This window comes from Hoplias malabaricus, chromosome 13, assembly GCF_029633855.1.
Source record: "Hoplias malabaricus isolate fHopMal1 chromosome 13, fHopMal1.hap1, whole genome shotgun sequence".
NCBI classification, from domain to species: Eukaryota; Metazoa; Chordata; class Actinopteri; order Characiformes; family Erythrinidae; genus Hoplias; species Hoplias malabaricus.
The window spans coordinates 23506570-23750229 of record NC_089812.1 but is presented as its reverse complement, the minus strand read 5'-3'; the positions used below and the strand labels follow the sequence as shown (position 1 = coordinate 23750229).

Sequence of the window (243660 nt, the reverse complement as noted above, 5' to 3'; positions counted from 1 at the left end):
GATATTTAGGCACAGCTCCACTAGGGGGTGCTTTAATGCTCTGTACACAGCAAATTCACCAGTGTTAAATCAACACTATTAGTGTTAAATTAATACTGAGCGTGTTGACAAGTTTATATTTTTACACTAATAGTGTTGATTTAACATTGGTGAATTTGCTGTGTACAGAGCATTAAAGCACCCCCTAGTGGAGCTGTGCCTAAATATCATGGAGTATGGAGGTGAGTTAGTGACACTGACATTTTGTGTCTTTGTTATTTTTATTACAATTTATTTGTTATGCTGTGCTTGTTGTGTTATTTTAGCTCCTGTTCTGTTTTACTGTCACCTATGTTCAATTTGGAGCTTAGTTTTGTAGTTTTGACAAACATTGGTCCAAACTGAGAAGAGTAGAGTGCTAAACCCTTTAGCTGCGGTGCAGATATCGATGCTTGATATTCTGATGAAATATGCTGTTGTGAAGAGCCATTTAAAATGTAAGAGACCTCCACAAAAATATGAAGGATTTTTCAAGAAACCTTAAACTGGTATACACTTCCATTTTATGTTTTTATGAAGGCTCTTCAAAGCTTTAAAATAAAACACTTCTCAGTTATTGGATTTTATATTACATTTGTGAAGATAGAAATGTCCTTAAGTGACCAAAAAGTTGTTCTCCTTTGGTATCAATCAGAATAATATATCTTAATTTCTATGAGTGTGGATCTTGTTTATTAATGCTAACAGACATGATAACGGACTGACCGTAGAACAGTAAACAGAGGCGGAGGGGGGCACAACATAGGAATCTAAACTATGGACAATCTGCTGGAGCTTAAATATCGCAGACAGCATTATATAAGCAGCTTTATGACTCATTCTGGTTACACCAGTGCTGCACCCCACTAGAAAGGTGTATACATATTTATTTATCTACACTGGCATGCAAAAGTTTGGGTGCCCTTGGTAAGGGACATGTCTTGTTGCTTGTCTAAGTGAATATGAGTGAACACATGAGTAAACATATACAGGGAACACTGTAAAAATCAGAGAACAATTTTTATTGAATTGCTGACTTGAATATATAGGAAATAAAAAAAGAAATGTGCTATAACAATTGTTCAAGCCACTTTTACATGTTGTCTTTTTATTTTTTGGCATTGTGGTAAATTCAGAAATTAGACAGTTATTGTGCCTTAAAATGTAAGTCCTCAAAACATGTTGGTAGACAAGATGCACCCAAACTTATACACTCGACTGTACATGTAATAATTATTTGTTAAAACACTGCAATAACTGTGACGTCTTTTAAGGTGTTGCACACCCTTCTATAGTAACATGAATTTAAAAATAGGGTTTATTACTTCACTTACCTTTCGCTGTATTGAAGTGTGAATAGTGAGTAATGAAAAGTGAACAGTGTACAGGGAATATTCAGTGGGGAGTGAAAATTAAAATGGGAATAGTAAATAGTGAGTAGTCCTGCTGCTGTGGTGTGTGCAGTGTGTGCTCCTGTCTGTCTCTTTGTCTAATCTGGCATAAGATTTAGTTCTTAGTTTTCTTAATCTAATCTCTACACCTCTCGCTGTTTCATAACCCTGTGTGTATGGTCACTCATGGGCCATTATACTGGCCATCCTTCGCCAAGGACCTGTGTAAGGGCATTCAGTTTTAGGTCTGATTAGCGCTAGGACTATGACAAATATATTGATACTAAAAATTGTGTGCTTGCTTGTCTCTGTAAATATATATGTAATGTAGTGTGACACAAACATTGAGCTGACAATTTATAAGAAACAAAATATTTATTATTGAGAAAGTGAGAGAGAGAGAGAGAGAGAGAGAGAGAGAGAGAAAGAGAGAGAGACAGAGACAGACAGACAGGGTTGAAGGAGAGTGATGATGAAAGTGAAGACTGCAGTGTTTGATTCAGTTTAATAAGGGTAATTAGAGAGAGAGAGAGACAGAGAGACAGAGAGAAAGCATGAGAGATGCACTGATAAGGGTAATCACTCAGGCTGACTGCAGGTGATTAATTTCAGGCAGTTGTTCAGATACAGAGCAGTGATGGACCCTCATAACTGCAGCACTAGATGCATTAGAGAGGGAGAGCGAGAGAGAGAGAGAGAGAGAGAGACTATGTCTGGGGACATAGTGACCCCAGATATTCCATCATTCAGACCAGACACAGTGACCAGGTCCAGAGCAAAGGAACAAGTAAGTAACATTAATATTACATACAGTCGCTGTCCAATTAAAAACGTGTCTCACTCAAAAAACTTTACAGGAGAAGGAGAAAAACCTTTTTAACTTTCAGTGTAAGGTCATTGTAAAATGATTTTTTTCCAATTAATCTTTGAGCATTTCTATTGGCCCATTATCATAATAATTTCTTCACATGACTTGAAGCACAGCTGTTGTGTTCAACTGATGTAGTAAGCTAAAGATTTACAAATAATGGAGATATATGTTTTTTAATTGGGCAGCGGCGACATATTCATTCACAAATGTTCATTCCCATTTAATATGACCACTTTATTGTAACAGTTATTGAATGAAGAGTATTAGAGGTTATTTTACATTACTGAACTATAATACTGTAATTCATTTGTAACAGATATATATGAATTTATATTTATATATGGATATATATTTACATTTAAGGACATTACTCAAATGTTTATATGATACAGGCATCTTTTAGCTGATAGATTTTGGCCAACTGATGGCGGTGTGTGGAGATGCCGTCTGACACTGTGTTTGCAGCAGTTTGAAAAGAAGTGGTATTTGGCTTTACATATGTCACATAATACAATTGACCAAGACAACATTTGGAAGACGATTGGATTTAATGTGTGTCTGAGCGTGGGGATCACCAAACTGTGTTGGACACTGTCCTTCCAGGTCGGGATTTGAATACCTTTCCTATAGTGTGTGTTGTATTGCAGGATGCAGCGCGCCTCTGTGCTGCTGCTGGTAGGTGTTGCTTTGCTGCCGCCCTGCGGCGGGTTTGGGAACCGCAGGCTGTGCGGTATTCAGCTAGTGGAGGCGCTGCTGTTCGTGTGCGGTGAGAGAGGACTTTTCTACCAACCCGGCAGACGCATCAGGCAGGAGAACATCCGTAAGTGTGTGTGTGTGTGTGTGTGTGCGTGCGCGTTTGTGAAACCGTTTAACACGTTTACAAAGTTTTAAAGAATGTCCGAATGATGAGGCAGCTTTATGCCAATGATGCATTATATACTCAGAAGTATTCAAACCTACCTGTATTGAACTATGCATCAATTGCTGACCTTCGATTCAAACACAGCCTGTATAATCAACACAGAAAACTTCCCATTAATTTGTTATCCTCTGGAGCAGCTGCACATTACAATGAGGTCACCATACCTATGTCATACCTATGTTCTTACCCTATGTAGTATGATAAGAAGTCTCCCATCATTGGATTAGGAAACGTTGGAACTGTGTTCTCAGAAGTGATGCAGCTCCATCTGTGAGCTGGGGTTTGTGATCCCAAATCAATCATTCATCACTAGCTGAGCTCTCTGATGTTTTAGTTTTAAAAACATTACAGGTGAAGGGTGCTTTTGTTACGGGAAAATTACAGATTGGTCTTGTACAGTGGCAGCTTAAAACTGTTTGGTTTCAGTTTTGCTTCACTCTAATTTTGTATCTCATTCACCAGGTTTGATGATGAACGATGGCTCCTTGCTCCCTCAGGAGGTCAGACAGGTCGTGCAAAAAGGGCCCTCGGCTGCATCCCAAATAAAGAAAAGAGGCATCGTAGAGCAATGCTGCCATTTCTACTGTGACTACTATGACCTTGAGAACTACTGCAACACATAGAACCACAAATACCTTTTTGTGCTGAACAGATTAATGTGTGGATGTAATGAAATGAAATAAAGCAACACAAGAGGATTGGGTCACTGACTTATCCAGTGCACATAAGGATATTATTCAGAAACATTTTCAATCACAATAAAACACATAAACCTAAGATGTAACAAATAAACACAATAAAAACAATCTTTTAAGGATCATCAGTGAATAAATTATTCATTTGTTTGGGTCTTCTCAGAGAAGAATAATGAAGAATGTAAGTGTTGTGTTCATAACTGTGCATTATTTACTATATAATGCATTATTTCGTGCTTTCACCATTTTGTAGAGGTGTCCAAAACTTTGTGAAATATTTAATGCACTTGAACAATCCCACAATGCATTGCAATATGTTGTGTACAAGATCTGTGTCCTAGATCAATACCTTCCTGAATTCTGTTCCCTATATAGTGAGTAATGTGGAGTAGGGAGTCATTTTGAACAGAGCTATACTTAAAGGTAAATGAGTTAAAATCTAGCAAATTGTTAGACCCTTAAATGTGTTAAACAGACACAAATTTTACATATTTACATGCAGATATAAAAGGTGAGTGTGAAAAAGCACCAATTAATATATATATATATATATATATATAAGTATTATTTGGGTAGTGAATTTTTGGGTTGATGGACAGTAATCAGTACAGCAGCGACAGTGAGGTTTTTAAAATCTCAGCACTGCTTTGTCTGATCTGCCACCACGTCAGTGCCACAGCAGTGTAGGTATGATCCAACACCCGGGGGTCTTTGGTGGTCCTGACCATTGAAATTCAGGATGAAAGGGGATAAAGTATGCAGAGCAACAGATGGACTACAGTCTGAAATTGTAGAAGAACAACGTGTACCTGTATGGTCAGTGGAGCTCAGAGAATGGGGAGTGAATACAGGAAAAAGTAGCTGGTCATAATGTTATGGCGAGTCGGCGTAAAGAAACAAATAAACTACAAAATTAGGCCAAAAAGCCTACATTTCCCGTCAGCCCCCACAGGCTGGTTTGCTGTGGGAGAAGTAAAATGGCGGATTAGGATGGGATGGGCCTCTTATTGTGTTGTTAATAGAGAAAATGTTTCAGGCTTTTATTTGACTTTTCTGAAGACATTGGAGTGCTTTTAAAGAGCCTTCGAGAAGTCACGACCTTGGATTTCACTTTACCGATTAATAATTGTGAGTAAATTTATCGGTTTGGTTGAGAATTCTCTGGCGATGCTGAAATTGGCTCCCTTTTCGCCAGATTCTTTTTCGAATTCCTCGTTCTACCTTAAATGTCGCAGACGTTAACGGTCTGTCCGCAACCTCCCCAATGTTATTGCTGCAACATTTAAGGTGGAACGGATAATTCGAAAAGGAGCTTGCGAATAGGGAGCTAACCCCAATGTTCGTGGCTGAGTTTTAATTGACAGAACATCTGAAGCCGCTGAAATGTTGCAGACAAATGAAACAGGTCTGGTGTGTTTCTTGTAGGCGAAATATATGTTCTTAATGGTATTTACGCAGCTATAGTTTAAACAGCTCGGTTTGCCAAACTCACCGGCTGTTTCACATTAGCAAAGGCTGAAATGAAGATACCGGATTGCCTTTAAAATGTGCTGTTTTCTGTTTTAAATGGGTGTTTATGAATAATAGACAATTGCGTTTCATAATGCACCATAATGTGGCGAGGTGGCCGTTTAATCGTATAGGAAAGACAGAAACAACATAGAGAAACAACATTTTCAGTGTTGTGGTCAGCATTCAAAACAGGATTGTTATCATATGACGAATAGTTATGTGATTTTATTTTTAAAATGTATTTATTTATTTTATTCTGCAACAGCAATAAGTCTACAAATTAGGTTTAAAAAATCCATGCACATCCCCACCACTTGCCCTTCAGTTTGATGGGATTGGTTCCTAGGTTTATGATGTCAGAAACTCTGGTGGTCTGAATTTGCCTGTTTAGATTCTATTTGGAATAGTGCAGTCTCAAAGTGGAAATACGTAGCTGTGGCATGAAATGGTTTTTTCTCTTATGATATGTCTTCTATTCCATAAACAGTTCATGGATATTAAAATGTAAACCCTTGTTTTTTTTACTGGAGAAAGTCTTTACAATTCATTGAGGCAGACAGACCTACAGCTGACAATAAAAGATGTGTATACCCCCCCCAAAAAATAATAGTCTAACACTTAACAAAACATTGGAGGGTATCAAAGTGTACAGATGACTGGTGATATGGAGTGATGTGGAGGGCTGAAATATAAATATTGATAGGTGTGTTCATGTGAGGATACATCGAATTGCAGTGAGTTTCATAAATAAATATTTGAAATGCTAATGACGTCATTCAGAGTGCTCTGATTTGAAATGGATTGTTAGAAACTTTATAACTCCTGATTTCTGATTAAAACCATGTCTTGCCATGTCTTAATTTAAGATGCCCTAAACCACACGCGTACCTACAAATGTCTCCTGACTATTTGTGTGTGATGTATGTAAAATAAAAAGTATTTTTAGGATTATATTTTGCCCTAACATGCTCTGGATATACCCCATTCATAACCATTAGAATAGCTTTCTGCACATCATTCTGACTCTCAGTATTAAAGCAGTTTACATCAGTCTGCTCTGAGTGACATGGTTTACATCATAACCATTTATGTTTGTACAAATGTAATGAAAATATGGAGTTCCCAATTAAAGAGGTATCTAGTGTGTTATGGATTTTTATTCCACCATCCCTAGATGTGTGCAGAGGGAATCTGAGATTCAGGCAGGCCTCATACCATTCAAAGCTGGTGGTTGTGGATCTGAATTAGGGGCAGGCTAGATAGTGTGATTTATTGACCTCTTTCCATATGTTCCTAATGAGTTTCTGACAGGCTCTTTTGTCCAATGTCTCTTGTGACAGACTGAACAGTATTCAGATGAAGTGGAAGAAGAAGAGGAGGAGTCTGAGGCTGCCAGAAGGACGACTGGCCTAAGTTGTTACCAGGGAAACGGGGTGACCACAGATGATGAGCCCAGTGAGCTGGTAAATGTAAAATGGTCAAAGCATCAGTCTGTCAAAAGAAGTGTGTTGTCTTGGTTCCTCCTCCTTAATTTGGACCATCTGCCTGTAATACATCAAGCATAGGAGACTGGCCCAAGTTGACCCCTGTGCATTGTGTTTGTGTGGTACTTGTGTAGGAGGCTTCTGCTGCTACTTCCTCTGACACTACATTCCTTATGCCTGAGCAGTGCTCTGAATATAATTTTACCGGCAGGTAGGAATAGAAAATATTAAGTATTGATTTTCATTTTGAAAACCACGCAGTGTTTGTTGCAGCCTTCCGCTAATAAGCTATAACTGACATCTTTTTAATCAGTTCAGTCTTTCCAAAATGTCAAGATGCTTTTATGTGACTTGAGGATTGCTCATGTAGTTCTGTTTTCTTGTTTAAGTGACATTGATGTGGAGCTTGCAGCAGAGGTGAGAGTAGAGGAAGCATCGTTGCTGACTTTGGGTGTGCCTGTTGCCCCTTATTTCAGCTTCAGAAAGACAGGCAAGGACCTATATTTGCTTTTATACCTTTAGAACAACTACACTCCAGTCCACTATTATGTTATTATGTTGTTATATGTTTGTTGGTGTAGGGAAGTTGCAGCACTGTGCTGGACTCTGGCCTTTTAAAACTAGAAACTGACAGGTCATTTTTGATATATGCAAAATATCCTGTTAGGGTTTTTCTTGTGCATTCAGGTAATTCAGTGAATTATCTCAGTGACATGACATTTTTGCTTTGTTCTTAGGACACACATCTGATCAACAAGTCCTTCCTTTGGCAGCCCCCAGATCAGAGAAGGACATTACAGACTGCCTTTTCCCCCCTGCCCCTTTCCTCACGTGGACTGCAGCACAAATGCCCAGGTCATCTTCTCTCTGCACCTCTCAGAGGGAAACAGAGACTGCCAAAAGCCCTCTCCCATCTTCTCCTTCCACATCCCCCTCTTCCCCTTCTTCTGCCCCTTCTTCACCCTCCTCCTCCCCCTCCTCCTGCTCTCCCAGAGGTAGAGAAACCAGCTATCATGAGGACGAGGATGATAGCCACGTTGGGGAGGGTAGGGTCAACAGAGCAGCAGGAGATGGAGTGTCGTCCACTTCATCATCTGTAGCTCCGTCTTCGCTCTTGGTGCCTCCCTCATCATCTTTTAATCAATTGCGTCATGTTTCCTCATCTCCAATTCTGCATGGAGATGACCAGAGGGAGGAGGCAGAGATGGAGATATATGACCCCTTTCACCCCACAGATGGAGAGGGAGAACAGGGCACAGGCCAGTATGAGGAGGAGGATGACGAAGAAGAAGAAGAAGAAGAGGGAGACAAGTATGACCCCTTTGAACCCACTGGCTCTCCAGCCTCAGAAAAAGAGGAGGAGAGAGAGATGGAGATGGAGGAAGAAGGAAGTACAGTGAGCAGTACACCTGGTGAGTTGAAGGAAAGTAAGGAATTTGAGCTGGGGGCAGCTGCTAACACAGAAGGTCCACCTCCAGACTCAACAGAGACCCTAGGTCCACCTCCTGAGGATGAGGATGCATCCACAGAGTTGAACAGGGTCAAATACAGAGACCGAGGGAAAGGTATGAGAGACAGGACCCAGGATGACTCTGAGCATGACTCTGAGATTGAAGAAGGAGAAATAGTGGGTGCTGGTGACAGAGGGAGAGAAAGGGAAATTGAAAGGAGGAGAGAAGTGCTGCTACCCTCCTCCGGAAGTCCTTCGTTTCTCCAGGGTGGGGGCCTCAAACCAGAGAGGATCTTGCGTGTGCTAGACGGCGAAGCTTTTGTCTCTGTTCGAGCTGAAGGAGAATGGGATAGAGAACCTGTACCCCCAGTGGGTGCTGGGGACTTAAGGAGAAAACTTACCAGCAGAAGAAAAGAGAGGTTTCGATCTTGTCCTTCTTCTGCCTCCATTTCACCTCCTTCGTCATCTGCCTTGCCACTACCCCCTCCTTCCCCTCCCGCCTCCCAACTCCACTCTACAGAGAAAGCAAGAAGCCGCAAATCTTCAAAAAGCTCAAAGGAGAGGGACCGTCGCAAGCGGAAAGAGGGCAAAGCAGAAGAAAAAGAGAAGCGGAAGAAGAGGAAAGATGGCAAAGGTGAATCAGGTGGAGGTAGTGGAGAGAGCAAAGAGAGGGATCGCGATAGGAGGAGCAGAAGGGGTGCAAAAGAGAAGGACAAGGACAGAAGGAGAAGCAGCAGAAGTGACAGTCGCAAGAGAAAGAGCAGACGACCCCCCACTCCCGAACCTACATCCCGCTCCCAATCACAAAATGCGTCACGTCAGTCACGCAGTCACAGGTCATGGTCCAGTCACTCGGATGGTCACCACCGAGGACGAGAACGGGACAGAGACAGGGAAAGAGAAAGAGAAAAGGAGCGAGACAGAGAAAGAGACAGAGACCGATATAGGGATAGAAGGAGAGAAGACAGGGACCAGGAAAGAGATAGAGACTCTAGAAGAAAAGAGGGACGGAAAAGAGATCATGAAGAAAGCAGGAGATCAGGGAGCCGAGACAGGAGTAATGCTAAAAGGAGAAGGGAAAGCAGTGAGCGAAGAGACAGGGAGAAGGAAAGAGAGCGAGAAAGAGAGAGGGACAGGAGAAGAGATGGACGGCCTGTCGTACCTCCATCTATTCAGGATCTAAACGGGTCAGATCTTTTTGCAATCAAACGTACCATCACTGTTACCTCTACACCCACCACTACAGTCCCCAGTTCTCCTGCTCATGGCCAGGACCACCAGCGTAGTCCTGGGCAAAGTTCGGACAAGCCACGGAAACGCAAACGGAAACGGAGGAGACGCTCTGATGATGAGAGAGTGGAAGAGGATCACAGGAGCAGGTCTCGTCCCTCCTCGCTAAGCCCTCCTCGCTACCACAGCTATGAATCAGATCGCCTTTCTGATCGGCCAGAGCCTGACATGCTATCTCTAGATGGAGAGGCACTGGACTCTGATTACCCTTCGCTAGAGGACTCCCCTCTGCTCCCACCTCCTCCTCCTGAGCCCCCTCTCCCTAGTCCCAAACCCAAAACCACAGTTCCCAAAAGCAGTCGGCGGCACGAAAAGAAGAAATCCAGATCCAGCAAAAAAACAGGCCAGTCGGAGTCGTCCACTTCATCGTCCACTCACAGACCCAAAGCGAAAAGCAAAAACCTCTTGCCCTCACTCTCTCCACCTCTTTCTGCTTCCTCTGGCAACACTGCTTCCCTTCCACCCACTGGTTCCTCATCTACTGGCAAAAGACGGAAAGTGGGGAAGGAGAAGGGGGGCAAGAAGGAGTCAGGACGTTCGGGCAGATCCAAAAAACTTGGAACAAGCAGCAGGAAGGCTAAGCTGCAGTCTAAAGTGTCAGTGCTGGTCAGAGAAGGTGTCAGCAGCACCACAGGAAACTCTAGCAAACTGGGCATTGACCTTTTAGGGTCCGGTGGGGTTGTTGGTGGGTCTGCTGGACCCTCTGTGGTGGGTGGATCAATAGCTGTGGTGTTCCGTCGGGACAACGAGAGTCGATCTCCGTTCCTGAAGCCTTGCTCAGAGCCGCTCTCCCTGCCTGGCAGAGTTAAGGATCTCAGCAAGAAAAGCAAACAACGCACTACACTTACACCACTTTCTTCAGCCAGCCCAGCAGGACTTAAATCAAAGAAAGCCAAGCCAAGCTCGACCACATCCACATCATCGTCGGCATCCTCGCCCACTTCATCTTCAACAGCGAAGCGTAGGAGGAGGCCAGGAAAGAAGCCTCGGGAGAAAGCCTTAGCAGTTGACGGGCCTGATAGTAAAGGCACTAACAGTAGCACTTTGGGCACAGGGTGGGCTGGAGCATCAACAGACATTCAGCCTTTGAGTGGAGTTGGTCCTAAACCATCGAGTCCTCCCTCTGCTCTGCCTGCCCCTACACCTTCGTCGTCGTCTTCATCATCTTCCTCTTCCTCATCGACCAGTGTCCTTCCCCCGTCATCCTCGCCACCCCACACTCCTCCACTGTCGTTGCCACCCTCGAGAGAGACAAGGGAATCTTCTCCAGACTCTCAGACGGTCGACAGCAGTTGTAAGACACCAGAACCCTCATTTCTTTCAGAGGAGTGCCCAGCTCAGTCCCAGTCCTCTCTGCATGTGCCATCAAAGTCGCCCCCAAGCCCCCCACAGTCAAGAGGGGATTGCATATCCCAATCTGCCTCCAAGCCCCTTCCGTTGGATGAGCAGAAGTCATCGCCACCCTGTTCCACTTCTTCTGCCCTAGCTGCTGCATCTCTCTCTCATTCCATTCCTCCACCCATTGCAGACCCTTCCTCATCCTCCTCATCTTCTGTGTCTTCATCTTCTGTCAGTAAACCCCCACCTCCTCCACCCCCACCCCCTGCAGCACCACCTTTGCCCTGGAGCCTGCAGACAGGAGTAGATTGCACCGCTGGAGGTGTTTTGGCATGTAAGGATTCTTTTATTGTTCATGCACATTCAGTCCAAGGCTTTTTAAACTGCAGCACAGCTGAATGTGCTCTTCAGTTGAATGAAAATGTAAAAAAAATCACAAAATGTATTAACAGATCAGTTTAATCTCATTTATTTATTTATTTAAATTATACCAATTTAAACTGATTTGTTACAGTAGTGTGCAGCAGTTTTGTAATTTTTTTTTCCTTAAAAAAATACACTTTCCAAACTTGTGGCCCTTCGTATTTTCAAGTTTTATCACAAAGGACTTAAAGTAATACTCAGCATGTAAGCAAAGCTCTTTTGTTGGTTTGTTGTTAGTGGACATCTCTAATGTCTTGTGTTGCGTCTCATGTCTAGTGCTGGTGATACACACCCAAACAAGTACCATTAAGCCATAACATTATGACCATCTCGTTGTTTCTACATTCCTTAAACTCATTTTCTCAGCTCAGTTGACCTTACAGGATCCCTTTTGTAGTTCTGCAGTTACACAGTGTTGTCCGTCTGTTTCTCTACACTCTTTATTCCCCTTATCATCCTGATTTTCAAGGGACAGGACCACCACAGTGGTAGTGTGTGTGTTGTGCTGGTAAGAGTGGATCAGACACAGCACTGCTGCTGGAGATTTTAAGCACTGTGTGCACTCACTGTCCAGTCTATCAGGCACACCCATCCTGTTGGTCCACCTTGTAAAGTGAGAGTAGCTCACAGTTGCTGCACAGTTTGTGTTGGTCATCCTCTAGTCCTTCATCAGTGGACACAGGATGCCACCTAATGGATGCTGCCACCATGATGCTTTATAATTTTATATACCTTTTTATAATGTTTTTAGAAATATGTTTTGGGTAAACCTTATATGAAAACTACTGTAAATCATTGTCTCTGGCAAAATCTTAAGTCTTTTAGAGGCATTAAACATTTGATTTTACACAGCCACTCATTTGTATCTTTTAAATCTGAATGATTTAATAATACATACATTTTGAAAACATAAAATACCATTTAATTGTTTAAAATCAATATTCCCTCAACAAAAACAAATGATTTGTATTCGTATTTTTATATAAAGTTCTACACATTTCTTCTAATATACTCTTATGCTCTGACTATAATGAAGCACAATGCTTGTAAGATACAGTATTCTCAGAAAAGTACACTCTTGTGTTGTGTTAAATATTACTATGTAAAAACAACACTGATAGAATTAAAAAGTCTTGAAATGCTACATATGAAAACCTAATTCAGAATTCCTTTCTTGCAGTGACAGCTCTCCTCTTTAAGATGGAAGAGGCTAATATTGCCAGCAGAGCCAAAGCCCAGGAGTTTATTCAGGCCACTAGTCAGGTGAGATCTGTGGACTTTCAAAACATGTTTCTTTTTGCTCTTCAATGTCTGTTTGTTTTGCTGCCTTTAGTGTTGTAACCTAAATTACACATAAAAGAAAAATTGGTTCTTTCATGCTAATTTTGCTAATGTTAATTCTCATGATTTCAAACAGATTCTCTCTCAGGCGAACCAAAGCCAGTCGCAGACGCATCCTTCATCCTCCTCTTCCTCCTCTTCATCTACTCAAGTCCCTCCTCCTCCATCACATGCTCCTCCTCCAGCTCCTAGTCCGGCACAGTTTATTCTCCACGGCTCGCTGCCTTTGGTTGGCTGCACTAAAACTCCACCTTCTCATTTACACCCTGGACTTTCATTGGGTGGTGGATGTGCTCAGACTCCCCCTCCTCCCCTGCCCACTGGGCTGACTGTGACAGCAGGAGGCACTAATGAGTCAGTCTGGGACAATGAGAGTAAAGACCCTGATAAGGTCAGTACGTCTTTTAAAAAGAATTGTTGTTTTGCTGAAACCTAAGGATTGCACACAAGTTCGAATTAGTCTTGTTTTTTTATAGATAAATGACCAACCTTGACAGATGTGTAGATTTAAATGATTAAACCATTATTGGATGACATTTATTGTAAGCAGTTCTGAATTGTGATTATTTAACTCAACTTAGACCATTATGTAAATGCTGTGTTCCTCCATAAATGCCTCTACAAGGAGGAGAATTTCTGGATGCTATATTTTATAAATGTTTGTGCAAATATGTACATGACAAACATCAGATATCAGCATCAGCCCAAAACTGACAGTTCACTGAATGTGACTTCTGACACTCCTCATCATATCTGACCTTTAATCTTTCCTTCAGTATTTGAAGAAGCTGCACACCCAGGAGAGGGCAGTAGAGGAAGTGAAGTTGGCCATCAAACCCTACTACCAGCGCAAAGACATCAACAAAGATGAATACAAGGACATTCTGAGAAAAGCTGTACACAAGGTAAACAGAGTTTCCATGTTTCATCCATGTCAGTGTAGCCCAAGCAATCCTCTGTTTGTTCTTTATTGAGAAAGTATAAAATAAAACCCCTGTGCCTTGTTCTTCAAAAGGCACAGGGTCAAGTTTTGTTTGTTGAGAAAATACACCATGCATAGTCAGAAATGACAAATGAAGACAGATGGTTTTTAATTTTATGGCTGTAAGATTGGTTTTTGTCCCTTTTTACAAATTTCCAAAATCATACAAATATTGCTGTATCTATCAATAAGGCATTTAATTAATTATAAATTTTAAAATAATGATTGTAAAGGTGTAGACTAAAGCTTTAGCTTATTGTTGCTTACACTTAATACCAATCATTTTCTCATGTGACCTTCACTGCTGTGTTTAGACAATGCAAACCACATAAGAAAAGCAGAAAGATTCTTATTTCTTAAGCAATATGTCATTCTTCATATATATATTAAATTGTATGATATGTGCTAAAGTCATGCCATCGTGTAACTAATGACTTTCAGCTATGATTAAAAATGAATGGCTGGTGTTGGGCTCTATGGTAAACACAATTGTTCTAAGGATTGCAAATATGGTTATTGTTATATAACATCCATGCTGTGCACTGAATTAACATAATAAGGCTGAGTACTTGGTCCAGGTAGGTAACTTTGTCCAGGTAGGTTGGTAACAGGCTTTGGCAGTTGAGCAGGTGGTGCTATTGTATAATAATATTTACTGTTAGGCTTGCATCCAGCCATTTATATTTTAGAAGATTCTGCAAAAAGTTTTTTTTTTTTTTAACAGAGGCAAAACAAGTTAAAGTCACAAGAGTTCAGAGGTTATATTGTTTGCAAATGTACGTTTCTACTAGAGAGGTCTCCAAATCCCCAGATGATTCCTCAGATGATCTCTCATCACAGAGTTTTAAAATGTAGAATCATACTCGTGTTGATGATGCTTTACAGATATGTCACAGTCGGACGGGTGAGATTAACCCAGTGAAGGTGAGCAACCTGGTGAAGCTGTACGTCCAGAGGTACAAGTATTTCCGGAAGCACGGACGCAAAATGGATGAGGAGGAGAAGGAAGAGCGCGAGTCCGCCTCCCTTCACTCCTCCGCGTGACTGGAATTGGACTGCTTTTATGCTTAATTCTGATTGGACAAGTATTTGAGGACCCTCCCTGGTTCCTTCTCTCTTGCACGTGACTGGAACCCGTCAAAGCAACCGAGCGGGAGTTGCTCCCTGTGTGCTGACTGTGTACATGACTGTCATGTAAAATGTACTCCACTCTCCTCCCTCTGTCTGTCTTTTGTCTCGCAATCCAGATGTATGATTAAATGAATACATGTGATTCAAAAGTATGGTTAAAAAAAAAAACAACATAGAGACCCCCTAATACAAAATTAGACTGGAGAGACTTATCCACACTTTGTCTTTCTTCTTTTATTACTCATCCACTTAAAGGAATACAATGTAAGAATTAGCGTTGTTGTCTCCTGAGCACCCCCTACCTGCTGCTGAGTGTAATTCACGTTTACAGTACTGTTGTGATATTAAGTCTCACACACACCTCACTCTCCCTCACTTAAATACGACATGCACACACCCTCCCTGTTTCTCTCTGTCCTCAAGAAAGCTTGGATTCCACTGATGCAAAGTGTAACTTCAGTCATTTAATCCACACAGCAACCAGCGAAAAGCACATATTACAAAAATTGATGTCTAATGTGAAAAAGTGAGCTAATCCGACTAAAGTTAACAGCTGTAAACCCTGGCTCACTGCTCAGTGACTCTCAAAATCTGATTATAATACTTTTGTCAACAAAATAATCACTAACTAGCACCACAGCACATGGGGGGGGGGGGGGGGGGGGAATGGGCAACAAATACTGCTCGAACATGTGTCCTCATGTCTGTTTCAGCTCACTCTACTGTGTAAATTCAGTGCAGTATTAACTCTTGAACAGCCGCTCATTCATTCTCTCTTTCTCGTTCTCCTGCTTGTGCTTTCTGTCATATAATGTCCACGCCAGGAATACGCAGCTAGATTCTTTTTGTAAAGCGTTACCCATTTCTTGCTAGAGGCCTCCACCCCTTGATTCAGAAGTTGCTTAGTGCAGTAAACCAGCAAAGGATCCCTATTTCAGCTCTGTGGAACATTACAATCATTTAGAAGCTGTAATTTTAGGGTAGGAATACTACATAGTGTTTCTTTAAAAGAACACTAGGTGAGACTCTGGCTTTTTATTCTTGGTTCTCCCAGCTTTATTACAGTACGGGTTAGTTTCCTATCCTCCTCCAAAAGGTGCATAGTGCTGTTTATGCAGTGCTGAGGCTAGAGTACCAATGACAGAGGCTCTTTTCTCCTCGTTACAGGTCAGTGGAGCATCATGATGATTTTTAAGTAGTGTTCCTTTAAGAATATGTACACACACACACACACACAGTGTCAAACTAGGCACTACACGTGATTTGACTACACATGAACATGAGGTGTGTGTACAGATGTACAGACTTTCAGCTTAATCTTTCTCTCTTAGACATTACTGTGAATAGCAGGAGAATATCTGCTAATGTTTGGTGTATGTGTTTAATATTGCTCCAGACAGACATGGTCATAGTCAGGCTGTAATTACACAATGCATGTTGTTACATCATTAGTTCGCCTCTGAGCAAACCAGCCTACACATGCTCTACCAACAAGTTTTCCTCTGCTGTTGCTAGTTTGGACTAATCAGTTTAAATGATCACATATGAAATTCACATCTGTTATAAATTACAGTTCAAAGTGAAAGATTTTTTTTCCAAGCTATTGATGCCATGAGTGTTTTATATTTCATACAAAGAAGATATACTATTAAGTACAACATTTCAGTATTTAAATAGTTTGCCTTGAACCTATAAGTGTGGTTTTTCCATGATTCCACTAACCAGCTTTCTAGTTTACTTTCTGTGTACATACATTTATTGTCCTTGGTCCTTGATGATCGGTTGGTTACACACTTCCAGCACCTCACACACCATTCAGGTTTAGCTCAAGTTCACTTACATTCAGTATCATTCTGAATTCAGGAATCCATGGTTCAAACCACAATCCATCCTTGGGGTACTGAAATGCCTTTAAAAATGCCTCTCCCAAAACATAGACTGCTGATTGGCTGTGCTTGATTAGTCTACAATTTGTTGCAATCATTATAAACTCCCACTTCCAGCACCTCACAGAAGTTTCTGGCTTATGCCACACCCATGTTTGGCTCGCTCATCCCATCTCAAGAGCTTCATCCTCTTCTGGGTCTGGAGCCTACCTGAAATTATTAAGTATGGTTCTGATTTACTGTCCAGGGGTCTGTAACAAAGTCAAAGGTATCCCTAATGAAAAATGAATGAGTGACAGCTGTAACCTTTTAAACTTTGTATTTACTCTAAACAAAAATGGCTGCAGGTTCAATACCTTCATAACAGCTTTTTCAACTTAGCAACTGTTGCTATGAAAGTGTCTACGCAGAGCATTACAGAAGCCCTGAAGGGTATGATGACAAAAGTTTACCTATTTCTTTAAACACTTTATGGTGTGTGTATAACAGGCTGAAAAATTAGTGCGGGTCTTAGTCTCAGGGACATGCCTTCGACTTTTTCCGTAGAGCATGGATAGACTGAACTGAAGATTTGATTAGTTGGTGATTAAAATCTAAACAGAAAGAATGAGTGTGTTTGCGACAGGCTCTGATATTATTATTTAATCTGATCCTAAAACACTTTGTACTTGATAGTCACTTTGACTAGATGCTAAACAAATGAAGGATGACTTGTACGTGTTGACGTTTTCTCTAGAGCATTGGTCCAGTTTCCTTGTGATTATTCACCTGATATCATAGTGTGACCTTGTGAATTTCTGTCAGCTGCACAACCACAGGACCCTCCTGCAACTTGATCAGCCTTCAGTTTCCAGTTCCCATTGTGTATTACAACAAAGTGAGCATCTATTCATTTGTGTATCTGAGAATCTTTTTCCTGGATGTGGTATCCACAACTAAGACTGAACTCAGAACCAGAATGACTGGTCCTACGGGTCTGTGTAAAAGTGATCACCAAAGGTGCTGGAAATTCTTGAGCAATAACAAAGACTTACGTAAATAAACTTCTAATTTAGACATGGGTTATGCTTTTCATCTAACGCTACATTGGGCCTGTCTTCACTGATGCTCTAATTTAATGCCTGAACACACCCACTAACACCTTGTGTGTCTTGCAACGTGAGTGATGACACATGGGGCAGCATGTGAGTAAAATACAGTCACTTTATATGATACACTTAATACTAGCTTTCTTCCTATTGGACCAGGATGACCACGGCACTAAACTGACACAAATGTCCAAACATTAGTAGCCATCCACTGTCAGAAGTAAGCTGCAGCTGAGCAAGGTGTATAATCTCCATTTAAAGCATATAATGAAATGTCATGCTGTGAAGCAGCTGCACCCCTGGCCATGGTCACAATGCCCAATGTCAAGGTCTCTAGAGCAGTAGGGAAAAAAGCTCCATTTAATACATATTAGATGGGCTGCAGATGAGATCCAGAGCAATTCCTACACTATTACCTGACTTTATTATTGTTCTTGTGGCAGAATGCCATTAGATCCTCACAGAAATGTTCCAACCTCTAGTAAAATCCTAGACATTAAGTATTTTAAGGAGTAAATTCATCTACTTAAACTGCATTTTTTTTACATATACGTTTGAGTAATAAAAGCTCATTCACACGCGATCTAAATCATATTTATGTCTGGTGTGGGTTGTCTTGTCTTGCAGATTCCTACCCACAAAGAGGAAATGAAACTACTGAGTCACGGTTTCTGTTAAGTTGCCCATGCGAACCCTAGAGGTGGGCGGACCGATCCAAATATCGATAACATCGATACCAACGCTGGTATTGACCCCCCAACCCCCACCCACCCACCCACCCGTCTTTTGCTGTTGCACCGTCATGTGGCGAAGAGTAGCGGTACCGGTGTCGATATCAGCGATACTGGCCCTGTATTTACTTGGTATCGCTCACCTCTAGCAAACACACTCTCACACACACTCACAAACGCTGTCTCAAAGAGTCTGACTTTAGACAAACACTTAAGAAAATGCTTCGATTTGCCTTATCACTCTTACGTCCCGCCTTAAAAAAAAATAAACAATCCAGTTCTCTTCAGACCTGCCCCGTCCAACTTCACTGGGCGTGGCCTGATTGTGTGGAAGGTGCCCGGACGCTGGACAGGTGAAGCTAGAAGTGGCGTGGCTTCAGTCTGAGAGTCTGTGGAGAGGAAGCCGATGGCTGAGGAGAGTCGATGCTCCTGAGTTCTCTCCCTCAGAGAAAGAGACAGAAGTCCAGAAACACAGAAAGAGGACGTGGACAGAGAGACAATGGCAGAGAAACAGAGCGAGGGCAACAGAAATGGAGCGGAAAAGAAAGAGAAAGACCAGGTCAGTCATTTATTCATTGATTTTAACTCGACAGAATGGAGAGCTAGCTGTGTGAGCTTCATTTATTTATTTCACACCGTTACTCGGACCTGGAGCCGAACTGGAGACAGTGAGGGGGTCATTTCTGGTTTGAGGAAGTTTTCCAGCGAAAAATAGATTAAATTGATTGATAATGGCTTAAAATGTAAAGAACTGTGTCTGTAGGAAGTTTTGAGCCAGAGAATCATGAGGTAAAAAAGTGTTGAGTGAGTCCCATTATTATTATTTTTTTATGACACTGTTTTTATGACCTAAAATGAACAAGTCTTCATTTTAGGGAACATATTTCAAAGTGGCATTTTACTGTACTATTTCTAAATATACAGAGCTAAACACACTATAAAATATTAAACCTGACATTTTTTTCAGTTTTATTTTTCACTCAATTTGTTAAATTTAACAAATAAACCAAGTGTGTGCGTTAAAAGTGTGTTCTCTGTAGAGAAATAAAATATCAACACATCAAGTCCAAGACAGAATAATTGTCCACTCTCGCTGTGGAGATAATGACGACCCTCCCTCTCCGCATCACTCAGTAAAATTCTTGCATTTAAATAACTAAATGTGGTTAGCGTTCTCTTCCAAGCGTTTTGAACTTGAATTCTGCCGCAGTTTGAAAAGAAGAGGCGGAGTTTCTTGTGTGTCATAGGAAGCATGTGATGTCTTCACCCTTGCTTTAAAACACGCTGCAAAAGAAGCCACCGCGCAATGTTTACATCCTGTGTAATGGGAGCATGTTTATGACAGAGGGGGTGAAGCTGTTTCAGCTTTTAATGCAGATGTTGAAAATCAGCTTATTATTTTTAATTGTACCACATCATTTTAATAAACCTGTTGCACCAATAGAGTTGATCTGATATAAAGTATGTGGAAAAACCTAAAAACTTGAATACAAAATGAGAGAGAGGAAATGCAGAACTTCACTATTATTTAAATTAATAATCATAATAAAAAACAATCCTTTTTGTTTTCAGTGATATCCGCTGTGTTGAACATTTCTAGGCGCTCCGGGTGTGAGGTTCTTGTCTTATTACTCTGGGAATGTGTTAAAATCCATTAAATTAAGGGTTAAAATCTACTCAAGAAGAGATGGTTACGCAGATGTTCACAGACCTTTGTCCATATAGTTCCTTCAAGACGAATGGGCATGTTGTGATTAATTTGCTGGGAAACATAATCCTACCATCATTGTGTCTTTTGGAATCACCACTCCTGTTGAATTGTGACTCGTTTTAGAGCATGATGTCATATTTAAAGTTCACTGCACATTTAACATGTTTTAACTCGCACAGTAAAGTTCTATATAATAATGATTATGCCAATATAGCACCCTACATACATTGTTCAAAATTAAAGCTACATCTGCTTGTTCTTCTTGGTCACAGAATCAAGCCTGGACTATAATTAACAGAAAATAGTTACAATATTAATCACTATCACAGTATTGGTCAGAAACATCACGATTAGATATTTTCCCCAAATAATTTGGCCCTGCCGCTACGTCTCATGTAAAGATACAGTTAATGCTTCAAATAGAAACATAGATCAAAACTAAAAACCCTTTAGGAACTTAAAAACACAGAGTTTAAAGAAAAGTATTTTGCCCTTTGGTTATGATTACCTTTCCTCTTTTGTCTTCACTGTGCAGCGCTCAGATAGCAGCATGGTCTGGGTGTGTGTCCAAAGATAAAATTAAAGAAGTGTTTATTACACTTTTGTGGTGTTTTACTGAAGTCTGCACTAGCGAGAGCTTGGGTAAACTTTACAAATCTTTGTGCTGTTTTGCTGTTTGTTCTCTCTGGATTATGGTCGCCACACACTTCTGACCATCAGATCACTGACCACTACATTAAATGGACAGTGCAGGTGCCACACATGGGAGGTTGTACAGCAGTTGTCTCTTTGCTTTGCTGCTGCCCATTTGTTTCCAAGAAAGAAGCACAAGAGAGGGAGATGCACTGGGATTGTGTTCAGGATTGTGTTTCTCTATTGCTCTCTAACTATTCTATGCACAAATGTCAATTCACAAAGACGTAGCTGGACCTTTTTTTTTACCAGACCATGGAATTACAAAAGCAGGATTCCCCTAAACAGCTATGACAGGACAACAGACTCTGACAGATAGCATTGTTTATGTTTTGCTGAACTCTCGATGGGGCAGAGAAGTTTCTGTAGTTGCTGAAAACTGCTCTCCAGACATTGAACTCCATAGCCACAAATCTGTCCTTTTTTTCTCCCCCCAGGAATTCAGTATTGCCATTCTAACAGTGGGCTTCATTCCCCCTCAGGCAGAGAAAGCTTGTGCATTGTGTGAAACCATCAAACTATTGAATTCTCATCAAGGTGATGATTTTGTTGTGGACAGGGACTTCTTCTGGGTGACAACTCTAAATAAAGATTACCAACACATTTATTACCAACACATTAATTTCTCCACACAAGAGGAAAAGACTCACACATAACAGGATGGTTACAAACACTTCCCCCATATTGCCTTTGGGGAAGACTGCTTACAAACAAAGGCTTGAGCTGGAAATACTAGTTCCTAGAAGAGTGCAATATTGGAAGGAGGAGGCTATCGTCACACTGCCGCAGACACAGACACCAGTAAATAAACCAACTCTCACTGACTACAATAAGATGTGCCCTGAAGGCATTCTTCCTAAATTCTTTGTCAAGAAGTCCTTCCAAATCAGAATCTCTGGGACAAGGTAGGCACCAGGGCTGAATGCAGGGCTCAAGCTGCAGCGTACAATTTTTAGGACCCTGTGGCTTAGAGGAAAGCCAGATACATGCTCCTGAGAATCATCAAGACAGCAAAGAGACACTACAAAGACAAGGTGGAATCTTGAAACTGATCTAAAGCACATGTGGAGTGATGTGTGCTCTCATGGTCATCAAAGGTGTGACATGCTGTGATGTAGAATGCTCTGCCTCCCTACAAGAAGATTCTTCAAACCTGCCAACCCATGCAAGGCTCTAGGTTTTGATGGCATCCACAGCCGTGTCCTCAAAGCTTGTGTCAGGAAAATAGCCGAGTTTTTTAGTGATATCTGTGATTGTTACATGCTTCAAGAGGACCAGCATCATAGTCATCATCAGACGACTGTCACACTGGAGGTCAAAACGCAGTACTAAACACAGTAGTGAAATTTACTAATCAACAACTCTACTTCCTACAGAATTTTCTTCCCCATATGCCTTGACCAGCTTCTACAGGAGAACCTTAGAGAGCATCCTGACTGGCTCCATCAGTGTCTGGTACTGGAGTTGCTTCCTCTGTGATAGGATAGCACTCCAGAGATTGGTCAAACCGCAGAGTTCCTCATTCACAGCAACCTTTCCTCCCTTCAGAACATCCACTAGTAATAATGGCTGAGGAAGGCACACAAAATGACAAAGGCACTGCAACCACCCAGCCACCCATGTTTACCAGGCTGCCACCGAGAAGATGTTATCACAGCATCCCGTTCAGAAGCAGGTTAAAGAAGAGCTTCTACCCACAGGCCGTCAGGGTGCTGAACAAGCCCAACTGACACCTGACACCTTCAGCATGTTTAACAATTCATCTCACCTCCTGCTGCTAAGGACTCTGCGTCATATGATCATGTTGTATATTGTAATGTCCTTAGTTTTGTGTTCTGTATTGTTTCTTGTTTGTGCTCCCCTTGTCATGTGACTGTTCCCCCTGTCTTGTGTCTGCTTCCTGCTTGTTCCCTGGTCATGTGTCATACCCTTCCCTTGTGTTTCTAGTGTCATGTGTCTTAATTAGAGCCCAGGTGTTTCTTGTTGGTGTTGTCTTTATATAGTCCTTGTCAGTGTTTCCTGTTGGTGGGTTATTGTTTGTTTGTGGTCTGTGCTTGATGTCACTGGTCCTTAGCAGTGCTCTGTGTTTAGTTCCTTTCTTCTGTATAGTCCTTGTTTAATGTTTAGAGTCCTTGTTTAGTCATGTTTAGTGTTTAGCCCTGTTTATAGTTTAGCCTGGTCCTTTGTGTTTAGCTCTTTAGCCTCTGTGTTTTGCCCTAGTGTTTAGATTCCCTCTGTTTAGTTTCTGTTTGGTTATTGTTATTAACGTCTCCTGCACTTACCTCCTTCCCTCACTTCTTGAACTCTCACACCCCCAGCATTATTACAGTAATATTATAATATTGTGTAGTATAGTTATCTAATTGCATAATGGTTACTATTTATACTCCCACCTCTACCTACTTCATGTTTACACTCGCCTACTGCACTTTCACCTAGTCATAGTAATTGTGTATGTAGTGTATGGCATAGTGGCGCTGCAGGTCGTGTCACTGCCACACAGCTCCAGGGTCTCGGGGACTTTGAGGAGTTTGTGTTCTCTCTGTGTCTGTGTTGGTTGCCTCTGGGTTCCTCCCATTTTTAAATCTGTATAAGCACAGTGTTCAATTCTGCACTCTGTTTCTCCTTACACCACCTGTGTCTCCAGGGCTAAAAACAAACTGAATAACTGCTCATCTAATCCAGTGGTTTAGATTCTAAAAACTTCACTTCAGGATTTTTTTTGCAGCTTCAACATAATGGGTTTTCTCTAGGATCTCTGTGTGCTTTATTTACAGAAAAACATTGTTAACATTTTACATAAAAAAAAAAAAACGACAAAAGCAAGATGATGTGTTTTCTGCTTATTAACACTTATACACACTACAACAGCATACTGAGGTGAAATACAAACCTTATATATATATATAGGTTCAGTCAAAAGTCACAGGACACTCCATTACATGCTGGGGTATTTAGATAAAACAGTGACCTGCAACTTTTGGTTCACTCTGTACATACACACACGATGTGACTGCTTACATGATGTCAACAATTTGCGTTCACCACACACTGGATACAGAGCTGTAAAAACTGAACGTTAAAATTTATGAATCAAAACTGGGGAAGCTCTAACTGGACTGAAGGTGTATTGAAAGATTAAAGATTGGATTTTAGTCGCTGTACACAACAGGATGTTCTGGAGTGGTCGTCATTTAAGATCACCCAGAGATCTAATGGGGCTTGATTATCTTGCAGACCGGGTCAGGCTTAAGGGAAATGAATCCTTGATGTGGTTTAAAATCCATTTAGTATGGGACGGCTTAGTGGTTAGCACGTTCGCCTCTCAGCGCTGGGGTCTTGGGTTCAAGTCCCATCTGGGTGGAGTTTCCATGTTCTCCCCGTGTCAGCGTGGGTTTCCTCCGGGGTCTCTGGTTTCCTCCCACAGTCCAAAAACATGGAGGTTAGGTTAATTGGCTTCTGTCAGGACTGTCCTGGTGTGTGAGTGAATGAATGTGTATGTGAATGAATGTCTGTATGTGTGAGTGAATGTGTGTGTGCCCAGATATGGATTGACGCTCTCTCCTGTGTGAAACCCTAGTGCCTGATGCAGTCCTCCAGGTGGCCAGTCATTCCTGGTTAAGAGTACACTGTCTGCCACTTCTCTACAGTGTGTGTGGATTGAATGTTGATTGTAAAACGTCCTTGGGATTCTAGAAAGGTGCTATACAAATGTAACGTTAAAAAAAAAAAAAAATATATATATATATATATATATATATATATATATATATATATGTATGTGTTGCATCTTGATGCACCCCATCGGTGGCGAAAGCTCATCTGGATCTTTATTTGGTCCAGCTGCAGTAAATCTGTTGGTTATTAATATTTATAGGGTTAGTTTGTATATCACAGCATTATGGAACCTTCTACTGTTCTCTTTTGCAGAGCTGGATCCCAAAAGTCATAAAGAAGAGAGTGTGTACGACGTTTTTGGAGGAAGCACTCAGGTGTGTAGATGTGTTCAGTCTCGTCAGAGTCTCTTGGCTGTTGGTGTTTGAGTGTGATAGGAAAGACTGAAACATGACCCCACTTGTCTCAAACACTGTACTGTTTAGGAATGTGCTGCACTGATTTACACTCCATCCTCTCCATATCCCGAAAATGTGTGAAACTCTAGGCTGTGTTTAATATGAAATCTTAATTCTGCAGATCATTTTCAAATGGACATCAATGATGTTGAAATACAAGGATAGTGTCTGATGATTTTTGTGCATGATACTAAGCTGGGATCTTGATATGTTGTCATAGTGAACATGATTTTCACACATCCTCTGCACTGAACACACCACACATTTTACTGCACAATTATTCTTCATTTAGCTAGGAAAATGCAAGGAAAATGCTAATTAGTGAAGCAGTGATGACTTTATATTTTCTTATTGTGTGTGTGTGTGTGTGTGTGTGTGTGTGCGTGTGTGTGTGTCTGCAGTAATGGAGAGCACTGTCAGTGTGGAGGTAAGCGCTCGGATCACAGCTCTGTAGCCACGGAGGATAATTTTGGCTCCATGGTGCTCAGTCAGTGGGACACAGCCATTCACACTTCGGAGTATCCCACTGATGCCTTCGGGGAGCTGGAGTTCACTGGGGCCAGCCGCAGGCAGAGTCATGTAGGCCTTCACACACCCCCATGCATACACACACACACACACACACATACATATATAGGGCAGCACGGTGGCGCAGCAGGTAGTGTCACAGTCACACAGCTCCAGGGGCTGGTGGGTTTGATTCGATTCCCGCTCTGGGTGACTGTCTGTGAGGAGTTGGTGTGTTCTCCCTGTGTCCACGTGGGTTTCCTCTGGGTGCTCCAGTTTCCTCCCACAGTCCAAAAAAAAAAAAAAAACACACGTTGCAGGTGGATTAGCGACTCAAAAGTGTCCGTAGGTGTGAGTGTGTGAGTGAATGTATGTGTGTCTGTGTTGCCCTGTGAAGGACTGGCGCCCCCTCCAGTGTGTGTTCCTGCCTTGCGCCCAATGATTCCAGGTAGGCTCTGGATCCACCGCGACCCTGAATTGGATAAGCGGTTACAGATAATGAATGAATGAATATATATTTATATATATATATATATATATATATATATATATATATATATATATATATATATATATATATATATATATACCCCAAGGAACTATATAAATATAATATATTATTCATATTAATTTCATTTGGGGCAAAGGGCAAAATGTGTGTGTTTTTGTTTGTTTGTTTTTAATTGCATTTTAAATTAAGGTATCACTATAGCCCATTAAAGACCACTGGCTCCCCCTTGCAATAAACCTTTTGGACCACCAGAAGGAGCTTTGCCCACTTCTAGTCTCGAGCACACTGCTTTAGCTCTATCAGCACAAGTTAAAAATGGCAAATGAGGCCAATTTACATCATCATACTAAATTCAGTTATTAAACATGTGTTCAGTATTTGTTGCTACTGTGTGGGAACCCCTTCAGTTAGAGAACTTCTCAGAACTTTGAGCTGTTTATTGCTATATTGTTTCCACCCTCTTGTTATTCCACATAATTAAACAAGCTGGTTTTGCTACTGTGCCTCTGTGTAAATGATGTCTGTCCTTATTGGCCCCCCATATTGGGCTTCATTTAAAAAGCAGTCTGGGCTGAAATGTGGAAAAAACTTAGTTAGACTGAAAGCATCCAGAACACGTGGAAAAATGACCTGCACATTCAGGTCATTGCATTAAGTAGATTTTTCGTACTTTTTACTCTAGATATTTTGCTACAGAAAGCACTCTGCCTCAGTGTAACAGGAAATTGTTTGACAGGAATGCTGCAGTCAAATTAAAGGGTCATATTTAAAGGTGTCCTGTGCATTTAAATTCCCCCTGGTAAATTCAAAACAGGCTTTTGTTGCAGCTTAATTTCCATATGTGGGCTGTGGAGTGATTGGTGGATTGACATCTTAAGGTTTACATATAGCATTCACCTAAAATCAAGTGAACGGAAATCAGATTTCTGTGCTCTGGGCACTTTAAAGGAGTCCTGAGTGTGTTGGTTATATCCATGTATGTTTTGCTGAGCTCTCAGAGTTGACTCAGGTTGTGCTGTCACTCACTTTCTCACGTGCTATGAATAGAGCAGGACATGGCGGCGAGGCACAAACTATTAAGGACATGTTTGAGTGTGAAGTGTGTGTTTGTTTGGGCATGTGTGGCTGCAAAGTGTGTGTGTGCACATGTGCAGGAGAGAGAGATTGTCTGCCTCTAGTTACCGTTCTTTACTGTAAAATTAAATATATTTACTCTGCAAATCTTCAGGTTTCAGTTTGCTCAGACACCAGCACATTCCTCACTTGTTTTTAGCCACATGCTCAAAAATTTTTAGACAACTGCTTATCCAATATTTTCTTGGTTACACTCTTGGAGTCACATTTAATACTGTGTTTATTTGGAGATTATACCAGCTGTGTGTGCACAGATAAGGGTCTTGGTCATCAAAGAGTGCACTTTAAAGTCATAGAAATCACTTGTTTGAAGGTGTACCCACAACAATTTGTATAAATGTATCAGTGTATATTCAATTAATTTTTAATTTTACTAATCATACCAAATGGCTTTAAGTTCTGATTATGATTTTTTAAATGAGAAATATAATACTTTCCTAAAGAACAGTTAGTGAATCTTTTGTGAGGATAAAGGTCTGGAAGGCAGGTCTCTAATAATCTTCAGTGCTTTATTTTGATTGTTGTCCTTTATGAATAATTCACTGTTTGTTGTTCATATGTTTGTTTGTTTATCTGTTTTTGTCCCCAGTTCCTGCGTCTGTCCTGTGACACCCCAGCTCCTCTTGTGTATAGAATTCTGACGACTCAATGGGGGCTACCCGCTCCAAACCTGGTGGTCTCTGTATTGGGGGGTGTGGGCAAGGAAAAGGTCAAGAGCTGGCTCAGAGAGCTGCTGAGACAGGGCCTGGTACGAGCAGCTCAGAGCACAGGTGATATGCTCTAACTGGTATCTTTGGCTTCCTGTGTATAGAGCACTGAATAGTAGCCCCAGAGGACCATTTCCTAAATGTGAGCGAGTATATGTATGTGCGTGAGTGTTTAAATGTGTGTGTGTGTGTGTGTGTGTGTGTTTCAGGTGCGTGGATAATTACACAGGGCCTGAGGGAAGGTGTCAGCCACTGTGTAGGTGAAGCAATAAGGGATCATGTAGCTGCGGCTTCTTCTTCCTCTCAGTGTAAAGTAGTTGCTCTGGGTGTGGCTCCCTGGGGCCTGGTCACCAGCCGCCAACAGCTCATTAACCCACAGGTAGAGCACTGAACATTCTCTCTCTCTCTCTCTCTCTCTGGGAAACAGAAGATAAATCAGTTTTGTAAATAAATCCGTAAAGATTAATAAAGATGTATAAAATCCTAAAATAGCTGTAGAACATAGAACCAACATTGAAATCTTAAAATGAAATACAATGAGCATCCAGAATTCCTCATGGCGATTCAGCCATGATGCAAAATATGACTGAATAGGCAATTACTATCTATTATCTACCTATTTTATATTTATAATATTTTTCCAAAACAAATTTAATGATAGGGTGGCATGGTGGCGCAGCAGATAGCATCACTGTCACACAGCTCCTGGGTCCTGGAGGTTGTGGGTTCAAGTTCTGCTCCGGGTGACTGTTTATGTGGAGTTTGGTGTGTTTGCCCCGTGTCCGCATGGGTTTTCTCCAGGTGCTCGGGTTTCCTCTCATTTTCTTAAAACACATGTTGGTAGGTGGATTGGCTACTCACAGAGAGTCAAAGTGTCCATATGTGTGAGTGAATGTGTGTGTGTCACCCTGCGAAGGACTGGTGCCCCCTCCAGGATGTGTTCACGCCGAGTGATTCCGGGTAGGACTCTGGACCCAACACTGGATAAGGGTTGCAGAAAATGAATGAATGAATGAAATTAAATACTGAACTCTAGTGATAATCACCCAAAGACAGAGTGAACAGTTTACAAAGTAAGTTTACATTGTTTAGAAACGTTACATATTGGGTTAATTTATTAATTTTGATCACTCCTATGGGCATAGTTCGTATTCCATTCTATCTTTCTGTTTTCAGGGCAGTTTCCCAGCAAGATACTATGTCTGGAATACATCTCAGGACTCGTGCTATCTGGACAGTAACTACCAGGCCTTTCTCCTGGTGGATGATGGAAGAACAGGCTACAGAGATGGAGAAACACACTTCATCACCAACCTGGAGGACCACATTTCCCAACTGCCCACTGGACGGTTAGGTGAGGCCCAGAGCCACTGAGAGACAGACAGCAGGGCCAGAAAATTCAGAAGTCTTCTATAAAAGTGTTTCACCCTCTTTATTTTCAAGTTTAGTCACTGCCAATTCTACCCATTAACTATGACACAAAATGCATCCTGTGAGACATATGGAGTGCCAACATTTGTGCATCCACAAAGCCACACACATTCGGAGGAGAACACTAACTGACCTGTTTTGTTGTATGATAATATATGAACTGGTTGTGTACAATGTTGCTGAGAGATGGAAAGCTATCTTATTCACCGAGAGAGGCAGAGTCACTTTATGCAGTCCATTTTAACCTGTTTTTCATTTATTGCTTTCTAAAACTAAGAATAAGACAAAATTCAGCTTCATTGTTGCAGCTTTATTAGTCAGAGTGTGAGAGCATACACACGGTCTGTGTTCCTGCATCAGTTGGGTGTCGTCTTCTTGCCGAAATCACAAGCTTTGTATACTCCAGCTTGTGAGACACAGAAAAAAACTGAAGCTGACGATATTCATTCTGGACAAGTTATTGTTTTGCCAATTTTAAGTTACTGTCTAATCACTATTCTGTTTTATTAACATTATCTTCTGTTTTCTCTAAAAACATCTTAAATACATCTGTAAACACATAAACAGGAAGTGGTAACATTAAGATCCCAGTGCTGTGTATGCTGATCTCTGGAGAGGCTTCAATTTTAAAGGTTTGTCAAAGTTTTTATTTTTATTTTTTTAATTTAACCTTTATGTAAGCTGGGAAGGCATTAAGAACAGCTTCTTATTCATAATGACAGCCTTGCAAAAGCAAAGCCTCTTGAAAACCCACAGAAACATATGAACAGTACAATGCTACCCATTCTTCGTTGTGTGTTTCTATCAAAATAAAACCAATTGCTTATATACTATTCTGATTAATCATGTTCTATCAGAGAATGGACATTTCTCTGAAGAAGTCGATTCCGTGGCTGGTTCTGAGTGGTTCCGGTTCGGCGGCAGATATGATCACAGAGCTGCTGAGTGACCTGAACCCCAAAGCGCCACCTGCTGACGGAGAGGGCAAAGACAGCCCCATCGCTGGGCTCCGGGACAGCATCAGGGAGATCCTCAAGAAATATTTCCCCAGTGAGAAATCACTGGACAGACTAGTGGACTGGGTGAGAGGGACAGCTCCGTGTGTGTGTGTGCTTTATTTCTGAGACAAAAATCTCACACTTTATAGAGAAACAGAACTAAAAAACACTCCTGATATTGTGAGATGCCTTTTATTAAATGGCTATCCATTTAAAAATAGAAAACAAAATAGAGGAAAATTGTTGACCTGTGACATTCATTTTGATTATGTACATACGTACTATACATCAATATATATGGGTTGCAGTCACATGATTTTTTTGGCATGAGCACCATATTGGGACCCTAGAGTGTAATTTCAGAATTTAGAGTCTAATTACTGCCTGGGTGCACTATTATTAGTTTTAATATATGTGATGTGCACTATGTAGAGAGTATGGTGCTATTTGGGATGCAGCCGGAGCCCCTCTACTGACACAGAAAAGCTGCTCTGTTTACAAACTTGAATGTGGATAACTGGGTCAGGGAACCATACTAACATTTCTTTAATTTTAAATGAAGACTAAAAGTGTTGACAGACAAAATAAAACAGGAACATCACAGTTTTTATCTGAGTTGTGTGTTCGAGAAATGGGTAGGTCCCCAGTATGGTGGCTACTCTACACAGTGCTGTCAGCTGCAGCCCATGGATAGCTGCTGTCAACAATGAAACACATATAATAGTGAGTAGTGTAAAGTGATAAAGTGATGTATCTTGATAAGAAAATAACTGCATGTAAATTTTGTCTGTGATGTCCTGGAAGTCATCCGGCCACTGAACATACACTTTACGTTCTTTCTCTCTTTTCCTCTCTCTCTCTCTCTCTCTCTCTCTCTCTCTCCAGACTGTAAGTATCTATCAGAACAGACAATTGATCACTGTGTTTGATGGGGAGCAGGACGGTCCTGATGAATTTGACACAGTCATCCTGAAAGCCCTCGTCAAAGGTGAGATCACAGCCTCAGAGTCTATCTCAGTATGTGTTTTGGTCCACAATTTATTGATGTATGTTTTAATGGCTGTTTGAATGTAATGGTGTTGTCCAGCGTGTAAGCAGGGGAGCAGCGAAGCCCATGAGTACATGGAGGAGCTGAAATTAGCCGTGGCCTGGAACAGAGTGGACATCGCCAAGAGTGAACTGTTCAGTGGTGACATCCAGTGGAAGGTCAGAGGGAATGCGCTTTCATATTTTTTCATTTTTTTTTATTCATTTATTCGTTAATTTTCTGTGACTGCTTCATCTGTTCTGGGTCGTGGTGGGTATTACACACTGCAGCTTGCAAAAAATTTCTAAATTTCAGCCTTTTACAAACCTTTTCCAACTATACATTAGATCTGGCTTTATACCGTTTCATCTCCTCTCTCTCTCTCTCTCTCTCAGTATGAGGATCTGGAGAACTGTATGACGGATGCCCTGGTGAATAATAAGCCTCAGTTTGTGCGTCTGTTCATGGAGAGTGGCCTGAATATTCTGGAGTATCTGACGTACCAGCGGTTGGAGAGTCTGTATCAGTCTCTCCCTGAGAGTAGTCTGGCCTTTTCACTGCTGCAGCGCTGGCTGAGAGAGAGACAAAGCCTTGTAGGGGCTTCTCACTCTCACTTGCTTGACAGTTCAGAGGAAAATGACAATATCCCCCTAAAAGGGCCCTCCCCTACCAAGGGGCTCAGTCTGTTTGAGGTAAGAGGCAACAGGGGCATAAATCTGTGGCCTATATTCACACAATAATCTGATAACTTTTCAACAATGATCCATTCAGCTGCTTTATAAGCACTTCATCAATCGGTGGGCAGACAGTATCCTAGTGCTGCATTTACTGCTAAAAGTTTATTTACCAGATTATAGGACATTGTATAATGTGGGGTCATTTGTCATTTGTTATTTTTCTGACATGACTGTTATGTTTACACCATCTAGTGGCAATTTATAGGTATTGGGCTTTTAGAAATGTTCTAGTTAGAGGATATATTCTGAAAGGTTAATCAACGTCATGTCATGAAGTTCAGTAGCAGTGGCCATGTTAGCCATTTCACAGAAACAGGAGGACAGTATTAAGTGCCTCATGTCTCTAGGTAGTGTCACCTTAAAGAAGGGTTGTTGTTCTTACCAGTTTTGGAGGCTGTCCTCCATGAAAACTGAATCAGATAAGAGTGGTGTTTGACTCTAATGCTCAGCATAAAGGAGTCTCTCTGAATAAAGTTTATCTCACAAACTGAGACAATAATAGCCTGGTTGGAGTGTTGTTGCACATTAGTAAGCCATGGCTATAAACACTGATATGATAGTTCTGTGTTGATGTGAGGCCACAGGAATATCCTCTAATTGTTATGGGCAGAACAGTGACCATGTTTTGTGTTTGTAGGTTTCTCGATTATTATGGGATATTTTTGGAGGAATATGTCAGCCATTTTATTACGGTCCACTCAACCTGGAGCCAGAGGTCAGCAACAGGAGAGCTGCAAAGGTACTGAGCAAATCTTGAAACATTGTCTATCTTTTAAGCACAGAGCACATTGACCCAGTATTTGTAACAACAAAAAACTATTATTCAATTGTAAAATTGAAATCACGTCCGTTGTCATATACACTTATAAGGATGAAAGTCCTTTATCTTACTGTAGCCCTCTCCAAAAATGTAATGATTTTGTTTAAAAAAATCTTCAGATTTTGATTATTTGATTATGTCACCATGCACCAGTGAGTCGGGCAAAATAAAATTAACTAATAAACCCATGTCTCTCCATCACACCTCCCACCTGATGTGGAGAGAAAAAGCAAAGCCAGAGCCAACACCTTCCCTGACAGTGTTTAACTCACAAATACATAAATTGTGTGCAGCCGTGGCCTAATGGTTAGAGATGAGGCCTTAGGACTGAAAGGTCATTGGCTTGAGTCCCACGACCAGCAGGAAAATTAGGGAGTGATGGGAGTGAAGGAACAGCACTGTCCTCCTCCCTCAATCCACGGCTCAGGGGCCCTTGACCACGGCACTGAACCCACAACTGTTCCCAGGCTGCTGGGGATGGCTGGGTATGTGTTCACAATCACTAGTGTGTGTGTGTGTTTGTGTTTGTGGGTTAAATGCGGAAGACACTTTTCGTTGTACACATTGACATGTTCTTTGCTTTTTCATATTGGCATCATTCATCTCTCATTATGTGCTACTGATTAAAGTAGAAACACCTTAAAACGTTCCTGCTGGCCAATTCATCAGAAATACAACTTAGTTGCACAGTTTAGTTGTTGTCATGTACATTTCAGTTTAGGTCTGTTAGGTATTTTGATATATGCTTTTCAATATTTATTGTTGTAAATGTTTTTGTGTTTTAAAAAATACATTAGTTATCATTAATATTAGTGTTGTCTCCATTTTACCTGTGCGCTCTCTCTCTCTCTCTCCCTCTCTCTTTAAGCATGTGAATAAGCTGCAGGAAGATGATTGCCCATATGGTAAACTGCCATGTGCCCACCCCTGGGTTTCACTCTTTATTTGGGCTGTTCTGCAGAATCGCAGTGATATGGCCATCTACTTCTGGGAGATGGTAACAATTCTTTCACCCCAGTTTTTCTTTCTTATTTTGGATTTGAGACATGTGAACTTCACTATAGCTTTTCAAACCGCTGCAAACACAGAGTCACTGAAGATTTCAACACCATCTGAGAAAAACACTAACTGCCCAGCTCTGATAGGTTTGCTCAAAGATGCCTACATTGGCCTACTGTCCTGCTGAGTGATGGGTAAAGGAGGACCATCCTACCCACTCAGAGATCAGGGCCTGTTGTGTTTTCTCAGACTAGTTAGCCTCTAAAGATAGGGCCAACACTTAGGCAGTTATATCTCTTTCATTTTCAACTCATGTACCTGCTCACAGTCTGATGGATGTTTCACACACAGTCATCGTTTGGCTTCTTACTTTCTCTCTCAGGCAGGAGAGTCTGTTCTCAGTGCTCTGAGTGCCTGTAGAATCCTGAGGGAGTTGTCAAAGCTGGAGTATGAGACGGAGGACAAGCTGTCCATGAAGGAGTTGGCAGACAGGTTTGAGACACTGGCTCATGGTGAGTTCAGCACAGAGCTAAGATTGTGCACAGTCATGAAGACTGTACTGCACACAACATTTTTGGATGTTAATTGTTTTTTATAAGATGCTAAAGTTCCAAACCTGGCACAAAGATATATTTTAGATATTTTATAAAAATGTAAAGTTATCTTTTAATGTTTCAAATATGAGATGATAATAAATATATTATTGTTAATGGCGTAGCTTTTTCTATTATTTTTGAATCATGGTCATCATTATGGACATTTAGCTTCCTATAAATGATTGGACTGAAGGCTGAGTGAAGTGTCCTGTGTCCCGCAGATGTGTTCAGTTCCTGTTACCAGAGCAGTGAGAGTCGCTCCTACACTCTGCTCATCAGAACCTCACCGGTGTGGGGAGGGGTCACCTGTCTGCAGATGGCTGTGGCAGCTGATGCCCGTCTCTTCTTCAGCAATGACGGTGTGCAGGTGAATATACAATATTTCAACAGAGTCTTCTTTTACTCACCTTTAGCAGGCAGTAGTTTCTGAACAAGAGGGAGCCCCTACACCTGAGGATTTATTGTGGGTCTTTAAAAAGAAGCTGACACAAACCACATACATGTAAACAGAAAGAAAATATATTAATTTCTATTCTCTGTTTGGACAGGCTCTGCTCTCTCAGATCTGGTGGGGGGATATGGACAGCAGGACAGATGTGTGGAAACTTGTCGCCTCTTTCCTGCTGCCACCTCTCATCTACACCAGCCTCATCAATTTCAGGTCAGAGGCTATATGTTCTCTTTCACCATCTATGGGTGTGTGATTTTGAGGATGAGTCCTGACTGGATATGTGATTCATTAAAGAGAAAGATGTTTTCCCCATTAACTGCTGAATTGTATTGCTTTGTATTAATAAAACACAACACCAGACTTTATTAAAACTTGAACATTTATTTGCATCCATCCCATAGTTCCTCCTCTTTTTACCACACTCTGCACTCCACCTTCATATGACCCACCCCCATCCCCTCCCACACACACACCTCAGAGCATTTTGTAAAGTTAGCTAACGTTAAAAGTAATACAAAGAAAACACTTACCTTTTCCTCCACTGTGCTACACATTAATCATAACCAGCAGATATCTTCAATAGCAGCAAAAATTTTATTGTAACACAAGACTGTAACTGTAGGATATCATTGCTGTCCAAAGAATCATGTATTTTTGTTTTTTACTACATCATTTAAATACATTTGAAGGTTTTTTCCTTCTCATATATGTTTTTCATTGGACAGTGACAATAAACTTAGATGCCTTTAGTGTCATCACACAGAGTGCAATGGAATTGAGTTACTATGCCAATGGTGTTCACACATAGCAACAACCAAAAAAGTAGAAATAAGACACAAAATACAAAAGAGAATATTACAGTGATATTGAACATGTGTTTGCTGACTCTGCTCTTTTTCTTCAGGGAGCAACAGGTCCAACAAAAAGACAGCTTAGAGGGTGCACGTGCAGCAGCAGCCTTGTCTCCAGCAGACCTCACCAGACACATGTAATGAACAGAAATGTTATGCTTCAGCTTTCTACTCTGTGGAATATACTTTCTTTCCATTTATTGCCCTCGCTCTCCTACTTTCTCTCAGGGGGGACAATAAGCCTGAAGATGACCGTCCTGGTAGTGATGCAGACATAGATGGAGGAGGGGAAAACACACCTTTCTCTCTTTCAGATATCGCACAAATGTAATAAAGATTTATGCTATTTTTACACCTTCAAATGTCCTCCGCTTAAAACAACACTAGTTACTAATTTTACCTTAAGTTACAGCTTTATAAATAATTGTGATGCTTCACTGACCTGTAATAAGGAAAATAAAGCTTCTGTTGTCGCTACTCCAGGCTCAGACATGCAGAAATTGCATTATGTAACTATGTAAGGCACTATGTCCCTCCCACCCCCCCTTGATTTCAGGACAGTGTGGTAAAAGTGAATTACACTCTGCAAGAGGAGCCCAGGAGCCACAATAACAAATCTTACCCCAGTGTAGTGACTAGCAAAATCAGCTTTGTTCAGATTTGGTAACACTTTACTGTGGGTCTAAAGGCTAAATGACTTCTACATAAGCTTCTCGTGACCGTTGACGTAAACCTACATTAGCATGCGTAGGACTTATTCCAACAAGCACCAGTTGTCAAAATATTTTCATATAAACAACTGATTCAAGCATCATTTATGACACTTAGATATACATTTTAAATATTAAAATAGGTTTCTATCAGTTGTTATGAGTCTACATGGCCCCTGTTAACTTGCATTAAAGTGGTATCTTAAATGTTTTGCAGGGAAGAAGAAGCTGAAGAATATGCTACTTCCAGAAAAGCTCATAAAGGTGGGTGTGAGTTTTGGGGGAAATGCAGCAGTCAGGAATAAAAAAAAATGTTAAGCTTATTTCTCCAGTCTTATTCAGTTTACACTTACTTCCAGTCAGGTTCTGTGCTAAATGCAGCATCCTGCTTATGACATTTAAAGTTTTCTAAGGCCTCCATTATATCTTATTGTTCTATTGAAGTTTTATACTCCATCCAAACCACACGCTTACTGTAAACTCCTAGGATCACTTACATTTCCTTTGGTGGAAGATTGTAATTTTCTTATTAGGTTTTTAAACTCTGCAGTCCAGAGTGTGTTAGGAATGCAGGCACTGTAGGTACTAGATGAGGCTGAATATGACTAGAAGAATATTCCTGTTTATTAATAGTAGCTTTATTTTTCTTATAAACTTCCACATTAACCCATCGGTGGCCGTGAACTCACATGTGCACTAGGGACAGTGAGTCTATGGTACAAACACACAAAGACAGAGTAGTGGGCAGCCATCCCCAGCTTCTGGGGAGCAATTGGATGTTAGATGACTTGCTCAAGTGCACTTAAGCCTTTTAACCATAACCTTAAACCTAACTGAAATACACATAAATACACATAAAGTATTATTGTAATCTTCATTTTGTCCTTATTCTCCAGGATCAAAAACTTCCAGTCACCAACACACTCAACATCCATTCATAGTACATAGATGGCGGCAGTTCTGGTTTGCGCCAGTTACCTCATTTCTTGGCAATGTTGTGATGTACTTCCTGTTCCTCTTCATTTTTGCTTTCGTTCTATTGGTCGAATTCAAGCCTCCACCAGATGGCCCCGCCCATGTTGAGTTTGTGTTGTATTTCTGGGTATTTACTCTGTTCTGCGAGGAAATTCGACAGGTATGATCTCAAATATACACATATCACATAAACACACACACAAACACAAACACACATTGACTTCTCTCTTTTTCAGTCTTTTATTACAGGGTGTACGACTTGGACTCAGAGTTTGAGATTATATATCCAGGACACATGGAATAAGTTTGACCTCACAGCCATCTCTCTGTTCTGTCTTGGTCTCATTTTCAGGTGTGTATTTGTCTGTCTGTGTGTATGTGTGTGTGAAAGAGTAAGGGTTTGACACAGTGTGTTAACAGAATGAGCCCCTCCCTATTCTGTGTTTAAATCACTGTAAAGTGTGGTCTCCAGAAAACCTCTCACTTTTTTTTTTTTTTAAATGACAACTTTAAGATAATTCGGATGCTTCACTGACCTGTAATAGGGAGAACGGGCCTCTGCCATTGCTACCCCTGGCCCATCACTGGCTATCACTGCACTATGTAACTTCTGGAGGTGGGCAGGAGACCACCACCCCTCCTGAGATCAAGACAGTGCTGTAAAAGTGAATCATGCTCTAAACATTTAGGTTTCAATGACAAAACTAGCAAACCTTACCTTTAATTTGTGTTGTCAGAGTAAACAAATAGTCCAAAAATAAGTAAAATTTGTAGGACGTGCTATTCTTACACACGTGTGTGTGTGTGTGTGTGTATTGCAGGATGATCCCTAGCTTGTATGATTATGGGCGTTCAGTGATGTGCCTGGACTATATGGTCTTCACTCTGAGGCTCATTCATATCTTTGGTATCAACAAAAACCTGGGGCCCAAAATAATCATGGTTGGGAAAATGGTGAGAATTGTGCTCAACTCAGTTTGTTAAGATATTCAGAGGCAATTAGATATTGTGTACATTACCTTACTTTACTGTTTTCTTTTGTCACTCAGATGAAGGACGTGTTCTTCTTCTTGTTCTTCTTTGGAGTGTGGTTGCTGGCGTATGGCGTGGCTAATCAGGCTTTGATGTACTCTTATGACCCTCGACCTTATTGGGTGTTTCGCAGAGTCTTTTACAGGCCATACCTGTACATTTATGGGCATATACCACTGGAAGAAATAGACGGTGTGTATGAGATCTTTATTTAAAGGAGTAACTGCTAGTTGAACTGTGTATGGCTGTGTATGTGACAAATAAACACAAATAAACAAGACAAATAAACAACATTGACCTTCAGGTTTAGTCCAAGACTAATGCCATAATTTTCCCCTGTGCTTGAGCTCTTTAACAGTGGTAACCTGGTTTGTGTTACCTGCCTTTACAGCTCAGAAGAGAGAAGATAAACCATGCACAGACAATGTGACCCTCATTCATGAAGGAGAAGAGCCCTGTCCAACATCTGAAGCTAACTGGCTGGTCCTCATCTTGTTGTCTGTGTACCTCCTGGTCACTAATGTGTTGTTACTGAACTTGCTCATTGCGATGTTCAGGTATGAAGCTTTTTTGCTATAAGTGTCTTTATAGTGTAATACTATGTGATATCTGGTGGAGATTATGGAGTTTTATTAACTAGTGATGACCTGATTTATGTTTGTGTTGAATGGTTGTCTCTGTGCAGCTACACATTCAGTAAAGTTCAGGAAAACAGTGATGTGCACTGGAAATTCCAGAGGTACAACCTGATAGTGGAGTATCATTCCCGGCCGTGTCTGGCTCCACCCTTCATCATCATCTCCCACCTGAATCTCTTCATCAAGAGGATCCTTCGCAAAGTGCCTTCTCTCAAGATCAAACATTTCAGTACGTAAGCCCTGAGGGTGACTCCTGTCCAGTTTGTTGGCTTTTCCTTTATAGCATTTTGACACTTTTATCTTGGAACCATTTAACACACGTTAGTGTAAATGAGATGAGTATTATGTATCTGCATATAATAATGTTCAGTGTTTGACAGCATATAATATACTGCTATTAAGTGGTAAGAAACCATGGTTACAGTAGGAATTAAATCAGACAGGATATATGTTTTGGATTTGCTGTTACAAGGATAAGTAAAATGAATAAATCTTCATCAAACTGGGGATGTATCTTGGTGTAAACTGCATATATATTTTGCCAAAATGTGTCAGATACGTATCACATGTTGATGCAAGGTTTACACCGAGGATCTTCACGCTCACAGATATAGTTATCCAGCTTGTCCATCTCCTCTGTGTCACTCCTCCACTCTCTCTGCAGTGTTGGATCTCCAGGGCAGGAAGGCCAGCAGACTGAAAACATGGGAGTCCGTGCAGAAGGAGAATCTCCTGTCGAATCAAAGCAAGAAACTTCGGGACAGTGACACAGAGCGACTCAAACGCACTTCTGTAAAGTCAGTCCTGTTTTACCCTCTGCCTCAGACCTGTTCCTGTTCAGAGGTTATTGTTCACACAGCTTCCAGTAGCAGCTCAAAGACACAGCTCAGGGGCATTTAGAATTAGGCCACACGCACCACACAGACAATACACAGAAATAAACTGTGAAAACCAATGGAACCTGAAGAAAAACGTCCAAAAATAAATTCTACAATTTACAACCACAATGAAATGAGACACTAGCTAAACATTGCATACTAATCTTTCATTAGGTCTTCTTAAAGACTCAAATCAGAAAGCCTGAAAGCTGCTGTAGACGGTAGCTCGTTGGTCAGTGAATGTAAACTGCACTGGTTACGATGCGTTTTTTTGCAGTTATGATGCTGATGTTGTGCAGGGTATTATGCGTGAAACAGACCTTATTCTTAGTTTCTTTTACTGCATTTGGGGAAACTTGGGTTGGCAGATCCTATTACGCAAAAACAGGAGACATGGACAATACTGAGGCTTTTTTTGATATGTTGTGTGTGTCTCTAGGGTGGAAAACATACTGAAGCAGATGTCAGAGATTCGAGATCATGATCGCAGGTTGAGAATGTTGGAGTCTGAGGTTAGTGAAGACCATGCGTGCCTGTCTGTTACATTTCTGTGTGATACTGCACGTTGTCTCAGCCCACAAGCTTGTTTCATGGTGTGAATAAAAGATTTTCTAGAGACAAATATTGTGATTAGCGATATTAAGACCCAATTAATTAGGTTAATTATGTTTCCTGTGCCTAATAACTTTTCACATGTATGACTCTGACTAACATAATTGTGCAGAATAGTTAATTTTGTTTTCTTGTACATTTTTTGAAAAGAGTTTCCCAAATGTTTTAAAACATCTGACAGCCATTTAAAGCACTGTCTTTTCAAACATTTCCCAGGCAATCAAACTACTATTCAGTCCTTCTGTGTGAAATAACTAATGAATCTTTAGGAGTTGTTGGAGTTTTGAGGCACTGGAGTTATCGGTTGTACTCATGTTCAAGCCTGTGTCCTAGGGGCAGAGCGCACACACACACACACATACATTTGAATGGCAGACATCCATCCCAGTACCAGGGGGGATATTTGTAGGGAACTTCCTGTACAAGATCCTGGCCTTGTCTCACCTACAGTATCATGCTTGGCTGTGCGTGGATGCTGATTTATCTCAGATTAACTCTGCACCTGCTTTTACCTCCCACAGAATCACTGACCATCCATTTATCTGTCATCAGTTCATTTTTACTTCTGTTCTGTTCTCTGTTGTTTCTCCGGTGTCGATCCGTAGTCTTGGTTACTTCCAAGGTTTCTTCCTCGTGTGCTGAGGGACTTTTTCCTTGCCACTGTTTCTCTTGACTTGCTCATAGGAAGTTGGAACCGGATCTCTGTAAAGCTGCTTTGTGACAACTTTCTGTTGTGAAAGGCGCTATATAAATAAAATTTTATTGACTGATTGATTGAATTTCAGGTGCTGATTTTGAGGGAGAAGGCAACACTGTTTCTTACCCCCATGTTCCACAGATTGGAACAGGCAACCTCATAAATCCTACAAAAAACATTCCACTCCAAATGCTAGTGCAAGCATGTCATTTCTTTATTTGCTCAGATTGCTGCTTGGTTTTTGTCTTTTGTAGCAGGACTCCTCAAAGGCCACACTTAAAAGCCACAGAAGCAGTCACTGGCCTTTTTTTGTGTGGTTTGATTTCACCGTACTGGGTTTGGTTTGGTTGGGTGTGCAGGGGCTTGCACATTTTGACCCTAGTAGTTCACTGCAGTCGCATCTTTGTTGTCTCTGGTGGAGTGTGGATATGGACTTCCCTTAACAAGGGATTCTTCAGACTTTACACTTTTACCAGTTTGGGGGAGGCCTCAGACCCTCCGTTCTGATTAAATTCACTGACAATGTAGTGGACCTTCTACAAATCTGGCAACATATTTCACAATGTATTATTACAGACATAGACAAGTGTGTATCCCCACGCTAGTCTTTTTTTAACTATCTGCTTTCCTCCTGCTACTCATTTACATACATTATATTTTTTATCTAGAGGACTGATATCATGTCATGTTTTTTAATACTTTAAAAATACAAAGGTTTTTAATCACCAATGCACCTACATTTCACTCTTGGACTCACTGGGACTTGGGACAACACTTATTAAAATAGTTGTATATGTTATATGAAACTTGTCTTTGTGCTTCTCTTCCAGATGGAGTTCTGCTCTAGCTCCCTCTTGTGGATAATGGAAGGATTAGCTCAAAGCAACCTGATCAAACCGACTCGTCCTCCTCCTCTTCACAGAGGTGCTGCTCCCTCTCTCACTTGCTCACTTGGTGTAACTGCATTCTGCCCGTCTTACTGCCACTGCATTTCTAGGCTTATATTTCTCAGTGAATTAACAGAGTCCTGCTTATTTTAGATCATCCTTATACACACACACACACATGCGCGCACACACACACACTGCTGAAACAGCTCATGAAGGCTCTTGGAACTGATTTATATTCAGCACTGCATGCCTAGAGGTTACAGTGTTGGAGCTACTGTGTTCTGACTGGTGACCATTGAGTCAAAAATACCTGGAATTTAAAAAAAAATTATGATTTACTCACAAAGTTCATTATCTGGTAAATATCTTCTTGTCTGATTTCAACGCATGCAGAACCAAAACTGTGTTTATAAATTATATAACCTCACAGTCTCAGGAAAAGAATTAATTATTTCATTAATTTTTCAAAGCATTTAAATTTGTTCAAAGCAATGAAAAGCTACACCTTGCAGTTCAGCTCTGAAATCTTTATTGGTTTGTGTTTTTTTTTTTTTTTAGATGTGATTCGGACACCACCATCTTCACCAAGCTGACGGAAGTGAGCAATAAAACCAAAGGAGCTTTTGGAAAACCAACACAAGCCCACACACACACACACACGTGCCATTCAGATTGCCTCACTCTTGTGATTATATGAGAGAGGGAGGGACATTTTTTGGACTATTAGCTTTTCTATTTTTATATATTTTTATATATTTCTGATTTCCTCAGAAGGACTAAATTTCCCTAGACCTTCCCCTGTCAAGAGTGTTTTCTCTTATTTTTTTTATGTTACAAATCACTGTTTGACTGTTTCAGCTGTTTTAAATCAATTAAGAACCAAGATCCACAAATGTGGAGATTTGGTTTTTTATTTACCAATAAAATGTGAACATTATTGTAAAATGGGTTAAAGAGAACTGTTCATATTGATTACTGAGCTACAGGTTAGAGCTAGTTGGAGGGAGGCTGTAATAGACAACTCTTGATTTTCATACTAAATTTAAATACGTTATATTTTCTTACTCCTACCTGTTTGTAAAATGACACTAAGGGCACTGCTGGGACAGGAGTAACGGAGTGGAAGAGGAAGTAGTGGCAGAACTCTTACTCGATTTCTCTCCACTGATTTTTTTTCTTCCTCTATCAAAGTTACTTCCCTTCTACACGCTGCTTCCTCATCTGTTGGCAATAGATGGGAGTCAAGGATGAAGGAGGGAGCAAGAAAGAGTAAAGATGTTGTGGCAGATCTAAGAAACAAGGCACAAGAAGCTGGAAGGCGACGCTGGAGTCTGAAGTGTCAGTGGTGGTACATGAAGGAGTCCAGGAAAGCAGGAAAGCCAGGAGGGAGCAGGAAAACCACACATCCGTTTAATTGGGTATATTAAAAAAAAGGAGACAGCTGACACTCTCCTGTCTTGTGCCTTTCTTGAGTCTTGAGTGTTCCCGAAAAGGGTTTTAGAACCACATTACCAAGAAAGCTGGGACATGTACAAAATGAAATAAAAACAAGAATCTGATCTTGATCTGTGACGAGATGAGACACACAAGCTTGTTCACTCATGTTTCAGCATGTGGGCGGCACAATGGCGGTACTCTGGGTGCTTCTGTTTCCTTCCATAGTCCAAACACACATGCTGGTCAGTTGATTGGCTATTCAAGTGTCTGTCCGTGTGAGAGAGTCCAGATAAATGTGTGTGATGCTCTGTGGTGGCCTAGTGCCCTGTCCAGGGTATGTTCCTGCTTTGCGCCCAGTGAAATCTGCCTCGGCCCTGGACCCACCACAACCCTGAGCTATAAATAGGTTACAGAAAATAAATAAATAGATGAATGATTGAATCAATGAATGGATGAATGTTTCAGCCTCAAAAGCAAACAAAGTTAAGACTGCCTCCTGCAGAACAATGGCTTCTACTGTTCCGGGTTCAGGGATTATTAACTTCCTCAGACCTTTCCTCTTTGCTCCTGCAGCCACGCCTGTGAAGTTCAGTCTCAGAAGTTGTTTACATGTTCCGCTTCTCACGATCCCACTCTTCCCAAACCCACTCAGTGAGGCTGAGGTCCGACCACTCCTTTGTTCTGAGAAACATCAGCTTCTTTGTCTGATCTGCGGATGTTGTTCTTTTGTCTTTTGGGTCTATTTCCTTTTCTCAGTAACAGCCAGGGTCAAGAGTCTTGACAGCTCCACATTCTTACAGACCCAGTGTTGACATATCTTCTCACAGCAGAAGGAAGGACCTTCCTCTAGATTAGATCGGAAACAAGATTAGAGCCTGATGAGGGGGCCAGTGTTATTGTAAAGTTAGGTCTTGCACGGTTGATATGTGTCTCATATTTTTTGTATCTTTTTTTCTGCCATTTTTATACTCCAGGTTAAGAAACTTGCCTCTAGTATTATTTCATCTGATTCTTTAAAAAAAACATTTTAGTTGTTTGGATGGAATGTTAAATTAAGAGTAACTTGTATTTGTTGACATTTTCTCAGGGAATAGTTCAGATTTTTCTGTGATTACTCACGATGAATGGGAAATGTTCGTCTACTGTGTTATCACGGTGTGCCATCATGGCTTCCTGCCGGCTGCACAACCATGGGACACAACTGAATCCTGATCAGCCTTCAGTTTCCAGGGCTCTCTGTATACCTCACTGAACCAAGCGTCAACACACCTACGAATCTGAGAATCTCTTTACTAGAGGTGGTAACCACAGCTCAGTGCAGGACCCACAGGACTGGTCCTACAGGTCTCAGAAAGAGAACGCCCATGGAGACGTGCTGAATATTAATCTGAATGGACCAACATAGGATAAGCTACAAAAGTTCCATCCTCACTGACACTAATTAATGCCCTGACTCCTCCACTAAAACCTTTCACTACACTCTGAGGTGTTCTGTGACTTGCAGCAGGGCGGTGGCACTTTGCAGCACATGAGAGAACTATAGAGTAACTTCACATGATGCACTTCATTCTAGCTTCATTCCTGTAGGTCCAGGATAACCACAGCACCAAAATGACTGTGTCCTTATGTGCTTGGAAAGACTATTGGAATTCCTTTTTGCTCAATAAAGAATTTTCAGCTGAATCGCACTATGTTTTGCTCACCTTCTTCAATGCAAACCCCACAGAACCATCCATCCATTATCTCTAACCGCTTATCCAATTTAGGGTCGCAGGGGGTCCAGAGCCTACCTGGAATCATTGGGCGCAAGGCGGGAATACACCCTGGAGGGGACGCCAGTCCTTCACAGGGCAACACAGACACACACACACCTACAGACACTTTCGAGTCGCCAATCCACCTGCAACGTGTGTTTTTGGACACCCGGAGGAAACCCACGCGGACAACACACCAACTCCTCACAGACAGTCACCCGGAGCGGGAATCGAACCCACAACCTCCAGGCCCCTGGAGCTGTGTGACTGCGACACTACCTGCTGCGCCACCATGTCGCCTACCCCACAGAACCATACTTGTCAAAACATTTGTAGCCTCCCATTATAATTATGGCACATGTTCACAACTAAAATGAATTGGAAGATTCTGGAGCAGCCACACAAGAGCCTAGGCTCATCATGTTCAATGCCATATGTTGGCAAGAGGGGCATAAAGCCCCCCAGCATTAGGCTCTATAGCAGTAGGGGGCTGTTCTCTGAAGAAATAGAGCTCTGTTCCTTACCTTTGGGGTGAGGTGGAGTGATCCGGAAACGATCATCCTACATCAATACCTGACTTCAGTAAAGTTCTCAGTCTTGAAGGGCTAAAGATGTGCATTTTCTCCCCTTCCCCACAGTAAGTTCAACACAGGAATTAACTAATGGGTTTAATCTGATGTGTTAAACCAGTGTTTCACAGCTTTGCCCCAGAGTCCCTTCACAATGATCTGCTCAAACACACCTGATCTCATAGCCTCATTCCCGAAAGCTTTGTGAGCTTCACAGGGGTGAGATAGAATACAATCAACATAGGGAGTTATAGATAGAAAATAGTTGGATCTGCTGGTGAATAAGGACATGTCAGACATTAAGACCTCAGGTGTTCAACTGATGCTCCAAAGTTAACTCATGACCTCACAAATTATCAGCTCATTACCAAGCCTTTAATGAGGTTAAAGTATGAGTCCCTGCAGCAAAGCAGTAAAACATGCAGTGGACGCTCAATAAGCAGGATTAGAAAACAATGGGGAGAGAGAGAGAGAGAGAGAGACACTGTCTGTCCAAATATTAGTGACTGATCCTACTACAGAGTGAGAGCAGCTGCTTTAAGGTACACCCTTTACTGACAAATGTGTTTTTTTTTATACAATTAGAAAAGTTCACTGTCTCAAAACATTGATTCAGAAAGCCAGGGTTTCTTAAATCACACACCTGTAGAGCCAATCCTGTCCATTTGGGGTGAAGTGTCTGAGATGCAGGCAAGCAGTGGAGAGAAGGAGGAAGGGACATATGACGTATTCATATATCTGCGCATACTGAATGAAGGCAAGACCGACAGTTACATCTACACATTATAGGGCATTTTTACATCTTGCAAAAAAAAATTCTAAATTCTGATGAAGAGAGATGAGATATTATGGGTTTATTTCTTCACTTGAGTTGGAAAATATCATTCCAAATGAACTATTACTCTATGGTGAGGTTTTATGAGAGAAAAATAAAACAAAACAAGAACTATAGGTTTGCAGCACAGTTGCCTCCAAAACTGCCTCCTCCCTCTTACTGGGCGTGGCCTGGTTGTGTGGAAAGTGCCCGGATGCTGGGTAGGTGAAGCGAGAAGGGGCGTGGCTTCATCCTGAGGAGTTGGAGAGTCTGTACTCTGTGGAGAGGGAGCTGATGGCTGAGGAAACTCGTTGCTCCTGAGTTCTCTCTGAGAAAGCGACAAAAGTCCAGAAAAACGGACAGAGGGAGAATGGCTGAGAGACAGAGCGAGGACAACAGACATGGAGCGGGGAAGACCGAGAAAGACCAGGTCAAGCTCTTATTCTTAGTCTATAATTCGACAAAATGGAGCTAAATTCTCTTTGAGAGCTTCATTTATTTCTTCCACACCGTTACTCTGACCCGGAGCCGAGCTGAACACAGCGAGGGGGTCATTTCTGGATTGAGGTTTCCAGCGAAAGTTGATATTGGAATATTTGTTCGTGCCTAAAAATGTAACTGTGTCTGTACGAAGTTAATGCGCTCCAGCGTGTCCTGAGGTGAAATAGTGACCAGTCTAAGTCTGAAGCTGCTGTCTTGGCTCCCCTGGTCTAATGACTTTTTCTGTCATTTTTACTGAGTGTGACACACTGTGAAAATTAAAACCTCACACGTTTTAAGATTTTTATAACTGGTTTAATTCATCCAATTAGACTGTGTTTTTAAAGAGGCGTGTTCTCTGTAAAGAATAAAAAATATCAATATATCAAGCCCAAGAGAGAATACTGTCTTTTCTCTGTGTGGGTGGGAAAGTTAGGCCTCCCTTCCATCACTCAGCAAAATGGGTTCCAACCTGGGCATCCGTTAACTAATGTCACAAGATTCAGCAGTTAGTGGTCTCCTCCAAGTGTGTTGAACTCTGGTGAGGTTGACATTGTGTAGACAATGCTGTCTTCACCTTCCCAGTTTCTGCATGGTGACACTGGCAGAGACTTAAATCTGGAGGCAAATAGAGTACTGCGTGGCCTCTGGAGGTCTCCTTGGCTACTGCACTGATTCATTGATAGGAATTTGGGATGTGTGGCCATGGGCGGATACCTAGGTGAGCTGCTATATCTCAAAAAGCCTCTCTGGTGATATTGAGCATATTGTTTATTACTAGGGATGCACCGATCCAGACCAGCCCTCAGTGCTCTCTCTCTCTCACACACACACACACACAGTGATGAGCTTTTGCTGTGTAAGTGACTGCCAGATAGTCACAGCTGTATCCTGTATCCATCAATTCCGATGGCAATGTGCAGGGTTTTTTTTTTTTTTATGAAAATGCTTATTTATTCTCAATCGCAGCTGTCAGATATTATTTTGAATTATTATTTACACCAAATTATTTAAAATTTTGATCTATTACTTTTTATTTGACAACGTGAATTTACTTATTTTCAGTTTCTGCTTTTTCAAATGTACCATTTGACACCTTCTTTACTGCCAATATCCTGCACAATTGTCTAATATTTTAGTTACAAATTAATATCAGTTCAGTACATTTTATATTTATGTCTAAATTGATTATATTTTCTTTTTACAAAGTTAATATTGTTTAGGTGAGTGCTGTTGCCTTCAGTCTCTTCCACATGGTGTGGTATGCATTTGATGAATTCAACAATAGTGTCAGGTATCAAACGGTATGTAAATTAATGTATTGTATTGGAATTGAAAAAGTCAATTCACTGCATCCCTGTTTATTACGTGTTACCTACCTCTCATACCACATCGGAGCCTGCCAAAAGACCTGATGATCTAGCCAGATTATGATATTTCCAGTCCATGCTGCACATAAACATTCCTGCTGTTCTTTCTGTAGACCGTAGAACCGTTTAGAAATTACAGCTGATGCAGAGTTTAAAGCGTAAAAGTATTCTGACCTTTTGTAATTGTTGTCATTCCTCTTTTGACTTGATTCTCCTGGGGACTTAGATAACATCATACTCTGGGTGTGTGTTCAAGGTTGAAGTGTAACAAATGCTTTTCACGCTGTGTACGTGGCCTCATGTAATTACTTGTTATTTGGCAGTTTGTCTTTTCAACAGTAAGCAAACATAGAGTTAAATTACATTAAGGAGATAGTGAAGATATTTTTGGCATTTTATTTGTGTCTCATGACAGTGCTTTAACCATTTTTTTTGATCAGAAGGATGCAAAAAGAGAAGTGTAGATCACACACACTTCATTTAATGTGCTGCAAGATGCTGGATGTTCTAAGATTGTCAGTTCTGTAACCCGTTCATTAGCAGACTGTAAATCCTTGTTCCTACACTCACTCCATTCTCTCAGCTTCACTGACCACATAGGAGCAGTTCTATAAAATCTAGTCCATCTGTTGGTCTGCAAACTTTGTTTACCTCATTTCACCCTGTTCTTCAATGTGCAGGACCCCTAAAGGACCACGTATGATTTTCATTGTGGATCATTGTCAGCACTGCAGTGATTGACGTGGTGGTGGTGTGTTGTTGTGTGTTGTGCTGGTGCGAGTGGATCAGCTGAATTTTTTAAACCCCTCATTTTCACTGCTGGACTGAGAATAGTCCACCAGCACAAAAGTGTGCAGCAACAAGTGATCTACTGTCTCTGACTCTACATCTATATGGTGGACCAATGGGGGAGTAGTGTCAAACAGAGTGGACAGAGAGTGGAAAAACTCCAACACCAGTGCTGTGTTTGATGCATTCCTAAAACAAATCACCACCACCATCATTTAAGTGTCACTGCAGCGCTGAGAATGATCCACCACCCAAATGATACCTGCACTGTGGAGGTCCTGACCAGTGAAGAACAAGGGGAAAGGGGGCAAACAATGTATGCAGAGCAACAGATGGACTTCAGTTTGTAGTTTTAGAAAAAACAAGTTTTATGGAGCTAAATGAGTGGACAATGGATGTGGAAACAGTGAGGTAGTCATAATGCTATGGATGATCGGAGTATGCAACTCACATGTTGCTGTGTAGTCCCTGAGTGAACCAGTTTATACTCTGTGGAGCGGGTCCCCCACATGGGAGTGACCATGTTTTAAATACATATTGTACAAAATCTCTGACACTTTCAGGAGATAAAGTGTCAGTGTAACATTCATTCATTCATTATCTGTAACCCTTATCCAGTTCAGGGTCGTGGTGGGTCCAGAGCCTACCTGGAAACATTGGGCGCAAGGCAGGATTAGGCCCTGGAGGGGGCGCCAGTCCTTCACAGGGCAACACAGACACACACATTCACTCACACACTCACACCTACGGACACTTTTGAGTTGCCAATCCACCTACTAACGTGTGTTTTGGACTGTGGGAGGAAACCGGAGCACCCGGAAGAAACCCACACGGACACAGGGAGAACACACCAACTCCTCACAGACAGTCACCCGGAGCGGGACTCGAACCCACAACCTCCAGGTCCCTGGAGCTGTGTGACTGCGACTGTCAGTGTAACAGCTTTTTTAAAATCTGGAAAATGATCATTTGGAAAAAAAAATCTTTTCCCACCAGTAGAGACCCTGAATCATTGGTTAACAGAGTAAATATGAGTGCACCCTTTCCAGGACACAGTCTCACACAGCACTGACTGAGAATTTTCAGATGAGGTTTGCCATCTTCCAAGCAACAAACAACTCTTGAGGTTTTTGCTGTTGAGACGTCTACACAGCTGAGGAGAGAAATGGCTCGCGTAAAATCTGAACCTTTAAATGACACATGCAGTAAAAACACCTTTCCTCCTCTTTAAAAAAAAAAAGTTTGGCCTGAACTGTTCCTCTTTTCTGTGGCTTTAAACACTACATTCTTTATTTCAGCAATTTTACTGATATTGGGTTTGTCACAAACCTGGAAACATGTTAAACACACAGTAATGTATCCTTGATGTGGTTTTATTTTGACCTTTGTCTTGATGAAGCCAAGACTCTCAAAGAAGCACAGGTGGATCCCCTGTGATTGTTCAGGCTGCAGTAAATCTGTGGTTTATTAATATTTGTAGGGTTTATTTTTGTAGCCTTCTAATGTTCTCAAATGTTTTTTTTGCAGAGCTGGATCCCAAAGATTGTGAAGAAGAAAATGTGTACGACGTTTTTAGAGGACGCCCTCAGGTGTGTGAACGTGTTCAGTCTCTTATCAGCAGCAGATTTAAACAACTTCTATTTAATTCTTGCTATAAGTGTTTTAGTAAGTAATTGTATATAAATAAATATTATGTTATAATGGTACAATAATTTATATTTCATAATGCTGAAAATACAGTTAAGTGTTCAACCTGTAAAGCAGAATATAGAGAGACTCCCCCTGATCAATAATGAGCATTTCACACACTGATCAGTCCTTTCTGTCATAGTAAAATCAAGCTTAAGCCCTGAAATGCTAATATGGGCATGACATTGACTATAGAATGAACACACACACACACACAATACTACTACTACTATTACTACTACTACTACTGCTGGACATAGGTCTTGCAGTTAAATGGAGTGTAGTAAACATATTTTTACGTAACGTATTTTGTATACATCAGTGTACATTTTTTACATCTCACTTTCTCTCCAACAGTGATATAGCATACTGCACTATATTTCCTACCTAATCTGTGTTATTGTCTTGCATTTTATTTCCTTGTTTTGCATTGCATTGTTGTTGCTTGTCTTGACACACAACTTCAGCCCATGAGCCTTGTGTGTGTGGGTGTGTTTGTAAACTTTGTGTGCCGAACTCAGAGGAGTGTTCCTCGTTAATCCACAGATTTACTACAGTGTTTACAAAATAAATAATTCACTGGAAACCATGAGAATGAAATAGTGTTAATTCCATGGCATTTACCCAAAGATATAAAAAGTGTACGTAGGTCTGTGATTCCCTGAATGAATGAATGTGTGTGTGTGTGTGTGTAGTAATGGAGAACGGTGTCAGTGTGGAGGGGAGCACTCTATTCACAGCTCTGTGGCGACTGGGGATTTCTTCGGGTCTGCAGTCATCAGTCAGTGGGACTCTAGTGTTCACACTTCAGAGTATCCCACCGACGCCTTCGGGGAGCTGGAGTTCGCTGGAGCCGGCCGCAGACACAGTCATGTAGGTCACATGCACCTGCACACACACACACACACACAGACACAAACACACACACACACACAGACACAAACACACACACATTATTTATAACCAAAGTAGATCCTAAGGCTGATCCTGAAAGATCCCTTCATCCAGAGTCTTCTGATCTTGAGCACCTCATGATCTATTTATTGTCAGTAGAAAACAAGGCCAACAAGAGCATTTTGTTGCTGGAGAGCTGTGCTGTTTTGGTGAGGCAGGTATGATTACTCTTTAATTTTTTTAATGTATTTTCAGTTATGTTTGAGACAAAATACATGTAGAGCCCACCACAGTCATGTGAAACCCCCCATTATATACCTGAAGACCACCAGAGGGAGCTGCGCAGCCCATTTGTCCACAGTCAACTGGTGGATCTCTATAGTTCAATCACAGTGAGGTCTGTGGACCTCATCCTACTAAACTGGGCTAGTGGAGACGTGAAAGTATGTTGCTTGTGTTTGTTAACACAAGTCCCTGTCGGTTACAGACCTTCTGAGAGCTCTTGATCTTGGTTTAAAAAGTGTAATTATTCCTTTCCGTAAGAATTTTTTTGCTACTGTGCCTCTGTAAATGATATCTGCCCTGATTGGCCCTGCTTAATTTGAAAAGTGGCCTGTGCTAAAATGGAAGTATTGGGTCTGAAACGGTCAGGGAGTTGTTGAAAAATATGACCTTTTGGTACTTTGTAAATCAGCAATAATCTACCGGCTTCTAGAGAGCCAGGAACAGTATAATGTTTCATTTTTTCCCATGTCTTTCGCATATCAGTTAACTACCTAATGTTTGCTGTAACAATATCCTACTTATTTTTAATGGGTAAATGAATGGTGGGTCTAGACTGAAGATGGTGCTTTATTTCAACTGGATCCTGCCAGAAGTATAGTGGAGTTATTATTCATTAATACCGAGCAGAATGCTCATGTCGGGGAGGGGCATGACTTCTCCCAAACAGTGTTTTTTCTCCTGGCATCAGTCCTGATTCGGTGCTGCTGCTCATTTATACTGTAAATGCTCTACTGCAACCCCCCCCCCCTCCCCAAAATACTCCCCACTGCAGAAACAGAAATCCACACACAACTCTTAGGGGTCGGTTGTACTGGGAGGAGTCAATTTTAGTCTAATCCAATGAAAAAACCACAAGAGAGGAGCTGGATCACATTCAGTTTCTGATTCTGCAGCGTCGGCCTTCTCTTTCAATGAGCAATTTAATATTAATACACTCTAAACTGTATTGTAATTTATTTATTTATTTAATTTATACTGCTGCTGCTGAAGTGGACACCATATTGTGTTTTACATTAAAAATGGGCCTGAACACACACACACAACACAACACAACAACACAACACAACACATTCCAGATCTTTACACTTCATGTGTATTTGCTGGATCTCTCCACACTCTCATGATAAAATTAAGTACTGGCTGAAGAGGTGGTCATACAAGACCTGTGTGGTGTTACAATTATGATGAAGCAAACTGAGGTTTTGTTTTTGCGGTTTTGTTTTCTTACGTTCCATATATGAACTGGATGGACTGTTGAGTGATTGGTGGATTGTAATCTTAAGGTTTACATACAGTATCCTCTTAAAAACAAGTGAACGGAAATCAGATTTCTGTGCTCCGGGCCCTTTAAAGGAGTCCTGAGTGTGTTGGTTATATCCGTGTATGTTTTGCTGAGCTCTCAGGGTTGATTCAGGTTGTGCTGTCACTCACTTTCTCACGTTCTATGAATAGAGCACGACAAGGTGGCAAGGCACAAATTAATGGACATGTTTGAGTGTGCAAGTGTGCATTGCAAAGAGTGTGTGAGACAGAGAGAGCATGAGAGCACTCTGTTTTTCATGTTTGTCTTGTGTCCTAAATGCAGTTACAAATTAGACTTCTGGACTTGATATTTTCACCACCATTCATCACTTATTTATACACTCTATGTCCACAAGTTTTTAGACAGGGATAGTCAAAATATCTTGTCAAAGCCTTTCTTTTCTATTAATGTTTTATCCACATAACATGAATTGAGATTTGATGATGAATTGGTGGTTTCCAAAATAATAATAATTCGTTGTGGGGCCTTGTAGCTCTTGATTATTTATTCACGCAGCTCTAAGCGTTTCAGTCCAGACGTCTGTATCACACTTCAGCCTGTACTACTTTATCTGAGCAAGGCACAATGCATCCAATCAGAATGAAGGTCATTTACATATCAGTCATGACAGGCACAGTCATTGAAACACCTTGTTTAACAGTAAGGGTTTAATTGAAGTTAGAAAATCTCTATGAGTGAGCTTAAAATTGAACCCTGTTTTCAATGCATTAAACCACACAATGGATATTTAAGTGGATTAGACCCATTACTCCTTAATAATAAACAAGAGATGTGACAATACTCAGTCAAACCTGTTTTATTTAATGTGTTTTTGTGTATTCAGTGTATTGTTTAGTAATCATTCCTAATGACTGCACTGAACTGATTTGTGGAATCTGAGATTTCGCAGATCCACATTATTATTATATATTTAGAAAAGCATTTGAATCTGTGACATCAGTGAGTTTGAATGTAGATTCCTTATCTTTCTGTGATTTTACTTGGTTTCTGTGAGAATCGAGATAATTTATTGCCTTCTTGCTTGTTTTTGTCCCCAGTTTCTGCGTCTGTCCTGTGACACCCCAGCTTCTCTCGTGTACACTCTTATGACGGTTCACTGGGCACTGCCTGCTCCGAACCTGGTGGTCTCAGTGGTGGGGGGCGTGGGCCGGGAGAAGGTCAAGAGCTGGGTCAGAGAGGTGCTGAGGCAGGGCCTGGTGCGAGCTGCTCAGAGTACAGGTGACCTGCTTTGATCCTGAGTGTGGGGATTTGTATTTGTGTGTGCTGCGTGTGGTAACATGTTAATTCTGACAGTACTAATAAAGATGTATAGTTTGTGTATATTTCCTGTGTGTGTATATGGCAGTAATATGTTAGGCTCACATATTAATTCCGCATGCCCTGCTATGTCAGCATCAGCTTTTACTTTTTCATTTCATATACATCAGTATTTTTTCCTCCATTGAACCGTGAGGAATCTAAATACTGATCGTAATGATCGTTATCATAATGTTTCATCTGTGTCTCTGTTAATAAACCTGTTTTCTCGCCTCCGATGTTCTATCCCCATTTTGATTAAATATGATATGCCATGATATGAATCTTTGTAGAAACCATGGAGTTTCAGTTAGCTGATTCAAAACATGACTAAAGAGTGCACTCTGCAAAGACCGCATCTGTTTAATAGTTCACAGTCAATAAGAAATCACAGATACGTTTGCTTTATTTATTTCTATTGAAACAGGAGTTTTAGAAAGTATTACACTTCGAGTGGTCAAGTTCAGTTTCGCTTCCCAGAAGCTGATTAAACTGAAATTCCTCCAATTTCCCAAAATTTCTGCATAATTCAGAGTGAACAGATGTTCAGTTTCACAGAAATGTCCTGAATGTTAACAACAATTTTTCACAACCAAAAGCATAATGAGTTTAATGTGTTTAAATCTGTCTCACAGAAAACGATCACACAACCTTTGTGTGTGTGTCTGTGTGTGTCTGTGTGTGTTCCAGGTGCATGGATAATGACTGGGGGTCTGAGAGAAGGTGTCAGCCGCTGTGTGGGTGAAGCAGTGAGGGATCATGTTGGTGCAGCTTCTTCTTCCTCTCAGTCCAAAGTAATTGCTCTGGGTGTGGCTCCCTGGGGCCTGGTCACCAACCGCCAACAGCTCATCAACCAACAGGTAGAGTACTGAACACACTTACACACACGCACACCATTTGGACACATGAGCTTCCATTAACATTGCATAAATATTTCATAACAACAGAATCAGTTGGAATGCTGAAAATCACATGGACAAATTTACACTAAACAAATTTAAATCGGAAGTTAAGACATTAACGGTTTTATGCATGCACTCAAGATTTTAGAGAGACTTTAACCATTGTATGACCTCACCTTATCTCTCAAGTGAACAAACTAGAAACCTAAGTGATTGATTGTGATTGAGGTCAAGAAGTTGTAGAGTAGAGTGGATAACTTTCCTGGACTCAGGACTGGAATGGGGCCGCTTTTCAGACGTTTCTTGCACAAGTCTGTCCCACTTTTTCCATGGTGCAGAAGAAAATAAATAAATGAAGCAACAATACACCTGTTACTCTCCAGGTTTTTATTTAAAATGAGTGTAGAAGATAAATAACATTTCCACTTACACTGACAAATTAAATCCAATAGTTTGACATTTTTGCAAAAATAACAGCTGAGGGAATTTTCAAGGGAATATTGGGTCTTTATTTCTTTCTTTGCTTTTTTTTTTTAAAACACCAGACAAGTCATTTAATATCTTTGTGTTTATACACTCTTATAGAAATGGGGCTAAATGATGTAATGCAGCAGTCTGTAAGAACTGAGTGTAGAATCAAGGAGGTGGCTTTAATATTATGGCTTATAAGTATGTATTTGTGTGTAAACAACAACTGATGCTGTTGTTTAGCTCTGCTTTCCCTGATTTCCGTATTTGGGACATTTTTCTCACACAGACACAGCAGTATTTAATAAAACTGTTTGTATATTATCCTTTTCAGGGCAGTTTTCCAGCAAGATACTATGTCCGGAATACATCTAAAGACTCCTGCTATCTGGACAATAACTACCGTGCCTTTCTCCTGGTGGATGATGGGAGCATAGGACAACGGGGAGGAGAAACCAACTTCATCACAAACCTGGAGAACCACATATCTCATCTGCGCACTGGAATCAGGGGTAAGTCACAGAGGCGGACACCTCCAGCTGGACAGGACACAGTACTTAAGAAAAAAAAACCTAAAACAAGCATGCATGATTTTTCAGTGCAGACAGACCCCCCCCCCATTAATATGCTAATATTGGTAGCAACGGATTATGACCTTTTCCTCCTCATTATCCTCTGTTACCAATATTAGTGAATTCATATTTATGAATTATGACTAAATAGAAAAGGGGTTCAAAGGTTTTGAAACAGTAAAACAATTTAAATATTCCAGGTTTTGTTTATGGGTAATGGGTAAGTCTTCAAAATGCCAGTTAATATACACAGTGTCATTTAAAACGCAAGGATAGAAAAGATGAAGATCAGGGCAAGAGAGTAATGCAATAGAAATCAAAACAGTTGAGAGGAGCTCTGTTTGGACAGGTTTGCTGCCTCTGTTTGAAGTTCCTAAATAAACAGGTTTTAGCTGGTCAGCCAGGCAGCCATGGCACTAATAGTGAGGGATGCAGACTTGGAACTGGAAGGTCTGTTTGATCCCCACGACTGGGGATTGGGAGTGACGGATTAATGCTGCACCCTAGGTCTCTAGGTGTCTATTATTTGGCAGTGTGTTTACTTCCATGAATGGGAGAGGCAGTATTAACATGGAAAGGTATCGGCATCTTACGTTCGCGTGACGCTGGCACATGCCAGTGACATCGGCACCTTACGTACGGGTGACAGTGGCATCTATTTTTTTTTTTTTGGTGACAGTGGCATCATTTTTTTTTTTGGTGACAGTGGCATATGTCAGTGGCATCAATTTTTTTTTTTTTTTTTTACAGTGGCATATGCCTCTGTTTTGCGCAGATGCCGATGACATTGACATCCGTTTTATGACACTGGCATATACTCCACTTCATTGTTGAACATCTGCCAGTAGACTAAGTTTATCTAGCATTTGGATGTTTAAACTAGCTATATATTTAACTACCCAGTAAACAAGGAACGTCCCTGGACGTTCAAAATAGGTTTAAAAGTAGTCTGTCCGTCAAACACATATTTTAAACATCAATGGACGTCCAAAATCCATCTTAATAAGTTAGTTAAGTGGTGACCAATCGATAACGTCAGTGGACGTCCAAAACGCGTTTTATACAAGTAATTTATTTCGGGACCAATTAATAACGTCAATGGACGTCCAAAATACGTCTAATAGTCGTCTTTTCAATGTCTGTGTTTGGTCGTCTTTTCAACGTTCATTTTCAACCTTAAGAGAATTTTGATGGCAGTCATTACGTTATTTCAACGTTGAATCAACGGCTGATTGTTTACTGGGTAGCACACGTATGCTACTAGCATGTAAACGGACCATACAAGTGACATGCTACAAACATAGTCATGTCTCTGTGTTCATGGACAAGTGAACTACAAGTTCTTCCCAGTTAGGGGCATACGACACTCCTCAAACCCACCACTTTCAATATGTCGACATATCACAATGCTGCCAAGCAACATTACTACTGGACTACTAGATAAATTAAAATGTCTTTATGGCACGTGAAGCTCTAATAGCCTTGTACAACACTGCATGTCAGATTCTTGAAAGCTGACGTTTCAACCAAGACAATGTATGACTTTCTGATGAAGGCTCATAATATGTGCTGACATCCAATTCTACTGACATATAATCCAGATTTCCCCTAAATTTCTCCTTTACAATAAAGCCCATGTGTTTATTTAATGACTTCTTTTTAAGTCTTTAACTTGTCCACAAAAACATGGCACTGTGAAAAGATCTGACAGAAAAAAGAATTCAACATTATGTAATTACTACTGGACAGTTAGTTTAGCTGTACAAGTCATCAAAAGTCTACAAAAACAACAGATCATAAACAGCACATCATTTTTTAAGTTTTTAATCTCAATAATAAGACAATCACACTGATCACAAAGGAACATTTTGGCCATTAGTATTTCCTCAGCATTTATCAAAATAAATATACCATTATTAACATAGAAATTCAAATTAGAAACAGACTGCTTACTATTGCTAGCATCTTTAAAAAAAAACAGAATACTTGAGATGTTTTTTAGAGATGTGGTCCTGGGTGCACTCATCACACTTTCTACAGAATGGACAAGTACTGTGAGCCTGGATGTCATGAAACAGACCATCAAGTGTTTTAAATGTGTGTCCTAAAAAGCAAAATAAGAACAGGATAGCATTAAGGTATTAATGTTAACATGTCAGAGACTTGCAGCACCAGAATGCAGGCACACTAAACCTTATAGTATAGCCCTCTGCCACTTTTAATAGCATTCCTATACAGCATTCTATTGTATATTAGCAATATAAAATGTATTTCCCATATATTACTGATAACCAGTGAACATGATACTACACGGCATTTAACATTACCTGTATAAAATAATATAAATAATAATGGTAGCTACACCACTATTTGTACTCATTTAATACGTAATAGTACAACACACCTACCATGCAATGTCCCCATATTGTTTTCTCATTCTTCTTGAGAAAGACCTTAGGCCCCTAGATGATGCCAGTGTTCAATTTTCTGATTAGGCTTAGCAGGGTTGCTACCTCAATTTAAATTCGAAAATTTAAAAAAGTAATGTTTCATTTAATACACTGTCATATTAGATTTTCACTCTATATATACACACACACATACATATACATACACGCACACACACACACACACACACACATATATATATATATATATATTACTGCCTCTCATGTTATCGCACGGCAGCATTGTGGTATGTCGACGTCTTAAAAGTGGTGGGTTTGAGGAGTGTCGTATACCCCTAACTGTGAAGAACTTTTAGTTCAATTGTCCATGAACACAGTGACAGTGGACTTTGTGCGAATAAGGGATGCTATGTTTGTAGCATGTCATTTGTTTGGTCCGTTTACATGCTAGTAGCATACATGTGCTAGATAAATATATAGCTAGTTTAAACATCCAAATGCTAGCTAAACTTAGTCTACTGGCAGATGTTCAACAATGAAGTGGAGTATATGCCAGTGTCATAAAACGGATGTCAATGTCATCGGCATTTGCGCAAAACAGAGGCATATGCCACTGTCAAAAAATAAATAAAAATTCGATGCCATTGGCACATGCCACTGTCACCAAAAAAAATCGATGCCATTGGCACATGCCACTGTCACAAAAAAAAAAATCGATGCCACTGTCACCCGTACGTAAGGTGCCGATGTTACTGGCATGTGCCAGTGTCACGCGAACGTAAGATGCCGATGCCTTTCCATGTTAATACCGCTACATGAATGGGTTAAACGCGGAGACACATTTCGTTTGTACAATGAAAAATAAATAAATGTACATTTAGATAAGCATCATGGACTCCAGCTTGTGACGTAGTAAATATTTGAGACTCTGACGAAATACATTAAGGACAATTTGTACATATATTATTATATTACAGTACCCTCTGTTTCCTCCTCTTCTCCTTTATGTACATCTGTAAACACACAAACAGGAAGTGGTAATATTGAGATCCCGGTGCTGTGTATGCTGATCTCTGGAGAGGCTTCAGTGTTAAAGGTTTGTTGTTATGTTCTATCACTGTTTTATGTTTCATAGTTTGGTTTTACAAGGTTTGGTCCCCAGGCTGCTCTTGCATATTGTCGCTGTCCAATGAAATACAAGTATCTGAAAAATAGTAACTTTACAGGAGAAGCAAAAAAAACTTCTTTACAATTAATGGAAGTCATTGATAGAATATTTTATTGGTCCATTCATCATGAAATGTGAAGGACAGTTCAAATGACATAGTAAACTAAAAATCCACAAAAATGGAAATGCATGTTTTTCATTGGACAGCAACGATATAAACAACAAATTGAGATGCAATGTTTTGTTGTTGTTCTGACTGATCATGTTGTGTTCTGTGACAGAGAATGGATATGTCTCTGAAGAAGTCGACTCCGTGGCTGGTTCTGAGTGGATCCGGTTCGGCGGCAGATATGATCACAGAGCTGCTGAGTGACCTGGGCCCCACAGAGCCACCTGCTGACGGAGAGGGCAAAGACAGCTCCATCGCTGGGCTCCGGGACAAAGTCAAAGAGATTCTCAAGAAATACTTCCCCAATGAGAAATCACTGGACAGACTAGTGGACCAGGTGAGAGCAATAGTAACATTTATTTGTACAGCACCTTTCATACATAAATGCATCTCTAAGTGACTCAAAGAAATTCTTTAAAAATATATATATTATAAAATATGAAATAGTAGACAGTGTATCAAAGTAGTATTCAAAGCTAATATAAAACACACAAATAAACAATTTTTAGAAGATTATACAAATGATTATACTACAGTCCTGCACCCTAAATGAGGAAGAGCACCTCTAAGCTGTTAATGAATTCTTGGGATACTCAGTAGGTTTTGAAACGTCCAAGAACTGAAAGCTTAGGAGAACATTTACCCCCTGGGTGTGGAAGAGCACTAAAATTGTATTTTACTCATTGAACAGCAGCTGAAACTGAAGGATACCTTACTTCAAAGTAATACCAATCTCTTTGTGTATGCGCGTGTGTGTGTTGGGGTGTGTATGTGTGTGTTGGGGTGTGTCAATAGAGATTGTGTATTTTATCAGCTCCACTGATCATACAGTAGTTCATGTAGTTCTACAGACTGTAGTCCATCAGTTTCTCTGTGTATATTTAGTTTATCCTGTATTTACTGGTCAATGTAGCCCACTATGTGTCCACTCACTGTCCACCCTGTTAGACACACTTAACTCGTTGCTCCACCTTGTAAATATAAAAGATGTATATAATGTATATATGCTCACAATAATAAACTCATCCCTCAACATTGGATATGTACCTAAACCTCTAGCGGTAATCAAACCAATTATTAAAAAACCCAAACTTGACTTGTGCTCGCAAACTTCAGGCCAATATCAAACCTCCCTTTTATTGCTAAGATTCTAGAAATAGTCGTGTCACAGCAGTTGTGCTCTTACCTACAAAACAATGACATTTATGACATTTTTCAGTCTGGATTTAGACCAAATCACAGCACAAAAACAGCTCTAACAAGAGTAACTAATGACTTACTCCTTTCACATAATAAGGGCTATATTGTGAAACCTAAGGGCTTCTTGATAGGCTGAAAATCTGGTAGGATTAAAAAGATCTGCCCTCTCTTGGTTCAGATCCTATTGATAATCTGACCATTATGAATTTGTTCATCTGAATAATAAATCCTCTAATCATACTTTCTTTAAATATGGTGTTCCACAAGGGTCAGTGCTTGGCCCTGTATTATTCACACTCTACATGCTGCCACTGGGTAAACTAATCCGTGAGCATGGTATTCAATTCCATTGTTACGCTGATGACACACAACTGTATATATCAGCCAAACCTAATGATGTTACTTGTCTACGTAAAATAACAGAATTTCTGAAACTGAAACTGAAAGTAAAGACTGAATGATGCGAAATTTTCTCATGTTAAATTCTGATAAAACTGAAGTCTTGTTACTAGGTACAGATACTCAGAAATATTCACTCAGAAATGGTCCTATTAATCTTGATAATTTAACAGTAAAACATAGTGCCATCATTAAAAACATTTGATACCCACATATCCAATACAGTCAGAACCGCGTGGTTCCACCTACGCCATACTGCCAAAATTCGGCATATTTTATCATTAAAAGATGCAGAGAAACTAGCACATGCTTTTATAACTTCACGTCTAGACTACTGCAATGCGCTCCTGGCAGGGAGCTCCTGCAAAGCGTTACACAAGCTTCAGTTAGTTCAAAATGCAGCAGCCAGGGTGCTCACTAGAGCTAGAAAATTCGAAAATATCACCCCAGTTCTCTCGTCCCTACGCTGGCTACCCAAAAAATTCCGCATTGACTATAAAATTCTCCTCTTAGCTTGTAAATCTCTAAATGGTTTAGGCCCGCAGTATCGTACTGAACTTCTCATACCTTATTGCCGTCACGCACACTTCGTTCACAGGATGCCCATCTACTCTTAGTTCCTCACATTAAGACACACTCAAACACTCTCAGTCTTTAAATCTAGATTAAAAACCTACCTTTTCAAACAAGCTTTTGGTTAATCACCCACTTTCAGGTTACTCCTTCTCTATTGGTGTTCGAGGTGGTTTCCATATTATCACTGTTCTGTATTAACCCTGTCATACTACCATAGCTTTCTAGTAACCGCCAACACGCTGTCTGTTGCTGGGTTCTCTTGCCTGACACATGGAAGCTTTTTTTGCCGGACTGTTTTGCGTGTTCTTTACCATAAACCTACTTACTTCTGTATTTTTATTTGTTCCCTTTGTCTGGTTTTCTTTCTCCTGTCGCTCTCATGCTTTGAGATTTCCTGCTGCTCTCCAGGTGTTGCCCTGATCCAGCCCCTGTGTCCTATACAAGATCCTGGCCTTGTCTCATCTACACTATCATGCTTGGCTGTGCTGTTTTAGCTTAAATTCACTCTGCACCTACTTTTAACTCACACTGATCACCTCCTCCTTCCTCGGACTCATATATCACCAATCTACATTCACATTACTGTAACCCATTCATCTGTCATTAGTTCACTTTTACTTCTGTTCTGTTCTCTGTTGTGTCTCCGGTGTTGACTCGAGGAGGATGGGTTCCCCGTATGAGTCTTGGTTCGTTCCAAGGTTTCTTCCTCGTGTGCTGAGGGGGTTTTTCCCTGCCACTGTTGCCCCTGGCTCGCTCATATGAGGCTTGGACCCGGATCTCTGTAAAGCTGCTTTGTGACGACTTTTTGTTGTGAAAAGCGCTATATAAATAAAATTTTATTTGATTTGATATATGTAATGTTTCTCTCTCTCTCTCTCTCTCTCTCTCCCTCTCTCTCTCTCTCTCTCTCTCTCTCCAGACTGTAAGTATCTATCAGAACAGACAATTGATCACTGTGTTTGATGGGGAGCAGGACGGTCCTGATGACTTTGACACAGTCATCCTGAAAGCCCTCGTCAGAGGTCAGATCACAGCCTCAGGATCTGTCTCAGTATTTGTGTTTTGCTTTTGTTTTTTTAAGTGTTTGGTATTCATATATATCATTTACGTGATGGTGTTTTCCAGCGTGTAAGCAGGTGAGCAGTAATGCGAGTGAGTACACAGACGAGCTGAAAATGGCCGTGGCCTGGAACAGAGTGGACATCGCCAAGAGTGAACTGTTCAATGGCGACATCGAGTGGAAGGTCTGAGGAACTGAACGATCGCTAGACCCGTGTTTCTCAGTCGGGGTGCTGTCTTGCTTTGTCAGGGCCGCCGTCAAAAATATTCTGAAATTGCATAAAATTAAAATCAATATTTACAAAATCTTATCATGAGAATGCTGCAGCAGCGTTAGAACAGTGATGGGATTAGAAATAAAACAGCAGCTGGGCCTGAATAATTACAGACCCTCAGCATTTACAACCAGTGGAGTAGGTAAAAGTGGGTGTCTAGTTTATTTTGTCAGTGGTGGGTGGTTTACTTTTATTTTGTTGGTCAGGGGTGACACTTTATGCACTTTCTCATGCTCCCCACGGTTCAGACTCACGCCAGCTCAGACTCAGAGTGAATTGACAGTGGCTGACAGGGTGGACCTTGGTCCTGTTTGGACCTGTTCATCCTGTGGCCACACCACACACTCGATATGATTGGAAGTAAGTCAGAAACTTCCAAAATATAAAGTCATAAAAAAACCTGAATATTTCAGTAAATGAAATTTGAATATTTTGACTTATCTCAGCATCTAAATATTCTCTCTCTCTCTCTCTCTCTCTCTCTTTCTCTCTCTCTCTTTCTCTCTCTCTCTTTCTCTCTCTCTCTCTCTCTCTCTCTCTCTCAGTATGAGGATCTGGAGGACTGTATGACGGCCGCTCTGGTGAATAATAAGCCTCAGTTTGTGCGTCTGTTCACTGAGAATGGCCTGAATATTCTGGAGTATCTGACATACGAGCGGTTGGAGAGTCTGTATCAGTCTCTCCCTGAGAGTAGTCTGGCCTTTTCACTGCTGCAGCACTGGCTGAGAGAGAGACACAGCCTCACAGGGTCGTTTCACAATCACTCACCTGACTCTGTCGACGGAAAATACAGCAGCCCCCTCAAAGGATTCTCCCGTAGTGAGGGGCTCAGTCTGTATGAGGTCAGAGTTCCTTTTCATTCATACAATAATCTGAAGTTGTGCTATCTCATAGGTTTCACAAATTCTCAGGCCTCTGGCACATCAGGACCATGTTTATATAAAACAGGACAAGAACATACTTCTCATGAGCTCATTCTCTCACAGTGATTCATTTATTATAAACAACACCATCACAACCCGTCCAGTAGATCATGCCCCTATCAGTTTTAATATCAGTGACATACAAACGAATGCACTTAAGACAAGATGGTGATTTAATGTGTCATTTATAAATGACAAAGTATTTGATATTCACTTTAAAAAAACAGTGGACAAACTGTAGGGAAAACAATGATTTACCAGAAATGTTCCCCATACTATCAAAAGCAGAGAGAAAACCATATGATGTTCAGAAAATAAGAAAAAGAAGGAACAATAAATTTAGCTTTTTTATCACATTTTCCTTGTGTCCGTCTCTCTGTCGTCATCAACTTACTTTTGCTTTTCAAACTAGTTTCACAGGATAAAAAAATAATCATGAATATGAATGATCCAGAGGGAGTGGAACTCTGATGTGTCACCATATTTACTGCACGAGTCCATATGTCATAACGTGTTAAAGCCTCAGTTGCTGCACCGATGCTGAGCACAAAAGGGTGCAAAAAAACCAGGTGGAAAATATAATCCCGCATGTTTTATTGTTTCACATGTAATTACCCCTGTTGCAAACACAAATGTGAAACTCACAAGCACAGAGAGAGGAATTGTGCATACATTGGTCATAATCTCACTCTCAAACTGCCTTTTTTTTTTCATTCTCGAATGTTTTTTACCCTCTGGATATTAAAGTTTCCCCTCACACTGCAAGCTCATTTCCTTCAGGATCTTTCTGGGCTGAGTTTTCTGCAGTTTTCCCCAGGACAGCAACAGATCCATAGATAAACTGTCTGTCTACAGCAGGTTCAGATCCCAGTTATATGTGAGGTACATGTGGAAATGATGTTCACTGCAAGAAGGTGTTCGAAAATTGTCAACTGTGAGGTTTGCCTTTGAATCATTTGCCAAGAGTCAATCCCTACTTGTAAATGCTCAGTGAATTAGTTTGTTTGGGAGTCAACTCCTATTCACTAGCTATGTTTTCCATTCCTATTTTGTGCTCGTGAGTTTCATATTTACATCCGCATTGCGCAAGAGGGATATTTCCACTTTTGTGCCCTCTACTTTTGACATTGATGTGATGCTAGGGCTGGATTCAAATTCAATATCATTATCCATCCATCCATTATGTGTAACCGCTTATCCAATTCAGGGTCACGGTGGGTCCAGAGCCTACCTGTAATCATTGGGCGCAAGGCAGGAATACATCCTGGAGGGGGCGCCAGTCCTTCACAGGGCAAAACATACAGCCTGTGTGACTCCATAGTAAACCAAAGCCATCCCAGTTAATGATTGGATTGATAAGTTTAGGCGTCATGTCCTGTGGACGGAAGCGTACATAATTCTCTTCACTCACTCCTTGTTTGACGACCTCTTATTCAACTGTCTCTAAACTGACGCACAGACTGGAAGTCTACCAAAATATTCTCAGAATCATTCTTACTTTAATCTCAGAATGATCTGAAATTTATTCTCAGTGTTATTCCGACTTTATTCTCATTCATCATTCTGACTTTACTCTAGCAACAATTCTGATATTTTTTTTATCTTGGATATATTCTGACATTGATCTTGGAATTATTCTCTATTTTCCAAAGTGACCCTAAATCACTGTTGTAAAAATGACCATGTTTTGTGTTGTAGGTTTCTCGATTATTATCAGACATTTTTGGAGGAGTGTGTCGGCCATTTTATTATGGCCCACTCGGCCTGGAGCCAGGAGTCAATGCCAAGAAAGCTGCAAAGGTACTAAACTGATCCTGAAACATGTCTCAATTAAAAGCTTGGAAGGTTTATTTCTGAAGTACAAAGCACACGGACCCAGCTTTTCATTTTTCACTGAACCGTTATTCATTTTTTAAACCTTTTATGTCAATCTGAAATCAAAAGTGTCATGTTTGTAGTAATATTATCATCACTCCCCCATCTCATGTGGAGAGAAAGCTCACACACCTTCCCTGATAGTGTTTGGCGATAGGAGACAGATTTCTCATCTGAGGTGACCTCTGACTACGAGATTGTGGAGACTGTAGACTAAAAATAGCAGACAATGTGGTGAATTTTGTTGGTGTATGTCAATTCAGGCATTATTTTATTATTTTTTGTTGTTTTTTGCTATTTAAGTGTATGTGTATTTCATGTTAAATTAATAACTATAAAAATACCAGTATTCTATTTGTATTACTTTTGTCTTTGTTGTATGAAAACATCATTCTTTCTCTCTCTTTTTTAGCATGTGAAAAAGCTGCTGAAGGGTGACTGCCCATACAGTAAACTGCCATGTGCCTACCCTTGGTCTTCACTCTTTATTTGGGCTGTTCTGCAGAACCGCAGGGAAATGGCCATCTACTTCTGGGAGATGGTGAGGATTCCTTCATCATCTTTCTTTCTATTTTTTTCAAACACTGTTTTATCCCCAATTTGTCAGCACTGACCTTATAGGTGCACTTTGTACTGGGACGGTTACAGACTGTTGTTTGTATTAGTGTATGCTGTGCTAGTGTGAGTAGATCAGACACAGCAGTGCTGCTGGAGATTTTAAACCCACTCAGTGTCAGTGCTGCACTGAGAATAGTCCAACTACTAGAAATATCCAGTCGACAGCGTCCTGTGTCACTGATGAAGGACTAGAGGACGACCGACACACACTGTGCAGCGAGAGATGAGATGTCTCTGACTTTACATCTACAAGGTGGACCAACATTGCGGCACCAGCAAATAATTTGGATTTTTATATTTTTGTAGTAGAGTATGGACCGAAGATAGATATGGACCGAATATGAATGAAGAAATGAAAAGTTTGAATTCAAAACTTTCCATTATGACCAGAACTTTCATCTGGTCCCGAAGTCAGCATTCCACGAACCGCAGGGGACAAAGGCCTTGCAGCCCCCACACACACGCACCCACCTAAGAACACTTTCAAGTAACACATGGCCCAACGACCCCCCCTCTCTTCAGGAGATATCGAGATAAGTTTTTATAATGCTCTTAAGAGACAGGAACCTCAAACAAAAGGAAGGGTTATAATCCCGTTTATGACGAAGTGGCACCTCAATGTCTCTCGTTATCTCCCACGGGAATCAGCAGATGTTTAGAAGGGGTGACCTCGAGTTGAACCCCATTGACTCATCTACACGACAACCTACACGTGGACCAACAGCGACCCCAAATGGACACTGGCGAAACTACGCCTCGCGCGGAGTCGCCTAAAACAATAGCGGAAAATAGTCAAATTCTGATTAAATGTGTATAAACAAATGTATTAATGTCACTTTCTGTGTCCTCAGATGAATGCCCACCTTCTAATGAAATGTTGTATGTTGCCGATTGTTTCTATCATGAAAAGAAGTTCTGTCTCCTAATAGAGAAAACGGATTAATGTTCTTTTCCAGCGTATCATCATAAATGGGACGTAAAGATGAAACCTTATGTAAATGTTTGATATTAATAATCCAGTATACTCATTGTTGTATGTTACTAATATGAATAGGAAATTTCGATACGGGAAATGTCTATCTTATTACTTATTGTTTAAAATCTTTGATCCAACCTTCCCTCTTTTCTGTCTCATGAAGTCAGTCACGTGAGCCTGTGTCCAATCAGAAAAGAACGCCTCCCATCAGGGCGTGATCGCGCTGACTTTGAAAAACAGCAGCTCGACTGCTCACAATTCAGTTACGAGAGCTCGACAGCAGTTACGAGAGCTCGACAGAAGTAACGGTCCACGAAAGAAAGCGGAGAAGACGACAAACAGCAAGAAAATCCGAGAAAGTTTGAAACAACAAAGAGACGCTTCTTCTTCCCGCCGACAAAACAAAGGAAAACCTCATAGACTTCATCAAAGCTTCCAGGAGACGTCTTGAATTAGCTCATAGTATGAAGTTTTAATAACGCGTCGAATGATTCGAATATCTTCTTTTCTTTTAATCGTGTTTATGTCTTATAGCCCAATCTAAGTTTAATCTCACGACTGATCAAAGCAGGTGAACTTATTCGTGGCCAGAGTGAGGAAACACTGCCGAGATACCAGAAAGTCGTAGAATAAGTGAGTTTATTGAATCGATTTTCAGTTCTGGAGCTGCAGTAACTAGCGAACCTTTCGTCCAAGACTTCCATACTTTGGACCCTCCCACTCCGGACAGAAAGCCGAAGAGAGGATCCTGCCGCCTGCGTCATCACACTCCGGGTACGCCCGAGACAACTCAACCAACGAAGAAGGACCTCCACGCTGACTCAGCCTAGACGCTTCTGCGGAAAAAAAACCGCGAGACTAAGTGAGACGCCTTTACTCCCAGGACCTCAGAGAGCCTCTGCATCCAAACGAGTGGTGAAAATCGACGAAAAAGTAAGCTAAACTTATGCATTTCCAGAGCTGAAAATCGAATCAAGTTTCTTGATAAATTTTGTATTAATTAAACCTTAGTTAGCAACACTTTAGTCACAAGCCAGAAGTGCCTAGCTCACCTTTAAGCTCGAATCGGTCTACCCTGTGGTGATACCGTGAGATTACAAGGCTACGCTATGTTAATTAAATATCTTCTCTCTGTTAATAAAACTTTCATTATTTGAAATCACAGTGTTTGCAATTTGTTCATTATTTTCCTGAAAATCCTGAAGTACTCATTTAGCGTGATTATTATTCATTCTCAAACTAATTATTAATGTTTTAATTGCCTAAGCCAATTATAAATTTTAATTAATATCATTAAGTCAAATATCAGAGATTGGAGGAGTTTGAATAAGGTCAACGCTATGAACACAATATAAAATATATATTCACAAAGGTATCGTGATGTGTGATTAAAAACCTAACATACGCTACATTTTATTAAAATAAAATAGTGAGTAGGGTGACCCCTTCCATGACCCCAAAATGAGGACAGCACACCCCAAAAAAGGACATTATCCCAGAAACAAGGATAACATGAAGGATCTTGGTTTGTAGTGAGATGGCAGTGAATGGTCAACAGGATAGTGGTGAACTCTCTTATATAACTCTTTCTTGAAAATCTTGGAAAAAAATGCACTAAAGTATGTGGGCACCTTGATTGTGCTGGACCAACACACAGCTACACCTCCTATATTTTTACATAATTCCTTTTACCTGCTTATTTATAGTTTGATGGATTTTTGGTCCTTTATTTTGACTAATTCACAAGCAGTTTACTATTGGGCACACACTCATCTGGCATTTGTCTTTTTAAATTTGGTTTGTTTCTTCTACACTATCTACCCCTTCATTCTTCTTTCTCTCTCAGGGAGGAGAGTCTGTTCTCAGTGCTCTTAGTGCCTGTAAAATCCTGAGGGAGTTGTCGAAGCTGGAGAAGGAGACTGAGATCAAGTTGTCCATGAAGGAGTTGGCAGACAGATTTGAGAAACTGGCTCACAGTGAGTTCAATACAGAGCTAACTCAGCTTTTGATCTGAGCTATGTTAATTGTCCATGTGATTTTACATACATTATTTACATGTTGAGGTTAATTTTATAAACCATGTTTTAAGGTTTGTGTTTTAATAAAATATGAAGAATTTTAATTATTATATCATTGACATTGAATACTTTACATACAATAATGTTGTTCGTTACAAGTCAAAAATGGTGTAGCTTTCTCTTTCATTTTTCTTTTCAATCTATTTTGAATAAAGTGAAGTGTCCTGTGTCCCGCAGATGTGTTCAGTTCCTGTTACCAGAGCAGTGAGAGTCGCTCCTTCACTCTGCTCATCAGAACCTCACCGGTGTGGGGAGGGGTCACCTGTCTGCAGATGGCTGTGGCAGCTGACGCCCGTCTCTTCTTCAGTCATGATGGTGTGCAGGTGAATATACAATATGTCAATAGATTACTCACCTTTAGCAGACAGTGAACTAAAGTTAAACAGACAGATCAAACAATGAGTAAACAAACACGAGATATTCAGGGCTAGTTTGGTTGCAGTGAAGAAAGTGGACCTGTTTAACTCGATCAGAGTTACCATACTTCAGCTAGGATGATAATGGTACTGAGGTTTTTCTTCATTTTGGACAGACTCTGCTCTCTCAGATCTGGTGGGGGGATATGGACAGCAGCACAGATGTGTGGAAACTGGTCTCCTCCTTCCTAATGCCTCCTCTCATTTACACTGACCTCATCAGTTTCAGGTAAGAAACTTTGTCATCAACTTATATGTAATTTTGTAAAGTTGAAAACACTGTAAAGAGAAAAAACACATTTTTTTAAACAATTACGTACTCCCTAGTAAAATTTCCCACTTTCCCACTTTTAGACTCAAAATAAAATATAATTCAATTCATTTTTACTGTAGCACAAAACTGGCAAAATGTCTCTTTTCGTGTTTCATAATGCAAAGAAAAATCCAATGAGCTGTGTCGGGGTCAGAGGATACGGGTGCAAGGAGGTTTATTTTATGAGAAATGTGCATACGAGAACTTACAAGAAAGATAGATGACACTTCATCTAGAACAGAAGTGTCCGAACTTTTTTCAGGTGGCTGAACTGGATCATATCAATAAACTGCTGCAGGATCACAAAGTGTAAAATCCAACATTTAACTGCAAATACTTCCCTCTCTCTTGAAATCGCCGGTTCTCACTGTCAACTTTGCGTTTTTTGCTGCAGCCATCATCAAATATCGTTCTGTTACTTTGCTGACCCAGAGAAATGAATGGCATTTAAGTTTAGCTTAGTTTATTAACACAGTGGTGCAATATTCTAATCATTAGTGCACTGCCATTTTACATTTTCAGTTTCAGTTTCATTTTGAGGCCATCTCTCTAATTGTTTCCCACTACTTTTTGTTCCTTTGTCTTTCAGGGAGCACAAGGTCAGACACACAGACAGCTTAGAAGGTCAAAACACAACAGCAGCATTCTCTCTGGGCGACCTCACCCAACACACGTACTGAACTGAAATGTTGTACTTAATGTTTCTAATTATGTTAAAACTGTTTTCTTCATATTAATGATCATTCTCTCTCTCTCTCTCTCTCTCTCTCTCTCTCTCTCTCAGGGAGGAGGACAGTAAGCCTGAAGATGGCCATCATGCAGACAACACAGATGGCGAAGGGGAAAGCACACCTTTTTCTCTCGCTGATATTGTACAATTGTAATCACGGTTTATATCTAATACAGCTGCATACGTCACGTTCCTCCACTTATCAGAAAAGTGAATGTAATATTCAGCTTTGTCCAAATTTAATAAAACTTCACTGTAGGTCTTTAAAGCCTATAAACCTATAAGCCTTTAAAGTCAAGTAAAATCATTAGATTTATTCATTATTTGGCATAACACTTCCATATTTGAAACAGATTCAAACAGTTTTATGAATTATAAATAAACCTTTATAAATGTTAATGTAGGTGTATGTCAGTTGTTATAAACCTACACAAGTCCTATGATGTAGGCCTCATGAAGCCTTACATATGATTATCTGCACTAAATTATTACCCCTAAATCTTTTGCAGGGAAGAAGATGCTGAAGAAAATGCTGCTCTCAGATCAGCTCCTAAAGGTGAGTGTTGGGGGAAAATGCAGCAGCCTGTGTGCTTCCCAGGAATAAAAAGGTTTAAGTTATGTCTTCGGTCTTATTCAGTTTGAATGTCCTGATATTCAAAGCGCTTAGTTCATTTAAACTCTCAAAGTTGTCCATTATATCTTACTGTTCTGCTGAGGTTTTATACCCCATCCAGACCACAGGCTTACTGTAAACTCCTGGGATCACTTACCGCTCATATTCTATATTAATGATAGATTTTAAGGTTGTGTTGATTTCATACACCCCATTTAATCTACAGGATGTTTAGTACACTTCTTATTTTACACAGTTCTATAATAAATATTTTCAATTATTTGCCTCTTCTGGAAAAGAGAATGTAATGTACCTTTGTCTTGAATTGAAAGTGTAATGTTTCATGTTTTTATACCATTAATATAAACATTAATTTGGTTACAATTATTTTTATAGTTATTTGCTTAATAATACCTTTATTGTATAATAATGTGAAACTATACGTAATCAGGGCTTTAGTGCTTGACTGCACATGCCTTTCATGCGCAAATGCAAACAAGGGTTCAACAAAGAACTATATAAGACTAATGTGTAATGTTGGAGGTAAAGAGTGCTATGAGGGCATACTCCTAAAATTGGTGTTCATAACATTTGTTTATAAATCACTAAAATTAATTGAGGAAATAATTTGGGAAAAACACCTCAGACTTGTCTGGTTAAACACAACAAGCCATCACTCTGTGGAAGGCTGCTTTTCCTGACAATCCTGGATGGTTGACTTCTGGCCTAGATTTGTATTTTTGAGATTTTAATTAGTTAAATTAGAATGAATATTTCATCATGTCTGTCACGGATCACGCGGCAGACTGATGTAGGCGGACGCACTTGCTAAAACACAGTAATTTTAATGAAACACAAGATATAACGAAACAAAGACTGGCAACTACGGAAACAACTAAACTTATGAAATGAAACGAGGAAAACGACAGAGACAGACAGACCGAACTAAGAAACAAGACACGGAAACACTGGAGGCAAAACAACGATACTAGAGGGAAGAAATGACAAGGCTTGGGGAGAAAAATGAAATGACATGACTAGAAATGACACAAACCGACATGACTTTGGAAACAAACAATACAAATGAACGACAACAGGAAGTGAGGGAAGGGGACTTAAATACACAACACAGATGAGACACACCTGAGACAGATAACAAGGGGGCAGGGTAACAAATGACACAAACGAGGAGGCGGAACAAAGGCGAGACCAGAACAACAACAAAACAAAGCCATGTGCTGAGCACATGGCCGGAAAAACAGACACGACAAGACGAGGGCGTGACAATGTCAGTTTACCAAAATGCTATATAAATAAAATTCAAATATATAAAAAAATTTAAATTCTAATATACACAAAAAAATAGACATATTTAAAATATTAAATATATGTAATAAATATAATATATTTAAAATTCAGATTTAAAGAGTGGTGTCTGTGATTTAGTTCCATATAAATTTAGATGAGGCTGAGTAACTGATAACAGAACAGCTTCTCTAGTTAAAGTTTGAGTGGAATTACTTTCTCATGAACATGATAAAATGTGCTTTTTGTACAATGGAAATTTTCCAAACACACACACACACACACACCTGGATTGGCGGGCAGCCATGCCCAGTGCAAGAGAAGGGTGCCTTGCTCAGTTTCATTTCAGCCATGGATTGAGTTACTTATATTTCTATTGAAGAATTTTAAAACTAAAATAGATAGTACTTCATTAATATAATTTTTTCTTATTTTTAACAAATTGTTACATTTGTCCATATTCTCTAGGATCAAATACATTCACTCACCAACATCCTCAGCATCTGTTCATAGTACATCGATGGCGGCAGTTCTGGTTTGCACCTGTTACTTCATTTCTGGGCAACATGCTGATGTACTTCCTGTTTCTCTTCCTCTTTGCTTACATTCTATTGGTTGAGTTCAGACCTCCTCCACCAGATGGCCCCGCTGCCATTGAGTTTGTGTTGTATTTCTGGGTGTTTACACTGTTCTGCGAGGAGATTCGACAGGTATGAACTCATACATGTATCACACACACACACACACACACACACACACAAACACTGACTTCTCTTCTATTCAGTCTTTTATTACAGGGTGTACCACTTGGTCACAGAGTTTGAGAATATATATCCAGGACACATGGAATAAGTTTGACCTAACGGCCATCTCTCTGTTCTGTCTTGGCCTCATACTCAGGTGTGTATGTGCATGTGCGTGTGCGTGCGTGTGTGTGTGTGTGTGAGAGAGAGAGAGAGAGTAAAGCTTTTTTCATTGTATGTTAGCAGCATGAGCCATATTCTGGTTAAATCATTATAGCGTTCTACATAAAACAGCATCAATATAAAATACACATATTTTCAATTGTTTATAGAGTTAAAATAATCAGACAAGAAATGATTTTTATGAGTATGCTGTTCCTGTAAAAACCCATAGGCACCTAAAATATTTAGTAGTGTTTAGTACAGGACCTTTGCATTCCACTAGCATCTAGGGTTTATTTAAAACTAAGAATATTATACACTGGTTTTCCTACAATGGGTTTAGTACAGTTTAGGCAATGTCTAACCAAAACAGATGTTTGAAGCCTGTGCTTGTGTGTGTTGCAGGATGATCCCTAGCTTGTATGATTATGGGCGTTCAGTGATGTGCCTGGACTATATGGTCTTCACTCTGAGACTCATTCATATCTTTGGTATCAACAAAAACCTGGGGCCCAAAATCATCATGGTTGGGAAAATGGTGAGAATTGTGCTACTGTCCCTGTGTTAAAACATTCAGAGACATTTAGATATTGTGTACATTACCTTACTGTAGTGTTTTCATTTGTCACTCAGGTGAAGGATATGTTCTCTTTCTTGTTCTTCTTTGGAGTGTGGTTGATGGCGTATGGCGTAGCTAATCAGGCTCTGCTGTACTCTTATGACCCTCGACCTTATTGGGTGTTTCGCAGAGTCTTTTATAGGCCATACCTGTACATTTATGGGCATATACCACTGGAAGAAATAGACGGTGTGTATGAGATCTTTATTTAAAGGAGTAACTGCTAGTTGAACTGTGTATGTGACAAATAAACTTTTGTTTGATTTGATTTAACAACAATGACCTTCAGGTTTAGTCCAAGAATAATGCCATCATTTTCCCCTGTGCTTGAGCTCTTTAACAGTGGTAACCTGGTTTGTGTTACCTGCCTTTACAGCTCAGAAGAGAGAAGATAAACCATGCACAGACAATGTGACCCTTATTCATGAAGGAGAAGAGCCCTGTCCAACATCTGAAGCTAACTGGCTGGTCCTCATCTTGTTGTCTGTGTACCTCCTGGTCACTAATGTGTTGTTACTGAACTTGCTCATTGCGATGTTCAGGTATGAAGCTTTTTTGCTATAAGTGTCTTTATAGCGTAATACTATGTGATATCTGGTGGAGGTTATGGAGTTTTATTAACTAGTGATGACCTGATTTATGTTTGTTTTGAATGGTTGTCTCTGTGCAGCTACACATTCAGTAAAGTTCAGGAAAACAGTGATGTGCACTGGAAATTCCAAAGGTACAACCTGATAGTGGAGTATCATTCCCGACCGTGCCTGGCTCCACCCTTCATCATCATCTCCCACCTGAATCTCTTCATCAAGAGGATCCTTCGCAAAGTGCCTTCTCTCAAGATCAAACATTTCAGTACGTAAGCCCTGAGGGTGATTCCTGTCCAGCTGGGCAAGAAAATGGTTGTTTTTATCTTATATACCTGTTTAAAAAAAGGCATGATCTGCCCCATTTTACCGTTTTTTAAGTTTGAGGGTCTAAAAGAAAGGTCTGTGACCTTTTATTAATTAATTAATCAGTCTCCACCGCAATGTTCTTTCCATCTAAACAGCCTTTTTCTTAATAAAAGTTTCAGTGCCTTCCTTTAAATGAGCCACAATTTATTTCAACACAAATCTTGGCAGCAAGGAGCAGTAGCTGTTTTCTTCATATTTTCTCAGTATTCTTTATTTCTTCATGCTTGTTGTTGACAGACTTAGATGCGGGAACATTCAAAAGTATATGCCCTCAAGTTCAAAATCAGCACAAAATCAGATTGGCCATTTTATCCCATGTTTTCAGACTTGGGTATGGCGTCAGATCCATGTCAATGTTTTTGTCCATCTCCTCTGTGTCACTCCTCCACTCTCTCTGCAGTGTTGGATCTCCAGGGCAGGAAGGCCAGCAGACTGAAAACATGGGAGTCCGTGCAGAAGGAGAATCTCCTGTCGAATCAAAGCAAGAAACTTCAGGACAGTGACACGGAGCGACTCAAACGCACTTCTGTAAAGTCAGTCCTGTTTTACCCTCTGCCTCAGACCTGTTCCTGTTCAGAGGTTATAGTTCACACAGCTTCCAGTAGCAGCTCAAAGACACAGCTCAGGGGCATTTAGAATTAGGCCACACGCACCACACAGACAATACACAGAAATAAACTGTGAAAACATTTAATGCCGCATGTTAATTTCTCATTATTTCTACCAGAAACATAACAATAGCCAAATCAGAATGTCAGAAATTGAGTGACACAGGCCATATTCTTTGTTTCTTTTACTGCTGAGTTTGTTTTTTGGCTTAGAGACTTTTGGGGACATTCAATGTGGGAGGCTTTATTACATGTGCACAAGGACAGGACACAGGGTGAATGTTGAAGCATGCTGAAACTGGCACTGCTGTCTTTATTTTGTGTGTTTGTGTGTGTGTTGGTCTAGGGTGGACAACATACTGAAGCAGATTCGAGATCATGATTGTCGACTGAGAATGCTGGAGTCTGAGGTTAGTGAAGACCATACGTACCTGTCTGTTATAACACACACAGGACATGTTCCTTACGGTTCTGTATGATACTGCACACTGTCTCACACCACAGGCCTGTTTTATATTGTAAAGATATAATTAGCATCTGAACACAATGTAATCTTGCATTAAATAGATCTTTCAGCTTCCTGTGCCTAATAACTTCACATATGTATCCTTCTGACTAACATAACATGATCCCAGCATTCAGACGTTTTTGTTGTTGTTATTGTTTGAACAAAGCTCTGTCATCAGTTCAGAGAGATCAGTAGAGTGTGTTCCTTCCTTGTTGCAAGGAGTGTTTGAACCTCTTCACATGACTGCAACATAATTTTACGAGCTGCCGTTGTTAGTTAGACAAAAACAAATGTAATCTGTTACTGTAGCTTGAGATTTTACAAACCCGTAATTTGTGCAGGATGTCTGCATTTTGTTGTGTTGGACAAGTCTCTATGGCCAATCAGCACTCTGCAAGGTTCACACATCATGTGTAGACCATACTTGGCTTGCCTGGAACCAGTAACAAGCTGGTACTAACAAGACAAAAGAAAACTAGGCAAGCCTAGTGTTGCTGAACCGCCATCCCAATATTTCCAAAAACAATTCAAAGTAGAATCTAGCTGCTTTCTTCCTGGTACTTATTTAAATACATTTTGTTTGTTCAACTGGTGGAATGAGGTCATGTCCTGACAGCACCTACATCATACAATCAACATTTAATATACATTTCATTTAAGATCTCTTGAACTCACTGGGACTTGTGCGTTCACTTTTAAGCCTCTTTATAAATAATGTCTGCAGCTAGTCACTGCTCACTCATGGCTGTGTTGAAGTGCTCAGAAAAGCTTGGGGGAAGCCGTGGGCTAATGATTAGAAAAGCAGGCCTTGACCCGTACCACTGCCGGTGTGACCTCCACAACACGCAGGAACATCCATGGCTTTAGTGCCCTTCATGTGCTGAGGATGGCTGCCCACTGCTCCAGGTGTGAGGGTGTGGGTGTTCCCTGCCCCAATCATAATTGTGGAGATGTGGTAAATAAAGAGGCAAATATAATTGTACAATGATCATAAAGAATGTGAGTTTATTTTTATTTCAAACTTGTCTCTCTTGTCCACTGTCTCTGCTTCTGTTCCAGATGGAGTTCTGCTCTAGCTCCCTCTTGTGGATAATGGAAGGATTGGCTCACAATGACATGATCAAACAGACTCGTCCTCCTCCTCTTCACAGAGGTGCTGCTCCCTCTCTCGCTTGCTCACTTGGTGCAACTGCGCTCTGCCCGTCTTACTGCCACTGCATTTCTAGGCTTATGTTTCTCAGTGACTTAACAGAGTTCTGCTTATTTTAGATCACCCTTATATATATACACACACACACACACACACACACACGCATTGCTGAAACAGCTCATGAAGGCTCTTGGAACTGATTTATATTGGGCACTGCATGTCTAGAGGTTATAGTGTGGGTACTGTGCACCCACTGTTGACCATTGAGATTCATTATTTGAATCTCTAATTCAAATAAATAATAATACATTTCTAAATTTACTCTCAGGGTCCATCATCTTGTAAATCTCTTTCTCCTTGTCTGATTTCATGGCATGAAGAATCATAGTTGAGTCCTGTTACTTACCTCACAGCCTCAGAAAAGTAATTAATTGACATGTCATCTTCAAAGTATGTAAATGTTTTCAAAGTAATAAAAGCCACAGGCTGAGGTCCAGCTCTGAAATGTGTTTTATGTTTTTTAGATGTGGTTCCCACCCCAACACTTCACCAAAGTGACCTAGCTGACGGAAAGGAGCTTTAGGACCTAGCTCCCAGAAAGGAGGCAAAGGAGCTTCTGGACCGCCCCCCCACACACACCACACACACACACACACATATTTTACTCTTTTATTTACATTTAAGTTAAAATTAATGTTGTTCTCAGATGCATTAGTTATTCATTCCTGTACAGACACGTGCTCACAATCCACAAAACTGTGCCACAGTGCAGCACATTCTGCTCTTCTTCCAAATGTGTTTACTTCCCATTACTTAAGATATAGTACAGTATTTAAAAAAATGTTTGGTCCTAAACCATCAGGTCTTCCCTGTGCTCTGCCTGCCCCTACACCTTCATCATCATCTTCCTCTTCCACATCTACCAGTGTCCTTCACCCATCGTCTGTATTGCATATCCCAGTCTGCCTTCAAGCCCCTTCATTCAGATGATCAGAAAGCATCACTGCCATGTTTCACTTCTTGTGGCCTGGCTGCTACACTCTCTCTCTCTGTTTCCAAATCACAAAACTCTTATTTAAGTTGGGAAAAAAAAAATATGTATACCTATGATTACCTGGAATCTTTGCGCGCAAGGCGGGAATACACACTGTAGGGGGCGCCAGTCCTTCACAGGGCAACACATTCACTCACACCTACAGACACTTTTGAGTCACCAATCCATCTACCAACGTGTGTTTTTGGACTGTTGGAGGAAACCGGAGCACCCGGAGGAAACCCGAAACCCATGTGGACATGGGTAGCTGTCCCTGGAGCTGTGTGACTGCGACACTACCTGATGCACCACCGTGCTGCCCTTTTTTATATATATTTTTTTTTCTTCAACTTTTTCACTATTGACAGGTCATTGTATGTGACTTCTGACACACAAGATTTTACCCTTAATCTGTCCTTCAGTTTTTAAAATGAACAACCAGGAGACTGCAGTAGAAGAAGTGCCCTGCAACCAGTGCAAAGACGTCAGAATATAAGGACAAAGTAAACATGGACTGTCCCTGTTTTGTCTGTCAGTTTGTCACTCTCACAGCCTACCCTCTGTTTGCTCTCCATTGAGAAAGAATAAAGCAAAGCTCTGTGGCTTGTATTTACAGAGCACCTGATGGCGTAATGCTAGGATCAGGTTTTAAAGCTTTGTGTACTGACTTTATCTTGAAATAAAAAGGGTTTCTGAGAAATCGGACACCACACAATCGCACAAATGACTATTAACATTTTTTCTAAAAGCTTCACTGGGTGACATATACACTGAAGTATTGTCGTAATCTGTATCTGTGAATCTGTATAAATGCTTCCTAAAAATCTAAAGCTCTAAGAACTAATATTTGCTCACCCACCTTCAATAAAACCACTTCACCCATCTACACACAGCTCAAGAGCCTTGTGATCTTTTCTAGGTCCGGTAATATAAACAATATCTGCCAGATTTTTCCACCTGTGAAACAACTCTGGACTCTGCTCTGCTTTAGTTCAACAAAAGTCACACAATATGATGTCTCCAGGCCTCCTCAACCACCTTCTTCACAGACTTCACCTTATCCAGAACATGCAAACATGCAGCATGTATTATTGCCCTTTTAAAGCCCACTGAACATTTCACACGCTCCTTGTTCAATTCCATCCACTCCCTGTATCTAAAACTAATGTATTAACATTTAAAAGGGGCAAATTGTACACTTTTTTCACAAGTGAAAAACATTTCTGGGTACTGGGTCAGTCTTTGGGCAAAATACCACAAGGATTGAACACCACAGCAGCATCCTACCCAGTTAAACAGCCCTGTTTAGAATGACAGGTTTTAGCGCCTGTTCCTTTAAATGATTACAAGCTGCTCACTGTATACGCAGACCTGAGCCCACAGCAGCGAGGAACAGAAGCTCTGGTTTTTAGCCGTTTTTGCTTGGTTCTCTTTCTTCTTCATACTTTTAAATCTCCTCTTTATTTAGACTTGTCTTTTGTGTAAACATGTGCCCAGCGCTGATTCGAAAGTATGTACACAAATACTGGACTGGACTCAGATTTTAGATTTTTAAAAAAAATTATTTTTAAATAAGCTTACACATTTAACCACATCAACTACATCTTGTTTATATCAAACTTCTGATTGTAGCTTGTTGCTGTGCTGTGCTGTTTCACTTACTGTTTACTGATTGCTTATAAGTTGTTTAATGTGTGTTTTTGTGGTCCAAGCCCCTGGAGGCTGTAAGCAGGAAGCTTGCTAAAACTGCATCACTCCTGTGCCCCACCTCCCTCATGAGGTAACAAGACAGGGACACAACCAGAGATTTCACGCAGAAGGAGGAGCTCGAAGCCAAGCCTGTAACTGTACAGACTGAGGCAGGGCATGACTCTCATCAATCTGTCCAGCCCTGAATACCTGTTAGTGCTCGGTAAATGAGAAACACCTGTCAACGACATGCTAATGGGTATTAGGAGAGGGAGAAAGAGGGACAGAGAACAAGAGATTGTTTGCTGAACTGAAAGGCTGTTTAGTTTTAGTGTAATCTATGCTTTGGACTGTTAATACACTGAGAGCCAAACTGCTCCTGCCTCCAGTGTCCTCCTTCCAGGGCTGACTTAGTCATCTCAGATTTATCACTGATTTTTGTGTTTATCTTGATCTTGAGCCTGTCTGTCTCCCCTGTTTTGACTACATTTACATTAGAAGGGGATGGACCTAGACCTGGGCGTGAACTGAAATGGTTACCAAAATGTTTGAGCTTCCACTATTATTTCAGCAAAAAAGGAACAAACCACCTTCAAACGTCCCTTGTTTTAAAAGAAATGTCAGACGAGCCAGCGTCCATAAACATTTGGCCATGTAGTATGCTTAAGCTACAGAGTCTTTTATGTCTGCCTCATTTCAGCAGAGTATCAAGTAATCTGTGACAGGATGAGGCACCGAAGCTTGTTCAATCATTTGTTCACTCATGTTTCAGTATGTGGGCAGCACAGTGGTGCAACAGATAGTGTCTGTGTTGTGTGTTCCCTGAGGAGTATGATGTGTTTCCCTGTGCCTGGATGGGTTTCCTCTGGGTGTTCCGGTTTCCTCCCACAGACCAAACATGTTGGTAGGGGAATTGGCTGTTTGAAATTGTCCACAGGTGTGAGTGTGTGATGCCATGTGATGATCTGGTGCCCTGTCCAGAGAATGTTACTGCCTTGCACTCATTATTTTCAGATTGTGGACCCACTGTGACCCTGAACAGGATAGAGCAGTTACAGAAAGTAAACAAATGAATGAATGTTTACATGTGCTCAAAAGCAAAAATAATTTCTCCTATTAATCTCCTCAAACCTTTCCCACTTTGCTTTTACTCCATTGTATTTAACCCACCTGTGGCAGTAAACATACAAACACACAATAAACTAATCACATTAGAGATTAGGGAACGGTGAACACACACGCACACATACACACATACACGGAGCAACAGGCAGCCATTCTCTGCACCTTCTGGGAGTGTTTATGGGATTTTTTTGGAGATGTTGCTGCTGGTCATGGGGAGCATATCAGCAACCTTCTGGTACCAGTGCTTTAACCATTAGGCCAAGGCCGCCCCAGATCCAGTGTTGAAATGTCCTCTCACAGTGGAAGGATGGACAGAAACATCTATGGAGTTGTTGATTTAAAACAAGTCGCTCAACTTTTATCTAAGGGGGGACAGTCTTAGTGTAACATTAGGTCTTGCACAGTTATGTGTCCCATATTTCCTGTATTTCCAGTTCAAGAGACATACATTGTCTTGTCTGATCCTTAAAAAAATGTTTTACTTTATGGTCATTTTGACGATAAACAAATGAAGAGCAACTTGTATTAGTTGGCATTTTCTCAGGGAATAGTTCAGATTTTCCTGTGATTACTCACGATGAATGGGAAATGTTCGTCTACTGTGTTATCACGGTGTGCCATCATGGCTTCCTGCCGGCTGCACAACCATGGGACACAACTGAATCCTGATCAGCCTTCAGTTTTCAGGGCTCTCTGTATACCTCACTGAACCAAGCGCCAACACGCCTACGAATCTGAGAATCTCTTTACTAGAGGTGGTAACCACAGCTCAGTGCAGAACCCACAGGACTGGTCCTACAGGTCTCAGAAAGAGAACGCCCATGGAGACGTGCTGAGTATTCATCTGAATGGACCAACAAAGGAGACCTAGAAATGCAAAGTAGCTTCCATGCTATATGTGCCCATGTGATGTATTTAAGTGTGTGTTGTTGTGTGTACAAAGATGTTGACTGGGTGAGTTTTAGTAATTCAATCTCCTGGCAATATTTGTGACCCGACTGCCTCTACTATCTGATTTCAGTAATGTTCTCATGGCTGAAAGGCATCAGATCCTTACAGAAATATTCCAGAATCTAGTGCAAAGACTTCCCAGCAGAGAAGTTGTTACTACATTTATTCATACATTCATTCATTGTCTGCAACCACTTATCCAGTTCAGGGTCACAGTGGGTCCTTCACAGGGCAACACACACTCACACATTCACTCACATACTCAAACCTATGGACACTTTTGAGTCACCTACCACCTACCAACGTGTGTTTTTGGACTGTGGGAGGAAACCGGAGCACCCGGAGGAAACCCATGTGGACACGGGGAGAACACACCAAACTCCTCACAGACAGTCACCCGGAGCGGGACTTGAACCCACAACCTCCAGGTCCCTGGAGCTGTGTGACTGCCACACTACCTGCTTCGCCACCGTGCCTACAGGTTGTTAATACAGTCTAGTACAAAATGGAGGTCAAATGTGTCACACTGGAGATTTGAAGGATGAAAAGCTGGGTAGTTTTCCAACATCGTAACATTTATTCACTAATTCACACCCATTGTAACCTCTTATCTGGTTCACGGCTGCCGTTAGTCTGGAGCCAACTCAGAGTCATTGGGTGCAAGGTAGGAACACACCTTGGACGGAGCACCAGTCCATCGCCAGGCACAGCAGAGAAACGCTTTGGGAATTAACTAATGGGTTTAATCGGATGTGTTAAACCAGTGTTTCACAGCTCTGTGAGTACGTAGAGTACCTTCACAAGGACCTGCTCAAACACACCTGATCGCCTCATTCCCAAAAGCTTTGTGAGCTTCACAGGGGAGAATAGAGCAGAAATACAACAACATAGGGAGTTATAGATAGAAAATAGTTGGATCTGCTGCTGAATAAGAACATGTCAGACATTAAGACCTGAGGTGTTCAACTAAAGCTCAAAAGTTAACTCATGACCTCACAAATTATCAGCTCATTACCAAGCCTTTAATGAGGTTAAAGTATGAGTCCCTGCAGCAAAGCAGTAAAACATGCAGTGGACGCTCAATAAGAAGGATTAGAAAACAATGGAGAGAGAGAGAGACGGAGCTCACTGTCTCAAAACATTTTCTGGGTTTATTTCTTCACCTGAGCTTGAATTCAAAGACAGTTTAACAGAATTCACACCTCTTAACTGTAGGAGATGAGGAAATGTTGGAAAAATATAATTCCAAATGAACTATTACTCTATGGTGAGGTTTTAATGAGAGAAAAATAAAACAAAACAAAAATTATAGGTTTGCAGCACAGTTCCCTCCAAAACTGCCTCCTCCCTCTTACTGGGCGTGGCCTGGTTGTGTGGAAAGTGCCCGGATGCTGGGTAGGTGAAGCGAGAAGGGTGTGACTTCATCCTGAGGAGTTGGAGAGTCTGTACTCTGTGGAGAGGGAGCTGATGGCTGAGGAAACTCGCTGCTCCTGAGTTCTCTCTGAGAAAGCGACCGAAGTCCAGAAAAACGGACAGAGGGAGAATGGCTGAGAGACAGAGCGAGGACAACAGACATGGAGCGGGGAAGACCGAGAAAGACCAGGTCAGGCTCTTATTCCTAATATTTAACTCGACGGAATTGAGCTAACTGTTGATTTTGGAGTTTTTCCCTCTTTGAGAGCTTCGTTTACTTCTTCCATATCGTTACTTTGACCTGGAGCCGAGCAGGGCACAGCGAGGGGGTCATTTCTGGTTTGAGGAAGATTTTGAAAATGTATATTAAAGCAATTGTTCATGGCTAAAATATTAGAGAACCGAGTCTGTACGAACTTATGAGCTCCAGCGTGTCCTGAGGTACCTAGATAGCATAAAATAGTGACTATCTCCGAAGCTAATGTCTTGGCTCCCTTGGTCTCATGACATTTTCTTTTTAATGTAATTTTAATAAATGAGGCATTTTTCTGTAGATGTTACTATACAAGGGGTGTATGTGTAGTTAATCACACAGTGAAATATAAAACTTGCCACGTTTTAAGTATTAATTTCACCCCCCCCCCACCCCCAAACTTTATTTCAGAAAATAAGCAGAGACTTTGTAAAAATGTACAGAAGTGTGTTCTCTCTAAAGAATAACTATCTCAACACAGCACCTCAAAGGGAGTATACTGTCATTTCTCTGTCGGTGTGGGAAAAGTGGGCCCCCCTTCCATGACTCGGACAAATGATTGCCAACCTGGGCATCTGTTAACTAATGTAACAAGTGGCCTCCTCCAAGAGCGTTGAGTTGCAACTTTGTTGACACTGTGGACAGTGTGTAAAGTTATAAAACAGTGGAGGAATCATGTGCTGTCTTCACCCTCCAGGCTTCAGCACGGTGTGATTGTAGTAGAGTTAAATAGTGGGTGGAACTGTCAGTGACTTAAAACTGGGAAGAACATGGCGTACAGTAAATGAATGAGGTAAAATGTGAATCAGAACATTTGCATAAGGCTTTAATATGTTCACCTGTAAGAATCCAGGGACGTATTGTCAGGCTAAACGTGGGCATTAGGGCAGAGAGTAAGACTTTTTGAAGATATTTTTCACAATACATGATACATATTATATGATTATACAATTATCAGAGATAGTGAAGCTTATTTTAAAACTAATGGGCAATGTTTATAAAGTGAATTAATGATTCATAAGTGTCCTTTTGTTTGTTTTGGAGCAGTGATAAAGAAGAAGCACTTATAGGCCTTTAAAGAATTCTTTATAGAACTGCTGTATAATTTCAGACAGTTTTATTTAAAAATTGATCTACAATAGATGGTTTGTGCTGGTCATATTATTTAAAGGGGCACTAGAATATTTTTAACAAGTTTTCAAACTAGTACATACATTGAAACATTTGAATAAATGAAAATATTTATTTTAGGATTGGCATGAGAACAAGTTCATCCTGAGAAGCTCTGGGATGTTGCAGCTGACCGTGTTGATGTTGTTCACCTGTTTGGTCTCTGGAGGTCTTCTTGAATAATGCACTGATGATTTGGTTGGAGTGTGCGATGCATGACTTAGGTGAATTAGGCCTGTCACAATAATTTCATGATCGACTTATTTTACAATTTATGGACGTTTCCTCAATGTTTGCTGACCTCAGGATTGCTCACTGTGTTTAATATTCAGACTTTTATTTATTTTATTTTTTTGCTAAAGGTTCATTGCATATTATGCTGTTATAATTATATCAGGGGCATAAAATGGTCTTAAAATTACAGTAATATCATTTATCACAACTATTTCTGGAACAATATATGGACTACAAAAAACAGCTATTGTGGCAGGCTTATGTGAACTGCTGTAACAGACTCTGCACTGATATTGATTGGCACAATGTAATGTTTCCTACCTCTAACATTTACATTCATATTAGTTAAAGGCTTTCCCTGGAAACATGCATCCAGACCATGAACCGTTTAGACACTCAGACTTGAAATTACAGCTGATGCATTGTTTAAAAGCTAAAGGTATTCTGACCTTTTGTCATCGTTACCTTTCCTCTTTTGTCTTGATTCTGCAGGGCTCAGATAACATCATACACGGGGTGTGTGTCCAGTGCTAAAGTGTAACAAGTGCTTTTCACACTGTGTGCACTGTTGCTCTTATTTTAAACACTTGTTTTTGGCTGTTTGTGTGTTTATTAAACAATAAGCCAATGTAGAATTAAATTACATTAAACAGACAGTAAAGATATTTTAGATATTTGTCTCTCACTTTGTAATTAAGCATTTTTTTTGACAAAATGTTGCACAAAAAGACGTTTAGATTCACAACCTGACCTGAGAAACCACCAACTCTGCCCTCATCAGATAAACACCACCTAAAGCTTTCTTATTTGAGAGAGATGTGTGGGATTCTTGTGATGTGAGAGGGGAAAAAACATCTTAGACCTCTTCTACGTCTCCTGCAGAGAATGGAACCTGTAATAAAGGCAAAGGGTGGTCACAGGAAATGCTGAATTTCCTGAACAGGAAAAATGAATTCTTCAGTGGCTATAGCTGAGAAGTTAAATAAATGAAGAGTGGTTTCTGATGTTAGCACAATCTGTGGGAATTATTTTAACTCTGGTGAAGTCATGTTTATGTTTTTACTGTGTGTAGAATCTGGGTGTTAATGGCTTTATTCAAACACACACACAGAAATTGTGTTGTCTCTCTGTGTTTGCCAACTCACTAGTGACCATGTGTGTTTATCCTTCTTTCAGTAAGATGGCCACGAGACCTGAGGCCACATGTACCTCATTTCTCTGCCTGTGTCTTCAAGGTTGAAAATGAAGTGAAAGCTGCTCTTAAACAGATTTATTGTGTTTCTAAAGTGTAGTTTTCTTAACTCACCCAGCCCCAAATTTATCCCAAGCCGCTTCTCTGAACATTAAGCATCTCAGGTCTAGGATTTGTGATGAGTCAAGTTGGTAGTCAGAGCTCCACAGAAGTAAACATTTTAATGCAATAAATGGTTAAATTAAAGTAATCACCTGGAAAAGCATAACAAACTACTTGTTATAATGCAGTAATTACCAATACATATCCTAGCAGTCACCTGGAACACCAAAGCAACCACCAGTTTACCTCTTGTGATGACCTGAGATACATTAAGAAGCTAGAAACCACCTTTGATAACCTAAGACCATCTAGGAAAGCCATGACAATCCCCTTGGATTACCTAGGACCACTTTAGCTTATTCTACAAGCTATCCAGGCTGGTTGCTTGGGGGGGGGGGTGGTGACTTCCAAACTTGGGAGCTATTGCTGGGCAGGGGAATGAATAAATAATGCCACTATAAAGGTAATATGATGCTTTATTTTGTTCTTAAGTTGCAGTTTTGAATCAGTTACGATGTTTAAAATAAATTTAATTTAAATTTGGAAGCAAAAGACGTGTGCATGAGTATCAGAGTGGGGATGTGGCTAGAAAATATTCTTATCTACAAAAGGGGGGCACTGCAGGAAATGTAGGGAATGACAGATGAAATTCAGAGAACAGAGCCTCAATTTTATTTAGGAAACTAAATACTGATAATTCTCTCTCTCTCTCTTTCTCTCTCTCTCTCTGTTTCCCTGTCTCATGACTGGAATTTCTGTGCCACATTGTGCTGGAAGGCATAGGAGACTTTCCAGTAAAAGCAGATTATTAACCTGGCAGTAATCATGAGTTTGACAATAGTCAGTTGTTTGTAACTAGGTTGTGTGTAATGTCGTTCATGGTGAACACTCGCTGTGTTTTTGGGGAAGAGCTTGTGTTGTCTTATGACATCCAGGGCTGTGTAGTAGGGAGCTGTGAACTCTGAGTGGAGTCTCCCATGAGGGGTCGCCCAGCCCTAGTAACACATGACCTTAATTAAGTTTTGTATGTTGTAATTATGTAAAAAAGCAGGGACTGTGATGGAGCAGTGGTGCAACAAATGGTGTCACTGCTGCTTAGATCCAAGGCCGTGGAGGTCTGGGTTTGAGCCTCAGCTTGGGTCCCTGTCAGTGTGTCCACTCTGCATCCACTTCTCTGCCACTGGGATTGAGCTTGTGGGATCTCCGGCTGAAATGGGAGGGATGTCTGGAAGCAAAATCTGCTGTAAAAACTGTTGTATACAGATCATCAGCGGATTCAGCAGGTGATACACTGTGGCCACCCCAAAACTGAAACAAAAAGAACTAGGACTGTAATGGTGCTTGTTCTAATCCAGAAAAATGGAAGTAATGTATATAGCAAGTAGGTTTTAGAATCTTAAGATTTACAGCAACAAGAGAAGTTAAACAAATCAGATACCTGGGTTTAGTTTTTGTTTTGGGGAATTTGATTGCACGGTTGACTCCTCTGCTTTGTGTTAGAGTTCATTTCTCTGTATGCGCTGTTCCTCATTATCTTTGGAATGTAGCAGTAAATTACAATCCCCTCTCGTTGGGCTGTAAGCAACAAACCACCCTTGAGTTTTTGCTGTTGTGACATTTTCAGAAGAACGGAGAAATGGCTCACTTAACATCTGAAGCTTTAAATGACTCATGCAGTAAAAACACACCTTTCCTCCTCTTTCTCAACAAACACGTTGGACATGGGCTGGTCCTCTTTCTCATGGTGCTGTAAACACTGCACATTCTTTATTGCAACCAATTTCCTGATAGGGTTTGTCACAAACCTGGAAACATTAAATACACAGTAATGAGTCATTAATGTGGTTATATTTTGATACAAGTGATTTACCTTTGTCTTGATGAACCCAAGACTCTTACTGAGTCACAGGTGGAACCCTGTGGTCGCTCAGGATGCAGTAAATCTGTGGTTTATTTTATTTATAGGGTTAATTTGTGTATCACAGCATTAAAGTACCTCCAAATGTCCTCTAACACTTGTGTTTTGTTTTGTTTTGTTTTTTTTTATTGTTGATTTATTTTTTTTATTTTTTTTTTGCAGAGCTGGATCCCAAAGCTTGTGAAGAAGAAAGTGTGTACAACATTTTTGGAGGACGCCCTCAGGTGTGTAAACGTGTTCGGTCTCGTCAGTGTCACTCAAGTTTGTGAAGGAGAGATTTAAACAGGAACTCACATGTCTCAATCCACAGACCCCAGTGTAGTGTTTAAAATGGAAAGAATGTACAGCACTGGTGTGATGCTCATATTAGGAAACCTGGGCTTAATGGATTTCTCAAAGACAGCAGTGAATGGGGGGATTAACAAAAAAAATTAACAATCACTTGTGAACTGTAGAAAATAACAATTTCAGTCCTAATGTTTTGGTGAACATACATAATGCCACTGTATGTCACTGGGAAAACAAATCCTCTGAATCAGGAGGTTGTTCTGAAGTTGAAATTAGAATAATTCTACACACACAATACAAACAAGCTGACGATGTAGTACATTGATATTATTTCTCAAAAGCAAGTTTGTGGTTAAAGTTTGACCTGAAAATCACCAGCTCATAAAATGCACCTGTTGCACTGGATATACCTTGCTTGTGGAGTGCTTTGGTAAGGTCATGGTGTCAGTTTATTGTGCAGCAGCGTTAACTCACACGTTTACTTTATCACAGGTCACATGCAGCAATTAACTAATATCTTATTTATTTTGGTCATAGTACAATAAATAAGGCTTAGTCTCTGAACGGAGGGAGGTGTTTATGTAATACTAATGACTGTGGCCCAGGACAGGAATGTGTGTATGTGGGTGTGTTAAGCTTTGTGATATGAATGCATTTGAGTGTTCCTCGTAGCTGACAGACTTACAACAATGTTTACAATACTCACACTGCAATTTAGTTTTTTTTTTTTTTTTTTTTTAATGTTTATTATTCATTGCACGCACTGAGAATGAAATGAAGTGTTATTTCTTTGACATTTTACCTAAGGATATAATGTATGTGTGTGTGTTTGTGTCTGTGTGCATGTGTGTGTAGTAATGGAGAGCGGTGTCAGTGTGGAGGGGAGCTCTCCATTCATAGCTCCGTGGCGACTGGAGATTTTTTCAGCTCTGCGGTCGTCAGTCAGTGGGACTCTAGTGTTCACACCTCAGAGTATCCCACCGACGCCTTCGGGGAGCTGGAGTTCGCTGGAGCCGGCCGCAGACACAGTCATGTAGGTCACATGCACCTGCACACACACATACACACACACACACACACACACACATCATTCATTACAACAGTAGATCTTAAGGCTGATCCTTGAAGACCCCTTCATCTGAATTAAAGTCACACTGGACACTTATTTAAATATAGTAAATATTTGTTAACATTAAATTACCAGTTAAAGTGTGTATTAACTGCAGGTTAGTGCTTTAGTCCAGAGCTTCCTGATCTTGTGCACCACATGATCTATTTATTGTCAGTAGAAAACAAGGCCAACAAGAGCATTTTGTTGCTGGAGGTGAAGTACAGAAAGTAGATGAAGAGCTGTGCTGTTTTGGTGAGGCGTGTATTATTACTCTTTAATATTTAAATGTATTTTCAGTTACATTTGTGACAAAATACAAGTGGAGCCCACCACAGTCAAGTGAAACCCCTCATTATATACCTGAAGGCCACCAGAGGGAGCTGCGCTGCCCATTTGTCCACAGTCCTCTGGTGGATCTCTATAGTTCAATCACAGTGAGGCCTGTGGACATTTTCCCTCATCCTACTAAACTGGGCTAGTGGGGGACCAAACCTGACAAAACAAAAAACAAACAAAAAAAAAAGTAATTAATAAATGTAATAAATGAGTCAATAAAATTATATTTATATATATAGTCACCCGGAGCGGGACTCGAACCCACAACCTCCAGGTCTCTGGAGCTGTGTGACTGTGACACCTACCTGCTGCACCACTGTGCCACTTCTCAATAAAATTAATTTCCTCCAAAATTACTGATACTAAATATAAAAATACAAAACCCAGGGTAAATTATAAATAAAACTGTACCTAAATTAAAATGTCTGTGTCCTGCATGTGTAACTGTACAAGTCTTGCTCTGTTATTGGTATTCAGCTGTATAATAGAGGCCATAGCACAACTAAAACACTGGGTTTGACTGTGTACAGGAGAGATAGCTCTCCCCGCGGTTATTCTGCTCCTAGAAATGGAGCTGCATGAGACTCTATGCAGCTCCAGGGATTGAGCTGTGGGATGTATTGCTGTCACTGATTTTCTGCTCCTAGAGACGGAGCAGTGGGAGACACAGCTCCTTCTGCGCAGCACCTCTGCTCCCAGAGACGGAGCAGCACAGATCAAAATGATTGGGAACAAACATTGCTCCATTTTATTGAGGTGGAGCAGCTGCCTCTCTGAGCTGATCCGACACCAACCCTCGCCCCGACATTTATGTTCTCTGATCACTTCTATTAGAATCAACTGCTCTGTTTCGGACTTGAGCCTGAAAGTGAAAAATTATGCCCCCATCCATCCAGTTCAGGGTGGCTCCAGAGCCTACTTGGAATCATTAGGCGCAAGGCGGGAATACACCCTGGAGGGGGTGCCAGTCCTTCACAGGGCAACACACACACTCACAGACACTTTTGAGTCACCAATCCACATACCAACGTGTGCTTTTGGACCGTGGGAGGAAACACACCAAAATCCTCACAGACAGTCACCCAGAGCGGGAATCGAACCCACAACCTCCAGGTCCCTGGAGCTGTGTGACTGCGACACCTACCTGCTGCGCCACCGTGCCGCCCTAAAATATGCCCCCTTCATTAGCATATATTGAGGAGGAAATACAGAAATAAATAAAAAAAAAAAACAAATGAAAAAAAAGAATAAATCATTGAAAAAGTAAATGAAAAAATAGTAAATAATACAGAAATGAATATATTGAGTAATAAATAAATGTACAAAATTGAAAAATCCCCCCCAGATTTATTTATTTGTTTGGTTTTATGTCCCATATTAAGTAATTTTTAAATTTCACTATTTATATATTTAGCTATTTTTTTTATTCCTCGTTTCTTTTTTCTTTCTTTAATTACACTTAATTAATTGAATTAATTAATTATTTTTTTTATTTTGACAGGTTTGGTCCTCCATAGTACAGACAGGAAACGGTTCAGTATTTTGTTGCTAGTGTTTGTCAACACAAGTGCCTCTTGGTCACAGACCTTCTGAGAGCTCTTGATCCTGGTTTAAAAAATAAATTATTTCTTTTTTTTCTGCTATTTTGATTTCCATCATTTAACATTTAAAAGGTTGCTTTTGCTCTATGCCTCTGTGTAAGTGACCTTTGCCCTCAAAGGTGCTAAAATGAAACAGTTAATCTGAACATGAACCCATCAGGGAAATGAGCTTTTGAATTTGTGAATACACTGAAAAGCCACCGATGGCCAGGAGGAGCACAACATTTAATGTTATTTCACTTAAGTAAATGCTACAGAATGGATGAGCAAATTAATTATTTACGCAGAAGGCATGGTCATATGTTAGTTTATGCCTTTTGACATTACAACCATGGGTTTTTGGTTTAAAAGCTTAATTTCCATCTATAGACTGAATGGACTGCATTATTAGTGGATTGAAATCGACCAATCCACTGTATCCTCCTAAAAACAAGTGAACGGAAATCAGATTTCTGTGCTCCGGGCCCTTTAAAGGAGTCCTGAGTGTGTTGGTTATATCCGTGTATGTTTTGCTGAGCTCTCAGAGTTGACTCAGGTTGTGCTGTCACTCACTTTCTCACGTGCTATGAATAGAGCAGGACACGGCGGCGAGGCACAAACTATTAAGGACATGTTTGAGTGTGCATTGCAAAGACTGTGTGTGTGTGTGTGTGAGAGAGAGAGAGCACTCCGTTTTTCAGGTTTGTCTTGTGTTCTAAATGGAGTTGCACAATAAACTTCTAGACCTGGTATATTCAGTTTGCTCAGACACCAGCACATTCATTATTTATTTATACTCTGTCCAAAATTTTTAGACAGCGGCTAATCCAAGGTTTCTTCTGAAGTAAAGGGTATTTAGGAAGTTCATTTCTATTTGCTTAGTTGTGGGGCCTTGTAGCTCTTGATTATTTCTTCACGCAGCTCTAAGCATTTCAGTCCAGACGTCTGTATCACACTTCAGCCTGTACTACTTTATCTGAGCAAGGCACAATGCATCCAATCAGAATGAAGGTCATTTACATATCAGTCATGACAGGCACAGTCATGTCCTAATGACTTTGCACTGAACTGATTTGTGGAATCTGAGATTTCACAGATTCACATTATTTAGAAAAGCATTTGAATCTTTGTGACATCAGTGAGTTTGAATGTAGATTCCTTATCTTTCTGTGATTTTACTTGGTTTCTGTGAGAATCTAGATAATTTATTGCCTTCTTGCTTGTTTGTTTTTGTCCCCAGTTTCTGCGTCTGTCCTGTGACACCCCAGCTTCTCTCGTGTACACTCTTATGACGGTTCACTGGGCACTGCCTGCTCCGAACCTGGTGGTCTCAGTGGTTGGGGGCGTGGGCCGGGAGAAGGTCAAGAGCTGGGTCAGAGAGGTGCTGAGGCAGGGCCTGGTGCGAGCTGCTCAGAGTACAGGTGACCTGCTTTGATCCTGAGTGTGTTTGTGTGAGTTTAAGTGAGGTGCTAAGAAAACTCAGAGCACAGATGTAGTGCTCCTCCTTCATGTAAAGAAGTATAGTTTGTGAGTGTATATGGCAATAATATGATCGACATAAAAAATCAACACCATATTTTTGGGCTGCATTACACAACAATCCACAGTGTTTTTAAGTGTTTGTGGGTGTTTGCGTGCACTGATATACACAGTCGAGGTATGTTTGATGTCACATGAATGGACTTAACATGGGGAACCTTTAGTATTTTCTTTCTCCTTTAATCTGTGAGGAATGTAAATACTGATGTTATCATTATGTCTCGTCTGTGTTTCTGTTAAAGGCCCTGTGTTCTCACCTCCCTTTTTCTATCTCTCCCTTTTTAAATTTTTACTGTGCATTACATCAAAACATGATGTAAAGATTGTATTTGCACAAACCCTGCAGCTGATTCAGAACAAGTTCAGTCAGCAAAGACACATTCAGTAAGAAACTGTAAATTGTACTTTTACAAAATATTACATGTTGAGTGGTCATACTCAGTTCTGCTTCACAGAAGAGGATTAAAGGGAAACTCCTCCAGTTTTTCAAAATGTCAGCGTAATTCAGAGTGGAATCCTCCGTTCTACAGAAATGTACTCAATGTTAACAAGACGTCGTTGTGGTGACCAATCAGAACCAAATGTTTGATGAGCTTAATGCATTTAAATCTTTCTCATTGAAAGTTATTTAAAATTTATACTTAAATAAATAATTTCATGGTTGGAATTCTCCATCTCCTAAATGAATTAATCATGTTCCATCCATTTGTAATGTCTGGAGAGAGAGGGCTGAGCTGTGCTCCGCTGTTTTAATTCTGGGTGTGTTTGGAGTTTGACTTCTTTTAGTCATATTTATTCAGAAAGCTATCTTTTGTTTGTACATACTAAGAGTGGCATTTCCTTTTGCCGTTATTTTTCCCGCCTGTTTACTTGCACCTCTTTTGAAGCGCTTTGCCATTCTTATCCCACTCTCTCTGTGGAGCAGTGGTAGAGCATTGGGTCGCTGAGTACAGGGCTGGGAGTTTGAATCCCATCTGGCACATGCTTCGCCACAGTTGCATAAGCACAACCACTAACTGCTGTTTCTGTTATGAACTAATTACAACTAGAAACTATTATAAATATATATTAAAACCTTGTATTCTGCCCTACGCTTGGATCCACCGACCTGTAACAACCCAACAGTAGAAAGGTATCAAATTAAATATTAACAATATGATCATTATATTAATAGAAATCAAGAACAATAAATGATCTGAAGAATATTTAAATCTAACAATTTGCACAATAAAAGCTTGCATTGCAGGCTGCTCTGTGGATTATTACTGGGGTTTAGATATTTGGTGCCAATGTGTGTGTGTTTCAGGTGCATGGATAATGACTGGGGGTCTGAGAGAAGGTGTGGGCCGCTGTGTGGGTGAAGCAGTGAGGGATCATGTAGGTGCAGCTTCTTCTTTGTCTCAGTCCAAAGTAGTTGCTCTGGGTGTGGCTCCCTGGGGCCTGGTCACCAACCGCCAACAGCTCATCAATCCACAGGTAGAGCACTGAACACACACACACACACACACACACACAAACCTTTTTAACACATGAGCTTCCATTAACATTGCAGGACCATTTCACAATTTCATAACATCAAGGCCACAGCTGCCCCCTTAGATAGGTGTGTATGTAGGTGAACAGTGATGCTGTTGTTTAGCTCTGCTGTCCTTGGTTTCCTCACAAATTCTGGACATTTGTCTCACACAGACACAGCGGTATGTAATTAAACTGTTTGTATATTATCCTTTTCAGGGCAGTTTTCCAGCAAGATACTATGTCCGGAATACATCTAAAGACTCATGCTATCTGGACAATAACTACCAGGCCTTTCTCCTGGTGGATGATGGGAGCACAGGACAACGGGGAGGAGAAACCAACTTCATCACAAACCTGGAGAACCACATATCTAATATGCGCACTGGAATCGGGGGTAAGACACAGAGGCGAACACCTCCAGCCGGACAAGACACTATTTACGTTAAAATAACAGCACAGAGGAAATCATTTAAGGGTAGCTCAGTGGAGCTCAGTCTGGTTTGCCTCAATTATTAATAAGGAGTAAATGTACATTTAAGGGAAGGGAGGTGGTTGATCTGCTTTTTTTTCCACTGGAAGAGTTCCTGTCAGTTTTCACTTGAGGTTATGTGAGACTCCCTTGAGTTGTTCAATAAGGAAGACCATGCCTACTTTCACTTTGAAACCTGATGTAGCTGTTAATGAGAATGTCATCTTTAGTAATTTGCCTGTTTATATTTACAGTGATAAATACACAATTACTACTGCATCTTGGGCCAAAAAGTTAGATTTTTTTTCCATTCCAAAGATGTAGTCAGTATGCAAATTAATGTTCAATTTGCTACTATTCCTGTTCCTGTTTACTTTGCTACTTTGGTTTTTTACTGAATCCACGTGGCTAATGCACTAATGTATCCTAAAGTTTCTAGACACCCCTGATTAAGTGTGCATTCAGCTTCTTCAGCTTCGGATTGTTATGAAAAACGTGTGCACGTTCACGATTACAATTACACATGCACAATCATCTCATAGAGAGGCAATTTCAGTAAATGGGATGGTGGAGCTGCACATGAGCTTGTGATCACCATGCACAGTGACAAGTGTTGGTAAAGTAGTGAGTGTATTTCCCCCCAGTACTGGGTTGAGTAGCTGTGGTACTGTATTCACTGGAGGAATGGAACTTCATCCCCTACCTTTAGGATGAGTTGTAGTGGGGTTCCTGATTCAGAACCATTCATCCAACATCAGTACCTGACTGATAATGTTTATGTGGCTGTTTATGTGGCAGTCAAATACTCAGCAGAGCTCCAACATCAAAAGGGTTTTAGCTTTTCAACTAAACTGGCTTAATAAACTCCAGCGTGTGACGCAGGTAAAACGCAGACTCCGCTGAACTACATTCAGGATGATGTGTACATTTTGTAAACGGATATTACTGTTTAATGGCTATTGTACTAATTGTTTCCTCCTTTTCCCCTTACATATATCTGTAAACACTCAAACAGGAAGTGGTAATATTGAGATCCCAGTGCTGTGTATGCTGATCTCTGGAGAGGCTTCAGTGTTAAAGGTTTGTCATTAAGTTCTACGATTATTATATAGGTAATGATTTTTAGGTCTACTTTAAAAGGTCTTGGTCTCAGTATATTGCTTATCCTTTACATGTCAACTATTAAACTTTCTCTATATATGTATATATTTATAAAATATTTACATTTATGTACATTGCAAATATATTACATTATACCATACAATAAATACAACGTTTTGTTCTGATAGGGACTGTATGTTCTAGCTGATCATTTTGTGTTCTGTGTCAGAGAATGGAGATGTCTCTGAAGAAGTCAATTCCGTGGCTGGTTCTGAGTGGATCCGGTTCGGCGGCAGATATGATCACAGAGCTGCTGAGTGAACTGAGCCCCACAGCATCACCTGCTGACGGAGAGGGCAGAGACAGCTCCATCGCTGGGCTCCGGGACAGCGTCAAGGAGATCCTCAAAAAATATTTCCCCAATGAGAAATCACTGGACAGACTAGTGGACCGGGTGAGAGCAGTGTGTGTGTGTGTGTGTGTGAGAAAACGTGAAATTGTAATATGGCTGTAACCTGACAAGTGTTATTTGTATGTCTACACATAGCTGCTGCTGTCAGAACAGATTGTCCATTCTGTAGTACTACAATTACAGACTGTAGCCCATCTGTACTTCAATGATCAGGACCACTGGCGGCCTCATGAGGGCCCCTCTTGTGCCCCCATGGTTGGAAAACCTTTGCTAAAGTGCCCTAAAGTGGCAATAACGAGACCTATTTGCAAATAAATAACTGTGTCCTCTTGGGTGCCATTTCTTTATGATGATGTACCTCTAGAAGAAAGTTTGAAAATGTTTCTTAAGAAGTGCCCTTATATGCTTGCCTTTCAGCAGACAAGGTTGCATTACTAATTGCCCTCTATTGTGCCCCTCGTTGACAGTGCTGTTTTTAAGTAGAGAAAATGGCATGCAAAGGGTGTATCCTAATAATGTAATGTTTTACAATTTAAATAAATGAAGGAACACTATTTTATCATTTATGGTGCATCATAGGTTTTGGCGTGCTGGTGGAGCCTCGTGTCATGCACTAGGTTTTCTTTTTTTGCCCATGCCCTTCATACAGTCTGAGTCACAGAGCAGGTGTGATGTGCTGGTGGATCATTCTCAGTGCTGCAGTGACACTGATGTGGTGGTAGTGTGTTAGTGTGTGTTGTGCTGGTGCGAGTGGATCAGACACAGCAGTGCTGCTGGAGTTGTTAAACACTCACTGTCCACTCTGTGAGACACTCCTCCCTCGTTGGCCCACCTTGTAGATGTAAAGTCAGTAGGTGTAGGTGTTGGTCGTCCTCTAGTCCTTCATCAGTGACACAGGATGCTGTCAGCTGGATGTCTTTGGTCGGTGGACTATTCTCAGTCCAGCAGTGACACACTAACACACCACCACATCAGTGTGAGTGCAGAGTTCAGAATAATCAACCACCCAAATTAAACCTGCTCTGTGGGGATCCACAGAGCCCATGGCAGGGTGAAGTGTGGTTAACGAAATATGCAGAGCAACAGGACAACAGTTTGTAATTGTAGAACTACAAAGTGGTTATGGTCAGTGGATACCATATAAAGTGAACAATGAGTGTAGAAACAGGGAAGTAATTTTGTTATGACTGGTGTATAAAATATCTCTCTCTCTCTCTCTCTCTCTCTCCAGACTGTAAGTATCTATCATAACAGACAATTGATCACTGTGTTTGATGGGGAGCAGGACAGTCCTGATGACTTTGACACCGTCATCCTGAAAGCCCTCGTCAGAGGTGAGATCACAGCCTCTCCAAGGATCTGTCTTGGTATCTGTGTTTTTTTTAAGTGTGTGGTATTCATATCAATTTTTGACGTGATGGTGTTTTCCAGCGTGTAAGCAGGTGAGCAGTAATGCGAGTGAGTACACAGACGAGCTGAAATTGGCTGTGGCCTGGAACAGAGTGGACATCGCCAAGAGTGAACTGTTCAATGGCGACACCGAGTGGAAGGTCTGAGGAACTGCACGTTCACATTCACTAGACTACATATAAACACAAAGCCTACCCTTTAAATATGCACATATATCTGGCCATTTATCTGCCTTTTTTTTTGCTATTTTAAATCACTGGAGATTCATCTATCATGCTGAAGGTTTTTGTCTTTTTTTAAAGAATTTTAAAACATTCAATATCACTGAAAATAATATTTTCTTAGTTTTATAGTTAGTGTCATTAAATATTAAATTAAACTTAAATATTTAAATGTCATTTTAAAGCTATTTTTAATTGTTTGCAAACAAACGTATTTAGAGGCTCCTCATGAACCTGGTTTGTAACTCACCCATTCAATCACCTACGTTTAGGAAATAATCCACAAAAGGCCATTTATAGTCCCCTGCTCCTGTATGTCTTGCTTTCACAGTTTTTTTTTTAAATCTGAATTTATACTCATTTTCTGTCTTGTCCTTCATTCTTCACTCCTCTCTCTCTCTCTCTCTCTCTCTCTCTCAGTATGAGGATCTGGAGGACTGTATGACGGATGCCCTGGTGAATAATAAGCCTCAGTTTGTGCGTCTATTCACTGAGAATGGCCTGAATATTCTGGAGTATCTGACGTACGAGCGGTTGGAGAGTCTGTATCAGTCTCTCCCAGAGTGTAGTCTGGCCTTTTCACTGCTGCAGCACTGGCTGAGAGAGAGACACAGCCTCACAGGGTCGTTTCACAATCACTCACCCGACTCTGTCGACAGAAAATACAACAGCCCCCTCAAAGGATCCTCCCGTAGTGAGGGGCTCAGTCTGTATGAGGTCAGAGGAGGGGAGGGGCCTAAATTTATGTCATCACATTAAGTTAGTTTACATTCATACAATAACATTAACATTGTTGGTAAAATATTATTTAGCAGATTAGAGGACTTTATAATTTGTCATTAGTCAGAATTACACCGTTGTAGCATTCTTGTCTGAAATCACATTGCTTTGTTTTCTAGGTTTCTCGATTATTATCGGACATTTTTGGAGGCGTGTGTAAGCCGTTATATTATGGTCCACTCAACCTGACACCAGGAGTCAGCAGCAGGAAAGCTGCAAAGGTACTGAACTGATCCAGAAATATTACATTTCAGCCCCATTAAAAGGCATTGTCATATATACTGAAGCTGATAATAACATAAAACGGATTAAAGTCCCTTATTTTGCTGTTATCTTTCTCTGGATAATCACCCCCAGGACTAATAAATGGTTGAGTGACTCTTAAAGAAAGATCACAGAAATTATTGTTAGTAATAACAACGTGTTTTCCAACGTGAGGCAACATCTACCCAGAAGATCCAAGAGATTTATATCAGGGCCGGACAAAATGATCAGATGATTTTGGGGAATTTGGGTTAGGTGTGTTTCATTGTTAATTCCTGTGGGTGTTCGTTTACATTTTCGTGATATTAAAAATAATACCCATTTATCATTTACTTTTGACTATTATCTCTCTCTCTCTTTTAGCATGTGAGTAAGCTGCTGAAGGGTGACTGCCCATACAGTAAACTGCCATGTGCCTACCCTTGGGCTTCGCTCTTTATTTGGGCTGTTCTGCAGAACCGCAGTGATATGGCAATCTACTTCTGGGAGATGGTGAGGATTCCTTCATCTTCTTTTTTCCTAGATTTTTCAAATGCAGATTTCTCCCCAATTTTTAGTCTTTGCCTTTGCCAACTGTTAGCTGGGTAACTTCATTTTTTTCAGCATTGACCTTATAGGTTTGTAGCTTGTAGCTGTGCAGTTCTACAGTTACAGACTGTAGTCTATCCACTGTGCTGTGCTAACTTTGTTAGCCCCTTTTTACCAACTTATTTCATGGTCAGGACCCCCTACAAAACCACCATAGAGTAGGTAGTGTGCTGGATCAATCTCAGTGCTGCTGTAACTTGATGGTATGAATGGATCAGAAAAAGCAATCCTGCTGGAGTTTTTAAACTCACCGTGTCACTGCTGCACTGAGAATATTCCACCAACCAAGGAAGACTAACGCAAACTGTTCAGCATCAGAAGTCTCTGACTACATCTACAAGGTACCAATGGGGTAAATGTGTGTAACAGAGTGAACAGTGAAAGGGGACTCTAAACTCTAGCAGCAATACTGTGTCTGTTCCACTCGCACCTGCACAATACACACCACGTCAGTGTCACTGCAGCATTGAAAATGATGTATGAGCTATTATAATACCTGCTCTGTGGGGATACTGACCATTGAATGAGACAATTCCATGAAAACCTCTTGAAAATATAAAATGTCTGGGAAACTTGATCATGCTAAACCAACACCCCTCCTTTCCATTTCACCCCTTATGTTTACTGAATCTCAAATAGTTTATGTTTTGGCACACACACATCATGTGGCATCTTTTCTTCCCTCTCTGTCTGGTTTATGTTCTTCCTTTCTTCCACACTATCTACCCCTTCATTCTTCTTTCTCTCTCAGGCAGGAGAGTCTGTTCTCAGTGCTCTGAGTGGCTGTAAAATCCTGAAGGAGTTGTCAAAGCATGAGAAGGAGACTGAGATCAAGCAGTCCATGAAGGAGTTGGCAGAGAGGTTTGAGAAACTGGCTCTTGGTGAGTTCAGCACAGAGCTAAGTCAGCTTTTCTCATGAACCGTGCACAATCATGAAGACTGTACTGCCCACAAAAGTCTGCCATTACTTGTTAATAGTTCTTGTGATTTCACAGAGGTTTATGTAGATGCTAATCTTCCAAAATTGGCACCAAAATAAGTTTTAGATATTTTATTAAATATATGAAGAATTTTAATTAATATATATCACTGAAATGTAATACTCTGTACAATAAAGTTGTAGGTCATGATTTGTTCATTTTTCTAATATGAGATGTTAATAAATATATTATTGTTCATGGTGTAGCTTTCTCTAATATTTTTGAATCATGATCATCATTATGAACCTTTAGCTTCCTATAAATGATTAGACTGAAGACTGAGTGAAGTGTCCTGTGTCCCGCAGATGTGTTCAGTTCCTGTTACCAGAGCAGTGAGAGCCGCTCCTTCACTCTGCTCATCAGAACCTCACCGGTCTGGGGAGGGGTCACCTGTCTGCAGATGGCTGTGGCAGCTGACGCCCGTCTCTTCTTCAGTCATGATGGTGTGCAGGTGAATATACAATATGTCAATAGAGTCCCTCTTACTCACCTTTAGCAGACAGTGAACTAAAGTTAAACAGACAGATCAAACAATGAGTAAACAAACACGAGATATTCAGGGCTAGTTTGGTTGCAGTGAAGAAAGTGGACCTGTTTAACTCGATCAGAGTTACCATACTTCAGCTAGGATGATAATGGTACTGAGGTTTTTCTTCATTTTGGACAGACTCTGCTCTCTCAGATCTGGTGGGGGGATATGGACAGCAGCACAGATGTGTGGAAACTGGTCTCCTCCTTCCTAATGCCTCCTCTCATTTACACTGACCTCATCAGTTTCAGGTAAGAAACTTTGTTCTTTGTCATCAACTTGTATGTAATTTTGTAAAGTTGAAAACACTGTAAAGAAAAAGAGAAACAATTAGTCTCTTCTTCGCTGTTAAGTTTGAAATTTGTTTACAGTAAAAATGCATTGACTTTAAACAATTACTTACTCCCTATGAAAACTTATCTGTCTCACAATAACAAAAACAATATGTAACCTGACCTAGTGGTACAGAGATTTAATTAAAATTTCCCACTTTCCCACTTTTAATCTCAAAATGAAACATAATTCAATAAGCTCCCTATTTACTGTAGCACAAAACTGGCAAAACGTCTCTTTTTGTGCTTCATAATGCAAATAAATATGCATTTACTCTATCAAAGTGGAGTGGAGGCACTGTTTACCCTTTTACATCTGAATTTTGCCACATTTGTGCCACAATGGAGTTTGAAAATGGATTTTATTTCCTGAAAAATAATTTATTTAATTTTTTATTTTCATTCCTTAACCACAATTCATCTCTCATTGTTTCCCACTATTTTTTGTTCCTTTTGTATTTCAGGGAGCACAAGGTCAGACACACAGACAGCTTAGAAGGTCAAAACACAACAGCAGCATTCTCTCTGGCCGACCTCACCCAACACACGTACTGAACTGATGTACTTAACTTTTCTAATAATGTTAAGACTGTTTTCTTTTATTTACTACTGAACATTCTCTCTCTCCCTCTCTCTCTCTCTCCCTCCCTCCCTCCCTCAGGGAGGAGGACAGTAAGCCCGAAGATGGCCATCATGCAGACAACACAGATGGCGAAGGGGAAAGCACACCTTTTTCTCTCGCTGATATTGTACAATTGTAATCACGGTTTATAACTAATACAGCTGCATACGTCATGTTCCTCCAGTTATCAGAAAAGTGAATGTAATGTTCAGCTTTGTCCAAATTTAATAAAACTTCACTGTAGGTCTTTAAAGCCTATAAACCTATAAGCCTTTAAAGTCAAGTAAAATAACGTAAACTTCATTAGATTTATTGATTATTTGGCATAACACTTCCATATTTGAAACTGATTCAAACAGTTTTATGAATTATAAATAAACCTTTATATATGTTAATGTAGGTGTATGTCAGTTGTTATAAACCTACACAAGTCCTATGATGTAGGCCTCATGAAGCCTTACATATGATTATCTGCACTAAATTATTACCCCTAAATCTTTTGCAGGGAAGAAGATGCTGAAGAAAATGCTGCTCTCAGATCAGCTCCTAAAGGTGATTGTTGGGGGGAAAATGCAGCAGCATGTGTGGTTCCCAGGAATAAAAAAGTTTAAGTTATGTCTTCGGTCTTATTCAGTTTGAATGTCCTGATATTCAAAGCGCTTAGTTCATTTAAACTCTCAAAGTTGTCCATTATATCTTACTGTTCTGCTGAGGTTTTATACCCGATCCAGACCACAGGCTTACTGTAAACTTCTGGGATCACTTACAGTTCAGTTGGTGGAAGATACTTTTCTTCTAAAGTTTCTCTGGAGTGTTAGGAATGCAGGCTCTGTAGGTATTTATAAATCTACATGAGGCTGAATATGACCAGGGGAACTGTTCTGTTTGCAACAGTGCTACTATTATAACGCTTTAGTGGCTTGGTTTATTTTATGTCTTATTACTATTTGGTAATTGGTTTTTCACTGAAATCAGTAGTACTTTATAAATTATTATTATTGTTAATGTACTATTCCTTTTGTCTTTGTTCTCCAGGATCAAAAACTTCCAGTCGTGAAAATACTCACCGTCCGTTCATAGTACATCGATGGCGGCAGTTCTGGTTTGCGCCTGTTACCTCATTTCTCGGCAACGTTGTGATGTATTTCCTGTTCCTCTTCCTTTTTGCTTACGTTTTATTAGCTGAGTTCAGGCCTCCTCCACCAGATGGCCCCGCCCCCATAGAGTTTGTTTTGTATTTCTGGATATTTACTCTGGTCTGCGAGGAGATCCGACAGGTATGAGCCTAAATATATATATATATATCACACCTCACACATATGCATGCGCACACACACATTGACATCTTTCCTCTTCAGTCTTTTTTTACAGGCAGTGCCACTTTGTCTCAGAGTTTGAGATTATATATACAAGACACGTGGAACAAGTTTGACATCACAGCTATCTCTCTGTTCTGTCTTGGGCTCATTTGCAGGTGTGTGTGTTTTGTGTACTTCTAGGACTGGGCAATCACAAACTAATCGAAATTGACATTCAGAACTTCTATTCGACAAAATCTTGTCTATATCTATTATATCAGTGTCTGTGTGTGGAGAAGTTCATGATTCACTTAAACAATGTCTGTCTGACTACTGACCAATCACTGTCACTGTCACTCTGCGTTGACAATATATTTCTAGAGAGGTGTGTGTCAGGCTACATTGTAGGTTTTGCATTTATGCATTGCCTACGGTGTAGGTTCGATACAGAAGTATAAATTGGGTTTAATGGGAGAGAGGAGTGTGACCGAAGGGAAGGTCGCAGCGAATACAAAGCATTATGGTCTGAGAAGCGTAACAAGAAATATTGCAATGTTCAGCCAATGTAATTCTTGCCAAATAAACAGACTTAAATTGATTAATATAATAGTAATATTATATAGCAGCATGTAATGCAGAACCTTCACCATCTACATTATTTAAAGTTCACAAATTACTTCTGTTTCCACACTACATGTCATTTCCTGTGTTGCTAGCACACTTTTTTTCTCACATATAAGTCCTGTTTATGTTTAGGTCTAACCAAAACTTTGACATCTGAAGCATGTATGCGTGTGTTGCAGGATGTTCCCATGGTCACATGATTTTGGCCGTTCAGTGCTGTGTCTGGACTATATGGTCTTCACTCTTAGACTTATTCATATCTTTGCTATAAACAAACACCTGGGGCCCAAAATCATCATTGTTGGTAAAATGGTAAGGATGGTGCTACTGTCCCTGTGTTAATACATTCAGAGACAATTGGAGATATTGTGTACATTACCTTACTGCAGTGTTTTTCCATTTGTCACTCAGGTGAAGGATGTGTTCTTCTTCTTGTTCTTCCTTGGAGTGTGGTTGATGGCGTATGGCGTAGCTAATCAGGCTCTGCTGTACTCTTATGACCCTCGACCTTATTGGGTGTTTCGCAGAGTCTTTTACAGGCCATACCTGCACATCTATGGACAGATACCTCTGGACGAAATAGACGGTGCATATCTTTATTTAGTGCAGTAAAAGCACTGACACTGGAGTTTAGTCTAAGATCAATGCCATATGCTTGAGTGCTAACCTGGTAACAGTAACCTGGTTTGTGTTACCTGCCTTTACAGCTCATAAGAGAGGAGATAAACCATGCACAGACAATGTGACCCTTATTCATGAAGGAGAAGAGCCCTGTCCAACATCTGAAGCTAACTGGCTGGTCCTCATCTTGTTGTCTGTGTACCTCCTGGTCACTAATGTGTTGTTACTGAACTTGCTCATTGCTATGTTCAGGTATGAAGCCATTTTAGGCACTTTTTTTAATGAAGTTGGAATGTTGTACCTGGATTTCTTTTTCACTTATGGGATTCCCTGATTGGGTAATAATATTAGTGACATCCTAGAGAAGGTTTTTGTACATTTCTATGTCACATGAAGTACTTGAATGACCCATTCAGTTCACTGACTTTTATGTGATCATCACATTTGGTCTATGTTCCTACTGCTTTCTGAATGAGGCTCAATAAAGACAGGCGATCACAAGCTGACTAATATTTGAGTCTTAGTGATGAAAGGAAGAAATGAGATTGACAAGATGCCATTTTTGACAGAGTCAAGAATTATTGTAGGAACTGTTGTAGGTAATTAAGCATACGCAAACATGCACAATAAATATCAGAGGAATAAATAATATTAAAATATAAAATATAGGCCCTTTAATATAGGTCTGGGGCTGATAATATAATCAGTACATGATGGCACATGGTCCATATATCAACTAATTATTAAAGATGTTTGAGTATGTGATGCATCCAGAGTATTTGGTTTCTGATCATGCTGATATAGTGTCTTCATATTTAGAAAGTAATAATATGTGATATCTGATTTGATTTATGTTTGTTTTGAATGGTTGTCTCTGTGCAGCCACACATTCAGTAAGGTTCAGGAAAACAGTGATGTGCACTGGAAATTCCAGAGGTACAACCTGATAGTGGAGTATCATTCCCGGCCGTGCCTGGCTCCACCCTTCATCATCATCTCCCACCTGAATCTCTTCATCAAGAGGATCATTCGCAAAGTGCCTTCTCTCAAGATCAAACATTTCAGTACGTAAGCCCTGAGGGTGACTCCTGTCCAGCCGAGCTGGAGGCATTGTGATTGGATTATGATCCATTCTCTTAAATAACGTTTGGGGATTATGAGAGACAGCACTTTAGATACAAGCATACAATACAATATCAGTAATCTGGTATAAAAATTAAATCATGCCAAAATGTGTCAGATACGTATCACATGTTGATGCAAGGTTTACACCGAGGTTCTTCAAGCTCACAGATGTAGTTACCCAGCTTGTCCATCTCCTCTGTGTCACTCCTCCACTCTCTCTGCAGTGTTGGATCTCCAGGGCAGGAAGGCCAGCAGACTGAAAACATGGGAGTCCGTGCAGAAGGAGAATCTCCTGTCGAATCAAAGCAAGAAACTTCGGGACAGTGACACAGAGCGACTCAAACGAACTTCTGCAAAGTCAGTCCTGTTTTACCCTCACAGAAATAAACTGTGAAAACCAATGGAACCTGAAGAAAAAGGTCCAAAAATAAATTCTACAATTTACAACCACAATGAAATGAGACACTAGCTAAACATTGCATACTAATCTTTCATTAGGTCTTCTTCCAGACTCAAATCAGAAAGCCTGAAAGCTGCTGTAGACTGTAGCTTGTTGGCCAGTGAATGTAAACAGCACCAGTTATGATGCCTTTTTGCTGATGTTGTGCAGGGTATTATGAGTGAAACAGGCCTTATTCTTAGTTTCTTTTACTGCTAAGTTTGCTTTTTGTGCTCAGAGACTGTGGTAGATCCTATTACGTGTAAGCAGGAACAGGAGACATGGAGAATGTCGAGGCTTGCTGAAATGAGTGTTGCCATCTTTGTGTGTGTATGTGTGTGTCTCTAGGGTGGACAACTTACTGAAGCAGATGGCAGAGGTTCGAGATCATGATCGCCGATTGAGAATGCTGGAGTCTGAGGTTAGTGAAGACCATGTGCACCTGTCTGTTAAAACAGACCATGCATGCAGGACATGTTTGAGAGAGAGAGAGAGAGAGAGAGAGAGAGAGAGCTAGTATGCAGCATACAGTATGTCTATGTGACCATCTTATTTGAGCAACAGCTGTTGCAATTGCCTATTCAGCACAGACTGCAGACCATCCGTCATCTCACTGTCTCCACGTTTTAAACCCCTCCCAAACCAACACCATCTCTTTCTATGCAGTCATATTTTAGTGCTTCAGCTGCAAAAATCATGTCATCTAAGTCAGAACATAACCTCAGCCTTTCTTTTAAAGTAATTTGGCTGATTTATTTAGTTTTGTCCATCATTAATTTTTACTGGTCTGTGGGCTCTCTGAAAGTTGTAACTCCAAAAAATGGAAAAATGGAATGTTTTTGTACAACAGCAACTTTATGCTCATCTTCCATTTAAATTGTATCCAACTAAATGTCCATAAACATTCATCTTACTTTTACCCAAAACCTAAATATACCCTTGCTGTAATCCTAAAACTATCCCCTGTCCTAATCGTCACAACTGTTAAGGCCAATACGATAGTGAAACTGTGGTGTTTTACAGTTTGTTAATAAATGCAACATCTAAGTAGTCTATAATAATAAGCTAGAGATAAAATACTGTACCTCTATAGGGGCTTATGCACATAAAGTGTCACCTGGAATTTTATGTCTGTACATTTTTGGGGAACAATGTATTTAAAGGGATCACATTTGTGGTGGAGGAGCCCCCTACCCTACTTTATTTTATTTATTTATTTATTGCCTTTTATTTAGAAAAGAATGAGCTATTTCTATGCTTCTGCTCATCTGCTTTAAATTTAGGAACGATCTGAAATGTACTGCAAGCAAAAGTGTTGCTGTTGTAATTCTCTCTGTATGAACATCTGCTGAACCAGGAACTTTATTGATATCTTGAGATTATTAATAAAAATAGTAAGGAAAATAGGATACCTTTCTCTTGCAGTTTTGATTTGATATGACATTGAGTAATCACTAATAATGTGTTTCTTGAAGCCTAATATATGTCTGATAAAGAAAAATAATTTTAGTAAAATATGCTTAATTTGCCCACAATGCTTTAATTAATAAAGTAATCAGAAAGTCATTCAAACTTGATTTTCCAGTGCTGTGTTACTGTAACTTGATTGTGCAAGAGCTTAAATGAGAAAGTGTTGTTTTCTAAATGCTGTTTTGTCCAATGTCTGAAAGCTGACACTGGGGTCTGTAATGTACCACAATGAATACTGTATCGTAAGTGAATATTTTTACAGGAATTATAAATATCATACTACAAACAGTCCCACCCCTCAAAGCTACAGGATACATATCACAGTTTGTTTATTACATTTATAAAAAAACAGTATTATTATCCACCATTAAATATATATTTCACTTAAGCCTTGTTAAATAAAGTCCCCAGGTCACTGTTCCTGAATTCATGGCAGTGCTCACAACATGCTCAGAAAAGCTTATTAAGGCAGTTTATCATTATATCATCATCTATCTGCTTCTCTTCCAGATGGAGTTCTGCTCTAGCTCCCTCTTGTGGATGATGGAAGGATTAGCTCAAAGTAACCTGATCAAACAGACTCGTCCTCCTCCTCTTCACAGAGGTGCTGCTCCCTCTCTCGCTTGCTCGCTTGGTGCAACTGCGCTCTGCCCGTCTTACTGCCACTGCATTTCTAGGCTTATGTTTCTCAGTGACTTAACAGAGTTCTGCCTATTTTAGATCACCCTTACACACACACACATTGCTGAAACAGCTCATGAAGGCTGATTTATATTGGGCACTGCATGTCTAGAAGTGACAGTGTTGGAGCTTCTGTGCTTGAGTCAAAACCACCTATAATTCAAATTGAAAAAACTTGCACTCTCAAGGTCCTTCATCTTGTAAATCTCTTTCTCCTTGTCTGATTTCATGGCATGCAGAATCATAACTGAGTTCTGTTACTTACCTCACAACCTCAGGAAAATAATTAATTGACGTGTCATTTTCTTCAAAGCATGTAAATGTTTACAAAGCAATGAAAAGGTACACCTTGAGGTCCATCGCTGATCTGTGTCGTGTTTTGTATTTCAGATGTGGTCCCAACCTCCTCCTCTTCACCAAGCTGACCTAGGTGATGGAAAAGGGGCTTCAAAACCAAAAGAGTCTACACACACACACACACACACACACACAAAAACATTCAGGTTGTCTCACTCTTATAAAGGGAGGTATGCGAGAGACATTTCTTGGACTTGCATTTCAGCTTTTATATATTATGTCTAACCACCTCAAAAGGACTGTTCAATTTTGAAGAGAATTGTACGTCTTTTAACCTGTCCTTAAAGCCTCCCTGTAAAGACACTTTTGATCTTGTTCCTATTTTTAAATTCATGTTACTGTTCTAAGCACTGTGATCGACAAATTTAATTTCCTGACATTCCTTTATGAACATGGGTGATTGGGTTTTATCTTTCAGGTTATAAGTTCACATGTTAACTGTTGAGTCAGTCTATGGTCACTGTTTCTGTTATATATTATGTTTGTAAAGCCTGGCTTTTTGGGTTTTTTTTGGAAGGGTTTATATTTATTCACAACTACATGTTGCCTTTGATGGCTGCCAAAGTGTAAACTGTTTGTGAGATTGTGTTATACTTGTCTTATGTCATTAGATTTTCCAAGTGTCTTTGCTAGTGACTCCTTTCGCTTGTCCTGAGGATCACTTGATTCCAAGTCTGGCATGGTCCTGGTCTCACAGGAGCCTTACATGGGAAGACTGGGAGCCAGATCAGGATCGGGTGTTCAAATTCAGTAACTGCAGATCAGAGGCACTGCTTAATGCTTCCAAGATCCTTGCTTAGATCTGTGCAGAACCCTGACACTAAAGGGCACTGCTGGCACTTTGGCAGATTATGTCATTTTAAACTCATATTTTTGAAAGCTGTGCCTATTAAAATGTATAATTTTCTAAGTAAAACCCCAATGTTTCATTAGCATTATTTTATTTCATACATGTGCCTTAGTTAAAAGCAAAGTCCATATACAAACACTCATGTAAAAAGGCTAGTGTAACCTGCTTCTTCTGAGGAGAATTCAGACAGTAAATGACAATTAAACAAAGTTAACTTGCACTGAACTCTTAGAAAAACAAATAATAAAACTTAAACACGTTCATAATTGAGTCGATCTCTGACTCGCAGCCTAATAGGGTCATGGATTAAAGCTTTTCATGGACTACGAACAAACAGGATTTTACACAAAGACTGCTTTCTAGCGCTTCCTTGTTTAGCTTAATATTACCTGTTACTTTTCTGCAGACTTCAGCTTGTCAAGCTTTTCTTAGAGTGACCCTGAAATCACAAGAACAACATATAATTCAACTTAAACACTTTAATCATTATTCAGAATAGGATAGATCTGTATATCCCCGGATGTCAAAGCCATATGGAGTCAGCCTAGTCCCGATCTTCATTTTCCTTTCCTTTAGGGAAAATAAGCTTGAGTGACTCTGGTCTAGTCCTAATCCCCATCTGCGAAACTGACTCTTGAAGAGCTGATACAGTTACTGAACTATAACCTTTATTTCCAGACAGATTGTGCAGGAATGAATTGCCCATCCCTGGAGTAAGAACCGTGCTAGAGGACATTACTCTCAGACAGGAAACGGCCAGTATTTCTGACCTGCAGGGGAATGAGGACTTAGTTTTCATGACTTCTGGTCTAATCACCATGTAGTTAAATATATGGGTCAAATACTGTGTCCTGGCCATGTAACTCAGTCAAACCTGTACTCAGTGGAGTGTAAAAGCAGGAGGGGGCAGATACCTCACAGGCATGTCTAGATACATCTCCACTTTCAGCCACAGTGCAATTTCTTCTCCCTCCCGAGTTTTATTCCCCCACCCTCCTCAACACCACCTCACTGTCAGTTGCTCCTCAACCTACCATAAGTCTGATTTTCTTTTATGGTAAAGTTGATTACTGGTTAATCACTGCAGAATCGAGGTAAACTCCTCTTAATTTCAGAATATGTTTTTCAAGCCCACGAGGCCTTCGGCTCTATATGGATGAAGAATTAAAATCAAAACCAGACCCATCTCCTATGTGAGATCATTCAAACACATGAGATGAAGGGAAAAAAAGTGGATGTAATGGGATGAAGACCTGAAGACAAGCGGGGGAGGTAGAGGCGAAGAAAGTGCGGTAGTGGTAAGACAGTAGTTGAGGAGAGTTACTGGGTGTCAGTGGTGTGCCGTGCCAGAGAAGGTCACATTACCCTGACAGTGGTAGAGCTGGGTTTTAAATAGAGGGCCCCACTCCCCCACCCTGCGTTTACTGCACTATTTTAGGGACATATTGGACAAGGAGTGGGTGGGAAGGCTCTGAGAATGCCACGTACACTGTGGGACTACTACTGCCCCAAACTCTGTAGGTCTGATCCACCTGTGAGTGAGTGGATTTCTGAATGTGCTGGCTCATTATTCCATTAAACCATCTTATCCAGAATAGATTCTGGGTCAGCTTTATCACAAGCAGGTCACAAATAAATGAATGACCATTCTTCGAAGACATCGACGTGGTCTGTGAATAAATGAACATAGTGAGTTGCTTCATTTAGCGTTCATGTATACTACACAAGAAATAAAAAAGCACTTGTTCACTTTACAAAAGTACATGGTTATTCAGCCCCGTTCCTGTAAAGCCATGAAGCTAAACAGATTAGCAATTTTCTTCATCCAACACACTCCAGTCCACTTAATTAACAACCTAATAATCGATGACTTTACTATTGATGAGTTACATTACACAACCCTGCAGTGTGCAACACTTTGGCCCTCAAAATGACTTTGATCACAGTTGTACACTCAGTAGTGCGTGAACATGTATTTCTGAAGATGATCCAGACTATATGCTAAAGACTACATCTCACATATGGACTTATTAAATGATCCTCCCTCCCAGCTTGATATAGACCTGATACCTTCTCCCTCCCTCTTTGCCTTCTTCTCTCTCTCTCTCCCTTGCTCTGTTCCTCCACCCTCATGCTCACGATATATGGTCATCTTCTCCTTACCCCCCTCAGCCACTGCCTTCTCTAAAGTTAAACCCTAACATTTGATGACGGCAGGAAAGCAAGCAATATATGCCGCCCTCCGTGTCTTTCTCTCTCTACAGCGTATGGACAGTAGTTGCCGGCCTGGTCGCCAGCACTTGGCCCTGTCACTCATACTTCATGCCCCCCGCCCCCGTCTCATCTTACCCCTGAGTTTGTCTCTCTATCTGTCTGCGCACCATTAGTGAGGTCTGTGTTGCAGACGCTGCCTAGCCTGCCGCTCCTCTCCTCTTCAGTCTTAACACGCTAAATCACCGCACAGTGGGATCATCGTCATCTTTTTTTGTTTTTTGTTATTTTTTTTATTCACCAGTGTGTGGTGGTTTTCCAAAACCTAGAAGGAACATCTGTATCCCAAGGGATCATCTAGTGTTTTGTGTGTTGGGAACAAGCGTGGATTTTGACTGTTGGAATACTTTGTACTTCCAGGCTTTTCCTCGGTCACCTGTGCTACCTTGCCATACCCAGAGATTTTCTGTGTGTGCGTGAGTGTATGTCAGTGTGTGTGTGAGTGCTGGACATACTGAGGAGGTTCTCTGAGGTATCTGTTGAGTGCCATTACTTTTCCAGGTGCACGTGCAAGTGCATTACGCTGTGGAGGAGTGAGTGATCTTTGTGTGTGGATCTAACTCCCCCGTTCGGTCATGGCTACTCTGAAGAGCTGGCTGCTGGGGCTTTTGCTGGTCCTGCTCTGCAGCTTCCAGACACCCCTGGCTCCCACTGCAGCTGTCAAAGCCCAGGAGATACCTGTGTTCCATGAGGAGGGACTGATGGCAGATGATGACGATGATGACGACGATGACGATGATGACGATGATGATGATGACGATGACGACGACGATGATGACGACGACGATGATGACGATGATGATGATGATGATGATGATGATGACGATGATGACGACGATGATGACGACGACGATGATGATGATGATGACGATGATGACGATGACGACGATGACGACGATGATGATGACGATGACGACGATGATGATGATGATGACGACGATGATGATGATGATGATGATGACGACGACGATGATGACGACGATGATGACGACGACGATGATGACGATGATGACGACGACGATGATGACGACGATGACGACGATGATGACGACGACGATGATGACGACGATGATGATGACGATGATGACGATGATGACGACGACGACGATGATGATGATGATGACGATGATGATGACGACGACCATGAAGGTACGTAATCTTGCTCACACATTAACCTACTGTTTATACTGTGTACCCCACTTCATTTCTTAGTTGTTTCTGCCCCCTCTTACTCCTCCTTCACTGATCTTCATCTATTTGGGGTAAGAGAGGGGAGGAGCAAGGGAGCATCCGGCCACTCCCTAGCTCTGCCAGGCATGCTGTTCTTCATCAGTCATAGCTCTAGCCCTGTCAGTCATTTTTGTTAATCCAATCAGAATGGTCAGAGCTCTGCAACAGTCCCTCCTCCCCTCTCTAGCTTTCCATCAACCTGGCTGTCTCTGATTCTCTCTGTCTTCTCTTTCCCACTTAAATAGAGCTATGAGTTCTGTGGGCCCTCTGAAGGCGGACTGTGTCAAGTCCTGAAGCGCAGTACAGTACAGTACTTATGAACTGAGGACTTAAAAGAGAAAAGGCAAAATCCAGCACTGCAGTCTGAGCCCCAGGCCTCATGCTGCCTTTATAGATCAGAATCATTTCTTGATTTGTGTCACGTTTGAAAGAGTGGGGTCCCTTCTTCCCTCCATCCATCCTGTTTGAATTTGGATTTATCTGGACTTGTGTCTCCATGTGAAACTACAGAGAAAGAAGGAGAGTCAGGGAGATGTACCAGGGCATTGGGACTAGGGCAGTAGAGAGAAGGACAGAACTGAAGACAGAGTATAGTGGGGGCTGATAGAGAGAGAGAGACAGGAGGAGGTTGGTAAGACTCAGGAAAAAGACTGATTGGATGGATTAATTCAAGATTCTCTCTCTTTCTCTACATCTCTCAGATCTCATTCTTTCTCTGTAGAGATACTCCATAATTGTTACAAATGTTACATAGTACCAAAGCAAATGTAATGTGTGATACCCAGCCTGTCTTTTTTTTTGTAATTTTTGTGTTTTTAAACCATATTTATCTATCGTATGTGCTTTTTTCATTTTTACATTCATACCCTGTTACATGCTAACTACTACTTTTTTTTCACTTTTGCTTTCTAAACATGTTTACAAACTGAACATTTAACTGTCCTATCATTCTTAAAGCATTTGCAAACCAAATCATCTCCTCAGCCTCTGTGTAAGAATTTCAATGATCTTTAAATGCATATTCTGTAATTTATTGTAATTTGACATTTTAATGTTTAATATTTTAATATTTAAAAGCTTATTAATTGGTTAATTGGTGTGAGAATGTGTTGATTGTTATGCTTCAGTCCCACATCCATGAACAACGCAAAACATTGTATCATGTCTGGTTTACTGTGGTGTTAACTCTAACTTTAATAAAACACGGCTGCAGTGATATGGCTACCAGCAGAGAGGTAGCAAAAGAGAGAGAATGTGAATTCACCAAAATTATACACTCTCAAAGACAACATATAACAAGGGAACACGATACTTGTTCGGAGATGACTGTTATTGCCAGTTTCACATACTTGGATATGACTGACACATTAGTCTTTCTCTGTTAGTCTTTTTTTAATTTTTGTATTTTTTTTTTTCCATTTTCTGTCGATTGTATCATCTGGTGTGAAATCAGCACAGTAGTGTATCCTTCCACACATCATATCTTTTAACCCCACTTCGAAACGATGGAATAAATCGAATGATCCTGAGATCCATGGTGTGCTCTGTTGCCTACAGTTTGAAGTAGATAAGAATTTGAGGTGTTTTAAGAGTGTTGTAGGAGCACACTTGAAAATATGATAATACGGAGAATTTAAAGATCATATGAAAATAATGACCTATTACTGTTTGTTTCTTTTCTTGATTGCAAAAGTTGTAGACTGCATAAAGTTCATATGCAGTGCATTTTCATATAAGCATTTTATACATATTAAACAAGATGCTGCAATATGAAACTTTTGACATGTTAACCTTAAGGAACAAACTGTATTTCTTTGGTATAACTGCTATACATATCCATCAAGTAGTGGTTACAATTATTGACACGTTTACTTACCGGACCTACTCCACAAACATGTGAGCAAGCAAGGATTAGGCTGAATGAGCGTGTGTTGGATAAGTATTCATAAATGCTACGAATGTGAGAATAATGTGAATGGTGATGTGAAAGATGTTTGATGTGTGTCTGTGTAAGTCAGAGATAGACTCATTATTGTCCTTTAATGATTAACTAATCCAACAGTTCATCACTATATCTACTCTATCTAAAAGAAAAAAAATGTACATGCACCAGGTTTTATATTGTACATAGAGAGAACTAACATTGCTTTTTACAGATGATGATGATGATGAATACCATGCAGGATCTGTCTGCAAGTTCTGTGCCCACTGTGAGGTATGAATTAACAGCTTTAACCCTGAGCAGGTTTTAAGGTGGACAGCTTAGTAACACTTGACTGTAGGTCATCATTCATAGGCATACATGACACCTACAGTGCATAAGATTTGATATGTCTTTGACAATAGATATAAACCTATATATATATATATAGCTTGCTTATTCTATTATTTGTCATAAATGCTGCTTAACTTAGTTTGACCCTGGAAGTGTTATGAACACTGCTACTTTGGAATTAGCCTTTTAACAGAGACTTATGTATCTTTGTGTCACTTGTCAAGAAAAGGTAATGAAGGTTATTTAGCATTGCGAAAAATCACCTACAGTGAAATGTTGCTATCACATGTCCGTATTTAGTCCTTAATATGGCACAATATGATTATTACAAGATTATCAATAAAACTTCTGAGGAAAATGAATTTGGTTGAGATAAATTTAAAATGTATAGTTTAAAAATAAAGCCTTAGATTAAAAGAAAAACCCTTAAATATAATATAAGCTTGGGGCAACTTTACAACAATTTTTTCAAATGGGAATAAAATAAAAAAATATTTCTGTAATTTATTGGCAAACGATTGGCATGAAATTATATTCCTCATAGGTGTCTATAGGTCAGTAAATATGTCATTAAAATGTTTACCATCAGGTCATTAGATTTGAATAAAATAATATATTCATTATCTTACCTTATCACCTGAGATGACCCCTGTATTCTGATGTTTGTTGCCATCACTGTTCATTCCTTTTTCTCTCTTCATCAGCACTGTGACAGCTGTGACAAATGTCCATGTAAAAAGAGTGACAAGTCAGAGCACTGCAAATTCTGTGAGGTGAGGAAAAGTTTCTTCAAAACATAACGATATCATACTTTCTCTTTGATGCCCAGTTTGAAAAAAACTTAGTATACCCTCCATAAGGGAGACAATGATTTGAATTAATTCTACAAATATCAACAAAACCTTGTGGCAATAAATGTGTTGATGCAGTATGTATTATTCCTTTGGGAGTGACGTACACATTTGAATTACATTAGGTCAACGCATTACCTTTTTCCTCAGTATAGTGTTAGTTAAAGACGGTGTCAGTGAGACGGAAAACTTCGAAATGACACCACTCTGTTACCCGTGGTAACAGGAAGTGCTTACTGCAGGAAGATGATGTCTTACTTGGGCTAGACTGATAAAGGCCTTACATGCCTCAGCTGTGTCTATGTTGAGAGATGTGAGGAGCTGTCTGTAATGACTTAAATACTGTGGTAATGTTTGCGGGCAGTCCAGTGTAGGGTATGACAGCCCAGAGGAAAATGCCAGTTATGTGCATGTTCAATGTAAAGGGCCACTACTTGCTATTCATTTATTTACTAGCAAACTATGTCCAAATGTTTGTAGACACCAATGATAATAAATAAATTCAGCACACACCATATAATCTTCCTGAAAAAACACATAAAATAAAATGGTATGGTTTGGAACACATGAAAACCGAATTCTGAGAACCTGACTGGGAATAAAGCACTCCATTATGGGCTGTGAAGCTGGAGGTCATCCTCTTCGTAATGCATCCGAGTGCCATTTGTGATGCACAAACTACTACTTAATGTCAGAATTGTAATGTTTTTGTTGCTGAATTTAATCTATTCCTCACAGTCATGGTCCGAAATCTAGCCTAAATCCTTCCCAGAAGAGTAGAAACTATTATTGGAGCAAAAATAAAAATGGTCAATAATCTTTATAATGTAATATTTCATCATGCATGATATTATCAAGTTTCGCTTTATCAGAATGTGCTTTAATTTTTCTTTCAGTCATGCAGTATGTGTCCTGTTTGTCCTGTTTGTGAGTTCGTATGCCAGCCAGGTAAGGAGAATATAATACAAAGGAATATTATTTTACTATCTTCATTAATTTCTCTAACATTTATATTTGTTTATTTATTAAAATGTATGTTTGTCCTTAAAGGTGGATTTCTAGATTCTGTGACTGGATCAATCTACAAGTAAGACACAAAGGGGAAAATCACTGTTTTATCCTACTCTGCATTTAAGTAAATATGCTATGAATATGCTATTATAGCGTTGCAATTCAGGCGTTATAACGATGTCCTTGCAATTTTCAGGACGGTTGAAGATGTCTTGGAGGATGACGATGATAATGACAATGATGACGATGACAATTAAGTCCTGGGTCGCCACCATGTGGCCAGTAAACAAGCTGCAGCTGTGCTTAGGGGGGAGATTTTTGGAGGGTGGTATTTAAAAACTCGGGGGTTTGCAGTACTGCAGTCTTGACACTTTTAAGTTTTCATCTCCATCAATTTTGTAATCCAAAAACATGGAATTAAGTTACATACATTTATTGACAAGTCTACATGTTTTTATTTGCTGGTTGACTCTGTAATTATCAGGAAACATGAACCATAAATGAGCACATAATTGTTTTGTTCTGACACAGCTGGGTGCTATTAAACACAAATATGGGGACAATTTATTTGGTTATCTATTTATTTATCTGATCCTTGTTCTACATTCATTAACTTCTTTACTATATATACTAAATATATTTTGTTGTATATATATATATATATATATATATATATATATATATATATATAACAGGATTGTGTAAATTTTAGTAATTAAAATTGAAAGATACTCACATTTCTGCACAACACTCATATTGTTTCATTTTTAGACAACTGAAAAAATTTGAATTTTTTTAATGATCATATAGTGATATAAGACAAAATGCACATAACATAAATGTTAGTCAATTAATAAGCAGATTAATACGATTTTGTAATATTAGCTAGTTATTCTTTGGAAACTGGAAATACATTTAGTATATACCGTACAATTAGATATTTTTTTTTTGTATATGCCCCTGTTTTTATTTTTTTGTTTGTTTGTTTGTTTTTTTTTTGTAAAACGTTCAGCAAAATTTAACTACAATTCGAAGAGACTGGTGAGCCAATGCTTTGGAGCCATCTTATTGTGCGAGCTAGCACTAGCTATCCAGCTATTAACCAAGCTATACCAGCGTTTCGTGTGTGCCTCTGCCCTGGATGCCCATCCAACAGAAAACTGAATAAAGACCTGACCTTCTTTAAGGTATCATTGCGCAAAACCTAGGTGTGTATTTAAGTGTGTCTTTTTTAATCCTGCTGGAAAAGCAAGAAACTTACCAGTCCATCGCCACCCGTGAGGGAATGTTATTTGCTCCCCGAACTTCTGAATCATCTTTGAATTACTCGTCCGTGGTTTCGTACATGTACAGCTGTACAACGCCTATAAAGTCTACCCGCATGTGCCATGTATTGTGTATCTTGGGTAAAGAAAAAAACAAAAATCCCCTCAACTTCTTTGTCTCGAGGCTGTGTGTTGCCATGGTTACACGAACAAAATTGTGTTCTCAAGTGATACGGCGTGTCCGAAACTGCGCCATTTTAGCTATATAGTGCACTAATTATGGGTTCCGCCATTTTGTATGAGTGTCCGAAAACATAGTGCAGAATTTTCAGTGTACAACCCATGTACACTAGCTACCTGACACTTGTGGATAGCAGATACCCATAATGCACTGGGTTGTTTGGTTAAAACCTGCATGAGTTAGTGTCCTAAATTGTTTACTACCCTCATGGATTTAGTTCCCTATAATAATGCACTTTATAATTAGTAATAAGAAGAATAGTGAATAGGGAGCCATAAGGGACACAGTGCTAGAGAGCTGTCAGTCACGTCATTAGTGTATTTGACCACGCCCACACAGTTAATTGAAAGAGCTCTGGGGAGCTTATTTTGGTCATTTTTGAGGAGAGATCTTTCATATTTCTGTTTTGTGTTTTTTATTTATACTTTGCTGAATGTTTCACATAACACTCAAGTTTAGAATTCTAAAAAAAAACATTTTAAAATAAGTTTTCAGGGGCTTTAATAGTAAACTACATACACAAATCTGTGAAAAATGTTTTTAATTTTATCAGCTCCACTTACTTTGACTGATCCACACGTACCATTGTAACATCACCTAGTTAGTATCAATGCAGTGCTAAGAAGGATTCAACACCCAAATATGACTTGCTCTGTGGAGGTCTATGGTGCTGGCCACTGAAGAAAAAGACAGCTGAAATTCATTCATTTATTCATTCATTCATTCATTCATTCATTCATTATCTGTAACCGCTTATCCAGTTCAGGGTCGCAGTGGGTCCAGAGCCTTGGCAACAAGGAGGGAATACACCCTGGAGGGGGCGCCAGTCCTTACAGCTGAAGTTATCCAGCTAATAATATTCAGTAACCATTAGTGTGAGGGATGTTCATTACCAGGTCACTTGAAAAGATGTTGAAACAATATCTTTCCCTGACGTCAGCTGGCATCAGAGATGGCTTCATGTGTTCCCACATGCAAAAGATACAAGATGCAAGAGTCCACTTGAAACACTGGAAAGGTCAAAGTGTGAAACCACTTCAGTGTAGAATTAAAAGTCAAGCTTTAAGATTGATATTCTGAATTGTATAAAAATGTGATAAAATTGGAAACCTTGTATCATGCCTACATCTTCATTAAGTAATTAAGCACAAAGTCAGCCAATCAGGAGTGGAGTTTGTAAAAGACTCTAGACTCTAAACAAAGTAGGATAATCACACTTTGTTTTGAAATTTTTAGTAAACTGGGACAGTGCTAATGTAAACACAAACAAAGTATTTAGTAAAGTATGGGCTCTGTTTACAAACATCTAGAGGGAGCTGTTTTAATACTTGCTAAAAACATTACCATTGTCAAACTACCTGGCAATTTTTTGTGCCATTTTACATACTTCAGAGATTGATTAATTCTATAAAGTAACATTTAAAACATTTAACATAAAAAAACATGCTCGGAGTACACGTGCATTGTGTTTTTGTTTGTCTTGTCCTCGTTCTCTTGGGTCTCCCGCGAACACGTCTATGAGGCGGTGATTGGCTGATTTCTGCTTTGCACGGCAAAGAATGGAGTCCTTTCTACTACTCAACCGGCCTAATACAACCCTCCAATTAGCCCGAAAGGGGCGGGCTTTATCCCTTAAAGGAATATGAGAGCGGAGCAGTACGGAGGAGGAGACAGCTAGCAACTGTGTGTGTGAGTGAGTGACTGAGTGAGTAAAAGATGATGGTTCTACTTCCACAGAATTAATAAATACACAATCTCACTGTATGTCTGTTGTGCCTCTTCCTGTTGTATGTCAACCTTCCTTGTTACTTGTTGTAAATATTGAGTTGCCTTTTTGTTTTGTTATCCTGCTTTCTAAATGAACCAAATGGTTGATTATGCACTCTATTAATTTCGTGTGCCCTTCCGTTATTTACATCTGGTTATATGCTCTAATGTTACTTCTCCTTTACCCCTAGTAATACAGGGAGGAACATAACAATGACACACCACATAGACTGTATTAAAATTATTAATAAAATTGAATTAAAATATTCTGTTTTTCCTGAATTGTAATAGTTATTGGAGATATTAAAGATCTAAATTTACAATGAAACAAAACCAATAATACATTGGGTCTACAAAGGACTTTTAGTTTGAAAACAGCTTTTAAAGTGTTTTAAAACTTTGTGCTAAAACCAAGATGTTCAGTCAGTCAAATTGAAATTTATTTTAGGCAGATGTGTTTAATTCAGCTGAAGAATATTTTAAAATTAAAACTCACAAGTGTCTCTTGTTCTAAAAGCTTATGTAATTAAATGTATCTGTTGTTAACAGCACGCTTCCGTTGGTTCGGAAAAGCTTCCTCTGGCGACTGACATGTGGTATCTGAAAAAATGAGTTAAAATAATTGGTGTAATTTTGTTTATATTTTTTATTTTATGTTTTTAAATGCTGTAGAATTCACCTTTGTGCTGTGACTAAAAACATGTAACTAAAATTATTTATCTGTATTATTTAAATTAACCTATTTCAACTGAAAGTGGATTTAAAGTTAAAAATCTGCAGTTATAAAATGAAATTAAGTCCAGCACTAAGAGATGAAGCTTATACAAATGAATTTGAAGAAATTACTTATAAACATAGGTTGTACAATGTAAATGGCTTTGGCAGAGAAGATTTGGTAAATTTTTCATGGGTGCATCCCACACACTCAGCTCCACTGCTCATCCCACAAATGTATGTTCCTTACAAATGTGGCACCATTGAAAAGGGAAATTAACAGGCTTTTCGACGGTATAAGATTTATTGCCAAGAAGCATTGTTACAACAAATAAATAATTTACTAACACACATTTCTATATAAATATAAATATTTATAATAATATTAGAAATAACCAGACATTGTGAAAATACACACCGACATTCAGTGTTTAAACAAACACAAATTTATGAATTAAACTCTGCACTTTGGGATATTATATTTATACTACACCTTCTGTAATATCACTTTCAGATATTTGATAATCTGACAATTAAAAAAAATATATAAATGCCATAGGACATTTACTCCAAAGTTCATGTTTCCACATATTCATCATGTCACTTTCTATATTCACAGGGCCATGACAAAAATTCCACAGTAAAACTTCTTCATCTTCAGGATATTAATAGTCTGTTATATTGGGTCTTTAGTGAGCCTTTCAGATTTTTGAGACACTTTGAAAATAAAGAGATAATATCCGCGGAAAGAAGCTAAACATGTAGTTTTTCCATGGTATGGAAGTTGTGTTCGTATTTCGCCATCTAGCGGCGACAGAATGCAACTAGTGTATGGAATCAGATTTGTGCCAAAAAGAATCGCACAAAGAAATTCATCTCAAACGTAAAACTTATAATTTTCAAACAAAATATCCAGCTCTGATCTTTGTGCTCCATGGTTTAACGAGTTTTGTGCGCGTGCTCTCTGAGTTTTGTGCGCATGCTCTCTGAGTTTTGTGTGTGTGCTCTCTGAGTTCTGTGCCTGATCCCTGGGTTTTGCGAGCAGTTTTGGCACAAAGCTCTCGCGTGGGCGGGACTTGTCAATGGTGCCTTCTCATTGGCTAATGAGTTTTGTGCGCCTGATCCCTGAGTTTTGCGAGCAGTTTGGCACAAAGTTTTGTTCTTTTTGGCACAAAACTGATTCCATACTAGTGCAGCATTTAAGGTGAAGGAGAAAATCCTAATGAATAGATTGCTCAACATTGGTGTCCTGGAAGTGTACTCTGAATTTTGTAACTCGTATTTTGGTATCTGAATTTCGTTTACCTAATTTGAGCAACTTCGAAATATATTGTTTGAATTTATTAACCTTGAATAATAACAGTGAAAAATCACGAGTTCTATTCAAAAGCAACAAAATTCAGATGCATATTTTCAGTGCAAAAAAATTCAGTGCTACAAATTCAAAGATGGTAATATTTCCAAGTCTGATGAGACAGATTTGCTTCTATACAGGCTGGGAGACATTTTGTATGGGAGGCCTTGCCCTCAGGCCCCACCCTCTCTGAGTGTTTAAAAAATGTATTTTAAAGGTGGGAGCTCAAGAGCTTTTGGGTTGGAGGCAGGGTGGAGAAGGGACCGTGGATGTAAGTCCTTACACCTATTCACGATGCATTTTGTAGCCCAGATAATATCAGTCTCCTCTACCCCGTCTACTCCATCTAGAACAACCCTCCCGGTATCCTGGCCCTGCTGGACGAGGAGTGCTGGTTTCCCAAAGCCACAGACATCTCGTTTGTGGAGAAACTCACAAACACACACTCCGGCCACTGCAAGTTCTCCAAGCCCAAGAACCCCAAAGACAAGACCTTCTTCTCTGTACAGCACTACGCTGGAAAGGTCAAAAAACTTCTACTGTTCTTTTCTGCAGCACTTAGTGTCTCTATTAAAGCTAGGGTGACCAGATGTCCTCTTTTACCCAGACGTGTCCTCTTTTTTAGACTTAAAAAATGTCCGGGCGGAATTTCACAAACGGATTTTGTTTGAGCGTGTTCCATTCACAAACTAGTCCCGCCCTCCCCTACTCCGATTGGTTCGTTTGAGTGAGAAGGGGGCGTGGTGAAGTAGCTTAAAATCTTCGGATTGGACGGTCTGACTGTAGAGCTAACGTTATTGGTCGATAACCTTCTCTGTAAACATTTAATTGGTCAGTCTGCACCTCAGTAGTCCTTGTTTACGTCAGGCAAAGCTCATGTACCTACCCTCATCTCGAGCAGCTATGCCGAAACATAAATGTAAGTTCTCGGATGAATTAAAAAAGAAATTCCCATGTTTTGTGTAGCAAATAAAGGTGTAAATGACCTAAAACCACACATAGGTTCAGCTGAGCATACAATGGCAACAAGGGGCGAGAGCTCATCATCCCAACCCCATCTCAGATCTGGTCACCCTAATTAAAGCAGCTTTAAACAAGAACTTTTCTTTACTGTTAATGGGAATTAATAGAACAAATGTGTTTCTAAACATCATTTTGCATCCTTTCTAACAGGTCATTCACCATGAAATAGATGGAAAGAATTGCAGGTGTTTGTCACATTATGTAAAAAATACAACAATATTATTAGAGATACAAGCTTTAAGGTGTATTTTATTTGTCTTTATCAGGTGGACTATAACGCTAATGCCTGGCTGACCAAGAACATGGACCCTCTGAATGACAATGTGACAGCTCTCCTGAACAACTCCACCAGCCCCTTCATTCAGGATCTGTGGAAAGACGGTAAGCTCCTCTCAGGGTTTCAGGGTTTTTAAAGTGCTCCTCAACTGAAATGAGATGTCCCTGTGTGAGCGTCTTTCTAGATATTTCTGCTACTTCTGTACATTTAAAGGGCACAGATTATGAACAAAATCACTTTTTAAGTGCATTACCTCATTATTTATCAGAATCTGGGCTGTTACCAATCCACGCACTGTGAAATAAAACTATCCTAAATCTTTCCAATCACAGCGCTGGACCCGCAGTTCTGTGAGAGCACAAACAAGAGATTAAATGCAGCAAAACAGACACAACAAGCACAGAGCTATAAGAGCACTGAATAAAAACGGAGAAGGAAGAGAAGAGAGCGAAAGTGATTAAAAAGCCAGTGATTATGTTCCTAAAAAGTAAATAAAGGCTCATTCTCAGCAGTGGCTGAGACCATTTATTCCTAACAGGGCTGTTTATACATGAAAAGGAAAGTGCTGTGCTGTTTGATCCTTGTGGTATTTTGACCAAACCAGTCACAGTTTTATTAAGACCCCAGGAAGACCACTCTGGGAGTAATGTGTAATCACAGGTGAAGTTTGTGGGGGGGGTTTATAATATTAATTGTCCTTAACTGAGGTAAAATATCAGCCGGAATTCTCTTTTTTGCTAAGAATATTGCAATATTGCTCTTAAAAACGTTTAGCAAAACAATTCATCTGTAAATATTGTATTTCTGAAAAAAAAAGATACCCAGTCAATAGTCAAAAACCAATCAATAAAATACCTGTTTTCTAAGCAGTATATTTCAGTCACATTAAAAATTATATTTCACTATATGCAATAAAAAACAATCAAAATAAAAAAAAATAAAAAAATACGTTATTATTTTAATAATTTAATGTGAACTCTTTCATTTTCCTCTTCTTTAACTCCAGTCCTCTGCCTCTGACCCTAGGAAAGTTGAATGTTGAATGTGATGTTTCGTTTTTATTCCCTCAGCCGATCGCGTGGTGGGGCTGGAGACCATGGCGAAGATGGCCAAGTCTGATAGCTCAATGCCCACTGCCTCCCAAGTCCAAGAAGGGTATGTTCCGCACAGTGGGGCAACTTTACAAAGAGTCTCTGGGCAAACAGATGACCACCCTCCACAACACAACTCTCAGCCCAACTTCGTACGCTGCATCATCCCTAACCACGAGAAGAGGGTACAGTTTATTATATAATTCACTCACTCACTCACTCACTTGCTCACACACTCACTCATTCACTCACTCACACGCTCACTCACTCACTCACTCACTCAATTGCTCACTCATTCACTTACACACAACTTGTTAAATCTATCTATCTATCTATCTATCTATCTATATATATATATATTGAAACAATAGTAACTACCATATATTACATTAATCTACTCATATATATATATATATATATGTGTGTGTGTGTGTGTGTGTGTGTGTGTGTGTGTGTGTGTGTATAGGCTGGGAAGCTGGATGCTAACCTAGTTCTGGAGCTGTAATTGCGTGTTGAAGGGGATACGTATCTGCCGGCAGGGTTTCCCCAACATCGTTTCCACAAGTTCAGACAGTGATCAGAAACACACACGGCTTCTCACCTGTTCAGAGAGAGAGAGAGAGACAGATCAGGAAAGAAATCATTCAACTATACGCAGGACTTGAAAAAGAGAATATGAAATCAGAGCCATTTCAGCTTCTACAGAGCAATGTACTGAAGATGTCCCACCTCTTCCCCTGAGAGGAACACAGTCCTATTTCTTAATGAAAACGTGTGTGACCTGGTTTGGTCCAAACCCCACAAGCTCCACAGCAGTGTTCTCCCCCTGTCTAAACAGCCCTGTTCTGAACGTCTGCTTTCAGCGCCTGTTACTTTAAATAATAATGAGCCACTCGCTGTTCACCCCAACCCCAAGTGCACAGCAAGGAGCAAGGAGCAGAAGCTCTGGCTTTTATCCATTTTTGCACGGCCCTCTTTCTTCTCTTTCTCTGTTTTTACTCAGTGCTTTTATTTCTCCACTGTCGTCTGTTTTGCTGTGTTTTGCACTCTCACATAAACACAGGTCCAGCACTGTGATTGGACAGACTGAGACAAGGGGGTGGGGCGATTCTAAAGTCTCTGCACTTGATGTCAGAAGCAGAGCAGAATCAGAACAGCTTGTTTTATTCCATGTGTTCTGACTCAGGCAGTTCACAGAAAACTGACTGTGGTCTTGAGGGTGTGGGTTGTAGGAGCTTCTGATCCATACATTAATGAGCTAAGGCACTCAAAAACTGATTTTTCCCCTAATATACCCCATTTAAAAGTGTAATTTTAATGAGAACCTCTTCCCTCTGTCTTCCAGCTATGAGATTCTGGCTGCCAGTGCAATTCCTAAAGGATTCATGGATGGAAAACAAGCCTGCACTCTTATGGTGAGACAGTGCCTCTGAAAAACCACATCCATGTAGTGAATCTGTTTGCGATTTGTTTTCCTGTTACTGGAAACACTGAGCATAGTGGTGCCATATTGTCATGGGGGAATCACTAGACTACTTAGACAACCACAGACCCAGCTTCCAGACTCAGAAACAATGTTTGGTGAGGGGAAACTCCAGTCTGAATCCGCAGTGCAGCCTTGGCTTTAAGCATGGAAACGCCTCACATAAAAACACAGCATTTCATTAGGGGGTAACCAGACTGTGCACCCAACATTATATACACAGCAGATCTGCATTATTCATTAGCCCCATTTCACCATGATCTTCATTGGTCAGGACTCCAACAGGACCCCCTCCAGCAGCACTGCTGTGTCTGATCCACTCGTACCACAGCAGCACTGAGAACATCACACCTGCTCTGTGGGGGTCAGGACCATTAAAGAACAGGGGGAAAAGGGCATAACAAAGTATGCAGAGCAATAGATGGACAACAGTCTGTGATTGTACAGACAGCCCACTGATGTTGACGGTTCTGTTTTTTTTCCCGAACCCTGCACAGCTGCGGGACATGGAGGTAGAGCTGGAGGATGAGAGGAAGCAGAGGAACTCACTGGCGGCGGCCAGAAAGAAGCTGGAGGGAGATGTGAAGGACCTGGAGGATCAGATGGAAGCCCTGAGCTGCAGCAGAGACGAGGCGGTGAAGCAGCTGCGCAAAACTCAGGTGAAAGGGTGAAGGTCGGGGAGAAGTGTGTAGTCCTCTGAAGCAAAGGGTGTTATTCAGGAGGGGGGGGTCCTCTTTTTAATGCTGTTACAGTCTGGGGAGTCTTTAAAATAGAAACAGGAACATGGTCTTCAGCCTCATAAACCTCAGTGAGGTCAGGTGCTGGTGCTGAAGGATTAGATCTGGCCACTCCAGCAGCAGCACTCCAGAGAACACAGTTCCACCGCTCCACAGCCCAGTGCTGGGGGCTTTATTCCCCTCTAGAACACACTGGCTTTGGTCTCATGTGCAGCTGTGCCCCATTTATTATCATGCTTGTTTGTAGAGACACACTCAACAGCTGACCATGCAGTAATGGGTGTGAAAGGGTTAAACAACACATTCACACACACACACACACACACACACACACAGTCGCACTCACTGGAATAATGGGATATGTTTTCTGACATTGGGGCTTATTTTTGAGTAAATAAACTCTTACTGCAGACGACATGGTGGCACAGCAGATAGTGTCTTGGTGACTGTCTGTGAGGAGTGTGGTGTGTTCTCCCCATGTCCGCGTGGGTTTCCTCCGGGTGCTCTGGTTTCCTCCCACAGTCCAAAAACACACGTTGGTAGGTGGATTGGCGACTCAAAAAGTGTCCATAGGTGTGAGTGTGTGAGTGAATGTGTGAGTGTGTGTTGCCCTGTGAAGTACTGGCGCCCCCTCCAGGGTGTATTCCTGCCTAGCGCCCAATGATTCCAGGTAGGCTCTGGACCCACCGCGACCCTGAACTGGATAAGCGGTTACAGATAATGGATGAAAGAATGAACGAATGCATGTGACATGGTGGCCCAGCACATTGTGTCTTGTTGACTGTCTATGAGGAGTATGGTGTGTTCTCCCTGTGTCCGCGTGGGTTTCTTCCGGGTGCTCAGATTTCTTCCCACAGTCAAAAAAGTGAATGTGTGTCACCCTCTGATGGACTGGCACCCCCTCCAGAGTGTGTTCCTGCCTTACGCCCAGTGATTCCAAATAGGCTCTGAACCCACCATGACCCTGAACTGGATAAGCGCTTACAGACAATGAGTGAATTAATTCTTACTGCTCAGATAAACAGCTGTTTAAATGTAATTTTCTCAGGTGTATACGACTTTTGCATCTGATGTGGTTGTGTTTGTCTCAGGCTCAGATGAATGACTCCCAGAGAGAACTAGAGATACCTGCAATGCCCACAAGGAGGTGCTCTCCAATGCTAGAGAAACTGACCAGAGGGCCAAGGCCTTGGAGGCTGACATCATTCACTTACAGGGGGTAGAATACTTTAAACTGGGCTCAGTACACATCACAGGTGGTGGGTCCTTCCCAATGCTGGAGTGACACTGACGTGGGGATGGTGGTGGGGTGTGTGTTTGTGTTATGTTATCGAGACAGATGTGGCAGATATCGACATAACATTATAAAAACCACAAAGCGAGAAAGACATTTAAATGCATTTATTTATTAGAACAAGACGAGCACTTGTGGGAACTCTGTTCTTTCTTTTTTTGATGTAACCCTACACCTCCCTGTCCAACAGAGTTCAGCCAAGCCTCCAACTCTCCTCTCCTTTAAGCCTCGTCTCTCAGCCTTTTCAGGTGTCTACAGAGGGAAAGAGCAACTCCCTTCTTCTGTTTCTCTTTCCTGAGCTCATTCCTGAGCTCCTCTACTTCTTTCCTCTGCCCCTCCACCACCTTCCTTGCATCCTGCAGCTCTTCTTCCATCTGGTGTACCTTCCTCTCCATCTTCTCTCGCTCCACCCTCATGGCTTCATTGAGGCTCTTCGCTGTCTTGAGCATCTGAGCCAAGGATTCTCTGTGTTTGACCCAGAATTTCTCAAGAACGGACTTCTCCCTCTCCACTTCGGCTCGCTTCTGCCTCTCCGTCTCCAGATCCAGCTCCAGCATGGTCCTCTCTTTCTGCAGGTCCTTTATCTGTTTTTCCCATCCCTCCTTCTCCTTCTTCCACTCTGCCTGCAGGCGTGCTCTGGCCTCCCTCTCTCTCTGCAGTTCTCTGAGCAGAGTCTTTCTGGACTTCACTGGTCTCGACAACTGGAGACAACCGAATACCATCTGCATCAGCTTCATCCTGTGGCCTGAACCTCCAAACACAACGGTCAAAGCAAAACTAGTGTCAGAACACCAGGACATTGCCCTTTATCCCTACAGTGACATCACAGAGAGTGACATCACACCTGGCAGATGCCATGGGAACAATGTTAATTTTGGCAGTTGATCTTGATTTAGTTTTCGTCCTAGTCTTTTGATTAAAATGTGTAGTAGTTTTAGTCTAGTTTTATTCAATAAAAACTACAAATATTTTAGTCTAATATAAAATTTAAAAAATATATATAAAATAGCCTAATTTTAGTCATGTGGTTTTAAAGGTTTAACAAGTTTGGAGGTATTATTAGCTACCCATTTTAATGTTAAATATTGTTAAAAATTTATGTTACATTTAAAAACATTAACATCCAAAATTATGGAAGGAATTATGGTGACTTTTTTATTACCTTTTTCATTTATTAACATTTGTTAACATTTTATGAATTATTGGCGATAAGAGCGACTCCCAGATGCTGGAAGAATTCTTTGGGAGTTGACCCTCTTCAATATTCGCCCAGCTGCTCTCATCACCCTGACAACAGCAAAGCATTTTTCTGTTTTAATTTTCTTGCGATTTTCTGGTTTCTAACCAGAAATAATGGGTTGTCTTGTCACTCTTTCACTTTTTTTTTTTGTTTTTAATCGCTGACAGAAAATGTAAAACATTTTTTTCATTGTCTCCAAATGATTCTTTTTATTTAGTTCTTGTCTAGTTTTCATTGTGAAAAAGTGGGTTTTTTTTTTTATAGTTTTGTTTTTTTTATAGTTTTGTTAAAGCGCACACAAACACAGTGTATAGGGTTCTGCTGTTAGTTGGAGAACATTGGGTTCTCCCCACTCTTGTTGCGTTAACAAGAGTGAAAGGGGAACAAGTATGCAGAGCAACATATGGGGACTACAGTCTGTAATGGTAGAAGCCACACAGTGCAATGATGTGGTCAGTGGCCAGCCACACGGACAGAGTGTAGAATATTAGAGTGCGGTCTGTTTAATGAGTCAGGTGTTGTACACTGAGCTGTAAAAATGGATGCAGGAAACAGGAATAATATCCCAGACTTTAGTCACTCTCATCCCTCCATCTAAAACATTCCTGTCATTTATTTTAATTTAATTCCAGGATGAATATGTGCTCAGTTTGTTTGATGTGTTTCTTTAACCACTTTTCATCAAGTCCAACAGAGCACAGGGTTGAGCCCGCGTATATTGAAGCAAATCTGTCTCATCAGACTTTGAAATATTACCACCTTTGAATTTGTAGCACTGAATTTTTTTGCACTGAAATTATGCATCTGAATTTTGTTGCTTTTGAATTTAAGTCTTCAGATTTCCAGCTCTGAATATTTTGCTTCGCAATTATGCATCTGAGTATAAATGCTCTTGAATTGAACTCGTGATTTTTCAAGAACACGTTTTCACTGTTATTATTCAAGGTTAATAAATTCAGATAAAAGGATTCAAAGGATGAGCAATCGATTCATTAGGATTTTCTCTTTCACCTTAAATGCTGCACTAGTTGCATTCTGTCGCCGCTAGATGGTGAAATATGAACACAACAAACACATTACAAAACATTTCCACAGTAAAATTTCTTCATCTTCAGGATGTCAACAGTCTGTTATTGTCATGCCCTCGTCATGTCTGTTTTTTCGGCCATGTGCTGAGAGCGAGCACATGGCTATGTTTGTTGTTGTTTCCTGTCTCCGCCTTTGTTCCGCCTCCTTGTCCGTCACCCTCGTTATCTGTTTCAGGTGTGTCTCGTCTGTTCGTATATTTAAGTCCCCTTCCCTCACTTCCTGTTGTCGTTCATTTGTATTGTTTTCATACTCGTTCTCATTCGTTCTTCCCTGTTTCGGTCCCTGTTACCTCTGTTACGTTCTCAAGTCTGTTTGTCTCCGCTGTTTGTCTGTCATTGTTTTTCACGTCTTCGTTTCGTTTTTAAGTCTAGTTTGTCTCTGCTGTTCCTCGTTAGGGTTTCCTCAGTCGTTATTTGTTTTTCAGTTATCGTGTTTCCTTTCTTTAAGTCTGTTTTGTATTGTTCTGTTTTGTTTAATTAAAGGTTCTGTGTTTTAGCGCGTGCGTCCGCCTCAGTCAGTCCGCACCCCGTGATTCGTGACAGAATGAACGACCACAAGGACGCAGCTAACACGGACATTCTCCCAGAGAAGAACATAAAAATGGCAGAGGATATACTGGCTGTAAGGGTGGGTGATCAACCTGCCATTTTATAATCCTTTCTGGGAGTTCCAGCAGAATATGAAGGAGGTCCCAACTGGAAAGGTTTTATATTCCAATGCACGAACCATTTTGAATATTTAACCTGTCCTCCTCCTCCTGCTTTAGTCCAACTCATGTTCATATGAACTCATGTTCATAAAATCTCTCCTGTGAGGAGAGGTGTTACAGTGGGCAGAGACCGTAATTAAGGAGAGATCTCATGATATCAATGTACATGACAACAATGAGACATTTTTTGAACTCCTTACTGAGATTCGGGAGGTGAGGCTAACAGGGGCGCATCTCCAGGGGAACCACGGTTGAAAGAGTCCCTCAAGAGTGCGCCCAACAGTCCCCCTAAACCCTAAAAAACTCCAACGCGAGCCCGGCGAGCAGCACAAACCCCTGCCTCTGTGGACGTATTCGCTCCTGTCTCCGTGAAGGTGGCACCAGGCGCTCCTGTCTCCGTGAAAGCGGCACCAGCCGCTCCTGTCTCCATGAACGCGGCGAACCCAGCCGCACCTGTCTCCATGAACGCGGCGCCCGCCGCACCTGTCCCCGTGAAGGCGGCTAACCCAGCTGCTCCTGTCCCAGCGAAGGCGGCTCCCACAGCCGGTCCTGTCCCAGCGAAGGTGGCTTCCATGGCCGCTCGTGCTCCTGAGAAGGCAGCTTCCTCAGCCGCTCCTGTCTCTGTGAACGCGGCGCCCGCCGCTCCTGTCTCCGTGAACGTGGAGAACCCAGCCGCACCTGTCTCCCTGAACGCGGCGCCCGACGCTCCTGTCTCCGTGAAAGCGGCACCAGCCGCTCCTGTCTCCATGAACGCGGCTTCCACCGCCGCTCCTGTCCCCGTGAAGGCGGCTCCCACAGCCGGTCCTGTCCCAGCAAAGGCGGCTTCCGCGGCCGCTCCTGTCTCCGTGAAGGCGGCACCAGCCGCTCCTGTCTCCGTGAAGGTGGCACCAGCCGCTTCAGTCACCGTGAACTTCCACTTCCGCTTCTTCCACCGCCGCTCCTGTCTCCGTGAAGGCGGCACCAGCCGCTCCTGTCTCCGTGAAGGCGGCACCAGCCGCTCCTGTCTCCGTGAAGGCGGCACCAGCCGCTCCTGTCTCCGTGAAGGCGGCACCAGCCGCTCCTGTCTCCGTGAAGGCGGCACCAGCCGCTCCTGTCTCCGTGAAGGCGGCACCAGCCGCTCCTGTCTCCGTGAAAGCGGCACCAGCCGCTCCTGTCTCCGTGAACGCAGCTTCCACCGCCGCTCCTGTCTCCGTGAACGCGGCGAACCCAGCCGCACCTGTCCCCGTGAAGGTGGCTCCCACAGCCGGTCCTGTCCCAGCGAAGGCGGGTTCCACGGCCGCTCGTGCTCCTGAGAAGGCGGCTTCCTCAGCCGCTCCGTGAACGCGGCGCCCGCCGCTCCTGTCTCCGTGAACGTGGCGCCCGCTGCTCCTGTCTCCGTGAAAGCGATGCCTCCCATGGCCGCACCTGTCCCAGCTAAGTCGGCTTCCACGGCCGCACCTGTCCCAGCAAAGGCGGCTTCCACGGCCGCTCTTGTCTCCAAGAAGTCGTCCACCCCGGCCGCTTGTGCTCCTGAGAAGGCGGCTTCCTCAGCCGCTCCTGTCTCCGTGAACGGGGCGGCCGCCGTTCCTATCTCCGTGAACACAGCGCCAGCCGCTCCTGTCATCGTTAACGCGGCTTCCTCAGCCGTTCCTGTTCAAGTGAAGGCGGCTTCCTCAGCCGCTCCTGTCACCATGAATGCGGCACCCGCCGCTCCTGTCTCCGTGAACGCGGCTTCCACAGCCGCTCCAGTCACCCTGAAGGCGGCGCCCACCGCACATGCTCCAGCGACGGCGCCGTCCTCAGCCGCTTCTGTCCCAGCGAAGGAAGCTTCCAAGGCTGCCCCTGTGACTGTGGCTACGGCCGCTTCTGCCCCTGTGACTGTGGCTACGGCCGCTTCTGCCCCTGTGACTGTGGCTACGGCCGTTTCTGCCCCTGTGACTGTGGCTACGGCCGTTTCTGCCCCTGTGACTGTGGCTACGGCCATTTCTGCCCCTGTGACTGTGGCTACGGCCGTTTCTGCCCCTGTGACTGTGGCTACGGCCGTTTCTGCCCCTGTCACTGTGGCTACGGCCGTTTCTGCCCCTGTGACTGTGGCTACGGCCACTTTTGCCCCCGTGACTGTAGCTTCGGCCGCTCCTGGTCATGTCGGTAGGTTGGCCCCTAGGACTTCGGCCCGATCCCTAGAGCTGTGCCCAGGCTGGCTTCTTGGACAGCCCCACAGACTTTGGCCAGTCCTGGGCACCGCCATTTTGTCTTGGTTCCCCTGTCTGTCCCTGTCCTGGTTCCTGTCCCTGTCATCGTCCCTGTACCTGTGTCTACGTTTGTCTCTGTCCCAGTCCCTGTCACTGTGTTTTTTTCTGTCCCCGTAAACGTCCTGGTCCCTGTTCCCCTGCCAAGTCTTGTCCAATCCCCTGTTAGTCCGGTCCAGTCCCCGTTTCAACCCTCTGTCTTGTCTCCTGTCCATTCCCAGCACCCAGTCCTGCCTCATGTCCAGTCCCCGTATCTCTCCAGTGTTCAGTCACCTGTCTTGTCTCCATTCCAGTCCCCTGTCCTGTCACCTGCCCATGTCCAGTCTTCTGTCCCCAAACCTGTTCAGTCCCCTGTCTTGTCACAGTTCCTGTCCAATGTGCAACCCCAGTCTCCAGTCAAGTCTCATGTGTCCACTCCTGTCCTGTCCAGTCCGTTTCAGTCACTTGTTCAGTCTCTTGTTGCCCCCCTTTGTCAGTCTCCTGTCATGTCCCATGTCCCGTCTCATATATCCGGTCCTGTCGTGTGTCTGTTCCTGTCTTGTCTTGAGTCTTGTCTTCCGTGGTTTTGTTTTCCGTGCCCTCTCCTGTGCCAGCTCCTGGGAGGTTTAGGAGTACGCGCCCTGGGAGTTGCGCGTTTAGGGTTGGGCATCTGTCATGCCCTCGTCATGTCTGTTTTTTCGGCCATGTGCTGAGAGCGAGCACATGGCTATGTTTGTTGTTGTTTCCTGTCTCCGCCTTTGTTCCGCCTCCTTATTCGTCACCCTCGTTATCTGTTTCAGGTGTGTCTTGTCTGTTCGTGTATTTAAGTCCCCTTCCCTCACTTCCTGTTGTCGTTCATTTGTATTGTTCTCATTCATTCTTCCCTGTTTCGGTCCCTGTTACCTCTGTTACGTTCTCAAGTCTGTCTGTCCTTGGTGTCTCGGAAGTGTACTCTGAATTTTTTGAAACTCGTATTTTGGCATCTGAATTTCATCTACCGAATTTGAGCAACTTCGAAATAATATATTTTGAGAGATGTGATTGAGAAAATATCAATCAAAATATCGTTTGAATTTTCTTAGCTTGAATTTTTTTATCTGAATTTATTAACCTTGAAACATTTAATTGGTCAGTCTGCACCTCACTAGTCCTTGTTTACGTCAGGCAAAGCTCATGTACCTACCCTCATCTCGAGCAGCTATGCCAAAACGTAAATGTAAGTTCTCGGATGAATTAAAAAAGAAATTCCCATGTTTTGTGTAGCAAATAAAGGTGTAAAGGACCTAAAAGCACACGTAGGTTCAGCTGAGCATACAACAGCAGCGAGGGGCAAGAGCCCCCCAAACCCCCACTGAATAAAAACGGAGAAGGAAGAGAAGAGAGCGAAAGTGATTATGTTCCTAAAAAGTAAATAAAGGCTCATTCTCAGCAGTGGCTGAGACCATTTATTCCTAACAGGGCTGTTTATACATGAAAAGGAAAGTGCTGTGCTGTTTGATCCTTGTGGTATTTTGACCAAACCAGTCACAGTTTTATTAAGACCCCAGGAAGACCACTCTGGGAGTAATGTGTAATCACAGGTGAAGTTTGTGGGGGGGTTTATAATATTAATTGTCCTTAACTGAGGTAAAATATCAGCCGGAATTCTCTTTTTTGCTAAGAATATTGCAATATTGCTCTTAAAAATTTTAGCAAAACAATTCATCTGTAAATATTGTATTTCTGAAAAAAAATTTTAGATATTATTTATTTTAGATATTTAGATATTATCTCTTTATTTTTGATGTATTCCACCTGTTGCTCTGCATAACCTGCACTTCAATGGTCAGGACCCAATGCTGCAGTGACACTGACGTGGTGATGGTGGTGGGGTGTGTGTGTGTGTGAATTTTCAGTGCAATCAAATAATCCCACAGTGTACTGTAGTAAGTAGTGTACAACTGATGTACCCTAGCTGAGATTGGATACCCATAATACACTGCGTGTCATACAAATCATGCAGTAGAAAAGCCCCATAATACTGCATTTCATAGTGAGTAATGTGGGGAATAGTGAGTAGGGAGTCTTGAGTTATAGACGAACACTATGATCTCTCTAAGATTTGCAGCCGTACTTAGTTTATTCCCGTTTATTCTCGCCTCTAGGAACTGAATAAAATCCCTTATTGTAAGATAGTTATCGAGACAGATGTAGCAGGTATCGACATAACATTATAAAAACCACAAAGCGAGAAAGACATTTGAATGCATTTATTTATTAGAACAAGACGAGCACTTGTGGGAACTCTGTTCTTTCTTTTTTTGATGTAAACCTACACCTCCCTGTCCAACAGAGTTCAGCCAAGCCTCCAACTCTCCTCTCCTTTAAGCCTCGTCTCTCAGCCTTTTCAGGTGTCTACAGAAGGAAAGAGCAACTCCCTTCTTCTGTTTCTCTTTCCTGAGCTCATTCCTGAGCTCCTCTACTTCTTTCCTCTGCCCCTCCACCACCTTCCTCGCATCCTGCAGCTCTTCTTCCATCTGGTGTACCTTCCTCTCCATCTTCTCTCGCTCCACCCTCATGGCTTCATTGAGGCTCTTCGCTGTCTTGAGCATCTGAGCCAAGGATTCTCTGTGTTTGACCCAGAATTTCTCAAGAACGGACTTCTCCCTCTCCACTTCGGCTCGCTTCTGCCTCTCCGTCTCCAGATCCAGCTCCAGCATGACCCTCTCTTTCTGCCTTGCTTCCTGCAGGTCCTTTATCTGATTTTCCCATCCCCCCTTCTCCTTCTTCCACTCTGCCTCAAGGCGTGCTCGGGCCTCTCTCTCTCTCTGCAGTTCTCTGAGCAGAGTCTTTCTGGACTTCACTGGTCTCGACAACTGGAGACAACCGAATACCATCTGCATCAGCTTCATCCTGTGGCCTGAAACTCCAAACACAACTAGTGTCAGAACACCAGGACATTGCCCTTTATCCCCTACAGTGACATCACAGAGAGTAACATCACACCTGGCAGATGCCATGGGAACAATGTTAATTTTGGCAGTTGATCTTGATTTAGTTTTCGTCCTAGTCTTTTGATTAAAATGTGTAGTAGTTTTAGTCTAGTTTTATTCAATAAAAACTACAAATATTTTAGTCTAATATTAAATAAAAAAATATATATAACATAGCCTAATTTTAGTCATGTGGTTTTAAATGTCAGAGTCACACGGACAGAGTGTAGAATATTAGAGTGTGGTCTGTTTAGAGTCAGGTGTTGTACACTGAGCTGTAAAAATGGATGCAGGAAACAGGAATAATATCCCAGACTTTAGTCACTCTCATCCCTCCATCTAAAACATTCCTGTCATTTATTTTAATTCCAGGATTCCATCTCAGTTCACTGCTCAGGTTGAGCCCGCGTATATTGAAGCAAATCTGTCTCATCAGACTTTGAAATATTACCACCTTTGAATTTGTAGCACTGAATTTTTTTTGCACTGAAATTATGCATCTGAATTTTGTTGCTTTTGAATTTAAGTCTTCAGATTTCCAGCTCTGAATATTTTGCTTCGCAATTATGCATCTGAGTATAAATGCTCTTGAATTGAACTCGTGATTTTTCAAGAACACGTTTTCATTGTTATTATTCAAGGTTAATAAATTCAGATAAAAGGATTCAAAGGATGAGCAATCGATTCATTAGGATTTTCTCTTTCACCTTAAATGCTGCACTAGTTGCATTCTGTCGCCGCTAGATGGTGAAATATGAACACAACAAACACATTACAAAACATTTCCACAGTAAAATTTCTTCATCTTCAGGATGTCAACAGTCTGTTATATTGTGTCTTTAGTGAGCCTTTCAGATTTTTGAGACACTTTAAAAATAAAGAGATAATATCCGCGGAAGGAAACTAAACGTGTTGTTATTCCACAGTATGGAAGTTGTGTTCGTATTTCGTCATCTAGCGGCGACAGAATGCAACAAGTGCAGCATTTAAGGTGAAAGAGAAAATCCTAATGAATCGTTTGCTCATCATTGGTGTCCCGGAAGTGAACTCTGAATTTTTTGTAACTCGTATTTTGGCATCTGAATTTCGTCTACAGAATTTGAGCAACTTAAAAAACTTGAAATATATTGTTTGAATTTTTTTTTAGCTTTAATTTTTTAATCTAAAATGTATTAACCTTGAATACCAGTGAAAACATGTTCTTGAAAAATCACGAGTTCTATTCAAGAGCAATTATATTCAGATGCATAATTTCAGTGCAAAAAAATTCAGTGCTACAGATTCAAAGGTGGTAATATTTCAAAGTCTGATGAGACAGATTTGCTTCCATATTTTTCTTTCAGGAAGGCTGGCTCTTCACTGAAGAACAGTGTTGTTTCTGAGTTTCTATTGATGGAAACAGCACTCTCTAAATCTCATAAATTTTTTCACCTGGCTTAATTTTTTTTTTAACAATTTGCATATTTTACGAGGACAGATGTGCGTGTCCTTGGTTTGCCAGGACACAGATCTTGCGATGGATGCACTGGCTCCCTCAGAGGGGTCGCCTACTAAGGCTGTATTTTTTGAGCAAAGCCCTGGGAAGAAGAGGAACAGCGGAGGAATTCTGCTGCGTTACAACAAGGCCTATGACTACAAGAAGCTCCAAAAAGCTTTGCACTATCCCAACTCATCTCTGGGAATAAAGTAAGGTCACATGGATCATGTCACAGCTCAGAGGTTGGCCGAGTGTATTTCTGGGATAAACTATAGTTCCCTTTTAGAATTTAGGGTAGTTATCATAGAGGAATCTCCCTCCTTCCTCATATGTCACCGTAGTCCATTTTATTATATAAATGTGTCATCAATATTCAATATTACATTCAATAAACCTGTTGTGTTGATAAAACCAATCCATGATTACTAATGTGTAATATGCATATTTATTTGTATGGAACCCTCACTTTCTGGTCAGATTCAATTTCAGGGCCAAGAACCCTTCAGCAGATCAATCATAGTTAAGTAATTAATAATTAATTATAACTCTACAATTCCCTCTACACTAAAATCTGACTCGGATTTTAGTGTAAAAAAATGTGTTTTTTCAAAAAGCGTCTGGTTTAACCGCAGTTTAAATACTCAAACTTCTAGCTATATAGTGATAGCATTTTTACCCATGTGTCTGGAGAGGAGCGTCAACACAAATCAAATGACTACTTACTGACACAGCGAGCATTAGGACAGAAACGGTTCTGAATCTGAATACAACCCCAACCTCATATTAATCCGCTCAGAACTCATTAAATAAGCCTGATTTTGGTGGAGATTGTGAAAAATACTCATCAGTCTTTAAAGCGGTATGTAGCTCAGCTGACTCTGGGCCCATTAGCGCATTAGCATTCCTAGCTTTATCCTACTCACATTTCACAACAATACACTGTGTTTAACCCTCCTGAACACAGCACAGGAACATTAAACCTTTCCTGTTTCTTATAATTCAGTATCACAGAAAAAATTTGTCAAAATTGACCAGTTTGGGGGAAGAATAGTTTTTTGCTAAACTGAACCTACAGTAGCACACAGTTAGTGTTAAGTCACAGACATGATACTAATTTATTTTATTTATTTAATCATGTTATTACCAAGACAGAACACTCTGCGACCAACATGGGGCACTGGATTATGTGCTCTAGGGTGGTACATGGCCTATTTCTGGGACACTGAACCTGAAGGGCCACTAAAATGAATTCCATAACCGATGTGCATTTTCACCCACAGCAATTACACCCACTAATAATCACCATGCTGTACTCAATTTATTCACATTATCAATATCCTATATTTTAATAAAGTAGGGTTATATGCACTTAAAACCTCCTTGTTTGGTGTATGTTCATATTAATGTGTGAATCTCGAGTCCACCATCCTGCAGACTGTGAAACAAGACCACCCAGTCAGAAAACATGGGATAAAATGAGCCGTTCTGATTCTTCTCCACCAAGTGCAGACTTAATTGTTGCCCCAATCATAGCTCTGGACCAGCGTTTATTTGAGAGAGCAAAAGACAAGGTTAAACTCAGCAGAAAACACAATAAGCGCAGTGAAACCACAAAAGGAAGAGATCTGAAGGAATATGGCTAAAAAAAAAAACAGCTTCTGCTCATCACTGCTGTGCGCTCAGTGTTGGGGTGAACAGAGAGGCTGATCATCACTTAAAAAACAAAAATGCGCTGAAGACCGGCGTTCTGAACCGGGCTGTTAAGACAGACAGAGAGAGAGAGAGACAGAACACTGCTATGGGGCTTTGACCACAGCAGGTCAGACTTTTCATAAAGAACAAGAACTGTGGTTCAACTGTGGAGAAAAGGGAGAATATGTTCTCTGTAAACCATCTGACCATGAACAGAGATGCAGTCTGTAGTAGATGCCACTGTTATTAAAAACCCAAAACAAAAAACACACTATTCTTGATTGCAAAAGTTTTTATTGAAGGATGAAAAAAGGTGAGGAAGCAGAGGTTAGACTGTACATGAAGAGCATTTCAGTATGGTTTACTGACAGGAAGAGAAGCATCTCTGCTTCTTTTAGTAGGATTAGAACATGAGGATTTTAGGAAACATCCACATAAGGCAAAACAATCAATCATCTACAAACAAATTTCAAAACCAAACCACAGTTGTGGAGAAGTGAGGCATCAAACTGGAGGCACTGGGAGAGAAGGTTCAGGAGTTTAGGCCAAATCCTTTGCATAAATCAATAATCAGAGCACTTCAGTTTCTGGGAAAAGGGGAAACCTGAACAGGCCTTTTATTTCCACAAAAAAGAAAAACATTTTTACTTTTTAAACGTGTATCCACGTTTAGAGATAAATTACAGTGAAACTAGCCTCGTAACTGTGACGTTCTGCCTTTTAACGTCAGTAAATATTTATTTTCTCCTTTCTCACAGCACAGACAGGCACAGAATTACAGCTTAGTTACGTAGTGTATCTGCGTCTTAATCACAGCATCGCTTTCTTTTTTTAAAAAGTGAGATCCAAATATGTGGCTGAAGCACATGTGCAGAGCGAGAGAGTTTTGGTTCTGGGCACCTGTGAATCACAAAACACTTACAGAAGCATAAGGCCATGTGTCTGTTTTGGTAAAAGCAAGAGTCTTGTTTTTTTATTATTATTATTATTTTTTACTTCCCTCATATTTTAGTTAAAAGAGAAAAGACAACAAAGGTGGGTTTGGATTTAGCCGACCGCTAACATGCCAGCAGCAAACTGCTCCTTTCCAGCCATCACAACTAATCTCCAGCATTCAATAAAGGAACACTATCATATTTCAACCCCTTCTCTATTTTCTGCATTGGCTGCATACACTCAGTTGCCTCAAACAGATCTTCAAGTTCCTCTGAACTCAGAGCAGAACAATTTTTATCGACTTGAAATGCACTTAAATTGGAAATCTTTGGGCATTTGTTGAAGCAGCTACATATGAGGCAGACATTAAGGCTGAACAGTAATGAAATCCTACTTTGAATGAGCTTCAGGGCCACTCTGGTTGATTATTATTGCTATTTTAGCCTTTGCAGGATTCTGAATATGCTTAATCTGCACTTTTCCTATAATATCAGACGTATCAAGCATTCATTCATGTTTTTCCTATTGTACACGAGGCAACTGGGAACTGAAATACATAAGAATAACAACATCTATGAAATGTATAGGCCTGCTTTGTGACTAGGTTTAATAACTCAATCTCCTACTTTCACTTTCTCAAACTTAAACTATTCGGCTCTGGGAATAACTGTCCAAACTGAAATTATAATAAAACCCACAAGAACAAAACAACAATAAAACGGCTCATGAAACCTGCTGCTATGTAAAATGTGAAGGCACCTCCAGTTCCTCAGGAACGTCAGGTTGACTTCGGAGCACAGTCATTTACAACTGGCCACATCTGTACAATAAACTGTAGAAACAGAAAATAAATAAAAACAAAACCTCAAACTAAAAGCGTAGACATGAGAGACCCAGCCTGCATCAGCAAGCTACTGAATAGAAAGTTTAACCGTGAGATGTTCATTTATATCTGGGTTAGGCTTGTGCGATATGAAGATTTGTCTCTCTTTTCTACATTTGTGAAAATGGCTTTAGAGAGTGAGCTGTTAAAGCAATACTCCACAAGTTCACACCGTGAATGTGTCCAACAACAGAATAAAAAATAAAGCAGAGGCTGGTGGGAAAGCAGGGCCTCTTTTCTTGGCAAGTCACTCCGGTGGATTAAATGATCAAGAGTGAGTGCAGTGGACGATGTGGCCACAGGTCCTCTCAGACCTCGTCCACCCAAAGCTGGACATTTCTGAAAACACAAACAGCTTTTTCCAACATCTCTCAATGGCCATGAAAACACGACTAGACAATCAGGGGGGAGGGGAAAAAAAAATCAATATTGCACAAGCCTAAACTGGGGTATGGAAACAAGACGATTAAGTCTGCGGTAACAGAACCACAACAGCTTTTTAAAATTCTATAAACAGCAGACATTTTTTGTGCCATATTGACCGAAAGATTTAAGAACCATTTACAGCTTCATAAACCAGGTGAATAATCATTTCTGCTTTCACAATCTCTCTTCAGAGAGAATCACTATCAGAAAAATGCTAATAATAAATCCTCAGCTATAACTGTATATGCTAATACATAAAAATGCTAAAACCAGGCTGTATGTGTAGGCTTTTTTCATCAGCAATGTGCCGCTGAGAGGGAGAAACAGCACAGCCTCCAACATTAACATTTTACTTTGTTAGCACACAGTCAACCCATATAGGAGTATAGATTCCATGATTTGAAGCATCATTGGCCCTGTGATTATCATTTGGCTGTTACCACTGGGGTAATTAAGCTAAACTTATGATTAGCATTTCATTGTGAGAGCACGTTTTGTGATTAGCACTGTTTCATTTTAGCACAAAGTGTACTGGCAGTGTGTTCTGCACTGGCTAATACCACAGGTTCCAGGAGTGGCTTATTTTTTGCTGTTGTTGCTATATTAGCATTAGCTAATGAAGTCTAGAAATATCCCTCACAGACAAATCCATGTATCTCCAAAACTGTACACTTTCAAGAGAACAATAAAAAGCACTCACATTTTAAGAAATGAAAAACCATCAATGTCAATATTTTTCTTAGCCAATTTGGAACATTTGTAAAAGTTTTATTCGTCCTGGAAGTTCACACATCGTAAAGAACATCTGTTTTGTTCAGACTGAGCCAAAAAAAAAAAATAATAAATAACGGAGGCATAATGGAGATACAAGGTTTTGCTCTGAAGCCTAGACAACGAACCCCAGATTAGGCTTAATCCCAGTCCGATCCACTCCAGCACATTCAGCAGGGTCAGCACAGGCTCTACAATACGTGGCCAAATTATCATGAACATTTTTCTGGAAGGTAACAAACCCATCGTTCTAATATATGAAGAGTGCATGTGCTGCTGTTGGCTTTCGGCAGGGACGGACTGGCACAGGAGGACACTGGGTCCGGTCAGGAATGTCCAGGAAGGGTAAGAGACGTAAAGGAAGCCTTTCACCAGCTCCTGGGCCTGGAGCCAGAGACTGAGGCAGTTTCAATACAGACAAAGAGCTCCAGCGGCGGCGCAGCCTTCGACCGGGGCCTGAGCGGCCGCCGTCTGGGGCCTGTAACAGTTCATGCATAGAGGGTCTATAGGCACCATTCAACCAGGACAATGAGTGAACACAGCAGCACTGACGCCGAATGGCGGAGAGACGAGTGAGACGGGAGAGGCAGGGGCTCCCGAATGAACACACAGCTGAAGCCAGGAAAGACACTCCAATAAAAGAAACATCAGTGTGTTGCATATCTGTTAGAAAGAGAGTGAGACACGGACTGTACACATAAAAACACCCATAAGAGCATTGTTTCACGGGTGCACGCAGATCTATACATCAGCAATAAACAAGAAAAGAGTCTCCGCTTTTCAAATCTATCCCTTTCACATGCCACTGGCGTAAAACAGAGCAAATAACACAGCGGTTTATAAAAACGGGTACCTTCTAAAATCTTGGCACTTGTGAGCGACAAATAATTCAAGATCTTGGTTCATTTGGGTCCAATTGTTTGCGTGTGTTTTGTTTTCTTAAAAGAAAGCAAATTAAATAAATTAAAAACACCTCTACACTTCCCCTTCCCTGATGGACACGCGGCAAAGATAAATCTAAAAAGAGGAATCTCGCTGACGTGGAGGAAAACAGAGGGAAAAACCAACTTTTTTTAAAAAAAAGGCGTCAGTGAGTGAGCATTGACGGACAGAGAGAGGCAGAGAGGATGTTAGTTAAGTCAGATTTTCTTCAAACGAAAGAAAACAACAGTAAAAGTGGTCAACATTTCAGCCCTGAGTTTCACACTGTGAAATTAAATTTGAAGTGGTAAAAATAAACGTTTGTGTATGTACTTTTCTCTAATTCAACCATCAATCAGCAGAATCCATCAGCGGCGAGCAAAGTAGAGAGTGTAAACCTTTGAAAATATAACTTAAGACATCTTACAGGTAAATATATTCATGTATCTATATATATTAAAAAAATAAAATAAAATAAAAAAACCTGATTAGGAACCTACGGTTAAAAAAAATAATAAACACTTACAGCCAGGCAGGAGAAAGGGCTCAGAGCATTTTTCCTACTTTAAAAGCCATGAAATGAAATGTTAAAATGACAATAAGGCTTTGCATTTGGTTTTTTTTTTTTTTTTTTTTTTTAAACCTTAGATTCTTTTGCTCCAGCAATTTGGTCAGTAATTAAAGGCTCAGAAGGTGAAACAGTGACACATTAAAGACTCAGTGCTCAGGTATTGTCCCACTTTCTCTCGGTTAGTAAATCTGAGGGGGAGGTTAAACAAATGTGTTGGGGGATTTGTATTGGCACTTCATGTGCTCACTGAATAAAAGGTAGACAAGAGCGAGGGATCTAAAAAAAAAAAAAAAAAAACAAACAAACATCCCCACCCACACACACAAGCGCAGTAGAGCTGCACCACTGGCAAAACTGCAATCTCAGCCGTCACAAGGCTAACACAGCATGATGACAAATTTCAAATCAATCAGAGGAGGCGTAAATGCAAACTTGAGCATCATGATCAATCACAAGGATATTTTTTGGGGCGTTCAGATGAATCACTAATCCATCAAACTTAAATAACTTAATTATGAAGCTGATCTTGACCCATATCACGTGGAATCTAATGGACAATTGTCGCAGCGCCCCCTGCAGTTTGTGTTCAAGCTGCGGGTTAATAGTGAACAGGATGGGTTGCAGGTTTCAGTATTTATTTATGTCTGACAATATTTAAACTGGAGAAGTCAGAGGGGTGACATCTCTTCCTATGATGGCGTTTAGTCTTGATTTGAATTTAAGTTAGAATTAAAATTTTTCAAGTTTTTCTTTAGTTTAATTACTAAAGTAAAATATTTTACAGTTAACGGTGTTCATAATTGAAACCTTTTAAAGATTTCACATTTCCAGATGTAAAAATCAGTAAAACGTTTCGCCTATTACAGAATAAAGAACAACAGCAAATAGGAAGCCACCAGCAGATGACGCTGGTGTTTCATGTATTTTGCCCACATTGTGCAGCCACTAAAATGCGCATCACACCAGAGACAATCACACCCTCCCATCACTAAGCTCTCTGTCCACATCTGATGAGACACTACAACAACAACCCCAGTCGTCTGGCGCCATCTTCAGCCCTGTTTTTCCCTCGAAACAGCCCCAGGAGGCGGCGCTACTCAGAAACTATGGAGTACAAATTTGTAGAAGAACTCTGGGGCAGAGGGTCCTTTCAAAAACAGAACCGAAACAAACAACGGCAACAAGGAAAAGGAAGCAAGAAGGAAGGCAGCATCACTGCAGCATGAGCTGCTTGAGGTTGTCGTGCAAGATGGTGTCCTTGACGTCACGGAAGACCAGCCGAATGTTCTCGGTGTTAATGGCGGTGGTGAAGTGGTGGTACAGCGGCTTCTGCTGCTGGTCCCGCCTCTTGTTGCGGAAACACGTCACCAGGAAGTTCTTGACTTCCTCCAGGTCGTGCGGGTCCCCAGTGTATTCAGGGAAATAGTCCCTGATGGCCACCGTCTTCACCTTCTCCTCCAGCAAGTCTGTCTTGTTGAGAAAGAGGATGATGGAGACGTTGCTGAAGACGCGGTTGTTGACGATGGTCTCAAAGATGTTGAGCGACTCCATCAGCCGGTTGGTCTGCCGGTCCTCCATCAAAACCTGGTCAAACTCGCTGGACGAGACGAGGAACAGGATGGAGGTGACGCTGTCGAAGCACTCGAACCACCGCCTCCGCTCAGAGCGCTGTCCCCCCACGTCCACCATCTTGAAGGGGACGTTTTTGATCTCGAAGTCGTACTCGTGGATGCCCTTTGTGGGCTTGCGGGCCAGGAGGATATCCTGCTGACTGGGGAGATAGTCCTGAAACAGAACACAGAATAGTGTGTCACTTTAAACCAGGACTGAGCACAACACATTTTGGCGCTATGAGTCTCACTAACACAGCTGTGTCTGAGGAGTGTGGTGTGTTCTCCCTGTGTCTGTGTGGGTTTCCCACTTTGGTAGGTATGGTGACTGCGTGAAACTGTCCATAGGTGCGAGTGATTGGTTAAGCGTGTGTATGAGTGACTGGGTGTGCGAATGAAACTTTCCACAGGAGGGGGTGAGTGTGCGCACGTGAGAGTGAGAGACTCATGAGCGAGTGAAATTCCGCACAGGTGAGAGTGTAAAAGTGTGTGTGTGAGAAATTTCCCCCAGTGTGAGTGTGACTGGGTGAGTGTGTGGTGCTTTATTCAGGATTGTCAGTAGGCTCTTGACCCACCAAACCTAAACAGGATGAAGTGCTTATAGATACAGTTGTAAGTAAAGGTTCAGTAGTAATTTGTTACCAGCCTTTGTTATTTAACAGAAGAATTTTTTCATACTCTAGATACTAATCTAATAGGGTTGGTATTACAGTTATCCAATGTGTGACTCCCTGTATTTTTACATATTCACTGCTTTACTTCAGAGCTTTAGTTGAAGAATCATTTTATTTTTGTACTGTATCCCTCTTCTGTGATGAAGGAAGTTATGAAGCAACTTCAGTTTCCTTTGCAACTGCTGGAGTGAAGTGGTCTTTAAAACACCGCTGTCAATGTTCAGTGAGGATCAGCGATTTTAAGAAATCCAGCACAAAGCCCTGGTTCCTGTTTCTGCGGAACAGGTTTTGGGATAAACACTTTAACAAACAGCCGTGGGTTTGGTTTAGTTAGTGCAGCAATAGTCAGTGCTGGGTGGAAAGAAGCTGTTTCTTCACAAGAAGCAATGATTCGTGATTTCCCTGAACGCGTTTGTTACGGAGACTCTGAGTGAGGATAAGTGACACGTCCTCCATGAACAGACACTCAAGTAAATAGTAGCTGTGTGATTGAATTAGAAAACATAAAAATATAAACACTGTGCCATGTTTTTTTTTTTGTTTTACAAATATTTTGACCTATAAATCAGTGGCACTAAAACAGTTTTACACATTTACCCCATCACTCAAATAGACGAGTCACACACACACACACACACACACACACACACACACACACACACACACACACACACACACACACACACACACACACACACACACACACACACACACACACACACACACACACACACACACACACACACACACACACACACACAATCTTTCCAGGTAATACATAAATAAACCACGTAACAGACTACAGGATTTTCAAACAGGACCACATCACAGAGAAAGAAGCTTAATGGAAAAACCATTCACTTCCACACAGTGAGGTGTGTGAGGATATCTGGACACCCACATCATGTTAAAAAAAATATGTGAATATATGCTCCATTTACAGTGCTTTTCCACAGCATAGTACCTACTCTACTCAGCTTTTCCATCAGGTAAATTCAGTCCAGGAACCGGGTTCTTTTATGTCCCTGTTCTCTCGTGGTTCAGAGCAAGTCGAGTAGGGACTAAACCGTGGCATGTAAAACTTGCAGAGCGTTGATTGTCCAGAGAGAGTCGTCACTCTACGCCACGCAACGCAGACGTCCAGCACCAAATCTGTAATATCTCCAGCTGCAGAGATCACATTTGTTTTTTCCGACTCACGACGGCAGCTCATAAAATTACGCCGTGGTCTTTTGGATCCGTGACTGACGAAAGAACCCAGCGAGAGCTGGACGCTGCAACAAGGAAGGAACAAACTCTACTGATCTGTCTGAACTGATGACGGAGCTGTGTTCAGTCCTAAAAAATAACACGCCAATACACGATGAGTAAACAACGATTAACATTACCGCCACCGTTGTTGTGGTTTCCGAAGCCAGCTGTTACTGTAATAATAATAATAATAATAACAATAATAATAATTTGTACTTATGTAGCACATTTCAGAAACCCAAAGACGCTTACAATCTGTAATACACAATAGGAAGACATAACAAGAATACCATGATGCATACACCTAGACAAAAGTATATATAGAAGGGCTGGACATAGTGGAAGGCAGATTATATGCAAGTATGAAAAGACACGATTTAAGATTAGATTTGAATGTGGAGAGAAAATTAGATTGTACAGTTACTTTACCCTGATTACAAACAGATAAGACCCACACAGGCTGGGTGAGGGACTGGGGCAGGGGTTGAGAATCAAACACACAGCACTGACACCCTCTTTAACACACAAACAGAGAGAGTTAGTTTAGTTAGTTTTAATATTTTGTATTTAATGCCATATCTGCCCACAGGGCCATATTCATGGCAAGGGAGTAAGATGTTACTAATAAAATTTTATTATAGGGACGTTGAGGCTGCCATCTATTTAAGATCATCATATGTGTTGCTTGAGTTTCTTTTCTGACAGGAATTTTAGGAGCACTGATACTTTCGCGTTGTTGAACAATTCTGTTATGGACATTGACATATGCCAATTTCACACATGTACAATGGTCCAGAAATGTTCCAGTGTTTACCTGGAGCAGCTGTATGTGTGAACACAACCACCTACGACTTTCGCCCCTGACCTTACCCAGACTTTATCCTCCTCTAACCCTAGTAATGTTCCGGGTGAAGTCAGAGTCTGCGCACTTGGGAACGCAGCAGGAAATGTTCTGGAGTTTCTCCTGCACACGCTGTATGCCACACCTTAATCATGTGTTTCATCTCCTGCTGAGAGAGAGCACTCCTGAGGCAGAAACGCTCCCACTGTGAGCTACATGTGTGAATGACTGATCCAGGACATCTCCAGACCATCTGGAGTGTCTTTAGAAATTCTCTGAAGTGTATGTGAGAGAGAGAGATAACATTTTACAGAAAGAGACAGAGAGAGATGTAAAGAGAACATGAGAAATGAGAGACCATGAAATAAAGAAAGCAAAGAGCAGCTAGAGAGAGAGAATGAGAGAAAAGGGGGAAAACCATGTGACAAGAGCACGAGAGAGAGAGCAAAAGAGCATGCAAACATGCAAAGGAAGACGGGTGATGTAGAGTACAAGCCTGCGATTTCCTTCCGGTCTGGGAGTGAGAGAGAGAGAGAAAGTGTTTAAGAGTCTAAGAGATTTTTATATTTTACAAACACAGAGAACAAGAGGTGAGAGAGGGAGGGAGGGAGGGAGGGAGAGAGAAATATAAAAAGAGGCAAGGGAAGAGAGATTAGGATCTTCACCTTTGTTGTTCATACTACCAGAGACGCTGACGTTATAAAGTCAGAAATCTCATGTTAATCTCAAGCAGTGATAAAAACACGTCAGCTTTTCGCTTGCTTCTGTTCATCGCAACAGAGGACAGAAAAACCACCAACTTCCTGCCTCAGCTCAAAGAGAGAGCGAGATAGAACAGACAGAGGGAGAGCAAGAGACGAACGTACACATTACGCACAGAGCTGATGACAAACGGTGACGTGACGTAGATGCTCACGTGCACTGTGTCATGATGGAAAAATGTCAACAAATACTGCTGTTTATAAACACACACGTAAAGAGGGCACAAAAATTGTCCCATCCATAGGAGTGTTGAATTTTGAATTTGTTTTACCTTACATAAAATCACTTTAAAATTGGACAAAGGCTTTGTTATTAATAAAGCCAGTGATTATGGATGGGACACTTTTCATGCCCTCTTTGCTTTTGTGTGTGTTTATAGACAATCTCCTTTATTCATATTTAGGATATTATTTTATGCCATTTATTGGATTCTACATTTTTTTTTTATTATTATTGTTTACTTTAATTTTATTCGAGATGCTCCTCACATGGTGATTTTTTTTGCTTTCATTTGCATTTGTGATGCACTTCCTGACCCTAGAACATTTTTTAAATATTATTATTACATTTCTTATTGGTTTTATGCATTAGGGTGAAGATTGTGATCATATTGTTGCCGCAGATGTGCAGCAAGTTTGAGGCTGAAATTGAGCTTTTAAAGCTTCTTGCAACAAGCAGCGTTCACTGAAACCACACTTTCCACAGAAGAGTAGGTTTCCCAGAATTCAGTGAAACACGCTTCACCTCATAACAGAGAGAGTCTGGTGCAAGGTGTTCATTTTCTGCCCCTTATTTACCGCCTTTAAAAACAGATACAGACTGAACACTCTAGGTCTGACAATGTGTTGGGTTGATTCACAAGTGAAAATAAGTGAACACACCCTTCACAGAGAATACAGAACTTCTGATTCTGATTCTATTTATTAGAAAGTGCTCTTCAGTGGCTCAAAGTTAAGACCGTCTCTTTCTTTTACATTTACTTGCGCTCTCTACCTTATTCTCACTCTGTCCGTCTCATCTGCTTCTCTCTTGCTCTCTCAATGTCTCTCTCATTCTTTCTCACACATTCACTACTTCTCACTCACTCACACACACAGCCACTTTCACTTCCCTTGTTGGTGTGTGTGTGTGTTTCTCCACACACTCTGAGCTGCGTGAGAACAGCAGAAAATGATAGACGGACACAAGCACATCCCCCAACCCCCCACACTGACCCTCAAGAGCTGCCCCCCCCCCCCCCCCCACACACACACAGGCAGCAGGTTCAGCAGTGTTAAGCTCATTGTGAAAAGTATGTATAATCTCTACAGAGCAACATGAAACGGAATGGGAGCAGCTGCACATGAGCCAGAGGTCACCATGTACAATGCAAGAGCTGGGCTAGAGGAGTCTAAAGCCCCCCAGCACTGGGTTGAACTGTTCTCTGGCATGATGGATCTCCATCCAATACCTTGTGGTAGTTTGTAATCCACATCTAATCATTCATCACCAACACTTCAGTGAGGTTTTTGTGGCTAGATGCCATCAGATACTCACAGCAATGTTCTAATCTAATTTAAAGCCACCCAATAGGGGTAGAGACTTCTTCTGCAGTAAAGAAATTCTGAGGATGTTTCCTTGTTTGCTGCTCTCCAGTCTGTTTGTGTTGGAAACCAGTCTAATGTGTTTACATAGCCTCCAACACACCTGTCCACCTTAAAAGACAAAGCAATGCTTCTAAATGTAAACAAACCAGAGCGCAGCAGGTCCCCAGAATCGTAGATATTGCCTTGAGCACTTTTCAGTTTTGAAGCAATGCTGGGTGAGAGGGTTAGTCTTAAGCTTCTATTACTTGTTAGCAACATCGGTCTGTATCAAACATAAGAGAAAGAAAGATAATACTTACAGGCATTCCAAGTTTTTCCAGGTTATCCAAGAAATATTTCACAGATTCACCCTGAAGAGAAAGAACAGACTCTTAGTAATAAATTCCAAAATATTGCAATATACAAACAACAAAAATTAACAGTAATAATATTAACAACAACAATAATAATAATATCAACCACCACGATGAATTTTAACAAAAGGTTATTAAAGTGGTGGTGCTGAATCTTCAGCCTTCTTCTGTGTAGTAGTATTGAAGCCACTGTCCACTCATTTTAATGCACAGAAAAGATCATTTTAAAGATACAAAATGTATTCATCTATGGCTGAAGTGCCCTTGATCAAGGCACCTAACACCCAAACTGCTCACTGCTCTGTTCAGTTCCCTTAATGTGTGTGAAGGCTTGCTCACTTTTGTGTGTTTTTGTGGACTACCACAGATGGGTTAAATGCAGAGAGTAAATTTCTATAAGGGGATTAATAAAGGTGATTCTTTTTCTTCTGCTAAGATGGTGTCAGCATTATTTTCAATTCAATAGCAGTTTAAATGTGTTTAGCAGCTCAAACCTCCCTCTCTGCTGCTGCTGCTCTGAACTGGGATGACAGGCCAGATCACAGAATGATTTACAGGCCGCTTCTCAGCGTGTGTCCTTTCTTGACGTCATCAACTGCCGAAGCTACATTCTGATACTCAAGAACACCAATAGCAAGAACGGTTAAAGTACCCGGATGTTTGTTCTCGCTCCACCCAAAATAACAAGGACGAATCGTTTATCTCACCGAGAACTACTTGATAAACCCATCATTCATTGCAGCATCACAAATCCGCTCTTGCAAGGTCACTTCTGATGAATGTTCTTCTGAAGAACACAAGTCCATTTCTTGTATTCTTGGTACAGAGAAACAGTCTGACTTATAGTGGCATCACAATGGCAATGTAGCAAAGAGCAAGTACTAGCAAAGACTTTCCACTCAGTTGAAGAGTGAAAAACCCTGAGGTTAGGCTGGGTTTGGATGCCCCTGCAGGGGACAAGAGCTGAGAGGCAGCTGGAGAACACACACAGCACATTCCACGACATACTGGACTCCACTCTGTTTGGTCCCTGGTCAGTTTTCCACTCACACAGCCCCCCCCCCAAAAATGTATCCGGTGTCGTCTCAAAACCCTGTCTCTAGCATGAACAGCTGTCTTTGGAAACCACAACAACTTTGGCAGTAACATTAACAAAAGCGTTGTTTACTCATCTTGTATCGGTGTATTGTTGTTGTTGTTTGGGACTGAACACAGCTCTGTCATCAGTTCAAACAGATCAGTAGAGTTTGTTCCTTCCTTGTTAACAATAAAAAATAAATAATTCAATAATACGGACTAATGGCCTGTTAATGGTGTGTTTCTGCCCTGAACCTAATGGTTCCAGGTAGGCACTGGACCCTGAACAAGATGTAGTTCCTATGGAACATGCATGAATAATTTAAAAATGTGGCATATGGGCCGTTTTAAAAGGGGAATAATCAAGATCACGGCAGGCGAGGGTCTTTCGGTTCTGAATTCAAAGCAAAGTTGTGGCGAACTAATAACATGCACAGATTTATGCGCTTTACTCAGCCAAAACACAAGGTGAGGACATTGTGCAAAGAGAGGTGTAATTTGTGGCTGGCAATTTCTGCAGAAGTAATTATTAAAAGAATTAGACCCAGTAGAGGTAAACAGACTAAGACTCTGTCTGCTGTTGTGTTCCTGGATAATGAAGGAGTGCAGAAGCACAAACAACCTCACCAGGAACCTGTGACAAATCTCCACACCCATCTGAGAACTGAACAGAACACACACAAACGTACAATCTTTAAAAGACGACATATCAAGAAAACCCTTGTTCAATATTTGTTTACATTATTGAAGGGGAATCTGGAGCCCACCAATACACACACACTGTAAAACAGGATCACCTAGTCCATTTGAGTTCTGCCTGAGTCAGAAACAACAAGCACCGAGTAAAAATGGAGAGGAAAGAGAACACAAGCAAAAATCAGAGCTTCTGCTCCTTGGTCCTCAACGCTGTGCGCTTGGGTCGGGGTGAACTGCGAGCAGCTCATTATCATTTAAAGCAGTGATCACCAACTAGTTGATTGAGACTGACAAGGCTACACAAAGTGATTGCAATATATGGTTGATATATCATCGCAATATATCATTGTTATTTTAAGCACTTAAGCCTGGCATTTACACTGGCAGATCTTTCATTTGTTTAGATTTCAAAAGGCCACTTTGTGACCACTGCTTTAAGGGAACAGGTTTGGCTTATGGTCTTCTTATGGCAAGGAGGGGGGGGTCAAATACTCAATCAACACCTTGCAGTTATGCTCATGTTATACCTCCTGAACTACAACTTGCTCTATACAAGTTCACACTTTATAGCTCCACACACTCAACAATAAGCCTCTTGCTAACTGATGGGGCTTAAGCTTCTATTACTGGCTGCTCCTGGATGTCATGAGTGTGCTCTCTCTGCTTTTTGGAGTGCATCCTCAGATCTGTCACGCCTGATTAGTTTGGTCTGCTTCTGCTCCCATCCTGTTCGTCCCAGTTCCGGTTCCTGATTGGCTGCCTCTGTTTCCTACTCTCTGTAAAAGCTGAGCCGAAGCCTCCAGACTGCTGTCTCATTGTTTCCATGCCGTATTTTCTCGTTTATGGTAATTGTGACTATCTGGAGTGTGCCGGAGCCTCTGCGTGTCTGAGTTCGCCTGAGGGCTCTCCCTGTTTGGACCTGGACGCCCAATTGTAAATAGCTCACACATTTGTAAGGTGTATAAATAGCACACACTGTGGGTGTTTGGGAAGTGGAAAGGTGGACGCCATTCTTGCTTATATTCACACTTTCCCTGGTTATAAGTCAGGGAAGATTTGTCTTACTTCACTGTGGTTTTGGTTAAGGTTAGGTAAACCCTCTCTCTCTCTCTCCATTTTTTTACCCTTAAACTCTCTCATTTCCTCTATCATCTATCCCCTTGCTCCTTATCTCTCTCCTTACCCACTCACTATTTTTCTCTTACTCCAAATACTCTCCCTTCGCTCTCTTATTTCTCCCCTTACTCCGTCCCTCTGATCTCTCCCCTTACTCACACACGCACTCTTGTCCCTTACATTATCCATCTTTCCTCCCTTACACTCTCTCGCTCTGCTATCTCTCATCTCCCATACTCATCACTCTCTCTATTTTCCCCCTTACACCCACTTGTTCTCACAGAGAGACTGACCAGTTGTTCTCCAAACCTAGGAAGGCTATGGCATCACCGGGTTCATCACCAGCATTCTCTCGCCTCTGTTTAGTGGGAAACTATTTACTGCAGCTCAGTGTTCAATATGGCAATGCTACACCTACATTAGGCTTTCATAAACCGTGTACATTTTTAACCCAATAGTTTCATTAAGAGCTGGTTTCTGTCATTATTTGCACATGTTAAACCACAGTTTGACACAGATCTGGAGCCTGAGGGAAAACCTTCACTGACATCCTTCCTTCACTGAGCCCCTTGAGATCACAGGAGTTTAAGGGTTAATGTGGTTTTGGGGTGAAACAAACAGGTCTTTGAGTTGGGTTATGGTGCAATCACAAAAATAACTATCATGGAGGAGATTCTGTCCTACCACGAAAGAATTAATCAGTTTTACACTGAAATTGCAATCAAAGAACACACAATTTTCAAAATGCTTTAGACCCTATCCTCAGGACACAGTGAGGAGTGTGTTGTCATGGTGAGTGACTGGGTGAGTGTGTGAAACTGTCCACAGGTGTGAGTGTGTGAGTGACTGGGTGCGATTGTCATCGCCTGCAGATGAGCTGTGGGCCAACCAGAAGTAACTAAACACACGTGTTGTGACATCACAATCATGACTAACCAGTAGTCTGGCACAGTGTTTAAACCATGACCCATAGTGGCTGTAGGGGTTTAACTAGACCTGATATCTGGATCTGGACTGATAGAAAATTGCATTGATTAATTTTGAAACCACAATCACAATACTGATCAGAAAAACATTTAGATACATTCACCCAATTGATCAGGACAAATGTGTCCTCAGAACCCCCCCACCCCCATCACCCTATCCAGTCTGAGCTCAACGCCACTGTTGTGTTCCTCGGTGCTGGGTGTGGGCTCTGGGGAAAAATGTTCCCAACAGTGCTCAGGATATCAACCCCGCGCCAGGAGTGAAGAGGAAGTCCTGTTGCTCTGGGCCTGGCTAGAGCAGACGGATTTAACCCGTAGCACTGGCTAACAGTGCAGTTCTCCTACTTTCAGAAACAGTTTCACTGGTTCTGTCCCAAAACTTAGCAAGCTGTCTACATAGAGAGCATTTGACATCATAGTGGGTGCGCTCCAGACACATAGGCTGTCCCAATCCTTAGATACCTTAAAATATGCTATGTACTGAGATACCTTAATCTGGCCAAAATTAAAGGCGGCAAAGATAATCACATGATGCAACGCAAGCACAACTCTATTTCACTCTTCTCCCAGAGCAAAAATAAATAAAATCATGATTAAAAACAAAGAGCAGAATCCATGGAGCTGAAATGCTGAGGCAGTGCTAGCCACGGAGGGAAGTAAATGCTGGTCGCATGAGGTGGGTGGGATCGTGCTGTGGCGCAATCACGCTCTAACTACTGCATCTCATTAGCACAGACCTTGGTAAGAGTACTGCTGACTTAAACAGCTGCCTACGAAGTCAGTGCCTACTTAGGGATTTGGAACAGTCACCAAGCATGCTCCACCTACGAGGAACCTGTCTCAGCTGAGTGACACACATGACTGTAACACATGGACAAAACAAGACACGCGCAAACACACAGACTGTTTACAGTGTTAAAGGGGATGTGTTCGGTACATGCTCACATTAATGTGGGGTTCTGGAGCCCACTAACACACGCACTGTGAAACAAGACCACACAATCCACAGAGAGAGAGAGAGAGAGAGAGAGAGAGAGAAAGAAAAAGAAACCATGAAGAGTGCAAGAAAGAACAGAAAAATATCATAGAAAAATAGTATGAGATAATACGTAAATAGAATCATAGAGAACAGAGGGACTATAGAGATCAGAGAAATATTGAGAAATCAGTGAGAGAATGAGAGAGAACAGAACAAATAAGAAAACAATGAGAGGAGAGAGAAAAAAAAAAACAAAGCGCACAGCTAAAGAAAGAATGAGAGAGAGAGCGAGCGAGAGAGAGAGAGAGAACAAAGCTAAAGAACAAGAACAGAGAACGGGAGAGAGAGAGAGCACTGAACTCTGTGCTAGAAACCTGATGTAAGTACAAACCAAGGCTAAACAAGGCTGGCCTCACATCCTTCAGCGGTGTGGCTTTTCTAACGCAGCATTTCAGAAAACCAGGTCACAAGGGGCTTACTGTCAGAGATTGACAGAAACACACTCCACGCAAACTTCCGGGAAAAGACTGCTTAAACCTGGCGTCAGTGTTGGCAAAAACACACAAAATACAGACAACACTGATCAGTCAGAACACCACCACAACAGATTAAACCACAGAGGCCTGCTGAGGCCCCAAGTCATCCTCCATGAGCATTAGTGGTACCTGGATGAAAGTAAAACTACCACTTCAGCAGAAAATGGATGTACAGGTTATACTTTATACTCCTTATTTAGAAAAATCAACAACATAAGACTAGTTTTGTCACCAGCCACATCTCAGTTCTCGACAGCTACAGGGGGGTCCAAACCCATACTAACCTCATTAATATCTCTTTATTGGGAGAACATTTTAGAAACTGGACCTCACTGTATTTCAGTTAGTGCTGTCAGTTGATTAAATCACATTGCCCCTTAATAGAGAATCATGGGAGGAACTTGGGAGGAATAGGGGAGAAGCTCAATTTGGTGAAAATAATTAATAAAATTAAATGTTATATTCCTGCCTGCATTAACTTGTTAATTTTGACAGCACTAAATATACTTGGTGGTATGTGATTAAGTGTACACACATACGGAGGGGTCTGAGATAGAGTCCGAGAGCCTCAGCTCTGATCACCGCTCCACATTCCTTCACAGACAGTTGCATTCTCACTGAATTCTCCAGCGAATCAGTGAACAGATGGAAAAGTCAGAACAACACACCTGGAAATACACCCGCAAAAAGCCAAGGTGAACATTTATTCATTATTTTTTTTTCCCTATAAACAGGCAGATCTTGACATGTGAATATATTTGTAATATAAAAGCACAGAAAGCATTATCTCTGCGGCTGACCAACACTTCCTAGCGCTGTGGGTTTGGGAGTGTTTTCCATGAAGAGGAAGGAGATCACAGATGTGAATTATCAGAGAACCGCTTCCTCCAACTTTAATCCCCTCACTTCAGGGAAACCCCCCCCCCCCCCACACACACACACACACCTTTCCCTGAGGCCATTTAAGTATACATTACAAGTGAAGAGATTTTAGATTTGCCCTGCCCACTCATGTTTGTCCAGAGTCTGTCCAATCACATCTCTGCGATTTAGGAGTGATGAAACTGAACCAGTTGAATCTGACTCCAATTCATCTAACCATACAAATTGAAAGAGTAGAGTCTAGAAAATGAGTCTAACGTCTAAAACGTCATCTTATCACTATCTAATCAAATCTTGATGGATGAAATCACATCCTGCCCACATTAACATTGCCCAACCGTCCTGCATCACTCTGAAAAACCTCACATTAGAGGCAAAAAGTATTTCTGGCATTGATATTCAGATTACTGTTTCAGCTCGCCTTTTAACCACCGGATCAGGTTTTTTGTTCAAACATTTCATTCTGAGAAGAAGTTTTTAAATAACAAAGATTTTTTTCTTTTCTTTCGATATAAAAACTTGCAAAGACTTTTCCAACTGAATCAAGTTTCATGTACATTCAACACTAGCAAAAAAAAAAACACAACTGCGACATTTTAAATCTGCACTCGTCCTGCTTGAGAAACAGCAGACAGGAAGCAACACTGATTGGTTAGAGAGCTCATCTGAATATTGTTGGAAGTGAGAGGTATATCACAGTGACTAAGGCAAAAAGCAAAGAATAAGAGTGAGGGCAGAAGAGGTCAGGGTGAGAGAACGAGTAGAGAGAGGGAGGGAGGAGGGGACAGAAGAGAGAGTGGAAGATGCAAGATATTGGGGTTAAAAAATGGGGAGAGATAGAGAACAGACAAAGTTAGTAAAGGGGGAAGAGAAGCAAGAGAGAATGAGAGGAGAGAAAGAGAGAGGGAAAGGAGATAGAGAGAGATGCGAGAGAGATGCAAAAAGGGGGATTATGCAATGCTGAGGAAAGGAATACGTAGAGGGGTGGACGTGAACAACCAGGGCTAACACAGCCCATAACACGCTGTAGGCATCTGGAGTCCAACAACTCACACACTATGAAACAAGACCGACAATTTTCTGTGGGTTGCCCAAGTCAGAAAACATGGGATAAAACGAGTCGTTCTGATTCTGCTCCTCTTCTGACGTCAAGTGCAGAGACTTTAGAATGGTTCCACCCCCTCATCTGAGTCCAATCACTTCGCTGGACCTCTTTATGTGAGAAGGTGGAGAGAGAAAAAGAAAAGAGCAGAGCGAAAACAGCTCAAAAACCTCACTCCTCACTGCTGTGCACTCGGGGTCGGGGTGAGCAGCGAGCGGCTCATTATCATTTAAAGGAACAGGCGCAGAAACCAGGCGTTCTGAACAGGACTGTTTAGACAGGGGGTGAACGCTGCTGTGGGGCTTGTGGGGTTTTTACAAAGCAGATCACACACAATTCACTAAGAACTGTTTCATTGTGGAGTAGATATTTGTCCCCTTTTACCAAAAATATAAAGTTTTATTCTGACAAATACAGAGGTTTGTTTTATATATTACTTTATTATTACATAGCTATTAATTGTAATATTTAATTTAATATATGACAGTTTTTCTAAATCATGCTGAGAGAGAGAGAGAGAGTGAGAGTGAGAGAGAGTGAGAGAGTAAGAGAGAGAGTGTGTGTGTGTAAAGCAGGAGGCCTGATGTTTTGCACTCGATACACGTGGTGTGTGGATTACTAGACACAAAAGTGTTTTGTTTTCTGGCCATTCCCCCTTAGCCCTCACCAGCTCAAATGCAAATGATCTCAGTGTGTAGTACAACTGCAGCATGTTTGTATGTGTGTGTGTCTGGACTCCAATAGCGTGTGCTGCATTTCAGTCTATAACAAGCTAAAACTATGTGTTAAGACACAGCAGTGCAACCAAACAGCTGTAACCCATCCATGACAGTAAACACAGTTAAGGGCAGTAAACACTCAAGGGCACATCAGCCAAGGATATTGAGGGAGGAGACAGTGTTGTTCCTTTACTTCCCAAGCCCCCAATTTTCTCGCTGGTGGAGGGGATCAAACCATCAACCTTCTGCTTTCAGTCCCAGCCACCACTGCCCTTTTCTTTCATTCTCAGTGAACAATTTCTTTCCACATCTCGTCTACAAGTTTGTAATAAACAGTTAACACGCAAAATATTAAAATTTTAATCTAAGTAACACTAACCCAGTGACCCCTAGTGTGGTCACAGGTTTAAGAATGTAAAACAGACATTTTCATATACTCTGCACCTTTAAAATGAGGAATTGGAGCAGTGGGAAGCGAGAGTATTTGGAGAAGTGTAGAAATCACATGCTAATGCCACTCAAGGGCTTTGAGTAATCAGAAGAACCAGAGCTGGGAAAAATCTTAGAAGCATTTACAGGTGGGTAATGTGATGGAATATACAGCACTACAGATACGGCACTGTGTAACTGAGGATTGTAGGGAAACCCCCACCCCCGGACAGTGCTGTAAACGTGCACATACACTCTGAAACTAAGGGTAGCCCTGGTGCAAAAACTGCAAATGTAAAGTAGTTACTTTTAAACTGTATCACGTTATTAATGCACCAATTTGACACCACTAATGTAAATATAAGCTCAGACCTCATTTAGCTGAGTGTCAACAATAACAAAGCAGTTGTGTCCCCTAAAAACAACCAAACACTCATCTGCAGATCAACACACACTAACGAACACAAGGAAATTAAATACAATTTTCCCCCTTTTCCCTAAAACTATGCTAAATCAGTCGAGACTGTGCTTATCTTATCCAGCATTTTGGTCACTGGCTAGAGACCCGTACCGTGAAATGTGGTCACCTTTGGGTTGGGGTACCTAGTAGGCTGAGCCGGACCAAATGGGCGGAGCTAGAGACCATGCTGATAACTGATTGGTTAAACACAACTGCTATTTTAAACTATTATTTTGTCTCTTCCTGTGAACCCAGATGCTGAGGAACAGGTGGAGTGCAACAGGGCTGAGCATTTAATTAAAACTATATATTGAAATTGATATTCAGAACTCCTAATCATCGTAATCTTGCACATATATGTATACATATACATATGTTAATTTACTGTCTCTTTAAAACCACACTACTACTATGTCCCATCCAGTCTGAAACATAAGACACAAAATCCTTCATTCATTATATTTGAGGTAAAACATTCAATTAATCGTGATATTGATTTGCGCTCATATCACCCAGCTCTAGAGAAGAACACGAAGATGATCCTCTGCTGCGCTTTTTTTGTTTACATCAGAGCCAAATGAGAACGTCACTTCCCCAAAACATCCCCCAGATGCTCTGCGAACTTTCACTGCTGTGTTAAGTGATGTGAAATGGACACCAGTTCTGGAATAGGGTGCAGAGTGTCCAATGAGGCAAACGGGTGGGGTGTTTCCTTCCATTAAAGGTTGGAGCCAAACTTGCAACACCAAGCATGTTTGACCTGATGTCAACATTTGGACTCAACAAAGAAAACCTGGTCATTAGTGTTAGTAAACTCTGTCTGCTGCTGTGGATACTCACCAGCTGGAACTCCCGGCGGCGGTCGTATGCATTCTGAATGCCGCTGTCTGCCCACAGCGAGCGGATGGAGGGAAGATACTGCAGGAACACCTTTGTCTCCATCATCCCCTGCGTCACATTAGCTCTCGTGTCGAAGGCCATTACCGTCTGGCCATGCTCATGGTTGGCTGGGTCACCCCACGGGATGTGGAGCTTCTCCCTTGCGTCCACCAGAACTCGAACACCTTTGAGACAGGCAGGACAGTTTATATTTAGATCTGAAGTAGATCACAGTTTAAAGTGCAGAATTCAAAATTATAATTCTGTTTGGGACACTAACCCTGACCAGACATGTTTTCAGGAAATGTCCTAAACATGTTTTAAAAATATATATGTAAATACAGAAACATAGTATTACATTACATACATAAATACATAGCAACAAGTGCAGAACGGTGGCGCTACAGGCAGTGTCGTATTCACCGAGCTTCAAGGTCCTGCGAGCCCTGCCTTGTGTCACTGAGGAGTATGGTGTGTTTTCCATTAACACTTTCCCCAAAAAAGACACTGGTTCTCAAACTAGTTCCGTTCCTTTCTTGGAACCACGGTTCTCTCCAGGGATTTCCTCCGCACTTCCAGCAGTTTAGATGGGAACCAAGGATATGTTAGCAGAGATCAACGGACAGGGTCATTGTTTATTTGCCGTTTAGAACAGTTTCAGATCAGGGTGAGATTTGATACACAGTTCTGAGTCCTCGGCCGAGCAGTTGAGAAAAGTAGCCGACATTCTTGGAGTGGTGCTGCCCCAGAAACACACACAGACGGCGCAAGTTCCAGTTTCATTTCCTTTTATTTATTTTTAAAAGATAAATTTATGCTTCATTTCAGACTCAGTTCTTTCGGGAGCTTCTTTATCGTAACTTGCCCACAGACGCCGTCACGTCAAATGTTTGTGTATAACAGACAACAGAAGTTGTGTGCCATGCCCATATGAGGACTTCTGGATCCGAGCAGGATGCCCATAAAAGGAGATGTGGGTGTGAGTGAGATGAGCATCCAATTTACACTCAACTCTATATATGGCTTGATTCAGACTAGAAAACTTTTAGTGATTGACCGATATGGGTTTTTTGATAGCCGATGCCGATTTTTAGACAGCAGTAGTGGCCGATGGCTGATATGTAAAGCCACTATTCCCATTCCTCAGGCAGAGAATAAACTAGAGGCATTACCATGATTTTTTTTTTTTTTTTTTAGAAAACCCTTCAAATTTGTAAAAGAAACAATTTAGAGGTACTGAAATATATATGAAGTGGTCAAAAGCTTATGAAAACCACAAAAAAAATATGTAGGCGCTTGTCTTATTTTTTAAAAAATATGTTAGTGACTATAGACTGAAGAGTTCATGAGTCCCATAACTTTTTCCTTTTTAAACTTGTGTCTCCAGCGTTCTACTTTCATCAGGTAAAATTTGGAGTTGATTTGAAGTTATTCAAGCTGGACAGATGGCCTTTCCAAGTGTCTCTTTAGATCCCAAGTTCTCCATAAGGAAAATGATTACTTTTACTGCAAAAATACAGTGTATATATCTTGTCTAGACCTAATGTCAACATCTTAGTGTTTTTCTTTACTTTCCATGAGAAACTCGTCTCCTGTCCCTCACCAATTGGCCATTTACCCATCACCTAACAGTAAAGACCCTTAGTTATGGTGCATTTTATTCTGATGTACTGAGTTTATTTCTCACCAAGTACAGTGTTCCTTTAAATGACTGACGTGTTAAAAGGCGAGAGCTGCACTCTGATTGGCTGTAGAGCAAGGCAACCTCCCCCACCCCACCTGCTGTATTTCAAAGTGGTGGAAATGTAACTACTTTTATTGACTTGATTATTGTTTGTGAAGACAAGAACAGGACCGTTTGAGTCTCTCTCACGGTGTCTGGGTCTGTTAGGCGCTGAAAACATATGCGCTCTGCTGCATGTTTCTCCTTCCTCCTTAGGTGCGCATCGCCATAACTCTGCCCATGATTGGTCTACAGACCTGATTGACATGTGCTCCACAGGGATCATATTTTAATTATTTTTTGAAAAATGTGTACTATTTTTTGGCCAGCACTCTTGACACAAACATGAGGATTACTCACGAACGATTTGACAGAGACTCAGATTTAATCTCACTTTGAAGGGGACTAAGGTAAGCGCTGCTGTGGTAACTTTGTATGTGAGCCGCTTGTGGGCTCTTCAGGCTTCAAGAAGCAGCGGTTTTGTCATTAATGAGGAAGAAACCTGAAGTTTGGAATATCTTTTTTTTTTTGGCTTTAATCCCTTAGTCCTACATTTTAGCATATATCCTCGTGATCCTGAGAATCTGCCCGTTCGATTGGTGTATGATATGTACACACTGACTCAAATATTGCGCCGTGAAATATCTGAAAATCTGTACTGTCTCTAATATATTTGCATAACAATTTCTAGTAACATAGCAAAAATAATTATTTATCTAGTGAGATTATATATAAAATGAGTAGATTTTCACTGAAATTCAGTGACTAAGCTTTAAATTGATACACTAACTGTCGACTTTGGACCTGTAGTGCTTCAGATATACTGACGGATAAAAGAGTTTTTATTTATTTATTTATTTTTTATAGGCGTCGCCTATGAGCAAAATAAGAGACTAAATAACGCTGGGTATCTAGGTTACAACTATCAACTCAGTCGTTTATGATGCAGATTATTGAGTGTATGTTACAAAGAGCAGCCAGTAACAAATAGTGAGAGCTGAAGAGAAAATAATTCATACAGTTTTCTCTGATGAGATGGCATGCAGCTACAGCTTGGAGCTTTGTACTCATGTAATTGTGCTCAATGATGTCTACCTGTAAGATGACGAAATGGACGCAAGGGACGCTCTAACAGACATAATGACGGAGCTGCCCACAGCATTGTCAGTGTGTGTTGTGTAAATATTGGCCTGTTGCGCTAATATATCGGCCAATGCCAATTATATAAAAAATGCCAAAAATCGGCCAGCCGATATCGGTCGATAACTAGCTACACACATACACAGATGCAAATACCCTGGCACCCAGCCCACACGTTTCATCTCTTCTTCACATCTAAATGAGTGAAAGTACTGAAATAAAACTGTGCTGCTTCACACTGCCCCAACCAGCTGAACAACCCTGAAGTAGTGATGAGGACACAGATGAAGTCAGAAGGCGGCATGCTGACCTTAAGCTCTGCTGATGATTAGCTCATGTGGCCTAAACTTCACAAAGCAAAACCAAACAAGTCTTCAACCAAGAGCTCTGTGTAGGTGTCTCAAAAAAATCACATTAACGACTTATTAAATAAATGATATGTTTTGAGCTCTGTATGGCCCATTGTGATTATTTTTGTGAAAGAATGTATTTAAGCCTCTCGCTTTGTTCTGCTCTCTGGTCTCTCTGTACTGGAGCTGTTATGTGGATTTGTTTAAAAACTGTGACTTTATTATATTTATGTTTAATTTTTTTAGTATATATAAATTCCAATTCCATTATTCTTATTTTCTTATTTTATTATTCTATATTTTATCCTAAAATAACATTGTTTTTTAAAGTGGTATAATTGCATTAATATATTATCTTTATATTAGTGGTGTCAAATGGTCTGAAAAAATTACTACTTTTTAATCACAATTATTATCTGGTATAATTATATCGACCACAACAACTGTTATTGTGACAGGCCTAGCTCAATATAGTGTTAACAACATCAGACCCTTCTTGCACTCATTTTGGTGTCCCTACAGGCCATAAAATAGGTCAAGCATGTTTACACACACACACAATCTTATATTAAATCATTCACAAATTAACTAAACCTTATGTTAAAATTAACCATTTAAACCACTCTTAGGGCTAAACGATTCGTGGAAAATATTAAACCCTAATTTTTCTACCCATATAAGTCATAGCACATGCAGTATTGGCAGCATCTGACTGGTCTAAATCTCCTTCACAGCCTGTTTACCAGACGTCTAACACTGTTTTTAAAGCTGCTGCCTACTTTATCGTTGTTTTAAATCTATGTCAGGCGTATTCCAACCCATTCCTCCAGACCTCACTCCACTGTTTTCCACTCTTTGAGACCTTGAGTTCACAGACTCTGTGTTAAGACAAAGCAACACTGTCGTTGACACAGACTACTATTAAAACAGCAGCTACGGTGAATCTTTCCAACTGTGATTACGATATAAAATGATTACGGTTCCTTTCTCTGCCATAAACATCAGTAGCACTTTGTTAACCCTCTGGACGTGATCTCAGGTTCATTCCAGGCTACAGAGTCCATTCGTCTTAAAAGCCCATTAGTAGAAGGCTAATCTGAAGCTGGGTCGATAGCTGCAGCTCATAGATGTACATTAGTGAAAGATAAGAGTTGCCTTGCATTAAAAAGTCATGCCTTATACAAAGCTCACTGTTCGATCCATGCGGAGGACAGAGCCTAGGCTAAAGCTAGCTTGTTCATTCTGGAGTTTCAGAAGAGAGAATATCTGCAGTGTCTGGGAGGTAACACCACCCACAGAGTGCTCTCAACATATGGGAGGTGAAAGCAGAATACAATGGGCATCTATATACAAATAGAGCTAAAAAGTTATTCTCCCTTTTCTCCACAGTGGTTCTTAATGAAACAATGTGCTTTGGTCAAAACCTCACAATCCCCACAGCAGTGTTCTCCCCCTGTCTAAACAGCCTTGTTCAGAATGCCCGCTTTCAGCACCTGTCCCTTTAAATGATAATGAGCTGCTCACTGTTCACCCCGACCCACAGCAGTGAGTAACGAAGAGCAGGAGCTCTGGTTTTTAGCTGGTTATGCTCAGTACTCTTTCTTATTCATTCTCCTTTTTTATCCAGTGCTCTTAATTCTCTGTTTTGCTGCAGTTAACCCTCGAATTTGAGCTCTCACAAACACAGTTCTAGCACTGTGATTGGACAGATTCAGATGAGAGATTGGGGCAATGCTAAAGTCTCTGCACTTGACATCAGAAGCGGAGGCTCTTTTCATCCTATGTTTTCTGACTTAGGCAGCACACAGAAAACTGACTAGGTGGTCTTGTTTCAAAGTGGATTGGTGGGCTCCAGATCGACACATTAAATGTAATCACACACTGGACAAAAGTTTTCTTCATAATACACCCCTTTAAAGATCATCTTTCAGTGTGGTCAGGTAAATAGAAAGAACAATCAGCACCTCTACTGCAAAAGCTAGTAAAAACACTTTGTGAACTCCAGGATGTAACTCACTTTCACTTCACTACAGCTGCACAACACACACACTTCTGTATAAACACAGCTATATGCCCTTGTTAAAATCGCAGGGTTTCAGAGTGAAAAATTCCCTACTCCAGAGTAAGAATACATCACATTGCATTAAAAAAAATAAAATAAAAAACAAACAAAAAAAATTTTCCAACAATTTTCTCTCTCACACGAGCCTATGGTCAAAAAGGCCAATGCCAATAGTGTGCCAGGGAGTTATAAATCACACAGAACTGCATTTCTTGAAATCAGTGCTCAACCCAGAATATCTGGGATGAGTTGGAGTGGTGTGTGTCAGATCCAGAATTAATCACCAACACCAGCCCCTGACCCTCACTGATGTTTATGCGGCTAAATACCACCAGCTCCTCACAGCAATGTTGCAACATCTACTGTATAGCCATTCCAGGAGAGTAAAGAGAAACACACTCCTGATTAATGCCTCTTCATTTTGCAAAAGATTAATGAGAATGTATTATTACAGTTCATTTTTATCTGTTATTGTCTGGATATTTTAATAAGAACTCAACACACACACACACAAACAACACAACCACCAGTCAAAGTCTGAGGCAGATAATCCACCAGTTTTTATTCCCCAAAGGTTTCTCTAAATCACACGACTCTAATAAACTATAACATAAACAACAGCAGGATGCAGCACGCTGGGACCAGCTCAGCAGAGAATAAACAGAATCACGACCCGAGTGAACAGAACTCACAGCTGCATCAGGGCCTCTCAACAAACATCACTCAGCCCCTTCTGTCTGTTTATAATAAACGACAGCACCATCAGACCCTCACAGGAACGTTCTTTCAGCTCATGTAAAGCCATATAGTCTCTGTCAGACAGTGATTAACCCCTAAATACCCCTCTGTGTTCACAATCACAGAAGTAGAAATTCTTTCAAATATAAAATGTCCACTAACACGTTAAAAACTGCCACATTTTCAAGTCTGCATTCAGCACATACTGACCTACGAATATGCAATTAGTCCCGCCTCCATCTCGACCAACCCCTCCATCGCATGGTTATGATAAAAACAAAAAAAATCCCTTGTTTAGTGCATGTGGAGTCAAACAACCCACACACTGTGAAACAAGACCACCCAGTCAGTTTTTTGTTTGCTGCCCAAGTCAGAAAATATGGGATAAAACGATCCATTCTGATTCTGCTCTTTTTTGACGTCAAGTGCAGAACGTTTAGAACGCTGTTGAACCCACATTTATGTGAAAGCGCAAATATGATGTTAAAAGCAGCAAAACAGACAACTATGGATAAATAAGAGCACTGAGTAAAAACGGAGAAAACGAGAACTAAGAAGAAAGAGAACCCAGCAAAAACGGCTAAAATCCAGAGCTTCTGCTCCACGCTCCTCCCTGCTGTGCGCTAGGGTGGAGGTGAACAGCAAGTGGCTCATTAACATTTAAAGGAATGAAAGCGGCCTCTCTGAACAGGGTTATTTAGACAGGGGACTTGTGGGGTTGGACCAGGTCTCAGATGTTTTATTAAGAACCAGGACTGTGTTCATCTGTGGGGAAGGAGGGACCTATGCTCCCCCAATCACAGCTCAACATGCTTGGAGGAAAAAAACAACAATCCCAGATGTGGCATGGCATCCAATTGTGTGTGAGAGTAAGTGAGAAACTATCCTACCCTGTCAAAAAGAACAAGGCCAGTTGTGCTCTCTTGGCCTCTCAGACTCAAAAGGCTGAGGTTTCACAGAGGATCGAACCGGCGCCTTCCAGATGATCAAACCTAGACTTGAACCACTTAGGGTTAGGGCTAGTCAACCAAACACAATGTGTAGAGGAGACTAAAAATTTCTGCCCCTAGTGGTCTCCTGAAAAAGCCCTGAGCAAACATTTTCCACCTTGCATTTGCTGACACTGAATATTTAGTTGCCCAATAGAGATTTTAAAGGAGGAACGCAAAAGACTGCAAACTCATCATGACTCTACAAATATGAAGAGAGAAACGATGAGCATCAGTTCATCAATTAAACACACCCTGAAAGAGAGTTACTACTAATGAATTTGCCTCATACACACACCATGAATTATCCCAAAACACTGAGAGTAAAAATAATTAAGGTTTCACTGAATAATTAATTAATGTCACTTATTTATTCAGTCATACAAGAGTTCATACACTCACCCAGTCACTCACACTAGTTTCAAACAGTCTTCAGTGTGTGTGTTTCGACAGTGGGAGGAATCAGAGCAGCTGTAGGAAACCCACACAGACACAGGGAGAACATACCACACTCCTCAAAGGCTCCCGAGGAGAGGATCACACCAAGGACACAACAGCTGTGTGACACTCAATAGACAATATGGCTTAGGGCACCATAGAGATACTTTGAAGAATCTCACTCATTACTCTGAGTCGTCATCAGATTCATGTCCTCCACACACTAGTAGCGAGAGATGTGAATCTGTCAGGAAACCTCCACTCTGCACTGAGTGGAAATCCCCCATGCCTAATCAGCGTTATATAACACCACCCTGATCATCTATCACATCCCCTTTTCAGGGAAGTATGAGTAAACACACATCCAGGAGTCCACCTTAACTTCGACACGCATCCCTGTGTGCACGAGGGGCAGCGTGACAGTATTAATAATTCCCTCCCATGCTTGGTCTATTTTAAAACAGCTCACTGACTAACACTGGAAAACCTTAGTTGTGTTTACTGTCAAATTATCTCCACAGAAGCCAAAGATTAATTTCATCCATGGGCATCCATACATAAACAATATACTCAAGCTCAAAGTCAATATTCCACCCAATTAAATCCTCCTTGCTTTACAACAGGGCTATTAAAACTCAGTGAGATCAGATTTTGAGACGACACCGAATACATTTCTGAGGAAGAGCTGTGGGAGTGGAAAATCAACCAGGGACCACATGCCAAAAAACATGTAGAGCAGAGCTGAGTAGGTACCATGCAATGAAAAAGCACCAAAAGAATCTCTTCAGATTTCTGGACTTCAAGACCCTGTAACACCCACTGGTTTAGAACCGGTCACAAAATGACCATAGCCTGCTCCATCTGTCTCCAAACACTGAGCTTTATTCTGATGCAAGACATGCTGTCCTCCCTCTCATGTCCCTCTCACTCTCTAGTGAACTGACCACAATGCCCTCACTCTCATGTCTCTCTCACTATAGTGTCCTCAGTCTCACGTCTCTCTAGTGAACCAACCATGCTGTCCTCACTCTCACATCCCTCTTGCTCTCTCTAGTGAACCAGCCACGCTGTCCTCGCTCTTATGTCCCTCACACACTCTAGTGAAACAACCACGCTGTCTTCACTCTCACATCCCTCAAGTGAACTGACCACTGTCCTCCCTTTCACTCTCTAGTGAACCAACCATGCTGTCCTCACTCTCACGGCCCTCTTGCTCTCTCTCTAGTGAACCAACCACTCTGTCCTCATTCTCACTGCCCTTTCGCTTTCTCTAGTAAACTGAACACACTGTCCTTGAAATAAGTTTTGTCCAGGCAATACTTAATAAACTTCAGAATAAACTCGTCATAAATCAACATCTCAGATGTCAGCAGAGTGTCCAGATCCGTTGACTGTAATGACTTTTAGAGTAGACTTACCCTTGGCCGGTTGCCCTGGCCTGAGCTGACATTTCACTTAACGTTCAGGACCCGAGCATGTTCACACCAACAGGCTACAGCTTTAAGACTAGAATAAAGGTGCTGTTACTCAGCACCACAGAACTGTGGCTTATTTAGTCATTTTGTAGCAGCATGCATGCACATGACCTGCTGTCAATGTCTGTAAAGAAATAACGACCCTCTGTCTAAATCCTTTGCACAGCCAAGCCATATCAAACAAACACATTAAAATGTCATGGAAAACCGAACTTCCATCGCACTTTTCAAACCAGATTCTGGTGTGGTACAAAATGCTAGTGCATATACAGAAAAAAAACGTGAAACAGCATGTTTTAAAATGTATTGTTTTTATGATGTCATTAAAATCATATTTACAGAAATTTACCTACTAAGTGTACAAATGCCCCACCCACTAATGGTGATGTCACTAGATAAGGATTTTAAGGCTATAAGGTGTTTCAGCCCACACTACTTGTCAAAATAGGCCCAGCCTTCAGTCTTTTAAAAAGAGCTCATTTACATATTCATTCGCATACAGTCTCATTTTAGAGAAGTGTGAAAAAGTCATGTAAAAATTAATAATGACTAGTTTTGGTAGCTAAATCACACATGTGCAAAGGGCTGACATGGGCCTTTAAATATATTCACACAAAAACAACAAAACACTGTTTTTATATACAAAGTCTTTGTATTTAAAGCTGCAATTCCAAAAAAAGTATATTAGTTTAATTTCCCTTTTATAATTTATTATATGCAAATTAACTCTTTTGTATTCGGGCTCTCAAATGTGCATAGGTTTAAAAGCAGCTGGGGGCTGAAATGCTTCTTATAACTTCCTTCTCTGCCAGAGTTAAAGGCTATAAGGCTGTAGGGTTTAATTCAGTGTGAATGAGCAGTCCTTGTGACGTCACAAAAACTTGAAACAGGCTGTTAATACAGCTTAATTTCCATGAATATGGTATGGGAGACCTGTTTTATAAATTAAAATTTTTACGTATTTCAAAAGTACCAATCTCTGAAAAAGGGTAAAACTGGATTTTTAAGTCCTATTTACATCAAGTATGATTCCTTCAAAAGAAAAAAAATACTGATGAGATTATTAACATAGTGGAACCTTCAGACCTATTTTTTTTTTTGAGTTTTTTGTTTGTTTTTTTTGCTCAACAGTCTGAAATCGAGGAAGGACACTGGAAGAGGAAGAAGAAATTGATCCATTGAGTAGATTAATTTATAATTTTACTTTAAACACTTCAACTAAACAACACTAGGCTCTGCTTCTGAGTGTTGCTCCTCATTAAAAAAAAAAGATCATATTTTCTTTAACTGCTGCACCTCAATATTCAGCATGTTGCTTGTTCTTTCTGCTCATTTGCTTGCTCTGCCTGATTTTAAAGCATCCGTAAAATGCTGAAAAAAAGAACAGGTCCTAATTCAAAATCTGATGCAGTGTTGCAGTCCATTAGCTTTGGACTCTGTGTGAAAGACAACAGATTTCACCTGTTGCTTTAAAATCTGTTTCAAGTTGTCCTTGCTAAAAAGATCTAAGTCTTTTCAGTTTGAGGTATGAATAACAGAAAAATAACAGCCTTTGCCTGTTTTTTAAGTTGTTTTAAAATGTATATTTGTTAAACATGTCATTTACAACACAGCACTCACTTTTTCTAGATCTGCTATCATGTTTTCAGTTTACATTTTTTTATAAACTGCAAAAGGAATCTGCGATGTGTTACTTCCATTAATGCTTTATTTAACAACATAAGCACAAAGAAATATTTAGAATTTTGTCTCTGAACAACTCGACTGTATTTTGTAAATATAGACACATCTAGAATCAGATGGCTGCAAACACATTGAGCTCCATGAAATTTCCTTTAAACACTGTTTAACCATTTCAGAACAAAGGAGATGCATCACTGCAGCTTTGCCAGTGGAATTTTTACAAATTCTTGCTTGACAAGACTTTAGCTGTGACACCTGTTACAACTATACAGTAAAAAGCAGAGTCGCCTGTGGGCTGGAAGGTCAGGTTCATTCAGAAGTGGTGTCTGACACAGACAGAGATTTCTCAGTCCCGAGATTTTCTTCCCGAGTCTCCCACATTGTTATGGGCAGTAGACGGTGAGAGACCTAAACTGAGATCTCATGCTGGGAAATGTTCTTTTTGGACTGTTTGATTCTCTCACAAAGTTTGGCTCAAAATGGTGACCACGCCCCTCTCTGCTGCAGAGACTGACCCTTTGGTGGATGCTCCTTTAATCCATTTTTTATTCTCCTGTTTATAGAAGAACACTTCAAAACAGTGGAAATAGAATATTCTACAATTCCATCGCTCTTATTTCACTTCCGCCCTGAGTTTTTTTTTGTTTTTGTTTTTTTTTTTGAGCATACTGCAGGCGTTAGTTTCCAAATGTGTTCATATTCACAAAACAGTAAAGTGATTTATGGACACATCTGACATTTTTTTTAAATCTCTGTTTAATGATAAATGCTCAAAGAAAGATAACACATCGCAGATTCCCGTTTCTACTAGTTTGCAAAATGTCCACTTTCCCCAAAATGGGCTTTAATCAGCACTTAACATTTCAGTATTTGGAATCAACAGAACGCATATAAAAACTATTTCTTTGTTGTCTAAGGTGTCATAAAAGCTTTATTTAACTGCCCTTGTTAAATTATTTAACTCAATCTGTCCTAACAATTTTCTGTATTAAGGACAAACAAAAAATCTAAACGTTTTTGCCTGTTGTAATTTTAAAAAGTTACCTTTGTTAAAACCTTTATGTATGACCCAGCACTAAGTTCTTCAAAATGCACTTTAAGGCTTTAAAACCACATCGTGTCCAAATGCTCCGTTCCACCTTAAAAGGCGGCAGTTTACATTGTGGGCGCCTGGTGTTTAAGGTGGAACCGAAATTTGGAAATTCAAATAACAGTCCAGAGAGTAAAACGTTCTAGGTTTTTGTCTATAGGCACCTTCTCAGTCCCGGGCTGTTTATTTAAAGTGGAAAAAGTAATGTTTTATTGCCTATATAAAGCAGCAACTCGTGTTTTTAGGAGCTAAACCGTTACTCGGTTAACTCGGCAACATGGGCGTTTTCTTCCACTTTTTTCAGTTAGCTTAGCGTAGGCGACGCTGCTCGCGAGCGAGCGCGGAAAAGCGCGCAAACAAAGAAGCAGAGGGACAAACAAACATACAAACAAATAAACAAACGGGGACGGGAGGGGCGGAACCAAGCAGGAGCGAAGGAGAACCTTTGATAACGTTGCTGTAGATCGTGGCCCTGAAGTCCTCTTTAGCGCGCTGGTCGAAGTCGTGTCCGTGGATGATGCGCATCTGCTTGAGGAAGGTTGACTTGCCGCTTTCTCCGGCGCCGAGCAGCAGTATCTTCACCAGCCGCTTCACGTACGTTTTGTCCCGGGAAATGCATCTGTCAATCTCCTTGGACTTGCGCAGCTGCTCCGCCTCGTTGCTGTTCAGCACGCATTTGGGAAAACACACAGAGAAAAAGGAGCGCGACGGCAGGAAATCCGCCATCTTACACACAGCTCACTTCATCGAGGAGCTGCACACACATTCACGCAGACTCTCTCTCTCTTGCACAGACACACTCAAACACACACACCCACACGGAGAGAGAGAGAACAGCAGTGGCGGATATGAAGCACTGAACCGACACTTTCTCACGGAAGAGCTTAAGGCTCTTTCCTACTGAATCACTAAAACAGACTCCTTCTCACTGAATCAATAGAATTCATTCTTATTATTGAATCTCTGAAATTGACTCTTGTTTTCTGTATGTCTAGAATTGACTTCTTCTTTCTGACGCTCTGGAAGTTACTCCTTCTTATCGAATCTCTAGAATTGACACCCTCTTACTGATTCTCTGGAACTGACTCATTCTCTTTGAATCTCTGGAACTGACTCCCCAAAGAATCATTTGATCTGACTCCCCATTGATTCACTAGACCCGACTCTTCACTGAATCACTAGAACTGACTTCTTCTCAATGAATTACTGAAACCAATGATTTCTCGCTGAATCTCTAGAACCGACTCACCAAGTGGAATTTTTAGTCTTTTCTAGCTATATCCACGATAACGTAATAAAACAACAATTAAAACCCATCTCGATTGTAAATCTAGTGTTTATTCTAATTTAATGAAAGTGGTGTTAATTTAGTTTGACGGCTTCACACACTTACCCAGTCACTCACACATGAGGAGAGTTTCACATGTGTCCAAAACTGTTCCCTATTCACTAGTGTACTGTTTCGGGATTTCGCCATATTGTAATAGGGTATAAAAACGTTAAAATGTGGACACATTTCAGTGCACTCAAACAATCCCACGATGCACTGCAAATGTTTTGTACAACGCATACACACTAGCTGGCACTGGTGGATAGTGGAAACCCATAATGCATGGTGCTGTTTGGTAAAAAAAAAACAATAAAAAAACACACGAGGTAGTGCCTGGAATCGTTCACCCTCTTGAATTCAGTTCCCTATAATAGAGCACTATTAGGAAACCCACACAGACACAGGAAGAACACACCATACTCCTCAAAGACAGAAACCAGAGGTGATTAACCAACCCGGACAACTGCGGTTAAGCCAGACGCCGTTTGAGAAAACACGGTTACACTAGCCGTACGTCAGATTTTAGTGCGCGTATACTAGTGACAGACCGGTAATAGTCGATGCGCGTGAAGACCTGAAAGTAAGCCCTTAATTTTAAAGGAAAAGTAACGGCATTTAAGCAGTTTATATATTGGTCATTTCTAGTAAGTAGTCCATACAATCAACAGATATCAGTTTAGGGTTTACTACACTATGTATGAAAATATGTAAAATAATATATAAAATATGAAGTGATTTTACTGTAAAGTTTTTGAGTAAATAGCATTCAAACTTCCCATAATTTTCCATTGTTTTTAATGATGACTCAAGTTTGATGCTTTATACAATGGTTATTTTGAATAGGTAGTCCATAAAATCAATCCATATACCAATTCAGTGTTTGCCATACTATGTACCTATAAAATATGAAGTGATTCTACTGTATAGTTTTTGAGTAAATGACATTCAAAATCACAATATTTGTCCATTGTTTTTGAACGTGTCAAATTCACTGCTTTATAATATGATAATTTCTAATAAGTAGTCTACACAACCAACATATATCAGTTCTGTGTTTGCCATACCATGTACCTATGAAATATGAAGTGATTTTACTGTATAGTATTTATGTAAATGACATTCAAATTCCCCATAATTGTCCATTGTTTTTTTAACCTGAGCCAAGTTCATTGCTTTATAATATGGTCATTTCTAATAAGTAGTCCATACAACCAACAGATATCAGTTCTGTGTTTGCCACACTATGTACCTATAAAATATAAAGTGGTTTTACTGTATAATTTTTGAGTAAGTGACATTCAAAATCACAATAATTCTCCATTGTTTTTAATGATGATATTATAAAACAGTGAACTTGACTCATGTTAAAAAACAATGGACAGTTATGGGGGATTTGAATATTATTTACATAAAAACTATACAGAAAATCACTTTATATTTCATAGGTACATAGTGTGGTACACACTGACCTGATATCTGTTGGTTGTATGGACTACTTATTAGAAATTACCATATTATAAAGCAGTAAACTTGAGTAATCATTAAAAACAATGAAGAATTATTGTGATTTTAAATGTAGTTTATTCAAGAAATATACAGTAAAATCACTTCATATTTCATAGGTACACAGTTTTATGGACTACTTATTAGAAATTACCATATTATAAAACATCAAATTTGAGTCATCATTAAAAACAATGGAGTATTATGGGGAATTTGAATAGCATTTATTCAAAAACTATACAGTAAAATCACTTAATATTTCATAGATACATAGTATAGTAAACTCTAAACTGATATCTGTTGGTTGTGTGGACTACTTATTCAAAATAAACATTTTATAAAGCTGTAAACTTGAGTCATCATTAAAAACAATGGAAAATTATGGGGATTTGAATGTCATTTACTCAAACGCTATACAGTAAAATCACTTCATATTTCATAGGTACATTGTATAGTAAACTCTGAACTGATATCTGTTGGTTGTGTGGACTACTTATTAGAAATGACCATATTATAAAGCAGTGAACTTGACTCATGTTTAAAAAAACAATGGACAATTATGGGGAACTTGAATGCCATTTACATAAAAAACTATACAGTAAAATCACTTCATATTTCATAAGTATATAGTGTGGTACATACTGAACTGATATCTGTTGGTTGTGTGGACTTCTTATTCAAAATAACCATATTATAAAGCAGTAAACTTGAGTTAAAAATAAAAACAGTGGACAATTATGGGGATTTTGAATGTAATTTACTCAAAAGCTATACAGTAAAATCACTTCATATTTCATAGGTACATAGTATGGCAAACACAGAACTGATATCTGTTGGTTCTATGAAATACTTATTAGAAATGACCAATATATAAACCGGTTAAATGCTGTTACTTTCTTTAAAATGAAGGACATAAGCTCAGGTGTTCACGCGCATTGAGTATTACCGCTCTGTCACTAGTATACGCGCACAAAAATCTGACGTGCGGCTAGTTTAACCCTGTTTTCTCAAACGGCGGCTGGCTTAACCGCAATCCAGGACTGGAGAGGGAGTAGGGACCTGAGGAGACCCTGCAGCTGTGCTGTTTTTAAACTTCACTATACAACATAGGCTATCACATTAATCCACTCCCAGTCACAAGGTTCACATCTTATCCAGGCAGTTATGCATGATGTTGACTTGGCTTTTTATTTTAGAATCTTTTGCCAAAATATTGTATGCATTACAGAGAGCTCATATAATTATCTCATACACAAGAATCTGAATTGTTCACAGTGGTGGTGAATGGAGACTGTGTGGATGTCTGTGTTAATGTAAACATTTGTGTGTGTCAACTCAAACCAGAAAAACTGCCCCGGGTGGGTGATGTCATGTGGGGCACGTGTGACAGGACACCCATGACCTAAAGATTAGAAAGTTGGGCTTGGACATGAAAGATTGTTGGTTCGATCCACTTGACTGGCAGGAAAATTGGGGCAGGAGGAATTAAGGAATAGCACTTTCTATTTCCTCAACATCCACAGCTGAAATGCCTTTGAGCACCTAACTCACAACTGCTCCACACGGGTGTGTGTGTGTGTGTGTGTGTGTGTGTGTGAGAGAGAGAGAGAGAGAGAGAGAGAGAGAGAGAGAGAGAGAGAGAGAGAGAGAGTTCAATGCACCTATTGTTCCGCTGTGTGTGTGTGTGTATTCACTGCCATGGATGGGTTAAATGTGGAGTCACAATTTCGTTGTAATGCTATGCAATGAAAGTAAAAGCATGTTTCACGTTAATCATCCATTCATTCATTATCTGTAACCGCTTATCCAGTGCAAGTCAACGACATGTCAGTGGATCAGTAAAGCTGTTTTGGCGACGCCTAGAAGCTGCGGCTGGTACTGCACCGCATCGGGTTGCTCACTGTGTCCGGTGAGCTTGTTCAGAGAGAGGTAGAGAGAGTCTGTAAACTGAGCTGCAGAGCCCAGTCTGCTCGTTTCTTTGAGTTTTTAGAGGCTATTCACTGCAAAAATGACTATAAAGTTAATCCGGGACCATGGACAACATTATCGTCCTCGAATGGCATGTTTAAACAAGGTGGGTCAGGCTTTTATTATAATTATTATTATTAGCTTTGTGAGCTTTTCCCACAGTTTATCTGTGCTGTACTGCACGCTTTAGTCCCTATTCTAATTCAGAACCATCAATTTAGTCCCATGACTGGTTTGGGAATGAGCTGAGGACAGAAATAAATGGGCCAGAGACGGAGAAATGTACAGGACAAGGGCCTCTTGCAGCAACGGTTTAAGTACTGGATATTGCATGGTATTGCATGCAATCTATTTATATATTTATAACAACCAACGTTTAACTTAGAAGTTATTTTATTAAATGCAGTGCATCTGTATGTACCTATGGATGCATTTTCAGATCTTTCATAGCATGTATTTCCTGACAAGTTAATCATAAATATGCTAAGATGCTTGAGTCAGATTTTTATTTCTAAAGGTTGAGATTTGGTTCAATTCTTTTATTGTATATATATTTTAAATGCATCAGAAATGCAATGAAACTTTGGATGTATCTATGGATCTTTATGTTGTTTACATATTACCACACTGGTAATTTATGAACTGCTCTTTAGTGCATTTTTAGGCATTTTAATTGTGCAAAAATTCAAGTTCAATCAATATTATTTTGTATTTCATCTTAGCTTTGTATATATTTCTGAGTGTCAGGTTTCTTGGGAGCAGTGAAAGGAGGGAGGCTGAGGCTAATTCTTTCTCATTTTAAGCCAATTAGCCCAACACATGGCTACTTAGTAGGCCCTACTCTGACCTGTCTAAGGTCCCAGGTCATTTCTCAGTGTCCTCTGTCATGAACCTAAGAATTTGGCCAGGACTGTACCTGAAGGGAAACAGTGAATCATTATTTCCAGTCTGAACACACCCACAGCTGCCTGTGTCCATTCTTCAACTGTGAGAAGAACAGCTCAACTCAACACTGTGGGTCTGAAAGGACATGGAGCTGGAGAGATGGAGCCCATACTGAGAAAAGAACAACAGATAAGCAGCTACATGTGTTTCTCAGGACACTGGTCCTGAGCCCAGAACTCAACACAAATGAATATCTTCTAATTAAGAAAAAAGAAGTAAAAAAAATCTTAAAAAATGCCTTCAAATACTATTTTAGTACAAAAAACTGAAATTTCTGATTCCCTCACTCCCTCAATACAACCACTAATAGTGGGCTTTATTCTATTAAACTGTAGTACGATGCACTATTAGAAAACATATCCTCTGTAGGTACATTTGTGTTGGCTAAAAGTATACGTGCCCCTTTAGAGCTCTAGCAGGGGTCTTAAAGTCCATTCTTTTCACCAGGGGGAAAGTTGCACATTTGTCCATCTTAATAACTAAAATCTGGAGCTGAAATTGGATTTAGGAATCAGTCCAACTACAAAATCTACAGTTAAACTGAGATATGTTACAGCTATGTTCCTGAAGGAAAGGTACTGAGACGTGACAGTGAAATGTACCTCCACTGTGGCAGGTTATTAGAGTGTGACAAAGCTTAACCCTAGTTTTGACTGGTCATTATGTAAATGAATCGAGGTCTCTGGGTTTTGCTCAGTACTGTATGTTGTACATTTATTTCAGCAACAGGGAATTGTGCAGTGTAATATGACTGTATGTATAATCTCCTGTTAAATACCCTCAGTTGGAGCTCATGGTGCTGGAGATGCAGAACCCTAAATCTGGCGTTAAATCATCTGAACAGAAACTGAATGTTACCTCCATTCCTCATGTTATTGCAGGTAAATAGATTATAACAACGACCTGTATCTCTGTAACAATGGAGTTTTACACTCTATTTTACATTAAATATTTGTTCACTGTGTGACAAATATTTAGTGACCCCCGCCTTCTTTAATAAAACAGTCATAAGTGGGAACTTAACTCTCCCGATTTATGAACCACCCATTGACTCGATAACATCCATCTGAGCCAATCAGCAGACACAAGCTCATTATTTAGGAACCTCCCATTTACTCCACCCATAACATCTAGCAATTTCTAAAATATAACCGATACAGATTAATCCACTCAAATCCTTCTGTGTTAATGGAGTACAGAGCATGTGCTTATGCAGGGTAGGGTTAAGCAAGTTGTATGTAGTGGTGGTTCAAGTCTATGTAATGTCCCCACAATGCTTGATAACAATTGTATGTGTGTGAGTGAGAGAAAGTGTATATATAGTGCTAGTATAAGTGTATCACAATCAGCAGTCTCACAGGTCACTTTATCAGAAACTGCTCCAAAGATATGGTGTAACCCAAGGTTCTGTACTTGGCCCTTTTTTCCCCCTAACTTAACTTCTTAAGTACTTTCTGGACAAAATAAACATCAATATTTTACAGGACTTTTTTCCCTATTTATATTTTTTCATTATGTAAAGATGTGATATAATGAAAGCTTCAGGTACAGTTCTAGATAAAGGTTCTGCTGCTGCTGCTGTACTCAGAGACAGCCTGTAAAAGCGATGCTAATCTTCCTGCACTGCTATAAACAGCTGCTGTCAATCGGATGAGTGCTGAGCGCTGCTCTGAGCTTTCAGAATAAAGTTGCCCTTTAATCCTCATACGAGTGTGTGAGATCCTTGTGTGGTGGACACATGTCACACACTCCCCTCTGCATTCCTCCTCTGCATATAGTACTTCATAGTTAACTGGGTGTGTTTACACTGAGGATTTATATAGCTGCAGAATCCAAAGATGCAGCTAACTTGGGAACATCATACTATTATTAATTCAGTACATTATTGGGAATGCACAAATGTTGCAGTTGTAAATTGACATCAATATTTGATATATTTCTATTGTTTTCTTCTTTTACTTTTAATTTTAAATTGTATGTCTTTTTCTCATTTGTAAAGCACATTGAATGAATGTATTGTATGAAAAGTGCTATAGTAATTATAATCATACACAATATTAGATGTAAAATAAACTTGCCTTGCCTAAATACTTATAAAATGCAGAATATGAGACAACATCTACCTGGATTAGCATTAAGGCTATTTTACACCTGCAAGTCGAGTATTGTTTGGTTCTTATGACCATAGCTACCAGATCACCCCCAATCAGTTTTTACATGACTCACAGCTCCACAGATCTGCACAATGCATAGTTTAGATATTGAAGGGGTGAATGTCAGTGTTTCTTTGAGACTCTGCGTGCTACAATTACTTATGATTTCCTTCTCTGCATCACAAAGCAGAGATTTTTACATGGATCTGCACAGAGATATAAGTCAGCCTTTACTGATATCTTTATGGTGCACAACAAGTTTCTATACTAGGCCCAGTTCTGTAATTTAATCATGTTTCCCAGGGAAACCTTCACCAGGACAAACTAAAAATTAAATTTATAATTCTTTTGTTTCTGTTTATTTTTCAGTTAATGAATGGGGTGCATGAAGGTGATAAATTGTGCATGGTTTTACTGCAGCTACATGTATGTCCATGTTTTAAAACTGACCTTGACTCTGATCTTTATTACATGAAAAGTGGGCCTAGTACAGAAGCCAGAGGTACGCCTAAAATGATGCCATGTTTTTTCACTGAACCGTTCACCTAGACTAACAAGGTACTTTCTTAATTTAAGATATGTATAATGCCACGTTATGCTAGGTCTAAGCTACATGGCCGTGGGGACTGATTTACTGTGCAGGACTAAATCTGTAACTGTAAACCTACGTTGTGCACTTCTATGGTAGGTGTTTCTGATAAAATGGCCAATGAGGGCAGATACCAGTTATCAACCTAACCTAATCAACTGGCAACAAAGCTCTGTTCATATCTGTGTTATTACAGGTCAGGATATTCTAGCCTGGATTGCTGATCATATTAAGGTGGACACTCAAGGTACTCTCATTAATTCTAGTCTGAATACCGAGTATTGATATGAGATGCTGCAGTTTTGTTGTATTTTTCATATCCTTCTTTAGAAGCTCGTGCTGTAGGCACCATGCTGGTGGCATATGGCTTCATCTACCCCCTGCAGGATCACAAAAAACTCATCCTCAAACCTGACGCCAGTCTTTACCGCTTCCAGGTCACTGTCCAGTGTTTATTTTTACATCTCTGGAGGAACGATCAAGTTTAAATGGTAGTGTTTCATGCGTAAACATCTCCTCTCTCTATAGACACCATACTTCTGGCCTGTTCAGAAAAGGAAAGCTGATGACACTGGATACGGTAACGTCACTGTATTCATCACTTTAAATATTTTATTTAAATATTAACACATTTTAATCAGTACATAATCACAAATCAATCATTTATTATTATAAATGTAACTGTAATGTAAAAAGAATTAAACTGCTGTGTTGTTACTGAAGGATCCAATTTATGCTCCATAGAGTGGGTTTCACATTGGGGTGGCCATGTTTCTAAAAACAACCAGGCCACTAGATGTCAGTGAAACATTTGTTTCATAACACAGAGAAGATTTAGTAGAGAGAATGATGGCTGGCTCCTCTGAAACTGATCAATAAGAAGAGTATTAGACATTGGTTGCACTATTTTTGCATTTTTATAATTTAATTACATATTTATTGTAATACACAATATTGTACCACATTTTTAATTTTGAATACAATTACAATTTTATTAATATGATTATATGTATTATATGTATAATAGAAGATAGCATTTATTCAATATGTCAAATGTTTTGGGAACAAAAAGAAATGAATTAATAACAAATAATTTAATGTAAATATCTACTCATAATACTTTTTTGGGATGTTATCAGCATGGTTTGCCACTTTTTTGAGACAATGCATTAGTATACATTATTTATACATGTATAACTGACATTATTTTGATATGGAATTTGATTTGGAAAGCACAAAACATACTAGAATCATTCATTCACAATGAATCTTATCTCATATGTTTGTATGTTACTGCTTCTGGACTTTTGAATAGTTTACAGGTGATATCTAACTAAACCCATTATTGGGGTTGGGATTTTTTGTAGATTTTATTTACGATCAAAGAACAATTGCATTTACAGAAAGGGCACAATCTCTCTCTCTCTCTCTCTCTCTCTCTCTCTCTCTCTCTCTCTCTCTGGTTCCAAAGCAGGAATTATACACTACTCTTTCTTTTTATTCTCCTCAGCGATTTACCTGGCCAAGAGGAACATCCGGAAAAAGGGGACGCTGGATGGTTACGAGCAGGTGCTGCTTTTAATCACTTCACGATGATAATGTAATCACAGCAGAGAACTGTGTTTTAAAAGCATTAACATCAGATGGATTGTAGATTTGATGAACACTGATATTTAAATTGATTTTGATACCAAAATGGTTTTTAAAAAAATTCATTGGCCCTGATCTGACATTTACTCTGTCCTAATGTGGCAAGCAGTTACCACATCTGTGTTTCCCTGTTTGTAATATCCAGTTTTCTGTACTAACAGGAGTTTTTTTAACTTCCTGAACAGGAGTACTACGACAAACTTCACAAATGGCTCAACCACAAATGGGACTTTATTGTGATGCAGGCCAAAGAACAGTACAGGTTAGTCCCCATTGTCCTCATCAGACATCACTGACTGTACCAGTGTCCCCCAGCACACACACACACCAGCTAACTCTGCCCAGTGTGGATTTAAGAATCACAGGGTAATCAGTGAGCTGTACTAGTGAGAAGAGATCAGAGAACTGAGTTGCTACTCGAAGCTCAGCGCTGCAGAAACTGTACTAGTTCACTTTTTTTTATTTAATTATTTTTTACATATTTTTATTGAGTGTCCACAAATAACTAAAAAGCTTCCTCAAATTTTCTATTTTCACACACCCAATAACTTCTAACCCAAACAGAGACACACAAACATGCATATGTAATGAAAAATAATTATGGAAAAATGTAAAAAATAAATAGAGATAAAAATCAGAGGGGAAGTTCAGCCAGCTGGCATTATCTGGAGTGAACTGAAATAACTTTTAGACCTTTTACTTTTTTCACTGTTACTAATAAAAGAATGGTTTCAGATGCTGTTTAAAACAGTATCAGCACAGAGAAGCAGCTGGAAGTTTCTCCTTCATGGTTTTGTGTTGTGTGTTGTATGTTTTCAGGGTGGGGAAGGAGAGGAGTAAATCAGATCGAGTTGTGTTTGACTGTCAGGAGAGAGCTTACTGGATAGTGCACCGGCCTCCAGTGAGTCTGCTCTCAAACACAGATATTTGCAAAGTTCAGTACCACAAATAAAATATATTCAGACCACAAATAAAAGTTAGTTTAAGTTCTTGCTGAATGCAGTGGAATATGGAGTGATGGAGAGTTAAAACAGATTTATATTCTACACTTTTTTCGCACAATTTTTCGGTCACAGCCACATAGCTCTGCTTTTGTGGGAATTATTTCATGCTGAGTTCCTATATTTCTTGTCTCCCCCCTCCCCCTTGTTTCGGAGTGTCCTGCCCCTTGGAGCTGAGTTACAGGGGGTAGTGGTTAAAATCCCAACCCCCCCACAGTCTGCAGGGATATCAGAGGATCTGCTGGACTTTAGTAACATTTAGGGACTCATTTGTCTTCAGAAGAGTTCCACAATCAGATATTATCACCCTCTCCTCACTCTCTGTTATATGGAGCTCAGTTCAGATACTTATTTTACCAATTTCTTTTCAAACCTTCAGTTCCACCTTAAATGATTAAGTAGTGTCAGGCATTAGAATTTAATTCTTTCATCATTTAAGGTGGACATGGACATTTAAAGCTAACTACTGAGACATCAGCTACTAGTAGTGCTGTTTTCTGCTTGTTCTGAAGTAAATGGGCATAATCCACCAAAACTACATTAAACTACTCTAATACACCGGTGATCATAGAGTTTAAAGGAGAAAACATTTGTGGGTTTCTTTGGTTGCTGTGCAGCATCTCGCCTGAGATTCACAAGGCGTCAAAACACTTCGTCTTAAATGTGTCCCTGCAAAATCTTTTTCAACTGGTATATAACACTCCCCCTCAGCACTACCCCTCTTTATCAACAAGAATTGAGACACAGACCCCGAGGTAACACAGAGGGATAGATTGTCCCCAATTGTGAAATGTCAAGGATAAAAAAGGAGATCAATCAATGGAAGAAAAATACAGCTTTCCAGCAACTGGAGAACAGTTATTGCTCCATCTTCACAATTATTCCATCTTTAATTGACTCCACAGCCTCAGACACATAGCGCTATGGACTATGGAGTGGACCGCCTCATTGACCCTAATGCTGAGGAGGTGACAGGTGCGTGCGCGCGCGTGTGTGTGTGTGTGTGTGTGTGTGTGTGTGTGTGTGTGTGTGTGTGTGTTAGATCGTGAACAGCGTATAAATCCTAGATCTGATTGGCTGTTGATGGTATTCCTTCATGAATCTGGCTTAGGTCTAAGATGAAATAGATTACCTCAGACCACCTAGTCTTCTGCAAGCTAATATCATTAGCTCAGATTATCTGTGTCCATGGGCAGTCTCTCTTCATAACAGGTTTGATCTGATTAAGAGGACTGACAGCTGACCTGCCCATGAGATCCCAAAACCCTCCCCTCAACTAACACGAGCAGATTAGCATTAGCCACACATGCCCTGTGCCTTATCTCTCTCTTTTTATCCTCATGATCCATTAGCATGGACACAGCAGGAGGAGGGGAAATAAAACAACCCCTAAAGCTCCTCCTGTTTCTTTGAGCTGGTAATATGAACAATGGGAGACTTTCTCCTCCTCCTAGGAAAGTTTGAGTGGTGTTGGAGATGTTGTTGTGTCCAACAGGGGGCGATGTCCCTGTGTTCTGTGTGGATCCCAATGCCTGGTGCAGTGAGAGGGACACTGTACTGAATAAATATTCAGATGAGACGCAAATCCAAGGTCCTCTCTGAAGTCATTAAAGATCCTGGGGCATTTCTATGTGTGACCCTGATGTCTGGCTAAATCTGCCCTCTGGTCACTCTCTCTGTCCTCCTGATCGTCCCCAGCTTTAATAAATCGCCTTGGTCCTTCCCTCTCATCTCCTCTCTATCTAATAGAGGGGTGGGGCGACTGGGGAAAAGAGTTGTAAAAGTGGAACTATACAATATTTAAAAAAAATAATCAAATTTAAGGATAAAACGGCAATGAAATCAGGTTAACCATAAAATTACAAAAACAGTGGTCTGAAATGGTTAATAATATTTGTTGTGTGTGTGTGTGTGTGTGTGTGTGTGAGGAATGGTTTTATAAACTGTTTCTCTCTGTCTCCCTGTCTCTGTCTCTTCCAGGACTTTTCTCTTCTCTGTTTATCCTGTTTTTCAAGAAGATGCAGAGCACATAAAGATACCTTCCTCAGTGTTAGATAGTAACACACGACTCTCACACACAGGTGTAAAACCACCACTCCTCTTTAACAATCATATTATCTACTGTTTATTTGTAATCAGTTTCTACTGGCAATACTCTTATAATACACTCACTGGCCACTTTATCACCCCCTAACTATACCTACTATACTATACCTCGCCACATTTTTACAAATAATTTATAAAATTAAATAAATATAAATCTTTGTTAAATGTCACAAAGAAAATGTAGAAATGGATATAAAACAAATTTTATCAAATTTAATGCGTGTAAAATGTTTATATTTCAGTGTAGGAGTTGTGGTTTTAAGTCTGGTTTCTGTAGCATACTTTTCACCTGAGAGTCACAGATCCTTGAATGTGTCAGTGATGAAATGTGTTTGTGTCTGTGTTTATGTGATGGATAGGGCTGGGCAAGTAACCAAAAATTAATCTAAATTGACATTCAGACTTACTAATCAATATAATCTTGCATATATCAATTATACTGATTTTTCTTTTAATTCTCTTTATCCTTTTTTTGTTAATTCTATTAATATTTTGTTAAATCTATTAATATCTATTAAATTCATGTACTGTCCCCTTACAGTGACACGACCACGCTATAGTCATGTGATTCTGCCCCATCCAATCTGCTACATGACAGAAACATAAAGGAGAACCTAAAACCTAAGGCATACGGAGCAACTAGAGTAGCATGGACCAAAGAAAAAGCTGCGTCTGTGATTTGGTCATGTTTTGATTTTAGTGAGGACAACACTGCACATAAAGAAGTAAAATGTAAACAAAGTTTACAAGACCAAAGTTAATCCCCCAGGCTGTTTTACACTGAACACAATCATACACCAAATATGAACCGAGCATGGCTCAAACACAGAGACAATTTAGAAACAAATATCCCACCTTTAATACTGAAGCAAATTTACAGTACACGCTATGAGGCAACAAACAACAACAAAATAATCCTTCATGAATGTAATCGAGGAAAGATGTTCAATTAATTGCAATATTGATTTGCGTTTATATTGCCCAGCACTAGTGAGAGAGCAAAAAGATTTTTTAAAGGTGATAGTATCCTGATTTCAGTGATGGTGTATAGTCACAGCTCTTTAATCACAGAGGTGAACAGCAAACAGCCATTTTGTACTGTGTTCCCTCGTGGAGAAGGGGAGAATAGGTGCTCTTTCAAACCATTTAGGAACCACTCAAAATTCTCGGAAATTTGACATTACTTGTTAACGTATTGTTTTCTTGTTTTCAGGAAAAAACTTTTGACTACTACAGAAGAATTGTAAGTAAAATTAGTCATTCTTCTCTGTATGTCATTGATCATAAGGCGGCCTATATAATCCTTTCATAACATTTGATCTATACCAATAAATACATTAATAAAGGCCAATTTTTGACACTTCCATTCTCATAATAAATACGCCTCTTAAATGGCAGAATAGATTCAAGCCAGTTGTCATTAAGGGCTTATGTAGTCTTTGATTTCTGACATTCTATACAATATTAATGTTAAAATCTCTTTAAACCAGTGGTTCCTAACCCTACAGGGTCTCAATGTGGTCCCAGGGGATTCAGAGTGTGGTCTACAAAAAATATCCTGATCGATGCATAACTCTCCTGGATGGTGTAGGGTGGAGAAGTTGTTTGATGCCACAACGCACATGATTAATGCAGGCCCACTGACCAATCATCGTCCCCCTCTAAACCCACTTTCTCTGCCCGTTTGTCCAGCAGGGAGAGACAGACATTACAGTGGGACTAAACTGTAGCGGGTGCTGCTGGTTTCCTCTGCTGCACGCACTTTATTAACATGTTAAGGGTTTGTGTGAATCAAACTGCAGTGGTTTAAATCGGAAGCTTGTGTCTGATTGGCTGGACATTATCCACTGGACATTATGGGAGAAGTCAGGGGAAGGGTCTTAAATCAGGAGCTTGTGTCTAACAGTCACTGCTGCTGATGTAGCCACAATAGTGGAGTTACACCGTTACCTGTTATACAGGGTCTTATTAAGTGAGTTGGGGGGATCATTAAATATTCACCCCAAAAAGTGGGTCACATTGACAAAGAGGTTAAGAACCCCTGCTTTAAGCACATTTTGGAAAAGCCTAGGTAGTTTCTTGTCTTATTGACCATTCTAACCCTGATATTTTCTTCTTCAATCAGGTCATCTTCACACAGCAGGCCATCATGAGGCCGAAGGTCAAATCCACTGTGTCCCTCGGAGCGTGAGTTCAACAGAAATGCAGTTTTAGTGCCTGTTAAAGTAACTTTTAAATTTAAATGTGAACATATATAAAGTCATATCCATGCCGTAATGTGAATTAGTTCTAATCTTAGCCCTTGCCTTAACACTTCACAAACTCGCTGTTGTCATGTGAACAGATACAGGATGCTAGTAGGCTTATGAAGTGATCTGACATGATGTACACTTACTAATTAATGTAAAAGACTTTCAAATGGCTGTAGTTCTCAGTGTACATTACTGTGCAAAACACTAGGCACCTGAGAGAATGAGATTTAAAAAGCTATTTATATGAACAGTAAGAGTTTATTTACCAATCCCATTTTCCAGTGAATGTAATTTTGTGTGTGTGAATGTGATGGTTTAACACTCTCCACATCTCTCCTTGTCACAGTCCATGAACAGAGGTTAGTGTTTTCCTCAGAGTGTGTTGAGTCTGATGAACAGAGGTTAGTGTTCTCCTCCGAGCATGTTGAGTTGATGAACAGAGATTAGTGTTCTCCTTTAAGAGTGTTGAGATGATGAACAGAGATTAGTGTTCTCCTTTAAGAGTGTTGAGATGATGAACAGAGATTAGTGTTCTCCTTTAAGCGTGTTGAGTCTGATGAACAGAGGTTAGTTTTCTCCTCTGAGCATGCTGAGTCTGATGAACAGAGGTTAGTGTTCTCCGAGCATGTTGAGATGATGAACAGAGATTAGTGTTCTCCTTTAAGCGTGTTGAGTCTGATGAACAGAGTTCTCCTCAGAGTGTGTTGAGATGATGAACAGAGGTTAGTGTTCTCTTCCAAGCATGTTGAGATGATGAACAGAGGTTAGTGTTCTACTCTGAGCATGTTGAGTCTGATGAACAGAGGTTAGTGTTCTCCTCCAAGCATGTTGAGATGATGAAAAGATTAGTGTTCTCCTTTAAGCGTGTTGAGATGATGAACAGAGATTAGTGTTCTCCTTTAAGCGTGTTAAGATGATGAACAGAGATTAGTGTTCTCCTTTAAGCGTGTTAAGTTGATGAACAGAGGTTAGTGTTCGCCTCTGAGCATGTTGAGATGATGAACAGAGGTTAGTGTTCTCCTCCAAGCATGTTGAGATGATGAAAAGATTAGTGTTCTCCTTTAAGCGTGTTGAGATGATGAACAGAGATTAGTGTTCTCCTTTAAGCGTGTTAAGTTGATGAACAGAGGTTAGTGTTCGCCTCTGAGCATGTTGAGATGATGAACAGAGGTTAGTGTTCTCCTCTGAGCATGTTGAGATGATGAACAGAGGTTAGTGTTCTCCTCTGAGCATGTTGAGCTGAACTGTGATCTATAGTGTTATAGATGGTGTGGATTATTTTCGTATATATCTTCTGTGAGAGGAGGGTTTGTTGTGTTTGGTTTATGCTTTGTTATTTTCTTGTCCTCCTCAGCATTGTGAAGTACATGACAACGTACAAAGACCACGATCCATTTCTGGCGCCGTGTTTACCCAGTAACCCCTGGCAGACCGATGATGACACGTTCTGGGAGCTCAACATGAGGAAGTATGTTCTCCTTTCAGTCGTATTTTGTAAATATAAACACCTTCATAATTATATAATTTCTTAAGTTTTTGGATTTGTGTTTTTCTCAGTGTTGAAACCCCAACAAAGATGAGGGTGGAGCGATGGTCCTTTAGCTTCTTCGAACTTCTGAGCGACCCTCGAGGACGCACCGACTTCAAAGTGTTTCTGAAGAAAGAGTTCAGTGGTGAGGGGGCAGGGGTCATACAGGCAATATGGGCGGAGCTGGGAAAAGAGTTTAGTTTAGATCAGAATTAACTGTCCGGTTAATGTGTGTGTGTGTGTGTGTTTCAAGGTGAGAACCTGGCGTTCTGGGAAGCTGCGGAGGAGATGAAGTGGGGGGCAGCGTCCTCCATCAGTGAGAAATCGCAGACTATTTTCAAGTGAGTAAATCCAACTTTTCTGACCTGATTTGAGACTGTACTACTCTTATAACACTGTACTATTATACCATGGTGTGAACATTTGCTGATGAGTGCACCAATGGAAAGTGACCAAAAACAAAGAGTGTTTCCTTTAACATTCTTTCTAAGTGTTTCATTTTGGAGATACAAGGTTTTGATTCTTACTTGTTTATTTTTCATGTGTCTGGTCACACATAACTCCCTCCCACTGGAAAAAGTAATGGTGATTTAAAGAAGAGTTTTATTATTTATTTATTTATTATTGTGTGTGTGTGTGTGGGGGGGGGGGGTTTGTTGTTTAATTAATATTGATTTATTTATGTGTGTGTGTGTGTGTGTAGGATGTTCCTGGCCCCTGGCTTTGTCCTTGATTGATATGGATATACACCCATTTAAAGTACCTTTAAAATGACATTCTCTTGGCTCCACAGACCACACAGAAGCACTTTGTAGTTCTACAATTACAGACTGTAGACCTTCTGCTGCTCTGCATACTTTGTTACTTGCACTCTATGACAAGTGTCCTGTGTCACTGATGAAGGACTAGAGGATGACTGACACTGACATCTGTGCCGCGACAGATGAGCTACTGTCTCTGACTTTAGGTGGACTTATGAGGGAGGAGTGTCTCATAGAGTGGACACAGGGTTTAAAAACTCCAGCAGTCAATGCTGTGTCTGATCCACCCATGACACCGTCAGTGTCAGTTCAGCAATGTGAATGACTCACCACCCAAATCATATCTGCTCTGCGGGGGTCCTGACCATTGAAGAACAGGGGGAAAGTGGCTAACAAAGTATGCAGAGCAACGGGTGGACTATAATCTGTGATTGTTGTGGTCAGTGGAGCTGAGAGAGTGGAGATTGGGGGGTAGAAACAAAGAGGTTGGTATGGCTGATGAATATGTATCTGGGTGTGTGTGTGTAGGACACTCCTGACCTTGATTTATATTGATTTGTTTGTGTGCGTGTGTAGGACATTCCTGGCCCCTGGAGCTCCTCGCTGGATTAATATCGATGGCCGGACGATGGGTTTAACAGTGAAAGGTTTAGACCATCCTCACCGTTATGTTCTGGATGCTGCGCAGACTCATATCTTCATGCTGATGAAAAAGGTGAGGACACTGTGTGTAAAGTTCCAAAATCATCTGCGCTGATAGATAATGAAATGATGATGAAATGATGACTGAATCCCTGTGGCTATTCCAGGACACATTCTATCGATACCTGAAGTCCCCAGTTTACAAAGACATTCAGAAAAAAGCCATTTCACCTGCTCCACACAAATTCACGTGAGTGTTTAACCTGCTCCTCTAACAGTTCCTCTCTCCATCTTCCAGTTGTGTTTTTACATTAGATGGCAGAACATTGCTGTGAGGATTTGATGACATTCAGGCACAAAAACATCAGTGAGGTCAGGTACTGGTGTTGATGATTAGTTTTGGATCACAAACACCACTCCAATAGATCCCAGTTTTTTTGAACGGAGCTCCATTAGTCCAGAGAACACCGTTCCACTGCTCCACAGCCCTGTGCTCAGGGTTTTTATCTCTCAAGTCTGCACTCAGCACTGGCATGGTGACTATAAGTTCATGCACAAATCCCATTACGCATTACACTGCAGAGTACTCATGGCTTCAAGAGTGAAGTGTGTGTGTGTTTTTTAAGTGGTTATAATTTGTGTGTGTGTGTGTGTGTTTTCAGTGATTCTCAGCTGGAGCAGAACGCTCGGAACCGAAAGCCTGGGATCCACCCCATCGTGATCTGGAACCAGGAGGAAGAGGAACGAGCCAAAGCTGCTGCTGCTGCAGGACCCATCGACATCAAGAAACTCATGGCCAGCAAACTGGACCGCAAATAAACCGGGTTCATCAGAACCAGTTTATGTGAATGTGAATATCAGTATATCAGATATATCAGGATATTAAAAGAGAAGATATTAAAGGGGGAGTTTGCATGTTTTCATATTTGAGTTTTTCTAAACTCATATTGGGTAGATATTAGACCCAGATTTCAGAGAGCTTTTATATCAACCACTTGAGTTGTTTTTTAAATGCAGTTCAAACAACTGATTTCAGCGTCTGTTCTTTTAAATGATAATGAGCCGATGTTCATTCTGACCCAGAGTGCAAAGCAGTGAGGAGCGAGGAGCAGAAGCTTTTTAGCTGTTTTTGCTCACTTTTCTTTCTTCATTTTTACTCAGAGCTCTTATTTCTCTGCACATGTGTCTGTTTTGCTGTGTTTAACCTCGTCTTTGCACTCTCACTTAAAACACAATTCCAGTGTTGTGATTGGACAGACTCTGACAAGGGGGCGGGGAAATTCTAAAATCTCTGCACTAGAATCATAACGGCTCATTTTATCCCATGTTTTCTGATGTGGGCAGCTCACTGAAAACTGACTGGTGGTCTTGTTTCACAGTGTGTGGGTTGGTGGGCTCCAGATCCAAACATGAAATGTGAACATGCTCTCAAAAAATCTCTTAATATCACCTTTAAAACTAGGAGAATAAAATTAAAATTATAAACTGTCTGAGGTGCCTATACATCACCTGTATGGAGGTTGAAAGACCCAAAAAATGGAAAAAAGGCTGCACTCCCACTTTAAAGAATCAAACATATCAGCACATCATCTTGAGATTATGAACAAACTAAACCCCTGGAAACTTTACATAAGAATCATTCAGCTTACTTAAGAACTGAATAGCACCACATTTTGAAGAAGTTCTGACAATGTTGGCTGGATATTTGTGGACTATTCTCAGGCCAGCAGTGACACTGGGGAGTTTAATTGGGCAATGTTTTATCTGGAAATTAGTTTAAAGAGTGGTTTCTGTCTTGACACATTTACATTTATACACCTGTACACCTTTAGCTCCACCCATACATGCTGAAGTTAGTGTTTCAGCAAATCAGAACTGAGCTAGTTTAAAATGTGTAAAAGACAAAGCTTTGTTTAAGTCTAAGGGCTAATGTGAGAATAATTATGATGTAGAATTAAATTCTGAATGTTGTTACAGTAATATTTCAGTAGGTAGTTGGAGATATTGGTTCTTTAAGCTTTTTTTTAGATTTTTTGCGGCTTTGTCTTATTGTGTGTGTGTGAGAGAGAGAGAGAGAGAGAGAGAGAGAGAGACAGAGAGAGAGAAAGATTGTGCCCTTTCTGTAAATGCAATTGTTCTTTGATCGTAAATAAAATCTTGTAGCTCATTCTGCCTCAGGGTTTAATTATTAATCCTCATTTACAGATGTGTTAGTAAATTACCTCTTACCACACCATATCCACCAACCTGCCACAAGATTAAAACCACTGCCAGTTGATTATCTGGTGACAGCGCCCCCTGTAATGGGGCATGGTATCTCAGGAGGCAAGTGAATGGTCAGTTCTTGAAGCTGAGTGCCGAAGCAGGAGGAAAAAAAATATCCAAAGAAAGACAACAGGGTCATGGTGCCCACTTTGGGTCGGTACTGACATCTGCACACCCAGAACACCCTTGTGGAGTTTTGGAGTGACCAAAACTTTATGACCATCAAAGTGTGGCCCAACTTCAAGAACTGACCATTCACTCCCTGCCTGTTATACCTCTCTTTCCTACACAGGGGCGCTGTAAGCAGATCACAAGTGTTATTTACCTCACCAGTCAGTGTTCTTCATGTTGTGGACGACTGATAAATACAATGACACCATTTCGTGGGGCTCATTCATCCAGGGTGGAAATAACTGACCATGACTGAACTTAGTCAAGTGTGAATATAAAATGTTTCAAATAAAATAAAACAAAGTACTACCTTTATTCACACAGTTTAAATGTTACATATTAATGCTGTATTCTCAGTATAAGAAAAAAAAACATTATCGTATCAAGCATTATTATCCCAAAACATATTTATACATTATACATATATATATTAATGTTTACAGCCTTTTTGAGTGCTAAAATCCTTAAACATTTTCCCGAAAACAAAATAAAATCAAACCCAAACACAGACACTGCTTTTATTTGGCCATGCTCGAGAGCCAGCCTAGTTTAAAGAGGGAGGGGCCAACGGGTTCCTCATCCTGATTGGCTAACTGCCTGAAAAGGTTTCCTGGGCGGAACTGTTCATCCGGGGCCGGCGTTGATGAGGGAGCCATCTAAAATAATCACAAAACAACAACTCTTTACAAATCCCGTTCTGGGGAAACTGACCATCGCTGCCCCAGGGTCAATACACATGAACATGAATTCTGGCACTGGCCAAAAGTTTATAGACACCTCGTCCAGCATCACCTCTGAGTCTGGATTTTGTTCCTCTCTTCACTGCAGTGACAGTCTCTATTCTGCAAGGAGGGTTTACACTAGATGTAGTGGAACAGAGCAGTGAGGATTTGATGGCATTCAGCTGCAAATAGGCATTCCAGTGCTCCACAGTATATATATTTTTTAAAAACAGTCTCTACACTTGGCATTGAGGATAGTGACCTTAGGATCACGTGCAGCTGCTTCAGAGCATCCCACATTGTTTCATGATTTTTTCCAGAGGTGAATACTCTCACTATACAGGGTGTCTGCAAACTTTTAGACACACAGTGTAAACCACAGAGTAGTTTACAAGCGGGGCATTCAAATAACGCAAAAACAAATTCATTAATTAATTAAAAGCACTGTTTCTCTTTCTCTCCCTCCTTCTCTCCATCTCTCTCCCTCCCTGCCAACACTGCAAATAAATCCACAGCAAAAAATACATCAGAAGGGCCTCCAGATCCCCTGAGCATCTCAGCGATATATCTCAGTCCCTTCATTCTATTCTCTTTCCTTCTCTACATCTCATTAATTAATTAATTAAATCATTATTTTTGCATTATTTTTTTTCTTTCTCCCTGTTGTCTCCCTCTCTTTATCAGAACACTGCAAACAAGTCCACAGCAAACACACACACACACACAAATATCACCGGGAGCGTCCGGATCCGTCAATCCTCTCCTCAGCTTCAGAGCTCATACTGGAAAGTAGCAAATGGAGGGTTTGTAGAAGCAGGAGGACATAACACATGTAGCTGGACATCATCATTCACTCCCAGAATCCACCTAAGCTTTATTTTTTTTTTTATGAATTACATTTTTTTATCCCGTTTTTTTTCACCAGATCATCCACCAGACCAGAGTTATCTAAACTCCCCCATCAAAAAAGTTGTCTCCAGCACTAGGAGGGTGAGGACAAACACCCGTTTCCTCCGAGACACATGATGTCCACTGCCTCCTTTTTTCACACTGTCACTAATGAAGCGTAAGAGGACAGCTCAACCCACTGGAGGAGAGTGACGACTGCTAAGGTCTGTTACATCAGGCAACAGGCCCCAGTGCCTGGCCTTTTGGTGAGGGGAGAGGGGGCCATCCCATCAACCCAGAGACAGCAACGACAACAGTGCTCTCTAGGACCCCCAGCCTCGGAAGCTGAGGCATCACCAGGGGTCAACCCACCAATGACCTCCTCATAAGGTCATCACTTAGACCGCTGTCCACTCAGGAGCTCCTTTGTCAGCATTGTTTACACTGTACTATGTGAAGATTGTAGGAGTTACATATAAATTATATGTACAACTGTCAGAACAGAACAGATCCATCACATTCTTCTGCAGGGCTTTTCCCTGATGGAGCTCATAATGAATTCCACCACCAATAAATTCTTTAAACAAATTTCACTCACCAGTGGTCGGCTGATGTCCGAGGCTCGAGTTGTGGACTTGTTTTTTCTGGAGTTGGTCATACTCAGCGGCAGCAGACCAAACCTACACAACCCCACGAAAAAAAGTGTTTAGAAACTGTGAGAAAACTCTGGAGAGATACAAACCAAATCAGGCTCCAGAAACCTTCAAACTATCTGCAGAGACTTAATCAGGTTTTAAACCCTTCAGAACTACAGAGTGACCTGTGTGGTCAGTGCAGCAGAGAGAACAGACAGTGAGAATGCCATTCTTGGGCTGCAGAGAGAGGTAAACCCATCCTCACCGGATCTGGCTGCTGGCGAGGGGAAGGATGTTGTATGGCTCCTGAGAGCTCACGCTGCTGCTGCGAGGAGAAAACTGCTTCTCGGTGCCGGTCAGGAGCCCCAACAGAACCTGCAACATTAACGTTACACCTCATTAGGAACACGGAGTCACCGGGAGGAGATCACCACCCCATTTCACAGTACAGCACTGGAGCAGGAGCACATCCTAGTGCACAATATTGGGAAGTGCAAGTGGAAAAAAATGTCACTAAATGTAAAAAAATAATTAAAATGTTGCACGAACGGCATCAAACCAATCAAATGAATATTAATTTATTCATTAATTCATTCATTGTCTGTAACAGTTTATCCAGTTCAGGGTCGCGGTGGGTCCGGAGCCTACACGGAATCACTAGGCACAAGGTGGGAACACACACACACACATACTTTTGAGTAGCCAATCCAATCCAAAACAATTTCCACATATCAACATTGGACTTTTATTATATATAATTATAATATTCTTTATTCTCATCAATGTTTCACTTTATTTTTGACAGTTTGTCTCTTAATACAATATATTTTATTCTCAGAAAACTATAACTATTCTTAAAATATTGTCTTTTTCCTAAATATATTATGACTATATTGTGAAAAACTTATATTATTTTATAACAGTGTTCCTAATACATTCTTAAATATCATAGATAAAAAATTAATCAAATTAAATGTATAGAAATAAAAATTGTTTATTTGCAATTTGTGTGAAAAATAACTGGGAGCTGGTTGAAACATGAAATAAATTGAGTGAAGTATAATTAAGTGTCTGAATTCCAAGCTGAAAGCTGGTCAGGTGTTGGTCCCAGGTCAGCTGTGGTGGGAACGGTCAGCATTTGACCTGTGATTTATGTGTGTGTGCGCCTGTGTGTGTTTACCGAGGTCCTCTGTGTGAGGCGGTTCAGGTTACTGTTGAGGTGTGGAGTGAACACATCCAGGTCAAAGGGGTCGATGTGACTCTCCAGAGAATCGCAGACCTGCTGGACCCTACAGATATAAATAACAAGGTGTTCACACACATTGTAAAGTGAGGGGGGGGGGGTCTTTCTGAACGTCTATAGCTCCAAACATCAGCCTCCAGGATAGAGCAGTATGGTCTTACCTGGGGTCCTGCTGAGACCGAGAGCTCTTCCCTTCATCCAGACGAGTGCACAGAGTCGACGAGAGGAAGCGCACATCAAACAGCATCTGCAGCGCACGGTTCTGAGTGATAGGGGGCGCTGCGTCCTGGAACGCAGACAGAGAGAAGAAAGATAATCAGAACATTATTAAGAAAAAGAAATAAAAACAAAAACACACAAAGAAAATAGAAAGTAAGCAGGAGAAAATAAAGCTGGATCTGAATAGTGTTTTAAAAGTGTGTAAAGAGAGAGAAGTCCAGTCCAAACCTTGCACTCCGTTTGCTCTGTGAGTGTTTGGTACTCGCCCAGAACCTGATCCAAACATCCTTTCAGCAACTCCAGCAGAGTGACCTTGGGTACAGCGTGACCACCAACTCGGTTCACCTCCAAACACAGGCCAAACAACAGGGACTGGACGTACCAGGAGGGCTAAAGTGAGAGAGAGAGACGCCAACATTATAAAAATATAATCTTTACAACTAAACAAACAAACTGCAAAAACCCATACATTATAACTGTTGCCAAATATTCTCGGCAGTGCACCCATTTAAAGGACAATATGAATTTCAAGCCCACCCCCTCCCCAAAATACACACAGGTCTTTTTTCTTCAAGAGAGTTTTTATTTTATTTAGTTTTTATTAGTGTTTACCTGTGCAGGTAAATGGATTTTGGACATAATGGTGTTTCCTGACTCCGTCTCTTCCTGGATCTCCAGCTCGTCCCAATGAGTCGCAGCAGCCAGAACAGCACCAGCAGAACCAGCGTGGAGAGAACTTGCAAAACAGCCCACCAGAGACTAACACACACACACGCGCCCATACACACAAAGACACACAGACACAGATACACACAAGAACATGCACACATGCATACACAGACACACAAAGACACAGAAACACAAAGAACATGCATAAAGAGACATACACACACTCACATCGAGACACACACACATACGTTCGGGCTAATGAGTGTTGGAGATTTTCTGGAGACAAAAGTCTTTGTAATTTCTGTATCTGGCAACTGACCTTGGACACGGCTCGGCTCCAGATGCGATACGCCTCCATGCTGCAATTCATCAGCTCCTCCTTCAGCACCGCCCACTTTGCCTGAGCTGGACTAAGCTCTCCCCCTTTTGCCCCACCCCCTTTGCTGAGTTTCTTGCCCAGTCGTGGTGTTCCAGAGCCTGCAAAGTCTGGGGCACTGCCCTGCCGGCCCAGAACGCACTGTTTCAGACTGGGACAGAGCTCTCCGAGGGACTGGCAGAGCCTCGCCATGAAGAGAACGGAGCTCATTGGCCCCGGAGGGACAGGATCCTGCAGGACAGTGAGTTCAGAACGGACGCAGGAGACAATGTCCCTAACACAGGCTGCACAGTGCTCCCTCAGGGCCTCCTCCACCACCTCCGAGTCCATGAAGCGGTTGAAAGATGAGGACCCCGAGGGCGGAGGGGGCTCAGGCTGGTCTTTGGAGGACCCTTCTGGGGGTAAGTAGTGCTGAAGGTCCTCCAGTTTAACTCTTAACTTGGAATCGAGGGCGGAGCAGAAGGTCTGGACGCAGGGCGTGAGGGCTTGGGCTTTCATGCAAAGTCCACTCTTCACCTGACAGAGCTGCACAATACACAACAAATGGCATACTGTGATCATCACCCATCAGCGATAACATTATATTATTATATTACCGCTACTCATTTCTACAGTCACTGTCCACTACAGACTGTAGTCCCTCTGATGCTCTTCATACTTCATTAGCCCCATTTCATCTTGTTCTTTAATGGCCAAAAAAACTACAGCCATATCTATATCTCTATGCCATAAGATCAAAATCAGAAATGTATTGCTCTGTAATAAAATACACCAGCTCTGCTTTAAAACTGAACACAGAGAGAGAAAGAGATATATAGATAGATATCAGAGCATACTTGAGGGCCTCGCTGCGATACGCTGATCCAGGCAGCATCACTGGGCAGATCTCCCTGAGACTCCGCCCACAAAAATGCAGCCACATCGCTCTCGAACTGAGCACCGCGACCAAACCCTCCGCTCCGACTCTGAGCCTCAAGATCCCGAAGAGCTGAGGACAGCAGCTGCCGTGAACTGCTGGAGATCCCTTCCATGCCCTCCCGAGTGATTGCCTACACATACACACAGACACACACACTCCAGAAACTGTACTAAACCTATTTTAAACATCCCCCAATATGTGGGACCCACTCTCTGGAGCAGAATTCCATTGACTAAGGGACCACAAAAGAATTTGGTTCTTTCTTTGTCTGATGTTACAGAGAAAACATGAAAAAAATATAAATACTCACTTTCATAATCAGTGATTATTGTGCTCAGAAGAGGAAGATTAGTGTCATATGTTTGTGCATCATGCATTAGTGTAACTTTAGTATAATGCATGTTAGCATAATTTTTGTTAGCGAAGTGTGTTAGTGCAATGTGTGTTTGTGCTGTAGGATGTTGTGTGTTTTTGTGCTTTGTGTGAGTCTGTGGAAGTGTTGTGTGATGTGTGTGTGTGTCGTCTGTATAGCTGTGCTGTCTCCTGTGTGTGTGTGTTACAGTTGTGTACCTGTAGACGCTGCAGGAAGAGCTGCTGCAGTAAGTCGTCCCACAGACAGAGCGGTTTCTCCAGGAGTCTCATACACACAGAGTTCCAGTGAAGACTGATGGACTCACTGCTCAGCAGCTCCCAGACCGAGTCCCTCATCCCCGAAAGAGCCTTTAGGGTCTTCACATACACCAGCAGACCACCCACTCCAGCGCGTATATCCTCCTTACAGCTGTGAGACACAGATAAACTCCATAAATAAACAAACACCATCAGAACACCCACTCCAGTGTGGATATCATCACTGTCCAATAAAACATGTATTAACTTTATAGGAGAAGGACAAAAACTTACTTAACTTCCAATGGAAGTCATTGTAAATATATATTTTGGAGCATTTCTATTGGTCCATTAATAATTACATTTTCACAGTGTGAAGGACAGCTGCTGTGTTCAAATGATGTAATAAAATAAATATGAGATACATGATTTTCACTGGACAGCAATGATAACCTCCTTACCGCTGTAACACACAGATAAACTGTTTCAAGATCATGGTCAATTTTTCAGACTCCGTACATTTTATAGAACTGAGCATGCTCACACTGAATCCACCTCAACATCATTTCAATCATTTGACCCTGCAGCTTTTCTGAAAAATGGGTGGAGCTGCCCTTTAACACGAAAGCCTCAGAGAGTTTAACACAAACACTGAACATAAAAGGAATCTCTCTTTAGGTCTCAGGGTGTTTTTATTAAAAATGTAGAGTAAATGTGCACTAACGTGTCGATCCACTGCTGCAGTGTATCTCTGAGCTGGTCACTGTGTATCGGCTGGGCGAGAGTCCGGAGAATCGGCTGGAACTCTGTTACTGACCGAGGAAGATATTTAAACCAGCTCCCTGCACTGCCCTCTCCCTGCAGCACCTTCCGTCCTTTAGCTGCAGCACACGTGAAACAAACACAAGCAAGAAACATTATTACTACCAGAGAGAAGGTACACCTTACCCTAGACCACATTAAATACCATCAGAACCTCATCACACTGCACTCAACCTTAAACAAACACCATCACACAGCAATTACAGTCTACACCACCTTAAAGAAACACCATCAGAACCTGCATTACACTCTACACTCTTAGCATTGGGGAGGAGGAGGAAAAGCTGAAGAAGTAGTAGTAGGATGGTTAGGGGGAGGAGGAAGAGAAAAAGCAGAAGAAGAAGTAGGAGGCAGAAGAGGAGGAGAAAAAGCAGAATAAGTATGAGGAGGGGGAGGAGGAGGAAGAGGAGGAGAAAAAGCAGAAGTAGTAGGAGGATGAGGAGAAAGAGCAGAAGAAAAAGTAGGAGGGAGAGGAAGAGGTGAAGGAAGAGGAGGAGAAAAGGCAGAAGTAGGAGAAGGAAGAGGACCATTTTCAAACACTGACAGTAAATATCAGAGAGAAGTCTGTTCTCTATTAGAAGCCAATTTTTTATGAAACAACTAGATTCTTGATGAAAATATTCAACAAGATTGTTTAATTTGCCTAACATGATACAGTAAATACAGAAGCGTACAATAGGAAACTATTTTACTTTTTGAAGCTTAATTTCTAAAATATAATTAGAGCTGATTATAATATTTATTAAATAAATAATTTAAGTGAAGTGATTTTAAAAGATTTTTAAAAGCTCTGTCTGTGTGAAAGGCTGTTTTCCATACTGGCGGACGATGTTGAGGTGACATTTTCCAGCGTGGTGAAGAGTAACCCACAGCTCAGCCCAGGCTCCGCACTATGCCCGTCCGGAGGAAGGTAAAACACGGCGTACGCCTGATACAGTGTGGTCACCAGCAGCTCCACCAGCGAGCAGACCTGTGCTTTAATACCAGCTCCTGCACAAACACACACAGTACCTTACAGAACAGTGATTTAAAGCACAGAGCTGTAGATTCAGTCCATACACACATCAACAGACCCCTCAAGCCAATCAGATTGTTTCCAGCAGCAAACCCCACCACGCCCTCTCCCTACCCTCCCTCCAAAAGTTATATTGTGCACTTTCTGCAGTGCTGAGCCCAGAGTAGCAAAAACAGCAAAAAAAAGAGTCTTTATTCTCCTTATTATAGCTCAGGAGAGAATCACAATGATTTTGAAGCTGTAATTTTAAGGTAAAAATATTACGTAGTGTTCATTTAATGCTAATATTAACATTAGATATTAATGCAGATAATAATTATAATAAATATTAATGTTAATTATAAATATTCCACATCTATTTTAGTAATAATGGTAATGGTGAATATAAATAGAGATTAATGTTGAATTTAAATATGAATAAGAAGTTTTAATGAAGAATGTTGACCTTGTTTATTACTGCTGAATGTTAATTATTAATATTTATATTGCATAATCATGCATAAATTAATATTAATTCTGAATAGTAATAATGCTATCTAATATATATAATTATATGCAATAACACTGAATATTAACAGCATATTAATGTTGATTATTGCTAGTGAATATTAATGCTGTGTAATAATGCTATACATTAATAATGATTAATAACATTATGATTTTGTTACTGAATATTTATATAGACTAATAATGCTAATATTAATAAAGATTTTTATAGGATATTTGATGTTTATTGCTGCTGAATATTAATAAAGATTGATAAATGCTGAGCGCACCGTGTTGGGGCTGGTTGAGAAGCTGTTGAATCGAGGCTTTTCTGGCGAGCAGAAAGTCAGCCAAGGCTTTTCTGGGAGAGCTGTCCTCCAGGAGCATGGTGGACACCAGAGCCTCTGCGATGGCCTGGTCAGACACAGCTCGTCCCCGCAGGACTGACCTACTGTCCAACAGGATCGTGGACCTGCAGAAACGGGAGGTGGAGTTATAAAACTGCAGCCCTCGCTCTACAGAGGCTTTCACACCTGCCCAGATGGGGGCAGACCTGAGCCAAACTCTCTTTAACTGACTGTTCCCTCAGATGTGACCACTCCTCCTGGACGCTGTGTTCGCACCAAACAATAACACATGTTGCCCCCTTAACAATTGATTACTGCGACTTGGATTATCGCTATGCACTCATTGCTAACCACATGTTATCTAGCACCCACTCAGTGGCACCCAGGGTGGGAGGCGAGGACCACATGCATGAAGCTGCTCACACACAGGTGGACGTACTATACTGGCTATACAAGACAAACCTGTGCAGACTAGCACTGTGCTTGTGATGGCAGGGCTTAGCACAGTATGACGTTTTAAAATGCATGGTACCTACTCTACTCAGCTTGGCTCAGACTTTAGTCCCTTGCTATGCTTATCTGCTTTTCTCTGTTCTAGGTTTATTTTATTCATGTTCAATTTATCTAGAATATTTTAATATTTGATATATATGACAATATAACAATATAAATTATAAAACAATTTACCTTCATACAGAGATTTAGACTGTGCGTATCTTCTGTTGAATATATTTACAAATATTCACCTACTGCTTTATTTAGGTGCCTCTACTTAAAAAGTACACTATAGTAGCCTAAGTCGACAGAACACCAGAGCCAGGCGTCGAACCCCACTCTGCTGTGAAGAAGGTGCTTTCCATCCGCATAAATTAAAAGGGCAGTTACTAAACTGAACCAAACCCTCACTCTGTCATTTGTTTAGTACCTGAAGTGTCCGGCAGCGGCAACCTGCCGCACTAAGATGGGGAAGTGGGCGAGCACGGGGCTGTAGTGTGGGCTCCCGGCATCCAGCTGCAGCTGGGAGTGGAGGTGGCAGCAGAGCAGATACAGCTGTGTGGCCTGGAGATACTGGGAGCTCTCTATGGAACTCCAGATCCGCTCCGGGATTTCCAGCAGCAGCTTGATCTGAGACGCGATGGTGTAGAACTTCTCCTTCCACTGCTTCTGGTCCTGAGGAGCACAACAGTTTACTTGTAGTTTTCCATATTTTTGCTGGTTGTTAACACAGTAGTTTACTGTCATTCTGCTGGGTGTTTGAGTGGTAGTTTACCTGTAGTCTGAGCAGTAGTTTAGCTGTTTTTCTGCTGGGTGATTGGGGGTTAGTTTACCTATAATGTGAGTGGTAGTTTATCTGTAGTTTGCCATCATTCTGCTGGGTGTTTGTACAGTTGTTTACCTGCAGTTTGACATAGTTCTACTGGGTTTTTGAGCAGTAGTTTACCCATAGTTTGTCATCATTGTGCTGGGTGTTTTTACAGTTGTTCATCTGTAGTTTGTCGTACTTCTGCTGGGTAGTTCTTCTGGGTGTTTGAGCAGTAGTTTACCTGTAGTGTGAGTGGTAGTTTACCTGTAGTGTTAGTGGTAGTATACCTGTAGTTAGTTAGTTTGTTGTAGTTATGTGAGGTGTTTGATCAGTAGTTCTGCTGGGTGTTTGAGCGGTAGTTTACCCATAGTTCTGATAGGTGTTTGAGTAGTAGTTTGCCCGTAGTTCTGATAGGTGTTTGAGCAGTAGTTTACTTGTAGTGTGAGCGGTAGTTTACCTGTAGTTTACCGTAGTTCTGCTGGGTGTTTCGGTTGTGTTTGAGCTGTTGGCAGTACAGTTCCATGCTGTGGATGGAGCTCAGGGCTCCGTCGCAGTTCTGCCGCATCTCTGCGATGGCGTCCGCCGCGTGAATGAGCTCACGGTATCGCTCCCCCACCGTCTGCCGCAGCTCCTCGCGCTTCTGCTCGATCTCCGCCCGTACACGCCGCTCCACGCCGCGGATCTCCTCCACCCCGTAGCGCTCGAACAGCACAACCGGGTCCGCGATATCCGACACCCGCAGCGACTGTGCCGGGACCGAGGCCATGGTGCTGAGAACCGAGACTAGAATCCGGATCAGAAACGGCGCAGAGCCCGGAGATCCGTAGACACGGAAACAGGCGGAGACCGGGGCTGGACTGGTGGATTTTCCACACCCGTTTTCAGGACAGTCCCGCCCACTGCAGTCTCTGATTGGGTAGTTTGCTTCCGTGTTTTTACTCCTTTTTCTTCTTTAATCGTGTTGTTGGTGGTATCTAACGGTGAAAAGCCATTTTTTTTCTTATTCTATAGAATATGATTTTATACCAATACGTGTGTATTTTATTGATTTTTATTATTTCAATAATCTTGGGGTTTCACAAAGCAGGATTAAGGAATTAGCCAGATATCTTGATCTTGGAAGTGAGGACTGTTCAATAAGCTTCATTTATCTGGCTAAACCAAGAAATCCTAGAGAGTTTCACAAAGCAGGATTAAAACTTTTAACCAGATAACCTAAACCCAATGTCATGCCTATCCAATAGGAAAAGAGCTGAGGGACATTTCTATTGGACAGTCCTCAGCTTTAGGCTTAAGTTATAGGACTGAACTGAGAAAAATTAATTTGTGGAGTCCCTCCCTTTATTGAGGACCCTGTGCTTTAAAACATTGGGGACAAACCTCCAGCCAATCAGAGCACAGGGGGCGTGGCTTGGGCGGAGCCTGTCTAACAACGGGTGGAGTACAAATAACAATAGACGTCAGCTCCACGTCAACACAGGCCACAGGTCACAGAAAATAGTCTGAAGAAACACGACAGCGCCCCCTGCAGGAGAGACGATCCAGACATCGGCACACCACTGACTGTAGACCACTGCTGGTCCACGATTAGACCACTCAGATTACTGTCCTGTGTACAGGATAGAACTAATTTTTAATCTCAAACAGAGATTATATTCACAAAGTTTTATTCGGGAAAACAAACTATTACAAATATTACCAACAGCTATGAGAGATATAATAATAATGAGTATGAGCCTGATATAAAATTATGCTAAAAATGTTGACACTGTGCTGAATTAAAATGATTTACTAATCTTATGTTTAAAGGATAACAAAAGAACCTAATGAAGGAAAAAATGTAAATTGGACTGTGAATGGAAAAGTGCTAAAATGTGGCATTTTGTCTAAAATTCTGTTTAATCACCAGTGGTCCGCCCAGAAAATGCTGTGCAAAACACTAGTGGACCTCTAATTTTGCCCTCAGTGGGCCAATAGTGGTCTGCCGTCTCCTTGCTATCAAATAATACTATGATGTAAGGGCTTATAAAAATGTTCCAAACCTCCTTGGAATAACATCTTTTTACACTGACTTCCATTGAAAGTTTTTATTGGACAGTCACAACTATGAAATCTACACTACAGCTATTATACAACACACATGCACAATTAACCATCTCCGCCTATTCCTCCTACTGAGGTTATAAGCGTGTGGCACAGTGGGGCGACATGAAGTGTCACTGTCACTATCTGTGGATCACTGTCTGTTGGTTGTGTTTTCCATGTGCGTGGGTGTCACACACAATCCAAATACAAATGTATTTGGAGTGGGAATTCAGGTGGAGACATTAAAAAAAATCGAATTAAAAAGTCCAAGAACGAAACAACATAAAAAAAATGTTTATTAACAACTCCAGTTATCAAATATGTAAAATTGCAAACTTAATTTCAAACTGATTTTAAAGTAATTTTATGTAAAATGGAAAATTTTGGTCATTTTGTAGGTAGATTGGCTATTCAGAAGTGTCCACTGGTGTGAGTGTGAGCGTGGCTGGGTGTGTCTGAAACTGTGCAGGTGTTTCTGAAAAGGATGAAGCAGTTACAAAAAAAGTGAATTAGTTATAATAAGGTTTTAATCATTATGAAAGTCTGTGATAATGAATTAACCAAATTATTTAGCAGAAATCAGAGGGAACGAAACACAAAAATAACGTATAAGTAAATATGATAGTAATCACAGTGAAGCCTCCTGCTGGCGAACCTCAAAACTGCGCTTCTGCGCCACAGGTGCGCGCAGGTAACACGGAAATAAGAGTAAACACCGAGCGCAGGTGAGTGAGCTTATGTTTCTGTGTCTCTACCAACACTTTACCAGGTTTAAACACATAGTTATTGAAATAGGATGAACATTTTGTTTATAACAGACTTGTGTTTATCCGTGTGGCTCTTTAAGGTGTGATATGTTTATTTTTAGTTTCAGTTTATTAAAATCTAAACCGTCACAATTAAACACACAATAAAACCAGGGTGATATATTTTAATCTGAATTAGAACTCTTCAGCTGGTGTGTTAATATGTTATTTTGTTTTTGATTATTTTGAATTTTTTAATCCAACCCTTGTTCCTTAAACTCAGCCTCGTATCCGTAAGTGGAATTAATCTAAACCAAGTTTTTACTTTAGCATTTTGATATATATATATATATATATATATATATATATATATATATATATATATATATATATATATTTCCTAACAAAAACACCTAAAAATTCAAAGAAAGAAAATAATCAGAAAAAATGATTAAAAACATATTTCTTTGTTGGGAGAGTTTTAGTTGAAAGGCGGGTTAATGACGACTTAGTCAGGGACCGTCTACAAAGTGCACACTGTGATTTTTTTTGTAGTGTTCCTTAGCTTTTGTGGGTATTTTTTCTAAATTAATAAATGAAAGAAAAGAATAAAATAAACATTTAACATATTTATTTATATCTATGTTTCAGCCATAATATTACAGCCACCTGTTCGTTTCTCCACTCACTGTCCATTCTCACAGCTCCACTGACCACAAAGGAAACTTCAGAGTTTTACAATTACAGACTATATTTCCTTTGTTGCTCCGCCAAATTTACCCTGTTCTTCAATGGTCAGGACCCCCACAGAGCACTGCAGTTACACTGATGTGGTGGTGGTGTGTTAGTATGTATCATGCTGGTATGACTGGATCAGACACATCAGTGCTGCTGGAGTTTTCAAACTCTGTGTCCACTCACTCTTCACTTTGTTAGACACTGTTTGAGAACATTGAAGAACAGGTTTGCAGGGGGCTAACAATGGATGCGGAGTGACAAAGGGACTAAAGTCTGTAACTGTAGCACTACAGAGTGCTCTTGTGTGGTCAGTGGAGCTGAGAGAATAGACAATGAGTGAAGAAAGGAGAAGTTGTCTTTAATGTTGTGGCTGATGAGTGTACATTGCAGTCGACTTTGAAAGAGCTACTCACTTTAAAACAGAATTAAAAATGATCCTGAAATTGTAAACCATTGTAAAATTAACTCTGAGACTCTGACCTCTGCAGGACTCGTAGAGAATCAGTGGACAACACAGCGATGGCTCAGGACAGTGTGCAGCAGGAATTTCAGAACCAGTTTAATGACGTCGTGTCCCGACTCGAGTCCAAGCAGCTGTTCCAGACAGACTGGGACATAGCCGCCTTCGCCATCTTCTTCATCTTCATTGGCAAGTTATTCTGAGTAGATACACAAGACAGACTACAGGAAATAGAAATATAGATCCCACAGACTGAAATAAAGAGAAATAAAGACCCCACAGACTGTGTGAATTATCTATGTGTGTGTGAATTAAAGGCTGAAAGGCTGTGTTGTTGTGGTTCTCAGGGATGGTGCTGCTGCTGGTGATTCTGGTGATTATTCGCTGCTGCTGCTGCTGCTGCTGTGACGAAAAGGTATTTAAATTAACACAGTGTAAATAACTTTTTTTCTGTTGCTGTTTGTCCTGTCCGGGGCAGCACACCAATCTGTTATGAGGCAGAGTATGTTCTCTCTGTGTGAGTTTCCCCTGGGAGCTCCACATTCCTCCCACAGCGCAAAAGTGTGTGTGTGTGTGTGAGAGAGAGAGAGAGAGAGAGAGAGAGTGAGTGACTGGGTGAGTGTGAGTTCCATGTGTGTACCTGCCTTGTGCCCAATGATTCCAGGTAAATCCACTGTGTAAATCCACCCTGAACAGGAAGAAGTGTGTGCAGAAGATGAGTGAATGGATGAATTTGAAAATAATAATTAAAATCACTAAACTATTTTCCATCTTTACAGCCCAGAAGACATAAAGTGGGGATGGACAACTTGGCACTGGAGCCATAAAAATCAGAATCTGGATTAGGATCGGGATTTGGAACAAGTCCAAGTCAAATCCGTTTCAGTGCTATATACCAATCACACACCTGTTATTAAACCTGTTTATAATGTGACATGTTAGAACTGGAATATTGGGAAGAGTGTAGAGGGAACAGAAGGAGACTGAATGTAAACAGTAAAGTCTTAAAGGAACAGTCAGCCAGTTTCTGCACTATTTCACATAAAATTTAAAACTGACATTATACTGACAACTAGATGCCTTTTTCCAGAGATTCTGCACTAAACCCATTTTAAACATGGCCACCCACATGTGGGGGACCTGTTCTATGGAGAATTTTCTTGTTATTTTAGGGATGACAGAGCAGTTTCATTCATTTCATTTATGCTGCACTTTATAGAAAGAAATGTACAATTAATAAATAACCACTTTGATGGATATTGTTTGACTGTTTGAAGGTAAACATTGTTTTTCAGGAAAAATGAGAGCAAACATTGCTCACGTCCTCCTCCACTTTAGTAAATCAATATTTTCACACTGTACTTTATAGGAAAGGTAAATATTTAGAGAGCTTAGAACTGTTGATTTAGATTAGGGACTTTTAATTCATACAAAAAGCACTTATGTAAACAAATATAATGGATCCCTCAGGATTATTTATGATTTAATATAATAATCGGCCATAACTTTGTTTTAAAAAGTTGTTCATGCTTTTTACTATAAAATAATAATAATAATGAATAATAATTAAATTAATATTTAAAATATTGATTAAATCTTTAGGACAAAACCTTGTATCTCAAAAAAAGCAGCATCACAAATAAACATGAACTTTTAAAGGAAGTGAATGGTATGAGATTTAATTTTATATCAACTCTGAACATGCATAGTTATAAAAAAAATAAATTTTATGTATATTATGTATTCATTTAAAAATTTTCATCTTTGAACATATTTGAAACAATGAAATAGTTGCATTTAATAACTTTATTCCACAATTAATACACATTCAGCATTGAACTTGGAATGTCTAACATGGATTTACATATTTGTTCTGTGTTATAATTAACATGAAAATCAACAATACATCAGGCCAAAAGCAAGTGCATGTAACATTCGAATAAATAAAGCCTCTGAATAAATTAACCACATACAAAAAAATTATTTATTAACCAAAAATGGATTGAGAACCGTGGAAAAGTGTGTGCACTTCCTGTAAAATGCAATTTTTAAATAGATTTTCTGAGTGAAAAATTTAATTCATCCTTCACATCAGCTCTACATGCTTTGAGGAGAACACAAAAATCCCATGTCCTTACTGCAAACTACATGAGCGAGAGTCACTGCAGAGTGGTGCCATGTATAACGGTGTGCCTACGCAATTTAAATATGCCATATTTTTGCTAATATAGCCCAGTTCTTTATTATTAACTTAGACTCTCTGTGTTCTCTGTAGAGGGATGAGTGTCACTTCTCTGACACACCCAGAAAATCAACACAAATGTACATTAGACCAGAGCTGCACAAACCTTTGCATATAACTATATCAGACCAGATAAATAAACTTGGTTGTACTTTCTGATTCTATAGTCACAGAATGCTGTTTAAATGGAAAGTGTTGTTAAAGTCTGAGCCGCTAAGTTAACATACATTTTTGGAGTGATGCAAATAATAATAAAAAAAAAAATAAAAAAAAAAAGGACAAAAAGGAAGGAGAAGCGAAAGCCTCAGATTGTTTAGTGTTGTCCATGAGTTACACAACAAGTGACATCATCTTAAATCCAGTCAATATCTATAATTATTTTCATTCTGAGGTCGCTGTATACATGTTATTAGATTATTCACCTGTTTCTAGAATGTTTTACACAGAAAGTGTCTTATTCCAAGGAGAGAGAGAATTTGATTTGTTTCTAATCCCAATGCAGTTGAGGAAAAATGTCAACATTAAGATAAACCGAACAGAACAGAAGCTTGAAACAAGTAAAAAACCAGTGGAATGAAACAGTTTAACTGGGTAAAAAAAACAAGGGAAAAACATCTAGAAACAGATGAATATTCTTGCTCATCATCTCAGGGGGATTAGATTTTAGATTATTTCAGTTGATAGGAGCATTGTTCAAGTTCCAAATGCAAACTGATCCAATACCACATTGAAAATCCCCTGTGACTCAAAAGATTAACAATCAGCTCTGTTAGGAATGGATTTAAACTATTAAACGATTAAACTACACTATTATAGTTTTGATCATATCACTCAGACAATTAAGGAGAATGTCCACCGACTCTTTCAAAGCCCTCCATAAATCAGTGTGTGAGCTGTAAACAGTGATGGACAGAGATCTAGTGAGCAGTAGTTGATTGTAGAGACTCATTTCTCTCCAGTGGTGGTGAATGGATCCAGGTGTCTCCACGTCTACAAAACAAATCCTGCATTTTATCCACCTCCACTCATCTAAAGATTTTAATATTGAACAATGACAAATAATTATTTATATATATATAAATCCTCTGTTCTGTCTGCTCAACACACTCATAGGAGGAGAACGCCAACTCCTGTTTATGTTACATTACTAATGACTCAACTCTTTGGACATCTGGTTCCATTCACCAAAACTGAACATTTCTGTCAGTTTCTCTACAATAAAACTCACTCTGTTTCCATTTTAACCCTTAATCCATAAAAGAATTTTGGAAAATTTGTGGAATTCCCCTTCAAGATCATATTTCACATTTTGTGGAGGAAATAAAGGAATGAATGGAATGTGTGAAACCTGAAGGATTTAACGCAAAACCCTTGTAGCTCCCTGTGGAGGCAAATGTGGGTTGTGTTGGCAAACTACTCAAAAATAACTCAGTCTGTGGTTTATACACTCTCTCTACCCCTGAAATATTCTGAATATAGATACATTACACACGCAGCACATAACGACAAAAATAAGCATGGTCCCAGAGCAAGCTGCACAAATTATGTGGACTTAGCTGCGTGGTGTTTCCCAGCGTGTAGTGATTATGTTTTTTAGATAATGCTCTTTATTCAATACACATTTACATTGCGTTTACACAGCAGGTAAAATGGCCCAAATCCACTTTTCTGACTAGATTCCATTCATACTTTTGAATGTGAGGGATTTCGGAACTGAACAGATCGCAGTCCTACACTGACCTGTTCCAAAGAATGATGCTTCACATATTCTGACCAGAGGGAAGGATCCATCTATGTTCCTCTGAGGTGTTTTTAGTTTTAAATGTTGGATTAGGGGAAAACAGACAGGTGCAGTACTGTATCACACAACGACCTGCTTTATTTTCCTGAATGGTTTTCTTTGTCAGAAATAGAGAGTAAAATAAATATTTAACAGTATAATAAACACAAACTGATTCCAAAAGTCAGTGACTATAAACTGTATATTCTTCATGCACTACACCACAACGGGGTGTTCAAAGAGGCTGACAAGGAGTTTAGTGTTTCAGCTGATCCACATTCACGCAGCTTCAGATAAAAAAAAAAAAAAAAGGAACCTGATCCAGACGTGTTGAGAAATGAGCTCTTTTCTTGTTTTGTTTTCTTTTTAAAATTTTCTGAACACAACACCAATTTCCATGAGTTTTTTTTTCTCAAAAAGAAAGTGGATTAAGGTGTTTTTCCCCATCTCCCAACATGTTTTAGAAAATGAAAATGCATTGAAATGTCCATTTTCTATTCAATGAATTCAAATTAAAAGGAAAATGCTTTGGATATTTGTGCACAGATTATTCCTCACTGTTGTCTAGCCCCTCAGCGGGAGATTATGAGGAAAGTAGAGTTGAATGGAATCGTATATTGGCTACAGCCCAGATTTTCAGAAGAACACATTAAAAGGGGCCAAAGCCAAACCGAAAGTGTCAGTTTCACGTGAAGTAACAGGTCGGATTTGGACACTTTTACCTGCTGTGTGAACGGAGCCTTAGGTCTGTGGGTCTTAAGTGAGGTTAAAACGGCCTGTAGTTCCAGAAGCTGGAGAACACAGAGATCTGCAAATGAAGAGAACATAAAAAACCAGAGTCAGCACTTTTCTTTGTGTGTGTGTGCTGCAGAAAACAAAAAAAAAAGCTAATTTATAACTAAACACATCAATAATTACAAACCCTGTGTGGTTTAGAGAACTGAGCGAACTGGCCTCTGGGTTCATCAGGAGGTTCTCTTTTAAATGTATTGATTTAAGGTGGATTAACTTGTGTTTATTATGTATCTGGCCACACACACGCACCTTGTCTTTGAGTTGTTGACAGAGCTGCAGAGAGATAGTGAAGAACACCAGTGTGTCGTTGAGCCATGGAACCACACACTCCACCTTGTGTACATGACTGACTTCAAACTTAGTGTTGTTCGCTTCACTGAGGAGATAAATAACAGTTACACACACACACACACAATTAAACTTTAATTTAGTATTTTAGTTAATATTTAGTTACTTTAATTAAAAGGAGCTGTCAGTCATTTCTTCCACTGATGCCTCTACATGTTAAAAAGGTCATAACACTGTCACATAGACACCGCCACAGTGGAACACAGTTCTGTCTTTTGGATGCACTTTATCTCGTCTTTGTGCTCTCACATAAACCCGGGTTCAGCGATGTGACTGGACAGACTCAAACGAGGGGGCGAGCCAAATCTAAAGCCTCTGCATTTGACGTAGGAAGCGGAGCACATCCAGAACGGTTTGTTTTATCCAGTGTTTTCTGACTTAGGCAGCCCATAGAAAACTCACTGCGTGGTCTTGTTTCACAGTGTGTGGAATGGTGGACTCAGGACTTACACATAAATGTGAACATGCTCTAAACTAGGGATTTATTTTCAGTAATAAGTCCCTTTTTATATAGATACCTAGTTTATTAATAATAAGGAGCACAGTAAAAATAAGCACAGTAAAGGTAACAATGTCAGAAATTCACAGAGCACTTACAACATGGCTCCAGGGTTATGCAGCACTGAGCTCCCAGCTGGTTTGAAGTTCTATAGGGAATAAAAATAATTCACCTTTTAAAAATGGTAGGCTTTTTAATAATCAGCTAACCTAAAACATATTTGTGTGTGTGTGTGTGTGTGTGTGTACCTTGGTGGTGTTGGGCTGCAGGACGTGCAGCTGATACACGATTAAGCACAGTTTACTAAGGTTAATGTAGAAGTTGACCATCACATCTCCAGGCATAGGAGGAGCGAACATTTTCTGAGGAAACAGAGTTCAGATAAACCACTTACACAGCTGTGGACAGATGTTAGCTGAGTAAACGACCAAACACTAGAGCTTCAGCTCTAAACAGGGTGTTAAACAGGTGTGTGTTCATCTTTGCTGCAGTAACAGTCTCTACTGTTTGGGGAAGACTTTACAGTAGAAGTTGGAAGATTGCTATGAGGATCTGATGGAGTTCAGCCACAATCATTAGTAAAGGTCAGGTGCTGTTGTTGGAGACACATACACAATATAAATATATATTTACCATCAGCCCACTGGAGGCAAGTTCTGGGAGGGTGAGCGAGGCTGGAGTGGTTAAACGGTTCCGTGCTCGGGTCAGCTGCAGCATCACAGCGTCCATCAGCTACAACACACACACAAACTGATAACTAAGGATTTGTAGTACCCTTCCTTTGCCCTTAACAAACCCACACAAAGTTTAGTCAAAACCGGACCCCCCCCCTCCCAATCTCACATATATGATGACACAGAGACACATCCGGAAGAGTGAGGCGCGCATGCTTCCTCAGAGATGTGTGAAGACCCTCTGCTTCTTTTCTAACTGCTGCAAACACAACAACACTGGGCAGCTCAACCTGCTTGCAGGAGAACACTAATCACTTATTCTGTTATGTCAGCTAACATACGGGTAACAGTTATGGGTAACAATGTTCTTGTGTGATGTGGGGGAGACCGACGTCTCCCAAGGACAGGAGCAACTCTTAGCCCACAGTTAGCACGGTGGTGACCGTAGGAACAGCTCTCATAACCCCCCCCCCCCCCCCCCACCCCCACACACTGTGTGGATGTCTTCAGTGATCTCTAATAGACCTGATTCTTTGGTTTCTGACACTGCACTACACTGTTATCTGTAAAACATGCACATTTGCATGGCTATAAACAGAAGCAGCAGCTTTACTCTATGTTTATACAACAGCATGACACGGTGGTTTCCTGGCCTCCATTTGAATGCGGTTGATAACCAACCTTTAGCACCTACACTTTGAGGCATCCCTGACGTTGTCATAAAGAGAAATATTCTAACATATGAGCTCAAGTGATTGTGTGGAGCAGTGAATGTCTAGTCAATAAACATCACTGTTCAAAAGATTAAGGCACCTGAGAGAATGAGATTTAAAAAGCTATTTATCTGAGCACTAACCCCCTCCAACCCCCACACAAAAATCTAATTTTAGAATAAACCCAGTCCCTTTAATCCAGTGAATGTATGTGTGAAGGTGTTGGTTTAACCCTTTCCACCGCTCTCCTGGTGACAGTCAAGTATTGTTTGAGGTTATCATCCAATTCCTAGTTTTAGTGATTATTAAAAACTTCATTACGTTAAATCAAGTGTGCTTTTATTTAACAAATCCATGTGATCAGGAGAACATCTGGAAACACACTTTGTTCTTCACACTCGATCACAACGCAGCTACTACTTAGGCCTGTCACAATAATTATGTTATTGACTTATTGTACATATATAGTATATAAACATGTCCTCAGTAATTGTTGCTGACCTCACTGTTGCGCTGTGTTCACTGTGTTTGTTTACATAAGAATTAACTTCCCCAGTATTTTAGCTGCTCGCTCTAAAAGTTCATTGCTCTTTAAGCTGCATTATTACACTATTATATTATCATTGTATCAGTGGCCTTACATTTGTATTAAATTAACAATAATATCATTTATCACAATTATTTCTGGAGCAATATATCAACTACACCACAGAAATGGCTATTGTGACAGGCCTGGTGCTACTAGTACTTTTAGTCTGAGGCTGGGAATCCAAGACGACAACTGACTTTGCTCTCTCTCTATCACTTATCACACTACTAGCAATTGTAGGCATGTATTAGCTGACATAACAATGCAGCGGCATTAAGCTTCCAGTGATGGTGTATCAGCAGCGGAGAAATGGCAGAGCTCCACATGTCTCTGAGGAAGCATGTGCCCCTCACTCTCCCAGGCTGGGGGCAGCATGTGTGACTGGGGGAGGTCTAGATAATGGCAGATCTGCTGATGGCTAAACTGGGGGTAAATAAATAAATAGATATGCAACTGCTTGTCAAAAAACACATCATGATGTAATGCCCCATTGCTTATGAAATCTGTGCTGCTGGATTCATTATACTTAGATTGAACTCAACGTAGAAACAAAAGCAGCAATATATTACGTTTAACACAGACAAAGCAAACAAAGCACCACACTCTGACGTCTGAGTCCTTCTACTTTGTAAAGGACTTTGTGAAATAATTTTTTTAATCTGTCATGTTGTGTGTTTAACACCCGAGGAAATCTCTCATGTTCAGCCGAGGGGTCAGTCTTGGGGTGGACCCACAACTGCATATGTGCAACTTAAAGGGCACATATAATCCGACGTTCAGTGCATGTGCACATTAATGTGGTGATCTGGAGCCTACACCGTGAAGCAAGACCACCCAGTCAGAAAACATGGGATAAAATGAGTTGCTAAAACATTTAAAGCCAAACTAATCCTCAGGGATTTATAAAATGTAGAGGGTTGTGCGTTGGGAGTGTTTCTGAAGTCAGAAAGCTGCTAAATCTTTGTTGTACATGTAACTAGACTACGGATACATCTGAACATTTTGAGGGAAAAAAGGACACAACTACAAAAATAAACATGACACACAAACTAATTATAAGCGATAGAGTGTGACAAAAGGCAAAGGAGGAGGGGGTTTGGAACAGAGATATGTGTCTTATCAAGGCTAAGAAAGCTCTTTACCTCCATGTGCACAAAGGGAGGGAGACTCTTATTTAAAAGTTATTACTCAGAACTGCTCAATATCTGTTAGACTTCACCCTCATCCTCGCAGCTGCAAACTGACCTTATTGACCTCGGCTCCGGTTTTAAACTCATAGCTCTCATCTCTGCTGCTGAGCAGCTGCAGGGCCTGGTTTACATGATTCCTTGCGTCCTGGATCTGAAGAAAAAAAACAAAACAGTGTCACTTTGATGAGGGAAACATTACACATTAAACTAACATTCAACATCACATCAGCAGAGCCGCCAAAGACTCAACCATGGAGCAATGATTCCAGTACTTAATTTGTAGTGTTTTTATTTAACAAAATGTATTAAAACAGGGTTATTTCTGTTCTAAACCCGACTAAACAGGACTAAGACTGCTCTAAACTCAGGGCTGATTTCTACTTATTCACATTTTAATACCGTGTGTAAGAAACTCATGATTATTTAATGTGTTTAAAGGTTCATCTGTCATTCATTCCACCAAAGTTCTAATCAATGTCTATTAAATATATATTTACTGAATTTTCAGTGTTATCTATTAAATGCAGCTCACAACAGATGAGGAATCAAAGTGCTTCATCGTCCCTGAATGAACCAGATTATGCTGCATAGAGTGGGTCCCCCACATGGAGGCAGCCATATTTAAAACAAGTTTAGTACAGAATCCCTGGTACTTTGAGGCCACTAGGTTTCAGTGTAACGACTGTTTCAGAATTATTGGTGAAAATGGCTGACTACGCCTTTAAGACCAGATGAATGGATTTCTTGTGAAATAAACAAAATATGCACCTGTTGAAGTTTCCATTGTTTATCGTCGCGGAAGGCAAAGTGCATGACCTGAGTGCTTTTAGCCACTTTAATGTTGATATCCTGCAAATAAACAACAACAAATATGTTACACGATTATAAATTAATTTGATTAAAAAAAATACATGTGGCTCATTCTGAAACTCATTGTTAAATTCCACTGCCTTTCCAAAATCCCCAATAATCCACTGGCTGAGATGCAAACACAGTGATGAAATGTGCTCAACTTCAGGAGCCAGACCAGTGAAAAGTGGTGGTGAATGGAACCAGATGTCTTCCTCTAAAAGCCCAATCATCAGTCATTGCCAATTCCACCCTGAGTGCTAGGGACAAAATCTGCATCATCTACTCCTCATCATTATCGCCATTATAGAGACTCTGTAGATGGTGGAGGCGGAGAGGGAATAAAATGTGGGGTGTGTGCTGGAATAGTGCAGTCTAGTTCCATTCACCACCATTGGAAACACAGACTCCTCAAGTCTGTGTACAGTCCACCACTTCTCATATAAACAGAGGCGTGATGGTGAAAGGGTTGAGTAAACTTCAGTTGAATATTGCAGAACATTCCAGAGTTGCAGAAACAGGAAAACAGCTCTTGTCTTGGGTGGAGGAAGTTAAAGACCAACTTTTAGCAGGGGTCAGCAATATAATTGTGTAAGACTTACAGCTTGAGTCAGAGCCTCTCCCTGAAGAGTCAGGACACCTTTGACCTGGTCCATCCTACACACAAAAACAACAAGACCATTATTCTGCTCTGTCAGGATTAAAGGGCCCATACCCAACAAATCTGGGCCTTTTTTTAAAAAAACAAAACAAAACAAACAAAAAAAAAAAACCCACATGGATTTATCATTTAACTTTAAAACAGACCACAATGAAGGGAGAAAATAGGGGAAATAAAAAAGTAATCTGATCTCAATTACCTAAGTATAAATGAAAGTAAAAAATAAAATAAATAAATAAATATTATTTACAAAACCCATAATTCGAATGATTATATCTTATATTATTTCAAATGATCCATTTTAAAAATTATTATTTAGTTTATCATTTAAACTAAACTTTTTTTAATTAACAGAATTACTTTCTTCTGAATGGATTGGTATTAATCGAGGGTTTGTTGCCTCCAGAACATTTCTTTTCTTATTAAAAATGAATTCAGAAAATGACTTTAGATCACGATGAGAGCACCACAGACATAATTAACCATTACTACTTTAATTTGGGTTATTTTGTATTGGTTTGTTCAAGCTGCCCGTGTTTGCCACCTCGCCCTTATTTCACATCATATCACAACACAATACAGACATGACCGCACGGACAGTGTAAACAGAGGGAAACAGAAAAACAGTAGAGCTCACGTAGAGCTGCCGAGGATGAAGTTCTCTTGTTTAAGCTGTGTCTCCATTCCCGGGTTTGGAACTGCAAACCTCCTCGAAGCCTCCTGTCAGAAAAATACAATGTTCAGATTCATATTTAATGCCATCTGTCGAATTTTGTTTGCTTGTTTTTTTTTTGTTGTTGTTTTTTTTTTACTGGTCAAAACGTTATTACCAATTTACATATAATTTCTATCATTTTTCCTGTTGTTAAGGTGTTTAGGGTAATACAGGGAGGAAACAACAAATGAAGAGGGCATTGCTTCTCTATTTTTAGGAGAATTGAAATTTCTTTTTGTATACAAATCATAAAAGATACTAACAACAAAATACCACAAAATGTAGGGAAAATAAATATTAATAGCCCTTTTCGCCAATTATTTTTCTTCGTGTTCCAAACAGACATTATTCTGACACCTAGTGGTCTGGAGGTCTAAAAGATTCTGCACTAATCAATTTTAACTACGGCTGCCCTAATGTAGGGAACACACTCCAAACGGGTTCATTCAGGAAGGACAAAGCAATTCTATTAATCTCACCTCATGAGCTGGATAAGTAAATCTCACATCTATATGTTTCTTATTTTATTGTAAAAATCATTACTGCCCCTTTAAATGCTTGATATTTATATTTATCAAAATCAAAAATGCATATGAAAAAACTACCTTCAGTATATCCTGCAGCTGTTTCAGCACAGAATGCACCTCCTCTTTAAGGAGCCAATTAAACTCCTCCTCCTGAAAGTCCGAAGGAAAAGGATAAAGACAGTTATTGAATAAATCAACAGTATCACTGAGCCATAAATGTGAAGTCCAAGGTTGGTTGTGGAGAAACCTGTGGCCTTATATTTCTCTCCAGTTGTGGTAAATGGAACAAGGTATCTCCATGTCCACAACAAAAATGCAGAGATTTTCTCCCTCTCCACATCCACCAGCCCCTCCACCCTCTAAAGAGCTTCATATCTGATGAAGATGATTATGATGAGGAACAGTGGGCACCTCAAATCAAATTTGTATCTGAAGAGGAAATTGAAAAATCTTGTTTCTCACAATTTGCAGCATGTGATCATTAGCAGAATATGCTGCAAATTCATGACTATGAGCTCCTAATTCACCTGGAATAGGAACAGGCAACATCCACCATCCGTAAGGCCGGTGATGTTGTGGCTGTGGAACTGGACTCACTGGTGGCAGTGTCGGAGAGCAGGATGTCCTAAGCTACAGGACATTATGGACAATGGCTTCCACCCACTCTACGACACAGTGATGAAATACAGGAGCATATTGAGTGTAAGATGTATTCCACCGAAATGCACTACAGAGCGCCACAGGTCTTTCCTACCTTTGGCCATTAAACTCTATAACTCCTCTCTCAAAGTGTGACAACATGGTTCATCCGTGCAATACTCAATACCACATTATACTGTTCATATGTACAATAACAATAATAATTGTGATTTGTTTCTCTTAATGTGTGCAATAATTCAGAGGTGCAATAATCTAAACAATATATTTTATATTCATTATCACAGACAATGCCACTTTACTGTATTTTTAAGAATGTAAATGTGTACATACTGCAAAATTCTCTTTTACTTTAATTTTTTCTTTTTTATTATTATTATGAGTGTTTATTCTTTACATAAATGGTTTCAACTGTAACAACAGCAATTTCCCTCTGGGATCAATAAAGTATTTCTGAATCTGAATATGATGCAGTAGTTAACACCCAGTGAGCCTTAAACTGGCTTCTTTTTCATCTGCTTCGTCCTTGAGTATGTCTACATTAAGTAGTGCAGCAGTCACCTTTAATGAGACTAAAATTGTCTTATTCGCCTGCTTCTTAAAGGAATTTACCTTTACACTTTAAATAGTGCCTTAAAAACATTGGCTTGCTTCACATAGTAAAATTTACATTCTACCTTAAGTAGTTTAGCAGTTGCATTAAAATCACACTGAAATGGGTTTATTAAAAATGTCCTGTTCCACCTTGAATGATGAAATCAAAACGACTATTACTACGACTATATTTCAACTTCATACTGAAGTTCCACATTAAATAGTAGAGGTGTTAAGCTGCACTCAATGAGATTGAAATTCACCTTATGTGACAGACAGCTGAATTATTGAATGTGAAAATATAAAAATAAGAAGCCAAATCCAGTCTGAATGTAACTGATGTACTATTTAAGATGGAATGGAACATTCCAATAAGGAATAACATTCTCAAAATGTAACCACTGAACCATTTAAGGTGGAATGGGATTTTCCAATTACAAGCTTTTAAATAAGCCACATTCAAGGTAAAAGGACGTTATTGATGCACCATTTAAAGTGAAATAGCACATCCCAATAAGGCGACAACGTCATGGCCATTGAATGCAAGTGCTGCATTATTTAAGGTGGAATTGGATATCTCAACAAGAAACTGGAGAATGAGACGACAATATCAGTGCCACTGATTCTAAGCGCTGCATGATTTAAGGGGGAACTGAAAATTGTAATATTTAGCAGACGAATGAGAGGCTTATATCGGTCCAGTGAGAATGCAAGGAAAGCGGATGTACGTTTAATTGCAGAAGGGGCAAAATCTTATCTGATTTTCAGTCCCAAAAGGCCATAAGAACAGCCTATGCAAGACCCAGGTGCAGGTGTGGACAGCTGTGTGCGGACTCAGGGAAGCATACTCAGGGAAGACGGGTATCCCGCAGAAAGTCACGGTAGATGAATAATAATCTAAGTGTGAATGATTATTAAAGATGAGCTCTCACCAGCACCGCTCTCTCTGTGTGACTCGCTGCGGACATCTTCGAGATTTCACTGACAGCGCCCAGCATCACCAACGGCGAGGCGAGAGGCACGGGCTCACGATAAAAACAACAACAAACAGACAACAATATAAATAACAACTGAAATTAACGTTCCCCCGACTCAGCTTTTATTTACCAGTACTACAGCCCCGCCCCTAATCACGCAACTTCCGGTGTAGATGTGGGTCGTGCGGGTTTTTAAACATTTGTGAGGACCAGATTTATTTATTTATTTACTGCTTTAATATTTTAATATTCTATATTATTAAAAGTTAAAAATGTAATAACTTACTACGAATTTAACATGCGTTTCTAATGTTAATGTTAGGTGTAGTGTTAATTACCAAGTTATATCTCTGGATAGAAATTGTGCTACAAGTGTATCAAAACGCGCTTGTGCTTGTGTGCATACCAGTACATGACGTTGCAAGGACCAAAATCTGTTTACACACCAACATTGTGGGGACCTCGTCTTTTGAGTGCAACAAGCCTGTCTTAACATTACGCTTTATAGTGAAGGAAGGTAGTTAATATTCTCACAAAGCATGGATACAAATATGTCACTGCAAAATATTCATGCATTGTCTGTCAACCTTATCCAATTCAGGGTAGCGGAGGGTCCGGAGCCTACCTGGACTCATTGGGCGCAAGGCCAGAACACACACACACACACACATTCACTCACACCTATGGACACTTTTGAGTCGGCACCTACCAACATGTGTTTTTGGGAAACCAGTGCAGACACAGCGAGAACACTAAAAACACATACATATACACACACACAAATATATTTATATATAAAATCTAATCATGGTCCTGGTCCTATTGGTTCACTGGTTAGTTTGGAGCTGCACCAGTCCATTCCACCCACACCCATTCATGGACAGATTCACACAGTGTCACAGTCACTCCAACTTCTGATGTGAAGCACTGAATGGCACCCCTTGTGGAGCCGTTCCTAAAGGTGTGCGAGTATGTAATTTGAGTGAGTTACAAGCCTGTTACACCCTGAGGTGCTTCACGTTTAAAGTGCTCAGCTAAATTTATAAATCACAACCTTAACTGACATTCATTCAAGCTTATAACATTGTTAAAAAGGCTAAAATGAAAAAGCAACAAACAAGCAAGAGAGAAACTGGGCATCAGATTTGTTTATTCAGAGAAGGATTCAGTTAACTTCACAAAAAAGCTTTAACATTTCAACATTTACAAGAAATTATAAATATATCCAATTATCCTCCACCTTCCTCCACCACCTCCTCCTCTTCTTTTCCACAAACTGGAAACAACTTGTGATTTTTACACGGTCATTAGATGGACTGTATAATAAGCCACAAACCAATAAATCATTTACAGTAAATAATCCATTAGCTAACACAAAACAAAAAGAATAGCCAAGGCTATTAAGACACCAGATGATTAATAGTTTCAGCAGAGTCCAAACTGAAAGGGTGTTAAGTCTTTAGTTCCTAGAGTAACCCAACCACACTGACAGTACTATATACAGCTTCACTAAAGTCTGAGTCAGAAATCCACTCAAAATTCCACCCCTTAACGTCCTTCTGACACCACGAAAAATGTGTCGGGTTTAAATCAGAAACTGTACCTCTGTGTGTACGTGTACTTTAAAACCAACGTCAGTACTCGAAGACTGATCATTTACTGATAAAACACTGTAGAATTTGCCTGGAAGCGAGAACGTGGACATGCTCAGCCCTCTGTAACAAAGCTGCTTAAAAGGAAGAATTGCCCTGTTCTAGATAGCTTAAATATTTGAAGATTGCAAAAATATTGACCAGTGTCTCAGACAAAATCAAAATAAGGCAAAAAATATATATTCACGATCAGGACCTGACAGCCTCTAAAACACCAAACGTTCTCATCTTTGTGGAGGTTCATAAATCACAAACAAAACAAAGCCTAAAACAAACTTAAATGCTGGGGTTTACTTCATTTCTATCCAGTTTAGCAACTCAACTCTGAAAGTAAAGCAGTGACTCAGAAAGGAAATGTTATGTCACAAAATCCAAAATAAAAAGCATGTCCGGATGTCTTTAAATCAGACATATGATTAATATACGCCTGATTAAAATATACAGATAATTAAAACCTATTACTGCACTCTTTATAAGGCATCAGAACTTCGCTGAATCTTTAATTGGATTTGTGACCTCACAAAAACAGCAAATAACATTATCAACCAAAATATGCCTCATTAATCTGGTAATCTTTGGAGATTAAAATAATAAATAAATAGGGTGTTTTGATATTAAGGCAATGCAGTGGCTTTTTCTTCATGCTCCTTTAGCCTTGTGAGTGGGAGCCTGTTTTTATTTTTAATTTAACGCAAATCTGGACGACAAAGAAAGAAGAGCAGACGGAGGGAATTAATTTAATAAACAAACAAGCACAAAGATATGAATGATAAATAAAAACCAAAAACCCCTTCCAAACTGCTCTGAAAGGCAGCGGACTCAAGCACACCGCCGTTAAATCATAAAATCCACCTCATGCAGAGGATCTGCATTGCAAACAACCCCCGAAAAATAAATGAGATCAAAGTCAGTGCAATGCTCAGAGGAGGCAGCCAAAGAGCTCCCATCACACCAGGGAGAAGAGAAGAGAAGAGGAGAGGAGAGGAAAGAACTGGAGCTAAACAGAACTCATCAGCAGAGAGAAACAGAACAAGAAAGAGAAGAGAAAGAGAAACAGAAAAGAAAACGTTTGTGGTCCAGAACGTAGAGCACATCTCCAGGGATTAGTGAATGTAAGCTCTGTACACAGCAGACATGTCGTTATCGGACTGGTCCAAAGCCTTCGCTCTCTTATAGACCTGGAAAAAACAAAATCAGAAACACATTTAGGCGACAAACAACAAGGGTCAGATTGCAGAGCCACGGTTTTACACCAGCAGGTTCAGGCCTGTGGCACACATGCAGTAGGACTGTGTAAACGAAAACTGTTTCTGCTGACCTTATTTGTGACTGTACGTAATAAAGTTCAGAATGGGGTTTTCCCTGCTATTGTAGGATAGACCTTGTGAATATCATTATCCCGTGAGTTGATCAAACATGCACATTGGTCAATCATACCTCAATTAAACAATGTGATTAGCCTTTTCCCACACAAAAATAATTAAGTGCAAATATCTGTTCACGCTTACTGATCATTACTGGGAGCCCAGAGAGATAAAACAAAGCGAATAAAACAAAGAAAAGTTGTAACTGTCCAACAGCCCGCCAGTTTCAACAATTTAAAGGTAGATAATGACGACCTGCTTCAACTTCAGCTTCAGCTTTCTCTTGTAAACTGCTATCACTTTGAGGTATTTTTACTTTGTACAGGCTTGGTGCTGGATGGTCACCAATTCGAACCCCACAACTGACAGAAACATCCAGGGCTGAAGCCCAATATGCCCCCTGGGTGCCAAGGTTGGCTGCTGGTTGCTCAGGATGTATTGCCACTACCCCTAATCACTAGTGTAAGTGTGTTCACTGCCATTAATTTGTTAACTACAGGGGTAAAATATTGTTGTACATTTGTACAATGATCATAAAGCACTTCACTTTCACCTGTCCTCTGGAAAAAGTAGATCACAGGTCAATGCCCCTGGTCTATAGTTCGAATGAAAGTTTGTTTAGCCTAAACCTTAGTCTTTTATTCCTATTCAGTTTACTCAGAAAGCCCATGATAATCTTTGAGGATAAATTTAGTGATAACAATGATAAGTGCTCAAAATAATTTCAGCTAACGAAGGGATAAATAATGATGAAATCTTGTTAATCATAACAAAACACTAAAGTTTTAACACAATGTGACGTCCAACAGGAGTTTCCACTTCAGTGGAATAAATCGCTAAACAGAAAATATTTTCCTGGCAGTGATGTTATATTATATGGTATATAAAAGTGTATATAAATACTACATAAAAAAATGTAGAATGTAAAACTGGACATTTACTGTATTAGTTGTATCAACGTGTGTTAATAATAAACACTGTACATGCTCCATTCATCTTAATCCAGAGCAGAGATAAGTGCAGATTTTTCTGTTCCTGTGGATCATTAATATAAAACATTCTCACCTCGTTTGCAGCTGCTGCCATCGGCGTGGGGTGATTAGCCGAGTCTCCCATTGAAATGGCTAATCTTAAATCTTTCTGAATGTGTTTTAGGTAGTAATCTGGTTTAAAGTTGCCCTGCAGGATGTCTAAACAAAAGTGCAAAAATATAAGTTAGTCAAATGCACAACAGGTCAATAAACAACCTTTAATATATTTGTAGATTATCTATACAATATTTGAGCCTTTGCAATGAAAAACCAAGTCATTAACCTCCTGTAAAAAACCTCTTACCGTAATCCCTTTACCTGAAATCACATTTATGGACGTCCTGTGTGAAAAATATGGCCACTAAAGCATTTCTTTTTTTATTAGATTGTATTATTACAATTAAACATGTATACACACACACACACACTTCTGCACTGACGTTATTAAATTCTCTTGCACCAGAGAGAGATTTAAAAGGGGCTCTACAGCAGCAGCAACAATCTCTGGCTTTGGGTGGGTTTTTAGGTGGCAGGGCCAAATAGATGATTAAATAAATAAATCAATCTTAATCTGTTGTGGTTTATTACCATTCACTAATAACGGGCACATGTTTAATTGCTGTGTAAAGCAGTAACACACTGGAGGGGGCACTTTCCTGAATATTTCTTTACTGACTGGTTTATTTCTTATGACTCAATCACAGCCGCTCTGATACTCAAACAGTGCCACCTACAGTGTCATACAGCTTAAACTGCTCTACATTGTGTTTACAGCTGTAATCGTGCATATAGTCTTAGAGCCAGTGCTCAAAAGGACTAAAACTCCTCTCCACATTATCCACATACTTTGGCATTTCTGGTCGACAAAGGTGCTGGCCATCTGGCCCTGACAGAGGATGTCGAGGAAGGTCTGCTGTGATTGGCCGGTGGCCTGCGCCAGGGTCAGGCCCTCAGCGATGGTGGCCATGAAACTGCCCTGGACCATGTTCAGGATCAGCATCATTCTCGCAGCATTTCCTGCTTCTCCTGAGTCATAAAACACAGACACACCAGTTCAGACATACAGTAAAGAGCCTGATTTGTTGGCTGTTTGCCTACTGTAACGGTGCATGTCAACTTGCCATTTCACCTCGCTGCATCCTATTTATTTCAGCAGAGAGAGCTGCTGCATGGGCATGAGTTGCAGTGCAGTGAGAGCAGCCTCAGTGCACTGCAAGAGAGTTCAGTTTTAAGCAAATGAATGCAGGATAATGTTTTATCATGACTGTCTGCCTTGGGACTCAAAAAAGTGTCTTTAGGTGTGTGTCTGAGTGAATGTGTGTGTGTGTGTGTGTATGTCTGTGTTGCCCTGTGAAGGACTGGCGCCCCCTCCAGGGTGTATTCCCGCCTTGCTCCCAATGAACGTTCGCCTCTCAGCACTGGGATCTTGGGTTCAAGTCCCATCTGGGTGGAGTTTCCATGTTCTTCTCGTGTCAGCATGGGTTTCCTCCGGGGTCTCCAGTTTCCTCCCACAGTCCAAAAACATGGAGGTTGGCTTCTGTCATGACCGTCCTGGTGTGTGAGTGAATGAGTATGTGTGTGAATGAATGTCTGTATGTGTGAGTGAATGTGTGTATGCCCAGATATGGATTGGCGCTCTCTCCTGGGTGAAACCCTAGTGCCCGATGCAGTCCTCCAGGTTGAGAGTACGCTGTGTGCGTTTGTCTGCCACTTCTCGCCAGTGTGTGTGTGTGGACTGAATGTTGTGTGTTGATTGTAAAGCGTACTTGGGATTCTAGAAAGACGCTATGTAAGTGTCATTTTAAATAAAAATAAATGATTCCTCTGGTTTGTTAAAGTAGTTCTCCTTGTCTGAATGTGAGTGATCAGAAAGGAAATTTGAGGCCAAATCCCAAATACCTCCCTACGCCCTGCGTAGGGTACAGTTGATCATAAAATAACTCGCATAGTGTGTTGTATGTAGACAATAATTTTTAAAGAGCTATAGGGTTCAGATTTCCCTGTCTTTTACTGTCTGTATTATTAGCTTTATTATCTGTGATGTGCTGTGTGTAGGGAATGGCAATATTTTGGGATGAGCCCCTAAGCTCCTTTGCTGAATGACACGAATGAACAGAGCTATTTACAAATGTGACACAGATAAATATGTCAGGATCTATATTTATTTCATTTTAACGTCTAAATGAGGACCAAAAGTGTTGGCAGAAACAATAGATAACTGACAGTAACTGCAGTTGAGAGTATTTTTTCTACAGCTCTATGGAAACGAATTACTTTTCCCTCTGGGTTCAAAAATTGATTTATCTAGTTAATTAATTAATCTTTGTGTCTTCTGGGTTTCTTCTCATTTCTAATGGACTTACTTCATATGTGTTACAAAAACATGTTTGCTTTGCCTTGTAAATCAACCAGTGGTGTTTCAAAAATGTCAGCTGTGACATACTTCTATATTTGAAATGCCACTTTTCACATCATGTCCAAATTTCTCTACAATCAGACCAATACACAAGATTTAAAATAGCTTAAATGTAATGTGTGTTATATTAAGACGCACTGAAAGTGAGGAGTTCAAAAGTGTTTTTTTCCTTCTCTTCTAAACTGCCCTTTTAAACATGAATTCCCACAGTGACAGTAAATGCACATCTTCATCACAGTTATATAACACTGCCTTTATGAGTCGTACCTAAGAAAAAAGATGTTTTGCCCATGGCCTGGAAGCAGCTGCTACAGTCTTCGTAAACACTGCGATCTCCAGCTGCGACAATCACCAGCATCCCGTCGTTAGAGAGCTGTTGACTGCCGGACACTGGAGCTTCCAGGAAGCGGCCGCCTCGGGACGTGATCACCTGGAGAAATACAGATAAAACAAGACCACCCCATTTCTGTATTGTTTTCATTCCTAACACATCCTTCACTCTCATCACACACCTTCCAGCCAAATCATTATAATGATCACCTTGTGTTTACATTCACTGTCCATTTTCTCAGCTCCACTGACCAAACCAGTCACTCTCTAGTTCTACAAATACAGATTGTAACCTGTCTGTTGCTCTGCACAATGATACAGTGCGGGGCTGTTATGTCATATTCGAGCACTGAGTGGTGTGGTGGTATTGGGGTTAGTGCATGTTATGCTGGTAGGAATGGATCAGACACAGTAGTGCTGCTGGTGTTTTTAAACCCCTCAGTGTCACTGCTGGACTTATAGTAGTTGGTTGGTGGAATAGTCCACCAACCAAAAACATCCAGACTGTTCAGCAACAGATGAGCTGCTGTCTCTGACTTTACATCTACAAGGTTGACCACAAGGTAGGAGTGTTTAACAGAGTGGACACAGGATTTTATATCTCCAGCAGCACTGCTGTGTCTGATCCACTCATGCTGGTGCACGGTCTCTGTTCAGGTTGCCTGTATATGTCCAACTGAGCTCCCACTAAAGGCTGTAGCATCAATTATTATTACAAAAAATGAATAGGTAATCAGCTGATTAACTTTGGTCACAGATGTTTCATTGGTGTTTAAATGACAAATGTATTTTTAGGCCCCATCTACATGGATCCTGATATATTTATAAACAGATTTTCCTCCCTACAGTTTTGAAAATATCCCTGTATAGACAAATACAAAAATGGATGGATTATCAAGCTAGTCCTGTTGGGGGACATAGAACCTCAAAATACCAAGAAGCATGAGAGGAACACAGAGGTGTTAATCAAAAATTACTCTATACTCTCTATGTAGTGCATTACACAAATCATACAATTACTGAATCTAGATCATAAACGTGCATTATATATTTCTAATACAACAATAATATTTATTCATATGTGGGAATCTGAAAGCTCATGCTGTCTGTGTGTACTGTAGTTTTATGACTGATGTAATCCACTACAGAGAGAGTGAGGAGCTGTCTAAATTTCAGACAGAGACAGACACGGTCTGTGACGTCAGCGTTTCAGAAATGCTCCGTTTTCTTTCATTCACATGAGAACAGTGATAACATTTTTTAGTGACCTACAATGCCGTTTTTGTGTGAACAGGAGGAAAAACACATGAAAAATCCTTTATTTTTAAAAAATACCCATATCCATGTGGAAAGGGCCCAAGTCAGTACTCACCTGTGAGAGCTCTGTAATAGTTTCTGGATCAACTGTAGACATTTCTACATAACATTTCCCTGGTCTGATCCCCTGTAAAACCCCGCTGGGACCCAGAACCAGCTGTAAAAACAAACAATACACAAACCATTCATTTCCATTCATTCATTTGCACAACGCAGTGCACATAACAGTGTAAACTCTTTCCCAGATGGATGCAGTTCTCCTTTTTAGACGTTGGGATCAGGTGTCTTCTTGTTACTGTTTGTGAACAATCTCCCTAATTACTATTAGTCTCCAGTTCCAGGGTGGGTGGACATGCTTCCTCTGTGACACGTGAGGCCAACACGTGAGGAGAACACACACTTCCCAGATCTGTCACATTAGCCAACAGACTCCCATGCTACCTAGCAGCCTCTGATTGCTGAGGCATCACCAGGGAACCAGTGACCTCCTGATGATGAGGCCAACTATTTTTACTATAAAAATGTAATAAATAAAACATTAGAGTCCCAAAGCAGGTTTCTACCTACATCTCTGGCAGCTTTAGGGTCAGAAACACAGGAGAACGTGATGTCACACATGGACACGACCTCCGCTGGCGTCCGGCCTAATCGGGCTCCTTCTTGAATAAACAAATCACACTGTGGAGAGACACGGGGCATTAAAATAATAATAATAAATTGATCAATGACAAATTAAGTTTCTCTAACGTGTGTTATGTTTTAATATTTTATTTCCCTTATATTACTGGCTTATTATATTTGTTTTAATGCATATATTAACTTTTATTTTTATTGTGATCACTTACTCCCCCCAATTTGCTTCCACATCAAACAAATAACTTCCAGGTAATAAGTTCAAATGTAAAACCCCTAACGAAATTTGGTGCAATCTTTTACTGACTACATTTTCAGCAAAATACTAATAAAGTTCAAGTTGTCATTATATTTGCAAATTTTTATTCAGTTTTTACATTCCACCTTAAATGAACAGTTAAATATAACTACTGCACCATTTAAAGTGGAAATGAAAAAGAGAGAGATACTTGGAAACCAGAACTTAACTGCTGTATAATTTAAGGGGGGATGGATAATTCTACCATGAAGCTTAGAAGGCAGTATTTCTTTCACTTGCTTATTTATTGCCACCTTTTTTGTGGTTTCTGTATCCTTTTCATAACTGAAAATGTATCTTAAATTTCAGTTTTGTTTCAGCCAAGGATTTACATATTTGTGCATTAGTTTATATTCAACTACAGCGTAAATAGGTCTTCAAGTTAAAATAATTCCACCTCACACCTTAATAACTGAACCAAATCACTGTTGAACATAAAACTCCACGAAGAACTGAATCATTTCCTGAAGAACCGCAATTAAATAAAAAATTAGGTCAGCAATTACAACTCATAGTGGTGTCCCACCTTTTCTGCCGTGCGATTCCACACCGTGACAACGTGTCCCATCTTCAGCAGGTTAGAGACGATACCACTCCCCATTAACCCCAGTCCCAGGAACCCTATCCTGTTAAAGACAAACAGGCTACGGAGCTTAATGTCAGGACACAGGACACAAATTAATAAATACATACAGGCATGCACAATGCAAAACTCAGGAATACAGGGTGTGTACGATGTTGTGTCTCAATAAAAACAGCAGGTTTTGAGGCAGTTTTCTCTCCTGTAAACATTACAATTTGTAGATGCTACCTCTTGTCTGTGGGTGTGATGCTGCCGTTGACGGCTGTGCTGTCTGCTGCCTGAATAGAGGTGGAGCCAGTGTCCTGAGGGGGAAAAAAGACAAAAGTTTTTATAGTCACAGAGGTGGGTTATAAATTAGTTAGAGTTCTGAGCAAAAGTTTTAAACATGTAAGATTATTATTATTTAAAATAATTTACCCTCTCAATAAGCATGGTGTTTGTATAAATATATTTACAATAAATACAATAACAAAAACAGTAAAAGTAAACTGAATTTTTTTCCTAAGACGTAGCAGCTGTGTTGTGAGCCAGTGTAAGTGTGTTTCCAGATGTTCTCCTGATCGAATGGATTTGATAAATCAACACCACTTGATTTAATGTAATGAAGTATATATTAACTGCTAAAACTAGGGATTGGATAATACTGGACTGTCACAAGGATGTGGAAACCAACACATTCTCTCACACACACACACACTATCACACTCACTGGAATAATGTGGTTTGTTTTCAATCTAATATTAGGGGTTCTGTTTTTTCTTTCTCAGATTTCTAAAACCTTTTTATGTACACGAACTTAAGGACCATTTGTACTTTCAAAAGATCAAAACTATTTCTTTTCAAGTATATTTGCAAGCAAAGGTATATCCTCTTCCTTCTGTTGATATTCTGTTTCTAATCCTCATTCCTGTGTGGAGCGTCATGATGCTGCCCTGTGATAGGGTCGCACCACTGACTGCAGAGCCTTAGCTTTTTATTTCAGAGCTGGCTGGTCCAGAAAGAGAAGAACAGAGAGGTCCACTCTTCAGCTCCTGTGCTGAGACACCCTAGACGCTCTGAGAAAATTTACCACAGCTCACTCTCTCAGGACTAAAGAAGCTTAAAGAACTCATGCTTTTTTACTAAGTCTAAAGTTGGTTTTAGCAGTGATAAAACAATATTTTCCCCAGGTATCAATACATACCCTAGAGAATAAATCTGACAATTAACAACACAACCATCCAAAATATGAATAGACATGAACCCTCACCTCTTCAATAATCTTCAACCGTTTGCTGATTGGCTCCATCGAAGACGCTGGCTGCAAAATAAAAATACGAATTAAACATCATGAGCCTCAATAGCTTCACAAAGTTCTGGCAGCAAGCTTTCAACTCAGTGACTACACGTGCATTTGCTAGAGGTTTTGGGAGAAACAAGTGCTGAAAATAGGTTAAAATTATTTGCAAAAATTATTCTTTCATTGCTACAGCAGCAAGGCTGGACAAACTTTACAGAAACTTCCAAGTAAAGCGGGACACAGGACATTTTTGTAGTTATTAGATATAATCAAAATAATTTTTTGGGAAAATATAATTGATACCACTGAAATTTAACGATTCATTGCAGAGGGTGCAGAATTTGACCTGTTTAACTGGACTAAATATTGAATTAAGTGATGTATTCAGAATCATTATTTGCATTGATTAAAATGGGATGATTTTGTCTTTTATAAAGTCGGTTATCCATGCGTGTATGATGGTCCTCCTCCTGCGGGTTGGCATTGTAAAGCAAGCCCGTTAAAAACTGAGTAAAGTCAGTCACAGTGACACAAACCAAGCTGAGTCTACTAGTCTGAATGAGATTTTATTTGCCCAGTTTTCTGTAAAGCTTTTCAAACCCCACAACAATAGCTTTCCAAGAGCACAACTGCATAAAACTCAATTAAAAACTGTGGTTCGTTGGTCAGTAGGTCGCCTCCTGAGCTAATCATTTAGAGCAAACTGTCCATTCTTCTTATAGAGCCAAAACTAAAAAGGCAGGATTCATGTCTGCCCTTATCTCTCTGAGCCATGGAGGCTGGTTCAGTTTAACTGAAACACAGGGTGATGAACAGTTCACAACTCTGGAGATGAAGAGCCAGAGGCAACCGAGTGGCCTGTGACTGGTAGTTTTCCTTCAATGAATCCATTTACAATGTTAATTGGTACTAAACAAAATTATCTGACAGCAAAATGTGTTCAAAGCAGGAGGAAAAGCAGTGTGCAGAGGAAGAGAGAGATTTAACTACAATACCGCAAGTTTAAGTGCAATTTCGAGGCTTGGGCAAATGGGGAACTTGGCTGGGGCTCTCTGTCAGTCAAAAACAGCATGTTCTAATTTTTTTCTTTCAGGCAATTATACAAAGAAATAAGCTGGTAGTAGGCAAAGGCCTGTTTCACATTTATCCACCTCTGCGTAATGTGTTAATACTTCATTGGATATTTTAACACTGAATTTAAATTACTTTTATTGGAATAGTATTTCTGTTTAACTATGAAACATAAGGGGGTTTGTATTTTATGTATTTCATACATTTAAACTTTATATTTCATAAATATACTTAATGATTTGTTGCTTAAAGTTCAATACACCCTAAAGGAGTAATTTATGACTATGAAAACACACACACACACATACATATATATATATATATATATATATATATATCATCATCATTTTCTTCTCCGCTTCTCCATTTCAGGGTCGCGGTATATATATATATATATATATATATATATATATATATATATATATATATATATATATATATTAAATTCAGATGTTGTTCTCCGCTCTGTCTGTAAATGAGTTTAAAAAAAAAAAAAAAAACACCAATAACGGAGAGCTCCAAATATTCAAAAGCACAAACCAGAACAAGGATTGCTCTATTCCTTCTCCGTAAATGGGTAATTGACTTCTTTTCCTGTTTCAGATCACTTAAAGTGGAAATGTCTCCAAACTCGGGAGATGGCTAACTGCATTACTGACAGTGCTACAAAATTAAAATCAAACAGGGAATAAAAACTTAGACAAGTTACACTTAAGCTATGTACAAAGAACAGTCTGATTTTTCCCCCTCAAACACCATTCCAAAAAAAAACAAAACAAAAAAAAGCTTAGAACTGCGATTCCCCACAATCATAGACGTTCCCTTTGAAGGGTTCTTAATTTCATTATTACGCTATTTTATTATGATTACATCAGTGGCATAAAGTGGTCTTAAAATGACTATAATATTGTTCGTTGCAAGACAGTGGGCCTCGTTTGGACTGATCTGCCATAAATCTGTCTCCTCTGATTTTCCAGTGCTGCTTCTGCCAGTCACAATCTTTCTGACTCAAAGGGTAGTTGTTTATAAACCATCCATAAAATTTACCTGGGAAAAGAACCATTACATTGCTATTATGGTGTCACACAGAGGCAGTGAGTGTGAAACAGACCTCACAGGAAATGCACAGTCTGACCACTTTAGTGTGGCTTTCAAATAACTTTTTTGTGACTAATGGTATCATACGAAATCATAAACACATGTTCACAGAACATGAATGCATGTCTCGTAAAGACAGCATCGGTGTCTGGCAAAACCCCAAAATAAATAAATAAATAAATCTGAAATGCATGGGTCTAAATTTTCAGTATATGACATAGTTTGTGGACCCCTGCTCCTCCAGCATTTCTCCTGAATTGAAGAGAATTAATAAAGAGTGAGTTTCCTTTACACCAGATTTTGGAATATTGCTGTGATGATATGACTGCATGCAGCGATATAAACATTAGAGTGGTCAGGTGCTGATGTTAGGTGATTAGTTCTGAATCAAAAATACCACTTCAACTTCATCTCAAAAGGTACTGGATGGGGCTCCATCTCTTTGGGACAGAGTTCACTGGCTCCACAGCCCAAGCCACGTTCAGCAGTCGGTATAGTGAACTAAAGCTCATGTTCAGCTGCTGCAGAGCATTCCATTTTACTGCTTAATGCAGCTTAATTTCTCCAGGAGTAAATACAGTACTGTGCCACTCATATGTCCTGTGTATTATTCTACATAAAAGACATTTCACTTTGAAAAAAGGTCAGAATTAGTGGCTCCAGCTGTGCAAGGCCAGTGCTGAGGGTGTGTGTGTGCGCACGTTGTTTTAGAAAACCAGCAAAGACAAAAGGAAGGGAGGGAATCATTCTAGGAGTGAAAAAGAAAACAACACACACATCACTACCAACGCCATGTGCAGGAGCTTAGAGAGGACAGAGAGAAGCTGATGAAGCATTCTGCATCTCCTCTTACCTTCTCAGACTGGCTGAGCAGAAAGTGATGGAAATGTGGGTCATCCTTTACTGGCTACAATGGAAGAGAGTTAAATTGGAAGCTATTCTCTACAGAGACGTGCTGACCTGATACTGATCTAATCTGAGTCTACATACAGCTGCATGGTGGGAGGAAAAGCTAGGAACTGTGGGAGGAATCATTTCACCAAAATAGACTCAACATACAGTGCCATGAAAAACATCCATCTGCCCTTTTTTGCATTTCTTTTTCAAACCAACAAATAATTACGTAGAGTTTGAGTATTTTACTGTTCTCACTGTTACTAATTATACGACTTAAAAAAATCCCTTGTTCAGTTCAGGTTCACATTAATGTGTGAATCTTGATCCCACCATCCCACACACTGTGAAACAAGACCACCCAGTGAGTTTTCTGTGCTCTGCGTAAGTCAGAAAACATGGGACAAAACGAGCCGTTCTGATTCTGCTCAGCTTCTGATTTCAAATGCAGAGACTTCAGAAATGCCCCACTCCCTCGCCTGAGTCTGTCCAATCACAGCGATGGACCAGGGTTTATGTGACATCGCAAAGACAAAACGGAAACAGAGAAGAAACAGAAAGTGGCAAAAACCAGAGCTTCTGCTACTTGTTCCTCACTGCTGTGCACTCGGGGCTGGAGTGAACAGTGAGCAGCTCATAATTATTTAAAAGGACCTGGGCTTTTTAGTAGACAGGGGGGTGAATACTGCTGTGGGGCTTATGGGGTTTTGACCAAAGTAGAAAGACTCATTTTATTCCACTGTTTCAAATTTAGGTACATCAAATAAATCTGAATAATTTGTTGTATTTCACATTGTGTGGTAATGGACTCAAGATCCAAAAATGTATTAATACACTCAAAAGGGCACTAAATTTAGTTTTTCATAATATGTCCGGTATATGAGTTGGTGATTGTGATCCGTGATGTTCATTTCAGGTATAGAGAATTTCATCTACATACTCCAACACTGGGCTGTAATTAATCCTACAAACAGGTTCAGTACACTTAAAGAGATTATTATCTTATCACACTTACCATAGAGGCACTGGTGTTGCTCAGCTTCAACCAAATTAAACTAAATATCCTCTTAGAAATGCAGAACCAAAAGGGAAGAAGTTATTCATGGCACTGTATGTAAACTATACCACAAATGGGAAATGTTGCAGCTGTAGCAAATGGTTAATTTAATCTGCCTCTCTGAGCACATTTAACAGTCTCCAGTGTATGGATAAAGCCTAATACTGAACAAAGAAAAACGGTAATTGCCTAAGCATTCATTGTGGAAAACCCTTTAAGATGAGGCTTGGGTCTAAATAAATATCTAAAGCTTGGAAACTGATCCTTAATCAGTGTAGTTTTACTGAATGACTAGGCTTCATGACATGTATGTGTCATGTGTAAAAACACTTCTATCTGCTTAATTTATAAACACAGCAAAGTACAGAAGCCAGTTTCCACCAGGGAGGAGAAAAACAAAGGACCCCATTTATCTCTTGGGCAGCAGTACATCAAGAAGGTGAGAAATTAAAGACGTTTTCTTCAAAATTGGGTCTATTAAGTGTAAAGGTATTACAAGACAACGAGGCAACCCAACTTCATATGTAGTCCCCCCACCAATCTCTTACAGCACCCCCAGCCTGGAACAGTGGGAAGCACATGCCTCCTCCAAATAAATTGAAGGCAACCACCTCTTCTTTTCAAACCTCTTCTAACAGCTCAGCGCCCTTCAAGGAAAACTACCCAGATCTGCCATGTTGGCCAACAAATGCCTGTGCTGGGGAGAGGAGGGCTCAGAGAGAGAAGCCGCTCTTGCCTCCAACATCTGAGGTAACACAAGGCTCTATATTTCTATATCTATTTAAAAAATGGCATTGTCACTTCACACTGAGTAAAAAACTCAATTGCTGCCTAAAAGTGAAGCGAGCTTGTGACCCGAACATCCTCAGGTTAATCCCCTGGATAGGAAGAAAAACTGGGGGAGAGAACATGAAGGAACAGTGCATTCGCCATTATCAGCATCCATGGCTGAACTGCCCTTGAAAAAGGCACCTAATATCCAACTTCTCTGTGGGTGCAGAGGTGGCCATTTGATGATCCAGACGTGCGTGTGCTCACTGCGCATATGCTAAAATTGCTCACAAAAAAGTGTGTGGGTGGCCAATTTCATGCGTGCAGGTTATCCCAGAAACTATCCAGAGTTTACCAGAGGAGTTGCATGTGTGAATGCAAACACCACCCACAATTCTCCTGGATTTATTATAGACTTTATCACCCTTAGACTCCTGGTAAAGTCTGAGTCATATCATGTGTGAACAGAGCCACTTGTGATCCAAAGTTTCTCCTGCACGCACTGCAGCACACCATGCCTAAAGCACACAAAGCATTTCCCGCTGCAAGAATGTATCTGACACAAAAAATCTCCCCGTGTGTGATAAATGTGTAAAAGGTTTATCTGGATTTACTTCGGAGTTCATGTGTGTGCTGATTGCAACAAATGAGTTAAATAATGATTCTCAGTTTCCTCAAGAGGTTTTATAAAGTCACTAAAATATAGATCACTTTTATCACTGAAATAATTATGACGTTAAAAAGTTATGTCCATCATCAGGTCTGATTTTTGACATAGTGCTGCCCAAAATAAAATAATAATAATAATTAAAAAAAAAAAAAAAAAGGAGGTTTACACATTGTTTTTTTCCTCCTACCTGGTGTAAAAGGGCTTCTGTAGCAAAGTGCAGATTAAAAAAGGGCAAACTGTGAGTTTATCACCTACACTGCTCTCCCATTTGAATCCTGCAACTGTTCCAGCCACGACCCGCTGCACAGAGGACGGCTCTGGGTCAGAGTCAGTCTGATCCTTTAGGGAGAGAGAGACACATTTACCACATACTTACACCCCACTTTATCCTGTTAAACAAAGCCTAAAGCAAAGCTGTGGAACTGTGGGTTCTAAACACAGCCCAGTGAGCAATCAATCCACATGGTAAAGACAAACAGCGAGAAAGCCGTGGTGATGCAGCATGACAATGAAGTCCTAGGTGTAAACACGTGATCAGAACCCATAAAGGTCTGATCACACACAGCGACTGGAGCATAAACTTATGGAAAGCTCTGAGGGATTTTTGGCGTCTAAGGAGGACAGTATACAAAACATAACGATGACAAGCACTGACCTTATCAGAGGAGCCGCCCTTGAATGCATCCTCATCATCCTCCTCTATGATCTTCATCGGTTTTGCTGTGGTTTTCTGACCCTTTCCTGCTTTACTCTTGTCATCTGAGCCATGCGCCTGTAAAATGAACACATGAGTGTCCTTGGTTAAATGTCGCAACAACTTCTTATATTTCAATTGAAGTCAATGTAAAGTATTCAATTCAGAGTAATTTTGTTGCATTTCTATTTATCACAAAATTTTTCACACAGTGTGAAGGACAACTGCTCTGTTCAAATGTTGTAGTAAATTAAAATCCACAAAGAAAGACAACAATGGACAACAATGATATTAACATCAGGAAACCAGGTGACATTAAACAAGCAGTTGTTTTCTCCACATAATCTGCTTCACAATACAAAACAGATATTATACTGTTATAGTTACACTTTATAGAAAATATGTAAAAAAAAAAAAAAAAAATAAAATAAAAATTATTTTGGAAAACACTGCCACATTTAGGTGGAAAAAAATTACGTATTGCTCCTTTAACACAGGATGCTTCTTTGATTATTTGATCCAGCATCCTCTTCAATCCCTCCCCTAATAAAGTGTACACCAGCGGTTCACACACTGTGGTGTGTGTACTACTGGTGGTACAAAAAGCATCCTAAGGTTGAAAGATACATGACGTCTGAAAATATACTACATCCACTGACAAAAGGAATTATTGTATAACTAAAAATCTAAAGATTTCACATGTAAATTACATAATCTGTTTCTGGGTTTTCATACTTCTGTTCAAATAAAAATAAATTGTGTTTTATATTACAACAAATACTATGTGGGCAAATATCTATTAAAAGATCTAAAGAAGTGCACATCCCCAAAGAATACGGCCAAATGCTGTGTCCAAAGTTTGAGAATCACTGGTATACACAATACGCATAAAATGATATTAAACAAAAACACTGACAGTAAAAAACAAACCGTAAATAAATGAAAGTCTTCCTATGAAGGGGTGAGTCATATATCAATACCCTGTATGCTGAAACCCTTCTTTTGAGGACAGCATGTGCATAATCTACACTGAAATGCATTAAACAAAATTTAAGACTGTACAGGAGCCAATGGTCAGTATGCCTAATGCCAAGTATGGGTTAGAAGGCCATAAAGCCCCTGAGCATTGGGCTGTGGAAATGTGTTGTCTGGTGAGCTGAAGCATGTACAGAAAGTGGATGTGTAAACATCTCACCATTGTTAAAAGGCAATTACACTGATGTTTTAAAAAATGTTGTAGTTCAGTGGCAGAGCTGTTAAAGTAATGGAGAATGTTCTGGTGTGAAGTAGCTGACAGTACAGAGACTGGTGGTCATGGGGTATATAGTGGTAGTGAATAGAACAAGACGTCTTAGCAACATGTTTCTGTGTCCTCAAAGCATTCTGCACGTCCCTCTCCACAGGACAGGACTAAAACACCTCCACCTTCACCAAACTATGGTCAGACATCAGCCGTGTGTCCCCCACTGTTTGCTGTCCTCACTTACTGTGAAGCGCTTTAGAGGATGATGTCTGGTTCCATTCACCTCTCTAGAACAGAGTACTTCACACCAAACCAAACACACTTTTCATCACTTTATTTACATTTGAACAATTTAACCTTGCAGAAATATGGTGAATTATGCAGTGGAGTTTTCATTTAATGCGACTTGGCTTATGAAAACCCAAACAGACTGACCTGCTCTTTTCCCTTGGCTTTCTTTAGGTACTCTTCCACAGCGTCTACAGCCTGCTGAAAGCGTTTGCCTTTGTTTATCTTGATCATCTCCTCCTTGTGAGGGTGGTACGGCTTCAGCTGTTCAACTTTTATCCAGGCACTGAAGAGAGACAGCATTTCTACAGTCAATATGGCTGTACATTACTCACTAGACCTTAAAATATGCAGGAACAAAACAACTCAAATCTATATACTCACTGATCTTCAGTTCCAAAGAACTTTACAAAGAAGCATTTCTTGCCTCTTGGCTTTTTCAGGTCCTTTGGAGGACTGACAATCTAAAAAGAAAAGGACAGAAAGCAGATAACGCTTAATAACACCCCCCACAAATGTGTCCTTGATAATGACAATGTTCCCAACTCTGTACAACATGACTTGCTCTATCTAGAGTATAAGGAATTCGTTAAGAAGGCAATATACACCTTACAAAAACAATATCTAACCATAAAGCACACCAATAACCTTTTACTTACTTAGTGAGCCAACATCAATCAACATTAGAAAATCCCAGAAATTACTGAAACAAAACACTAACAACAACTTATAATGTAATTTCAGTGGAGAAATTTACATTTTCAACATACATAGATCTGTTGGGACTTCCTAATGCATGTGTTATGACTGATTATTAAATGGTACTGAGATGTTTATAACCCAACTACTAAATATTATTTGATGTTAAACCATATTAAATCCCTTAAAAGTGTAACACTATAGCAATGAGGTACCTGTCCATCCCGGCATTTAATAAAGGAAATAAATAACTACAGAAATACCACAATGAAAAGAAAATAAACCAGGATTAAAGGTGCTTAATGTGATTTCACCAGCCTGCCCATCTGTGTTATTGTAGTTTATCTACGCAGACGCCAGAGGATTGCACACCCCAAATCCTGATGAACACCACTACGACAGCCCCTTTCCATCTGAGTACCATTTTTCAGTCAGTTGTGCGGATGTCATTATTGAAATAATTGTTTTACAACATTATTCATATTTTACTTTATTTTTACTAGTTGGAAAATGAAATAAATCGGCCCAGTGCACCTTTAAGAGATTTAAATGGAAATAACACGGGTTAG

General features: G+C 40.4%; 14 protein-coding genes and 1 long non-coding RNA gene across 26 annotated transcripts in view; 9 read left to right on the top strand and 6 right to left on the bottom strand.

Moving 5' to 3' along the window:
• The first annotated feature begins 2928 nt into the window (after positions 1-2928).
• On the top strand, positions 2929-3825 carry LOC136664467 (insulin). Its single transcript, XM_066641648.1, has 2 exons — positions 2929-3100; positions 3665-3825. Exons 1-2 carry the CDS (start codon positions 2929-2931, stop codon positions 3823-3825), a joined length of 333 nt encoding a protein of 110 aa, XP_066497745.1.
• A 1029-nt stretch (positions 3826-4854) lies between these two features.
• scaf1 (SR-related CTD-associated factor 1) lies at positions 4855-15472 on the top strand. 3 transcript variants are annotated; one of them, XM_066642941.1, is made up of 8 exons: positions 4855-5025; positions 6750-6872; positions 7283-7383; positions 7631-11305; positions 12575-12657; positions 12812-13126; positions 13512-13640; positions 14603-15472. In XM_066642941.1, exons 2-8 carry the CDS (start codon positions 6853-6855, stop codon positions 14759-14761), a joined length of 4482 nt encoding a protein of 1493 aa, XP_066499038.1. In that variant the 5' UTR covers positions 4855-5025; positions 6750-6852; the 3' UTR covers positions 14762-15472. The 3 variants fall into 3 exon arrangements, with proteins under 3 accessions (XP_066499038.1, XP_066499039.1, XP_066499037.1); XM_066642940.1 differs by lacking the exon at positions 4855-5025 and adding an exon at positions 7028-7104 and having other exon boundaries at positions 6756-6872; XM_066642942.1 differs by lacking the exons at positions 4855-5025; positions 7283-7383 and having other exon boundaries at positions 14603-15471.
• A 1420-nt stretch (positions 15473-16892) lies between these two features.
• LOC136665360 (transient receptor potential cation channel subfamily M member 4-like) lies at positions 16893-44152 on the top strand. 2 transcript variants are annotated; one of them, XM_066642948.1, is made up of 29 exons: positions 16893-16957; positions 24888-24949; positions 25432-25609; positions 27772-27952; positions 28099-28268; positions 29066-29243; positions 29888-29952; positions 30178-30402; positions 31204-31306; positions 31406-31524; positions 31741-32037; positions 32720-32821; positions 33771-33899; positions 34284-34413; positions 34719-34864; positions 35046-35158; positions 35853-35936; positions 36028-36126; positions 36727-36773; positions 37406-37644; positions 37721-37836; positions 38306-38438; positions 38534-38708; positions 38908-39073; positions 39202-39383; positions 39819-39951; positions 40472-40544; positions 42172-42265; positions 42790-44152. In XM_066642948.1, the coding sequence occupies exons 3-29, from the start codon at positions 25508-25510 to the stop codon at positions 42822-42824; spliced, it is 3636 nt and encodes a 1211-aa protein (XP_066499045.1). In that variant the 5' UTR covers positions 16893-16957; positions 24888-24949; positions 25432-25507; the 3' UTR covers positions 42825-44152. The 2 variants fall into 2 exon arrangements, with proteins under 2 accessions (XP_066499045.1, XP_066499044.1); XM_066642947.1 differs by lacking the exon at positions 16893-16957 and adding an exon at positions 18929-19112.
• A 2942-nt stretch (positions 44153-47094) lies between these two features.
• LOC136665357 (transient receptor potential cation channel subfamily M member 4-like) lies at positions 47095-79430 on the top strand. Of its 2 annotated transcripts, none has more exons than XR_010795236.1 (29): positions 47095-47235; positions 50972-51033; positions 51829-52006; positions 54674-54854; positions 55623-55792; positions 56637-56814; positions 60314-60378; positions 60732-60956; positions 63714-63816; positions 63920-64038; positions 64674-64970; positions 66750-66851; positions 67339-67467; positions 70367-70496; positions 70776-70921; positions 71131-71243; positions 71917-72000; positions 72112-72207; positions 72567-72613; positions 74444-74685; positions 74760-74875; positions 75286-75418; positions 75514-75688; positions 75876-76041; positions 76170-76351; positions 76853-76985; positions 77407-77470; positions 78293-78721; positions 79243-79295. XR_010795236.1 is itself a non-coding variant. In XM_066642943.1 (29 exons), the coding sequence occupies exons 1-29, from the start codon at positions 47176-47178 to the stop codon at positions 79299-79301; spliced, it is 3849 nt and encodes a 1282-aa protein (XP_066499040.1). In that variant the 5' UTR covers positions 47095-47175; the 3' UTR covers positions 79302-79430. The 2 variants fall into 2 exon arrangements, 1 of the variants encoding a protein (XP_066499040.1); XM_066642943.1 differs by having other exon boundaries at positions 78628-78721; positions 79243-79430.
• A 5517-nt stretch (positions 79431-84947) lies between these two features.
• On the top strand, positions 84948-111521 carry LOC136665359 (transient receptor potential cation channel subfamily M member 4-like). 3 transcript variants are annotated; one of them, XM_066642945.1, is made up of 29 exons: positions 84948-85119; positions 89961-90022; positions 90942-91119; positions 94354-94534; positions 95959-96128; positions 96387-96564; positions 97655-97719; positions 97970-98194; positions 99384-99486; positions 99584-99702; positions 100204-100500; positions 100683-100784; positions 101191-101319; positions 102167-102296; positions 102701-102846; positions 103063-103175; positions 103721-103804; positions 103918-104013; positions 104384-104430; positions 104914-105155; positions 105237-105352; positions 105980-106112; positions 106212-106386; positions 106508-106673; positions 107304-107485; positions 107771-107903; positions 108334-108406; positions 109966-110059; positions 110527-111521. In XM_066642945.1, the coding sequence occupies exons 1-29, from the start codon at positions 85060-85062 to the stop codon at positions 110559-110561; spliced, it is 3834 nt and encodes a 1277-aa protein (XP_066499042.1). In that variant the 5' UTR covers positions 84948-85059; the 3' UTR covers positions 110562-111521. The 3 variants fall into 3 exon arrangements, 2 of the variants coding, with proteins under 2 accessions (XP_066499042.1, XP_066499043.1); XR_010795237.1 differs by lacking the exon at positions 110527-111521 and having other exon boundaries at positions 107771-107965; positions 109966-110030; XM_066642946.1 differs by lacking the exons at positions 84948-85119; positions 89961-90022; positions 90942-91119 and having other exon boundaries at positions 94455-94564; positions 110527-111520.
• On the bottom strand, positions 103101-106308 carry LOC136665390 (uncharacterized). The gene is made up of 3 exons (XR_010795239.1): positions 106180-106308; positions 104946-105163; positions 103101-103232 (listed from the first exon to the last, which is right to left on the bottom strand). It is a non-coding gene; the product is annotated as an uncharacterized lncRNA (long non-coding RNA).
• Positions 111522-113771: 2250 nt separating the features above from the next.
• On the top strand, positions 113772-119238 carry LOC136664466 (sarcoplasmic reticulum histidine-rich calcium-binding protein). Its single transcript, XM_066641647.1, has 6 exons — positions 113772-114763; positions 117001-117059; positions 117824-117892; positions 118867-118918; positions 119021-119057; positions 119178-119238. The coding sequence occupies exons 1-6, from the start codon at positions 114190-114192 to the stop codon at positions 119236-119238; spliced, it is 852 nt and encodes a 283-aa protein (XP_066497744.1). The 5' UTR covers positions 113772-114189.
• A 16-nt stretch (positions 119239-119254) lies between these two features.
• On the top strand, positions 119255-130156 carry LOC136664465 (myosin-11-like). The gene is made up of 6 exons (XM_066641646.1): positions 119255-119263; positions 124673-124846; positions 125612-125726; positions 126693-126898; positions 128694-128855; positions 130025-130156. Exons 1-6 carry the CDS (start codon positions 119255-119257, stop codon positions 130154-130156), a joined length of 798 nt encoding a protein of 265 aa, XP_066497743.1.
• A 7599-nt stretch (positions 130157-137755) lies between these two features.
• Positions 137756-140755, bottom strand: LOC136665381 (uncharacterized). The gene is made up of 2 exons (XM_066642991.1): positions 140645-140755; positions 137756-138377 (listed from the first exon to the last, which is right to left on the bottom strand). The coding sequence occupies exon 2, from the start codon at positions 138361-138363 to the stop codon at positions 137836-137838; it is 528 nt and encodes a 175-aa protein (XP_066499088.1). The 5' UTR covers positions 138364-138377; positions 140645-140755; the 3' UTR covers positions 137756-137835.
• Positions 140756-146161: 5406 nt separating this feature from the next.
• On the bottom strand, positions 146162-175866 carry gna13b (guanine nucleotide binding protein (G protein), alpha 13b). The gene is made up of 4 exons (XM_066642978.1): positions 175191-175866; positions 163021-163244; positions 153145-153195; positions 146162-147906 (listed from the first exon to the last, which is right to left on the bottom strand). Exons 1-4 carry the CDS (start codon positions 175471-175473, stop codon positions 147334-147336), a joined length of 1131 nt encoding a protein of 376 aa, XP_066499075.1. The 5' UTR covers positions 175474-175866; the 3' UTR covers positions 146162-147333.
• Positions 175867-179514: 3648 nt separating this feature from the next.
• On the top strand, positions 179515-195254 carry rgs9a (regulator of G protein signaling 9a). 3 transcript variants are annotated; one of them, XM_066642973.1, is made up of 17 exons: positions 179515-179654; positions 181278-181374; positions 183432-183482; positions 183566-183672; positions 183764-183815; positions 184746-184804; positions 185071-185147; positions 185705-185786; positions 186792-186854; positions 189206-189235; positions 190118-190179; positions 191599-191712; positions 191802-191917; positions 192026-192113; positions 193110-193248; positions 193343-193425; positions 193838-195254. In XM_066642973.1, the coding sequence occupies exons 1-17, from the start codon at positions 179589-179591 to the stop codon at positions 193992-193994; spliced, it is 1443 nt and encodes a 480-aa protein (XP_066499070.1). In that variant the 5' UTR covers positions 179515-179588; the 3' UTR covers positions 193995-195254. The 3 variants fall into 3 exon arrangements, with proteins under 3 accessions (XP_066499070.1, XP_066499068.1, XP_066499069.1); XM_066642971.1 differs by lacking the exon at positions 186792-186854; XM_066642972.1 differs by lacking the exons at positions 186792-186854; positions 193343-193425; positions 193838-195254 and adding an exon at positions 193474-193636.
• A 664-nt stretch (positions 195255-195918) lies between these two features.
• Positions 195919-206724, bottom strand: cog1 (component of oligomeric golgi complex 1). The gene is made up of 15 exons (XM_066642949.1): positions 206322-206724; positions 205487-205731; positions 204505-204686; positions 203533-203703; positions 202616-202772; positions 201853-202063; positions 201200-201412; positions 200307-200888; positions 199931-200077; positions 199547-199708; positions 199261-199385; positions 199037-199145; positions 198122-198231; positions 197820-197901; positions 195919-196267 (listed from the first exon to the last, which is right to left on the bottom strand). Exons 1-15 carry the CDS (start codon positions 206628-206630, stop codon positions 196130-196132), a joined length of 2943 nt encoding a protein of 980 aa, XP_066499046.1. The 5' UTR covers positions 206631-206724; the 3' UTR covers positions 195919-196129.
• Positions 206725-208610: 1886 nt separating this feature from the next.
• smim22 (small integral membrane protein 22) lies at positions 208611-211501 on the top strand. Its single transcript, XM_066642994.1, has 4 exons — positions 208611-208674; positions 209922-210082; positions 210241-210308; positions 210673-211501. Exons 2-4 carry the CDS (start codon positions 209953-209955, stop codon positions 210718-210720), a joined length of 246 nt encoding a protein of 81 aa, XP_066499091.1. The 5' UTR covers positions 208611-208674; positions 209922-209952; the 3' UTR covers positions 210721-211501.
• A 188-nt stretch (positions 211502-211689) lies between these two features.
• Positions 211690-223844, bottom strand: rogdi (rogdi atypical leucine zipper). 2 transcript variants are annotated; one of them, XM_066642986.1, is made up of 12 exons: positions 223659-223844; positions 221554-221625; positions 220871-220953; positions 220175-220229; positions 219492-219572; positions 218779-218874; positions 216191-216289; positions 215806-215919; positions 215656-215705; positions 214960-215086; positions 214638-214723; positions 211690-213125 (listed from the first exon to the last, which is right to left on the bottom strand). In XM_066642986.1, exons 1-11 carry the CDS (start codon positions 223722-223724, stop codon positions 214682-214684), a joined length of 885 nt encoding a protein of 294 aa, XP_066499083.1. In that variant the 5' UTR covers positions 223725-223844; the 3' UTR covers positions 211690-213125; positions 214638-214681. The 2 variants fall into 2 exon arrangements, with proteins under 2 accessions (XP_066499083.1, XP_066499082.1); XM_066642985.1 differs by having other exon boundaries at positions 211690-214723.
• Positions 223845-224842: 998 nt separating this feature from the next.
• glyr1 (glyoxylate reductase 1 homolog (Arabidopsis)) overlaps positions 224843-243660 on the bottom strand; it is a 19438-nt gene continuing 620 nt past the window's right edge. Inside the window, exons 3-16 of one of the 3 annotated variants that reach the window (XM_066642967.1) lie at positions 242777-242856; positions 242540-242678; positions 240823-240939; positions 240423-240506; positions 237629-237682; positions 234577-234627; positions 233556-233629; positions 233271-233370; positions 232381-232491; positions 231869-231970; positions 230434-230596; positions 228597-228776; positions 227785-227909; positions 224843-226533 (exon numbers count right to left, since the gene is read on the bottom strand). In XM_066642967.1, coding sequence (XP_066499064.1) covers positions 226459-226533; positions 227785-227909; positions 228597-228776; positions 230434-230596; positions 231869-231970; positions 232381-232491; positions 233271-233370; positions 233556-233629; positions 234577-234627; positions 237629-237682; positions 240423-240506; positions 240823-240939; positions 242540-242678; positions 242777-242856 — 1455 coding nt within the window. In that variant the 3' untranslated portion in view covers positions 224843-226458. The remainder of the gene's footprint in view (positions 226534-227784; positions 227910-228596; positions 228777-230433; positions 230597-231868; positions 231971-232380; positions 232492-233270; positions 233371-233555; positions 233630-234576; positions 234628-237628; positions 237683-240422; positions 240507-240822; positions 240940-242539; positions 242679-242776; positions 242857-243660) is intronic. The other 2 variants (XM_066642968.1, XM_066642969.1) reach the window with 2 other exon arrangements.

What these genes read in the sequence shown, in the direction of transcription:
- rgs9a (XM_066642973.1), top strand. Translation starts at nt 179,589, where the DNA reads ATGACTATAAAGTTAATCCGGGACCATGGACAACATTATCGTCCTCGA. An exon ending in TGGGAGCTCAACATGAGGAA is followed by an intron (nt 191,713 to 191,801) that starts GTATGTTCTCCT and finishes TGTTTTTCTCAG; the next exon opens with TGTTGAAACCCCAACAAAGA. An exon ending in CCTGCTCCACACAAATTCAC is followed by an intron (nt 193,426 to 193,837) that starts GTGAGTGTTTAA and finishes GTGTGTTTTCAG; the next exon opens with TGATTCTCAGCTGGAGCAGA.
- LOC136664466 (XM_066641647.1), top strand. Translation starts at nt 114,190, where the DNA reads ATGGCTACTCTGAAGAGCTGGCTGCTGGGGCTTTTGCTGGTCCTGCTC. An exon ending in AGCACTGCAAATTCTGTGAG is followed by an intron (nt 117,893 to 118,866) that starts GTGAGGAAAAGT and finishes TTTTTCTTTCAG; the next exon opens with TCATGCAGTATGTGTCCTGT. An exon ending in GTGACTGGATCAATCTACAA is followed by an intron (nt 119,058 to 119,177) that starts GTAAGACACAAA and finishes TGCAATTTTCAG; the next exon opens with GACGGTTGAAGATGTCTTGG.
- cog1 (XM_066642949.1), bottom strand. Translation starts at nt 206,630, where the DNA reads ATGGCCTCGGTCCCGGCACAGTCGCTGCGGGTGTCGGATATCGCGGAC. An exon ending in GCCTCACACAGAGGACCTCG is followed by an intron (nt 198,232 to 199,036) that starts GTAAACACACAC and finishes TTAATGTTGCAG; the next exon opens with GTTCTGTTGGGGCTCCTGAC. An exon ending in CGGACATCAGCCGACCACTG is followed by an intron (nt 196,268 to 197,819) that starts GTGAGTGAAATT and finishes TGATTATTTTAG; the next exon opens with ATGGCTCCCTCATCAACGCC.
- LOC136665359 (XM_066642945.1), top strand. Translation starts at nt 85,060, where the DNA reads ATGGCTGAGAGACAGAGCGAGGACAACAGACATGGAGCGGGGAAGACC. An exon ending in GGAAGACCGAGAAAGACCAG is followed by an intron (nt 85,120 to 89,960) that starts GTCAGGCTCTTA and finishes TTTTTTTTGCAG; the next exon opens with AGCTGGATCCCAAAGCTTGT. An exon ending in CTCAAACGAACTTCTGCAAA is followed by an intron (nt 107,904 to 108,333) that starts GTCAGTCCTGTT and finishes GTGTGTCTCTAG; the next exon opens with GGTGGACAACTTACTGAAGC.
- gna13b (XM_066642978.1), bottom strand. Translation starts at nt 175,473, where the DNA reads ATGGCGGATTTCCTGCCGTCGCGCTCCTTTTTCTCTGTGTGTTTTCCC. An exon ending in CTACAGCAACGTTATCAAAG is followed by an intron (nt 163,245 to 175,190) that starts GTTCTCCTTCGC and finishes CCTGTCTCAAAG; the next exon opens with GTGTTCGAGTTCTGGTGGAC. An exon ending in GCCGCCGGGAGTTCCAGCTG is followed by an intron (nt 153,196 to 163,020) that starts GTGAGTATCCAC and finishes CTTTCTCTTCAG; the next exon opens with GGTGAATCTGTGAAATATTT.
- LOC136664467 (XM_066641648.1), top strand. Translation starts at nt 2,929, where the DNA reads ATGCAGCGCGCCTCTGTGCTGCTGCTGGTAGGTGTTGCTTTGCTGCCG. An exon ending in CATCAGGCAGGAGAACATCC is followed by an intron (nt 3,101 to 3,664) that starts GTAAGTGTGTGT and finishes CTCATTCACCAG; the next exon opens with GTTTGATGATGAACGATGGC.
- scaf1 (XM_066642940.1), top strand. Translation starts at nt 7,067, where the DNA reads ATGCCTGAGCAGTGCTCTGAATATAATTTTACCGGCAG. An exon ending in AGAGTAAAGACCCTGATAAG is followed by an intron (nt 13,127 to 13,511) that starts GTCAGTACGTCT and finishes TCTTTCCTTCAG; the next exon opens with TATTTGAAGAAGCTGCACAC. An exon ending in TGAGAAAAGCTGTACACAAG is followed by an intron (nt 13,641 to 14,602) that starts GTAAACAGAGTT and finishes GATGCTTTACAG; the next exon opens with ATATGTCACAGTCGGACGGG.
- smim22 (XM_066642994.1), top strand. Translation starts at nt 209,953, where the DNA reads ATGGCTCAGGACAGTGTGCAGCAGGAATTTCAGAACCAGTTTAATGAC. An exon ending in CATCTTCTTCATCTTCATTG is followed by an intron (nt 210,083 to 210,240) that starts GCAAGTTATTCT and finishes TGTGGTTCTCAG; the next exon opens with GGATGGTGCTGCTGCTGGTG. An exon ending in GCTGCTGCTGTGACGAAAAG is followed by an intron (nt 210,309 to 210,672) that starts GTATTTAAATTA and finishes CCATCTTTACAG; the next exon opens with CCCAGAAGACATAAAGTGGG.
- LOC136665357 (XM_066642943.1), top strand. Translation starts at nt 47,176, where the DNA reads ATGGCTGAGAGACAGAGCGAGGACAACAGACATGGAGCGGGGAAGACC. An exon ending in GGAAGACCGAGAAAGACCAG is followed by an intron (nt 47,236 to 50,971) that starts GTCAAGCTCTTA and finishes TTTTTTTTGCAG; the next exon opens with AGCTGGATCCCAAAGATTGT. An exon ending in GCGAGCTGCTCAGAGTACAG is followed by an intron (nt 54,855 to 55,622) that starts GTGACCTGCTTT and finishes TGTGTGTTCCAG; the next exon opens with GTGCATGGATAATGACTGGG.
- rogdi (XM_066642985.1), bottom strand. Translation starts at nt 223,724, where the DNA reads ATGCTGGGCGCTGTCAGTGAAATCTCGAAGATGTCCGCAGCGAGTCAC. An exon ending in TGCAGCCCAACACCACCAAG is followed by an intron (nt 215,706 to 215,805) that starts GTACACACACAC and finishes TATTCCCTATAG; the next exon opens with AACTTCAAACCAGCTGGGAG. An exon ending in GTCAACAACTCAAAGACAAG is followed by an intron (nt 214,724 to 214,959) that starts GTGCGTGTGTGT and finishes CTTCATTTGCAG; the next exon opens with ATCTCTGTGTTCTCCAGCTT.
- LOC136664465 (XM_066641646.1), top strand. An exon ending in TACAGCACTACGCTGGAAAG is followed by an intron (nt 124,847 to 125,611) that starts GTCAAAAAACTT and finishes TGTCTTTATCAG; the next exon opens with GTGGACTATAACGCTAATGC. An exon ending in TCAGGATCTGTGGAAAGACG is followed by an intron (nt 125,727 to 126,692) that starts GTAAGCTCCTCT and finishes TTATTCCCTCAG; the next exon opens with CCGATCGCGTGGTGGGGCTG.
- LOC136665381 (XM_066642991.1), bottom strand. Translation starts at nt 138,363, where the DNA reads ATGAAGCTGATGCAGATGGTATTCGGTTGTCTCCAGTTGTCGAGACCA.
- LOC136665360 (XM_066642947.1), top strand. Translation starts at nt 19,053, where the DNA reads ATGGCAGAGAAACAGAGCGAGGGCAACAGAAATGGAGCGGAAAAGAAA. An exon ending in GCAACAGGAGAGCTGCAAAG is followed by an intron (nt 32,822 to 33,770) that starts GTACTGAGCAAA and finishes TCTCTCTTTAAG; the next exon opens with CATGTGAATAAGCTGCAGGA. An exon ending in CTCAAACGCACTTCTGTAAA is followed by an intron (nt 39,952 to 40,471) that starts GTCAGTCCTGTT and finishes GTGTGTCTCTAG; the next exon opens with GGTGGAAAACATACTGAAGC.